The sequence below is a fragment of the Odocoileus virginianus genome, chromosome 7 (genome assembly GCF_023699985.2).
Source record: "Odocoileus virginianus isolate 20LAN1187 ecotype Illinois chromosome 7, Ovbor_1.2, whole genome shotgun sequence".
In the NCBI taxonomy this organism is placed as follows: Eukaryota; Metazoa; Chordata; class Mammalia; order Artiodactyla; family Cervidae; genus Odocoileus; species Odocoileus virginianus.
Window position 1 is genome coordinate 75,131,027 of NC_069680.1, and position 232,923 is coordinate 75,363,949.

At 46.1% G+C, this 232,923-nt stretch overlaps 8 protein-coding genes and 1 long non-coding RNA gene across 15 annotated transcripts in view; 1 reads left to right on the forward strand and 8 right to left on the reverse strand.

The window, feature by feature from the left end:
- Window positions 1-1,436: 1,436 nt before the first annotated feature.
- Window positions 1,437-49,746, reverse strand: LOC110138461 (anthrax toxin receptor-like). 2 transcript variants are annotated; one of them, XM_020895529.2, is made up of 17 exons: window positions 49,283-49,746; window positions 28,885-28,956; window positions 27,059-27,130; window positions 24,115-24,196; window positions 23,988-24,021; window positions 22,754-22,833; window positions 22,608-22,676; window positions 22,207-22,284; window positions 22,056-22,116; window positions 15,402-15,497; window positions 13,529-13,598; window positions 12,887-12,965; window positions 10,616-10,753; window positions 9,535-9,576; window positions 8,324-8,398; window positions 7,418-7,495; window positions 1,437-1,756 (listed from the first exon to the last, which is right to left on the reverse strand). In XM_020895529.2, the coding sequence occupies exons 1-17, from the start codon at window positions 49,549-49,551 to the stop codon at window positions 1,529-1,531; spliced, it is 1,623 nt and encodes a 540-aa protein (XP_020751188.2). In that variant the 5' UTR covers window positions 49,552-49,746; the 3' UTR covers window positions 1,437-1,528. The 2 variants fall into 2 exon arrangements, with proteins under 2 accessions (XP_020751188.2, XP_020751190.2); XM_020895531.2 differs by lacking the exon at window positions 49,283-49,746 and adding an exon at window positions 32,036-32,105.
- A 7,040-nt stretch (window positions 49,747-56,786) lies between these two features.
- Window positions 56,787-64,738, reverse strand: LOC110138459 (uncharacterized transmembrane protein DDB_G0285607-like). The gene is made up of 5 exons (XM_020895527.2): window positions 64,192-64,738; window positions 62,632-62,670; window positions 61,274-61,345; window positions 59,742-59,819; window positions 56,787-57,104 (listed from the first exon to the last, which is right to left on the reverse strand). The coding sequence occupies exons 1-3, from the start codon at window positions 64,475-64,477 to the stop codon at window positions 61,305-61,307; spliced, it is 366 nt and encodes a 121-aa protein (XP_020751186.2). The 5' UTR covers window positions 64,478-64,738; the 3' UTR covers window positions 56,787-57,104; window positions 59,742-59,819; window positions 61,274-61,304.
- On the reverse strand, window positions 64,739-97,873 carry LOC139029650 (probable serine/threonine-protein kinase clkA). Its single transcript, XM_070469838.1, has 4 exons — window positions 97,671-97,873; window positions 93,247-93,318; window positions 65,094-66,222; window positions 64,739-65,047 (listed from the first exon to the last, which is right to left on the reverse strand). The coding sequence occupies exons 1-4, from the start codon at window positions 97,871-97,873 to the stop codon at window positions 64,739-64,741; spliced, it is 1,713 nt and encodes a 570-aa protein (XP_070325939.1).
- Window positions 97,874-114,869: 16,996 nt separating this feature from the next.
- LOC110138455 (anthrax toxin receptor-like) lies at window positions 114,870-140,131 on the reverse strand. Of its 4 annotated transcripts, XM_070470985.1 has the most exons (12): window positions 139,639-140,126; window positions 133,528-133,599; window positions 132,002-132,073; window positions 129,402-129,483; window positions 129,263-129,296; window positions 128,298-128,377; window positions 128,151-128,219; window positions 127,744-127,821; window positions 127,582-127,642; window positions 120,717-120,812; window positions 116,970-117,048; window positions 114,870-115,020 (listed from the first exon to the last, which is right to left on the reverse strand). In XM_070470985.1, the coding sequence occupies exons 1-11, from the start codon at window positions 139,893-139,895 to the stop codon at window positions 116,990-116,992; spliced, it is 960 nt and encodes a 319-aa protein (XP_070327086.1). In that variant the 5' UTR covers window positions 139,896-140,126; the 3' UTR covers window positions 114,870-115,020; window positions 116,970-116,989. The 4 variants fall into 4 exon arrangements, with proteins under 4 accessions (XP_070327086.1, XP_070327087.1, XP_070327085.1 ...); XM_070470986.1 differs by lacking the exon at window positions 116,970-117,048; XM_070470984.1 differs by lacking the exons at window positions 114,870-115,020; window positions 116,970-117,048 and adding an exon at window positions 117,694-119,875 and having other exon boundaries at window positions 139,639-140,131.
- A 5,459-nt stretch (window positions 140,132-145,590) lies between these two features.
- ZNF488 (zinc finger protein 488) lies at window positions 145,591-155,227 on the forward strand. Of its 3 annotated transcripts, XM_020895522.2 has the most exons (4): window positions 145,591-145,690; window positions 148,067-148,181; window positions 152,073-152,159; window positions 152,897-155,227. In XM_020895522.2, exon 4 carries the CDS (start codon window positions 153,046-153,048, stop codon window positions 154,015-154,017), a length of 972 nt encoding a protein of 323 aa, XP_020751181.2. In that variant the 5' UTR covers window positions 145,591-145,690; window positions 148,067-148,181; window positions 152,073-152,159; window positions 152,897-153,045; the 3' UTR covers window positions 154,018-155,227. The 3 variants fall into 3 exon arrangements, with proteins under 3 accessions (XP_020751181.2, XP_020751180.2, XP_070327090.1); XM_020895521.2 differs by lacking the exon at window positions 152,073-152,159; XM_070470989.1 differs by lacking the exons at window positions 148,067-148,181; window positions 152,073-152,159 and having other exon boundaries at window positions 145,607-145,690.
- A 7,554-nt stretch (window positions 155,228-162,781) lies between these two features.
- RBP3 (retinol binding protein 3) lies at window positions 162,782-172,355 on the reverse strand. Its single transcript, XM_020895520.2, has 4 exons — window positions 169,308-172,355; window positions 166,904-167,094; window positions 164,740-164,882; window positions 162,782-163,260 (listed from the first exon to the last, which is right to left on the reverse strand). The coding sequence occupies exons 1-4, from the start codon at window positions 172,353-172,355 to the stop codon at window positions 162,782-162,784; spliced, it is 3,861 nt and encodes a 1,286-aa protein (XP_020751179.1).
- Window positions 172,356-178,703: 6,348 nt separating this feature from the next.
- On the reverse strand, window positions 178,704-185,376 carry GDF2 (growth differentiation factor 2). The gene is made up of 2 exons (XM_020895518.2): window positions 184,269-185,376; window positions 178,704-181,459 (listed from the first exon to the last, which is right to left on the reverse strand). The coding sequence occupies exons 1-2, from the start codon at window positions 184,612-184,614 to the stop codon at window positions 180,510-180,512; spliced, it is 1,296 nt and encodes a 431-aa protein (XP_020751177.1). The 5' UTR covers window positions 184,615-185,376; the 3' UTR covers window positions 178,704-180,509.
- A 7,532-nt stretch (window positions 185,377-192,908) lies between these two features.
- On the reverse strand, window positions 192,909-205,932 carry GDF10 (growth differentiation factor 10). The gene is made up of 3 exons (XM_020895517.2): window positions 204,957-205,932; window positions 195,938-196,863; window positions 192,909-193,894 (listed from the first exon to the last, which is right to left on the reverse strand). The coding sequence occupies exons 1-3, from the start codon at window positions 205,276-205,278 to the stop codon at window positions 193,703-193,705; spliced, it is 1,440 nt and encodes a 479-aa protein (XP_020751176.1). The 5' UTR covers window positions 205,279-205,932; the 3' UTR covers window positions 192,909-193,702.
- A 12,110-nt stretch (window positions 205,933-218,042) lies between these two features.
- Window positions 218,043-232,923, reverse strand: part of LOC110138458 (uncharacterized) — a 15,181-nt gene continuing 300 nt past the window's right edge. The window contains exons 2-3 of the long non-coding RNA XR_002314205.2: window positions 223,110-223,337; window positions 218,043-218,940 (exon numbers count right to left, since the gene is read on the reverse strand). This is a non-coding gene — a long non-coding RNA (uncharacterized lncRNA). The remainder of the gene's footprint in view (window positions 218,941-223,109; window positions 223,338-232,923) is intronic.

Here is a 232,923-nt window from a genome sequence, read left to right on the forward strand (position 1 = left end):
AGTAATTAAAAAGCTAAGAATCTGAGTGTAAAACTTTTAATAAATACCTTAACCAATTTATTTTATTTTCTTCATTTTTATGTGCATAAAGAAAGAATGATATATGCTAAAAATCCTTCTCTAATAAGCCTACATCTTTCAATATATAAAATATGCAAAAGTATTTTTGGGGTAATATGTGAAATAACAGAATGTCTTAAATAAATGGTGTTTTGAAATTGAGGAAATCTCGGAGAAGGCAATGGCACCCCACTCCAGTACTCTTGCCTGAAAAATCCCATGGATGGAGGAGCCTGGTAGGCTGCAGTCCCTGGGGTCGCGAAGAGTCAGACATGACTGAGCGACTTCACTTTCACTTTTCTCTTTTATGCTTTTGAGAAGGAAATGGCAATCCACTCCAGTGTTCTTGCCTGGAGAATCCCAGGGATGGGGTCGCACAGAGTCGGACACGACTGAAGTGACGTAGCAGTAGCAGCAGGGGTACTTCTCCCAATAGCCTATTAGGTTTTCCTGGCTTACATTCTTCATGACACTTGGTATTGTTACATTTTTATATATTTTCCTATTGATTCAATATCTCTTTGTAGTCTTGATTTGCGTGCTTCGCATTACTGATGGGATTGATTTTGGGTCCTTTCTGAAGGAGGCAACAGGTGATAAGACATTTTTCAAATTAATTCTTGGACATTTATATGCTTGGTAAGCCTGGAATGTGAATCTGCATGTGGTCAGCAGCCTTTTACAGAGAATGTTCATGTGTAGGAACCCCATGTCTTAGTACCCAGAGTTGAAAGTCCCAGCTATTATTTTTCTTACAACTCTGTCCTCATCAGACCCTTGCTGGAGCACAGAGAAGACATTAGTTATTGAGTTCCCATATCTTCACTAGGGGCCTGGTCTTGAGCTGAGTATTTTGCGCCCTTCTGCCATCTTCATTGGAGAAGGAAATGGCAACACACTCCAGTGCTCTTGCCTGGAGAATCCCAGGGACGGCGGAGCCTGGTGGGCTGCGTCTATGGGGTCACACAGAGTCGGACACGACTGGAGCGACTTAGCAGCTTAGCAGCAGCCATCTTCATGGCCAGCTTGTAGAGGAGACAATATTATCCCCATCTTTTTAGCAAGGAAATTGTAGCACAGAGAGATTAAATCACTTGCCCCAGAGATTAAGTAACAGGCAGTAATTTGGGACAATGGATCATATTCCTATTTCAAGACATTTTGGGCTCTTTTCAAAGAGCAGAATTATGCTAAAATCCCTTGTGTCCTGGCCCTTGGTGACAGATGAAGACAGGGAGTGAGACTCATCCATGTGTACATCTATAGTAACCAGGATGCTTTGTCCTGGCAGAAGCAGTATAGATATGTCTCACACAGTAGAGCAAAGCTTACCAGGTAACACACTCTCTTGCTGATCAGCAACAAATCCCAACTCCTTTTGACTGTAACCAAGACTTTTTCTATACGTCTAATTCAGTACACAAAGGGCTCTTAAAAATTTGTGGGTGTGGTGCTTTTGGATGTTAGGCTATGGGGGCGGAAGTGATGAAGAGGGTCTGTAGAACTCCTCGGCAGTGGGAGGAATCAGTGGCAGCATACTGGAGGGTGGCTGGGAGCATACAGGTGGAGGGTGGTGGCATCGTGAGCAGCAGTTGTTTAGAAGAAAGGACTCCTGGCTGGGTTGAAAGCAGATATTTGAACCATAGGGCATCTGTCCACAGTGAAGCTCTGGTAGGCTAAGACTGCTGCACCTATGCTATACAAAAGAGAAGGGAATAGGAAGTCACTCAGAATACACTGGTGAATGGTGGTCTCCTCTACTCAAGGGCATATGGCTCACTACCCATCAGGACCCACAGTGTTGGCCTTTGTTGATGCCTTTTCTCTCCTTGGGTCCTGGCCTCCATTCTCTGCTTCTATCTGAGACTCTCTTCAGGCACTGGAAGTCTGCCCTGCCTTGCCCAGTAGACCCAGGCTTCAGGCTCTGGACTTCCTTTGCTTTGGTGTGGATCTTTCCTGTTACCCCTTGGCTGAGAGCCTGGAGCGCAAGGCTGAAGCTTGATCACAGCTCCAGCATTGCCCAGGTTCTCTCAGTCCATTGTGCTAAATGGATGAATCCTCATCATTACACTCAGGGTGGACTCTGAGCCCACAGTGCAGGAGCAGATGTGTGCACCATTAGATGGGTGATAGGCAATGGAGGTGCCAGCATCACAGGCTGTTTAGGTTGGGAAGAGAATGATTCAGGCCTTTCGGACAGAAAAATATGGTTGCAATACCAATTGCCCCTGACTTTACTGTCATCTTCTCCTTGTCCCTATCTCCTGCTCAGCTGAGGACTCTTAGCTGAAGGGCCCAGAATGCCAGATGAGGTGTCCTAAGCACCTTGGCAGCTGGCAGCATCTCTGGCACTCAGCTCCAGAAGGTGCAGACAGCAAGTAGAAAAGGCCTTCCACAATACCCTGTGAGGAAGAAAACCATCTGGTCTTTCCCAGATTCTCTAGCTAATTTCCAGTGGATGCTTCCTCAATGACCAGTGCCCATCTTTATTATTAGATTATTGACATATAATTGACATACAATGTTATATTAGTTTCAAGTGTACAACATAGTGGTTTGACATTTATGTACATTATGAGATGATCACCATTGTTTACCATCTGTCATCATTTAAAGTTATTATGATATTATTCTATATTCTCCATTATGTATATTATACCCCCATTATTTATTTTATCACTGAATACCTGTGCTTATTAATAACCTTCTCTTCTTTTGCTGACAAGATTGATTAAGGGTTGGTCAATTTTGTTTCTCATTTCAAAGAACCAGCTCTTAATTTCACTGAGCTTTTCTATTGTTATTTTAGTTTCTATTTTATTTATTTTCATTCTTATATTCTTCTTTAACTTTAGGTTTTGTTTTTTGGCTTTTTTCTAGTTCCTTTAGGTTCAAGGTTGGATTATTTACTTGAGATTTGTCTTATTTCTGAAACTAGGCCTGTATCACTATAAGCATCCCTCTTAATACTGACTTTGCTGTATCCCATAGGTTTGGAATGTTGTGTTTCTATTTTCATTTGTCTCAAAGTATTTTTTATATCTTCTGATTTCTTCTTTGACTCATTTAGTAACATGTTCAATCTCCATGTGTTTTTCTTTTCTTTTCCTTTCTTTTGCAGTTTTTTCCTTGTATTTGGTTTCTAGTTTCATTCCTTTGTGGTGCTTAATATAACTGCTTATTTATTTAAGCATATAAACTGATGCTTATTATAATTTCAGTCTCCTTAAACTTATTTAGACTTGTTTTCTGGCCTAATATGTCACATCTCTGGAGAATATTTCACATACTTTTGAAAAAAATGTGTGTTCTGCTGTTTTGTATGGAATAGTCTCTCTCTATATATCTATTAAACAATCCAATCTAATGTGCTGTTTAAGGCCAGTGTTTTCTTATTGATTTTCTGTCTGGATGATCTATCCATTGCTGCAAGGGTGGTGTTAAATCCTCTACTATTACTATATCCCAGGTGGTGCTAGTGGTAAAGAATCCGTCTGCCAATGCAGGAGACACAAGAGGGATGGATTTGATCTCTGGGTTGGGTAGGAAATGCCAAAATTTCCAGTATTCTTGTCTGGAAAATTCCATGGACAGAGGAGCCTGGTTGGCTATAGTCCATGGGGCCACAGAGTCAGACGAGGCTAAGCGACTGAACACACATGACTATTTTACTGTTGATTTCTCTTTTTAAAATATGTCTGTTAATATTTGCTTCATATATTTAGATGTTCCTATGTTGGTGCATAAATATTACAAGATTTATATCCGTCATTGGATTGATCCCTTTATCATTATGTAATGTCCTTCTTTGTCTATTATAGACTTTGTTTTAATGTTTATTTTATCTAAGTATTGATATTCTTATTTTATTTGCATGGAATATTTTTTCCATTACTTTTGTGTTTCTTTAATATGAACTGACTCTCTGTATGCAGTAGATTAAATAGTCTTTAAAAAAATGAATTCAGACTACATCTTTTGCTCTTAGCATTTATTCCATTTACATTTGAAGTAGTTATTCACAGTGGTGTACTTATTGCCATTTTGTTAATTGTGGGTGTATGTTTCTTTCTATGTTCCTTTCTCCTTCTCCTGCTGTCTTTTATTGTAATTTGATGGTTTTCTTGAGTGTTATATTTGGATTTATTTCTCTTACTTTCTGTGTACCATGTATACATTTATGGTTTGTAGTTGCTCTGTGTTTTAAGTTTAACAACTTATGTATCCAGTAGTCTATGCTGATTGTCACTTACATTTGAATGCAATCTAAAAACACTGCATTTCCACCCTATCAATGTTTTACATTTTTGACACCATATTTTACATCTTTCTATTTTGTATATCCCTTGATTAATTATTATATTTGTAGTTTATTTAAATTGTTTGGTCTTTTAACCTTCACACTGTCTTTACATCCTTTGCTTTTACCAGTGAGATTTTTAAAAAAATATTATTTATACTTATGGTCTTATCCTTTTCATTTGTTATTTAGTTACTAAGTCATGTCTGACTCCTTGTGACCCCAGGGACTGTAGCCTGCCAGGCTTCTCTGTCCACGGGGTTTTTCAGGCAAGAATGCTGGATTGGATTGCCATTTCCTTCTCCAGGGGGTCTTCCTGACTCAGGGATTTAACCTGAGTCTTCTGTTTGGCAGGTGGATTCTTCACCACTGAATCACCTGGGAAGCCCCAAAGAAGGCATGTTGTTGTTTAATCACTAAGTTGTGTCTGACCCTTTGCAATCCCAATGACTATAGCCTGCCAGGCTCTTCTGTCTATGGAATTTCCCAGGCAAGAATACTGGAATGAGTTGTCATTTCCTTCTCTAACTTTTCACTTAAATAAGTCTCTCTATAACTTTTCTTGTGTGGTTAGTTTATTAGTGTTGGACTCTTAGCTTTTGCTTGTCTGGGAAATTCTTTGCTACTCCTTCAATTATAAACAGTAAACTTGCCAGATAGAAAATTCTTGGTCATAAATTTTTTTCTTTTTAGCCCTTTGATTATAGAATTTCTGCTGAAATAGCGGTGCATGGTTTTATGGGGGTTTCTTTGCATGTAACTAGTTGTTTTTCTCTTGCTGCCTTTATAATTTTCTCTTTTTCTCTAGATTTTGACATTTTAATTATAAGGTGTCTTGGTGTAAGTATTTTTAGGTTAATCTTGCTTGGGACTCTCTATGATTCCTTGACTTGGATGTTTGCTTCCTTTTCTAGGTTAGGGAAATTTTCAGTCATTTCTTCAGGTAAGTTTTCTGTCCCTTTTGTTCTTTCTTCTACTGGGAACGCTATAATATGAATGCTGTTATGCTTGAGGTCATCCTAGAAATCCCTTAAACTATCCTGAATTTTTAGGGTTCTGTTTTTTTCTTTTTCTTTTTGCTGTTCTGATTGGGTGATTTCCACTAATTTGACTTCCATATTCCTGCTTCCTTCTTCTGCATCATCTATTCTGCTGTTAATTTTATGTATTTTTTTTCTGAAAACAAGTTTTATTTAAGTAAGGGTTTAAATATATTACATCACATTAAAACTGAAGAGGGAGGGAAAAAAAAAAACACACCAAAACCAGTTTAGTTCACATAGCATCGGGGAGCTGCTGCTAGTAAGTTGTAAGATCTACAGCCACAAGACTGATAAGATCGGTTTGAAATTTATTCCCTTGTCAAGTTTAATTAATAGAAGGTTGGCCTCACATTCTAGTTTGGACATCGATTAACTAGGACATGTCTGGTCAAAAATACCTTGATGGCAAGCCAGATGTCCTGTCACCTCACTGGAGGGTAGCTGCTCTAAGCTCTGCCCACTGGGTCATGTTGGAGACATCAGATGTTTCCCTGACCACTGAAGGTGCCCTTTAACAGTAAAGCTGCCTCACCCATCCTTCACTCTTTGCTTCATCAAGGGATGTTCAGGTGGTGACATTCTCTCAGGGCAGGGAACTCTGCAGAGAGACTGCAGAGAAGCTTCTGGCCAGACATAGCCATCTGTGATATTGGGGCTCTGGGCTTGGCTGAAACACCACTGTTACTGCTTTGTTTCAGGCTGGACACTGCCAGGCGCCTACTGCTTGACCTCTGTTTAAATGAGGGACTTCAAGACTAGACAGCATGGCTCTTTTCAGTTAATTGCATGAAGGAGTTACACTAGTCCAAGTTAAAAGCAGACCTCAAATGGTTACATTATTCAAGCTGTGAGGTTTTTAAACTTGTGACAAAGGACAGAAGGGAAATTCTACTCATTGCAAGGAAATCCTCACTTAAGCTTCAGTGAGCCAAAGGCACTTAAAACCCCTGAAACTTCAGGGGTCCTTAGCCAGTTCAGTCTCTACCAGGAACTGGCATATGTTCTTGCGCTAGTTACCCTGTAGCTGAATTACTTCTCCATATTCTGGATGCTCAATTACAGTACCATTGCAGGCGAATTTCTTAAGATAACTAGTTTCTTTTTTATTGTAATCATCAGTGATCCCTTGGACAGTAGTAAGGGTCTTCCTGCTGTTTCTCTGTTGAATTCTTAAACGACTATAATCCTCAGTGCCAGCAGGAAGCAGATCATCACCCTTACTTGCATCAGCAAAGGGGTTGAAAGAGTGGAGGTTCTAGATAGCAGACATACAATATGATTCCTTTTCTTTGGTGGAAACGGTCTGTGGAAGGTGGTGGTGGGAGAAGGTGGGCAGGGGAATGGAGTGTCAGGAAGTGAGGGGGCTTGAGCACAAGGCTGCTGAGTCCTCAGTGGTGGCTCCGTGACTAGGAAATTTTATGTAATGTACTTTTAGTTTCAGTTATTGTATTCTTCAGCTCATGTTGGTTCTTTTCTATATTTTACATCTCTATTTTGAAGTTCTTACTATATTCACATATTTTCTGAGTTTGATGAGCATCTTACTTTTAGCCCTTTATCATGTTGCCCACTTATCTCTGTTTCATTTAGTTCTTTGACCTTTTTCTCCTGTTCATTTTTCCCCTCTGTGTACTATTTTGCCTAACTCTCTGTTTCTATGTATTACTGGATCAGCTACATCTTCTGATCTTGAAGGAATGGCCTTATGTGGAAACTTTTCTGTGGATCCAGAAGAACAAAGCTCCTTGATCACACAGAATCAGGCACTTCAGGGGTATTCCCTATATGTGGACTGTGAATAATCTCCCACTGTGGAGCTTCCTCAGTGCAGGAGGCACGCAGGTGGGTGGGACTGGACTTCAGGGTGAATGGTTGTAGTAGGCATGACCACAAATTCAAGCACACTGCTGAGTGGAGCCTTGGATAGGGATCTTTGACCTACAGCCTAAGGGGGAAAACGCTGGGACAAAAACAAGATCCCAGCCCACAGGAAGTATCCCTGTGCCCTGCTTACCATGTTCCTGGGTGGGCACCACATCAATGGCATCTGGTTGCAGCGCTGAACAAAGTCACATAAGGTATCCAGTTTCCCCTGAGATATAAATGTGGTGGTGAGGAAACTATAAGCACAGATGCTGCCTTTATGGGGAGGCAGTGGATCCTACCAAGGTCAGAGGCAGGACCAGGATGGGAGGGAAAAGGTGGGCAGAAATGGTGGGTTCTTTCTTCCTCACACCAGCCACTCCAGGCCCTCTCTGTTGCTGTTATCTCTCACACCTCTGCCAGGCTGCGATCTAGCTTCACTGATTGGAGCTAGATAGTCTCTGGGAGAGGGAAGTATCCTCAGGCCCTCTCCTTCATGTGGCCCTTATAACCCCATCTCGGGGCCCACAAGGATAGTGCAGTGAGTTCTCTCTCCCTCTCTCTCAATGAGCAGATTTCTGCAAGGGTAGCAGGAGCCATAGGCACTTCTGAGTAGATTAATCATGGTAAGAACTTGGCCTAGAAATATTTTTTCTTGTGACCGGCATGAGACTATTTGTAATTCAGTTTGTTTCACTCGTCTAATCGCTGTCCAGTGAAATCCAGGCCATTACTAAAGCTGATGACAGCGTCTGTGAGAACCAGTGACTGGCCAGCTGTGAGCCAGCCACCAACATCCAGGGAGAGACTATGATGTTGGGACTACCTGGAGGTAGAGGGCACCTGAGCCCTTATACTTGTCTTCCTCTAAGTGCCTAGGTTAGAGAGGCCTCCAGATTTTCTCTGGCATCATGTGACCAACATACAGTGCCCATAAAGCTTATCTCCAACCAACCAGGACTTGGGGCACAGGTCTCTACTGTAGGAACTGGCTTCCTGCTCCTCTGACTCCGCAGTCTGGAGGGGGTCATCCCTCCCTTCCTAAGGACCTTCTCACCTCCATCTCTCTTAGCGTGTCTTCTTGGTATCCACCACAGGAGACAATCACTCTGGTCTGTGCAGGGAATGGCTTCTAGAAAGAGAAAATAATTGTCTGAGTCCTTGTCTGGCAGCTTCTGGGTGCAGACACATGACGTCTGTTGCCCTGGCACCTGTCAAGTACTGGCCACTAAGCAAATGTTTGTTGGAGAATCAAGGACAAATGAGCAGCACCCGGCACAGTAAAAGAGTGGCCTCCAGGTGGAAACACACCAGCTCCATTTGGCTTACAAAGATGGCTCTTCTCCAAAGATCAACAAACTCTATCCTGTCTCCTTGGTTCCCAGAGGGCCCCCTTGTAGGAGACGCTGGGTGCGAGGCTGTGCCATGTGATGGAGGCTGATAGGGGTGCAGCAGTAGCAGGTGACAGGGCTGCACTCACCCGCGTCTTGCATCCAGGCCGCCCAGGCCACACTGCAGCCAGTGTCAATGCCAGCCCTGGCAGAGACCCTGTTTGCCACTAGATCTCAGACCCAGGTCCCTCTGTTTTGGGACACAGGCCCCTTTCTCTAACTGCTTCTTATGGACCCCAGTTTGGGTCCCCACCCCGGGTCTGCCACAGCATCCTCTCCTGACCCTTTGTCCCTGTGCTCATTTGGGCTGTACCTTCCTCGCAGCTCAATGCCATGGAAGACTCTCTCCTCCTCCCCTAGCCCCCAGTTCCTAAAGGCTGACCCCGCCAAGACCCTTACCCTGACATAAGCCAGGGGTGAAGATCAAGGAAACGGAGCCCATCATGCATCAGTGCCTCGGGAGGGGCTCCAGGTGCCTGAAACCTGAGGACCCTTTTCCAAAAACTTGCCTGAGTACCACTGAAGGACCATTCCTTTGTGAATGATAATAAGCCCATTGATTTCATGAGGAATCATAGCTGTTTCTGAAACAGGCTACCCCACATTGCTGATTCAGTGCTAAAGGCCTTGGATCAGGCCCTGTTGGGAGTTGACGAATGGTGTTATCTGGGAGACATTTTGCGAGTCTCACATCCTCTCTGGGCTCCCTCCCTGTCCCTCTGTCACCCTCTTCTTTATGCCAGTTCTTGGTGCCCAAGTAGGAGGGAGCTTGAGGGGCAGGAAGAAGATATCTCATCTAGACAGCAGAGACCTCTCTGAGCAGGGCAGTGTGTGCATCAGTCCTGCTGACAGCATCAGGACCAAACACATCACTTACCTTTGGGACTAGTTTTGGGACTGGTTTTGGCTCCTTGGAGATCTAGGATGTTAAAGAGATATAAACACAGCTGAAATTGGCATGGAGGTCTCTGACTCAGTCATGCATTCAGGAGGGGATCTTGCTCAGCAGCATTGGAGGGACAAAACATGAGCACTGGGGTGTCAACCTAGGTGCCCAAGGCCTGAGCATCTGTGAGCAGCAAGGTTCCACCTGGGCCTCAAACCCTTCAGTTTTCAAAGGGAAATTGACACCTTCATGTAGGGTCAAGTGGGAAACAGGTAGACTAAGAACCTGGACCTGATAGAGGCCTCACCTGGGAATTTTTATCAGCAGCTCAGACATCAAATGAAGACAAGAGAAAACTCCTTACAGCCCTCCTCTCCTCCCCTTACCTCCCTCCCTGGGGTCAGACTCTGTCTTTTGCCATTATCAGAAAACATGCCACACACACTCTGAAGGTGACATTTATCCTCAGTGTCCCCCAGGTACCAATACCAGACCAGACATCATACAGTGAGCTGCTGTGGGCAAAGGTGGTGGTTGCTTCATTTCTGCCCCTTTGTGTCCAGCATAGACATGCAGATTCTGGTGATTTAGTGATGACTGATGAAAGAGTGACAGAAGGTACCAGAGATGGGCAGGGATCCATACTGTTTTCAAGGCACAATCGCCCTGAAGTTAGCATCCTCCAGGCCGGCCTCTTCCTTGCATCAGTGTCCCTGCAGACCCCTCTTCTTCCCTCAACAGCAGAGACTCCTAAGGTTGTGTTCACTTGAATCCTTCAGAAGCTTGACTGCTCTGGGGAAGTCCTAGTCTCAGGGGGGTGTGGAGTCCCTTCTCCCCAGGGGCTGGGACAACCCATAGACCACCTCCCTGTGAAGATGAAAGCATGAGGCAGGTGGCGGTATTTATGCCTGGGGATGGGAGGACATAGTGTGTGCCTTGTTTGCTGGTGTGAACACCCCAGAGCTGATGGGAACCTGCCCACAGGTGGGGTTGTGGGTGAGACACATGCCCAGGCTCCTCAGGGGTTGGTGAAAACCTGGCTTTCTATGCTATGCAGGCAGAGATCACTCACCCTTCTATAGCACCAGATGCAGAGAAGCAGCAGTGGGATCATGGCCAGCAATGGGACGAGTGGAAGTAACAAGAGAAGATTGCTGGGAAGCAGATCCTCTGTGGGCGCTGCGGGCACTGTGGGCCCTGGGGGCTCCACCTGTGAGACAAACATGTGGGCTGGGTCCTCCTCCTGTGAGACTCCTCAGGTAGTGGGGCCTCCTCCTATGGACAGCCATGGGCCTTATGGCCTCCTGAGAGACAAATGTATGCAATGGATCTTTCTCCTACGGAAAAATCTCAGAACTCAGATCCTGGTCATTGGGACAATGATGGGCTCAAAAGGTTTACCCTATAGAAGGCACATGTACCAAGGTCCTGGAGTTGCCTTGGATGATCTCCTCCAAGGCACCCACTACCCATTTCCACGTTGGCCTTCCCAGTCTACTCAGGACCACTTCTCCTCATGTTGCCTCATCCATAGGACCCAGAGTGGGGCTAGGAGGTCATGACTGGTACCCAGAGAGCCACTGTGAAGACCTGGGCCAAAGACCCCATCTCTGGCCCTGCCCAGAGGCTCTCTCTAGAGCCCTGTCAAGGAAGTTCAGTCCTCTAAGGGGTAATAGGCCAGCCCTCACTGCCTGCCTTGGCTGAGAGCACTGGGGTTTTGTGAAGACCACAAAAATCTGTGACACACAGGTGGGAGAGAGAGGGCTTCAGTGCCCCCGAGAAGTGGGGGTGCAAGAGAAGAGGTAGGAGACCCTGATCACCTACCCGTTAGCTTCTCTTCCCTACTTTCTGGCTCTTCAACCTTGGGTGAAGATACTCTCTGAGGTTCCATCTCACATCTGTGGTGAGGAAGTAAGTGGGTACTTGAGCACGTTGGACAGAGGCTATAGAAAGCCCCAGCACAGGCTGGGTCCACATGGGGGCTTAAAGAATGGGCTCTGTTCTCTTGTTGTTCATAACCAAGGATGGTGTGCTGCGTACATGGGCCTGCAGTGCCCAGCTCTTCCCCACATCAACAGCTCTGCATGGAGAGCTCGTGCTCAGGAAACAGGGCTGCTGAAAGGAGGGGCCCAGAGGGGCTAAGGGTGACCCCGTGCTGGGCCTGGAGCCGCAGGTGGCTCCTGCGCTCTCTTGTCAATGGGCCTGTGGATGGGTGATTCTCAGGTGGCAAGTCTCGCAGTACAAAATGTGGACGTTCAGTCTCGGGCTCCTGGGAAGATGTGCACGGGGCAGAGAAGGCAGATGCACATGGGGACATCACACAAGGGGAATCCTCACCAGCTGAGACTGGACACGGGCAGTAGCATTAGGCACAGGTGTCCTTCCTCTCAGAGAAACCTCACTCCAGGCTGATAGACTCTGTCACCCAGGTAGGGGTGCCCCAGGCTAAGTGACCTGGATGCTGTAGAGCTGGGAAAAGCAGCCCCTGGGAGCAGCCTTTGTTCTCAGTTTCCTCTTCCTGAGCTGAGCCCCGCCCTCCTCACAGCCCTGCCAGTTCCCCAGGAACAGAGGGCAGAGTCCCCCTGCACAGGTCAGAGCCGGTTTGCAGAGAGGGGCAGTGGAGGAGCATGAGAAAGGAGGAGAGGCAGAAGGGAGGCTGATGACCTCTGCAAAGTGACCGCCAGTGTTCCCCAAACAGACTTGGGAGGCCGGGGCTGTGATGATCATGAGTGGATTCAGAGCCCTGCCTGCTGCTGCACCAATGCGGTGAAGACACACCCTGTGATCATGGCCACAGCTGTTCCCACCCTCCAGACTCCTGGGTCTGGGACTCAGATTTGGAGGGCCTTAGGGTCTCAGAGGGCCTGGGATCTGTCTCCTAGTACACAATATCCCAGCTTCTTACACTCACTCTGGATGGAATCCAGGCTGGAGCCTTGAGCTCCCCACCACAAGGCCTGGCTAGGGGAGGTGGCATGGTGTGTCCACGGTGGGCAGAACACCATTTCTAGAATTGCTTAGAGCTTGAATTGGTATATTTCAAGTGCCTTCAATGACACTTAGTTCACAGAGAGGGTAGAGTTTCTGCAAGGCCTAGACAGATGCCCCAGGTGTCTTGTAAAAGCACTAGCCTGAATTTCACAAAGCGAATGGGTGAAACAACTTTTCAACAATGGGATATGGCTGAGAGGTATTGTTCAAGGGGCCTGTACGCACAGGCTCTTGCTGGCTCTTCTGTGAGGATATTGTTCCTCTCTATTGATTTTCAGGGTGTCTTCCCAGCAGAGCAGGTATTCTAGACGTATTTGGATGGAGGCTGCACTCCACCCACCCTGTCACTTACACAATCCTTGCTGGTAACTTTCAAGGATCGCTTGCTGTAGGTCTTGCCCAGGTCCAGAGAGTAATCAACAATAATCACTCTAAAAGAACAGAAAGGGCAGATGGTAACCCAAGAGACAGGATAGCTACAGTTCTTACACTTGGCTCAGTCTGTAGCCCCAGATCTCCTCTGACCAGAGGAATTTGGGGTTACTGTACTGCAGGCAGCATGGGTAAAGGGAGTTCATCCCCAAACAACATGAGATCAAGTTCTGAAATGAAAGCAGATGAGGCACTGAGGAGCCCTGCATGGAGTCAGATGCCCTCATGATCATGGGCTTAGTGACAAGGGGTGGCTGTATGTGTCACCATGCTGACTCCTCTGTACGTACACAGCATGTTGGCTTCCTTTGGAAAAGCTGCCCGGAGTAAAGGTACCATCCGTGGGACATACCATCTCCCACATCCTGCCCTCCTCAGCAGAGCCTGGCCCACAGAAGATCTCTGAATGTCTCAGGGGATTATCATTCAGGGCAGGGGTGGAGCATGCTTGAGCCCTCCTGGAGACAGACGTGTGCTGCCCTCACTAAATGGGGCATCCCACACTCTGGACTCCTCATGGTGGGGAAACCTGCTCAAAGGGCCCCAGAACATAAACACTTACTGTCCAGTCTTAGCAAAAATATGTCCTTGGCAAGTTATTTTTTCATTAGTCACAGAGGCAGGTTCTTTATCTAAAGGAAAACCACATGAAAAGAACGTCAACTGACTTGTCCATCCTTCTACCCCTCCCCTTCTGCCTGCCCGCGTATATTGAAGGTCAAGAAATGCATGGTTGACTTCATAGGAGCTTTCAAATCACTATTAATTGATTAAATAAAATATTTTCATTGCCAATTTTAAAGATTTCTTAATATAAAAAACATTATATACCAAAGATAGACAACATAAAACATGTACAAACATTGATTAAAAATTATTCTTTGTTATGCCTCTCTATATTTATTAAAATGTCTTCTGAGATATTTTTGTTAGAGGAGAATGTAATTAAAATCAACCCAATCTATCCTCATTGATGCATCACTGCTCTTGGCAATGAACAGTGCTGCTCTGTGACTCTGGTCAGCCTCTAACCACATGCAATGTGGCGGTCAGCAGAGGAGCCCAGGATTGTGTGATGGAGTCTCATGTGTGAGCCTTGTTGCTGGCCCACCTCAGAGAGAAACACTGGTGAGTCAAGAGTGGGAAAGCTGTAGAGTCATAGACCCCAGGGGGTTTATCTAAATGCATTTTGTGGGGGTCAGGTTGTATCTAGCCTTTCTATAAATCTGTTATCAATAAGGTTGAAGGCCTAGTAGACATAGATAGGCAATTAGACCACCTATGACTATGGCTACACCAGGTCTGTACAAAGAAATAATAATGGGTCTCTTTTGAGAATTAATTGTGATAGTGCATGTAAGGCACTTTGCACATTAACTGACATAGTGGGTGCTCAATAAACATTAGCTCTCCATACAAATGATTTACTTAGTCCTAATCACTCCTGAGAAAGTATAAATCATGGGAAATTTCACTCCCTGAGGTCATCTACACACTGTGTAGGGTGGGAGTGTGGTCATGGCAGAGCCCTGCCCATCCAATGCACTGGTGGAAGCAGGAGAGATGGCCCAGAAGTGTGCTGAGGGAGAGGACGTGCACTGGGTTTTCCAGATGGCTTTGGAATGAGAAGTCATTGAATATAAAAAATCATATCAAATCAATGTATCAGGGGGCTAACTGGCAGAGTTGAGGAGGAAGAGGAAGTGTCCCCAGGCACTCTGTGGGGGAGATCACACCCACCTCAGTGATGAGGGCTCATCTCCTGCCCCCGCTGTGGGCTTTCTCAGGCCACTCACCTATTGTGGAGGAACATCTGGTACCTGAGTATTTTCAAATAGTAGCTTTACATGCATGATAGGGCTTAGTGTATCTACCGCATCAGATCCATTGTATAGTGCAGATAATAGAGACTGAGGACAAAACACTCATTAGGTCGAGATCACACATGTAAAGTGGATCTGAGCCGGGATTCCAGGGTCCAGGCCTGGCGACTGGCATCTGCTCTCAGTCCCAAGTGACTCCACCCTTCTTGGAGAGCTCAGTACACCTGGAACAGACTGAGGGTCCTGGGGCTGCCTCCACTACTCACCGGAAGATTCCTGAGAGTCACATCTTTATTTCTCAAGGGAAGCCAAGGCCAAGTAAAGTGTGGGAATAGTACAGCCGGGAGGGCAGACCCAGTACCCCAAGTCCAGCCTCTGTAGGGATAAGCCCTGATCCAAGATGCTCTTGATGTATTGAGGGTTGATCACTCCCTGGCCTGAGCTGAAGGGCAAGGTGGCCAGTCTTCCCAGCTAGGTCCCTTCTTCCATTGTCTACGCTGCCTTTATCCTCAGAGTTTCTACAGTGAAGGGGTTTGAAGCTTTGGTTTGCTATTAGTACTGAAGAGCAGTGTGGGAAATGTGTCATTTGGAAGCACCAAACTGAGTACTTACTATAGACTTGGCTATCATCCAACTTATATCTGCAAGTATAGTCTTTAATTTTGTCTGGATTTAGACCGTGTGCATAAAAACCAAGTTGGTAGGATTCTGCAAAGACAATATCCATGACTGTGTTAGGAGGGGTTGAATGCTGACTTCCCTCTGATCTTACAGTTATAATAAGTCACTCCTTCAACTGAATTCCTTGGGACTCTGATGAGGAAGCAGTTGTGTTTGAATCAATGTCTGTTCACCTCTGGGCTTCACCTGTTTTCGCTGAGGGTCTACTCTGAAGTGGTTGGGCACTTGGGGGCCTCCCACCACTGCCCCTACCCATCAAAGCCCATTAAGGTCTCATACCCTCCACAGGGCCAAACCCAACCAAAGGTCTCTGACTGATGCCTCAAGGTCTTCTCTGAGACATACCAGGAGTGCTCTCCATCTGGCCCTCCCTTACATAAAGAACAGGAACTAAGATAACACAGACTGAAGACAGTCCTGACTCTTGGTCTGAACTGAGCACATAAGCCTGGGTGCCTGCGGGGCTTTCTGACACTTGGGGGTCTGTCCTTCTTCTTCCCCGTGCTTATGGCAGGCTGAAGACCCTAGAAACAAGGCCCGGACCTGGGTGAGGCAAGCAAGGTGGTGAGGACCTTGCATAAGAGAATCTCTTATGGAAGGTGCAATCTTAGCTTTGGTTCTGAAGTCTGCAACGACTGTTCTTCCCCTCCCTCTCCCTGACTTTTTGTGTACTTCACACAATCCCCCATAGCCATCCCAGGGATTGACCAAGAACTTTCTTTTGTCAGACTGAGAGACATTGATTCGCTGAGGTGCAGTTTTGAATCATAGCCCTTATGCAGGCTGCTGGATCCCCACTGGTGCTTCCTGACAATTGAAATAAATACCAGGGGATCCAGAGAGGGCAGTTAGTGCACTTGGCCCCTGGTGGGCTGGCCAGGTTAAAATGCAAGTTTTCCTGCTATAAACCCAAGGTCATTAGCCTTCACCTCTGTCTCCTGGTCAAGGTCAATTAATTACCTAAAGTCAGTTAACTCTGAAGAACATCCCTTAGAAATGTTAGCATAGCCTTGAAGTTGGCAGTCCTCATTCCTTCGCTTCAGGTCTTCCTGAAACTTCCATTAAAGTGAAGTTTACAAATTCTCTGCTCTGAAGCAAATAGATTCTTCTGGCGTTGGCTTGCTGACGTATTTTCTTTGACGTTTTGAAAATATTGAAGCCCATGTAGAAAAGTCTGCATATTTTCTTGAATCCAATAGTTAAAACAATCTTCATAAAGAAGAATGGAGCTAGAAGCATTTTGCTCTCTGTTTTCAGAGTATGCTACAAAGCCACAGAAGTCAAAGCAGAATAGTACTAGCACAAAAATAGACACATAAATCAGCAGACAGAATAGAGAGCCCAGAAATAAATCCATGCATATATGGCCAATTAATCTATTACAACTGAGACAAGTGTGTACAATGAGAAAAAAATCCCTTTACTAAATGTTGGTACAACTGGACAGCTCCATGTGAAAGAGTGAAAAAAGACCATTTTCTCCCTTAATCTACAAAAATAAAGTTAAAATGGTTTAAAGAACTAAATATAAGACTTTAGAACTCCCAGATGAAAGCAAAAAGCAATGGGACAATGACCGACTTTAACATGGGTGTGTCTTTAATGTAGAAATTCTACTTCTCATTGAAATCTTAGTGAATTCCTTTCCTAAGCTCACAGAGAGGTAACCATCAGGAAGGTCCTACATATAGTCTGACTTGTAGTATCAACTAATAAGGAACAATCTGTATATTGATCAAGGAAGACCAGTTAAATAAATCAGTCCATCCACACGACGAAATACTATGTGGAAGTTTGGAAAATATTGTCAGCAAATTTGGAAAACTCAGTAGTGGTCACAAGACTGGAAAAGGTCAGTTTTCATTCTGATCCCAAAAAAGAGCAATGTCAAAGGAATGTTCAGTCTCCTGTACAATTGTGCTCACTTCACATGCTAGCAAGGCTATGCTCAAAAGCCTTCAAGCTAGGCTTCAGAAATATGTGAACCAAGGATTTCCAGATGTACAAGCTGGGTTAAGAAAAGGCAGAGGAATCAGAGGTTAAATTGCCAACATTTTTTCATTCATGGAGACAGCAAAGGAATTCTAGAAATGCATCTACTTCTGTTTCATTGACTACACTAAAGCCTTTGACTATGTGGATCATAACAAACTGTGGAAGTTTGGGAATAACAAACCACCTTACTCGTCTCCTGAGAAATCTGTATGCAGAAATCTGTAAACAACAATTAGAACCAGGCATGGAACAACCAACTGGTTCAATATTGGGGAAGGAGTATGCAAGGCTGTATATTGTCACCCTGCTTGTTTAACTTATGCAGAGTAAGGGGTAGGTTAAGGGTTAGACGCTTAATCATGTTTAACTCTTTGTGACCCCGTACTAGCCCACCAGGCTCCTCTGTCCATGGGATTCTTCAGGCAAGAATACTGGAGTAGGTTGTCATTTGTGAAATGTCAAGCTGGATGTATCCCAAGCTGGAATCAAGATTGCCGGGAGAAATATCAACAACCTCAGATGTGCAGATGTACTCTAATGGCAGAAAGTAAAGAGGAAATAAGTAGCCTCTTGATAAGGGTAAAAGAGGACAGTGAAAATGCTGGCTTTAAACTCAACATTCAAAAAACTAAGATCTTGGTGCTAGTCCCATCACTTTGTAGCAAATAGAAAGGAAAAAGTGGAAGCAGTGATGGATTGTCTTTTTTTGGCTCCAAAATCACTGCAGATGGTGATTGCAGCCATGAAATTAAAAGACACTTGCTCCTTGGAAGAAAAGCTATGACCAAACTAGACAGCATATTAAAAAGCAGAGACATCACTTTGCTGACAAAGGTCCATGTAGTCAAAAATATGGTTTTTCCAGTAGTCATGTACAGATGTGAGAGTTGGACTATAAAGAAGGCCTAGCACTGAAGAATTAATGCTTTCAAATTGTGGTGCTGAGAAGACTCTCGAGAGTCCCTCAGACTGCAAGGAGATCAGAACGAAATCAACCTTGAACATTAGAACTAATACTGAAACTGATGTCCAATGCTTTGGCCACTTGATGCAAAGAGTCAACTCATTGGAAAAGACCCTGATGCTGGAAAATATTTAAGGCAAAAGGACAAGGGGGCGGTAGAGGAGGAGATGGTTAAACAGCATCATCAACTCAATGGACATAAATTCGAGCAAACTCTGAGAGGTAATGGAGCACAGAGGATCCTGATGTGCTGCAGTCCATGAGCTTGCAAAGAGTCAGATGTGACTTAGCAACTGAACAACAGACTGCATGATCCCATTAATGTAAAAATATCCTTGTGAAGTATATTTAGGTAGGTATTTACATATAAAAGCTGAACTCTTTGTGGTTGTTAAACCTGGAGACCGAGGGACAAGAGGGAACCTTAATATGGTGGAGGGACAGCCTCTACCCAGGCTGGTTGCAGGAGTATCCCAGTCTGAACAATGTGTCCTGCCCTCATCCTGCAGTCCTCCTGCCTCATCCAGCCTGCCCCACCCACCCCCACAAAGGGTCTCCAGCCATGATGCAGAGCTGGATGCCAGACCTCAGAGGGAAGCCCTGCTCTGCACCGTGTCTTACTATGGCCTCCACTGCTGGGTCCCACCTGCTGTGCTTGCTGCAGACACTCACTCTGGCCCAGTCACACACAGAAAATGAGTGACTAGCCGCCACCTTCAGCCTGCCTCCTAGGGTGCAAGCCCTGAGGAAACCCAGAAACACACAGATGGATGAACTGCCAAACAATGGTACTAAGAGCTTCAGGCCAGATCCTGCACTCATCCTTTGAGTCATTGAGAAGAGATTGTAAGGCAGCAAATTAGCCTGTGGAGGAAGAAATCAGGGAGTAGTCACATCCAAGGGGTGGGGGCTGGTATCGCCTGGGAAGGGAGCTGAGGAGACATCCTGGAGGCACCTCCAATACTTTGAGCCTTCATGGGATCTGAGGTTACAGGTGTTGTATGCATTTGTCAGAACCCATCAAATAATTTACTTGTCTGCTGCATTTCAAAATGAGAACTCAACAAAAATTCTTCCCCAGGTAAAAGTATGCAGAATAGGACTTTGGAGGCAGTATATTAGAAATAATAAGTTACTTTGAAATGCATCAGGAAATAAGATAAATAGATGAAGAGAGAGAGAGAAGGGAGAGGAGTTAGAGAAAATACATGATAAAGGAAATACGGTCTGATATTAATTGAAAATCCAGGTAGTAGAGAGAGGGGTGCCCATTGTTCATTGTCTCTTTGCTATAGGTTTGAAATCTTCGGTAATACAAGATTGGAAGAGGTAAGTAGTAGTCATGATTCATACTGAGTGATGAGTGATGAAAGAGAGAAAGATACCAAGGGCTGTGATAAGCCAGGGGTGCCAGCTGACCAAGAAAACCTTTGGCATTGAGGCGCTCTAAGTGTGAAACCTCAAAAACTGGACCTGTAAAGCTGAGGAAGCTTTTGCAGAAAGCCCAGTCCCCTGACCCTGAAGCCTCTGCAGCAGGGGGGCTTAGAACAGAGGCTGGGCTTTTGAGGGCCCAGTTGTCTGGCCTGGAGGCTTCAGTCTCCGTAATCAGGTGGGTTAAAGAAGTGGCCTTCTCAGCCCCTTGTGCCCTGAGCACAGGCCTGGAGGCAGGAGGTCAGCAGCGGCCTCTGCTTAGTCCTGGAGAGAGCCCAAGAAACTGAAGAGGCCATGTTCCTTATGTTCACCTGCTCCTGGCCCCCACCCACCCAGCCCACTGACTTATTCAGAATGACTGCCTGATGAACAGATTCTTCTGTTTTCGTTGGGGTCTGAGTTCCTGCCTTGAGCTTTCCCTTCAAATGACAGTCATGCTATGTGGCAGCTTTTGACTGATGCCAACAGTTGGACTGGGAGCAGTACTGCTGGGTCATGCCAGCAGGGAGTGTGCAACAGGAGCCTGCCACCCCAGCTGGGCCATCACAGGGCATGAATTACCACAGGCATCCCCCCTGAGGCCTGATAGGCCTGTATGTGTCTTGGGGCCATGATCATAGAATGGTTGTTGCACCGCTGGGGCATGCAGGAAAAGACACCGCATGTGTGTGGGATCTCTCATGTTCACACCTTGCACTGCAGGTCACAGGGTCAGAGACAGGAGGAGTCAGGATCAGACGGGACCCACAGAGGGCTCAGCTGAAGATGCATTCATTCTGGGCCTTCTCTAACCACTTCCCTCCCCTTCCTGGACTCAGCAGAGGGGTGGGGTCAGCACCAGGGGTCAGCGATGGAAGCCTTAGTACCAGCTCCTGTTGGTGAGGGCCACCAGCTTCTAGATCCTGTGCCAGTCACTGTGCCTCCACTGCATCTATGTCTCATTGCATGGGCATTGTTATTTCTGCTTCTTGGAGATGAAACTCAAACTGGCAGATGCTCAGCAATTTGCCCCGGTTCTGTGTCAATGAGCAGCAGAGCTCAGATATGAGCACTGCTTTGTCTGACCCCACAGCATACTGCACTGTAGTCTTGCAGTTCAGAGCACCACAGACAGGACCAGCTTCCTGGGTCTGTATCTAGATGCATCCAGCTGGGTGCTGTTACCAGTGGGAATGTGTGCTTATTCACCCACCTCAGCTCTGCAAATCCCAGTGATGTGGATGCACAAACTGGCACACACACAGCTCACTCAGAGAGAGGGCTTCTAACAGAAACTCGACTGCACAGGATCCTCCCCACACTGATGCAGGGACCCTCCCATGGAAGAGAGGGCATCCTTGTCAAGTTCCAGATCTCAGGGAGAGGCTGTCCTCATTGAACCACTGGGTGTAGTGTCAGCTGTGAAAATTTGCATGGATGTCTTTATCAGGTTGCTCTTATTATGATGCTGAACTTGAACTGTGTCCAACTGTTTGCTTCTCCACTGAAATAATCATTTCCTTTCTCCATTTTGATGATGTGGTACATTATATTGAAATTTCAAACACTAGATCAGACTTACATTTCTGGGGATTACATTAGGCGATCCCCAATTATTTTTGATGTACTGTCCTTTCCATATGTTGTTGGATTTCATTTGCTAGTGTTATGTTCAGGGTTTAACACTTATCTTTTCTTATTTTTTTAATTATAATTTTAGATTTGAGTTTGAGAAAGTAATTAGGCTAAACTTCTTGTGGAAATCATATCTCAATACATGTATATCAAGTCATTTTGTGTTAGACTTTAAAATTCATACAAGGCAGTATGTCAATTGTTTCTCAAAACTGGAAGAAAAGGTAATACATACAATAATCACACCACAACCTCTGACAGACATGCCTCACATAAAAACAGACTTATATATTCATGCACAATCACATGGCTGAAAACTTCACATACATACACCCATCATATATGTATACACACAGCACATGCTCAGACATGATACTCATGCACGTCACATGCATACCTTATATTTACTCCATTCAAAACACACAATATACCTCCTTTCACCCCCAACACACACTTCACACTCATCCAAACACACTCCCAGCCTATACTCACACCACTCAAAGGTACAGACACACTCAGGCACATTCATACCACACACACAGAAATGCCATTCTGTCTAGAACAGTGACTCCAGCACATACCTCCTACACAAGCATAGAATGTGTCCTTGCGCATAACTTGCTTACAGGAATTTCCCACAATCTGGAACAGAAGGACAGGGTCAAGGAGAGAGACAGATGTGAGCTTGGTAAGAAGCCACCCAACCCCCTTCTCAAATTTAGTCACACTCACTGATCTAATAAAGCCTTCTTCGATATTGGATTCATCCACATGATACACCTGTCTCTTTCCTTTTACAATTTGAAGCAGCTAAAAGGGAGAGAAGATGCCTTGGTAAACAGTGAGTGTTGAGGACACAGCAAGTCCTATCCTAGGAGAGAGACCCTCGCCTCCTGCCCATGTTGGACTTCAAGGGCCACACCCGGGCATCAGCCAGCAGCCCACCCACAGGGAGTGTAAAGCTTCTCCACCCGCACCTCTGGTGTGTAGATTTACATGACACTTGTTATTCATCTATGTGGCTACCTGTTGTTGAAACACTTGGGGTCCTTTGGGTGACCCTGGGACAGTTGCCTTTGAAAGCTTTCCCCAACTGGGCTCAAGAGTGGCACTTGGTTATTGTTCTAAATTACCTGGTCTCTCTTATAGTCTTTTATACCCATTGAGTAAATCGTGGTCTTCATATTCCGAGCCTTGCTAGCCTAAGAGGAAGAAGGTTTTGAGTATAAAATACCCAAATACATGGACCACAAAGCCGGTAATGATGGATGGGACTCACTTCACTCATAGCGTCCTTTAATGTCTCTGGCAGCAGTGGCCCAGAAGTCAGAGTGAATATCAGGCTGGAAGCATTCTTGTCTGCAGAAGAAGCAGGGAGTGGGCTGGTCAGCAAGGCACCTGGAGTGACTTGCCTCAGCCTGTCAAGACTGCAGCACAGATCCTGCATCACCTTCTCCCGGGGAGGGGACACTCTGACCCCAGAACTGTCACCCAGAGCGCCTGGAGGGACAGAGGACTTAGGTCAGGACCCACTTGACGGATAAGGAGTCTGAGACTGGCTCAGAGCTCTTCCTAGGGGACCATCACTAGGGCACGGTGGCACAGCCTTTGCGCTGAAAGCGAGCTGCAGCTACTTCCCTGGCAAGGACAAGCCTCTCAGCTGAGCTCAGAGAGGAGCAGCCAGACTGACTGTCAGAGGCTTGAGCAGCGGCCCCCGCCCAGCTCCCTGCCTTTCCCCAGCAGTCTCTGCATCTTTCCTGATGAGGGCTGCAACCCTACAGTCTACATGCCGATGGTTCTGGGCCGAGCACAGCCTTTCCCACTGTTGGAAACATGGTCACAGGATGAGAGTCAATCAGAGGAAGAGGCTGAAGGGAAAGGGGGCAGAGCCAGAACTGTGGTGGACAGAGTGTGGGCAGCCAGGGGGACGCCAAGGTCTCTGCTCCTTAAACTGAACTCCATCTGCTCACTGTCCCTGGAATTTCTCTCTTCTTTTTCATGCAGCCCAACTGTAGGTCAAGCAATGATGTCTAGTAAGAACTAGGAACGTGGGCTTCCCTGGGGGCTCAGACGGTAAAGCATCTGCCTGCAATGCGTGAGACATGGGTTCGATCCCTGGGCCGGAAGATCCCTTGGAGAAGGGAATAGCAACCCACTCCAGTTTTCTTGCCTGGAGAATTCCAGGAACAGAGGAGCCTGGCAAGCTACAGTCCATGGGGTCTCAAAGAGTCGGACATGACTGAGTGGCGCGCACGCGCGCGCGCGCACACACACACACACACACACACATACACGAGCTAGGAATGTAAAGCATAATCCCATATGGTTCTCAGGAACATTCCTAGGGAAGCTTTTCATCCTCACGGTGGGGAGGAGGAACCTGAAGCACAGACCGGGCAAGGAACTCTCCCCAAGAGTCAGCACTCTTGGGGAGAAGGGTCTGCACCAGCCCTCGCTGAGGCTGGGCCTGGCTCTGTCCCAATTGAAAACAGTGACGTCAACAGGCAACTTACTATTGGAGTAAACTCTTTCAATCTGCTCATTTGCCTGCAACAAAATGTGGGGGAAGGCAGTGAGAAGACACAATAATATTCTAAGAATTTGATAAAGCAGAATAAATTCTCAGAGCTGTCTTTGTACCTTTTTCAATCCTTCCTGCATGTTTGTGGCTCCTGAAGGCACTATATTCTGAAGTCTTTTAAGACCATCCCTTATTTCTGTTCTAAAAACATATCAGAAAAGAGGGTACAGGAGGAATGAAGGTTAATGGCTATAAAACAGCCCCAGCTGTCCTGACACCACTCTGCCCTGTGCAGATCTGCCTGGACCGGAGAGGACACAAGTGATCCTCCCATGACCCTTCTGCACGTGTCTTTGACACTGAGAGAACTAACCCTAACCCTTCCTCGTCTATCCCTCAGTGAGTGTGGAGGATGCTGCTTTTCTGTCCCGTAAGTAGGACCTGGTTTTCAATGTGCTCATCCCTGTCTCAGGCATCCAGACCTCAGGGACTCATCAAGGGCCCAGCCTTGACTGTCCATGGTGAGAGGGGAGCACTCATGGATGTGCACCTGTGGATCCGGCACCCCCAACGTGATTGGCGGTATTGCTGGCAGCTAAGGGGTCCCTGGTGAGGGCTCATTATCCTCCAACAAGCAAGGCTGAGTTTGGAGAAGTCACTCTGCTGATATTCCTTCCCTGTCTCCCACTCCCTTGCTACAGACCCCTCAGGTGGACTTGGCCCCTTCCTGCCACTTCCCTCATTGGATTGGTGCTAAAGGAAGTAGTCAAGCTGCTCCGTTAGCGTCTAGGGCTCCTGGGCTTCATGTGCTTCTGAAGAAATAGACCAAAAGCTGTAAAGGAGGCCTGAGGGCTGTCCACAGGGGCGGAAAAGCAGTGACTTCAGGCTGCCATGAGGATGGCATGTCATCCTCTGCTAAAGAATATCTCAGGGGATGGGACTGGGACACACCAGGGAGCAGGGGCATAGGTTCAAGCTTATCCAGTGTGATGGGCTGAGCTGTCACAGCAAGTCTAAGGAGTATGTGATCCCTGAATGCTGGATTCCCAGAAGAGTTGCTCATGTGTGGTGAAATACGAGAGCCCCAGACCTACTCAACCTAGCCCATGAGAAGAGGAGACCTGGGGCCCATTGCCAGGGCAGGCCAAAGCAGGCCTTGCCTAGTTGAGCAGAAACACACATCTTGGCACTTTCTGGAAGATTTCAATTTTGTTGTTTGAACCAAAAAAATATTCTGGATCTCTCTGTACTCACAGCCTCCTGCCCAGGACCCACATCATCAGGCAAAGTTCTCACCCGAGTGACTCTCCCTAGCGCTGCCCTTCCAGCTCTTCTCATACACAGACACCAGGCTCCTAGAACTCTCAGCAATCCCTCCTGCTCCTAAAGTAGCCCTCTCATACAGTAGGAGCTCCTGCACCTCTTCCCAGTTCTCACGCACCCCCACCAGCACGCCTGAGGCTCCCTAGCTCTGTACTGTCTGGTTTCTCCAGCACTGGAGCAAGGCCTATGTGGACGGTGCCCTCTCAGCCTGCTTGCCCTAGTGGATAGGGCTCAGAAGGCACCAGCCCTGGTCCTAGTCCTGCCCCGAATCCTCTGCAGACCCATCAGAGCTGCACCTCTTACCAGGCTCCCTGAGTCACTCTGGACTCACCTTGTACAGCAAGACCCACCCCAGCCCTCTGCCACATCCTCCTAAATACCTAGGCAGCTTTGGAAATGCCCAATCTCAGGTTGAGACCAGCTCTCATCAAGATTCTGTCAGGCTCTGGGCTGGAAGCATGAAGGCCATGGTTGATTTTGAGATGTCTCAAGTGTATCCCGGAGTACACACAGGATTTCAAGTATTTCCCCCTCCCCTGAGTCCCACTCTTTCTCCTGAACCCACAGTCTTGGACAACTTCCCCTCCTTCATTCTCCAGAGAAGACTGGGGATGCCTTCCATGAGCCTCAAGAAAGCTCTCTTCATCCAGGCCTTGAACTCCGTAACCTAGAAGAGTCAATGATCTTTCTCTCCACCAGGGGCAATTCCTCCCCCAGAAGCCCATGTCAAGCCCTTGCTACTTCTCTCTCTTCCACCTGCTAGAGTCTGCCCCCATGAACTTGCCTTCTTTCACCTCACACCCACTCCAGTATCTCTTCTAAGCTTGAAGCACACACATAAACAAAACTATGCCTTCCCCAGCTCCCAGAGTAGGAAGTCCAGTCCCTGCTTCTTCTGGGAGCCAGGCATAAGGGGTGATGTCTCCATGCACTGGCACCCCCATACTCCCTCCCCTGCATCCTTGCTGCTCCAGCTTCTCTACAAGGTTCTGAACAGTGACTGTGTTTAAATCTTGGAGGCATCCAGTCGTAAAGCACCTATCTTTGGTGCTTCACTCACTCTGAATTAGGTTCCAACTTTTGTGTCGTTGAAATTTTTAACATAACAGCTACTCAAGCACCGTTCCTTCCTACCTCTGAACTTTTTGGCACATAACTGGGCCCACCTCTGGAACTCCAGTCTAGTCTGGTGTTCGGAACCACATTCATGAGGTCATATGTCTCAATCCCACCAAGAGCAAGTTCCCCTCCACTGAATCCTCTAGCACTTCAACACTGCCCATCCCCTATTCCTTAGGTATGACCATCTCCTCCTCACCCTTACTGACCCAGAGCAGAGATCAATACACAGAGCAGGTGCACAACACAGGCCAGAGTTCATAAAAAAGCTGCACATCTGTTCAGCCACTTCAAGGAAATCCTCACAATGAGCTGAATGTGAGAAAATGGAAGCATGCAGAGAGGACTGGGCTGGTGGAGGGCAGGGTTAGAGGGGACATAGGACAGGTGGAGGGCAGGGCTTGGGGGTAGAGAAGGTCAAGCAGCACAGAGGTCTCCCAGTCCCAGTGCAGCCAGAGATCAGTGGGAGCCAAGGCTGGGGGTCAGAGTGATCAGTGAGGGGAGCTAAGGATGGCCCAGCCTGTACACAGTGGGTCCTCATCAGGTCTCTGAGAGCCTTCAATTTTTTTTTCTGTGACATCACCCACTAGACTTGCTTTAGTGGGTTAAATAAGTACTTACCTGTTTGAGGTGAGGTTCATGACCGTGTTGCCCTGTGTGGCATAGGTGATGAAGGACATTTGCAGTTTGGGGCTGTGGAAGAAACACATGTACGTGAGCTCAAAATGATACCAGTGAGCAGCCAGGAAAGGGGTGACTGACAATTTCCCTGCTCCACAACCCATTTCTTCTGTCCAGGCTCTGTTTCTTAAACCCTGAAAATTCCCATTCCTTTTGTAAAAGGTTGGGAGCCCTGTGAGATGTGTGATCTTGCTGAAAGTGATCACTGGGATGGCATCCTGGTCCATTTCTATATGTCCAATGCTCACAATGTCTCTCTCTCTCTCTCTCTCTCTCTCTCTCTCACACACACACACACACACACACACACACACACACATGAGACTTCCCTGGTGGTCTAGTGGTTAAGAGTTCACCTGCCAATTCAGGGGACATAGGTTCATTTTCTGCTCTGGAAGATTCCACATGCCACATGGCAACTAGGCCCATGCAAACCAAAGAAGCTTGCTTGCCTAAAGCCTGTGTTCCACAAGAGAAGAAGCCACTGCAATGAGAAGCCTGCACACGGCAACAAGGAGTCCTTCATCACCTTCTCTACATAGTTCAACACTGTCATGAAGCTCACCTCAGAAAGGTAAGTGCTGCTTTAATCCTCTAAAGCAAGCCTAGCGGGCAATGTCACAGGAAAAAAGAGTAGCCCCCACTCACTGTGACTAGAGGAAGTTTGCATGCAGCAACAAAGAACCAGTGCAGCCAAAGATAAATAAACACATAAACAAATTTAAAAAATCATTAACACACACACAAGGACACACACAGAAGCATATGCACACGTTCCCTGCACACACACAATGGTGGACTCATGTACTACTGTGGGAGGGCCTCTCCACTGGCCTCTCTTCTAATGTAAAATTCTTTGGATCTTCCCACACTTTCCTCCTCTCCTGTCTTCCCTGTCCACCTCTTATCTCAGGGAAATTGTTCTGTCTCTCAGCTGTATCTCTCACATACATCCTCCCTTCTTCCCTGCACTGTTTTCTGGTTCATTGACCTTCATTCTCTTCTTGCAAAATTGCTATACTAGGTCCCTAGCTGGGTTCCCCACTTCTCCTGGTTCGTATTCCACCTCATTTAACTTATAATTATCAGATTTTTCTCCTGGAACACAACCTTAACTATGTCAGACACCCTATCCCCTGGCCCCAACTCTAGGATAATCTATAGCTCCCTATTGCTCACAGCAGGAAATCCAAGCCCCAGGGCCTGGTATTATGAGCCTCATGGACTTGGCCTCACACTGTTCTGTCCAGACTCTTCTATCGGCCTTCCCCTGAGTTAGCCCTGCTTTCCAGCCTAGCAGATCACTCATTGCAGAAGAAATTTCCTTCATGGTTCTTATTAATCTGTCTTCTCGTTCTTCAAGGCCTAGTGCAAAATTCCACATCCTCTAGGAAGCCATCCTTGCCTTTTTTCCCACTCTAAGAGTACTTGCTTTTTCCCCTTAAGTTTCAAATAAGTCCTTGAACCTTTGCTTTTGGCACTTAGTACCATTTAACTCAGTATTTAGCTGTATGTTACTGGTTCGCCCACTTCCTAATCTGTGAGGTCTGCAGGCACAGACTGTGTTCCTCTATGGTGTAATCTCACTGCCAGGTAAGGGTCAAGAAAGCTGCCAAGATCCAGTGGAACCAATGTAGGGTCTTTCTTTCTGCTTCAGATCACTATCCTGGGCTCTGGACACTGTGCTCCCGACCCAAGGGACTTCCATGCCCACCACCTCTGAAGAGCTGTGTACTCTGCCTGGCAGAGGAAAACGCCAGCCATACTTTGTATACTTCTTCACCATTTTTTCCACTAATTGGTGAATGTCCTTCCAGGAGTTGTCCATGCTGTCTGACCTGAAAACAAAGAAGACCTGATTAAGAGGGATGAGGCACCTTCTTTTGCTGGGCAGATTTCCTGCCTTTCCAGTTTCCAGCAGTCTCTTTAGCAACTCTTCCCCATCCCGTGTAGCTGAAGGCCGTCATCCTGCCTTAGCAACCTCACTGGGTCACCCTGGTGGTGACTTTCACCAGTGTCAGTGGTGGGGAAGGTGACCAACCTGACTCATGTGCTTGGGGATTAGGGGCTCTGGGTGGCCAACGAGGTTGGTTGATACTCAAGGAATAAGGGAGGATACAGTGGTTGAAGAAGTCCGAGCAATTCTAATACATTTGCTCTTCTGGTCCCCCAGTTTTGACCCAACAGTAAGAGCCCTGGCCTCAGGCAGGAGAAAGATGTGCTACTCAAACCATTTTGTTTTACTACTTTCTTATTAGCCTGCAGAGCTGAGCCATTCTGGACACTGAAGGTCTTTTCTGGGAACACTCATGGGGAGGAGCTGAACTAGGGCCAAGACACTGCAGTCCTAGCATCATGATACCACACCATCAGGGAAAGTTGCAGGACTTTCCTATCCCTACTTCCAGCTTCTCACTGCCATTAGCTCTGACTTTAGTACCTGAATGGAGAATGAGGAGGCTAGAGGGCCTCACGACTCTTTCTGTTTAGATGGGAGGAACGTCAATGTGCCCAGCAGACCAGGGCTCAAAGGTCCTTGCAGTCCCATACCTCTGCAGGCTGCACTCCCAGGTTATGGAGGGCAAATGTGGGTCTCTCTAGCTAAGTGTTTTGGCACGATTCTGCACATGGTAGGTACGAAAGGCTAGTGCCCTGTCATGGGCTCTTTCCAAGCAAATGTTGGCTCATGTCTTTTTAAGGCATGTGAGTCAGAAAAACCAACCAGAAGTTCAACCTTTCACCTCAAGAGATCACCATGAGCTTAGACATCCTGAATATCATATTTATATGTGATTTTCTCCATTCATTTTCACAGACCTAAGAGCATCCTTCTTTTCTCTACTATTTCTTCTGCCTCCTCTTGGTTATATCTAGAACTGTCAGGAGGTGGTAAGGAAGCTAAAGATAGAGACTCTAAAAATTTCAGAATTATCATTCATGGAACATGTATCTATCAGAAACTTTTCAAGTATCATTTACAATTCCAAAACAATTCTGTTATATTAGCATTATAAGCAAGATGATTCAGTTATAAAAAGATTATTGTAACTTTAACACATTAGTTAAAGTCCATATAATCATGAAGAAAATATCTATAATAGAATATGCACAAAAAAGTAAGAAAAGCAAAACGTGTCACTACAAAAAATCTAGTAAACATATAAGTAAGCAGAAATGTTGACTATAAGGGACAAAAAAGCTAGAAGGCAAACAAAAACAAACTGCAAAATGGCAGAAGTCCTTCCATATAGCAATTACTTCAAATGTAAAAGAACTTAAATTTCCAGACAAACTTCATAGATTGGCAGAATGGGTTTACAAAAATTGACATCAAGGAGAGAAGGGCCTGTTGGCATGGACTGGGAGATTGGGATTGACGCGTATATATACTACTATGTATAAAATAGATAACTAATGAGAACTGACTGTATAGCACAGAGAACTCTATTCAGTGCTCTGTGATGACATAAATGGGAAGGAAATCCCAAAACAGAGGGTATATATACATGTATATATGTGTATATGTATATATATATACACACATATACATGTATATATACACATATATACACATATATACATATACATATATACATATACATATGTATATATGTCTATGTATAGCTAATTCACATATATACGTATATATATACACATATGTATATACATATACATATATACATATAATGTGTATATATACATATATACACACATATACACATATATATGTATATATATATGTCTATGTATAGCTAATTCACTTTGCTGTGTAGCAGAATCTAACACAACATTGTAAAGCAACTCTACTCCAACTTTTAAAAAAAAGGTCTATGTGTATGCTGTCTACAAGAGACTTACTTTTATGTAGGGACACAAATATTTGAAAAGGAAAGAGGTTCAATATTCCATGTTAAAAGAAACTTAAAGAGAGATGGTGTGACTATATTAGATGAAGTAGATTTTAAGTAAAAACTTGTAAGAAACAAAGAAGGAAATATAATTATTGCTTAATTTGTTAAAATGATTCCATTAGTAATCAATTAAATGGAAATAAGGGCATGAACAAAATATCATTTTTACATATTAACTTTCAGAGAGGCAGATGGATAGATGTCCATTTGCTGGTAAAATTTAGGTGAATCTAGAAAACTCTTCTATGGTTGGAGAAAGGATTATTTTGCCTTTGCAAAATAACTGGCATAATATACTGAATTATAAAAATTAAGAAACAATAGATAATCCTATTTTTGAACATTTATCCTAAAAGAAAGAAAAAGGAGGATAAAAATATCATATCTGAAAAGATGTCCATTTCCAATATCATTTTTGATACTGAAAAAATTTACGTATCAAATAATACCTGGAGACTGACAGACATAGAGAGCAGACTTGTAGCTCCCAAGGAGTAGGGATGGGGAGGAGTTGGATGGGGAGTCTGGGATTAGCAGATACAAACTATTATATATAGAATGGATAACCAACAAGATCTTCCTGTATAGCACAGAAAAATACATTTAATATCCCATGATAAACCACAGTGGAAAAGAATATGAAAAAGAATGTATGTTTATATAACTGAATCATTTGATTGTACAACAGAAATTAACATAACATGGTAAATCAGCTATGGTTCAATTAAAATAAGTTTTAGGAAGGCAGAGAAGGGCATTATGTATTCATAAAAGGGTTAATTTAACAAGAAAATATAACAATTTTTTAAACAGTCACCAAATACTAGAACACCAAAAATTTATGAGGCAACTGTAAGAATTTAAGAGAGAAATAGATTTACAACAAAGATTGGAGACATCAATGTCAAATTTTCAATAAGGATAGAAGAACTAGACAAAATATAAGGAAATAGAGAAATAAGGGAAGACAGAACATGAACAACACTATAAACCAATTGTACTTAACAGATTTGTACAGAACACTCTAACTAAACAACAGAAGGCAGATTTCCCCCCAAGTGCTCATGGAATATTCTCCTCAGTAGATCATATGTTAGGTCATAATGTAAGTCTAAACAAATTCTAAAGATGGAAATTGTCTAAATGTTTTTTCCAAGCACAAATGAAGTGAGAATCAATAGTAGAAAGAAACATGAAGAAATGAAAAATGTATGGATATTAAAGAGTACAGTTTTAAACAAATAAAATAGATCAAAGAAGAAGTCATAAGAGAAATTTAAGAATAACATAAATCAAATGAAAATGAAAAATCAACATATCAAGGCATTTGGGATGCAGTGAAATAGTGCCAAGAGGGAAAATTAATAGTTATAACAATGCTATTCTGATTGATTGATTGATTTTAATAAAAATGGAACAACTCAGATTACTAAAATCAGAAAATGAAACACTACTGATTACATAAAAATAAAAGGATTATAAGGTAATACTATGAATATTTCTATTAAAAAAATTTGATAACCTAAACAAAATGGGCAAATTACTAGAAATATACAAAATCCAATCATGAAAAATAGGAATAGGTCAATAATTAGTGAAAGATTGAATCATAAAGAGAAAAATATCCCAACAATAGTGGCCAAGGACTATATGATTTCAAGGGTGAATTCTACCAAACTTTTAAAGAAGAGTCAACAACAACTCTTTCTAGACTCTTCAAAAAATTGAAGATGAGGGAACATTTCCAAATTCACTCTATGAGGGCTGTATTACATGATACCAAAGCCAAACACTGCAAGTGTAGAATACCAATTGTCCTTAATTGATTGATGCATTAATCCTCAAGAAAATACCAGAAAACTGAATCCAGCAGAATATTAAAATGTTTACATACTGTGACCAAGTAGGATTTCTACAATTCAAAATTGGTTCCAGATGTATAAACCATATAAATGTAATATCCCACATTAATCAAATGAAGAAACCAAAATACATGATCAGCTCAGTTCAAGTAGGAAAAGAGTATGATAAAATCCAACACTCTCTCTTGATAAAAAACACTCAAATTAGGAATAGAGAAAACTCCCCAACATGACAAAAGCTATATATGAAAAGTGTAAAACCATCACATCATGGTCAAAGATGAGAAGTTCTTACCCTGAAATCAAGAGCAACATATGGATGCCACTTGTGTTAATTCTATTTAACATAGCATTGGAAGTCCTAGCTAGAACAAGCAAGCAAGAAAAAGAAATAAAAATTATACAGATTGAAAAAAAAGATGCGAAAGTGCTTCTCTTCTTGGATAATATGATCTTACATGTAAAAACTCTCAAAGATTCCATTAAAAAATCTGTTAGTTAATAAAAAATATCATCAAAGTTTCAGTATACAAAATCAAACTATAAAAAATCATTGCATTTTTATATAATAGCAATTAACATTCCAAAAAAAGAAATAAATTCAATTCCACTTGAAATAACATCTAACAGAAACAAAATTTAACCAAGAAGACAAAAGATTTGTACACAAAAACTATAACACATTACTGAAAGAAATTCAAGAAGATAAATCATTGGAAAGAAATGGGCTGGAGACAATATTGTTAAGCTGAAATTATTAGTAAGGCTACCTAAAGATTCAGTGAAATCTCTACCAAAATCTCAGTAGCAGTTTTTTGCTGAAATTAAACAATGCATTCTAAAATGTATATGAATCTCAAAAGGCTTTCAAAGAGAAAAGTTTTGAAAAAGAAGAACATAATAGGAGGACTCACATCATTTCTGGTTTTGAAATTTATTACAAATCTACAGTGATCATAACAGTGTGGTAATGCCATAAGAACATACATACAGAACAAAAGACCAGAACAGAGTTTCCAGTAACAAATCTTTGTAAATGCAGTTAATGATTTTGAAAAGGGTGCCAACAGCACTTAATGTGGGAAAGGAGAGTATTTTTAGTATTTCTACATATTTTTACTGGATGTCCAGATGCAAAAGAGTGCACCTGAACTCTTACCTTGCACATATGCAAAATTTATTTCAAGAAGGATCAAAGATCTAAATGTAAGAAGGCCTAAAACTAAAGGCATACCTTGGAGATATTGTGGTGTCTGTTCCAGACCACTGAAATAAAGCAAATATCACAAAAAAGTGAGTCACATGAATTTTGATTTCCTGGAGCATATAAAAGTCATGCTTATACTTTACTGTAATCTGTTACATGTTCTATTACAACCTATTACATGTTCTATTTCAACCTAGACAGCATGTTAAAAAGCAGAGACATTAATTTACCAACAAAGATCCGTCTAGTAAAAGCTATGGTTTTTCCAGTAGTCATGTATGGGTATGAGAGTTGGACTATAAAGAAAGCTGAGCGCCGAAGAATTGATGCTTTTGAACTGTGGTGTTGGATAAGACTCTTGAGAGTTCCTTGGACTGCAAGGAAAGCCAACCAGTCCATCCTGAAGGAAATCAGTCCTGAATATTCATTGGAAGGACTGATGCTGAAGCTGAAACTCCAATACTTTGGCCACCTGATGCGAAGAGCTGACTCATCGGAAAAGACCCTGATGCTGGGAAAGATTGAAGGCAGGAGAAGGGGATGACAGAGGATGAGATGGTTGGATGGCATCACTGACACGATAGACTTGAGTTTGAGTAGGCTCCAGGAGTTGGTGATGGACAGGGAAGCCTGGCATGCTACAGTCCATGGGGTTGCAAGGAGTCAGACATGACTGAGTGACTCAACTGAATTGATTACATGTTTTATAGCATTATATCTAAAAACAATGTACATAGCATAATTAAAATATAATGCGTTAGGAAAACTGAGCCAATAAATTTGCTCAATGAAAAATTGCCCCAAACCCCTCAACTTGTAAAAAAAAAATGCAGCATCTGTGAAGAACAACAAAGCAAAGCACAGTAAAGTGAGGTATGCCTGTATTAAACTCCTAGATGGAAACACAGGGTAAAGCTTCATGACATTAGATTGGTAGTGGTTATTTTTTAGATATGACAGTAAAAGCACAGTGAATAAAAGATATAAGTAGATAAACCAAATCAAAGCTCATGAAAATTTAAACCTACTGTGCAAAGGATACTACTAATCAAGTGAAAAGATAATCCACAGAATGAGAGAGAATACTCACAAATTGTATCTAAGAAAGAATTGATGTCCAGATATATAAAGAACACCTACAGCTCAAGAACAATAACAACAAAATCCCAAAGGACCCAATTCAAAAACTGGGCAAAGGATTTGAATAGATGTGTCTCCAAAGAACATATAAAAATAGCCAGTTATTAAGTACATAAAGATGCTCAGCATCACTGGGCATCAGGAAGAGCAAACAAAACCACAAGATACCATCACACTCACAGGGATGGCTGTTACCAAAAGAAAACAACACACAACTTAACAGTGTTGGAGAAATGTGGAGAAGTGACAACACTTGTGCATTGCTTATGGGAATGTAGAATGGTACCGCCACTGTGGAAAGTAGTATGGCATAATTAACACAGTTAAGCATAGAATTATTAATACCACATGATTCAGCACTTCCATGCACAGGCATATGACCAAAAGTAATAAAAGTAGAAACTCAGACAGATATATATATACTATGTCCACAGCAGCATTACTCCCCAGAGTGAAAACAACCCATGTACTTATCAACAGATGAAAAAATAAAGAAAATATATGTACACACAACAGGATATTATTCAGCCATGTAAAGGAATGAAATTCTGACACATGTTCCAACATGGATGGACCTCAAAAACATTTTGCTAATGAAATAAATGAGACTCAATAGGCCAGTTATTGTATCACCCCATTTATATGTGGTATCTTAGACAAATTCACAGATACAGAAAATATAACACGGATTACCAGGAACTGGGGTGAAAGGGGAGTTTTAAAAATAAGTACAGTTTCTAGGAATAAAACTACCACATGACCCAGCAATCCCACTACTGGGCACATACCTCCGAGAAAACCGTAATTCAAAAAGACACATGTACCCCAGTGTTCATTGTAGCACTATTTACAATGACTAGGACATGGAATCAACCTAGATGTCTATCGACTGATGACTGGATAAAGAAGTTGTGGTACATACACACAGTGAAATGTTGTTCAGTCATAAAAAGGAATGAATTTTAGTCAGTTCTAACAAGGTGGATGAACCTAGAACCTGTTGTACAGAATGAAATGTCAGAAAGAGAAAGCCAAATATCATATATTAATGCATACATATGGAATCTAGAAAAACAGTACTGATGAACCTATTTGCAGGGTAGGAATAGAGACACAAGTGTAGAAAACAGGCTTGTAGACACATGGGGAAGGAGAGGGTGGGATGAATTGAGAGAGTAGCATTGAAACATATATATTACCACATGTAAAATAGCTGGGGGAAGTTGCTGGGTAACACAGGGAGCTCAATTCGGTACTCTGTGACAATCTAGACGGGTGGGATAGGGTTGGGGGTGAGGGGGGAGGTTCAAGTGGGAGGGAACATATGTATACTTAGGGCTGATTCATGTTGTTATATGGCAGAAACCAACATAACATTCTAAAGCAATTATTTGCCAATTTAAAAAAAAAAAGGAAGGCTCAGAAAGAGGGATTACAAGAGAGCTAAGGGCAGGCAGGTTTATGTGACTGGATTATATCTTTTTTTTTTTTTCCATTTATTTTTATTAGTTGGAGGCTAATTACTGTACATCATTACAGTAGTTTTTGTCATACATTGAAATGAATTAGCCATGGATTTACATGTATTCCCCATCCCAGTCCCCCCTCCCACCTCCCTCTCCACCCGATCCCTCTGGGTCTTCCCAGTGCACCAGGCCCGAGCACTTGTCTCATGCACCCAACCTGGGCTGGTGATCTGTTTCACCCTAGATAATATACATGTTTCAATGCTGTTCTCTTGAAACATCCCACCCTCGCCTTCTCCCAGAGTCCACAAGTCTGTTCTATACATCTGAGTCTCTTTTTCTGTTTTGCATATAGGGTTATCGTTACCATCTTTCTAAAGTCCATATATATGTGTTAGTATACTGTAATGGTCTTTATCTTTCTGGCTTACTTTGCTCTGTATAATGGGCTCCAGTTTCATCCATCTCATTAGAACTGATTCAAATGAATTCTTTTTAATGGCTGAGTAATATTCCATGGTGTATATGTACCACAGCTTCCTCATCCATTCGTCTGCTGATGGGCATCTGGGTTGCTTCCATGTCCTGGCTATTATAAACAGTGCTGCAATGAACATTGGGGTGCACGTGTCTCTTTCAGATCTGGTTTCCTTGGTGTGTATGCCCAGAAGTGGGATTGCTGGGTCATATGGCAGTTCTATTTCCAGTTTTTTAAGAAATCTCCACACTGTTTTCCATAGTGGCTGTACTAATTTGCATTCCCACCAACAGTGTAAGAGGGTTCCCTTTTCTCCACACCCTCTCCAGCATTTATTGCTTGTAGACTTTTGGATAGCAGCCATCCTGACTGGCGTGTAATGGTACCTCATTGTGGTTTTGATTTGCATTTCTCTGATAATGAGTGATGTTGAGCATCTTTTCATGTGTTTGTTAGCCATCTGTATGTCTTCCTTGGAGAAATGTCTGTTGAGTTCTTTGGCCCATTTTTTGACTGGGTCATTTATTTTTCTGGAGTTGAGCTGGAGGAGTTGCTTGTATATTTTTGAGATTAATCCTTTGTCTGTTGCTTCGTTTGCTATTATTTTCTCCCAATCTGAGGGCTGTCTTTTCACCTTGCTTATAGTTTCCTTTGTTGTGCAAAAGCTTTTAAGTTTCATTAGGTCCCATTTGTTTATTTTTGCTTTTATTTCTGAAATTCTGGGATGTGGGTCATAGAGGATCCTGCTGTGATTTATGTCGGAGAGTGTTTTGCCTATGTTCTCCTCTAGGAGTTTGATAGTTTCTGGTCTTACATTTAGATCTTTAATCCATTTGGAGTTTATTTTTGTGTATGGTGTTAGAAAGTGTTCTAGTTTCATTCTTTTACAGGTGGTTGACCAGTTTTCCCAGCACCACTTGTTAAAGAGGTTATCTTTTTTCTGTTGTATATCCTTGCCTCCTTTGTCGAAGATAAGGTGACCATAGGTTCGTGGATTTATCTCTGGGCTTTCTATTCTGTTCCATTGATCTATATTTCTGTCTTTGTGCCAGTACCATACTGTCTTGATGACTGTGGCTTTGTAGTAGAGTCTGAAGTCAGGCAGATTGATTCCTCCAGTTCCATTCTTCTTTCTCAGGATTACTTTGGCTATTCGAGGTTTTTTGTATTTCCATACAAATTGTGAAATTATTTGTTCTAGTTCTGTGAAAAATACCGTTGGTAGTTTGATAGGGATTGCATTGAATCTATAGATTGCTTTGGGTAGTATAGCCATTTTGACAATATTGATTCTTCCAATCCATGAACACGGTATATTTCTCCATCTGTTTGTGTCCTCTTTGATTTCTTTCATCAGTGTTTTATAGTTTTCTATGTATAGGTCTTTTGTTTCTTTAGGTAGATATACTCCTAAGTATTTTATTCTTTTTGTTGCAATGGTGAATGGTATTGTTTCCTTAATTTCTCTTTCTGTTTTCTCATTGTTAGTGTATAGGAATGCAAGAGATTTCTGTGTGTTAATTTTATATCCTGCAACTTTACTGTATTCATTGATTAGCTCTAGTAATTTTCTGGTAGAGTCTTTAGGGTTTTCTATGTAGAGGATCATGTCATCTGCAAACAGAGAGAGTTTCACTTCTTCTTTTCCTATCTGGATTCCTTTTACTTCTTTTTCTGCCCTGATTGCTGTGGCCAAAACTTCCAAAACTATGTTGAATAGTAGTGGTGAGAGTGGGCACCCTTGTCTTGTTCCTGATTTCAAGGGAAATGCTTTCAATTTTTCCCCATTGACGGTGATGCTTGCTGTGGGTTTGTCATATATAGCTTTTATTATGTTGAGGTATGTTCCTTCTATTCCTGCTTTCTGACGAGTTTTAATCATAAATGGATGTTGAATTTTGTCAAAGGCTTTGTCTGCATCTATTGAGATAATCATATGGTTTTTATCTTTCAATTTGTTAATGTGGTGTATTACACTGATTGATTTGCGGATATTAAAGAATCCTTGCATTCCTGGGATAAAGCCCACATGGTCATGATGAATGATTTTTTTGATATGTTGTTGGATTCTGTTTGCTAGAATTTTGTTAAGGATTTTTGCATCTATGTTCATCAGTGATATTGGCCTGCAGTTTTCTTTTTTTGTGGCATCTTTTTCTGGTTTTGGGATTAGGGTGATGGTGGCCTCATAGAATGAGTTTGGAAGTTTACCTTCTTCTGCAATTTTCTGGAAGAGTTTGAGTAAGATAGGTGTTAGCTCTTCTCTAAATTTTTGGTAGAATTCAGCTGTGAAGCCATCTGGTCCTGGGCTTTTGTTTGCTGGAAGATTTCTGATTACAGTTTCGATTTCCTTGCTTGTGATCGTTTTGTTAAGATCTTCTATTTCTTCCTGATTCAGTTTTGGAAAGTTATACTTCTCTAAGAACTTGTCCATTTCTTCCAAGTTGTCCATTTTATTGGCATAGAGCTGCTGGTAGTAGTCTCTTATGATCCTCTGTATTTCAGTGTTGTCTGTTGTGATCTCTCCATTTTCATTTCTAATTTTGTTAATTTGGTTCTTCTCCCTTTGTTTCTTAATGAGTCTTGCTAATGGTTTGTCAATTTTGTTAATTTTTTCAAAAAACCAGCTTTTAGCTTTGTTAATTTTTGCTATGATCTCTTTAGTTTCTTTTGCATTTATTTCTGCCCTAATTTTTAAGATTTCTTTCCTTCTACTAACCCTGGGGTTCTTCATTTCTTCTTCCTCTAGTTGCTTTAGGTGTAGAGTTAGGTTATTTATTTGACTTTTTTCTTGTTTCTTGAGGTAGGCCTGTAATGCTATGAATCTTCCCCTTAGCACTGCTTTTACAGTGTCCCATAGGTTTTGGGTTGTTGTGTTATCATTTTCATTCATTTCTATGCATATTTTGATTTCTTTTTTGATTTCTTCTATGATTTGTTGGTTATTCAGAAGCGTGTTGTTTAGCCTCCATATGTTTGAATTTTTAATATTTTTTTTTCCTGTAATTGAGATCTAATCTTACTGCACTGTGGTCAGAAAAGATGACTGGAATGATTTCAATCTTTTTGAATTTACCAAGACTAGATTTATGGCCCAGGATGTGATCTATTCTGGAGAAGGTTCCGTGTGCACTTGAGAAAAAGGTGAAGTTGATTGTTTTGGGGTGAAACGTCCTATAGATGTCAATAAGGTCTAGCTGGTCCATTGTGTCCTTTAAAGTTTGTGTTTCCTTGTTCATTTTCTGTTTAGTTGATCTATCCATAGTTGTGAGTGGGGTATTAAAGTCTCCTACTATTATTGTGTTACTATTAATTTCCTCTTTCATACTCGTTAGTGTTTGCCTTACATATTGCAGTGCTCCTATGTTGGGTGCATATATATTTATAATTGTTATATCTTCTTCTTGGATTGATCCTTTGATCATTATGTAGTGTCCATCTTTGTCTCTTTTCACAGCCTTTATTTGAAAGTCTATTTTATCTGAGTATTGCGACCCCTGCTTTCTTTTGGTCTCCGTTTGCGTGGAATATTTTTTTCCAGCCCTTCACTTTTAGTCTGTATGTGTCTCTTGCTTTGAGGTGGGTCTCTTGTAGACAGCATATACAGGGGTCTTGCTTTTGTATCCATTCAGCCAGCCTTTGTCTTTTGGTTGGGGCATTCAACCCATTTACATTTAAGGTAATTATTGATAAGTATGGTCCCGTTGCCATTTATTTTGTTGTTTGGGGTTCACGTTTACACCACCTTTCTGTGTTTCCTGTCTAGAGAAGATCCTTTAGTATTTGTTGAAGAGCTGGTTTGGTGGTGCTGAATTCTCTCAGCTTTTGCTTGTCTGTAAAGCTTTTGAGTTCTCCTTCATATCTGAATGAGATCCTTGCTGGGTAGAGTAATCTAGGTTGTAGGTTATTCTCTTTCATTACTTTAAGTATATCCTGCCATTCCCTTCTGGCCTGAAGGGTTTCTATTGATAGATCAGCTGTTATCCTTATGGGAATCCCTTTGTGTGTTATTTGTTGTTTCTCCCTTGCTGCTTTTAATATTTGTTCTTTGTGTTTGATCTTTGTTAATTTGATTAATATGTGTCTTGGGGTGTTTCGCCTTGGGTTTATCCTGTTTGGGACTCTCTGGGTTTCTTGGACTTGGGTGGCTACTTCTTTCCCCATTTTAGGGAAGTTTTCAGCTATTATCTCCTCGAGTAACTTCTCATGGCCTTTCTTTTTTGTCTTCTTCTTCTGGGACTCCTATGATTCGAATGTTGGGGCGTTTCACATTGTCCCAGAGGTCCCTGAGGTTGTCCTCATTTCTTTTGATTCTTTTTTCTTTTTTCCTCTCTGCTTCATTTATTTCCACCATTTTATCTTCTAACTCACTTATCCTATCTTCTGTCTCTGTTATTCTACTCATGGTTCCCTCCAGAGTGTTTTTGATCTCATTTATTTCATTATTTTTAATTGACTTTTTTAAATTTCTTCTAGGTCCTTGTTAAACCTTTCTTGCATCTTCTCAATCTTTGTCTCCAGGCTATTTATTTGTAACTCCATTTTGTTTTCACGATTTTGGATCATTTTTATTATCATTATTCTAAATTATTTTTCAGGTAGATTCCCTATTTCCTCCTCTTTTGTTTGACTTGGTGGGCTTTTTCCATGTTCCTTTACCTGTTGGGTATTTCTCTGCCTTTTCATCTTGTTTAGATTGCTGTGTCTGGAGTGGGCTTTCTGTATTCTTGTGGTCTGAGGTTCCTTTTTATTGTGGAGGTTTCACCCAGTGGGTGGGGATGGATGATTGGTTTGTCAAGGTCTCCTGGTTAGGGAAGCTTGTGTCAGCGTTCTGGTGCGTGGAATTGGATTTCTTCTCTCTGCAGTGCAATGGAGTGTCCAGTAACGAGTTTTGCAATGGGTCTCTGTGTTAGGTGTGACTTTGGAGAGCCTGTATGTTGACACTCAGGTCTATGTTCCTGCATTGCTAAAGAATTTGCGTGGTATGTCTTGTACTAGAGCTTATTGGCTCTTGGGTGGTGGTTGGTTTTGGTGTAGGTATGGAAGCTTTTGGATGGTCTCTTATTCCTTAATGTTCCGTGTAGTCAGGAGTTTTCTGGTTTTCTCAGGATTTGGGCTTAAGTCTCCTGCCTCTGGATTTCAGTTTTATTCTTCCAATAGTCTCAAGGCTTCTCCAACTATACAGCACTGATAATAAAACTTCTAGATTAATGGTGAAAAGATTCTCCACCGTGAGAGACAACCAGAGAGGTTCACAGAGTTACATGAAGAATAGGAGAGGGAGGAAGGAGATAGAGGTGAGCAGGAGGAGAAAAAGGGGACTCAAGAGGAGAGAGTCAGATCTACGCAGTTATCTGTTCCCAAAGTGTTCTCCGTAGCCCAGACGCCCACAAAGATTCACAGAGTTGGATTGGGAAGAGAAGGGGAATGGAGGAAATAGAGGTGTTCTGAGGTAGAAAACAGAGAGTCAAAAGTGGGAGAGTATCACCACACTCCTGAATAGAAATGGGAACTGAATATTGGATTCTTAAATGACCAAAATTTATATCACATACTACTGAAAAACAAAGATTGAAAATCTAGTGTACAGGTTAGACTCTTTGAAATACAATATTTAAAAACAAAAACACACAAAAAAATTAGAACTGTATATGAAGTTCGGTTTAAAAATAGGGTTTCTCTCTCTTTTTTTTTTTGGCAAGGTTATAGTGAAATGAAAATGAAAGTTAAGGAATAATAGAGGAGTATTAGAGGACTCTAAAAGGAAATAGGAGAGAAAAACAAGAAAAAGAAAAAAAAAAAGAAAAAAAATTTTTTTTTCCCTAATTAAAAAAATCGTAAAAATATATGAAAAGGAAAGTTGAGGAGTAATGGGGGAGTAATAGGGAATTATAAAAGAAAATAAAAGAGAAAAAATAAAAAATTAAAAAAAGGAAAGAAAAAAAATTTTTAATTAAAAAAAATATGTACATATATATATCTAGGAATTTCTCTGGAGTTGTTGCGGTCAATGGAGGTTCCGTTCAATTTCAGATAGCTCCTCTTTCCAGCTTACACTTCTCGATATCTGTAGGCCCCTTCCCGTGTAGTCGGTGTTACCTTCAGGGATTTTAATCTGTTGCACCGGTCCTTTCTGAAGCGGTTCCCTTTGTTTATTTGGCTTCTGTTTGCCGTCTCTTTGGTGTCTAATTTCCGCCCTGACACAGGCGGGTGGAGGTGATCTCTTATTTAGGTTCGCTAGTTCAGTTCAGTCCTGCTACGGGGAGGGCGGGGCGCTGCAGACAGATACCGCTCTGTGTGGATAGCACTCACCGTGTTCCGGTCACACTGGGTTTGCCCCGCTCACGGGTGTCAGTGCTTTTGCCGTCTACCCTGCTCAGGCTCCCGGCTGCTCTATATGGAGCGGGCCCTGCGTTGAGTGCAGTTCCAGTTTTCGGTACTCCACAAAAGCGCAGATTCGGTTGCTCCTGCGTTTTGTGCCTTCCCCGGCCTGAGCGGTTCAGGCAGCCAGAGGCTTGGGCGTACTCTCCCGGGTGCAGCACGCCTTTTCCCTCCGCGGCGAGCAGCCCAGGCAGCCAGAGGCTTGGGCGCAATCTCCCCGGGTACGGCGCACTTTTTCCCTCCGCGGCCCCAGCACGCACCGCCAGTCGGGTCTCAGGAAGTCTTTAGCTAGAACCCGGAGGCCTGTTTGCAGTGTGGGAGGGGGTGGCTTCTCAGGGGCTAAGTTTGCCCTTTTCCCCTCCCCCCTGCCTCCTACCTCCAGCGGGGATGGGCCGGCTCGTCTCTGGAGTTTCTCAGTCCCTTTGTTTTGCGAACCGCCGGCAGTGTGTTCGGGCTGGTTAATTTTGACCCTTGCTATTCCACAGTTTAAAAAAGCTCCCTCCGATTGCTCTCAGGGTCTTCGGGCCGGTCCTTACCCTAAGCAATGCCGCCCACTCCTCTCCGTTCCGCCCCGCTTGTTGCTGGCGGGTACGGGCGTCTGGGGTACTTTTCTGCTGGGAGTTGCTTTTAGGCACGTAATCTGTGGGCCTTGTTTAATTTTTCCTCCCAGTTAGAATGCTGAAAACTTCCCCCAGTCCCGCCAGTGAGAGGGTTTCCTGGTGATTGGAAACTTCCTCTATTAAGACTCCCTTCCCGGGACGGGTCTCCGTCCGTAGCTCTTTTGACTCCCTTTTTATCGTTTATATTTTGCCCTACCTCCCTTCGAAGACAATGGGCTGCTTTTCTGGGCGCCTGATGTCCTCTGCTAGCGATCAGAAGTTGTTTTGTGAAATTTGCTTAGCGTTCAAATGGTCTTTCGATGAATTTGTAGGGGAGAAAGTGGTCTCCCGTCCTATTCCTCCGCCATCTTGGCTCCTCTCTCTCTGGATTATATCTTAAGCAAGGCTCTGCCCCAGAGAGTCAGCCTTCAAACAGATGGTGATTGTCCTGGATGTCTCCGTGCCTGACAGGAGAATGATTCCTGTGATGCATTTTTCTGGATGCTGTTAACTTTCCATTTATCCGTGATGAATATGTGATGGAACAATGAACCAGGCAGCATGTGGTGCTGCCTCAGTGACTGACCCATTTCTACTTATTTGGTCTTTCTCTGCTAGAGGCATGCTCATTATTGGAGAGCAAAAAAAGTGGGAAATGAGGATGAAAATAATGGAAAAGTCTTTTCTTCAGTTCTTTTAAAATATAGGTGGAATTCTGGGCATAGACACAAAGAAAATAAAACGAGGGTCTGGAAGAGATATGTATGTGTGCTCTCATGTTCATTTTAACATTATTTGCAATAGTCAAGATATGGAAACAATCTAAGTGCCCGGTAACAGATAAAGAATACATGATATACACAAACAATAGAATATTATTTAGTCTTTAGAAAGAAAGAAATTTTTGCTTTTTGTGTCAACACACATTGACACAAATGTTAAAGACATTACACTAAGTAAATAAGCCATGCACAGAAGACAAATATTATACAATTTCTCTTTTTTTTGGTGGAATCTAAAATAGGCAAACTCAGAAGCACAGAGGAGAATGGCGGTTGCCAGGGACTGGGGGGAAGAGGGTTTGGGGAGATATTTGTCAAGGGCAAGAAATAAAGCTAACTTAAATGTGAAAAAAATGTGTACAGTTTCAATATGTGACGGTGAAAACATCCTAGAGATGAATAGTAGTGATGGTTGCACAACACTGTGAATGTACATAAAAGGAAAATTTTATATTATGTATGTTATATTTAAAAGAGCTTTAAAAAGAACAACAAATACCATGTACCATGTAGCCAGACATCCAGGAGTTGGAAGACCCAAGTTTGAATCTCCACTTAGTCTCTGGAGCATGCTACTTAATCTTTTTGAGGCTCGTTGTTTAGTTGCTAAGTTGTGGAGGACTCTTTTGTGACTCCATGGACTGTAGCCCACCAGGCTCCTTCTGTCCATGGGATTTCCCAGACAAGAATATTGGAATGGATTGCCATTTCCTTCCCCGGGGAACTTCCTGATCAAGGGATCAAACCTACATCCTCTGGATTGGCAGGCAGGTTTTTGACCACTGATTCACAGGGAAGCCCTCTGAGGCTCAGTTTTCCCTTAAGTGTTAACCCACCCGCCTAATGGGGTTAGTTGTGAACTAAAAGAGGAAAAGAGGGGCTGATGCAGTTAGTATATTAAGCAAGTAACCACTGTATAGTCACTAGGTCATCTGAAAACAAAGGAAAAACTGAAGGGAGTGGGTGTAAGGTAGAAAGCACAGGGATGTGAAATGCAGAGAAGTGAGCACTTTCAGCCTGGAGCAGGAAGTAATCTTGGAGAACACACAGTATTAAAAGAAAAACAAAACAAAGTAGAAAACAAATAATGTACTGTTAGTGGACCTCAGAATCCATTCTATCCAGATGGGGTCATTTTTGAGCTATATAATAGTGTTACTGTTGCTCCAGGTAAGAAAGTTATTATCTAAAATTCAGTTATCTCTCCAAAAAGAGTGGGCTGGATCTATAAGAAGCGTGACCCTGGTCACCGGGTGCATGTAAGCAGGCAAAAAAGAGTCTTTTTCCTGAAAGGGGACAGGTGGAAATTGGGCTTGATGATCTATGAGGTCTTCACAGTCTAATACATCTATTCACTCTAATAGCTGTGAACTCTGAAATCTAAGGAACTAAAGAGAGAAGAAAAATTATCTCCTGCCTCCAAATTCACAGCTTGCCTAGCCTATTTTCCTATATTCTAAATTTACGAGGTCAGACCACAGAAGCTATGGAGCAGGTGTAATACACGGGGCTGCTAGAGTCCTGGCATTTAGGGAAGAGGTTCCAGGATCCTCCTGAGCAGAAACATCTCCTGAAGAAGAGCCTGGGCACATGAAAACATGCTCAACATCACTAATTGTTAAAGAAATGCAATCACACTGGTCAAAATGGCCATCTTCAAAAAGTCTACAAATAACAAATGATGCAGATGGTGTAGAGAAAAGGGAACCCTCCTACACTGTAGATGGGAATGTGAATTGGCTCAGCTACTCTGGAGAATAGTATGGAGGTTCCTTAAAAAACTAAAAATCGAGTTACCATATGATCCAGCAATCCCACTCCTAGGCTTATATCTGGAAAAGATGAAAATTCTAATTTGAAAAGATACATATACCCTAATGTTTATAACAACACTGTTTACAATAGCCAAGGAGTATAAGCAACCTAAATGTCCACTGAGATTTAAACAGATAAAGAAGAGATCACTTATGATGTTGCTTATATGTAGAACATTGAAAATGATTCAGATGAACTCACAAAACAGAAACAGTCTCACAGACATAGAAAAAGAACTTATGGTTACCAGAGGGGAAGGGCGGAAGAGGGAATAAATCAGGAGTTTGGGATTAACTTATACACACTACTATATACAAAATTGGAGAGGGAAAACCCACTCCAGTGTTCTTGCCTGGAGAATCCCAGGGATGGGGGAGCCTGGTGGGCTGCCATCTCTGGGGTCGCACAGAATCGGACACGACTGAAGTGACTTAGCAGCAGCAGCAGTATACACAAAATAGATAAACAACAAGGACCTACTATATAGCACAGGGAATTGTATTCAATATCTTGTAATAATCTATAATGGAAAAGAATATGTATGTATTGAATCAATTTTCTGTAGACTGAAACTCAACAGTGTAACTCAATTATATTTCAATTAAAAATGGAGATCTTTGGACTGTCTGACAAAGAGCTCAGAATAATCTTCTTCTCACTGGAGTGTAGTTGATTTACAATATTGTGTTTCAGGTGTACAGTATAGTGACTTGGTATTTGTGCAGATTATATTGCATTATAAATTATGCAAGATAATGGGTATACTTTCCTATAATTTCTTGCAGTTTATCTATTTTATATATAGTAGTTTGTGTCTGTTAATCTCATACCTTTAATTTTCTCTCCCCCATTTCCTCTCCCCTTTGGTAACCACAGGTTTGTTTTCTCTGTGAGTCTGTTTCTGCTTTATATACACATTCCTTTGTATTATTAAACAATAAAATAATAATAAAACAATAATAATCTAAACAGATTCTACATGTGACTGACACCATACAATATTGTCTTTCTCTGTTTGACTTAAGTTCACATAGCATAATAATCTCTAAGTCTATCTATGTTGCTGCAAATGGCATTATTTCATTTTTTATGGCTGAGTAATATTCATATATATTTACATATATATCACACATCTTCTTAATCTAATCATCTGTTTATGGGCATTTGGTTTGCTTTCATGCTTTGTCAATTGGAAATTGTACTGTTTATAAACAATGAAGTGCATCTATCTTCTCAAATTTATACCCAGGAGTGGAATCGCTGGACTATATGGTAGTTCAATTTTCAGTTTTTTAAAGAGCCTCAATACTATTTTTAATAGTGGTTATACCAATTTGCATTACCACCAATAGTGTATCAGTTTCCTTCTCTCCACATCCTCACCAACATTTTGTAGACTTTTTGATGATAGCCATTCTGACAGGGGTGAGATTATACCTCATTGTGGTTTTGATTTGTATTTCTCTAACAATTAGAAATGCTGAGAATCTTTTCATGTGCCTGTTAGTCATCTACATGTCTTCTTTGCAAAAACATCTATTCAAGTCTCCTGCCCATTTTTTTCAGAAAATGATATAATTTTATCATTATAACTTTTATTATTTAACTGCCTGACACACTCTACAATGTTTTCCCCTTCCTCTTTTCTCTGAATAGTTTAAAAAATTGAAATAAAATTTATATTTTATATGAAGTCACTGTTGGGTGTCTCAGTGTAAAGAATCCTCCTGCCACTGTAGGAGATGCAGGAGACACGAGTTCGATCATTGGGTTGGGAGGATCCCCTGGAGGAGGAGACGGCAATCCACACCAGTATTCTTGCCTGAGAAATCCCATGGACAGAGAAGACTGGCAGGCTATGGTTCATGGGGTAACAAAAGAGTTGGACATGACCGAGCACAAAATTTGTTTAACATCTAGTTCACTGTTTGAATGGGGAAGGAAATGGTAACCCACTCCAGTATTCTTGCCTGAAAAATCCCATGGACAGAGGAACCTGGTAGGCTATAGTCCATGGGGTCGAAAAGAGTTGGACACAACTGAATGACTTCACTTTCACTTTCACCATTTGAAAGACTACAATTCAGTGGTTTTTAGTTTAGTCACTATGTCATGCAACCATCACCACTAACTGTAAAAAATTTCTATCACTGCCCCCAAATCTGTCACTACTAGCAGCCAATCCCCAACCACCACCCCCCGCCGCCACCCCCCCTCCCCCCCCGCCAACATCTTTCTATCCCCTGTGAGCATTCATCTATTTTCTGTCCCTGTGGATTTACTTATCCTGGACATTTCATATAAATTGTATCATACAGTATGTGTACTTTTGTGTCTGTCGTCTGTCACTTAGCATTCCTTCTGCCTCAGGAACAAGGGAGTCACAGATGGGTCTGGTCAAGACTGTCCTTGCCTCCTCTTTCTCAGATCCTGGGGTCCCCTTGGACCATTTCCTGCCACCAGTAAGTTTAATGACAGAGGTGCCTTGAGGGGCACCCGGGGCCAGGTGGGAGGGCCACTCACGCATCTAAGACGAAATAGAGGTTGAAGTCACCATCACAGTCATACAACTTGTTGGACTTGCTCCTGTGCTGTAGGTTGCTACCATGGAAGCTTATCTCATCTGGGCTGAAGTAGCGATGAACATTTCCCCAATCCTTGCAAAGGTGTTGGTGGGAATTTCTCCAGTCCAAGGCACTGTACTGGAGGCTCTCTGCACACAGCAGTGGAAGGGGCAGCAACAGCAAAAGGAAGAGCCCAGGGCAAAGCATCGAGGGCCCGCTGCTCTCCATTTGACTGGCCACTCCTGAATTCCCACTTGATCCTAGCCACTCCAGGCCACCTCAGGCCGGTGCCACTATCCTCTCTACTTGTACCCAGGGACCTTGGCACATCCAGTCCTCTAACTATAGTGCACTGTGAGCTTTCCCCAGGTACCTGCCCTGAGGGTGAAGAGGCAGAATGGTTGGCCTTGGGGTATAGCCCTTCCCCCACCCCAAGGAGACTGACTTCTCTGTGATGACCCTTATGATGGACAGGAAGGTTGGCATGGTGACTTTGTGACCTGCGGCTCTGCTCATTGTCCTCCTGTTGATAATCCCAGAGGGCGGGCAGAGGATCTTTGGAGGGGTGGTGAGATGAGGCCTCTGTCTCTCATCCCAAATCCTCTCAAGCAGCCGTTAAAATCCCAGAGGAATCCTCCTTTTTTGTCAACTGAAAGAGGGCAGCTGAGGTGGCTTAGATATGGACATCACCATTGGGAGGACGTCCAGGAACTGGGGAATGTAGAGTGTTGCAGCGGTCATTCTTGTGACACAGTGGATGGAGGATCTAGAAGGGGAAGAAGGTCTTGCAAGAGTGTCAAAGTTCCTTGTGAATGAAGGACATGCCAGTTATCTTCTGCTGTTTAACAAACCACCCTAAACTGAGTGACATAAAACAAGAACTGCTGTATTATGCCCACAAATTCTGTGACTAGAAATCAGAAAGGGCTGAGTGGGGATGGCCTATCTCTGCTCCATGGAGCAACACTGGGCATTAACAACTCTGAATCAAAAGTGAAAAACACTTTTGAATGTAAAAATGTTTAGAAGTATTTTAACCAATTTGTTTCCTTTTGTATGCACGAAAGAGTGATATATATCAAAATCTATTCTTTAATAAATCTAAAATGGTTATGGAACACAAGTCCATGTGCCCAACATACAATAAAGCCAAACAACGTCGAAATGTTGGAGCTTGGAGCAGACAAAGGTTTATTGCAGTGCCTTTGCAGAGCAAAAAGACAGGTGATTCAGGCCTTAAAACTCCCGGAACCCCCTGAAAGCTTTCAGGAAAGCTCTTTTATAGGAAAGGTGAGGCTGGGACATGGTTAGTTGTTGCAAATTTCTTGGTGTCAGATCTTTTGTTCCTGAGGTCAGGTCACAGTCAGGTCACAACATGTCTATTAATCTCACCAAAGAAATGCTCTTTTCCATTCTGACAAGAAAGGGAAGATGAGGCATTTAATTCTGTCTCCTTGCCTCCTTTTGACTTTTAACACTTAACAAATCCCATAAACAAAGTGACATCATTACCCCTCACTTTACCTGACTCAACTTTGGTCCTCTGAGGTCCAGTCCCTGGCTAAAAAGAGGGAGTCCAGATGGGGTCTAATTTCCCTGCCCAGGACTTTCGTTTAGCACCCAGTTTGGATCCTCCTGTCAGTGTCCAGGTCTGGCTGAGGAAGCAGATCTCAGCTAGTGATGCCCTCAGACCCAGGTCTCCAGTCCCTGACCAGCTATCATCACTGAGGGAGCCAGGAACCCAGGACCCTGCTGGCCCTCAGGCTGCCAAGGCCACCCAAACAGGGGGCTGGGTCCTGTGAACTGTGACCCATGGAGACTGTTGCCACCACTAGGTCACGGAGGTGGGATGGGGGTGGGGTTGGCCGCTGCTTCAAAGCCTGGGTCTGGTCAGTAGGCGGCTGTGGTGAGGGCTCTCGAGCTCTACAGGATACAGCCCTCAGCCTGTCTCCTGCCCCCGACTCACCTGCCAGCCTGATTCTGGAGGCCCTGGAGGGTCCCAGGGAGAAAGCCTGGATCTGCCTCTCACCATACTCCCTGCCACAGGGGTCTCTGTCAGGTTGACTGATGGAGCAGTGGGACCTCTAACCGTGGGCACTAATGATGTCGCAATAACATCTTGTGCTAACAGCCTTGCCCTAACGGCAGCGTGACACCCCACCCCTACTAAAAATACCTATAATGGAAAATATTGTGTTAGCAATTACTGCTGTTCTTGTTTTCTGTCTGTTGTTGTTGGAAAGATATTTAAAATAATGGAACATCTTAAATATATGATATGATATTTGGAATTGATGAGATGTGGTATACTCCTGACATCATAATTAGGTTTTACGTGTTGCACATTCTTCTTGACATTTGGTATTGTCCTTTTTAATATATTTTTTGTTTATTCAACATCTTAAAAAAAATTGAGTGTTCATTTACAATATGGTGTTAGTTTCAGTATACGGCAAAGTAATATAGTTCTATTTTTCAGATTATATTCTATTACAAGTTATTAAAGATATTGGATATAATCCCCTGTGCTATACAGTAAATTCTTGTTGCTTATCTGCATATGCATAGACTTTTGCACTTGTTAATCCCATGCTTATAATTTGTCACTCTTTCCCTTCCTGTCCCCTTTGGCAACATAAGTCTCTTTTCTATGTCTGAGAGTCTGCTGCTTATATTTTGTATGATATCTTCTCTACCTGGTGTTTTTGTGTGTGTGTGTGTGTGGGAAGAAATTAAAACACTGATACAACTTTTAAAAATATTTACTAAGTGCTACACATTGAATAATACCCCTCTTCCCAAATTAATATATTGAGCCCTAATCCTTTAATGTGACTGCTTTTGGACACAGGGGCTTTAGGGACATGATTAAGGTTAAATGAGATCAGAAGGCTGGGCCTTAATGCTACAGATATGTTGTCTTCACAAGAAGAGGAAGGGTCACCACATCTATCTCTCCACACGGTCATAGTGAAAAGGCAGTGGGGAACATCGCAGGAGGATGGCCTCAGTACAGGAAGAGAGGTCCCATTAGAATCCAACCCTGTTGACACATTGATCTTAGGTGTCCAGCCTCCAGAAATTTGTTTCAAGTCACCCAGTCTGCGGTATTTGTGTGATAACCCAAACAGACTAACACATGGATTGTTGAGTGCTTCTGTTTATTTTGTCAGTCATTTCAAATATCACGTTTTTCTTGGAATTTGATTATCTATTCACATATATTGGTATAAAGTTTTCAGAATGTTTGATTTTTATGTTTCTATCTGTAATTATACTTTCTTTATAATTTCTATTAGAACTTAATTATGTCTCTTCTTATTCTATATATTCATAGCAGGGAAAATATGGCCCCAAGGAGGTGAAATCTTGTCTTACTTTTTTGAAGTATGAAGGACAGTGTACAGAAAGAGATAAATAGTTTATCAATGGTACTAAAATTTCATGAGGGGGCTATAAGGAAAAAGATATTTAAGAAAACTCCTGTATAACACAGGAACTTGGCTCAATAGTCAGTAATAACCTAAATGAGAAAAGAACTTGAAAAAGAATAGATTATAACTGAATCACTTTGCTATACACCTGAAACTTAAACAACATTGTTAATCAACTATACTTCAATATAAAATAATTTTTTTAAAAAAAGGTTGGGAAACACTGCCATGTTCTATGATCAGTTTCATTACTGTAGTATCTATAATTGTAAACTTCTCAAATAAATTTAGGTTTCATTCCTACTGAATTTTAGTTTTTCATTTTATTTATTTGTTCTTTCAAATCTTATTCCTTTCACTTTTTTTGAGTATTTTGCAATTATTTTTCTAATACATTTCATTCAATTATTGTCTTATTGATTTTCATATTTCACCTTTTCTGTTTGGGCCTCAAATATTTCTTTAAATTTTTCTTTCACTGTATCTCATAGGTTTTAATAAGTAATAATTACTATCATTTGATTTTAAGAACATTTTAATTTTAGTTTTGATCTGTCCTTTGATTCATAATTATTTACATGTATGATTTAAAATTTTTGATTGTATGCATTTTTTCAAACTTTCTTTTTATCATCAATATCCAAACCAATTGCGTTGTAATCAGAGGATATGGTCTTTTGATTATTTCTTTTACTTTTAATTTTTTTGGCCATTCCATGTGGCATGTGGGATCTTCATTCTCTGACCAGGGATGGAACCTGCATCCCATGCCTTAGAAACACAGAGTCTTAACCACTGGACCACCAGGGAAGTCCCCATTTCTTTTACTTTTATTTGGGCTTATTTTGATACATGACTGAATAGAAGATTCCTTATTATTAAATTATATATATTATTACATTATAAATCCCATTATTCTAAGTTTATTGTGTTGTTCAAACCTTCTACACTTTAAGTAATATTTTGTCTTTTTAACAGACAGTTGTTCCAGTTTCTCAGTATAAAGTGGATTTGACAATTTCTCTTTATCAGTTATAATATTTCTTTTGTAAGTGCATGCCAGTTAAACAATAATGTAGCTTTCTAAGAAATAAAATGTTAACCATCAAGAACTTGCCCTCTTTAACCCTCATACTGGTTTTCATTGCTGTTCTTGAAGACTCCAGCCTTCTTTTGGTTTGCCCAGCATCGTGGCATATTCTTTTATAATCAACTTTTTAATATTCTTATATATTAAATGTTTTTCCTTTAAAAAGTACTTAGAATTAAAAAAACAACTTGATTTGGCTCTTCTTTAACTATTAAGTCAAGTTCATTTATTAGTGGGGTCCATGAAAATGTACTCCTCAATACTGCTGACTTGCAGAGCTCAGTTTCAGAAAGCTGCCAAGATCATTACTCCATGAGCACATGATCTAAGGACTGAGAAAAGGTTGGGTTATCTGGGATTGAAATCAGTTTCTTTCAACAGGAAGACAATGGGTGGTACTGAAGGATGTCAATGTGGCTCAGAGGGCTGTCTTGCTGAGCTCAGACTGAAAGACACAAGGAAAACAAGAAGAACCCCTTCTCAGGACACATACAATAGGGCAACAGGAGTAAATAGTATCAGGGAACAGAAGGCCAAAATGAACTGAGGCTATTGAGGGGCATGGAGTTCTGCAAAGTTCCTCTAACACTGGATGGGAGCAAAACAACAAGGGCTGCATAGATCCACTCACTGCCAGAACCGCTGGTGTCTTCGGAAGGAGAAAGAGGAGGGAGCAGCTCTGCTTTGCCCGATGATTGTCTGGACAGGGAACCACCCTCCAGTTGCAAAGGGCATTGGCAGGTCCACGTAGGAAGTGGGGACAGAGGCGGGACTGAGTGACTGTGCATGTGGTCCCTGACCCAGAACTTACAGTCCAGGGCCAGGAGTGAGCCAGAGATAACCTCACACATCCACAGGGGTCATCTGAGAGGAGTTGGGGATCATAACATGGTGTGTGTAGCCTGTGCCTCATCCTTGTAGGAGGACATTGGACAGGATGTTTAGTATTTCAGAACCTGGATCCTCCTCATCCGTGAAAGACAGTGATGGCCCTCCAGGTATATGAAAGATGGAAGGAGGTAACATATGCAAAACATGTCACAGACTCCTTTTGCCCAGATAGTGAGCAGGTGGGCAGATAGCTATGATGCCTTTTACAGGTGGGGCAGGAGGCAGGGCAAGAGTAAGCAGCTGAGTTGAACCCAAATGATGTCCCTGTGAGGAAGGAGCAGTGCTGTCCACTCCTTGAGGTCCTCCTGGGCTCAGGACACATATTTCTTAATGATAAAACTCAGAACACTCAGTGGAGTGTGGTCTGGCAAACCTCTCACAAACTGAGGAGACTCTTGAAGATGGACCTGTGAGCTTCAAGAACTTGCTGGTGGAGCCATTCAGGGAAGGACAGGGATGACTGTCTCCCTATCAGGGTTTATGGTTCTCTCTTCTCCTGATGTCATTAGATGTGGAGCTGGGCAGAAATGCACAGGAGCAGGGCACCAGAACTACCATACACAACCACAGATGCAGTTCCATCTGCAGCAAGATATTCAATAGCCAAAACTAGTAAAAGAATTAGGAAGTTCTGAGCTTGGGGGTATTTATTGCCTTTTAAAAATATATAATTTATTAATAGCTTACTTAATACAGCTTTCTATAATGGCTGTGTTAAAATAGCTGGCTCACAAAATTCTTGAAAATCCTACAAGGCCCTATGAGCTAGCTCCAGACCACTGCTGGCCACATGACACAAAAACCTCTTTGCTCAAAGAGAATTGATGGGAGAGAGGGAAATCTGGGGGGACAGCGTTGCATGAATGTGTCCCCTTAGCCTCTCTTTGTGGTCATCTGTACTCAGTGCTACAGTGACAGGTACTGTCTATTGGTTCCCCTTCTACTTGGATTTCCTGCACTGTACAGGTAGGTGTAGAAGACTCTTGTGAGTCCCTTGGACTGCAAAAAGATCAAACCAGTCAATCTGAAAGGAAATCAACCCTGAATATTCATTGGAAGGACTGATGCTGAAGCTGAGACTCCAATACTTTGGCCACCTGATGCAAAGAGCCTACTCATCAGAAAAGACCCTGATGCTGGGAAAGACTGAAGGCAAAGGGAGAAGAGCATGGCAGAAGATGAGATGGTTAGATAGCATCACTGACTCAATGAACATGAATATGAACAAACTCCAGGATATAGTGGAAGACAGAAGAGCCTGGGATGCTATAGTCCATGGGGTTACAAAGAGTTGGACAAGACTTAGTGACCAAACAACAGCAACAATAGTCATGGTATTTTTCAGCTCTAGTCTCCAGTTTGGCTGTTAGATAGTTTTGTTTCTTTGTTGAACTTCTCAATTTGTTGATGCATCTTCCCCCTTAATTTCATGTATCTGTCTGTCCATGTTTCTTGCATTTCACTAAACTGCTTTAAGAGGACTGAATTCTTTATAAGAGAGTTCATAGATCTCTATTTCTTGAGAGAGTTTTAGTCACTTCTTTTCATCATCTCATGTTTACTTGATTCTTAATGGTTTCTTATTTGTTGCACTGGTATTCACAAGTGAGTTTTCACAAGTGTGAGTCTTCACAAGTGACAGGGCCCTGTGATGAGCATGTTGCAGCAGTTACTGTCGATCTTGTGGCTCCTTTTAGAGGAGACACCACTATCCACATCTTTTCGGTGAGGAAATTGAAGCACAGTGAGATTAAGTAACTTGCCCAGGAGATTAAATAACAGCAACTGAGTAATGGACACAGGTTGTATTCACACATCAAAGATACTTTAGGCTTTCTTGAAAGAGCATATTTCAGCCTACACCCCATGTATCTCAACCCTTGGTGACAGATGGAGACCAGTCTGTAGGGAATGGGACTCATCATGTCTACATCCACAGAACACCAGGTGCTTTGTCCTGGTAGGAGAGTACAGCTGTCTCATAGAGAGGAGCAGTGCTCACCAGGTAAGAAACTCTCTTGCCGATCAGCAACAAATTCCAACTCCTATTGACTGTAATCCAAAACACAATATATATGTTTAATTTGGTACAAAAAGGGTTCTTAACAGTTTGTGTTTTTGGTGCTTTAGACATTGGGCTATGGGGGTGGGAGTGGCAAAGGACTTCTGCAGAGCTTCTGGGCAGTGGGAGGGCTCAGCGGCAGCAATCTGGAGAATGACTGAGTGCATATGGGTTGGTGATGTTGCCAGTGAGAGCTATAGCTATTTAGGGGGAAACACTCCTGCTTGGGTCGAGGGCAGATATTTGGGCCACAGAGCATTGGTGCACAGTGAGGATTCATTAAGGCGAAGTTGGAGCATCTTCCCTGTGTGAAGAAGAGGAGAGAGAGGGGGGGTCACTGAGAAGCCTTGGAATTGGAGCAGAAGGCTGTGATCCCCTTGGCTCAAGGGGATCAGACTCAGTACCTGTCAGGATCCCCATTTTTACTGATGATATTCCTCTTCCTGGGTGCTGGCCTCAAGTCTGGATGCCTATTTCTAGACTCTATTCAGGCCCTGGACATATGCCCTCTCTTCCCCAGTGAGCCCTGTTCTGACTCTGGACTCCCTTTGCTGTAGTGTTGAACTTGTCTGGTCACCTTTGCACTGGGATTTCTGCTGATTGCCACAGCAGCCCGAGCACTGCCCAGGCTCTCTTGGTGAATGTGTGTTGAAAGGACGAGTCCTCATCTCAACTCTCAACCTGGGTTCTGGACTCACAGGGCAAGGGCAGGCGATGGTGCCATTAGATGGGGGAGGGGCTGTTGAGGCAGCACCACTTACAGAACTTTCATTCTGGGCACCCTTTGGGGCAGCATAATCTGTCTGCATTACCAGCTGCTCCTGGCTTTTCTGTCTTCTCCCACTAGTCCCCAGCTGAGAGTCCTGGATGGGACAAGGAGGGTGGCCTGAGCATACTGATTAGCTGACAGCATCTCTGGGCAACTGTGGATTGGATTTGCCAAAGGGACTCTAGGACCTCTGGACTCTGGGCTGTTTGGACTCATTTGGACATTCCCTTATCCTCAACAAAAAAGTAACCTAGCATTCTTGATAACTGTATTATAAGTTCAGTGGTATTTTATTATTTTATCCCTGATTTTGAGATTAAAATGTTAGGATTGGAATGTTCAAGAAACTAGGTCAAGATCATATACTTGGTAACAGGTTGAAGCCAGTACATTCCTACAATCACTCCTGAAGATGGCAAAGGGATCTGTCCACATTCTTGCACAGCACCCCTCAATACAGATTTCTGTGCCTTATATCATCAGATCCAAAATGCTTCCTTGTTTCAGAGAAATGACCAAAAGCATCTACACAGAAATATATGTGACTAGAAGTGTCCATTCATTCATTCACCACCAGAGGACTCAGTGTGTGTGGACCACATGCAGTCTGGATTTGGTGCTCCTGTGACACTCTGATCTGCTGGTGCTCATCTGTTCCCCACACACCATAGGGTAACACTGGTAACCTGGGAGTATCTTGACCATTGGATTGATGAGGACAGTACTCAATTTCCAGCCTTTCGATTTTCCAACTCTAACAGCCCTAGGGCAAAAGTACTGGATGTTTCCTCTGTTGGAATGGACCTTGGACTTTCACTTCACCAATTTCTTTTTATCAATTATTTCTTAGCTTGTGACATGTCACTGTGTCACAGATTCTGAACTGGCCAAGCAGGTGCTCATTGATATATTCATGACTTTCAAGTCTCCAGAGAGCTATCGAGAGATACGTGGAGAATGGAGCTTCTGTGAAAGCAGGGCTGGGACTGAGAGCTCTATTCAGATCCACAGCCAGGAGCCCAGCTGCACCCTGACACATCTGTCACTAGACAATGTCTCTGTTGGGCGTGAGCATGCCTCAAATGTGTCCTCAACAGTGTCCAGAGGCTTTCAGGTCTGTCAAGAGCTTCTAAACACCCACCTGACCAGCCACCAAGAGCCAGTGTTTGCCTGATTCAGTGAATATAGTCCGTGTAGCCCTAACTACAGACCTTGGAAACAGAACATTCTCCAGACCCCTGGCCCAGTACCAAAGGCCTGTGCTTGGGAACCCTGAAAAATACGATGCCCAGGCAGGTGCTTCCCAGGTGAATCAGGAGCAGTACCTCTTTGAATCTGGAGGCCTGAGGAGGGCAGCTCTCTGGTAGTTTGAGGGTAACCATCGTGAGACCATGAGTACTGAACAGAAAGAGGGGCAGAGTAGTGATAATGACCAGGCTCAGAATTCAAGTTCAGCTTTGTTCCTCCTAGCCTCTGTGACCTGGGTCAAGTCACTCAACCCCATTGTGGGTCAGTTCCCCCTTGATAAAGCTGGAATAATAGTAGTATCTACCTATACAGTTACTGGGACTATTAAAGCAGTGAGAACACTCTTGGTTTAGCAACTGACCCACAGATACAACAAAATTATACAACATTATTATTAATTTTGGAGGATGACAACTGGAATGATTTGGCTTCTCCCCATTGTCACAGACATTGACACAAGGAGGGCATCTTTACAACCTGGTAAATGCAGTCAGTGTTGGCCAGACAACATTGGGGAGGGGGTGTCACCATGCCCTCCACCACTCCTGGAACCTGAGAGACCAGCCCAGGAGGGTCTCACAGGTGGGCTGCAGCCAGCAGTCCCACAGGGGTGGGTAGGTAGTGGGGAGGGACAATGGATGGAAGGCCAATAGGCCTCTCAGCCCTTTTTTACTGAGGATTAGAAGTTCTGGGCATTGTTCTGGAGAACAACAGCCCTAATATCCTTGATGAGGATGCAGGGGAAATGCTTGGGTGCCATGTGAAGAATCATCTGGAGGCTCATGACCTCCAGGTATCTACATCTTGGGCGTTCCTCTCAGCAGATGCTGGGACAGGGTTCTCTGACTCACAGTCCCAGGGGACAATTTTCAAGGGCAAAACCAAGACCCCAGCCCACGAACAGCATCCCTGTGTCCTGCTTACCGTGTGTCTGGTTGGACACCATATCAATGGCACCAGGCTGCAGCGCTGAAGAAAGTTATAAAAAACATCCAGTTTTCCCTGAAAAGCAGATGTGGTTGTAAGGAAGCTACAGGCACAGACGCTGCCTCCAGATGAGCAGCATCGCCTTCATCTCCCACAAGTCCCCAGGGCTGTGTCCCCACACACTGGCTGAGGCAGCACTTCAGGCTTCAGCTGGGGCAGGGGGCTGGAAAACCTTTTGTGTTGGTTGGGAGACAGACTCTGTGGGTCACAGACTCTATTGGATTTTGGAACAAACCAGTGCTTTTGGTGTAGGAGGAGATGTTGGGGCTGCTTTTGAAAAAAGAAAAGAAAACAAACATCAAAGGTTGGAGGAGGTATGCAGTAGCCAAGGAGAGGTCCTCAAGGAGAAACATGGGGTGGGCACGGGGACCGGGCAGGAGATTGAAGGAGGGGGAAGAGGGTCTGCATCCGGGGGCACAAAGGGAGAAGGCAGGGAAGAGACCCACTCCCTGCTCAGGGGGAAGCGTCCCGATACTGGGGAGAAAGAGAAAGATGAGGAAAACAAAGAACAGGCAAGAAAATGGACCTGGTGGGGGTAGGATGTGGAGCCAGTCCTCTGAGTGGGAACAAATCCCTGGCAGACAGCTTCCTCCCTCTTGGAAGGTGAGCTCTGGATTTCCTGGGCCCCCACAGTGACTGTCAGGGGAGACATGGGGCTGGCCTTTCAGCTGCCATTTGAAGCTCCCAGGAGGAAGCAATGGACCCCACAGGGACAGAGGCAGGACTAGGAGGAGGAGGGCAAAACTGAACCCAGAGATCATGGTTCTTTCTTCCTCATACCTGCCACCTGGGGCCCTCCCTGTCATTTCTCAGCCTCCTGCCAGCAAGGATCTCAGTCACCCAGGGGAAGGAAGTGTCCTCAGGTTCCCTCCTCCTGGAGTTTCCTGTCACCCCATCTCAGGTGCCACAAGAACATGCAGTAAGCCCTTTGCCTTTCTCACTGAGCAGACAGGAGCTGTGGGTACTTCCCACAGCTATTTTAATGGATATTTTAATCGTGGTAGGACCTTGGCTCAAAAGTTTCTTTTCCTTTTGCTTTTTTTTCCTGACTTGTGTGTGGCTCTTTGTCATTGTTTCTTTTCACTCATCCAATCACTCTCTGGTGAAACTCAGGACATTGTCAGAGCTGATTACAATCTCTGTGAGGACTAGGAACTGGCCAGCTATGAGTCAGCCACCAACATCCAGAATCCTGGACCTGTTCAAGGGGAGACCCTGGTGCTGGGACAGCTGGAGGCAGTGGGCACCTGAGCATTCAACTCTTTGTCTCACCCTGAGCCGCTAGGGTGGGAAGAGCTTCTGGATTTGCTATGTCACCAAGTGGTGGGAGACGAGAGCCCATAAAGCTCATCTCCATCCAAGCCAGATACTTTAGACCCAAGCTCATGTGGATCCATCTGCCCCCCCTACCCCTCCAAACCTCTGGCCTTGAGGGGGATCATTCTTCCCTTCCTATGGGCCTTTCTCACCTCCATCTGGCTTATTGTGTCTTCTTGGCACTCACAGCAGGAGACAATCACTGTGGTCTGTACAGGGCATGGCTGTGAGAAAAAGAAAATAATTGTCAGCTTTCTCATCTGACAGCTCCTGGATGCAGACACATGACATCTGTTGCCCTGGCACCTGTCAAGTACTGGGGCGGCTGCTGCTATTGCTAAATCACTTCAGTCGTGTCCAACTCTGTGCGACCCCATAGACGGCAGCCCACCAGGCTCCCCCGTCCCTGGGATTTTCCAGGCAAGAGTACTGGAGTGGGTTGCCATTGCCTTCTCCAATCAAGTACTGGCCACTCAGCAAATGTTTGTTGGAGAATCAAGGAGAAATGAGCAGCATCTGGCACAGTAAGACAGTGGTCTCCATGTAAAAACACACCAAGCTCATTTATTTTATGAAGATAGCTCTTCTCCAAAGATCAACAAACTCTATCCTGTTCCCTTGTTCCCAGAGGCCGCCCTTATAGGAGAAGCTGGGTGTGAGGCTGTGCCATGTGATGGAGGCTGTCCAGGGTGTAGCATTAGCAGGTGACAGGGCTACATTCACCCACCTCTGGCAGATTCAGCCTCCCCAGGCCCCACACTGCAGCCAGTGTTGATGCCAGCCCTGGCCGAGACCCTGTTTGCCAGTAGATCTCAAACCCAGGTCCCCCTGACTTGGGACATGAGCCCCTTGCTCTAGCTGCTTCTTATGGGCCCTGGTTTGGGCCCCCACCCTGAGTCTGCCACGGCATTCTCTCCTGACCCTTTGTCCCTGTGCTCATCTGGACTTACACCTCAATGTCAGGTAAGATTCCCTTCCCTCTCCTAAGCCTCCAGTCCCCAAAGGCCAACCCCACCATGACCCTCACCCTGAAATGAGCCAAGGATAAAGAACAAGGAAACAAAGCCCAACATACATCAGAGCCCAGGGAAGGGGACCAAGTCCCTAAAACCTGAGGATCCTTTTCCAAAACTTACCTGAGTCCTAGAAAGGACCATCTTACAAACAGTCCTTTGGGAATTTCAAAAAGCCCATTGATATCAGGAGAGAATATAGCTGTTCCTGAAACAGGCTACCCCACATTGTTGAATTCAGTGCTAAAGGCCCTGGATCAAGCTGTGTTGGGGGTTGGGGAACAGTGTTGTCTGGGTGACATTTATGAGTCTCACATACTCTCTAGGGTCCTTCCCTTCCTTCTTTCACCCTCTTCTTTCTGCCAGCTCTCTCTGCCCAGGTAGGTGGGAACTAGAGGATTGCAAGAGGACATCTCACCATAGGCAGCAGAAGCCTCTCTGCACAGAGCAGTGTGTGCAGTTGGCATGATGACATCTGAACCAAACACATTACTTACCTTTTCTGGTCTTTGGGCTGATGGTGGCTCCTTGATGACCTAAGATGTTAAAGAGACATAAATATGGTGGATGGGGCATGAAGGACTATGGCTCAGCCATGCAGACAGGAAGGCACCCTCTTCTGCAGCAATAAGGGGTCAAAACATGGGTTTTGGGGTTATAGCTTATGTTGCCTGAGTGACTTGGCCAACAAGTTCCACCTTCCTGAGCCTCAGGCTCCTTCATTTCCTTTTTTTTTTTCCTAATATATGTCACATTTTATTTTTTTTTCATTTATTTTTATTAGTTGGAGGCTAATTACTTTACAGTATTGTAGTGGGTTTTGTCATACATTGACATAAATCAGCTATGGATTTACATGTATTCCCCATCCCGATCCCCCCTCCCACCTCCCTCTCTACCCAATCCCTCTGAGTCTTCCCAGTGCTCCAGGCCCGAGCGCTTGTCTCATGATACAAAAAACCTCGAATAGCCAAAGTAATCTTGAGAAAGAAGAATGGAACTGGAGGAATCAAACTGCCTGACTTCAGGCTCTACTACAAAGCCACAGTCATCAAGACACTATGGTACTGGCTCCTTCATTTTCAATGGGAATTCATCCCTATGTGTAGACTCAAGGGGGAGATAGGCAGTCTAAAACCCCTTGTCCCTGGTAGAGGCTCTAACGGGAAGTTTTCATCAGCAGCCCTGACATCATATGAAGACAAAAAAAAAAACACTCCCCACATTTCTCCCTATCCGTCATCCCCCAGCCTAACAGCCCTCAGGAAGATGGTCCACTTTCATCTCACCAAGCTTTCTCTCCTCACTTCTCGCTCTTTGCAGAAACCTGATCTCCTGGTATTTACGCTGCTTTGCTTGTCCTTTCTCAGCTCTGCTTTTTCCTCTTCTTCACCCAGCTCTGCCCAGAGCCAGTCTCTATTCTTTTCATTACCAGGGCACCTGTCATATCCTCTGAAGGTGACATTTACCCTCAATGCCTGCCCCATGCCACCAGGTACTAACGTCAGAGGAGACACCAGACAGTGAGATCCTGTGGGCAAGTGTGGTGGGTGCTTCATTTCTGCCCCTCTATGCCCAGCATAGGGCCCTGCACATCCTGGTGACTTAGTGAAGACTAATCAAAGAGTGACAGAAAGCACCAGAGATGGGCAGGGATCCATTCTGTTTTCAAAGGCACAGCCACCCCTGCAGACTCCTCTCCTTCCCCCAACAGCAAAAACTACAGGGGCTTTGGTCCACCTGAGTCCTTCAGAATCTTGACTGCTGTAGGGTAGACTTGGTCTCAGAGGGTCCAGTGTCCCTTCTCCCCAGGGCTAGGACAGCCCATAGATCCCTTCCCTTTGAATGTGAGGGCATGAGGCAAGCAGCCTCCTAGATGCCCAGGCTGTGTCTATGCCCAGATATGGAAAGACAGAGTCTGTGCCTTGTTTGCTGGTGCAGGGCCTCAGAGCTGATGGGAACCTGCCAAAGAGCAGTATCATGGGGCAGGTAAGTGCCTGGTTTCTCAGGGGGTTGGGGAGGGCTGGACAGGGGCTGTTCAGATAGGGGTCACTCACCCTCTTGTAGCAGCAGATACAGATAAACACCAATGGGATCACAATCAGGGAGGTGATGAATGTAGCATACAAGAAAGGATTGCTGGGAATCGGTCTCTGGGTGACAACTGTAGTCACAGAGGTTGTTGTCTTTGTGAAAGTGGTAGGGATTGTCGTCATTGTGGTTGTTGTCGTCATCGTTGTTGTCGTCCTGCTTGTCCTGACAGTGGTGGGCATTGTGGTAATCCTTGTTGACCTTGTCATTGTTTTCCCTGTTGTTGTTGTTGTTGTTGTTGTTGTCCTGCATGTCCTAACAGTGGTAGGCATTGTTGTCCTTGTCGTTGTTTTTCTTGTTGTTGTTGTCGTTGGTTTTGTCCTGACTGTGGTAGGTGTTGTGGTCTTCCGTGTTGTTGTTGTTGTTGTCCTTGTTGTTGTTGTTGTCCTGGCTGTGGTAGGTGTTGTGGTCTTCCGTGTTGTTGTTGTTGTCCTTGTTGTTGTTGTTGTCCTGGCTGTGGTAGGCCTTGTGGTCCTCCGTGTTGTTGTTGTTGTTCTTGTTGTTGTTGTTGTCCTAACTGTGGTAGGTGTTGTAGTCTTCCGTGTTGTGGTTGTTGTTGTCCTTGTTGTTGTTGTTGTCCTGGCTGTGGTAGGTGTTGTGGTCTTCCGTGTTGTTGTTGTTTTTGTTGTCCTTGTTGTTGTTGTTGTCCTGACTGTGGTAGGCCTTGTGGTCCTCCGAGTTGTTGTTGTTGTTGTCCTGACTGTGGTAGGCCTTGTGGTCCTCCGAGTTGTTGTTGTTGTTGTTGTCCTGACTGTGGTAGGCCTTGTGGTCCTCCGTGTTGTTGTTGTTGTTGTTGTTGTTGTTGTCCAGAATGTGATAGGCCTTATAGGCCTCCATGTTGTTGTTGTTTGTCCAGAATGTGATAGGCCTTATAGGCCTCCATGTTGTTGTTGTTGTTGTCCAGAATGTGATAGGCCTTACAGGCCTCCATGTTGTTGTTGTTGTCCAGAATGTGATAGGCCTTATAGGCCTCCATGTTGTTGTTGTTGTTGTCCAGAATGTGATAGGCCTTACAGGCCTCCATGTTGTTGTTGTCCAGAATGTGATAGGCCTTATGGGCCTCCATGTTGTTGTTGTCCAGAATGTGATAGGCCTTACGGGCCTCCATGTTGTTGTTGTTGTTGTCCAGAATGTGATAGGCCTTACGGGCCTCCATGGTTTTGGTGTTGTTGTCCAGAATGTGATAGGCCTTATGGGCCTCCATGGTTTTGGTGTTGTCCAGAATGTGATAGGCCTTGTGGGCCTCCATGTTGCTGTTGTCCTGACTGTGGTAGGCCTTGTGGTCCTCCGTGTTGTGGTTGTTGTTGTTGTCCTGACTGTGGTAGGCCTTGTGGTCCTCCGTGTTGTGGTTGTTGTTGTTGTCCTGACTGTGGTAGGCCTTGTGGTCCTCCGTGTTGTGGTTGTTGTTGTTGTCCTGACTGTGGTAGGCGTTGTGGTCCTCCGTGTTGTGGTTGTTGTTGTTTTTCTTGTTGTTGTTGTCCTGACTGTGGTAGGCCTTGTGGTCCTTCGTGTTGTGGTGGTTGTTGTTGTCCTGACTGTGGTAGGCCTTGTGGTCCTCCGTGTTGTTGTTGTTGTTTTTCTTGTTGTTGTTGTTGTCCTGACTGTGGTAGGCGTTGTGGTCTTCCGTGTTGTTGTTGTTGTTGTTGTTGTTGTTGTGACTGTGGTAGGCGTTGTGGTCTTCCGTGTTGTTGTTGTTGTTGTGGTGGTGGTGGTGGTGGTTGTTGTCGTGACTGTGGTAGGTGTTGTGGTCGTCCGTGTTGTTGTTGTTGTTGTTGTTGTGGTGGTGGTGGTGGTGGTGGTGGTGGTGGTTGTCGTGACTGTGGTAGGTGTTGTGGTCTTCCGTGTTGTTGTTGTGGTGGTGGTGGTCTTCTGTGTTGTCCTTCTGGTTGTTGTTGGTGTTGTCATGACTGTGGTAGGCATTGTAGTTGTAGTTGCCCTCGTTGTGACAGTGGTAGGCTTTGTGGTTGTTGTGGTAGTTGTTGGGACAGTTGTAGGCTCTGTAGGCTCATACTGTAGAGAGCACACATGCCAAAGATCAGGGGTTAACTTGGGTGACTTATTCCTGTGTACCCGATATGCACTTCCCACACTAGACTTCACAAGTCTCCTTCTCCTCAGGTTGCTTCATCTACAGGGACCAGAGTAGGGCTAGGAGATCATGGCTGGTACCCAGAGAGCCACTGTACAACCCTTAGCTAAATACCCTACCACTGGCCCTGCTCAGAGGCTCTCCCTAGAGCCCTGTCAATGAAGCCCAGTCTTCCAAAGAATGACAGCCCTGTCCTCACTACCTGCTTTGGCTGAGAGCACTAGGATTTTGTGAAGACCACAACAAACTACAATATACAGATGAGTAAGAGGGAGGCTGCAGGGCCCCTGAGAGTGAGGGTGCAAGAGCAGAGATAGGACACCCAACTCACCTTACCATAGCCTCTCTCCCCCATCTCCCAGCTTAGCAACCTCAGGCAAAGCTACTCCCTGTCTTAGAGCCTTGCTCTCATATCTGTGATGAGGCAGTAAGTGGGTGCTTGAGCATGTGAGACAGAGGTTATAGTCCATTTTAGGTCAGGTCCACACGGGGGCTTAAGGAATGAGCTCTGTACTCTTGTTGTTCTTAACTAAGGGTACATGTGCTGCACACATGGGCCTGCACTGCCCAGCTCTTCTCCACATCAGTGGCTCTGCTGGAGGGAAACAGAAGGGAAGGGGGCAGAGAGAGCCTGTGCCCAGGAAGCAGGGAGGCTGAAAGGAGAGGCCCAGTCAGGCTGAGGGTGACCCTGTGCTGGACCCAGAGCCACAGGCAGCTTCAGAGTTCTCTTCTCAATGCGCCTGTGGACAAGCAGCTGTCAGGTGGAAAGATTCTGGTGGGAAAAGTGGAGGTTCAGTCTCAGACTGACAGGAGGATATGCAGAGTGCAGGGGAGACAGACAAATGAGGAGTGTCACACTACAAGAACCCACACCAGCTGGGACTGGACACAGTGCAGTGGCATTAGGCAGAGACATCCCTCCTCACAGAGGAACCTCCAGGCTGACATGCTCTGTTGCCCAAGTCGGGCTGCCCAAGGTGAAGTGGCCTGGATGTTGTAGAGCTGGGAAAAGCAGCCTCTGAGAGCAGCACTTTGTTTCCAGTTTCCTCTTCCTGAGCTGAGCCCTGCCCTCCCCACAGTCCTGCAAACTCCCCAGGAACAGAGGGCAGAAGTCAGAGCCAGTTTGCAGAGAGGGACAATGGAGGAGCATGAGAAAGGAGGAAAGGCAGAAGGGAGGCTGATGACCTCTGCAAAGTGACCACCAGTGTTCCCCAAACAGTCTTGGGAGGCTAGGGCTGTGATGGTCATGAGGGAGTTCAGAGCCCTGCCTGCTGCTGCACCAATGCAGTGAAGACACACCCTGAGTGGACATGGCCACAGTTCTCCCATCCTCCAGATCCTTGTGCCTCGCACCTTGATTTGAGCCAAGGGGTCTCGTAGCACCTAGTACACAGTATTCCACCCTCTCCAACTCACCTCAGCTGGAATCCAGGCTGGAGCCTTGAGCTCCACACAAGTCTTGGGTTAGGGGAAGTGGCATGGTGGGTTCAGGGCACGCAGAGCCTCTGTACTGTTTCTGGAGTCTGCTTAGAGCTGGAATTGGCCCCTTTGAAGGGCTTTCAATGACATGGTTCACAGAGAGAGCAGAGTATCTGCAAGGCCTGGACAGATGCCTACAACCTAGGTGCCCTTATAGAAGAGTTTACAGTGAATTTTGCAGACCTGGTGAAGGGATAAGGGCACCTATCTGGCAGTGAGGTGCTGCCAGAGATGTCTGTCTCATTGGCTACTTGCTTGGCCTTTCTTGAAGAATTTTCTCCCCTCACCTCCTCTTCCCAGGATACGTTTCCATCTTCTGTTTCTTCTTCCCAAGCTGCAGTCCACTGAGGTTCCCGCAGTCCCACCCTGTCATTCACACAATCCTTGCTGACAATTTTCAAGTCTTCGCCTACAAAGCTGACACCATTGTTCAGGCTGTAATCAATGAAAAGCTCCCTAAAGCACAGAAAGGCAGAGGGTAACCACCAGATCAGAGACAGTTTTTTGGCTCAGTTCGTAGCCCACAGTTCTCATGGTAATGACTTTGAACATTAGCCAATCAGGGTTACTGGAGAGAAATCTGTAGGGTTAAGGGGAGTTTATCCCCAAGCACCATGAGATTGGCCTCTGCAATGAAGGTTATCAAACAATGAGGAGTCCTGAATGGGGTCAGATGTACTCCTGGCCATGAACTAAGTGACCAGGAATGGCTGTATTGTGTCACCATTCTGACTCCTCTGTATGTACAGAGTATGTTGGAGTCCCTTGGAAAAGCTTCCTGGAACAGAGTTACCATCCCTGGTTGCACATCTTCCAAATACTGCCCTCAGCAGAGCCTGAGTGGGTCTCTGAGCTCCTTGAGGGACCACCAACCAGGCCAGGTGCAGAGAGTGACCTGAGCTGTCCTGAGAAAGACATGTGTTGCCCAGCAGAGGTGACTTCCTACATTCTTGGCCCAAATGGCCTCCAAACCCTAAATACTTACTGTCCAGGCTTGTCAAATATATGTCCTGGGCAAATTAACTTTCCTTGATTCATAAAGATGGGCTTTTTATCTAAAAGAAAACCACACGAGAAGAAAGTCAGCGGACATGTTCACTCATCTGTCCTTCCCATTCTGTTTGCTGTTGGAAGCAGAGCTAACACTTGGACAGAAGCAACTTTTCTTCTCTTTCTTCTTCTGACATGTACCATGTACCAGGAACTATGTAGAACTCTGGTGTTTAGGTTTTATGTTTTCATTTATTTATTTAATTTAAGATCACTTGATATACAATATTTCCTAGGTTGCCAATGTACAATAATTTGAATCACAGTTTTTGAGGGTTGTACTCTGTATAGTTGTTATAAAGGGCCTTGATTTTTAATGGAAACAGAGCAGACAGAGGCCCTGCTCTCAACGGCTGACATTTGTGGGACTGGAGAGAGAGAGAGAGGCAATAAAGTAAGAAACAATGAACAAAAAATGCCAGAGAGAAAAGTACTGTGATGCCAATAAACACGGGAAGATATAAGGGAGGGAGGGAAAGGCACATTTGCTTAGAGTAAGTGACCTGTCCTGTCTTTTAGAGATACAAGTTCTTTTTAGGAGAAATAGGACATGATGGGATATTTGGGATTTGCTTCTCAATAATGATTCAGATGACCATTGTATCTATTCCTGTGGAGTAGATACAAGAATTCCTCAGAAGAAATGGGGTAGCCCTCATTGTCAACAACAGTCTGAAATGCAGTTCAGACTTGGATGCAATCTCAAAAACAACAGAATGATCTTGGTTCATTTTTGAGGCAAACCATTCAAAATCATAGGAATCCAAGTCTATCCCCCAATCGCTAATGCCAAAGAAGCTGAAGTTGAATGGTTGTATGAAGACCTATAAGACCCTCTAGAACTAACACCAAAAAAAGAAAAAGATGTCCTTTTCATCATAGGGGCAATTGGGAAGTCAAGAGATACCTGGAGTAACAGGCAAGTTTGGTCTTGGAGTACAAAATGAAGCATAGCAAAGGCTAACAGAGTTTTGCCAGGAGAACACACTGGTCATAGCAAACACCCTCTTCCAACAACACTAGAGACTACTCTATAAATGGACATCACCAGATGGTCAGTACTGAAATCAGATTGATTATATTATTTGCATCCAAAGATGGAGAAGCTGTATGCAGTCAGTAAAAAAACAAAAACAAAAAAAAAACTGGAGCTGACTGTGGTTCATATCATGAGCTCTTCATTGCAAAATTCAGGCTTAAATTGAAGAAAGTAGGGAAAACCACTAGACCATTCAGGTATGACCTAAATCAAATTGCTTATGATTATACAGCAGAGGTGATGAATAAATTCAAGGGATTAGATCTGGTAGACAGAATGCCCAAAGAACTAAGGACAGAGGTTCATAACATGGTACAGGAGGTGGTGACCAAAAGCATCCCTAAGAAAAAGTAATGCAGAAGGCAAAGTGGCTGTCTGAGGAGGCCTTACAAATAGCTGAGAAAAGAAAAGAAGAGAAAATATATACCCATCTGAATGCAGAGTTCCAAAGAATAGCAAAGAGAGATAAAGAAAGCCTTCCTCAGTGATCAATGAGGAAGTGAAAAGAGGAAAACAACAGAATGGGAAAGACTAGAGATCTCTTCAAGGAAATTGGAGATACCAAAGGAACATTTCATGCAAAGATGGGTTCAATAATGGATAGAAATGGCAAGGACCTAACAGAAGCAGAGTAAGAAGAGGTGGCAAGAATACAGAGAAGAACTGTGCAAAAGAGATCTTAATGACCCAGATAACCATGAGGGTGTGGCCACTCACCTAGAGTCAGACATCTTGGAATGTGAATTCAAGTGGGCCTTAGGAAGCATTGCTGTGAACAAAGCTAATGGAGGTGATAGAAATCCACTGAGCTATTTAAAACCCTACAAGGTAATGCTGTTAAAATGCTGCACTCAATATGTCAGCAAATTTGGAAAACTCAGCAGTGGCCATAGGAATGAAAAAAGTCAGTTTTCACTCCAATACCAAAAAAAGGCAATGTCAATGAATGTTCAAACTACAGTACAATTGTACTCATTTCACATGCTAGCAAGGTAATGCTCAAAATCCTTCAATCTAGGCATCAGCAGTACGTGAACAGAGAACTTCCAGATGTACAAGCTGGATTTAGAAAAGGCAGAGGAATCAGAGATCAAATTGCCAACATCCATTGGATCATAGAAAAGTAAGGGAATTCCAGAAAAACATCTACTTCTGCTTCATTGACTATGCTAAAATCTTTGACTGCATCACAACAAACTGGAAAATTCTTAAAGAGATGGGAATACTAGATCATGTTACCTGTCTTCTGAGAAACTTGTATGCAGGTTAAGAAACAACAATTAGAATTGAACATGGAACAATGGACTGGTTCAAAATTGGAAAAGGAGTACATCAAGGCTGTATATTGCTACCCTGCTTATTTAATTATATGCAGAGTATATCATGACAAATATCAGGCTGTATGAATCACAGGCTGGAGCCAAGATTGCTAGGAGAAATATCAACAACCTCAGATATGCAGATGACACCACCCATATTGCAGAAACTGAAGAACTAAAGAGTCTCTTGATTAGGGTGAAAGAGGAGCATGAAAAATCTGGCTTAAAATTCAACATTCAAAAAACTAAGGTCATGACACCCACTCTCATTGTTTTAAGGCAAATAGATGTAGGGAAAGTGGAAACAGTAACAGATTTTATTTTCTTGGCTCCAAAATCACTGCAGGCAGTGACTGTAGCCACAAAATTAAAAGATGCTTGCACCTTGGAAGAAAAACTGTGACAAACCTAGACAGCATAGTAAAAAGCAGAGACATCACTTTGCCAACAAAGTTGAATATTGTGAAAGCTATGGCTTTTCCGTTATTCATGCATGGATGTGACAATTGGACGGCTGAGTGCCGAAAAACTGATCCCTTTGAACTGTGGTGCTGGAGAAGACTCTTGAGGGTCCCTCGGACTGCAAGGAGATCAAAGCAGTCAATCCTAAAGGAAATCAACCCTGAATATTCATTGGAAGGACTGAAGCTGAAACTGAGGCTCCAACACTTTGGTCACCTGATGTAAAGTGCTGCCTCATTGGAAAAGACCCTGATGCTTAGGAAAGATTAAGGGTAAGAGAAGAGGGCAAAAGAGAATGAGATGGTTGGATGGCATCACCAACTAATGGACCTGAGTTTGAACAAATTCTGGGAAATAGTGAAGGCCAGGAAAGCCTAGTATGCCGCAGTCCAAGGGGTTGCAAGGAGTAAGACAGGACTTAGCGACTGAACAACAACAACAAATCAACAGTGAGAATACTGGCAAAATGCAATTGGCTGGGGTTGATAATTCCATAAACCTCTTATCCTTATTCATCAGAAAGCAGACAGAATGAAAACCACAATCACAGAAAACTAACAAAATTGATCACATGGACCACAGCCTTGTATAACTCAATGAAACTATGACCCATGCTGTGTAGGGCCACCCAAGACAGACAGGATATGGTGGAGAGTTTTGCCAAAATGTGGTCCAGAGGGAATGGCAAACCACTTTAGTGTTCTTGCCTTGAGAACCCCATGAACAGTATGAAAAGGCAAAAAGATTGGACACTGAAAGATGAACTCCCCAGGTTAGTCGGTCCCCAATATGTTATTGGAGAAGAGTGAAGAAATAACTCCAGAAAAAAATGAAGGGACAGAGCCAAAGCAAAAATAATGCCCAGTTGTGGTTGTGACTGGTGATGGAAGTAAAGTCCAATGCTATAAAGAACAATATTGTATAGAAACCTGGAATGTTAGGTCTATGAATCAAGGTAAACTGAAAGTGGCCAAACAGGAGATGGCAAGAGTGAACATTGACATTTTAGGAATCAGTGAACTAAAATGGACTGGCATGGATGAATTTAATTCAGATGAACATTATATCTACTACTGTGGTCAAGAATCCCTTAGAAGAAATGGAGTAGCCCTCACAGTCAAAAAAGGAGTAAAAAATGCAGTACTTAGGTGCAATCTCAAAAATGACAGAATGATCTCTTTTCATTTCCAAGGCAAACCATTCAATATCACAGTAATTCAAGTCTATGCCCCAAACACTAATGCTGAAGAAGCTGAAATTGAACAGTTCTATGAAGATCTACAAGAACTTCTAGAACTAACACCAAAAAATGATGTCCTTTTCATAGGGGACTGGAATGCAAAAGTAGAAAGTGAAGAGATAGCTGGAGTAACAGGCAAGTTTGGCCTTGGAGTACCAAATGAATTGTACAAAGGTGAAGGCTAACACAGGGCAAAAGCTAACAGAGTTTTGCCAAGAGAATGCACTGGTCATAGAAAACACCCTCTTCCAACAACACAAGAGATGACTCTACACATGGACATCACCAGATGGTCAATACCGAAATCAGGTGGATTATATTATTTGCAGTCAAAGATGGAAAAGCTCTATAAGTCAGCAAAAACAAGACCAGGAGCTGACTGTGGCTCAGATCATGAACTCCCTATTGCAAAATTCAGACATAAATTGAAGAAAGTAGGGAAAAACACTAGACCATTCTGGTATGGCCTAAATCAAATCCCTTACGATTATACAGTAGAAGTGACAAATAGATTCAAGGGATTAGATCTGATAGACAGAGTGCCTGAAGAACTATGGACAGAGGTTTGTGACATTGTACAGGAGGCAGCAATCAAGACTATCTCCAAGAAAAAGAAATGCAAAAAGGGAAAATTGTTGTCTGAGGAGGCTTTACAAATAGCTGAGAAAAGAAGAGAAGTAAAAGGCAAAGGAGAAAGGAAAAGATATACCCATCTGAATGCAGAGTTCCAAAGAATAGTAAGGAGAGATAAGAAAGCCTTCCTCAGTGATCAATGCAAAGAAATAGAGGAAAACAATACAATGGGAAAGACTAGAGATCTCTTCAAGAAAATTAGAGATACCAAAGGAAAAATTCATGCAAAGATGGGCAAAATAAAGGAGAGAAATGGTATAGACTTAACAGAAGCAGAAGATATTAAGAAAAGGTGGCAAGAATACACAGAAGAACTGTACAAAAAAGATCTTAATAACCCAGATAACCATGATGGTATGATCACTCACCGAGAGCCAGACATCCTGAAGTCCAAAGTCAAGTGGGCCTTAGGAAGGATCACTACAAGTAAAGCTAGTGGAGGTGATGGAATTCCAGCTGAGCTATTTCAAGTCCTAAAATATGATGCTGTGAAAGTGCTGTATTCAATATGCCAGCAAATTTGTAAAACTTAGCAGTGGCCACAGGGCTGGAAAAGGTCAATTTTCATTCCAGTTCCAAAAAGGCAATGATGAAGAATGCTCAAACTACTGCACAATAATACTCATCTCACATGCTAGTAAAGTAATGCTCAAAATTCTCCAAGCAAGACTTCAACAGTATGTGAACCAAGAACTTGCAGATGTTCAAGCTGGATTTAGAAAAGGCAGGGGAACCAGAGATCAAATTGCCAACATCCATTGGATCATAGAGAAAGCAAGAGAATTACAGAAAAACATCTACTTCTGCTTTATTGACTATGCCAAAGCCTTTGACAGTGTGAATCACAACAAATTGTGGAAAATTCTTAAAGAGATGGGAATACCAGACCACCTTTCCTGCCTCCTGAGAAATCTGTATGCAGGTCAAGAAGCAACAGTGAGAAATGGACACGGAACAACTGGTTCACAATTGGGAAAGGAGTACTTCAAGGCTGTATATTGTCACTTTGCTTATTTAACATATATGCAGAGTACATAATGTGAAATGCCAGGTTGGCTGAAGCACAAACTGGAATCAAGATTTCCAGGAGAAATATCAATAACCTCATATATGCAGATGACACCACTCTTAGAGCAGAAAGCAAAGAAGAACTAAAGATCCTCTTGATGAAAGTGGAAGAGGAGCATGAAAAAGCTGGCTTAAAACTCAACACTGAAAAAAATGAAGATCATGGCATCCAGTCCCATCACTTCATGGCAAATAGATAGGGAAACAGTGGATACATTGACAGACTTTATTTTCTTGGGCTCCAAAATCACTGCTTATTGACTGAAGCCATGAAATTAAAAGACACTTGCTGCTTGGAAGAGAAGCTATGACCAACCTAGATAGCATATTAAAAAGCAGAGACATTACTTTGCAAACAAAGGTCTGAATAGTCAAAGCTATGGTCTTTCCAGTAGCTATATATGGATGTGAGGGCTGGACCATAAAGAAAGCTGAGCACTGAAGAATTTATGCTTTTTATCTGTGGTGTTGGAGAAGACTCTTGAGAGTCCCTTGGACTGCAAAGAGATCAAACCAGTCAATCCAAAGGAAATCAAACCTGAATATTGATTGGAAGGACTTATTATAAAGCTGAAGCTCCAATACTTTGGTCACCTGATGTGAAGAAGTCTTTGGAAAAGACTCTGATGCTGGGAAAAATTGAAGGCAGGAGAAGCGGATGACAGACGATGAGATGGTTGGATGGCATCACCGACTTGATGGGCATGGATTTGAGCAAGCTCTGGGAGTTGGTGTTGGACAGGGAAGCCTGGCATGCTGCAGTCCATGGGGTTGCAAAGAGTTGAACTCGACTGAGCCCGAACTGAACTGTACTGATAATAATGGAAAGTAGATGAAGGCTTCTTCAAAGGACTCTATAAAATTTGTGCTACTTTTTCGTGTTATTGAAAATTCCCATTAAAATGAAGTCTCTCCAAGGTGGGGTTCCTATTGAAACCAGATGAGGGGAAAGGCAGGGCCAGGTCTGGGGAAGAGGGTGTGAGCTGTGGGTGCCTAAACTGAGGCCTGAGACATACTAGCTGAGCTTGTTGATTGAAAGAGGTGAATTGGGGGGTGATGTCATGGGCCCTGGGAAGGGGTGTGGGCTTTATTCTAAGCATGGTGAACCTGTTGAAGGACTGGCTAGGTCCATGTGAGTTTGGGCACAGAGGCAGCAGGATCTGCAAATGGGCTGGATGTGGGATGAGAACAAAGAGGCGTCAAGAACAATGTGCAGGCTGTGAGCAAAGCATCTGGGTGGGTGTTGGTACCTTTTATGGACACTGGGAAGCCTGAAGGGGAACAGGGCCTCTGTGTTTGTGCTTGCTCTGTAGTTTTGTGGGAGCTGTGAGGTCGCCCTCAGAAGCCTCGGACAGTCCATAGCTAATAGCTATGGAGCCTTCTCTCTCCTGAGCCCTAATTCTCTTCACACCTCGACCGTAGTTACAGGTCAGGCACAGATTTTTCCCATCGATTGCTCACTTTCAGGTGACCAGCTTTTGGCCATGACTCTCAGATACCTATGTTCTCAGATACCTATGAAATTCTGAACTCTTTTCCCTTTCAATGGTGCTAATAGTGAGACTAATCACCAAGTATATTTACAGAGAAAGATTAGTGTCCTAGGGGTAGGAAGATTGGGATTAGTTGAAAACAATCATAAGGAAATGTGGTGGGGTGACAGCAGGCACCTCACAAAATGAAGACCAGGAAAATCATCATTGGCTGCAAAGTTTTCTTTTCTTTTCCTTTTAATTGAAGTATTGTGGTTTTTTTTTTAAAAAACAATATTGTACTCCTTTCAGGAGTATAGCATAGTGATTTAAAAACTTTAATAGATTATACTACACTTAAAGTTATTACAAAATATGGCTACATTCCTTGTGCTATACAGTATATCCTGTAGTTTATTTATTTTATACATAGGTTTGTACCTCTTAATCCCCTACCAAAGGACCTGCCCCTCTTCCCTTTTCTCTTCTGTCTGGTATCCAGTAGTTTGTTTTCTATATCTCTGTTTCTGTTTTGTTATATTTAATCATTTTTTAAAATGTTTTAGACTCCATGTGTAAGTTAGAACACATAGCATTTTCTTTCTCTGTCTGACTTATTTCACTTAGCATAATACCCTCTAGGTCCATTCATGTTGCTGCAAATTGTAGAATTTCATTATTTTTTATGGCTAATATTCTTGTGTGTGTGTGTGTGTGTGTGTGTGTGTGTGTATAAAGGTGTATACTACTTCATCTTCATCAGTTCATCTGTGATGGATACTTGGATTGCTTCCATATCCATAAATAATGCTGCTGTGAACATTGGGGTACATGTATCTTTTTCAGTTAGTGTTTTTTTTTCTTCAGATACATACTCAATAGTGGAAATGCTAGATCAATGGCAATTCTATTTTTACTTTTTTGAGCAATCTCCTTGTTATTTTCCTTACTGTCTGTACCAATTTATTGATACAATACATTCCCACCAACAGCATACTAGGATTTCTTTTCCTCTACATTCTGGCCAACATTTGATAAAAGCCATTTTGACAGATGTGAGGTGATAAACTCATGTTTTGACTTGTATGATTAGTGATGTTGAGCATCTTTTATGTACCTGTTGTCAATTTGTATATCTTCTATTCATGTTTTTTGCCCATGTTTTAACAGGGTTCTTTGTTTCTTTCAATACTGAAGTTTTTGAGTTATTTATATATTTTGGATATTGATTCATCACTCATATTATTTGCAAATATTTTCTCCCATTCAGTAGGTTGTCCTTTCATTTGGTCCCATTTGTTTATCTTTTATTTTTTTAACCTTTGCCTTGAGAGACACATCCAAAAAGGTATTGCTACAATTTATGTTAAAGAATATTCTGCCTATATTTTCTTCTAGGAGTTGTATGGTTTCAGATCTTATATTAACATCTTTATTACATTTTAAAAATTGGAGCACAGTTGCTTTGCAATGTTGTGTTAATTTCTGCTGTATAGCAAAGTTAATCAGCTATATATACACACCAATAGCATGTTAAAAAGCAGAGACATTACTTTGTCAACAAAGGTCCATCTAGTCAAGGCTATGGTTTTTCCAGTGGTCATGTATGGATGTAAGAGTTGGACTATAAAGAAAGTTGAGTGTGGAAGAAATGATGCTTTTGAACTCTGGTGTTAGAGAAGACTTTTGAGAGTCCCTTGGACTGCAAGGGGATCCAACCAGCCCATCCTAAAGGAGATCAGTCCTGGGTGTTCACTGGAGGGACTGATGTTGAAGCTGAAACTCCAATACTTTGGCCACCTGATGCGAAGAGTTGATTCATTTGAAAAGGCCCTGATGCTGGGAAAGATTGAGGGCAGGAGGAGAAGGGGACGACAAAGGATGAGATAGTTGGATGGCATCACCAACTCGATGGACATGGGTTTGGGTGGACTCTGGGAGTTGGTGATGGACAGGGAGGCCTGGCGTGCTGTGGTTCATGGGGTAGCAAAGAATCGGACATAACTGAGCGACTGAACTGAACTGAAGTGTAGGAGGGTTCCCTTTTTTCCACATCCTCTCTAGCACTTATTCTTTAAATGCAATTTTATTCATTTTTTGATATATGTTGTGAGGAAATGTTCTAATCTCATTTTTTTGTGTGCTTGTGTCCAATTTTCTCAGTATCACATATTGAAGAGACTGTCTTTTCTCCATTGTATTTTTTTACCTCCTTTGTCATAGATTAATTGACCATATGTACATGTGTTTATTTCTGGGATCCCTATTTTATGATTTATGTGTCAATTTTTGTTTTGATTACTGTAGTTTTGTGCTATCATCCAAACACAAGAAGCATGATACCTCTAGTTTTGTTCTTTTTCAAGATTGCTTTGACTATTTGTGGGGTTTTTTTGTATGTTCGTGGTTCTGTACTCATTTTAGGATTATTTATTCTGTTGTCTTTGTCCAGTTGCTCAGTAATGTCTTACTCTTTGCAACCCCGTGAACTGCAACATGCCAGACCTCTCTGTCCTTCACCATCTTCCGAAGTTTTCTCAAGTTCATGTTCATTGCATTCGTGATATCATCTAGTCATCTCATCCTCTGACGCCCTCTTCTCCTTCTGCCCTCCAGCTTATTCAACATTAGGGATTTTTCCAATAAGTCAGTTATTTGCATCAGATGACCAAAATACTGGAGTTTCAGCTTCAGTATTAGTCCTTCCAACAAGTATTCAAGATTGATTTCTCTTAAGACTGACTGGTTTGATCTCCTTGCTGTCCAAGGGACTCCCAGGAGTCTTCTCCAGCACCACAGTTTGAAGGCATCAATTCTTCAGCTCTCTGCTTTCTTTATGGTCCAGCTCTCACAACCATACACGACCACTGGGGAAGACCATAGCCTTGACTGTATGTACCTTTGTCAGAAAAGTAATGTCTCTGCTTTTCAACACGCTGTCTAGGTTTGTCATCGCTTTCCTACCAAGAAGAAAACATCTTCTGATTTCAAGGCTACAGTCACCATCTGCAGTGATTTTAGAGCCCAAAAAGAGGAAATCTGTCACTACTTTCACTTTTTTCCCCTACATTTGCCACGAAGTAGTGGGGTCGGATGCCATGATCTTAGTTTTATATATATATATATAGTTTTAAGCTGGCTCCTTCACTCTCCTCCTTCACCATCATCAAGAGGCTATTTAGTTCCTCTTCACTTCTGCCATTAGAGTGGTATCATCCCCATGTCTAAGGTTGTTGATGTTTCTCCCACCTTTCTTGATTCCAGCTTGTAACTCATCTACCTGGCATTTCTCATGATATGCTCAGCATATAGATTAAACAAACTGGGTTTGTTTATTTATTCTTATTCTATTTCTGTGAAAAGTGTCAGAGTTTTTCCTAGGAATTGCATTTAATTAGTGGATTGTTTTGGGTAATATGGCCATCTTAACAATATTAATTCTTCCAATCCATGAATGTGGCCTTTCTTTTTATTTGTGTTTTCTTCATTTTCCTTCATCAATGTCTTATAGTTTTTAAGTGGATGATTTTCACCTCTTTGGTTAAGTTCATTTTTAGGTATTTTATTCTTTTTGATGTAATTGTAGATGGGATTGGTTTCTTAAATTCTCTTTCTGATAGTTTATTATTAGTGTTTAGAAATATAACAGATTTCTGTATATTAATTTTATTTCCTAAACTTTATTGAATTCATTTAGTATCTTTAATGGTCTCATTGGTGTTTTTTTTATTATTATTAATTTCTGTGTATAGTATTATACATCTGCAAATAGTGAGAGTTTTACTTTTTCCTTCCTATTTGAACATCTTTTGTTTTTCTTTTCTGCTTACTGTCTCTAGGGCTTCCAATATATGTTCAATAGAAGTGATGAGAATGGACATCTTTGTCTTGTTCTTGATTTTAAAAGAAAAGCTTTCAGCTTTTCACTGTTGAGTATTATGTCAGCTGTGGGTTTGTCATGAATGGGTTTCATTAAGTTGAGCTGTGCTCATTCTGTACCACCTTTGATAAGGGTTTTTTTAAAAAAAAATCATGAAAGTATGCTAGTTTTGTCAAATGCTTTGTCTATTGAGATGGTCTATAATAACTTTTATCTTTTCTTTGTTAGTGTGGTGAATTATATTCATTGATTTGTGGATATTGAATCATTCTTCCCATCTCTGGAATAAGTCCCACTTGATTATGGTGTTTGATCCCTTTTTATATATTTTTGAATTCAGTTCACTAATATTTTTTTGAGCTTTTTTCCATCTGTATTCATTAGAGATATTGGCCTTTAATTTCTTTTTCTGTAGTGAAAAAGTTTTCCTTGTTTTCCTTTGCTAGCTTGGTAATGGTGGCTTTGCACAATGATTTTGGGAGTGTTTCCTCCTCATCAATATTTTGAAATAGCTTGATAAGGATAGGTATTAGTTCTTTTGTGTAAGTTTGGTAGAAATCCCCTCTAAAGCCATTTCTCCTTGAACTTTTGTTTGCTGGGAGTTTTTTTTTTATCACATATTCAGTTTCAATACTAGTGGTCATTCTGTACAGATTACATATTTCCTTCCTGACTCAGTCTTGGAAAATTATAAGTTTCTAGGAGTTTATGCATTTATTTTTCATTCAATTTTTGTAGGCATATAACTGATTGTAGTATTCCCTTATGACTTTTTGTATCTCTGTGATACCAGTTGTGATTTATTCTCTTTCACTTTTTTTAATTTCAAGTCTATTTTTTTCTTAATGAGCATGGCCAAAGGATTATCAATAATGTTTATCTTTTCAAAGAAGGTGCTAAAGAACATTATTCTAAATGGTGAAAAACTGAAAGCATTTCCCCTAAGATCAGGAATAAGACAAGGGTGCCACTTTCACCACTATTATTCAATATAGTTCTGGAAGTCCTAGCTACAGCAATCAGAGATGAAAAAGAAATAAAAGTAATCCAGATTGGAAAAGAAGTAAAGCTCTCACTGTTTGCAGATGATATGATACTCTACATAGAAAACCCTAAAGATAGTATCAGAAAATTACTAGGGATAATCAGTGAATTTAGCAAAGTTGCAAGATACAAAATCAATACACAGAAATCACTTGCCTATCTATATACTAACAATGAAAAATCAGAAAGGGAAACTAAGGAATCAATCCCATTCACCATTGCAACAAAAAGAATCAAATATTTAGGAATAAACTTACCTAAGGAGACAAAAGAACCATACTCAGAAAATTATAAGACACTGATGAAAGAAATCAAAGGTGACATAAACAGATGGAGAGATATTCCAGGTTCCTGGGTAGGAAGAATCAATATTGTGAAAATGACTATACTATCAAATGCAATCTACAGATTTAATGTGATCCCTATCAAATTACCCATGGCATTTTTCACAGAACTAGAACCAAAAAATTAATAATTAACATGGAAACACAAAAGATCCCAAATAGCCAAAGCAGTCTTGAGAAAGAAGAATGGAGCTGGAGGAATCAACCTTCCTGACTTCAGATTATACTACAAAGCTACAGTCATCAAGACAGTATGGTACTGGCACAAAAAAAGCAGAAATATAGACCAATGGAACAAGATAGAAAGCCCAGAAATAAACCCATGCACCTATGGGTATCTTATTTTTTACAAAGGGAGCAAGAGTATACAATGGGGCAAAGACAGCCTCTTCAATAAATGGTGCTGGGAAAACTGGACAGCTACATGTAAAAGAATGAAATTAGAACACTTCCTAACACCATACACAAAGATAAACTTAAAATGGATTAACGACCTAAATGTAAGACCAGAAACTATAAAACTCTTAGAGGAAAACATAGGCAGAACCCTGGATGACATAAATCAAAGCAAGATCCTCTGTGACCCACCTCCTAGAGTCATGGAAATAAAAACAAAAGTAAACAAGCGGGACCTGATTAAAGTTAAAAGTTTTTGCACAACAAAGGAAACTATAAGCAAGGTGAAAAAACAGCCTTCAGAATGGGAGAAAATAATAGCAAATGAAACAACTACAAAGGATTAATTTCCAAAATATATAAGCAGCTTATACAACTCAATACCAGAAAAACAAACAATCAAAATCCCAATCAAAAACTGGGAAAAAGACCTAAACAGACATTTCTCCAAAGAAGACATACAGATGGCTAACAGACACATGAAAAGATGCTCAACATCACTCATTATCAGAGAAATGCAAATCAAAACCACAATGAGATACCACCTCAAACTGGTCAGAATGGCCTTCATCAAAAAGTCTACAAACAATAAATTCTGAAGAGGGTGTGGATAAAAGGGAACACTCTTGCACTGTTGATAGGAATGTAAATTAATACAGTCACTATCGAAGATGGTTTGGAGATTCCATAAAAAATTAGGAATAAAACCACCATATGACCCAGTAATCCCACTCCTAGACATATATCCTGAGGAAACCAGTGTTGAAAAGGACCCATGTATCCCATTGTTCATTGAAGCATTATGTACAGTAGCTAGAACATGGAAGCAACCTAGATGTCCATCGACAGATAAATGGTTAAAGAAGTTGTGGTAAATGTACACAATGGAATATTACTCAGCCATGAAAAGGAAGGCATTTGAGTCAGTTCTGATGAGGTGGATGAACCTAGAACCTATTATACACAGTGAAGTGAGTCAGAAAGAGAAAGATAAATATCGTATTCTAACACACATATACGGAATCTAGAAAAATGGTTCTGAAGAACTTATTTACAGGGCAGCAATGGAGAAACAGTCACAGAGAACAGACTTATGGACATGGGGAGAGGGGAGGAGAGGGTGAGATCTGTGGAGAGAGTAACATGGAAACTTACATTACCATACATAAAATAGATAGCCAAAGGAAGTTTGCTATGTGGCTCAGGAAACTCAAACAGGGGCTCTGTATCAACCTAGAGGAGTGCGATGGGGAGGGAGATGGGAGGGAGGTTCAAAAGGGAAGGGGTATTTGTATACCTATGGCTGATTCATGTTGAGGTTTGACAGAAAACAACAAAATTCTGTAAAGCAATTATCCTTCAATAAAAAAAAAAGAAAAAAAAAGAAGAAAAAACTGAAAAAAAAAAAAAGGTGCTAAGGGATTGATTATTTTCAGGATTTCCATATGAAGGGAGAGTTAACCAGGCTTCCTGCTGAGTCCCCCTCCTCTTGTCAGTTTTGCCGCTATCATTAAAGTGTCTACAATGAGAGGGCAGTAAGAGCTTTGAAGGCTTTGATGGGTGAAGGGAATGCAGTGTGTTGTGGCATATTTCTTACTTGGAGCTATCAAGGGACTTACTTACCAAAGACTTTGCCAGAGCCCAAATGATATCTGCAAACAATTTCATCCTTCCTTTTTTGATCGAGGCCAGATGCAAAAAATGTCACTTCATAGGCTACTGCAAGAGTAACATCCAAAGGTCTGTGTTAGGAGGGGTTCAGTGCTGTCTTCGCTCTGACCTCACAGTTACAGAATTTCACCCAAAACTGAACTCCCAAGTGACTTCTATGAGAAAGCAGCTCTGTCTGAACCAAACTCTGGTTAGCTCTTGTGCAAGATCCTCACTGAGTGTCCACTCTGAGGCTACTGGGCTGGGGTTTGAGACCTTGGGGTGCGGCTACAAACCTGTCTGAACAGTTGAGCTAAAAGACACCCAGTCTCATACCCTGCGCAGGTGTAAATCCAGACCCTGAAAAGCCACGCTCTCCCCTAAGTGGTATAGACTGTGCTGGCCTCTGAAAATCACAGAGGAACCAAGACAACGCAGGCTGAAGACATTCCTGACCCTCGTCTGAGCTGGGCACACAAACCTGGTGCCTGTGGGACTTTCTGACACTTGGGAATCTGTTCCTCCTCTCTGTATTTCTCTGTGCCTATGGCAGGGTGGTGACTCCAGGAGCAAAACCAGGCCCTGGGTGAGGCAAGCAATGAGACAAAGAGGAGAATCCCCCATGGAGGGTGAAATCCTGTCTTAGCTGTGGTTCTGAAGTCTGCAGTGACTATTCTTCCCCTCCTTCTTCCTGCCCCTTCATGTGCCTCACACAACGCTCTACCCCCACTACAGAGATTCACCAGGCACTTCCTTTGGCCAGGGTGGTAGACGCTGATACGAAATTCTGGGCCAGAGCCCCTCGCCAGACTACTGGGTCCCCAGTGGTGTTTCCTGGCAACTGAAACAAATATCAGGGGATCCAGAGAGGGCAGGTAGGGGGCCGGCCCCTGGGGAGTTGACCAGGGTAAGTGCAGGTCATCCTACTGCAAGTCCATGGTCTTTAGCCTCCACCCCTGCATCCTGGCCCAGCTTGGCTAGTTCCAATTGCATATCTTTGATTTACCCAAGGTCAGTTAACTTGAGAAACATTCCTCAGAAATGCCAGCACAGCCTTGGACCTGGCAGTCCTGATTCTTGCGGCTTTAGGTGTTCCTGAGTCTCCCATCATGTCAAGGTGGGGTTTGCAAATTCTCTTCTGAAGTAAATAGATTCTTGGCCAGTTGGTTGACACTAGCCTGCTAACATGTTATGACAGACTTTTTTAAGCAGAAACCCCCATAAGGGACCTAGCAGTCCCAGCCTCATGGTGAAGATTGAGCCCAGCCTCTTCCTCCATGTGGAAGATGAGGGAGGGCAGCAGCAGAGGTCAGGGCCAACTTATAGTCCAGGGCACAGGCCATACTGGCTTTTGGCCTCTGCCTGCATGCCTTCCTTCTTCCTTGGATCTCCTGCTGCCTTCAGCCCAGCCCAGGTGCTGCTTCACCTTTGCAGTGGAGTCCCTCTGTCCCAGGCATTGCTGCTTTCAAAGAAGGGCTTATGAACTCTGGCAAGTCTCCAAAGTGGAAGACAGGGTGATGGTTTTAATATTTTTGCAGAAGAGATTTCAAGGTAAAGGACTTTTGCTTTATCCAGAAAGCTGCTCCTTTTGTTTCCTAAACCCCTACCTCAGCACCCCAATTCTTCCAACAGTATCAACCACAGGAAGAAAATGAAATGACAAGAAGGTCTAAAATCAGCTTCCAGGGCTACATTTGCTGCATTTCCACATACAGTCCACTGCCCACCAGCTCTCACGTGGCAGAAGGACTGACAGGCTCTCAAAGGGAGACTAATCCTTTCTGGAATGGAGAGCTTTCTCTCTGAAAGAAAATGTATATACCAGGCCACCCACAGGCTCCAATGAGAGGAGCTGGGAAGGCAGGCCTCTCCCTGAGAAGGCTGATGGAGATGAGCAGGAGATGAAGATGAGCAGATGCCCAGGAAGAGGGCATTTGATTTGCTTGAGACTGACTAGGGTACACAGATGGACGTGACCTGCCCTGGAGAGGGCAGGTCTTGGAGCACCACATGCTACTTGGCATAGCCACTTTGAGAGAAACTCGACACTGATCAACTGTGACCTGGCTTTCCCTTACAGTGGCAGGTCAACTTCCGGTCCTTTCCCAAGCTCAGAGAGGTAATTATCAAGATGGTCCTATAGTATAACTTCTAGTATCTACCAATTAGCAACAATCTGAATATTGATCAAGGGAGAGTAATGAAATAAACTGGTCCATCCATAAAATGAAATACTGTGTAGAAGGTTGGAAAACACTGTGTACTACAAGATGCCATGAATGTAAAAATATCCTTGTAAAGTATAGTTAGGTAAGAATCTACATATAAAAGGGTTTCCCTAGTGGCTCAGTTGGTAAAGAATTGACCTTGTAATGCAGGAGACCTGTGTTAGATCCCTGGGTTGGGAAGATACTCTGGAGAAGGGAATGGCTACCCACTCCAGTACTCTTACCTGGAGAATTCCTTGGCCAGAGGAGCCTGGTGGGGTATAATCCACGGGGTTGCAAAGAGTTGGACACAACTGAGCTACTAACACTTTCGCATAAAAGATGAGCTCTTTGTGGTTAATTCTGGAGACAATGGGATGGGATAAGGAGGGACCTTATCCTGGAGGAGGGGCAGCCTCTACCCAGGCTGGTTGCAGGAGTGTCCCTCTTGGCACAGAGTGTCCATCCTTCATGCCACAGGTCCTCCTGCCCCACACCCCACCCCCACAGAGGGTCTCCAGCCATGATGCAGAGTTGGACGCTGGACCTCAGAGGGAAGCCCTGCTCTGCACTGGCGCCCACTATGGTCTTCACTGCTGGTATTCTTGAGGACACCCAGTCTGGTCTGGTCACATAGAGGAAAAAGAATAACCAGGTGCTGCCTCCAGCACCCCTTCCCGGGGTCAAGGTCTGAGGAAAGCCGGTAACATACAGGAGGGATGAATCCTCAAACCATGGTGCCTAGCGCCCCAGAACAGAGCCCACGCTTATCCTTGAGAGTCACTGGGGAGAGGTGCTAAAGCAGCAAATTAGACTGTGGAGGAAGAAATCAGGGAGTAGCTGGCTCTGGGGGGTGGGGGTGGGATGGCCTGGGAAGGGAGCTGAGGGGACACTGTAGGTGCAAATGTGATGCTCTGAGTCTCCGTGGGCTTTGGTGCTGTGTGCATTCGTCAGAACTCATCAAATGATACACTTAGCTCTGCTGCATTTCAAAAAGAGAAATCTTAATAAAATTGTTTCCCAATTAAAGATATGTGGTGTAGTAGTCTGATGATTGTAATTTATTTTGAAATGTATCAAAAAATAAGATGGACGGATAAAGAGAGACATAGAAAGAGAGCTAGACAGATTAATATGAAAGGGAATACAGTGAGATATCAATTGCAAATCCAGGTGGTGGAGATTGGACTGCCCACTAAACAATTGTTTCTACTTTGCTGGGGGTTTGAAATGATCCATAAAATCTGAAGCAAAAGAATTTACTGAATGATAAAAATAAAGATATGGACATAGCCAAGCAGAAGTCATGCTTCATACCGGGTGAGAAGCAACTAATGAGAGATCAAGGGCTGTGGGAAACCAAGGGAGCCAGCTGCTGAGGAATGCCTTCGGATTAAGGTGCTCTGAGAGTGAAGTCTCAAACCTGGGTGGTCTGGATCCTGTAAAGTTAAACGAGGTTTTCCAGAAAGCCCAGGCCCCTACCTACCAGCCTCTGCAGCAGGTGAACTTAAGAGCAGAGGCTGGTCCTTGGAGGGTCTGGTTATCCAGCGTGGGGGCCTCAGCCTCCATGGTTAGGTGGGTTAGGGAAGTGGCCTTCTCAGCCCCTAATGCCCTGTGCAGAGGATGAGGTGGAGCACAGGCCTGGAGGCAGGGAGGCCACCAGAGGCCTCCACTTAGTCCTGGAGGGAGCCTGAGAGGCTGAAGAAGTGACGAGTCTCATGCTCACCCCCTCCAGGCTTCCTCACACCCAGCCCACTGATTTATACAGAGTGACAGATTCTACTTTCTTTAGGGTCCAGATTCCTGCCTTGAGCTTTCTATCCCAGTGCAATCATGCAGTGTGGCAGCTTTTGACAAGATGACAGCGATTATAAAGGTCAGAGCAGCACCGCTAGGCCTCACTGGCAGAGGGTGTGCAGCAGGCACCTGTCACCCTTGCTGGGCCACCACAGAGCATGAATGACAACAGGCATCCTTCCCTGAGGTCTGCAGGCCTGTGTGTGTCCTGGGGACATGATCACAGAATGGAAGCTCCCAGGTTGCTTGCAAACTGGGATGTGCAAGAAAAGACCCTGCACATGCGTGGGGTCTCTCTCCAAGTCCACACCTTGCACAGGTCACAGGGTCAGAGATAGGAGAAGTCAGAGAGCTTCCACCCACAGTGGGCTCAGCTGGAGATGCTTTCACCCTAGATGTTCTTTAACCATTTCCCTCCCCTACCTGAGCCCAGTGGAGAGGTAGGGGAAGAATCAGGGGTCAGTGATGAAAGTCTTAGTACCAGCTCCTGTTGGTGAGGGTCACCGGCTTCCAGATCCTGTGCAGTCATTGTGAACTCCATTGCTTCTATGTTCCACTGCAGATCTGATAGTGGGTGGTGGGTGTTGTTATTTCAACTGCTTAGAGATGAAATTGGAGCTGGTAGACACTCAATAATTTGCCCCGGTTTTGTACCTATGAGCAGCAGAGCTCAGATATGAGCACTGCTCTGTCTGACCACAGCCTTCTGCACTGTAGTCTTACAGTTCAGAGCACCACAGCCAGGACCAGCTTCCTGGGTCTGTATCCAGCTGCATCCAGCTGGGTGCTGCTACCAGTGGAAGCTTGTGCTTATCATCCATCTCAACTCTACAAATCCCAGTGATATGGATGCACAAACTGGCATGCACACAGCTCATTCAGAGAGAAGGCTTCTAATAGAAACACAACTGCACAGGATCATCCCACACTGATGGAGAGACCCTCTTGAGGGAGACATGGCTTCCTTGGATGCCTTTGTTAGGCTCTGTTACTACCATGACACTGAACTATGTCCATGAACTATGTCCAATTCTTTTCTTTATCCACCAAAATAATCATGTTTTTCTTCTCCATCTTTTCCGATGAGGAAAATCACATTGATATTTTATATATTGAATCAGGCTTGCATTTCTGGTGTGAGCCCTAATTAATCTTGATGTATTATGTTTTTATGGGTAGTTTGAATTCATGTGGTAAGTATTGTTGAGAGTTTTAAGCATCAATATATATTTAATTTTTTAAAGAAACTTTTTGGTTTTATATTTTAAAAACTAAAGTTATTTATGGTCACCGTTTTGCAATATATATATGTAAGTCTGTACCATTATGTGGTATACTTTAAAATCATACAGAACTATATGTCAATAACCTCTCAATCAATCTTTGAGATAAAAGTAATTACACACATCCACACAAAACACCTGGCATACACATGTCATACAGTCACACAGGTATATATCAATGCACACTTCCATGCTGGACAGATTTCCATACATTCGTGTCATATATACACACACATCACACATTCACACAATACTGTCATGCACATCACACACACATACCATATACAATCCACTCAGACCACACAGACACCACACACACAATCAAGCGACATACAGAAACACACTAATACACATATGCCACAATCAGAACACCCACACCACTTGACTGCATCACATACACACACACACACACACACAAGCACTTTTGTTTAGATCTGTGACTTGGGTCTTACCTCCTAAACAGACAAAGTGTGTGTCCCCAGCCATGGCTTCCATACACGAATTTTTCACGAGCTGGGCAGAGGGGTGGCAGGGTCAGGGAGACTGATAGCAGGGACACGGGGAAAAGACAGCCCACCTCCCCTCTCATGTTTAGCCCACACTCACCGACGTAACAAATGATTCTGAAGAATTGAATTCCTCTGTCCCATACATTTGGTCCTTTCTTTCTACAATATCATTCAACTACAAGAGAGAGGAGATGCTTGTCACACAGCCAGGAGTTGAGAACACAGCAGTCTCATCTTAGGAGACATACTCTTGCCTCCTGCCATGTTGGACTCCAATAGCCACACCCTGGTGTCTGTCAGCAGCCCACCCTCAGAGAGTGGAAACCCCACCCTCAGAGAGTGGCAACTCCACCCGCACCTCTGGTGTGTAGGTTTACACAACACCTGCTATTCATCTGCCATGACTACCTGCTGTCCAAACATTTGGGCTGGGGTCGAGGGCCATTGTCTGGGTGACCTTGGGGCAGCTGCCTTTGAAAACTTTCCCCAGCTGGGCTCAAACGTGGCACTTGGTTATCTGTTCTGAATTACCTGATCTCTCTCATAGTCTTTTACACCCACGCAGTAAACCTTGGCCCCCATGTCCCGAGCCTGTTGAGCCTAAGAGAAAAAAGTTTTGAGTGGAAACACCCAGACACATGGAGTACAAAACTGGTAATGGTGGACAGGACTCACTTCCTTCTTTGTGTCCTGTAATGTCCTTGGTAGCAGTGGCCCTGCAGTTAGGGTGATAATCAGGCTGGAAGTATTCTTGTCTAGAGAGGAAGCAAGGGATGGCCTGGTTAGCAAGGCACCTGAAGTGACCTGCCCCAGGCTGTCAGGCCTGCAGCTCTGCTCCTGTACCTCCTCCTCCTGGGGAGGGGACACCCTGACCCCAGAACAGCCACCCAGAGCGCTTGGAGGGACAGAGGACTTAGCCTAGGACTTACGTGACAGATGAGGAGCCTGAGACTGGCTCAGATCTCTTCCTGGTGGACCCTCACTAGGGGCAGGTGGACAGCCTTTATCCTGAATGGCAACTGCAGCTACTTCCCTGGCAAGGACAAGCCTCTCAGCTGAGCTCAGAGAGGAGCAGCCAGACTGACTGCCAGAGGCCTGAGCAGCGGCCCCCGCCCAGCTCCCTGCCTTTCCCCAGAAGCCTCTGCATCTTTCCTGATGAGGGCTGCAAACCTACAGTCTACATGCCGATGGTTCTGGGCCGAGCACAGCCTTTCCCACTGTTGGAAACACTGACACAGGACGAGAGTCAACCAAAGGGGAGAGGCTGCAGGGAAAGGAGGCAGAGCCAGGACCGTGGTGGACAGAGCGTGGGCAGCCAGGGGGACGCCAAGGTCTCTGCTCCCTAAACTGAACTCTGCTGACTCACTCACTGTCCCTGGAATTTCTCTGCCTTTTCATGCAGCCCAACTGTAGGTCAAGCACCTGATATCTAGTAAGAACCAGGAATGTAACGGATGACCCCTTGTGGTTCTCAGAAACATCCCTGGGGGAGCTTTTCATCCTCACTGTGGGGAGGAGGAACCTGCAGCACAGAGTGGGCAAGGAGCTCGCTCCAGGAGTCAGCGCTAGGAGCTGGCCGAGGAGGGTCTGCACCAGCCCTCGCTGAGGCCTGGCCTGGCTCTGTCCCATCTGAGCACAGTGATGTCAGCGGGCAACTTACTTCCTGAGGTAGCTTGTTGAATCTGTTTATTTGCCTGCAACAAATTGAAAGAATGTTGGCGGATGAACCAATAATACTCTTAAGAACTTGACTAAGCAGAATAAATTTTCAGAGTTGTCTCGTACCTTTTTCAATCCTTCCTGCATGTTTGTGGCTCCTGTAGGCACTATATTCTGAAGTCTTTTAAGACCATCACGTATTTTTGTTCTAAAAACATATCGGAAAAGAGGGTAGAGGGGGAATAAATGTTGATGACTACAAAACAGCCCCAGTTGTCCTGGCACCAGACCTGTCTGGACCAGAGAGGATACAAGTGATCCTGTCCTGACCCTTCTGCCCATGTCTTTGATGCTGTCAGGACTAACCCTAATCCTGCTTTGACCCCTACTCAGTGAGTATGGAAGATGCTGCTTTGCTGGTCCCATGAATATGGCTGCCTTTCAACATGCTCATCCCTGTCTCAGGCACCCAAACCTCAGAGACTCAGCAAGGATCCTGCTTTGACTATCTATCCATAGGTGGATCTGGCACCCCCATTATGACTGGCCATACTGCTGGCACCTAAGGGGTCCCTAGTAAGGGCGTTATCTTCCAACAGGGAAGCCTGAGTTTAGGAAGTCACTCTGCTGATACTCTTGCCCTGACCCCACCTCCCCTGCCGCAGACCCCTGTAATGGACTTGGTCCCTCCAAGCTGCTTCTCTCACTGGATTGATGCTAACGGAAATAGTCAATCTGCTCTATTAGAGTCTAGGACTCCTGGGCTTCATGTGCTACTGAAGAGACCAGACCATAAATGGGGAAGAGGCCTGAGGAGTGTCCATGCGGACTGAAGAGCAGTGACCCCAGGCTGCCACAGGGATCTCTGTTGGCCTCTGCTAATGCAGGTTACAAGGGATGGGACTGGGACAGGCCAGGGGGTGGGGCTTAGGTTCAGGTTTATCCTGTGTGATGGGCTGACCTGTCACAGCACGTCTTAGAGAACGTGGCACCTGAAGGCTGGCTCTTGCCTCAAGCAGAAGGAATTCTGCCATGAGCTGCAATCTGAGAGCCCCTGGTCCTGCCCTGCCTGACCTACCATGGGAACTGAGGAGGCCTGTGACCAGGGCCACTGGAGGCCAAACCAGGCCCTGCCCATCCCACTCGTCCTGCCACTTTTGGGAGGATTTCTGTTTCGTTGACAACACCTGCAAATATGCTGGAACTCTGATCCACCAGCCTTTTTCTTGGACTGCCCTCCCTGCCACCTGCTCAGTCTCGACTCCCAGCTCCATGCATGAGGAGGACACTAGCCTGCTTGCGTCCCCACCAAGCCCTTAACTTCTTAAAACTCCATCACCCTTTTCCCGTCCCCTCATCCCCACTCCTCTTCTGACACTTTCCCTTGAGAAAGACAGCCTCATCTCCACTCTCCAGAGAGGACTGGGAGCCCCTTAGGAGACTCCCCCACAGGTCGCTTGGTTCAGACTGAATCCCTTGTCTAAAGGAGTCAGCGGTCTTCCTCTCCCCCACGGGCAGCTCCTCTACCAGAGGCCCCCCGTCTCTCTCTCTTCCACCTGCCTGACAACTCCCCCTCACTTGCTGCTTGCAGCTTATGCTCACTCAGGTCTCTCTTTCCATAATGCAGACCACAGGGACTCACAAAACTATGCCTTCCCCAGCGCACTGAACAGGAAGCCCCAGTCCCTGCTTCTCCTGGGAGCCAGGCCTGGGGAGGCTGTCTCCATGTACCGACACCCCCACACTCTCTGGGTTTCAGTCATTTGCACCATGAGCATCTTAAGCTCCTGGTTACTCATGAGCTCCATATCTGCCACCTCCAGGCCTTTGGGCACACCTAGGATGCTGGTGTGTCATGCTTCCCTCCTGACCCCAGCCCAGCCTGGTTATTCAGAACCACATTCATGGGCTCCCTTGTCTCAGAGATCCACCAAGGGATCAATCCACTGAAGTTCTAGCACTTCAGCATGCCCATCCCTGCCTCCTGGCTCTGCCTCTGCCTCCCCGCTTCCCCCATGGCCCAGAGCGGAGACTGACACAGAGCAGGAGCAGACACAGGACAGTGCTCGCAAGGGGCCCGCATCTGCTCCTCCAGGTCCCAGGAGTCCTCAGAGTGAGCCAGTTCTAAGGAACGAGAAGAGGGCTGAGAGGACAGGACAAGTGGAGGGCTGGGCTTAGAGGAGGTGGAGATATCTAGCACCATGGGGTCTACCAATGCCAGCTCAGCAAGAGGTCAGTGGGAGGGAGCCAGGACTGGGGGTCAGAGTGGACACTGACTGTCCAGGATGGCCTAGTCTGCACCTAATGGGTCCTTATGATGTCTCATGGAACCCTCAGTTTCCTGGTTTTTCCTGTGACCCCTCCCACCATGCCTGCCTTGGCGGATTAAAATAGCACTTGCCTGTCTGAGGTGAGCTTCATGATGATGTTGCCCTGTGTGGAGTAGGTGATGAAGGACATCCGCAGGTTAGGGCTGGAGAGGAAGTATGCAAACAAAGCCAGTGAGCAGCCAGGAAGGGAGTGCTTGCCAGTTTCTCTGCTCCCATTCCAACTCTTTTGCTTTGGGGATATTTCCTGAACCCTGGAGGTTCCTATAACTTAGTGAAGGATTCTGAGGCCTATGGAGATGTGGGACCTTCTTGCTCCATCCCTATACTCCCACCCCCACTCCAAATCTCCTTCTGTCTCTCTTTCTCTCTCTCTCTCTCTTCTCACAGGCATGCTCATGGCACATGCACCAGAAGATAGGCACCTATCCACTTTTGCATGAGCCTTTCAACTGGCCTCTTTTCTACTGTAATATTCTTTGTAACTTCACTCCTTTTCCCTCATTGCCCACTTTCCCCATGTCCAGTTCATATCAAAGAAATTCAGTTCAGTTCAGTTCAGTCGCTCAGTGGTGTCCTGACTTTTTGCGACTCCATGAACTGCAGTATGCCAAGCCTCCCTATTCATCACCAACTCCAGGAGTTCAACCAAACCCATGTCCATTGTGTCGGTGATGCCATTCAACCATCTAATCCTCTGTTGTCCCCTTCTTCTCCTGCCCTCAATCTTTCCCAGCATCAGGGTCTTTTCAAATGAGTCAGCTCTTCGCATCAGGTGGCCAAAGTATTGGAGTTTCAGCTTCAACATCAGTCCCTCCAATGAACACCCAGGACTGATCTCCTTTAGGATGGACTGGTTGGATCTCCTTGTAGTCCAAGGGACTCTCAAGAGTCTTCTCCAAAACTACAGTTCAAAACCATCAATTCTTCGGTGCTCAGCTTTCTTTATAGTCCAACTCTCACATCCACACATGACTACTGGAAAAACCATAGCCTTGACTAGACAGACTTTGTTGACAAAGTAATGTCTCTGCTTTTTAATATGCTGTCTAGGTTGGTCATAACTTTCCTTCTAAGGAGCAAGCATCTTTTAATTTTATGGCTGCAATCACCATCCACAGTGATTTTGGAACCGAGAAAAATAAATCAGTCACTGTTTCCACTGTTTCCCCATCTATTTGCCATGAAGTGATGGGATCAGATGCCATGATCTTAGTTTTCTGAATGTTGAGCTTTAAGCCAACTTTTTCACTCTCTTCTTTCACTTTCATTAAGAGGCTCTTTAGTTCTTCTTCACTTTCTGTCATAAGGGTGGTGTCATCTGCATATCTGAGGTTATTGATATTTCTCCCAGCAGTCTTGATTCCAGCTTGTGCTTCTTCCAGCCCAGCATTTCTCATGATGTGCTCTGCATATAAGTTAAATAAGCAGGGTGACAATATATGGCCTTGATGTATTCCTTTTCCTATTTGGAACCAATCTGTTGTTCCATGTCCAGTTCTAACTGTTGCCTCCTGACCTGTGTACAGGTTTCTCAAGAGACAGGTCAGGTGGTCTGGTATTCTCATGTCTTTCAGAATTTTCCACAGTGTATTGTGATCCACACAGTAGAAGGCTTTGGCGTAGTCAAGAAAGCAGAAATAGATGTTTTTCTGGAACTTTCTTGCTTTTTCGATTATCCAGTGGATGCTGGCAATTTGATCTCTGGTTCCTCTGCCTTTTGAAAGAAATTATTCTAGCTCATTTCAGCCTTTCACACATCTCTCCCTTCTCTCTCCTTCCACTGTCTTATGGTCCATTGACCCACATTATTTTTATTTTATTTGCTACTATAGGTCCCTAGCTATGCTCCTTGCTGCTCTTGGTTTTTGTTACAAATCATTTTAACCACTGTTAGCAGACTTTGGTACCTGGAGGACATCATGCATCATATTAGACACTTGCTCAAGAATCAACTTATAGCTCCCAAATGCTCGCAGCAGGAATTTTAAGTCCCTTGCCTTGGCATCATGAGCCTTAAAGGTTTTGGCCCCATGCTGTCCTGTCCCAGTTCACCTTTCAACCTTCCCCATAGTTAACTGTACTCTCTAGTCAAACAGACCACTCATTCGACAAGAAATCTGCAGTTTGTTCACGTTACCCTGTCTTTCCCCATTCTTCAAATCTAGTCCGAAATTTCAGATCCCCTAGGACATCACACTTGACTTTCAAAAAAGAATAGTTGCTTTTTCCTTAAAGTTGGAAGCAATTCCTTTGCACTTTTCTTTTAACCCTTGGCACCATTTAAGTCTGTGTTTGGTTACTGGTTTGCCTGTTTCTTAATCTGTGAGGTCCTCAAGGGCAGACTGCATCCCTTACAATGTGGCCTGACTCACAGGCAGGAGCTTAGAAAACTGTTAAGACCCGATAGAAGCAGACTGATCTGTTTTTTCTGCTTCAGAACACCCCCGCTCCAGGCTCTGTGCTCCTGACCATAGAGACTTCTATGACCACCAAATCTAGAGAGCTGTGTACCCAGCCCAGTAGAGGAAAACAGCCATACTTTGTGTACTTCATCGATATTTCATCCACTAATTGGCAAATGTCCTCCCAAATATCTTTTGCCTTCTGTGACCTGAAATCAAAGAAGACCTGAGTCAGAGACATGAGGAGCATCCATCCAGTAGGTAGAGTTTCTGCCTCCCCAGATTCCAGTAGAAACATTAGCAAATCCTTCCCATCCCAGGTAGTGCAAGGCTGCCACACTACCTCAGTGACCTCGGTGGGTCACCCTAATGGTGACTTTCATCACTGTGAGTGCTAGGGTGGGTGACCAACCAGACCCATGGGCAGTGGGATGAGGAACTTCGGGTGGCAAACCAGGAGGGTCGATCATTTTACTTAAGGCTTCAAGACAAGGGAATAAGGAAAGATGCATTAAAAAATTCTGCTATGCTGGCTCTCATGTCCCTCACTTATGGGCATCCAAGGGCACCACGGCCTCAGGCCAGGGAGGGTGTTATAGCATTTTATTTCCATTTTCTTCTCATCAGCTTTAAAGTTGAGCCACTCTGGATACTGAAGGCCTTTTCTGGGACCACTGTCTGGGAGGGGCTGAACATGGCCTGGGATACTGCTGTCCTGGCATCATGATACCCCACCAGCAGGGAAAGCTACAGGCCCTTCCTGGTTCTTCTTCCACTTGCTCCCTTTGTCTGTAACTTTAGTGCCAGGATGGAGACTGAGGACGCTTAAGACAGTGGGGCCTGAGGAAAGTGCTGTGCTTTCAGATAAGCCTGGCCTATTCCACTGTAGCCATACTCTAGACTTACATCTCACTGACCCTCAGCTCCTTTTCCCATTTGTAGAATTCAGGATTCAGTCCTGTTACTCTCACCAGCCTCTGGGCTACTTTATCCAATGTCTAGGAGCCTGCCCTCTTTCCAGTTGATTATAAATGCAAATACATTCCCTACTCTCCCTCCATATGTTTTAAAGATAGCAGATGTGCATTAAAGCAATCTGGGGACTGTAAAGTGCTTCACTGATATTGAGAGTCATATCATTGTTACTACTGAGTGAATAAAATTTATCCTCAGCCCTGGGCTTCCTTGATAGCTCAGGTGGTAAAGAATCTGCCTACAATGCAGGAGACCTAAGTTCAATCCCTGGGTCAGGAAGATCCCTTGAAGAAGGGAATGGCAACTCACTCTATTATTCTTGCCTGGAGAATTCCATGGAGAGAAGCCTAGCAGACTACAGTCTATGGAGTCGCAAAGAGTTGAACACGATTGATTCATGAACACACACACACACATCATCAGTCCCACAGAGGTGTTGGCAATGGAATCAAGGCAATCTCTCCAGTCTGAGGACCCCCACCTGCCCCTCCCTTTCTTTCCTTGATTGCCAGAAGATACTTAATAAGAGCCCAGGTTTCCCAAGGTCATAGGCAGACAGACCAAACTGTTCAGAAAGTGAACACAAGCATTCACGTGGGTGTCCAAGTTGTCAAAGAAAGCAGCAAAACATTTAGAATCTGCAAATCAAAGGACTTGTAAGTAGTGACACCATGAGAATGTTTAACAGATGACATGTCAATCTCTCTGGAGGCAGTAGAAATAGAAGTCACTGGGATAAATAAAAAAACTGAAACCAAACAAACCCAGAAATCACAATGAGCTTCTCCCAAATGCTGAGAAGACAGCATTTGGCAATCAGCTGCCCCTCTAGCTGATTAAGGGACATGCAGGTCACAGATCCAGGTCAATGTGATGGAGAGACTGACAACCATCCAGAAACCCTATGGTGTTTTACTTTCCAAAATATAAATGTTCTAGTGGGGACGAAGGCCTGGGGCATTCCTTCTAACTCAGGAACAAGGAGGACACAGAGGTCTATTCCTTGGGTCTAATTAAGACTATTCTTGTCTCATCAGTGGCCCTGTCACTGCCATGAAGTAATCCTGTAGACAGAGGTTCCCTGAAGAGCACCTGGGCCAGGTAGGAGAGCCACTCACGCGTCCACTATGAAGTACAGGTCAAAGGCACCCTTGCAGGATTTCAGCTTCTCCCAGGTGCTTCCGTGATGTCTGGTGCCCAGGTGGAAGCTTCTCGAGCTTGGGGGGTGGTGCAGGAATCTCCCTCGGCTAAGCGGTAGAGGCTGCAGCCCGAGCATCAGAAAGAGCATGGAGCCCAGCATCCCAGGCCCAACATTCCCCATTTTCTTTGGCGCCCGCCGTGGTCCCACTGGACCGTGGCCACTTCAGGCCATCTCAGGCCGTGGCATCTGCTACCTCTGCCGGTTCCCAGGGACCACCACTCCTCCAGCCCTTTCACCGAGGTGTACTGGTGCTGTAGGCCCCCCTGATATCTGCCCTGAGTGCAGAAGAGGCAAGAGGCTGGCCTTGGGAGATGGTCCCACTATCTGCACAATCCTCCTCCGCCCCAAGGAGGCAGAATTTGCTGTGATGTCCCTTATGAGGGACAGGATGGTTGGCATGGTGACTTTGTGACCCGTAGGTCTACTCAGTGTCCTGCCTACTGAGAATCCCCAGAGGGAGGCATGGGAGGGGGAAGATAAGGCTTCCATTTGTTCTTTATCCCAAACATTCTCAGGAGGCCATAATTCCTTCAAAAAGCCTGCCTTTTTGTCAACTAAAAGAAGGCAGCTGAGGTGATTTACATAAGGACATCACTGTTAGGTCAAAAATTGGCAGCCTGGAGTGCTGCAGTGATCACTTGTGTGTGACCCAGTGGATGGACAGAAGGATCTAGAAGGGAAAGAAGGCCTGCAAGGATGTCAAAGTTCTTTGTGAATGTGGGACATTTTCAGTTATCTTCTTCTGTGTAGCAAATCATCCCAAATTGAGTCACATAAATGAGAACTATTTTATTATGCTCCTAGGTTCTGTGACCAGAAATCAGAGAAGGTTGAGGGGCAATGGCTTCTCTCTGTTCTATGTGGGCATACACAATCTAAATAAAAAATGATTAAAAAGCTAAGAATGTGAATTTAAAGCTTTTTGGAAACACCTTAACCAATTTATTTTATGTGTATAAAGGAAGAGTGATATATGTTAAAAATCCTTCTCTAATAAGCCTAGATCTTTCAACATGCAAAATAAACATTAGAAGTGATCAAAAGCATTTTTGGAGTACTATTTAAAGTAATGGAGTACCTGATATATGGTGTTTTGGAACTGAGGAAATCTGGTGTACTTCTCCCTAGAGCCTACTAGATTTTCCTAGCTTCACGTTCCTCGTGACACTTGATATTGTCATATTTTATATATTTTCCGATCAATTTATCATCTCAGTGGTCATCATTTGTATTTCCCTCATTATGATGTGATTGGTCTTTTTGAGATTTAGTCTCCTGTCTGAAGGCGGTAACAGGTGCCAGAGCCTTTTCCAATTAGTTCTTGAAAGACTATATGCTTGGTAAGCCTAGAATGTGAACCTACATGTAATCAGCAGCCTTTTACAGAGAATGTTCATGTGTAGGACCCCATGTCTTAGTACCTAGAGTTGAAAGTCCCAGTCAAGATTTTTCTTATAGCCCTGTCCTCATCAGACACCACTTGATGTTTCTGAGAAAGGACTTTGATCAGAAAAGCAACTACACAGGATCCTCCCCACACTGATGCAGGTACCCTCTCAAGGCAGAGATGGCTTCCTGGTCAAGTTTCAGATCTCAGAGAGACACCAACCCCATTGAGCACTGAGTGTAATGTTAGTTGTGCGTTTTGTGTGGATGCCTTTTATTATCCTGTTCCTATTGTGATGCTGAACTTGAACCGTTTTCCAACTATTTTCTTCCTTTTTTGAGATAATCATGTTTCCCTTCTCCATTTTGCCAATGTGGTAAATTATATCAATACTACAAACCTGAATTAGGCTTGCATTTATGGGGTGAGCCCTAATTAGTCTTGATGTATTGCCCTTTTTGTACTTTGTTGGATTTCATTTGTTAGTGTTATGTTCAGGGTTTAAAATATATATTTTCTTATTTTTTAATTTTAATTTTGAGTTTTAAAAAAGTAATTATCCTAGCTTCATCCCAGCTCTAGTTATACACTGGTAGATCTGGAAAGGACTGTGAATGTACTTTAGCCCAAATTTAGCATAATGATGAGAAATTCAGGCTGAGAGAGGTGAGTGATCAGTTCAAGGTCACTCAGTACAGTGATGTGTCTGCCTCTGTCTCTCTTCAAGGAGCATTGGCCAACACTAATCTTAGATGTCAATGGCATCCCCTTTGAGGAATCACTTTCAAAATAATATTAGGAGAGACTCAGATGATGACGGTGGTACAGTTTAGATGTCCTTTCAGGATGACAAAGCTCATGAGACCCAAAGACACATATTTGGGTGTCCTATATTTCCTCAGGAGCTGTTAGAAGTGCAAGGAAGTTAGACAAAGAATCTGACTTTTTCGTGGAGTAAATAAACACTCAGGAGAAGTTAGAGTTAAGGTAGGAGAGGATGCTTAAACTCTCACCGTGCCCTCACTTGGTGTTTGGGTCACATGGTAGGTTTGCTATTCATCACTGGGGTTTCTGGGAGGGTAACAAGGCCAGTACAACCAAAGCAGGCTTTGAGGACACACACTTGAGTTTCAATTCCAGTTGCACTGCCTCCTTGCAGGGGACATTGGGCAAGATGCTTAGTAAGGCAGGATCTGGGCCCTCCTCATCTGTGAAGGATGATGATGCCAGGTATATGGAAGATGGAAGGAGGTGAAATATGTAAAACACGTGTCACAAGCACTTTTTGTCAAGATCGTGAGAAGGGTAGGTAGTTGTGATGCCTCTTACAGGTGGGGCAGGAGGCAGGGCAAGAGGAAGAAGCTTGAGTTGAACCTAAATGATGTCCCTATCAGGAAGGAGCAGAGCTGCCCATGCCTCAGGTCCTCCTGGGCTCAGGACACGTGTATCTTAAAGATAAAAACTCAGAACACTCAGTGGAGTATGGTCCAGCAAACGTCTCACAAACTGAAGAAACGCTTCAAGATGGGTGTCCTAGCTTCAAGAACTTGCTTGTGGAGTTGATCAGGGAAAGGCAGGGATGAATGCAATGCCATCTTTAAAACAATCTTGACAGAGATTGCACTGAAGGCATAGATGGCATTAGGGAGTCTGGACAATTTACCAATATTGATTAGTCTGATCCATGAACATAAATCATCTTTCCATTTATTTATGCCTTCTGCAGTTTATGTTATCAATGTCTTATACTCTTAATATACAGATCTTTCATCTATCGGTTAAATTTATCTTTAATTATTTTATTGATACTATTGTATATGGGATTGCTATCTTTATTTTTTCAGATCCTTCATTGCTACTCCATAGAAATGCTAGTAATTTTTCTATGATCTTTTTATTCTGCAACTCTACTGAATTTGTTGATCACATCTAATGTTATTTTGTGGAGTCTCTAGGATTTTCTGGCTCAGTGGTAAAGAATCTGCTGGCAATACAAGAGATCTGGGTTCGATTGACATCAAGGTTGATGTTAATTGGTGAACTGTCATATATGGACTTTTTTGTTGAGGTATGGTCCTTCCATACATGTGTTGAGAGTTTTTATTAGTAATGGATGTTGAATTCATTTAAATGCATTTTATGCATCTACTGACATGGACATATGACTTTCTTCTTTCAATCTATTAATGTGACATCACATTTACTGTTTGGTGTGTGCTGAACCATACTTGCATTCTACTGTGTGCTTATTTAGTTCCTTAGGCTGAACTATTTCTTTTTCCTTAAAATAGTAATTTACTTCTATAAATGTCATCCTTAGAAATGTTTTTGATGCATACCACATGATTTTGTTTATATATTGTCTTTACTTTTTCATTTTTCAAGATATTTGTCTATTTTTGTTTTGAAAAAGTCTTCTCTGATCCATTGGTTACAGATGTGTGTGGTATGTAATTTTCATGTGTTTGAGAATTTTCCAGCTTTCCTCATGATATTCATTTCTAGTTTCATACCACTGTGTTTGGAAAAAATACATGCCATGATTTTGATCTCCTTAAACTTATCAAGAATTACCTGGAGCCTAAAATATGATCTACTTTAGAAAATGGCCCATAGGTGCTTAAGAAAATTGTGTAGTCTGCTGCTATTGGATGAAATATAATATATATGGCTTTTTAGGTCTGGTTTTGTTCAAATCGGCTGCTTCCTTATCAATTCTCTATCTGGATGATTTTTCCATTGTTTAAAGTGGATGTTAAAATCTCCACCTTTTACTGTATTATTTATTTCTCCTTGCATGCATGCTAGGTCACTTCAGATATGTCCAACCCTTTGCAATCCTATGGACTGTAGCCTACCAGGCTCCTCTGTCCATGGGATTCTCCAGGCAAGAATACTGGAGTAGACTGCCATGTCCTCCTCCAGGGGATCTTCCCGACCCAGGGACTGAACCTGCAGTTTCTGCATTGCAGGCGGATACTTTACTGCTAAGCCACTGGGGAGGCCCTTATTTCTCCATGTGCTTTGTTAATAACTGCTTTATATACTTAGATGCTCTGAAGCTGGGTGCATAAATGTGTGCAATTGCTGTTTTCTTGATAGATTGACTTTTTTTTTTAATCATTATACAATGACCTTTTTCCCTAGAGCATTTTTAGCTTAAAGTCTATGTTCCCTATAAGTATCAGGTATAGGTATTGATGTTGTCTTTTGCTTACCATTTGCTAGAGTCTCTTATCCCATCCATCACTGTTAGTCCTTGTGTGTCTTTAAGGCTAAAGTAATTCTCTTATGGGCAGCATATTGCTGGACCTCTTTTTTAAGCTATTAAAAAAGCTTATTAAGCTTTAATACATTAAGCTATTTTATGTGTTTTTAATTGAATTTATTTTATGTTTAAAGTAATTATTGATATGTAAGTACTTACCATTGCCATTTTGTTAATTTTTTCAACTGTTTTCTAAATTCATTTTTCCTAGCTTCTTATTGTGCTGTCTTTTGTTATTTTATAACTTTTAGTAGGGGGTATACAAAGAGTCCTCTTTCATCTTTGGTGTATCTACCAGAGGTTATTTCTTTGTGGTTATCATGAAGCATACCTAAAATATCTAATATTTATAATGTCTTATTTTAAGCTGATAACATACCTAAATTTTTCCTTTATTTCTCCCTCCTTCATGTTAGGCTATCAATATGACAACTCACATACTTTATGCTTTGTGTCCAGTAAGAAATGCTTGTAGTTATGGTTGTTTAATATATTTTTTAACCTTTTAACTGGTATTCTGAGTGAATTATGCACTATCATGACAATATTACAGGATCGGCCATTACTGGTGAGTTTTACAAACTTCTTACATTTTCACGATACTAATTATTATTCATTTATTTGTGCTTGATGAAATTCCTGCAGCATTTCTTATACAGCAGATTTTCTGGTGATGAACACTTTCAGCTTTGTTTTGTTATTGTTTCTTTGGTATGTTTTCAATATCTCTTTCATTTCTGAAGAGTAGATTTCCTGGATACGATATTCTTCCTTGACAGTTTTATTTTCTTTCTGTATTTGAATACATCATCCCTCTCTCCTGGTCTGCAAAGTTTCTATTGAGAAGTCTCTCTTGAGTGTTATGATGGTGTCTTACATGTGGTGACTTTTTTTTTTTTTCTTGTTGCTTTAAAAATTGCTTGTGATCTGTTTCACCCTAGATAATATACATGTTTCAATGCTGTTCTCTTGAAACATCCCACCCTTGCCTTCTCCCAGAGTCCACAAGTCTGTTCTATATATCTGAGTCTCTTTTTCTGTTTTGCATATAGGGTTATCATTACCATCTTTCTAAAGTCCATATATATGTGTTAGTATACTGTAATGGTCTTTATCTTTCTGGCTTACTTCGCTCTGTATAATGGGCTCCAGTTTCATCCATCTCATTAGAACTGATTCAAATGAATTCTTTTTAATGGCTGAGTAATATTCCATGGTGTATATGTACCACAGCTTCCTCATCCATTCGTCTGCTGATGGGCATCTGGGTTGCTTCCATGTCCTGGCTATTATAAACAGTACACCAGCCCAGATTGGGTGCATGAGACAGGTGCTCGGGCCTGGTGCACTGGGAAGACCCAGAAGGATCGGGTGGAGAGGGAGGTGGGAGGGGGGACTGGGATGGGGAATACATGTAAATCCATGGCTGATTCATTTCAATGTATGACAAAAACTACTGTAATGATGTAAAGTAATTAGCCTATTAAAAAAAATAAATAAATAAACTAATACTGAAAAAAAAAAATTGCTTGTGTCTTTGACCACAGACTATTTACTCACAACGTGATTTCCTGTAACCATTGTATGCTCAAGCTATTTGGGATTCTTTGAGCCTCATGAATCTGGATGTATTTCTCATTCCATGTTTGGTAAGTTTTCAACCATTTTGTCTCCAATATACTTTCTTTTCTCTCTCTCTTCTCATATGGGACTTCCATAATTCACTATTGTGTCTACTGATAATGTCCCAGAGTGTATTGTTACTCTTTTTAATAATTTTTTTTTCTTTTCACTCCTATGACAGGATAATTTCAAATGATCTACCTTTTAGTTCACTGATTCTTTCTTCTGCTTGCTTGAATTTATTGTTGAAATACTTTATTATATTTTTCCATACAGTGTTTTATTTTTAAGCTCTAGTGTTCATTCTTTTGATTTTCTTTGTTGAACTTCTCATTTTGTTCATGCATTTTCCCCCTGAATTTCATGTAGTTGTCTGTCCATGTTTCTTGCATTTCACTAAACTACTTTAAGAGGATTGAATCCTTTATAAGAGAGTTCATAGATCTCTATTTATTTAGAGAATTTTATTCATTTCTTTTCATCATCTCATGTTTACTTGATTCTTAATGGTCCCTTTTTTGTTGCGCTGGTATGTGCACAGTTGAGGCAGTAGCTACTTCTACTGATCTTGGACTCTTTAGTCCAGGGTGTTGATTCATCTTCATAAATATGTTGTGTGATCTTCACAAGGAATTCTTGTCTACTGATAGTCCTCTAGCATGTAAGTGTGCAAGGAAACCTGATCATGTCTTCAAAGACTTCTTCAAAAGAGATCTGGAAAATTGGGAGGTCCATCTGTTATCAGAGGAGCTGATAGGAAACTGAAAACTAGGAATTAACTTTATGAGAAAAATTAAGGTACAGGAAGGGAACTCATGTTTGTGAAAGACAAAGTAGGTATAAGGACATTTTCTGATGGTATCTTGGAGATTACATGGGTGGTGGCCTTTGATGTTAACTTACATGTGGTTAACAGTTTCCAGAGAATTCTCATGTATGCCAACCCTTTGTCATGGTATCCAGCACTTAAAGTTCCAGTTGTGATTTTTTTCTAGCATCTTTTCACTCACCACACACTTCCTGATGTCTCTGAGCTCATCACTGTCTCCTTCCCTGGGGAAGGGGAGAACATCTTAAAGACTTGGTCCCTGAGTCTTTACAAGTGACCTGGCCTTGCGCTGAGCATGTTGCAGCAGTTACTGTCGCCCTCTTTTTAGAAGAGACACCATTGTCCACGTCTTTTCAGTAAGGAAATTGAAGTACAGGGAGATTAAGTAACTCACCCAGGAGATTAAGTAACAGCAAGCAAGTAATGGACACCAGACTATTTCCATATATCAGATATTTTGGGCTTCCTTTAAAGAGCATATTTCGTCTAGCACCCCATGCATCTCAACCCTTGGTGACAGATGGAGATCTGTCTTGTGGGAATGGGACTCATCCTGTCTACATCAACAGGACACCAGGGTGCCTTGTCCTGGTAGGAGAGTATAGTTGCGTCTCATACAGAGGAGCAGTGCTCCCCAGGTAAGGAACTCTCCTGCTGATCAGAAACTAATTCCAGCTCCTTTTGACTGTAATCCAAAACACAAGATATATATTGTATTTTATATATATATGTGTGTGTCTAATTGGTACAAAAGGGGCTCTTAATGTTCAGTTTTAAGTTCTTTAGATGTTGAGCTATGGGGGCGGGAGAGATGTAGTACTTCTGTAAACCTCTGGGGGAGGGATCAGCGGTAACGTCCTGGACGGTGGCTGAGAGCATATCGGTGGGGGATGCTGACAACGTGAGCAGCAGATATTGAGGGGGAGGCACTCTTCACTAGGTTGAAGGCAGATCTCTGAGTCGTAGAGCATTGGCATGCACTGAGGATTCATTAAGGCAAAGTCGATGCACCTCCCCTGTATGAAGAAGAGTAGAAACAGAATATCACTGAGAAGCCGCTGGACTTGGGAGTAGAAGGCTGTGGTTCCTTGGCTCAAGGAGATCAAGCTCAGTACCCCCTCAGGATTGCCAGGGCAAACCTTTGTTAATGCCATTCCTCTTTCTGGGTGTTGGCCTCCAGGCTGTGCTCCTATTTCTAGACTCTGTTCAGACATTGGAACCTCCTCTCCCTTTTCCCCTGTTTTTCTGACTGTGGATCCCCTTTGCTCGGTACTGAACTTGTCCATTCCCCTGTGCACTGAGAGCCCGTGGAAGGATAAGTGCTGATTGCCACAGCAGCCCCAGCACTGCCAAGGCTCTCTTGGTGACTGTGTGCTCAAAGGGTGAGTCCTCACCACAGCCTTCAGTCTGAGCTCTGGGCCCACAGGGCAAGGGCAGACGATGGTGCCCTCAGATGGGTGATGGGCTGTTAAGGCAGCAGCACATACAGATCTTTCGATTTGGGTAGAGATGGCCATAGACCCTTTGGGACAGCATAATCTGCAGTATCAGTTGTTCCTAGCTTTGCCATCATGTCTCACTAGTCCCCTGCTGAGGGTCCTGGATGTGACAAGAAGGGTAACCTCAGCACACTGACCAGCTGACACCAACTCTGGGCTGCTCAGGATGAAGGCAATCAGGTTAAAATCTTTCTTGGAACAACTTAGGTTACCATTTCTAAGTTATTATATAACCTAGAGATAATTGGCTATTATCTCTCTTTGGAGTATCCTTCCTTACTGTGTTTTCCTAGCGAGCTCCTAATCACTTTTTAAGAGTCACCCTAAGCCCTACCTTTTCCATGAATCCCCTTAACTATCCTTGACTTCATTTCCAACAAAAATGACTATTCCTACTCAAGTCTATCTTATCAATCTTGCATGTTTCTTTTCTAGCAAGATGTCTGATCTCTGAGATTCCTTCATTACTTGTCTGTCCCTGGAGTGTTGTGAAAACAGGGGAGTGAGCAAGGTTGAGCTCCTGACATCTGACCTGGATGGCCTGCAGGCTGAGGAGAGGCCTGTCACAGTGACCACTAGATCACATGGTCCAGTTCAACAAAAGACTGGACCATGATGTGAACCAATTTCCTGCAGAATAAATCCCCCTCATTAATTGCCTTCTTGTTTGCACTTATTTTAAGGCACAGGTTTGAGACCATTATGTCTTTAGCACAACCTTGGCCTTAGCAGGAAGCCTTCTGAAGTATATTGGAAGGCTGAGGCCCATAAATCCATCCTTTGCTCATCATCCTTGTAACTCATCACCCTCAAAGCAATAATTGATTAAGCATGTGGGGGAGGTACTGTAAGAGCCATGAAAGGGTGGGCCCTTATCATCTTCAACCTCTTCCTGAGCAGCAGTAGGGTCTGTGATGATACTGAGAGGAGACCACCTGTGCTAGTCATTGTGTGAGGTAGAGGAGGTGACAGCTACAGGCCTCGAGGGCCCAAGGGACTTGCTAACTGCTGACCACTTCACCTCTCCCCACGGTTTCCACCAAGCACAATGCCAGTGCTCTGTCTCCTGGTTACCACCTCCTTCCAGACATGGTCTAACTCAGACCATGTTTTTTCCATTTCCTTCGCTTTTAAGATTCTCTTCCTTCATTCCCATGAGCTCCACATTCTTTTTCATGCTAGGTGCTTTCACACACCTTATCTTCTTTTTATTTCTTAGGAAAAAGCCCTACAGGAGCATAGGCTGAGATACCACAAATTAGAATATAATGCCTGGTGATGGAAGACTTTTCTGGGGTGGGAGCTAAGTTGGTTCCCTTTCCCACTGTGAGAAGGGAGGGTAGAACAAGGAGGATGGGAACCCAGAGGGCAAGTTCTTCTCCAGAATGGGAGGCAGAGAGTGGGTCCCTTTCTCCGTTATCCTCCCCTCCGAGCAATGAGAGGACATGGGCATCAGTGAGTGTGGGAGATTCTAGATATGCTGCTGTTCTCCTGAAGTTTGTGTGAGCTAGAATGGGGAGCCAGAGTCACCCCTGTCTATAAGGACGCCACAGTGGTAACTACCACCGGATGTAACATTTGGTAGGTAGCCATGGAGCAGATTTGTCAATGGAACTCCAGGACCTCTGGACTTTGGATTATTCAGACTCACCTGAATCCTCCCTTGCCCTCACCAAAAATAGACCTAACATTCTTCTTAAGTGCATTATTGTTGGTTCAGTGGTATTTTATTATTTTATCCCTGTTTTGAGATACAAATTGTAGGTCTTGGAACATTTAAGAAACTAAGTTTGCAGACTTAGTAGCAGGCTGAAGTCAGTAACTCCAGAAAAGGCCACAGGGACTTTGCTTCATCCCTGCATGGTGCCCTGCAAAACAGCTATCTGTGCCTTATTTCACTAGATCCCAAATGCCTCTGCACGTCAGAAAAAAGGACTAAAGCATCTACTGCTACTGCTAAGTCACTTCAGTCATGTCTGACTCTGTGGATCCCCATAGACGGCAGCCCACCAGGCTCCCCCATCCCTGGGATTCTTCCGGCAAGAATACTGGAGTGGGTTGCCATTTCCTTCTCCAATGCATGAAAGTGAAAAATGAAAGAGAAGTTACTCAGTGGTGTCCAACTCTTAGCGAGCCCATAGACTGCAGCCTACCAGGCTCCTCCGTCCATGGGATTTTCCAGGCAAGAGTACTGGAGTGGGGTGCCATTGCCTTCTCCGAAAGCATCTACAAAGAAACACATATGACTGGACATGTCCATTCATTCATTCACCACCAGAGGACTCAGTGCATGTGTGGACCACGTGCAGTCTGGATTTGGTGCTCCTGTGATGCTCTGATCTGCAGGGCTGTGCTCATCTGTTCCCCACACACCACAGGGTGACACTGCTAACCTGAGACTATCTTGACCATTTGGATTGATGAGGACAGTACTCAATTTCCAGCCTTTCGAATCTCCAAGACTAACAGCCCCAGGGCAGAAGCACTGAATGCTTCCTCTGTTGGGAAGGACTTTGGATTTTCACTTCACCAACTCCTTTTTATCAATTATTTCTTAGCTTAAATGTCACCCTGTCACAGACTGTGATCTGGCCAAGCAGGCACTCACTGATACATTCATAATTTTCAAGTCTCTAGAGAGCTATTGAGAGATAAGTGGAGAATCGGGCTTCTGTGTAAGCAAGGCTGGGACTGAGAGCTCTATTCTGATCCACAGCCAGGAGCCCAGCTGCACCCTGACACCTCTGTCCCCAGACAACATCTCTATTGGGCATGATCATGCCTCAGGTGTGTCCTCAACAGTGTCCAGAGGCTTTCAGGTCTGTCCAGAGCTTTTAAACACCCAAGGGACTGAGAGCTCTATTCTGATCCACAGCCAGGAGCCCAGCTGCACCCTGACACCTCTGTCCCCAGACAATAACTCTATTGGGCATGATCATGCCTCAGGTGTGTCCTCAACAGTGTCCAGAGGCTTTCAGGTCTGTTCAGAGCTTCTAAACACCCACCTGACCAGCCACCCAGTGTTTGCCTGATTCAGTGAATATAGTCAGTGCAGCCCTAACTATAGACCCTAGAAACAGAATATCCTCCAGACCCCTGGCCCAGTCTGTACAAAAGGTCTGTGCATTGGAACACCCAAAAATATGATGCCCAGGTGCTTCCCAGGTGAACCAGGAGCAGTACCTCTTTGAATCTGCAGGCTTGAGGAGGGCAGACCTCTGGTGGCTTGGGAATAACCACCATGAGACCATGAATGCTGAACTGAAGGGGGGGGGGGGGGCAGAGCAGTGAGAAGGGTGAAGCCAGGCTCAGAGTCCAAGTTTAGCTGTGCCCCTCCCAGCCTCTGTGACCTGGGTCAAGTCACTCAGCCTCTCTGTGGGTCAGTACCCCCTTGGTAAAGTTGGGATAATGGTACTGGCACAGTTACTGGGAGAATTAAAGCACTGAAAACATTATTGGTCTAGCAACTGACCCACGGAAAGGATGCACCATTATTCATCATTAGTAAATTCCAAGGATGACAACTGGAATGATTTGGCTTCTCCCCATTGTCACAGACACTGACACAAGGAAGGCATCTTTACAACCTGGTAAATGCAGTCAGTGTTGGCCAGACAACATTGGGGAGGGGGTGTTACCATGTCCTGGTACCTGAACAACCAGCCCAGGAGGGTCTCATGAGTGGGGTGCAGCCAGCAGTCCCACAGGGGTGGGTAGGTAGTGGGGAGGGATGATGGATGGGAGGCCAATAGGCCTCATAGCCCTTTTTACTCAGGATTGGAAGTTCTGGGCATTGCTCTGGAGCAAAAAGTCCTGACATCCTTGAGATGACCATGCAGGGAAAATGCATGGGTACCATGTTGAGAATTATCTGGAGGCTAATGATGTCCAGGTCTCCATGTCTTGGGCTTTCCTCTTAGCAGATGCTCCCACAAGGCTCTCTGAACCACAGTCACAGGCAGTAACTGTCAAGACCAAAAAAAAGACCCCAGCGCATGGGGAGCACCCTGTACCCATCTTACCATGTCCCTGGGTGGACACCACATCCATGGCACCAGACTGCAGCACTGAAGAAAGTTATAAAAAACATCCAGCTTTCCCTGAAAAGCAGATGTGGTTTTAAGGAAGCTACAGGCACAGATGCTGCCTCCAGATGAGCAGCATTGCCTCCATCTCCCACAAGTCCCCAGGGCTGTGTCCCCACACACTGGCTGAGGCAGCCCTGCAGGCTTCACCTGGGGCAGGGGGCTGGAAAACATTTTGTGTTTGTTGGGAGATGGTCTCTATGGGTCACAGACTGTATTGGATTCTGGAACAAATCAGTGCTTTTGGTGTAGGAGGAGATGTTGGGGCTGCTTTTGAAAAAAAAAGAAAAATGTCAAAGGTTGGAGGAGGTATGCAGTAGCTAAGGAGAGGTCCTCAAGGAGAAACATGGGGTGGGCATGGGGACCGGGCAGGAGATTGAAGGAGGGGGAAGAGGGCCTGCATTTGGGGGCACAAAGGGAGAAGGCAGGGAAGAGACCCACTCCCTGCTCAGCGGGAAGGGTCCCAATACTGGGGAGAAAGAGAAGATGAGGAAAACAAAGAACAGGCAAGAAAGTGGACCTGGTGGAGGTAGGATGTGGAGCCGGTCCTCTGAGTGGGAATAAGTCCCCGACTGATGGCTTCCTCCCTCTTGGAAGGTGAGCTCTGGATTTCCTGGGCCCCTACAGTGACTGTCAGGGAAGATGTGGGGCTGGCCTTCCAGCTGCCATTTGAAGCTCCCAGGAGGAAGCAATGGACCCCACAGGGACAGAGGCAGGACCAGGAGGAGAAGGGCAAAACTGAACCCAGAGATCGTGGTTCTTTCTTCCTCATAACTGCCACCTGGGGCCCTCCCTGTCATTTCTCAGCCTCCTGCCAGCGAGGATCTCAGTCACCCAAGGGAAGGAGTTTTCCTCAGGTTCCCTCCTCCTGGAGTTTCCTGTCACCCCATCTCAGGTGCTACAAGAACATGCAGTAAGCCCTTTGCCTCTCTCACTGAGCAGACAGGAGCTGTGGGCACTTCCTGGTATTTTAATGGTGGTAAGATCTTGGCTCAGAAGTTTTTTATTTTTTTCCTGACTTTTGTGTGGCTCTTTGTCATTGTTTCTTTTCACTCATCCAATCACTCTCTGGAGAAACTCAGGACATTGTCAGAGCTGATGACAATCTCTGTGAGGCCTAGGAATTGACCGGCTGTGAGTCAGCCACCAACATCCAGAATCCTGGGCCTGTAAGACCCTGGTGCTGGGACAGCTGGAGGCAGTGAGTGCCTGAACATTCAACTCTATGTTTCACCCTGAGCCACTAGGGTGGGAAGAGCTTCTGGATTTGCTCTGTCACCAAGTGGTGGGAGACGAGAGCCCATAAAGCTCATCTCCATCCAAGCCAGGTCTTTTAGGCCCAAGCCCATGTGGGTTGATTGGCTCCCCCGCTCCTCCAAACCCCCAGCCTTGAGGGGGTCATCCTTCCCTTCCTATGGGTCCTTCTCACCTCCATCTGTCTTATTCTGTCTTCTTGGCACTCACAGCGGGAGACAATCACTGTGGTCTGTACAGGGCATGGCTGTGAGAAAGAGAAATAATTGTCTGAGTCCTTGTCTGGCAGCTCCTGGGTACAGACACATGAAATCTGTTGCCCTGGCACCTGTCAAGTACTGGCCACTCAGCAAATGTCTGTTGGAGAATCAAGGACAAATGAGCAACACCTGGCACAGTAAGATAGTGGCCTCTATATGAAAGCACACCAACCTCGTTTGGTTTACAAAGATGGCTCTTCTCCAAATATCAACGAACTTCATCCTGTCCCTTTGGTTCCCAGAGGCTTCCCTGGTAGGGTAAGCTGGGTGTGAGGCTGTGCCATGTGATGGAGGCTGTCAGGGATGTAGCAGTAGCAGGTTACAGGACTGCATTCACCCACCTCTGACAGATCCAGCCTCCCCAGGTCCCACTGCAGCCAGTGTCGATGCCAGTCTCGGCAGTGATCCTGTTTGCCACTAGATCTCAGACCCAGGTCTCCCTTTCTTGGGACATGAGCCCCTACTCTACTTCTTATGGGCCCTGGTTTGGGTCCCCACCCTGGGTCAGTCACAGCATTTTCTCCTGACCCTTTGCCTCTGCGTTCATCTGGGCTGCGCCCCCCTCACAGCTCAATGCCAGGTAAAACTCCCTCCTCCTTCTTTAGTCCCCAGTCCCTAAGGGCCAACCCTGCCAAGACCTCCACCCTGAAATGAGATGGAAAAGAAGATCAGGGAAACAGAGCACAACATGCATCAGAGCGCGGGGAGAGAGACCAAGTCCCTGAAACCTGAGGATCCTTTTCCAAAAGCTCACCTGTGTCCTGGAAGTACCATCCTACAAACAGTCCTTTGAGAACTGACGAACAGCTCATTGATTCCAGGAGGGATCATAGGTGTTTCTAAAACAGGCTACCCCACATTGCTAATTCATTGATAAAGGCCCTATATCAGGTGGTGTTGGGAACTAGGGAATGGTGTTTTGCGGGTGACATATTGTGAGTCCATTTCTCATCTGCATCCCTCTCTGCCCCCCATCACCCTCTTCTTTCTGCCAGTTCTCTCTGCTCAGATAAGCGGGAGCTGGAAGGGTCAGGGGGCATAGCCCCATACACATCAGGGGGCCACACTGTGCAGGGCAGTGTGTGTATCAAGCATGCTCTCAACATCAGCCAAACACATCACTCACTTTTTTTGGATTCTGGGCTGATGGTGGCTCCTTGATAACCTAGGATGTTAAAGAGACATAATTAATGTGGAAAGGGCATGGACAAGTCTGACTCAGCTATGCAGACATTGGGACTCTGCTCTGCAACAGTAAATGGTCCAAAAACAGGCCTTAGGGTATCTCTTAGCTGCTCATGACCTGTGACTATCTTCCTAAGCCTTAGACTTTTCAGATTTCAAAGGGGAATCAATACATACATGTAGGGTCAAGGTGGAAAAAGCCCAGATCAAGGCCCCTGGTCCCTGGTAGAAGCTGCACATGGGAGTTTTCATCAGCAGCCCTGACATAATGGGAAGACAAGAGAACACTCCCCACATCCCTCCCAGACCTCAGGGATGATGGTCCACCTTCCATCTCCCTATGTTTTCTCTCCTCGCATCTCATCTCTTGCAGAAATCTGATCTGCTAGCTTCTATGCTGCTTTGCTTATCCTTTCTCAGCTCTGCTTTTTCCTCTTCTTCACCCGCTGTGGCCTGTGTCTTTGCAAATCCAACTGGCCATCCCCTCTGTCTCCCCTCCCTCCCCAGGGCCAGTCTCTAACTCTTTTCATTATCAGGGTTCCTGACACACCCTCTGAAGGTGACATTTACCCTCAATGTCCCCCAGGTACCAATACGAGACCAGATACTGGACAGTGAGCTCCTGTGGGCAAAGGTGGCAGCTGCACATCCTGGTGACTTAGCATGACTGATGAAGGAGTGACAGAAAGTACCAGAGATGGGCAGGGATCCATGCTGCTTTAGAAGGCACAGCCACCTCTGAGGTTAGTACTCTCCGGGCCAGTACCCTTCTCCCTTTGGGCCATCAGTGCCTATGCAGACCCCTCTTCTTCCCTCAACAGCAGAGACTTCTAGGGGTTTGGTCTACCTGAGTCCTTCAGGAATCTGACTGCTGTGGGGCAGCCCTGGTCTCAGGAGTCTGGACAATTCATAGGCCCCTTCCCTGTGAAGTTAAAGCATGAGGCAGGTGGCCCCCTAGAAGCCCAGGCTATGTCTGTGCCCAGAACGGGAGGATAGAGTCTGCACCTTGTTTGCTGGTGTGAGGGACCTGGAGCTGAAAGAAACCTTCCCACAGGCAGGGTTCTGGGGCCAGCACATGCCCCGCCCCTCAGGGGGTTGGGGAGTGCTATGCAGAGGCTGTGCAGGCAGGGGTCACTCACCCTCTTGTAGCAGCAGATACAGATAAGCAGCAATGGGATCACGACCAGGGATGGGACAAGTGTAGGGTACAAGAGAGGAACCGGGCTCTGGGTGACAACAGTGGACACTGTGGTCTCTGGGACAGTTGTACTTTCTGTGGTTGTGGTGGTTGTCGTTGTAGTGACAGTGGTAGGCACTGTGGTTGTTGTGGTCGTCGTAGTCATTGTTGTTGTGGGAGTAGTCGTCGTCATAGTCGTAGTCGTCGTAGTCGTAGTCGTCGTGGTCATCGTTGTTGTCCTCCTCGTTGTTGTTGTCGTTGTCCTTCTCGTTGTGGTTGTTGTTTTCCTTGTTGTCGTTGTTGTCCTCCTTGTTGTGACAGTTGTAGGCACTGTGGTGGTGGTTGTTGTCGTCGTTGTTGTTGTTGGCGTTGTCCTCCTTGTTGTCGTCGTCGTGGTGGTTGTTGTCGTCGTGGTTGTCGTTGTTGTCGTTGTCCTTCTCGTTGTTGTCGTTGTCGTTGTGGTTGTCGTGGTTGTGGTTGTCGTTGTCGTAGTGGTGGTTGTAGTTGTTGTCGTCGTGGTTGTCGTCGTCGTCGTCGTTGTCGTCGTCGTCGTTGTCCTCCTCGTTGTCGTCGTTGTCGTCGTTGTTGTCGTTGTCCTCCTCGTTGTAGGCACTGTGGTTGTGGTTGTCCTCCTCGTTGTGGTAGGCTTTGTGGTCGTTGTGGTAGTTGTTGGGATAGTTGTGGGCTCTGTAGGCTCATACTGTAGAGAGCACACATGCCAAAGTCCCCGGGTTAGCCTGAGTGACCACTTCTTACGTGCCCAAAATGCACTTCCCACACTAGACCCCACAATTCCCCTTCTCCTCAGGGTGCCTCATCTATAAGGACCAGAGTTGGGCTAGAAGATCATGGCTGGTACCCAGAGAGCCACTGTGGAGCCCTGGGCCACAGACCCCCACTGCTGACCCTGCTCAGAGGCTCTCCCCAGAGCACTGACAAAGAAGCCCAGCCCTCCAAGGGGTGACAGCCCAGCCCTCACTGCCTGCTTTGGTTGAGAGCACTGGGATTTTTCAAGGACCACAAGATGACACACAGATGTGTGAGGGAGGGCTGCGGGGCCCCTGAGAAGCAGGGGTTCGAGAGAAGAGGCGGGAGACCTGATCACCTACCCGTAGTTTCTCTTCCCTACTTCCCAACTCTGCAACCTTAGGCACAGCTACTCTCTGAGGTTCCATCTCACATCTGTGGTGAGGAAGTGCAGGCACTTGAAAGCATTAGAGAGAGGCTTTAGAAAGCCCAGAGTAGTACAGGACATGTCTACATGGGACCTTAAGGAGTGAGCTCTCTGCTCTTGTTCATAACCAAGGGTGCGTATGCTGCATACCCGGACCTGCACTGCCCAGCTCTTCCCCACATCAATGGCTTTGCTGGAGAGAAGCAGAAGGGAAGGGGACAGAGAAAGCCCCTGTCCAGGAAATAGGGCTGCTGAAAGGAGAGGCCCAGTCAGGCTGAGAATGACCCTTGCTGGGCATGGAGCCACAGGCAGCTCCAGAGTTCTCTTCTCAATGTGCCCATGGACAGACAGCAGTTAGGTGGAGGGACTCCTGGTGGGAAATGTGGAGGTCCAGGCTCAGATCCTCAGGAGGATGTGCAGAGACCAGAAGAAACGGACACACAAGGACCGTCACATTGAGGGAACCCTCACCAGCTGGGATTGGACACAGGGGCAGTGGCATTAGCACAAGCGTTCCTCCCAGAGAAATCTCACTCCAGGCTGACAGGCTCTGTCATCCATGCTGGGCTGCCCCAGGCTAAGCAGCATAGACACTGTAGAGCTGGGAAAAGCAGACCCCTGGGAGCAGCACTTTCTTCTTGTGTCTCCTTGTGCTGAGCCCCAACCTCCCCGTGACCCTGCCAGCTCCCCAGGAATAGAGGGCAGAGACCCCCTGCAGAGGTCAGAGCCAGTTTTCAGAGAGGGGCAGAAGAGAAATATGAGAAAAAAGGAGAGGCAGAAGGGAGGCTGATGACCTCTGTAAAGTGATTGCCTGTGTTCCCCAGTCTTGGGAGGCTGGGATTGTGAAGGTAATGAGTGGGTTCAGAGCCCTACCTGCTGCTGCACCAACTCAGTGAAGACACACCCTGGGCATGGCCACAGCTGCTCCCACCCTCCAGACCCCCGTGCTTGGGACTCCAATTTGGAGGGCCTGGGGGTCTCAGAGGGCCGGGATTCTGTCTCCTAGTACACAGTGTCCCAGCCTTTTACATTCACTCCAGCTGGAATCCAGGCTGGAGCCTGGAGTTATCCACCACGAGTCCTAGGCCAGGAGAGGTGGCAACGTGGGTCCAGGGTGGGCAGAAGCTCAGAACCATTTCTGGAGTTGCTTAGAGCTTGAGTTGGTTCCTTACACATACCTTCAACGATACTTGGTTCATAGAGAAGGCAGTTTCTGTAGGACCCAAATAGCCAGCTGTATCCTGAGACACTCATAGAGGCATTTCAGTGAATTTCACAAACCAGAGTTGTGGGGACAGCGGGATAGCTCCCTGATAAAGAACTCAGGCACCAAACTGGCTGTAAAATGCTACCTGAAGTGCATGTCTGCACAGATTACTTGCTGGCCCTTTCCCAATGATGTTATTCTCCTGTCCTGCATCCCTGGTTGTCTCTTCCTCCCAAGCAGATTCTCTTGCAGCCCAACATTCACTCACACAGTCCCTGCTGGTAATTTTCAGGCTTCGCTCACTCCAGGTATTTTCCCTGTCCAGAGAGTAATCAACGACGGCCACCCTGAGGCACAAAAAGGGCAAATGGTGACAAGGTGACAAGTGACAGTTCTTGCACTTGTCTCAATCTGTCTTCCCCAGATCTCTTTATTGTAATGACTTCAAACATCAGGCATTTGGAGCTTCCAGGGAGCAGGAAGCATGGGCAAGGAAAGCTCATGCCCAGACAACATGAGATTGACCTCTGAAATGAAGGCAGGCCAGGCAGTGGGGAGCCCTGCAGGGGGTTAGATGCCCTCATGACCATGGACTAAGTGACTAAGGATGGCTGTATGTGTCCCCATCCCGACTCTGTATGTACACAGCATGTTGGCTTCATCTGGAAAAGCTGCCCGGAGTAAAGGTACCATCCCTGGGACACACCATCTCCCACATCCTGCCCTCCTCAGCAGAGCCTCGGTCACAGCGGATCCTGAACACCCCAGGGGATTATCAACCAGGACAGGGGTGGAGGATGCCTGAGCCCTCCTGGAGACAGACATGTGCTGCCCTCAGTAAATGGGGTATCCCACACTCTGGACTCCTCACAGTGGGGAAACCTGGCCAAAGGGCCCCGGAACATAAACACTTACTGTCCAGCCTTAAGAAAAATATGTCCTAGGCACACTAATTTTTCTGCAGTCACTGAGTCAGGTGGTTTAGCTAAAAGACAATCATATGAAAAGAGTGTCAATGGACTTGTCCATCCATCCACCCCTTCCTTTCTGCCTGTCCTTGGTAAGCAAAGCTACCGCTCTGGCAGAAGCAGCTTCTCTTCTCTGCCTTCTTCTGACACCGACCATGCACCAGGCACTGTGCAAAGGGGCTCTGGTGTTTAATGCGAACAAGGCTGGCAGAAGCCTTGCTCTTAAGGGCCTGACATTTATGGGACTGGAGAGGGAGACAGACAATAAAGTAACAAACAACAAAATGAGTGCCAGAGAGAAAAGTGCCATGATGTCAATAATCAAGGGAAGGAATAGGGAAGGGAGTGGAAGGAATAACTGCTTAGCCTTTTAGAGACACAATCTCTCTTTAAGAGAAAATGAAATATTTACACAGGACATGATAGGATATCTGGGATTTGCTTTATAATAATCAACGGTGAAAATATGAGCAAAACCAGATTGGCCAGGGTTGATAATTAATGAAAGCAGGTAAGACTGCTTCAAGGGCTCTATACAATTTTTGCTACTTTTGTATGTTATTGAGAATTCTCATTAAAGATAAGATCTCTGAGACAATGTTCCTGGAGCTGAAACCAGATGAGGGGAAAGGCAAGGAAAGTTCTGAGGAAGACTGTCCAGGCTGTGGGCACCTGTGCCATGGCCTACGGCATAATTAGCTGAACTTGTTGACGGAAAGAGATGAGTGGTAGGAGCCTCGTGGACCCTGGGAAGGGGTGTGGGCTTTATTCTAAGTACAGTGAGTGTGTCAAGGGGCTGTCCAAGTCCAGATGAGTTTGGACACAGAGGCAGAAGGACCTGTAGGTGGCCTGGATGTGGGATGAGAATAAGCAGGAGTCAAGGACGACATGCAGTTTAGTGAGCAGAACATCAGGGTGGGTGGTGGTACTATTTGTGGACACAGGGAAGCCTGAGGGGGAACAGGGCCTCTGTGTTTGTGTTTGTTCTAAAATTTTGTGGGGGTTGGGAGATGGCCCTCAGGAGCCTCTGACAGTGCATGGTGAGTAGCTGTGGAACCTTCCCTCTCCTGAACCCTAACTATTCTCACACGCTGACTGTGGCCACAGATCAGGCCTTCCCTCTCAGATGGTTTCCTTCCCAGTGACCAGCTTTTGGCCATAACTCAGTTCTCACATTAGCTACGAAGTTTTTCCCCTTTATTGGTACTGATATTAAAAAACTAATCACTAAGTTTATTTAGGGGGAAGGATTTGTGTCCGAGGGGTAGAATGGTTGGGATTAGGGTGAAAAAAAATCACAAGGAAATGTAGCATAATCTCCACAGTGTTCACACAGCAGGGAGAGTGAGGTAATGGCAGCCACCTCATATACCGAGGGTCACAAGGACAGCACGTATAAAGATTTCTTAATATGTGAAATCATGACACACTTAAGATAAATAATATAAAACATAAAGGAATATTGGTTTTAAAATTAATCTTTGTTATGCTTTTCTGTATTTACTAAAAAGTTTTCCCAGATGTTTTAATCAGAGTAAAATATAATGAGAGACTACCAAATGAATCCTCATTGGTGCTCATGGCAATCCTCAGGGCTCATGGCAACAAATAGTGCTGATCCACCACTTCTGGTCAGTCTCCAACCATATCCAACATGGCGGTCAGCAGAGGAGCCCATGTGGGATAAACTCTCCCATGTGAGATCTCTGTGCTGGTCCACCTCAGAGAGAAACTGATGACACCGTGGGTGAGAAAACAGTATAGCCACCAAACCCAGAAGTGTCTGAATACACTTATTGGATGATAGGTTGTTTCCAACCTTTTTCAAGAACTGTCATCAGCAAGGCCAAAGACCCAGACTAGGCAGTCAGATCACCTGTGTTTGCTTTCCAGCTCTTGCTGCATCAGTTACATACAATTAGGTCTCATTTGAGAATTAACTGAGATAGTGCATATAAGCCACTTAGACATAACCTGATGCAGCAGGTGTTCAATACACATAAGTTTTCCATACAAAGACTCAGTACAAACCACTCCTGATAAAGTACAGACCAAAGAAAATCTAACCCCCTGAGGCCATTTACACCCTGTGTGGTGTGAGAGTGTAGAAATGGCAGAGCCCTGCCCGTTCTATGCACCCATTTAAGGAGACATGGTCCAGAACTGTGCTGGTGGAGACGACTCACTCTGGGTTTATCAGATGGCCCTGGAATGAAGAGTCACAGAACATAATATAATCATATCCAATCAATGTATCAGGGGGTTAACTGGGAGAGTTGAGCAGGCGGAGGAAGTCCAACTGTCCCCAGGCACTCTCTGAGGGAAATCAGATCTACCTCAGTGATGAGGGCACATCTCTTGCCCCTTCTGTGTACTTTTGCAGGCCGCTCCCCCATTGTGGAGGAACACCTAGTGCCTGAATATTTCCAAATAGTAGCTTTATGTATACAGTAGGGTTTAGTTAGTGCACCTACCATACTGACCCCATTTTACAGTACAGATAATAGAGGCTGAGAACAGAACATTCATTAGGTCAAAATCACACATGTAAAATGGGCCTGAGTCAACATTCCAGGGCCCAGGCCTGGCCGTTGGCATCCTTTCTCAATCCCGGTGACCCTACTCTCCTGGGAGAGCTCAGTGCACCTGGCACAGACTCAGGGCCCTGGGGTTACCTCCACTTCTCACCAACAGACTCATAAGATTCAAGTCCTTTCTCTCAAGGGGAGTGAGGGCCAAGGAAGTTGTGGGAGAATGTAGCAGTGAGGGCAGAACTAGCACCCCAAGCCGGGGTGAGCCTTTGCAGGGATAAGCCTTGATCCAAGACTTTCTTGACTTGTTGGGGATTGATCACTTCCCAGCCTGAGATGAAGGGCAAAGTGTCCAGGTTTCCTAGCCAGGTCACTGCGTCCACTTGTCCGCACTATTTCTATCCTCAGAGTGTCTAAGTGAATGGTAAGGAAGGGATCTGACGGCTTGGGTGGCTGAGGAAATGCAGTGTGGTGTGGAAAGTTTGTCACTTAGAGGCACCAAGGTAGGTTACTTACTGTAGACTTCGTTTTTGTCCAATTTATATCTGCAAGTATATTCACTCATTCTGTCTGGACTCAGTCCAGATGCATAAAATCCGAGATGGTAGGATTCTGCAAGGGCAACATCCAAATTTCTGTGTTAGGAGTGGTTGAGTCCTGACTTCCTTCCGATTTCACAATTATTACAGGTCACCCTATAACTGCATTCCCAGGGGACACCCCTAAGGAACCAGGGTCTGAATAACCCATTTGTCCTCTGGGCTCACCTTTTGTCACTGATGGTCCACTCTGAGGCAGCAGGGCTGGGCTTTGAGAACTCAGGGGGCCTCTCACTACTTCCCCTGACCCATCAAACTCATTAAAGGCATCCAATGTCATCCCCACCACAGAGGCAAATCCAGTCATGGGTTTATGACCCATTTGTCCTAGAGTCTTCCCTAGGAGTTGCAGGCAGTGCTCTCCACCAGGCCCTCCCTTACATAAAGGACAGGAACCAAGAAAAAGCAAGCTGAAGATAGATCTGACCCTTGCTTCAGCTGAGCATACAAGCCTGGTGCTTGTAGGACTTTCTTGCACTTGGGGTCTATTCCTCCTCCCTGTGCTTCTCTGTGCCTATAGTAGGCTGGAGACCCCAGGAGCAAGGCCAGGACCTGGGTGAGGCAAGAAAAGGGGCAAGGGCCCTGCACAGGAGAATCCCCCATGGAGGATAAAATCTTGTCTCAGATGTGGTTCTGAAGTATGCAGTGACTGCTCTTCCCCTCCCTCTTCCTGACCCTTCATGCTCCTCACACAATGCCCCCAGGGTTCACCAAGCACTTCCTTTTGTCAGGGTGAGAGACATTGATATGCTAAAGTGAAGTTCTGGGCCATAGCCTCTCTTCAGGCTGCTGGGAATTTCTGGTCCCAGAGGCAAATACCAGGGGACCCAGAGAAGACGGCTTCCCTGGTGGCTCAGTTGGTAAAAAAATCCACCTGCAATGCGGGACACCTGGGTTCAATCCCTAGGTTGGGAAGGTCCTCTGAAGGAGGGCATGGCAACCCACTCCAGAATTCTTGCCTGGAGAATCCCCATGGACAGAGGAGCCTGGAAAGCTACAGTCCACGATGTTACAAAGAGTTGGACCCAACTAAGAGGCTAAGCATAACAACCTGGGGAATTGTTCAGGATAACATGCAAGTCTTCTTGCTCTAAACCCAAGGTCATTAGTCTCCACCTCTGCCTCCTGGCCAAAATTGGTGAATTTCAATCCCAGATGCTTCATTTGCCCAAGGTCAGTTAACTTGAGAAGCATTCCTCAGAAATGCCAGCACAGACTTTTATCTGGCAGTCCTGATTCCTCCTGCTTCAGGTATCCCTGCAGTTCCCATCAGATTAGGGCCAAGTTTGCAATTTCTCTGCTTGCAGAAAATATATTCTCAGCCTTTGGGCTGAAGCTGGCTTGATGATAAGTTTTTTTAGGTTTTCAAGGGTTCTCCAAAAGTTGCACCCCATGTTTAAAGCCTGCATACTTTCTTGACACCAAATAAACAAAAAGTTTTGGAGAAAGAATAGAGCTGGAGGTGCTATGTTTCCTATTTTTGGACTGTACTCCAAAGCTGCAGTAACCAAAACAGTATGGTACCAATACAGAAAGACACACATAGGTATAGAGAGCCCCAAAGTAAACCCATGCACATATGTTCAGTTTAACTATGACACAAAAGTCCAAGCACCTTCACTGCTCACCAAGACATGGGAATCTGTATTTGTCCTGGAAAAAGCAGTTGGGACTGTGTCTTGCCCATACGCTTTTGCCAGTACAACTTGGTTCACCTGAGCAGGGCAGCTGCCCCTCAGTCTCAAAGAGGATTGCTTGCAATTTACATTTTAGGATTACTTTTTGCAAAGAAGCATAGTTCTAAACTAATAAACCATATTGTAAGTAGATACAGGCAGAGAAAAGAAACCTTAACTGCCAGAATATGGAGAAGTCAGGCTCTAGATGAGGCAAAAATAGACAGTGTAGCCTTCCTGCCACAAACAAAAAGACAAGAGGAACCAGAAGTGGGAAAATCCATGCAAGGCACTACCTGCTCTGTTCATTCAAAATGATGTTCTCCACAAGCAAGCATCTACAGTGCGCCTATCAATCTTTATACGTCTTCCTTTTTATCTCCTGAATCCACAAGGTACACGTGATCTACTACTTCCAATTTTACAGAGAGTGAAGGTACAGGTATCTTCTGGCAGGTACAGGGCCAGAATCTGAGCTCAAGTACCTAACCCAGCACCTACTTACACTACCTCTGCTCCTGTCTTGAAGTGAAGTGCAAGTCGCTCAGTCATGTCTGACTTTTTGCAACCCCATGGACTACACAGTCCATGGAATTCTCTAGGCCAGAATACTGGAGTGGGTAGCCAGCCGTTCCCTTCTCCTGGGGATCTTCTCAACCCAGGGATCAAACCCAAGTCTCCCGCATTGCAGATGGATTCTTTACCAGCTGAGCCACCAGGGAAGCCCATTCCTGTCTTAATTCTAAACATTTGTCACATTCCTCTCCAGGGACACATCCTCTCTGATACTCTGATACATGGATTTTCAGCTCATTGGACTGAATTGGAACCAGAGAGGACCTGGCCAGTCCCAGCCTCATGGTCAAGATTGAACTCCACCTCTTCCTCCATGGAGGTGACAGGAGGGAGGGCAGCAGCTGAGGGCAGGGCCAGCTGACAGCCCAGAGCACAGAGCATGGCAGCATCTTCAGGAGCAGTGCACACTGCCCTCTGCCTGGGTCCCTTCCTTCCTCCTTGGAGCTCCTGCTGCCTTCAGCCCCGCTCAGGTGCTGCTTTACCTTTGCAGCAGAGGCCTTCTGTCCCAGGCAGCGTTGCTCTCAAAGGAGGGCTTCTAAGCTCTGGCAAGTCTCCAAAGTGGAAGGCAGGGTGATGGTTTCAGATTTTTGAGCAGAAGAGAGTTCAAAATAAACAAGTTTTCTTTGTCTGGGCAGCAGCCTCTTCTGTTTCCCAACACCCCTTATCCTAATTCCTCTTAACAGTTAGCCCCACAGGATGAAAATGAAGTTGCAAGAAGAACTAAAATCAGCTCACAAGGCTTCATTTCCCATGCACAGTGCAGCTGCCCACCAGAGGCAGAAGGACCAACAGCCTGAGGGATACTGATCCTTTCTGGAGGAGAGAGGTTTCTCTCTGGAAGAAAAGTTACATACCAGGTCACCTGGGGCCGCTAGACAGAGTTATGGGAAGGCAGGCTCCCTGAAAAGGCCAGATGGAGAGGAGCCTGAAGAGGGCATGCAATCTGCATGAGACTGACTAGGGTGCACGGATAGAGGTGACCTGCCTTGGAGAGGGCAGACGGCGGAGCACCCCATGCAGCTTGGCACAACCGTTTTGAGACAAACTGGACACTGCCCACAGTGAGCTGGGTGGCCCCTTAAGGTATCAATTCTACTTCTGGTCTTGATCCCAGGGATACTCTGTCCCAAGAGGAATAACCATCAGGACAGTCCCTGCAATGTGACTTGTAGTATACTTATTAGGAATAATCTGAGTATTGACCAAGGGAGACTAATGAAATAAATTGGTCCATTCATGCAATGGAATACTGTGCAGAAGGTTGGAAAACATTATGTACCGCAAGATCCCATTAAAGTAAAAATATCTTTATAAAGTATATTTAGGTAGGAATTTACATTTAAAAGCGGAACTCCTTGTGATTGTTAACTCAGGAGATAGTGGGATGGGACAAGGGGGGACCTTATCCTGGAGGAGGGGCAGCCTCTACCCAGGCTGGTTGCAGGAGTGTCCCTGTTGGCACAGCATGTCCATCCTTCATGCCTCAGGTCCTGCTGTCCCACACACCCCCACAGAGGGTCTCCAACCACGATGCATACCTGGACGCTGGACCTCAGAGGAAAGCCCTGCTCTGCACTGTGTCCTACTATGGCCTTTGCTGCTGGGCTTCTTGCAGACACTCACTCTGGTCTGGTCACATACAGGAAAAAGGGTGACAGGGTGTCGCCTCCAGCCTGCCTTCTGGGGCCAAATCCCGAGCAAACCCAGCAACACACAGGGTGGGTGAATCCCCAAACCACAGTGGCAAGTGCCCGGGGCCAGATCCTGTGCTCATCCCTGTGAGTCATTGAGGAGAGGTTCTAAAGCAGCAAAGTAGACTGCAGAGGAAGAAATCAGGGAGTAGCTGCCTCCAGAGGGTGGGGGAGGGATTGCCTGGGAAAGGAGCTGAGGGGACATTCTAGGTGCAAATGTAATGCTCCGAGTCTTCAGGAGGTTTGGGGTTACATGAGTGCTGCGTGCATTTGTCAGAACTCATCAAATGATACACTATGGTCTGCTGCATTTCAAAAAGAGAGCTCAACCAAAAACAGTTACCAGGTAAAGTTATGCACAATGAAGGGTTTGGAGGTGAGGTAACCCCATGATAAATGACAATAGAAATGATGTCAATCCAGGTAGTGGAGACAGGAGTACATCTGTTTTCACTTTGCTATAGTTATGAAATTTTTCCATAATGAAAGGTAGGAAAAAGTGAGGTGAATGATAAAAATTAAATAGTAAAGCCATGGACACGACGAAGCAGAAGTCACGGTACATGAGTGACAAATGACAGAAAAACATCAAAGCTGTGGGAAGCTGGAGTGAGCAGCTGACCAGGAGAGGCTTTGGGACTGAGGCACCAAGAGAGTAACATCTAAAAGGGTGGTAAGCTGAACCCTGTAAAACTGAGGGAGGCTTTTCAGGAAGTTCAGTGCCCTGACCCCACAGCCTCTGCAGCAGGTGAGCTTACAGCAGAGGCTGATCCTTGGAGAGTCTGGTTATTCAGCTTGAGGGCCTCAGCTTCTGTTGTCAGGTGGGAAGGGAAGTGGCCTTCTCAGCCCCTCGGGCCCTGTGCAGAGGGACTGGAGCACAGGCATAGAGGCAGGGAGGTCAGCAGGGGCCTCTGCTCAGTCTTGGCATAGAGTCTTAGTCCTGAGAGGCTGAAGAAGTGACCTGCATCACGCTCACCTCCTCCAGGCTTCCTCACACCCGGCCTGCTGACTTATTCAGAACGACAGCTTCTATTTGTCTCAGGTCTAGCTAGGTTCCTGCCTTGAGCTTTCCTCCAGTGACAGTCATGCTGTGAGACAGCTTTTGACAAGATGACGGCAGCTGTAAACGTTACAGCAGTACCGCTGGGCCTCACTGGCAGAGGGTGTGCAGTGGACACCTGTCATCCCTGCTGGGCCACCCCAGGGCATGAATGACAACAGGCATCCTACCCTGAGGTCTGACAGGCCCGTGTGTGTCCTGGGGACATGATCACAGAATGGAAGCTGTCAGGCTGTTACATAGCTGGCAGTGACACCAGAGAAGCAGGAAAAGACCCTGCACATGTGTGTGGGTCCCTCCTCACATCTACACTTCGCACTGCAGGTCACAGGGTCAGAGACAGGAGGAGTCAGGGTCAGGCATGACCTACAGTGGGTGCAGTTGAAGACGTTTTCATCCTGAGTGTTCTTTAACCATTTCCTTCCCCAACCTGGGCTCAGCATGAGAGTGGGGGCAGAGCCAGGGGTCAGTGATAGAAGCCTTAGTGCCAGCTCCTGTTGGTAAGGGCCACCAGCTTCCAGATACTGTGCCAGTCACTGTGAATCCCACTGCATCTACATCTCATTGCAGATGTGACAGTGGATGTTTGTTATTTAGACTCCTTGAAGAGGAAATTGGAGCTGCCAGATACTCAGCAACTTGCCCTGGTTTTGTAACTGTGGGCAACAGATCTCGGATATGAGCACTGCTCTGTCTGACCACAGCCTACTGCATTGTATTCTTGCAGTTTGGAGTACCACAACCAGGACTAGTTTCCTGGGTCTGCGTCCAGCTGCATCCAGCTGGGAGCTGTTTACCAGTGGGAGCTTGTGTTATCCACGTGCCTCAGCTGTAAAAATCCCAGTGATGTGGAGGTACAAGCTGGCACACACAGAGCTCACTCAGAGAGGGCTTCTAACAGAAACACAACTGCGCAGGACCCTCCCCACACTGATGCAGGGACCCTCCCAGGGGAGAGAGGGCATCCTTGTCAAGGTCGAGACCTCAGAGAGAGGCCATCCTCATTGAATTACCAGGTATAGTGTTGGCTGTGAGAATTTGTGTGGTTGCCTTTGTCAGACTATGGTCCTCTTATGACTTGAACTTTGCCCAATTCTTTTATTCATCCATTGAAAAAAATCATATTTTATTTCTCCATTTTGCTGATGAGGTAAATTGCACTGATATTTCAAATACTGAATCAAACTTGCATTTCTGAGGTGATCCTTAATTAGTCTTGATGTATTGTCCTTTTTATATATTGTTGGATTACATTTGCTAGTGTTCCATTCAGAGTTTAAAAATAAATTTTCTTATTACTTAAAATATATTTCTTATTAATCTGTGCTTTATTTTCCTTATATCTAAGTAAAACTTTTTAGTTTTGAATTTTAAAAAGGTAATTACACTAATCTTACTAGGGTAATTATTTCCTAACACAAGTATGTGAAGTCGTTTGGTGGTGTGTATACCTTCAATTTATACAGAGCTGTATGTCAAGTATATCTCAATAAAACCAGAAGAAAAGGTAATTACACCCAATATCTACACCATAATCCACGGCAGACATGACTCACACAAACACACACTTACTTAAATACTCAATGCACAATAACATACCCAACATATTTCTGTAACAACACTCCATGCACACACACAGCACACATACACACAGACACACAAACACACACACACACTTCACACTTACACCAAAGACACACACCACACTCAGACTCAGGCACATTCACACCACGCATACGCAAATGTCATTTACTCTGGAACAGTGACCCCAGCACGTACCTCCTACACAGGCATAGTAGCTGTCCCCACCCATAACTTGCTTACAGGAATTTCCCACGAGCTGGAAGACAGTATAATGGGTGGGAGGGTCAGGAAGAGAGACACGCATGAGCATGGTGAAAAGCTGCCCCAACCTCCTTCTCACATTTATCCCACACTCACCGATATAATAAAGCCTTCCATGTCATTAGGTTTGGGTACCTCATATGCCTGGGTCTTTCCACCCACAATTTGAATCAACTACAAGGAAGAGAAGATGGCTTGGCAAACAGCCAAGGGTTGAGAACACAGCATTCTATCCCGGGAAATAGGCTCTTGCCTGCTGCCTTGTTGGACTCCAAACCTGGCATCTGTCAGCAGCCCACCCTCAGGGAGTGGAAAGCTCCTCCACCCACATCTCTGGGGTATAGTTTACACAACACCTGCTGTTCATCTGCGGTGACTACCTGTTGTCCAAACACTTGGGCTGGGGTAGAGGGACATTCACTGGGAGATGCTGGGACAGCTGCCTTTGAAAGTTTTCCCCAGCTGGGCTCAAGAGTGGCACCTGGTTACCTGTTCTGAATTACCTGGTTTCTCTGCGAGTTTTTCATACCTATGGCGTAAAATTTGGTCTTAAAATTCTTAAACCTGCTGGCCTAATAGAAAAAAAGACTGTGAGGACAAAATATACAACTAGATGGGACACAAAGTTGGAAATGATGGACTGGACTTACTTCTCGCTGAGAAGCCCATACTGTCCACTGGTCCAGTGGTCCAGCAGTCAAAGCATAAATCATGCTGGCAGCTTTCTTGTCTGCAGAACAAGCAGGGAGTGGCCTGGTCAGCAAGCACCTGCCACAGGCAGTCAGGCCCACAGAGCTGCTCCCACATCTCCTCCTGGGGAGCGGCCACTCTGACCTGAGGACCCACCACCCAGAGCACCTGGAGGGAGAAGGAGCCTTGGTCTAGGACTCACTTGACAGATGAAGTGCCTGGCCCAGAGCACTTCCTGGTGGACCCTCACTAGGGGCAGGTGGACAGCCTTTATCCTGAATGGCAACTGCAGCTACTTCTCCGGTGAGGACAAGCCTCTCATTACAGCTCATGGAGGAGCAGCCAGACTGACTGTCAGAGGTCTGGGCAGCAGCCCCCGCCCAGCTCCCTGCCTTTCCCCAGCAGCCTATGCTTCTTTCCTGATGAGGGCTGCAACGTTACAGTCTACAGGCAGATGGTTCTGGGCCAAGAACAACCTTTCCCACTGCTGGAAACACAGTTACTGGATAAGAGTCTACCAGAGGGAAGAGGCTGAAGGGAAAGGAGGCAGAGCCAGAACTGTGGTGGACAGACTGTGGGCAATCAGGGGGACGCCCATGTCTCTGCTCCTTAAACTGAACTCCATCTGCTCACTGTCCCTGGAATTTCTCTTTTCTTTTTCATGCAGCTCAACTGTAGGTCATGCACTTGATATCTAGTAAGAACCAGGAATGTAATGCATGATCCCATGTGGTTCTCAGGAACATCCCTGGAGGAGCTTTGCATCCTCATTGTGGGGAGGAAGAACCTGCAGCACAAAGAGGTCAAGGAGCTTGCTCCAGGAGTCAGCGCTAGGAGCTGGCCAAGGAGGGTCTGCACCAGCCCTCGCTGAGGCCGGGCCTGGCTCTGTCCCACCTGAGCACAGTGATGTCAGCAGGCAACTTACTAGCAGTGTAAACTTTCGCAATCTCATCACCTGCCTGAAACAAAATAAAGGAAAGTTGGGGGAGTACAGTGAGATGATCCAATAATTCTTTAAGAACTTGACAAAGCAGAATAAATCCTCTGAGCTATAGAGTCCGTACCTTTCTCAATCCATCTTGCAGTCTTCTGGTTCCTGAGGGCCTTATCTCCCGAAGTCTTTGAAGACCTTTTTTTAGTTCATTTCTGAAAACAATTCGAAAAGAGGGTAGATGAAGAATGCGGGTTGATGGCAATAAAACAGCCCCAGCTGTCCTGGGACCACTCTGCCCTGTGCGGACCTGCCTGGACCTGAGGGGGCACAAGTGGCCCTGTCCTGACTCTTCTGCCCATGTTTCTGCCACTGACAGGACTAGCCCTAACCCTTCTTCATTTCCCGACTCAGTGAGTGTGGAGGATGCTGCTTTTCTGTCCCATAAGTAGGACCTGGTTTTCAATGTGCTCATCCCTGTCTCAGGCATCCAGACCGCAGAGGACTCATCAAGGGCCCTGCCTTGACCGTCCATGGTGAGAGGGAAGCACCCACGGATGTGCACCTGTAGATCCGGCACCCCCAACGTGATTGGTGGTATTGTTGGCACCTAAGGGGTCCCTGGTGAGGGCACATTATCCTCCAACAAGCAAGGATGAGTTTGGTGAAGTCACTCTGCTGATATTCCTGCCCTGTTCCCTCCTCTTCAGCCACAGACCCCTGAGGTGGACTTGGTCCCTTCCAGCCACTTCTCCCTCTGGACCAGTACTAAAGGAAGTAGTCAAGCTTCTCTGTTAGAGTCTAGGGCTCTTGGCCTTCATCTGATCCTGAAGAAACAGACCATAAGCTGGAAAAGTGACCTGAGGGCTGTCCATGAAGGGGGAAAGAGTAGTGACTCCAGGCTGCCATGACAATGGGATGTCGTCCTCTGCTAAAGCAGATCACAGGGGATAGGACTGGGATACACTAGGGAGTGCGGGCTTAGGTTCAGGTTTATCCAGTGTGATGGGCTGAGCTGTCACAGCAAGTCTAAGGAGGATGTGGTCCTTGAAGGCTGGCTTCTCACTGAGGGCAGAGGAGATGCTCAATGTGCAGTGAAATATGAGAGCCTCAGACCTACTCAACCTAGCCCATGAGAAGAGGAGACCTGGGACCCACTGCCAGGGCAGGCCAAAGCAGGCCTTACCTAGTTGAGTAGAAACACATGTCTTGGCACTTTCTAGAAGATTTCAGTTTTGTCATTCACACCTCACAATATACTGGAACTCTCAGTGCTCACGGTCTCCTGCCCAGGACTCACATCATCAGGCAAAGTTCTCACCTGAGTGGCTCTCTCTTGTTGCCCTTCCAGCTCTTCTCATACCATGACACCAGGCTCCTAGTACCCTCAGCAATCCTTCCTGCTCTTCAAGTATCCCACTCATAATGACAGGAGCTCCTGAACCTCTTCCCAGTTCTCACGCACCCCCCACCAGCACACCTGAGGCTTCCTAGCCCTGTGCTGTCTGGCTTCTCCAGCACCGGAGCAAGGCCTATGTGGATGGTGCCCTCTCAGCCTGCTCGCCCTTAGTGGATAGGGCTCAGAAAGCACCAGCCCTGGCCCCAGTCCTGCCCCCAATCCTCTGCAGACCCACTAGAGTCACACCTCTTACCAGGCTCCCTCAGCCACTCTGGACTCACCTTGTACAACAAGACCCACCCCAGCCCTCTGCCACATCCTCCTAAATGCCTAGGCAGCTTTGGAAATGCCCAATCCCAGGCTGAGACCAGCTCCCAGCAAGATTCTGTGGGGTCCTCCTGAGATAGACTTTCTCCCATGTCAAATCAGCTCTGCTCTCTCTCTTCTAAACTCAAACACGCACAAAACCATGCCTTCCCCAGCTCACTGAACAGGAAGTCTGGTGCCTGCTTATCCTGGGAGACAGGCCTGGGGAGTGCTGTCTCCATGAACTGACACCATCACACTTCCTCCTTTGAAACCTTCCTGCTCGTGGCTTCTCTCCAAGGTCCTGAAAAGGGCTCTGTGCCACAAATCCTGGACCCACTTATTTCTAAATGACATTAACCTCACTTTGGTATTTTACCCACTGAACTGGGTTCAGTGCATCAGGAGCATCTTTACCTCCCTGCTACTAGAAGCACGTCTTTTCACCTTCAGGCTTTTTGACACACTTAGGATACTGGTGTGTTGTGCTTCCCTCCTACATCCAGTTCTGCCTGGTGTTTGGAACCACACTCATGGGCTCCTTGTCTCAGATCCACCAAGGGACCAGGCTCCCACACAGTGAAGCTCCAGCACTTCAGCATGCCCATCCTTGCCTCCTGGTTTTGATTCTGCCTGCCTTCTTCCCCCATGGCCCAGAGCAGAGACTGACACCCAGGGGAGGCACCCAACACAGGCCAGTGTTCACAAAGCATCCACACATCTGCTCCACCAGATCCCAGGAGTCCTCACAGTGAGCCAATTCTAAAAAAAGTGAAGAGGGCTGAGAGGACGGGATGAGTGGAGGGCAGGGCTTGGAGGGAGTTGAGATGGTCCAGTAGCACAGGAGTCTACTAGTGTCAGTACAGTCAGGGGTCAGTGGGAGCCAGGGAATCAGGACTGGGGTCAGAGTGGGCACTCATGAGAGCCCAGGCTGGCGCAGCCTGCACCCGGTGGAGATCCTCAGCTTCTTGGGCCTCTCTGTGGCCCTGCCCACCAGGCCTACCTTGGAGATTTAAAATGACACTTACCTGTCGGAGGTGAGTGGCAGAAGGACAGAGCTGACTGAGGAGTAGGTGATGAGGGAAATCCTCAGTTTAGGGCTGGGAAGGAAGCAAGGGCTCATAAGAAGCCATGAACACTGGTCAAAATTAATATCAATGAGCAGCCAGAGAGGCAGCGGTTCATGTCAATTTCTGTCCTACTCATCCCAACTCTTTTGCTTTGGTGTGCGTTTCTCTAATTCTGAAAGTTCCAATACTTTTGTGAACAGTTCAGAGGCCTGTAAGACATATGATCTTGCTGAAAGTCGGTGCTAAGATGTCATCTTGGTCCATTTCTATATCCCCCACCCCAAGCTCCCAAAGCCCCTTTCTCTCCCTCTTTCTCTCTCTCTCTCTCACACACACAGAAACATGTATACACTTCCTGCATGCACAAAAAGTAGACACTTATGCACTTGTGCATGAGGGCCTCTCCATGGACCTCTCCTCTAATGTAAAATTCTTTGGACCTTACCACACTTTCCTTCCTCTCTTGTCTTCCATGCTTGCCTTTTATCTCAGGGAAATTTTTCTACCTCTCAGCAGCCATTCATACACACACCCTTCTCTCTTTCCCCCACTGTCTTCTGGCCCATTGACTCATCTTTTCACGAAATTGCTACCTAGCTGGGTTCCCCACTTCTCCTGGTTCAAGTTCCATCTCATTTAATCCATAATTATCATATTTTTCTCCTGGAGCACAACCTTGATCATGTCAGATCCCCACCCTAGAATAACCTATAGCTCCCTATTGCTCACAGCAGGTAATCATAAACCTGGCACTATGAGCCTCCCAAACTGTCCTGTTTAGCCTCATCTCTCAGTCCTCCCTTGAGTCAACTCTGCTTTCTAACCAAACAGACCACTCACTACAGAAGAAGTCTCCTTGATGGTTTCTGTTACCCTGTCTTTCCTCATCCTTTAAGATCTAGTTCAATATTCCACAGTCTCTAGGAAGCCAAGCTTGCCTTCTTCTTTTTCTAAGAATACTTGCTTTTTCCTTAAAGTTGCAAGTAACTCCTTTGTTCTTATCTTTTGGTCCTTGGAACCCTTTAACTCAGTGTGTAGGTATGTGACTTGCCTGTTTCCTAATCTATGAAGTCCTTAGGGACAGAGTGTGTCCCCTACATCGTGACCTGATTCCCAGGCAGGAGTCAAGAAAGATGTGCATGTGCTTAGTCGCTCAGCTGTGTCTGACTCTTGCGACCCCATGGACTATAGCCTACCAGGCTCCTCTGTCCATGGGATTCTCCAGGCAAGAATACTGGAGTGGGTTGCCATTTCCTTCTCCAGGGGATCTTCCCAACCCAGGAAATAAACCCAGGCCTCCTGCATTGCAGGCAGACTCTTTACCAACTGAGCTATTGAGACCTGGTAAAATCAGTGTGATTGGTAATTCTTTCTGCCTCAGAACACCACCTAGGGCTCTCTGCTCCTGAAACCAAAGGACTCCCATTTTCACCGACTGTAAAGAACTGTGTACTCTGTCTGGCAGAGAAAAACACCAGCCATACTTTGTAAACCTCTTCAGCAACCTTTCTGTTAAATCACAAACTTCATTCCAAGTGTTGCCTTCGCTGTTCGACCTGAAAACAAAGAAGACCTGATTAAGAGGGATGAGGCATCTCCTTGTGGTGGGCAGATTTTCTGCCTCTTCAGTTTCCAGAAGGCGCTTGAGCAACTCTTCCCCACCCCATGTAGCTGAAGGCTGTCATACTCTGTTAGCAACCTCAGTGGGTCACCTTGGTGGTGACTTTCACCAGTGTGAGTGGTGGGGAAGGTGACCAACCTGACTCATGCTGGGGATGAGACGCTCTGGGTAGCAAACCAGGTTGGTTGACACACAAGGAATAAGGGAGGCTACATTGGTTGGAGAAGTCTGAGCAATTCTAATATGTTTGCATTCCTGGTCCCCTAATTTTGAAACAACAATAAGAGCCCTGGCCTCAGGCAGAAGAAGGATGTACTACTTAGATTATTTTATCTTACTACTTTCTTATCATACCTGCAAAGCTGAGTGACTCTGAACTCTGAAGGCCTTTTCTGGGAACACTCATGGGGAGGGGCAGAACTAGGTCTAGGATACTGCTATTCTGGTGCCATGATACCACACTAGCAGGGAAAGTTGCAGGACTTTCCTATCCCCACTTTCAGTTTCTCACTGCCATTGGCTCTGACTTCAGTTACCTGAATGGATAATGAGGAGGCTGGAGAGCCTCATGACCCCTTAAGTCTAGGTGGGAGGAACTTCCATGTGCCCGGCTGGCCAGGGCTCAAAGGTCCTTGCAATCCCATACCTCTGCAGGCTGCACTCCAGGTCATGAAGGGCAAATGTGGGTCTCTCTGGCTAATTGTTTTGTCAAGGTTCTGCACAAGGTAGTAGAGAAACTGAGGCTGGTGCCATGTTCTGGGCTCTTCCTCGGTGAATGTTGGTTCATGTCTTTGATATGGATTGTGAGTCTGAGAAAACCACCAGGAGCTCCTTATTTTTACCTGCAGTGATCACCATGCCCATAAACACCCTGAATATCATGTTTAAATGTGTAATTCCCATATACCCAAGAGCGTCTTTCTCCTCTCTACTATTCCTTCTGACTCCTCTTGGCTGTATCTAAAACTGTTAAGAGATGGTGAGTAAACTAAGGATATATAATTCTAACAATACTATAGTTATTATTCATGGAGTATGTATATACCAGACATATACATGCATGATTTCCAATGCTAAACACTTCTATGAAATCATCATTATTTGCATTTTACAGATGAGAAAATGGAAGTGCTTACAGATCAAGGAATTTCCATGGATGTGAACCATAAGAACTAGCTGTAAACCCCATGATTTACCCCCTCAACTTAGCAGACCTGGGAGACACTGCTGTGTGTGACAACTGTGGGTGACAAAGCATGAGACGGTCAACCTACCCACAATACATACTTTTTCTTGGGAGCTCCTATACGTTTAATGCAAGGCAACTCCTTTCCTAACTATTCATACCACATTCTGCTTTCCTTCTCATTACTCCTCTCCACTGTGTTCTCCCTCACTGAAGAGGATTTTCCAAAGAAGATATAAAGGAAACTTAAGTCTCTAACCCACCCACCTACTCTGGAAAAGGTTTCCGTGTGGGGTTATTTTGCATGAAGCTTTAGATTCTAGAATGTAGAAGAACACCAGTGTTTATGGCAGTGGAAAATATGACAGGGAGTTTCAGGTCCCTAGGAAGGAGGCACTCTAGAACCGAGCAACCACATGGGCTTCTGACAAACCAAGTTTCAATCATGACTTAGTGCCCTACTCTTAAATGAAAATGGAGACAAGGATCACCAGCAATTTGAGGATATCTTTGATATTATGCTTGAGACCAAAACATTCTACTGAGATAACTATGATGGGACATTGGAAGTTGCTGGGGCAGGGTTTTGTAGGAGAGCTGACCTATAAGAAAGCTAAATTTTCTTCCTCCCCTAGTAAGAACTCAGTAGAGAAGGTGTAAACCTCAAAAAGCAGGAAACTGTAGTCAGTACAAGCACAGCATTGGAAACATGATCATATTGTCAGAAGGAAAATCTGGAAGATTTTTCTTGGAAGTGAGATCATGTGGCTGACTCTTGGAAGTGAGATCAAAAATGGGGAGGAAAGGGTTAGGAACCTCAAGACTTTTGCCGTGAACAGTAATAGTGTTTGATTTAAAATTTGTGTTCAAGTAGTTTCTCCCAAATGTGAAAATAAAATTGCAAACAAAAACTTATAGCATGAAGGATGTCATCAAAATGGCAGATTCTGAAAAATCTTAGCCCTCATTCCCCTAGGGACACATTGAACAAATCACCAGACACTATCAGCATCAACGTCTAGGAGTTCTGAAAAACAAAAATCAACAAGAAAGCAAATGTGCGGTCAACAAATAGTTCATTTCAAGATGGTAGGAAAGTTCTGTTGCATATTTCATCACATGACTCCCACACCTTCTCTGGCATGGTGACAATTTTGGTTTTGATCACTGACTTTGTCCCATGTTGTCTTTGATCCAGAGGGAGGAATGCTGACCTTACTTACAAATTATTTTGTAAAGCCAGCCTTACCTGGCCGGGTCAATTAGGATGTTTAAGATCAGCTGTGGGCATAGGTGACTTTAGAAACAGGCAGCTCAAGAGAATGCTCAGGAAAGTCTTGAGAAGACTTTCAGTTTTCACCTCAGGTTGGTCGCTAGGCTCAGTGGTAGTCTGGCTAAGTGCTAAAGAAATGTCCTAGTAATAAGCATTCTACAAAGAATGGAAGATGTGGCTTCTCCCCACCACTCCCATGTCTTCTTACAGTTTTGTAATGATTTCATGCTTGTTTCAGATCCTGGCATTTGGGAAATCTCTGTCAATACATTCAGTGAATAAGAATTACAGGAACAGAAACTCTAGTGATCACACACACACAACAAGGAATATTCTTTACAAAAGTAGTTTGGAAATGTTTCAGAATAAATGGACTATTCCATGAGTCTATATTAACAGATAAAAGCAAATACAACCCAGTGAGCTATGATGAATTCTGCTTTCTAGATGTACCACATTATAGTAATAAAAATCTCAATTTTCAACAAAAATAATTGTAAAACATACAAAGAAACCAGACCATTGTTCATTCAAAGGAAGTAAATAAAATTACAAAAATCATTCCTGAAGAAGCCAAGGCATCAGACTTACTAGAAAAACACTTAAAATCATCTTAAATATACTCAGACAGTGGGAAAAGAAAGACAAAGAAAGAGGAAATCGGGATAGTGATAAATGAGCAAAATAAATATGATGAAGAACAAATTATTAACAAATCAAGAAGGAAATTTTGGAGCAGAAAAGTATAATAATAAATTGAAAAAATCACGATTAGGGTGGTTCAATAAAAAATTTTACTAGGCAGAGAAAGGAATAAGCAAAGTGGAGGACAGGACAATTGCTACTGTCTAGTGTTAGGAGCATAAAGAAAAAAGAATGAATAAAGGTGGTCAGAGTCTAAAGGACCTGCAGGACACACTTATGCAGAACAATATACATACTGTGTGAATTAATAAAGCAAAAAGAAAAAGAAACAGAACCATTATTTGAAGAAATAACATCCAAAAATGTCCAAAATTAGATAAAGTATATGATCCTATAATTCCAAGGATCTTAGGTACAAATGAAATAAAATAAAGAGATTCACATCAAGATACATTATAATCATACTGTTGAAGACAACGACTAGGACTCTGGAGTTCAAATTCTGGATCTGTGTATTCTATATTGAGGCTTTGGTGGGTCATTCATCCCCAGGCCTTGAGCAGCCTCCTTGCCTCATGTGTAAAATGGAGATAATAATATTTATTCACATTATGAAGAAGACATGGTGAAGAAACTGCTTTCCTCTCCTACCCCTATCTCCAATCTAGCAACACACCTGGCTCCCCCAGCCGCCTACCATCCACACTCTGGAATCCTGTAGCCTCTGATTTCAAAATAGCTCCAGAATCTGTCCACTCATCACTGCCGCCCATATCTATTGGTCCACACCACCATCATCTCCTCCCTGGATTCCTGCACCAGACCCCTCACTTAGAAGGCTCTATTCTGTGCCCTTCATCTGTGACTCTTTTAAACACGATCCAGTCACACAACTACTCTACTCAAAAGTCATCCAAATCTTCTTGACACCATCTCAGTCTGTCACTATAGTCTTTCCTGGGTACCTCTTTAGAACAGTCCCTCCCTCAAAACTTCTCATTCTCCTGTCCTGATTTTCCCCCTGGTGTTTATCCCCATCTAATATCCTAGCTCCTCTTTGATTTATGTCTTGCCTTCTAAAATGAAAGCTGTAAGAGGAAAAGGACTTTTCAAACTGTGTTGTGTTTGCTACCTTATCTCCACTGCCTAAAACAGTGACTGGTGTATAGAAGTTTTCCAGTAATTATTTCAGTGAGTGGATGAGCAAAGGAACAAGGGAGTGAAGACTGCTCACCAATGGATGAAAGATCCAGACAACTTTGGGAGTGCCACCCACAGAAGTCTGACCCGCACCCCACCTCCCCACAAAGGGCACGTGGGAGAGAGTGAGCTAGGGAGTCAGGGCTGGATCAGGGGCCCCTGCAGTGCTGGGGAGTTCCCAGGGTGTGTGCTTTGCCTTCCCTTTATTTTATGCTCATCTTCCATGACTTCATCTGACACATGCTAGGAAAACTATACTCCCAAACTCCCAAACCATACTCCCAAACCAAACTCCCATTCATCCTCATCACAACCAGGTGAGGTAGGTATGAAGATCCCATTGTACAGATGGGGATGCTGAGGCAAAGAGAGGTGAGGCAACTTGCCCAAGTTGCATGACTGATGATTGGAGTCTGCTTGACTGCAAAACTGGAGCTGCCTCCTCAGTGGTCATTATTCCCCTCTCCCCAAGAGTAGCAGAAAGCAGCCACAGGAGGAAGGCTGTCCTCATCCTCCAAATATTCTCATCAAGATGGCTTTGAAGGCACCAAGGCTTTCTACAACTGGACTGAGTGAGCATGGTTCCCAGAGAGACAAGGTTACTTCTCTGGGACTCAAGAATTTGCTGTGGTTTCAGACAAGCCTTGCCTGGCCCACTATAGACGTGCTCTGGGCTTACTTTTCTTACTCTAATGGCCTGAGGCTGGGGAATGGGTATGTAGGTCCCTTTCTTGGACACCATCTTCTCCTCCGCCCATTTGCAGAATCCAGCAGGATTTGGCCCTGTCACCTCCACCAGGCTCCGTCATACCTCATCCAACCTCTAGGAGTCCATTTCCCTTTTCCAAGAGATTGCATAGGCAAATACATTCCTACTGTGTCTTCCAGGATTGTCTTGAGGATGACAGATGCCAGTGATGAGCTTTGGAAACTGTAAAACGTTTCAGTGATACTGAGAGTCAAGCCACTGTTACTACTAAATAAGTAAAGTTTATCCTCAGTCTCACAGAGGAGTTGAAAATGGAACCAAGGCAATCTCTCTAGCCTGAGGATTTACCCCGCCCTTTCCTTTGAGGGTCAGAAGGTACCTAATGCACAGGCCAGGTTTCCCAGGGCCACAAGCAGACAAACCACAAATTAAAGTGCACACAAATTAAAATGTGGTTCTCCAAGCTTCTGAAGAAAGGAGCAAAACAGTTGGAACCAGGAAAGCAAAGAACTTTCCAAGCAGAAGCACTACAAGAATGCCTAACAGAGGACACAGTAATCTCTCTGCAAAGAAAAAAAAAACCAAAATGCACTGTGAGCTTCTCACAACAGCTGAGAAGGCAGCGCCTAGCAATCACCTGCCACTCCAGTTGTTTAAAGGTCATGCATGTGCCTTACAGATTCAGGCCAAGCTGAAGTAAGAGAGACAGAGCCACTGGGAAACCTTATGGTGCCCTTTTTCCTTTCCAGAAGTAGAAATCCCAGGAAATAAATGCCTGGGGCTTTATTTTTGTCTAGGAATAAGGAGGTCACAGAGGTCTATTTCTTGGGTCTGACCAAGACTGTCCTCACCTCCTCTCTCACAGAGCCTGGGGACCCCTGGAACCCCTTCTTCCCATCAGTGACCTTGGTGACAGAGGCGCCTTGAGAAGCACAGGGGGACAGATGGGAGGGTTACTCACGCATCCAAGACTAAATAGAGGTCAAAGGCACCATCACAGTCATGCAACTTGCTCGCCTTGCTCCTGATGCTCCTGTGGAGGCTTCCCCAGTCTGGGCTGAGGTAGCGGTGAATGGTTTTCCAGCCAAAGTCAAGGTGGTGGAAATTTCTCCAGTTCAGGACATCGTGCTGGAAGCTCCCGGCGCTCAGCAGTGGAGGGAGCAGCAAAAGCAACAGGGAGAGCCCGGGGCCAGGTACCCAGGGCCCACTGCTCTCCATTTACCTGGCCATACCTACGGTCCTGTTGGACCCGGGCCACTCCAGGCCCCCTCAGGCCACAGCCCCCATGACTTCTGCTGCCCAGGGGCCTCCACCCCTCTAGCCCTCTAACCACAGTGCACTGTGAGCCTCCCCTGGTACCTCCCCTGAGGGTGAAGAGGCAAAGATGGACGGCTTTGGGGCCCTTCCCCCGCCCCAAGGAAGCAGAATTCCCTGTGATGACCCTTATAATGGACAGGAAGGTTGGCATAGTGACTTTATGACCTGCAGTTCTACTCAGTGTCCTGCTTGTGGGCAATCCTGGGGGGAGGCAGGGGGTCTTTGGAGGGGCAGTAGGGCGAGACCTCTGTCCCTCATCCCTCTCAGGGGGCCATTAAAATCCTGGAGAAATCCTACCTTTTTGTCAACTGAAAGAGGGCAGCTGAGATGGCTTAGATGAGGACATCACAGTTGGGAGGAAGTCTGGAAAGTGGGAGTGTAGAGTGTTTCAGTGGTCATTCCGGTGACTCAGTGGATGGAAGGATCAAGAAGGGGAAGAAGGTCCTGCAAGGATGTCAAAGTACCTTGTGAATGAAGGACATGCCAGTTATTTTCTGTTGTTTAACAAACCACCCCAAACTGGGTGACATAAAACAAGAGCTATTTTATTACGGGGCTTCCCTGGTAGCTCAACCTGCAGTGCAGGAGATCCTGCTTTGATTCCTGGGCCAGGAAGATCCCCTGGAGACGGGATGTATTACCCACTCCAGTATTCTTGGGTTTCTCTGGTGGCTCAGGCAGTAAAGAATCCACCTGCTGTGTGAAAGACCTGAGTTCGAACTCTGAGTTGGGAAGATCCCCTGGAGGAGGGCATGGCAACCCACTCCAGTATTCTTGCCTGGAGAATCCCATGGACAGAGAAGCCTGGCAGGCTACAGTCCATGGGGTCACAGAGTCAGACATGACTAAGCAAGTAAGCACAGCTTTTATTATGCTCATAGTTTCTGAGACCAGAAATCAGAAAGGGGTGACTTGTGTCTCCATAGACTAACCTTGGACATAAACAACTCTGAGTCAAAAGTGTTTCAAAAACTCCGATTGTGAATATAAACATTTTTAGAAATAATTTTACCAATTTATTTTATTTTCTTTTGTTGGCACAAAAGAAGAGAGAAATATGCTGCAAGTCATTCTGTAATAAATATAAAATAGATCTTCAAGTATGTATAACAAAAATACAAAAACTACAAATGTTTATGCATTGTGTTGGAGATTTTTGTAGTTCTTGTTGTTCAAGTGGTGTTTTAAATAATGGAATATCTTAAATAAAAGATATTTTGAATTGATGAAATCCAGTATACTTCTCCCTACAGCTTATCAGGTTTTCTTTGCTTCATATCTGTCATGACACTTGCTATTGTCATATTTTTATATATTTTTATATTGATTCAACATCTGTTTCAGTCTGAAGGGACTGATGTTCTGTTCAACAGATTTTGGGTTATTCATTTTCTGTCCTTTGTGAAATGTCTGTTTCTGCATGTATCCATTCTCCAATTCAGTTGTTTCTCTTTCATATTGATTCCTTAAAATTCCATGTTTATTTAGGATACTAATCTTTTATCAATTATTGCAAAGATCTTCTTCAGTGTGTGGCTCTTTTTTCACTGTATTTAATGCCTTTTAATAAAACAAATTTTTGGTTTTTATAAAAATGAAGTATAGTTGATTTGCAATGTGGTAGTTTCAGGGGTACAGCAAAGTGATTTATATATATAAATATATGTATTCCTGAATAAGTGTGTGTGTATATATAAATATATCTGTATTCTATGTGTATATATGTACTCTTTTTTAAGTTCTTGATTTTAATGTAGTTGAATTTGTCACTTTTCAGAAGCTGTTAAGTTTTGCACAGCTTGTATCTTATTTAAGAAATTCTTCTTTGTTAAGGTGAAAGAGGTTTAATCTTAAAAGTTTTAAAGATTTGCCTTTCACACTGACATCTTGAATCCACCTGGAATGAATTAATTTATAAGCATGATTCTTGGCACGGATCTGATTTCATGTTTCCCATATATAGAGCAAATGTCCCCACATCGTTTGCTGTCTGTTCTAGTTTTTCCTTCATGATTTACACATCACCTCTGATGTGTTCAAAATCCATAAGTTGTGGGCCTGGTTCTGTGCTCTCTGTTCTATTGCCTTTATCCATCTATTGGTTTATATCCAAAGTGTTGACACCACACTGTCTGAATTATTATCATGTGAATGATTGTATTACTGTTTTTCACTGTCCCTTCCTCTTGTAGAGGATTGCTTCCCTGCCATGTTCATGGCAGACTTGGACTTGATTCCACCGAGGAAACATTAATAGAAGTTACATGTGCCACTTCTGAACAGAATTTTTAAGAATCCAGGTGTGACTTAAGCAGAACTAACAGCCTAGTAGTTGAGTAAGTGAGAAGTGCTGCTCCCTTTTGGGAATCTGGGATGGACAGGTATATGTGTAACAGTGAGGTATATGAGTGAAATAAAGTTTGTGCTTTTTGGCTGATAAGATTTGGCAGGGTTATAATCTGATTATAATCAGGTTATATCAGGTTATAATCTGATACACAAAGGGTTCAATTATTATACCTAGCCTAACATACACAGAGAGTTAGAGCGAGCCTTGATAATACAAGGTAGATCACCCATTGAATTTTTCTTAGGGTAATTGCTGGCCATTTGTTTGTTCATGCACATTTCAGAATCAACTCTTGAATTTAGAATTGACTCTTCACTCCACCAAAACCCTCTTAATATTTGTTTATGATTCATTTTGAGGTATTTGAATCTGCAATCAGGACTCCTCAGTGAACACGGGAATATCTTCACTTATTGAGGTCTTTCTCAATACCTTTCATTTCCCTATGAAGATCTTCACTTCTTTTGTCAAATACCTTCTCTAAATAACATTTTTTGCTGCTAGTGTAAACAGTACTTTAAATAGAGTTTTAAGTTGTTTAAGTTTTAAGGTACTTATTGATTGATACAGTCACCCAACTTGCTAGGCTCTCATTTTAAAAATTTAACTATAAAACCCACTGGATCAGCATAAAAATAAAAAACATTGTCCTGACTACTCCAAAGAGTAGAGCTATGATGGAGGCATTTTTTATTTTTAAGAGAATGCCTCTAACACATCACCATTAAGAATGATACTGAAAGTTTTTGGTAGAAATCCTTTATCAGATAAAGGTATTTCACTAATGTTCTTGGTGTGCTAGAGATGAGTGAATGCTGAATTTTAACTAAAATTTTTTGTATATTTTGTGAGAAACACGTATTTTCCCAGTAATCTATTAATATGGCTAATTAAATTAATGCAGCTGAAACAACATTAACATGTTGTCAATAGATTCAAATTGGCTATGATATTTTTTAACTGCTGGATTGAATTTAGTATTAGTTCAGATTTTTTTTTGCCTATGTTCATGAGAGAGGCTAGTCTGTAATTTCCTATTTTTGTGCTGCTCTTATTTGGATTTGCTATTAAGTAAGACTAGCCTCCTAAAATGCACTTGGGAGGGTTTTACATTGTCTTTGGAAAGATTTTGAACATGATCACAATGATTTACTTCATGAATATTTGATATGGTATCTCCTGTATCTGGTATTTTCTTTGTGAGAAGTTTTTTAAGTACTGATATAACTTGTTTGATATTTACTGAGTGCTATGAACGGAGGAGCCTGGTAGGTTGCAGTCTATGGGGTCACTAAGAGTCAGACACGACTGCGCGATTTCACTTTCACTTTTCCTTTTATGCATTGGAGAAGGAAATGGCAACCCACTCCAGTGTCTTGCCTGAAGAATCCCAGGGATGGGGGAGCCTGGTGGGCTGCCGTCTATGGGGTCACACAGAGTTGGACACGACTGATGCAACTCAGCAGCAGCAGCAGCATGAACTGAATTGTGCCCTTACTGCCAAATGCATTTATCAAGCCCTAATCCTTAATGGGACTGCATTTAGATGTTGGGTGTTTAGGGAGGTGATTAAGGTTAAATGAGGTCTTAAGTGTTGGGCCTAAGTCTAGTATCCTCATAAGAAAAGGAAGAGACACCAGAGATGGCCTTCAAACAGTCACAGCGAAAAGGCAGTGTTTGGGACACAGACGGAAGGCTGCCTACAATTCAGGGAGGTTTCATCAAAAACCAACCCTACTGACATCTTGATCTTGGACTTCCAGTCACTGTTTCTTGAAACTCTCTCCTTTCTTCTGGGTTCCGTGTCCTTCCTTCTGAAACACATTCTTCAGTAGTTCTCTCACCAAGGTTGTGAGGGTGTTCAACTTAGGCTCTGTACCCCTGAAAATATTTGTGTTGTGTTCACTCTTGAGTAAGAGTTCGGTTAGATACAGAATTCTAGGTGGACAGATTATTTTCAAGGTTGTCCTAGAAGTCTTGTAATCCCACTAAGGCTGACTGAGCTGCACATTAGAGATTTGATTTCTCATGTCTATATTAATTAGTGGGCTCTCTTCACAGAAGAAAAGTTTTGCTTTGGGGACTGTTACCGGAACTTTAATGTCTGTTCTGAATTTCACTTTGCCCACCTCAGACTCATCATAAGTTCGTTCCTTTACAATCTTGCCTGGTGTAATAGATGCTCTCAAATCTGAGAAAAGCACAGAGCTTAGTCACCTTATGAACCCACACTTTCACGGGCATCCAGCACAGTTATTGAGTGACCGAAGGAAGGAAGGTTCCCTTTAGTCCCTCTAGGATTCTCTCTTCCCCTGTCTAATCTGTTCTGCCCTTCTGCTGGGCTCAAACAATGTGACCCACACACCTGGATGCCACTGCAACCATTCAGGTTACCTGAAACTCCACTCCCACCTCCTCTCACCCTCACGCCAGGTATATGTCCTATTTAGTCCACGATCTGGCATGAAGGCAGTCTCTTAGAAGGCATTTCCTCTTGTCCCCAACCCTTTAGGCCCTGGCCTCTCCCACCTTCGGTGGGTAATTAAGTTCCCTGACACCTGTGCATTCTGTGAAGTCACAGAACTCACCGTTATCTGGCAAAACGCTGCCATTTCAGAACTGAGGTGGCTCAGGAAAGGCTGAGAGGCTGAGGGTCAGCTCCAGTGAAGTCTGGGAGATTCTCGGGGAAGCCACAAATATGGAGCTTGCACGGCCGCTCAGCCTGGAAGGGAAGGAGGGTCCATGACGCTGATGGGGGTCTCTGGGCAGCGGACGGAGGATCTGCAGCGGCATGGCACGGACCGTCTGTACTGAGTGTCTGTCGCCTGGGTCTCGGAGACCTAAGCGGGTAGAAGTCGCAGCACACAGATCAAGTACAGCCTCTGCCGTAGTCCAAGTGCCATCTCCAAAGGCAAGCCCGACAGGGCACTCTCCTCAGTCCTGAACTTGCGAGGCATGGGGCAAGACCTGAGCCAGCGGGGACGGCCGGTCGAGATATGCGGAGCGGGGCTCGCGTGCGGGCCAGGCCCAGTCAAGAGGGCTAGGTGAAGGCGTGCGGCGCGGCGTCCGGATCTGCGGCTGGCGGTGCCGCGAAGCGGGTGTCCTAGGCGCCCCTTTCTGAGGGCTCAGCCCACTCGCAGGCCCTTCCCAGAAACCCTTCTGCCCCCTGCGGGCGGGGCCCGAGGCCCCGCCCCAGAGGCCCCGCCCCAGAGGCGGGGCAGCCCGGGAAGGCGGGGACCAGCCGGCCCCCGGGGCTCGCGCGCCAAGTTCCGATCCGCGTGTCACTGCCCCGACCTGGAGGCGGCCGGGGCTGCCAGCCCGTCCCCAGCGCCGCGAGAGAGCCGAGGTGAGACGCGCTGTCCTGCCCCCGGGACGGGGCCACGAATGGGCGTGGGGGTCGGGAGTCATCTCATTTCTACTGGCCTTACCCAGGGGCAGGTTCTCAGCCCTGCCTTTAACTGCTCGCTTCTTTCCTCTGTCACCAGCTTTCTCCATCGCTCCTTTTCTCCCCACTCCACTCCCTGCCCTCTGCCTCTGTCTTTTGTCTCCTGCTTCTTTCTGTATTTTTCTCTCATCTGTTTCACCTTTTCTTGTCCATCGTTGTTTTACCTGTGTCCCCCGTCCTTCCTTTTTTCTTCTTTCTCACTCTCTCCTCCTCCCTTCTTCCCCTTTTCCTTCCCCCATCAAGAATTCCACCTTGGATTTTTATTTTTATTTTTCTCCTAGGTTGACTTTTTGGGCTGCAATTCTTTTAATTCATCCCTTCAGCCATTCACCCATCCTCTGCCGCTCAGTTATTAGCCAGAGTTTGTTTTGGGTACTAGGGTAGTAACGATGCATTTGTTCCAGATCCTTTCTCCAACTGATTATATCAAAGATCTAGGCATGTAACCTATTCAGTGCCAGTTGTGGGAAAATACATAAAGGATCAAGTTATAAATCTCTGAGTTTTCAGGGTGAGCTGAAAGAAATACTCGGCTTTAGAAACAAGGCATTGATTGAATCTTTTTCTTGGTATTTGGCCTTTAGTAATAGACACAGACATCACCAGGAAGCTAAATTTTGCAGGAACATTAAGGGAACATGGGGGCCCATACCATCCTTATGTGCAGGCAGTACAAGGCCAGGTTGGTGGGGAGGGTGAGGGTGGGATTCAGAGAGCAGTTGTGGGAAGACAATAGGCCAGAGCTTTGCATGGGAAACATTTGGGTGAGAGTTGAAACAGGAAGTTAACTATAAATTTATAAAGTGTATACTTGTCAATGCTGGTGGTATGCAGAAATTAGGTTTCATAATTACTGTTGAATGATCCAGCCTTCTTATAACAATTATTGTGATATTGGAGAGTAATGTTTTTGTGTACATAAGGTAAGACCACAGTAGAAAGGTCTCATTTTCATATCCAAGATGCTAAGTGAAGAAATACGGAAAAACAACTGATTCAGTTTTGAGAAATGAAATAGAAAATATTATATAGCAAAGCAGTTTTTTGCTTCTTAAAAATTTAATCAAACATGATTTCATTATTTGATGATATTTTTGTGGCATGTATGTTCAAACATGCACATACACATACATAATATATATATATATATAATTGTAAAAAGGAAACTTCTTTGGTTTTAAAGCTGCTAATTACTGCCCAATATTTGAGGCTTTTGTTTTTCATAATTAATTTAACCTGCTCTTTGAGTTTGTTATGATTTTTAGTGATAATTCAGCTTATTTAACTTTTGGTTGATACACAAAAGGAAATTTGTCAGTAGATAAATCACACAGAATTGAACAAAAATTAAAAATGAATGAAGAAGATTTCAGTGTGTTTATTGAAAGAAATCTTTTTTCCCACTTTATGTAAAAGAACATTGGACACTTTCGTAGGTATAGGCATGACACTTTGATTTGGGAGACTGTTTTCTGGAATGAAGAGTTAAATTGTCTTTTGCATCATTTAACCTCTGACTTCCCAGGTATTAGAATTTGGGGAGGGAGAGGGAAGGGATGCTTTTCCAGTGATATAGAACCATCATGTCTGCTTTGATTAGCAGATTTCTTTTTCAAAAAACCTGAGGTGACAACTTTTCTTTAAAACAGATGATCACATAACTTTTTTTACTCTAGGCAAAATCTTGAGCTGCAGTGCTTTTGAGTTTCTTTTCCTTCTCCAATAGACTGCATCTCTTCTTCTTTCTAGCCAGTGATGTTCTTGTAGAGTCTGACTATGCAGTCTATTGTACAAACCATGGACTTTTCCTCTGAAGACTGCCACTGGAACTGGCCAAGTTGTGTTAGGATTGCAGCTGACCTCACAGTGGGCCTGGGAGCTGGCTACATCCTGGGAATCCTGCATTTGGTTTTGCTTGATCATAGCAGGCATTGCTATTAGAGGGATGTAGGCATAATTGAATGTGGAGCCTTCAAGGGCTGGCTGGGAAGTCCTTCTCTTCTTTCCCACTACATGGCACCAGTAACCAGCCTCCAGGAAGGCCTGGACAAGTCTGCAGTTTTTCATTTTCTCAGGGTCCTATGGCTAGAGGATGTCTAGAAAACATGTATGTTTCCCTTTTAGGAAAACCCAGCAACACACAATCCACACATAGAAGAGGTAGATAGATGATTATCCTTAGAAATCTTCCAAAAAACTATGAGAAGCTTCTCCAGTGTCTGAGGAAACCAAAGTCTTGGGGCACAGAAGACTTTTTTCTGTTCTCATTTGTTTTAGCTGAAGAGGAAGCGGTAGAGAAAGGCACTGTTGGTGGAGATGGTTTCACTGAACAAGACCTAGTTTCTGAGCTGCATCTTGGGACAATTGGAGGCTGGCTGGTTAGCTTGGGGTGGTGAGTATGTTCAGATATCAGTAACATGCTATCATTCCTTTGCTTGAGAAAGAGTTCTTTTTCCTGTAAATGGAGGGGGAAGGTGAAAACTGCCTAGGCCATTTGGTCCCTTATTAAACACGATTGTGTGCAGGTCCCTGGCGGGGCATGAGTGGAGGGAAGGCAGCACTGAGCTTGTCTTTAACCTTCAGAACTAACATGATAATAAATTATGAGTATGATGATAAACCTGGGCTTCCCTGGTGGCTCAGACGGTGAAGAATCTGCCTGCAATGCAAGAGACCCGGGTTCGATCCCTGGGTTGGGAAGATCCCCTGGAGAAGGCATGGCTGCACACTCCAGTATTCTTGCCGGGAGAATTCCAGGGACAGAGGAGCCTGGCAGGCTACAGCATATAGGGTGGCAAAGAGTTGGACACGTCTGAGTGACTGACGTTTTCACTTTCACATTTATTGAGGCAGGCTCTTTGGCACTCTAGGTATGTTAATCCATTTAATCGTCACAACCACCTCATTAAGTGGACACTAAGGTGGTCCATAGTGAGACAGCAGAGGCAGGGAGAGGATCCGCACCTTGTCCAGGGTCACGTGATTGGCAAGAGCAGAGCTGTATTTGACCCAGGGATTCTGACCCTAGAAACCCACACACTCAAAGTATCTGTGAATATGAGGCTGGAAGGTTCCTGGGACAGCCTGGTTAGAACCTGAACAGAAAGCTAGAATGTGACCAGTGCTGCTCAGATGAAGGAATGATTGGAGTCTGCAGCCAGGGCCCCAGCAGTAGATAATAAACAGAGAGGCAAGCGCTTTTACACTATGGGGCAGGTGAGGCTTCACCTCTCAGAAGACTTCATGTTTTGGTCAGTAGATCCCTGGTTGAAGGCCCAGAAGGACTGAATCCTAAGGGAGAAGTATTCCTGATGGTGGGAGAGGATAGACATGGTCAGACCAACTCTTGACTTGGGAGGCTCAGTTTCAGAAGTCTGCCAAGATCATTATTTCATCTAAAGGCTGGGAAAAGGTTGGAGAGTCTGGGATTGAAGTCAGATTGTTTCAATAGAAAGAGCACAAGTGTGTAAGTGCAAGTGTTAGTCGCTCAGTCGTGCCCAGCTCTTTGTGACCCCATGGACTGCAGCCCACCAGGCTCCTCTGTCCATGGGACTTTCCAGGCAAGGATACTAGAGTGGGTTGCCATTTCCTTCTCCAGGGGATCTTCCTGACCCAGGGATCGAACCTGGGTCTCCTGCACTGCAGGTAGATTCTTTACCATCTGAGCTATGAGGGAAGCCAGCACTGAATGATGTCTGTAAGCCTCAGAGGTTTGTCTTGCTGAGCTCAGACTGAAAGAACCAAGGAAGGCAAGAAGAGTCCCATCTCAGGACATACACAGCAGAGTGACAAGGATGAGTAAATAGTGTCAGGGATCAAGAGCCCGGAATGGACTTAGGCTATTGAGGGGTGTGGACGGCAGCAAAGTTCCTTTAATACTGGATGGGAGGGAAAAATCAAGGGATGTATAGATCCACTTGCTGCCAGAACAGCTGGTGTCAATGGAAGGAGAAAGAGGAGGGGGCAGCTCTGCTTTGCTCAGTGATTGTCTGGACAGAGAATCTCCTTCCAGTTACAAAGGGAATTGGTAGGTCCATGTAGGAAAGAGGGACAGAAACAGCACTGAGCGGCTGTGCCTGTGGTCCCCTGACCTCAAACAAGCCACAACAGACTCATATCATTTTTCATTTGAAAGACTTCCTGCTGGTGATTGTCGCAGATGCAGTGGACTGAGGTTAGATGGATCCCCAGAAGGAGTTTGGTAGGTCATTCTTTGCACTTGCCTGAGTGACCTTACCTGGCAGTGTTGGTGCATGTGAGAGTGGTGACCCTCACGGAGGGTGGACAGCATGCAAAGGTCTTCCATCAGTTCAGTACCTTGGTCTCCACCTTTTCTTCCTTCTCTTTGTTCTCATTATCATTATTAAGAGTTGGGTGATAATGCTGACAAGTGATTTGGGGTGGATTCAGTAGTCGACAGAATCCAGATCTAGAAGAGTCTCAAAAAGCTGAAGCAGCACAGAGTTTACTGATATGGCATCTGTAGGTTGTAGATGAACACATTTGGATTGAGGCTTGCAACATTCCTCATGTAGTTGTTGTGAAAATGCCATGACATAAGATGTGTTAAGCTCTTGGCATCTCTGGCACGTACATTTATGTAGTCAGTAAATGGTGAGATGTATATTTATATCATGAAGCATTCTGGTAGCAAACATTCCAGCCTGCAGGAAGACAGCACGTTCCAAATTTTATAGCTGAGAAAGTCACCTCATCTGTCGTTCAGAACACTGGAAGTTCTGTCAATGGGGTCTATATGGCTGTGGTTGGACAATGTTGCCTGAGCTGTGAGGGCAACGCAGTGGGGCTGTGTGCAGAGGGGTACAGGGGTGCAGCCAGACATCAGTCAGCAAGGCAAGCCTCCTGCCCAGCTGTGGGAAACATATCAGGTGGGTTTAAACTGTCATCTGGAAAACAGCGAGGGACAGAGAGTGAGAGAGAGAAAGGGGGAGTTTGTGTGAGGGTGTATGTGCATTTGATTGTGTAATAGTGTGTATGTGTTTGAGTGTATGTGAGTATGTACGTGAGAGTATATACATGTGAGATTGTGGGTGTATATGTGTTGTGAATGTATGTGTATGTGAGGGTGTGAGTGTGCCTGAATGTGTGTGTGTGTGTGTCTTTGTGAGCTTATGGAAGCTCAGCAACAGGGCTTCAAGCAGACTGCTTATTCTTTGACAAAGGGGGAGAAATGGCTTCATCCCAGCTGGAGTCACACATGGTTAGATCTGGGAAGGACTGTGGAGATGATTTAGTCCAACCCCAGTTGATGGGAAATTGAAGCCGAGAGAGGCGGGAAGGACAGCTCAGGGTCACTCGGTGCAGTGATATGGCCACCTCTGCCTCTTCAAGTAGCCGGCACTAATCCTGATGTCAATGGCATCCCCTTTGAGGACTCAGTTTGGAAAAGCTATTTGGAGAGGCTCAGCTCCCCCTGGTGGCCCATCTTGGAAGTCCTTTCAGGATGACCAAGCAGGAGACCGGAGTCACACTGGAGTGGGCTGAAGGGTAGGGCTGGCATGTGTTTCCTCACCAACTGTTCAAACTTCACAGGTTAGACAAAGAATCTGACTTCTTGATTGGATAGAAGCTTGGGAGAAATTGGAGAGAAGGCAGGAAAAGGAAGCCTAAACCTTCTATATACCCCCCTTTAGTATTTGGGTCACATAGTTGACCTGGTTGTTCATCAGCGGGGACTCTGGGAAGGCAACATGGCCAGTGCAACCAAGCAGGCTTTGGGGGCACACACCTGGGTTTTGGTCCCAGCTGTGCCTCCTCTTTGTAGGAGACATTGGGCAAGATGTTTAGTATTGCAGGACCAGGGTCCTCTTCACTCATGAAAAACGGTGATCACCCTCTAGGTGTATTGAAGATGAAAGGAGGTGACATGTACAAAACACATGTCACAGACTTCTGTTACCAAGATACTGATAAGGAGGGCAGGTATCTGTGATGCCTTTCACAGGTGGAGCAGGAGGCAGGCCAAGAAGAAGAAGAAGCTGAATTGAACCCAAATGATGTCCCTGTGAGGAAGGATCAGAGCTGCCCACTCCTCAGGCCCTCCTGGGCTCAGGATATATATTTCTTAATGATAGAATCTCAGAACACTCAGGGGAGTGTGGGTCAGCAAACCTCTCACAAGCTGAGGAGACACTTAGAGATGAGTCTGCAAGCTTTAAGAACTTGCTGGTGGGCTGATTAGGGAAGAAGAGAGATAGTTGTCTCCCCAGCAGGGCTGCTGGCTCCCTCTCCTTCATATGGCCATTGTGTGTCTCCCCTGCAGCCATGAGCACCTTGAGGGCAAAGCAGAGGCTGATTCCCCTGTTAATGGCAAGTAGGTTGGCACAAGAAGACCTCTGACAGTTGACAGGTGAGCAGAGGAGAAGCAAGTGGATGAATGTGTGAAGAACAAGTGTAGTCAGGAGAGTGGAGAGGGGAGACCCACACTTGTGGCAGGGTCAGGGCCTGGTAGAAAAGTGGCTGCCCCCAGGTGTGGGAGCAGGGGCAAGGAACAGCTCCAGACCCAACCTGCCTTTCCTGGGTGTTTATTGTTCAGTTTTTACCCTCTGGTCACCTGTGCAGCAGACTTCCTGTCATCAAGTGCTTGAAGTGTCCTGGCGTGTGTGATGATTTGTAAAAAAAAAAAAAAAAAAAAATCAGCACACTGAGCAGCAAGGAACAAAAACTGATGTATATCAGGGTGCAGAGATGTTAGAGTGTCAACCAAGTCCCAACTGACTGGTGGAAGCCTTGTGCCGCTGTTAACCCAGCCGCTCCTACCTGGATGCTGATAGATGCAGGGCAGTACTGAGTCTGGCCTCTGGGTGGCAGCATTGTGCGCTGGGGTCCTTCCTCACTGATGGAGTCCTGGTGGGGAAAACGCTGTGCTCTGAGTCAGGGTGAGTTGCTGCACAGCTGAAGATTGGCAGAGTTTGGACTCACATGGACTCTTGTCTGCCTTCAAGTTCATGCTCTTATCAGCAATTGGCCCAAGATACTGAGGTCCCAGGTGAGGGGAGTTCTGTAAGTTCCTACAGCCTGCATGCTATGATATGTCCCTGAGTGAAGAGCACACTTTTCATGGCCTGTTGCTTCCTCTCCCTGCAGAGCCCTGTGGACCAAGTGCGCTGGCCCAGGCCCCAGGGGAGCCCTTCAATCCCACAGCCACTCCCCTGGCCAAGCCCTCCAGAAACTCCGGGGGCTGACAGCTGCTGGAGGATCCACCTTACTCAGCTGGCTCAGGCCCTGTGGCCCCCATGGCTACTGGGAAGGGAGTTCTGCGGAGCCCTTCAGCTGAAAACAGATGGCGGCTTAGTGAATCTGAGCAGGGCTGGGGCCGGAAGCCGGTGCTACTGGAGAAAACGAACCGCCTGGGCTCTGAGACTGCCCTGGGCAGCAGTGGCCAGGATGAGGCCTGTGCCGAGATGGTACTGTCAGTGGCCCCAGGCAAGCTCAGGCTGGGAAAGCTGATGCCCCAGAAAACTTGGTGGGAACAGGGACAGAGTGCCTTCACAGAGGTGCCTCGGCTCAAGAAGAGGCTCGGGGGCGGGCAGGCCCAGGACAGGGAGCACAGTGGCCCTGCAGGCCAGCCTGGCCCCCAGCAGCTGACCCTCGATATCCCCAGGGACCTAACTGGCAGCACCTGTGTCTCTGTGTGGCCCAGTGGAGCCCACAGGGAGCAGAGAAGTGCCTTCAGCAAGCCAGCCAGGGGTCCAGCAGGGAGACTGGGACCAGCCTGTTTCTTTCAGGCGGGTGAACCTGCAGACGCCCTGGGAGAGCTGCTGGGACTCATCAACACGGTTGATGTCACTTGCTGGGGTCGACTTTCCAACTCCAAGCTTTTGGGTGATTTCTGGAACCTGCAAACGGTGCCACCAAATGCTCCTCTTTGCGGCACTTTCCTGGGCGCCCCTACACTGTGGCTCAAGCATACCACGGTCCAGATCCCCACGCCCCCATCCTCCTCCTCCACCAACTCTTGGGCCCTGCTGCCCCCTACACTCACCTCCCTGGGCCTGTCCACCCAGAACTGGTGCGCCAAGTGTAACCTGTCCTTCCGCCTGACCTCCGACCTGGTCTTCCACATGAGATCTCACCACAAAAGGGAGCGTGCGGGGCCCGATCTGCATTCTAAGAGACTGAGAGCAGAGGCCCTCACATGCCCCATTTGCCACGAGTACTTCCGCGAGCGCCACCACCTCTCCCGGCACATGACTTCGCACAGTTAACAGGTGGTTTGGAGCAAGCATTTGGCCATGAGGCCAAGATGGCTCACGGGGCCTTCCTCTGAAAAGTCTGGTCACAGTTGTCTGCAGGGCTGTCTCCTTGGGCATTTGAGGATGAACAGCTCAGTCATAACTGGAAAAAGACAACCAGTCCCCATGATGTGTTTTAAAGGAAATAAAGTTGTGAACAGTGCACTTTGCTAATCACAGGGTATGGTGAAGAATAAGCACCAAGCGTTTCTGACATTTGCAGGAGTCGGGGCTCTTCTCCTGTCAACATAAATTTTGCTCCACATGGAAGCAAGTTTGGCACACAACGTGGGCTTTGGAGGCAGACAGACGTGGGTCGGAATCCTGGCCCTTTCACATACTAGCCCTGAGCTTGGGCAAACTGCTCTAACTGTCTGAGTCCCAGCATTCTTATCTGTAAAGTGGAGATGGTGACACCTGTGTCTGAGGGATGTTGTCAGGATTATATGGGAGGGTGTGTGGGAAATCGCCAGCACATGCCTGGCAGTGTCATCACTAAGTAAAGAGTGCAGTTGTCACGGTCCAGATTAGTCAACTGTTGTTAACTGACAATTTCAGTGGGAAACAGTGCAGGCCCCCTGTTTCTCAGTTATGGGTCTGTGAGTTGGCTGGGGTTGAGCTGGGCTTGACTGATCTTGGTTCCAGGTTGCTTTTTCTCTCAGGACTCATGGGCTACCACATCATGCTTCTCTCATGGTCATGCCAAGAGCACAGTAGGACAAGTCCAAATACACAAACACATTTCAAGCCTCTGCTTTGGTCACTTCCACTAACATCTGCTTGGCCAGAACAAGTGGATGGCCAAACCCAAAGTTAAGGGGTGAGATGTGCATGGGGACCAATAGGGAAGTCACGAGTGAGTGTATAATCCTACAAGGGCTGGAGGAATTGGGACCAATAATTCAACCAACACCTGGTCCGTGGTTATTCACATTCTGAATATGTGAAAATGGGAAAATGAAACAACACACACACACACACACACACACACACCCCTTAGTTCTCAGGAAGCGATCATAAAACCTTAAGGCTTGAAGCACTGTGAGGACTGGGAGTGTTGTGGATACCATTTATTATATAATGCATGTTATTTCAGTACCTATGCTGTTCATCCACATTTGTCCTTATTCCTAATAATGCAAAATTCAGATAATAAACTCTGCTGTAACACAAGCTAGTTTGTGTGAAAGCCATTTGTTGGAATTTCAAGTCAGTGCTGTTTTTTTTTTTTAATTGGTTTTCACTTCACTTTCAAGATCTGCTCATTTGACCTGCATGCCTCAGTTGCAGAACTCAGGCTTGTGGATAGAAAGGAGCTGGTGGGGGGCTCGGCCAGCAGCCATCCATCTAAACACCCCCAGACTCCACTTCTCTCTGTCTCCATGTCTGGCTCCCACCTTGCCCGAGGCAGCTACTTGTCCCTCCTGCCCACCCTGCCCCATCCCTCTCTTTCCCACTCCCCCCACTTCCTACCTACCCTCCCATCCACTCGCCATAGCCACCCATATATTCATTTGTTTTTTGACCTCCCTGGGTATCTGGGCTGTGCCAGATTGTGTGCCAGGCCCTGGTGGGGCCACAATGAGTTCAACCCATGGTCCTTGTTTGGAATGTGAGATGATTCAGGTGCAGCATGACAGATGCAGAACAGAGGCCTGTGCTGGCACCAGTCACATCAAGGGGCATGACCGAGTCAAACCTATGGGTAAGGGTGGGGGTACCCCTACCCTGAGGGGTGGGGGTGTAGGCTGAGCTGCAGAGTCCAGCAAGAGCTGGTGATTCAGAAAGGGCAGGAAATGCTAGGGAGAAGGTGGTCCTGAGATATAGGTGTCTGAGGCTGCTGCAAGGCACAGATGGGCAGACAGTGAGGATGCGACTCTTGGAGATGCAACGGTAGGAAGGCATTGAAGAAAAGGAGTTTGAGCTAGGGTCCTGGAGGGCTGGCTCTGAGAAGCCCTTCCAGGGGGCCTCTGGCTGTAACAGGTAAAGTGGGCTGGAGGAACGAAGATGTACCTCCTGAACCATTTCCTCTCCATCTGGAAGGAAGAAGCAGGGTTCCCTAGAGGCACCAAGGAAGCATCCCCATTTCTATAGAGAGGCTTGGAGCCCAGGAGCCCTGTAGGCTGAGTCCCTTTGGAAACTGCATGAAGCTGGAATTTGCCCACAGAGAGGTTCTGCCCAGAAGGAGACTGAAGCTTTGGGGAGTCTCCCTCCCCTACTGTCCCATGCGGGGCAGGAAAGGACACCTCATGAGGTTGGAACCTGAGACTCCACATCGTGCAGCAACATACATTATGTCATTTAATTCACATGACATGCCCTGGAGATAGATACTTAATTCCCATTTTACAGCAGAAGAAACTGAACTCCAAGAGGTCAACTGATTTTCCTAAGACTATGGGTTCTGGAGAAGCAGTACGAGAATAACCCAGACTGCCCCACTTGTGCTCACATCCTTCCCAGCCTGCCTCATGTCTGCTCAGCCCAGCTGGGTCATGTGGCATTGTGGACAATTGAAGAACTGGGACTTAGGACCAGGCATCGACTCCCCGTCTAAAAATTCAACTTGTACCCTGCCCTCCCCAACATTTTCTGTTGCCCTTCTCTTGAGCACTTTTCGTTCTCTTGCATACTGTTTTTACTGAATTATCTTGTTTATTGTATCTCCCATCACTAGAATGTAAGGAATTTTTGTTGTGTTGTTCACTGCTGTGTCCCCAGCACTCAGCAACTAGAATGATGGAGGCCAAAGCAAGTGTTCAACAGACCTTTGTAGAAGGAATGAATAAGATGCCTGGTCTGGCCTCACCCCTGACAAACCAGCTTCTCACAAGGGTTTTGACATCTGTTAAACTGCATGCACAGCTGTCCTCCTCTGGCTTGTTGGATTACTCCATAATTTCTTTGAAATCAGTTTGACAGGTATAAGTACACTAAAATAAAAAAAATTTTCTAAAAAGAAATTTATAATTGTAAGGGATTCTGCATTTCTGGTCCATCCCCTCACTTTATAGCAATGAGCAATGAGGTCCACCAAGAGCTGATGTGCAAAGTGATGCAGGGGCAAGAGGTAGTGAGGTCAAGGCTAGGACCCTCTAGATGTCTAGACCAGTGTGTCTTCCCTGGCCCATCCATACTCCTCTGGGAAACTTGGCTATGGTTGCAAACAAAATGATTACTAATAGTGACCACATCACTCATAAGCAAGAGAAACATTTTGAAAAAAAATTTAATAAAGTTAATGAAGAAGTACAAGAAAACATCTCCCAATTTAACTTTTAAATACAGAGTTCATTGTGGTAAAAACTGATGTAGATGCAAGTTGTTTTGCTGACATTCAAACTGACAGACTCCAAGATGACTTATGGAGGTGATGCCTTACAGTTGATTAATGTGGCATTTCCTCCTTGTCACTAGGCTGACTTCCCAAAGTCCCCATGGCAGTTGAAGACTGTCTCGTCCCTTTCTCTCCCACCCTCCTGTATCTGCTGGAGAGCAGTCACTTTTAATCACAACTTTGGTCACATTCTCTCTGCCACCTTCCATCCCAGTTAAGAGTTGGCGGGTGAAGTTGCCACAAAACATCACATCAGCAGGTATGAATTTTACTCGACAATTCTGGAGTAAGAATTGCCACATTCCTTAAATTGTCTTTATATAATTTAATCTGTTCTTCACCCCAATCCTATTCTGGTAGTATAGGCTGTCTGTCTTTTTTAAATCCCTCCCCTGTCTCTCCAGTTTGCAGAAAGCTCCCCAGCACCTCACACCTCAGAATACCCTCTCAGCATCAAACAGCCTCCCCACACTGTGTTGGTGTCTTTGCCTCTATCCTCCAGTGTGCTGTGGATCTTCTCCCTGGATCTCAGCCCTGGTGGTTTTCTGGCAATGCCAGCATTAGGCAGGTAACACAGGAACCACTCAGCCAATAAACAAAGTCTTGGCTTCCTTTTTGGACAATGGAAGGGAAAATACCTATAGTGGCTGGAAAAAATAGCAAATTATATTTTCATATGTGATCTCCTAAGTAGCAGTCGTTCAATTAAGGTTTTTAAAGGTCCCCCCAAGTGTGCTAATGAGGCTAAAATAAGACATTCTGAATTCACATCCATTTTAGTTCTTAATTTTGACCAAGATCTGGTTTTCTTTCTGCTTTTATCTGGAAGAGAAGTAAAACCTTAAAAGGCCAGGGTCCCAGATTTCTCTTTCTGAATCCTAGACCAGGGAGTCTAGGCAAATGGCTGTGAAATTAGGTTAAAGAAAATGAGTGAAGCCCATTGGGCTTGGGGGACGGTGGCAAGGGAAGAGGAGGTAGGGGAGGCCCTGAAACCTAGAGTGCATGATTTCTGGGTGAGGGCTCCTTAGGGCCAGGCTGGCTGAACACCGGCCTCAAGAGAGGCCAGAGACCAGGACTGTATGTGACATCAGTTATCATTTATCCAGTTGTCTTTTAAAAACTGATGGTCAAAATGGCAGGGAGTGAAGGAAGCACATTAGTGGTGGTGGCAATGGAAAGGGGCAGGAACCATCAGATGGAGACCTTTAACTCTACTATGATCCCAGTCTTTGAATCGACTAGGTGCTGGTCCTAGCCTTGTAACCTTGCAATACCGCCCTGCTCCTCTGGCCAGAGGGAGAGACCCCCTACAAAGGGGTGAAAGTCAGCAGGAGTTGTCCCAAGGTGAGTCCTGTATTCTTTCTTTCCTTGGGAGGTGCTGATGCCCCCTGGTGGCAGCAGGCCTCCCCTGCAGGTCACTTCTCTTCAGAGCCTATTTGTGTAATTTTTTTTTTCCCCTAGTAGAAGTCATGCAGGTGGTCTAAAGATCATACAGTGAGATATGAAAGCAATATAATGAAGTTTCTATTTAAAAAAACAAATTTTTCTCCACTGTGTTTTGATTTGTGCCATGTCCTAGAAAAGAATTTTGGAAGGCAATTTTGAGTAGGGGTTGGGGAGGCAGTACTTTCTGAAGGGAGGGTCGCCATTCTTTACATTTAACCTTTTGTTTCCCAACCATCTCATGTTTTCCTGGAACTGGAGATAGGAAGCCAGTGGCCTCTGATACCCTTATTCTAAGCTGCTTGGATTATGCAGCTATTTTCACTGCCAGCCACCCTGATCTGCAAGGTAGTAAGGAGGTCCTTAGGCCAGGTGGCAGCTAATCCTAGAGAAACCAGGAGGTGGGAGATGGGTGCCCTCCAGCGGGGACCTAGGGGGCAGGTTTCCTTGCTCATGATCGTGTTTCAGGCTGCATCCTTTTACTTTCTGAACTGTATCCTCTCATTGCATTAAAGCTGTGTGGGTGGTCATGACCCTCCCTGAAACGCGAACATGTCTATCTGCTTCGTGTTGGGCTGCTTGGCAGATGCAGGCACAAGGAAGCAGGGGGGTGAGATGGGAGAGAAGCTGGTGCTTCAGCATGGTGCCTGGGAGCTGGGCCCAGCAACAATCCTGATGGTTAAGGTCCAGCATGTCTGTGACCAGGTATATCTTGGGAGAGGGGGTACACAGCCTTGTCTAAACCCTCTCACGGCACATCAGTGGGTGCCTTGAGGGGTTCTCAAGCAGCAGGAGATGTAAGAAGTGTGCATGGCAAAACAGTGGCCCTGGCTACAGACTGGGATACAGAAATGGTGCAGAAGGCTGGTGGGGATTCAGGCACTGAGCCAGGACCTCAAGACAAGGGAGGGGGAGGGATGGTGCAGTTCATTGTACGAAAACAAAGTCTGTGTATGGCTGAAGCAGAAAAGGTTGTCTTGAGAGGAGCCAGGGCTTCACCCGGTGCTGGGTGGGCAAGCTGGGGGCCCAGGATGAATAGTAAGCAGAAGCAAGGAGCTACTCAGAAAGACCTCCGCTGTGGCCAGGCACAGAAACTGCCTCTGGAGGGTGCTGCTGCCGCCCCTGATAAGTTGGGGCACAGCCGTGCTGCCCTGCACACTTGACATCTGGCCATCGCTGCTACCCAGCTTCCCTGGGTCACTTGCTGCAGAAATTAAACAAAACAAAACATCCTGTGCAGGGGCCTCTGATTGGCCCAGTCAGGAACATGTCCAACAGAGAGCTGGGAAATTGCACTTCCAGGGTATCTGGTTTCTCGGTGGAGGAATGGTTATAGTGGACGTCGGCCAAGCATGAGATTAACTCATTCAATGTACACAGCCCCAAAGGTGCTAATATCTTGCCCATTGCATGGAAGAGGAAACTGAGGCACAGAGATATGAAGTAAGTTGCCCAGAGTCACACAGCTGGCCTTCCCGCCTGGGCAGGCTCAAGCTGGAACCTGGGCTCTCAACCACCTCTCTGCTTCTGAGTGAGCCTGTTTCCCACAAGTTCATACGGAGCAATTCTCTGAACACCCAAAGTGGGTACAAACGCTGGTGGCCTAAAGGAGGGCAAACAGCCACTGTGCTAGATGTGTGACTGCCAGTGAATAACTTCTGATGTCTATGGCTCTGAGGCAGAGTCAACTCTGTGGAGATGGTAATAATGGATGTCCAGGTGGTGTGAAGCTTGGAAGAGAGATCTATGTATGTTACCCACCCCAAGAACTGCTCCACCCCTTCCCCTATTTAAGACCCACCAAGATCTTTTCCATTTGCGGATCCCACAACACCTACAAGACACCTTAAACAAAATAAGCTATAGTAAATGTCAGTGGTGCAAATCAAGGAAATCCAAATGATGTAAAAGGAAAACTCATAAAAGATAAACAACTGCTAATGATCACTATGATAGTAACTCAGTTATAGAATTTATTTTATCTTATTATATTTTTGGAATAATGACTGCTGCATCCTAAAATAATGATATATGCTAATCATAAGAATTTAAGAAAAAGAGAAAATATAAAGAGGAAAGTTAAAATATCACCCCAAATACTACCATCTAGAAGAAACCATTGTTTGCTTTAGGTAATCATCAGATAGCTATATATATAATATATATGCATGTATATATATATGTGTGTGTGTGTGTGTGCGTATGTGAGAGAGAGAGAAGAGGGAGGAGAGAGATTCCTAGAGTGTAAGCATAGAATGTGATCATACATTTGTCTGGATGGTAGCAGGTCTAATGAAGAAAAAGTGTAGATCACAGGATATACGATACTACTAAAATTCAATCATGCCCTGAATCTTTCTTGAATTTAGCAGGAGGAAAAGGAGCTGGAGTAAAATCTTGCCTTCCATGGGGACTTTCCAGGGCTGATTTGAGGTCTTCTAGCAGAGAAAACCCCTAGGGATTGGTGGTGGCCCAGATTCCCCAGATCTCTGAGGCCTGGGAAGGGGACTGATGAAGTCCAAGCTGTTCCTAGCCCCCTGGGGAAGTCACTGTGGCAACCGCAGCCTGGACTCACCAGAGGGCAAGGCAGAACTTCATCCTCAGCATGCAGTCCTGGAGCCTGGGATTCCAGGAGCAGGGATGGGGCACTGGGAGCTCCCTGTCCTCCTGGCCTCGCCCTACCATGACTTTGAGTAGGGCCTTGGAGGTCTCTTATTTTGGGGTCCCTATGACTCTGGCAGAGCAGGGTTGCATGGTCCCAGGACATCATCTAGAGGTGTATCATTTCCCCAGGTCACCCCTGGGCTCCAGGTCACCTCCCAGGGCTGGCCCAGATCCAGGGGAGTTCTTGGGCTCTGCCTGCCTCAAACTTCTCACCCTGTTAGGAGTCAGCTTGGTTGTCAGAGCTGGCACAATGACAGTCTGCACTTGGACGAGCTGGGCAGGTCCCCAGGCTGCCACCCAGGGCCACTCTCCCCTCTGACAGCAACGCTGCATGGTGGGAAGCTTCGTAGCATCAGAGCTCACTTTTGGGTCCTTGGCAGAAGCAGGAGAAGCAGTTGTGGGAGGAACGTGAAGGAAAGATAGACTTAGCTTGTAGAATTGGATTGGGAGGGTTTGGGGCAGAGAGGAGAGGATTACTAAGTGAACCTGAACTTGTCTTTGCGTGTCTGAGAGCAGCTACCTGGAGGAACACGTAGTTTTTCAGCTTGATGGGCATGTGTGTTCATTGTGTATCCACTGCCTGTGCCAGGTGGCATGCCAGATGGCAGCAGTAGGAGACGAGATGAGCAGGACACTCCTGTCCCTGAGTGCAACATAGCATGATGGGGACAGACATGGTTCCAGGGCAGAGTGAGAGAGGTGCTCTAATGGGGAAGATGCAGGTGTGGGGAGGACAGAATGGGGACAATGTGGGGAGGGAGTGGGGGCTCTTGACCTCTGGGCCTGCACTGTCCCGCATGGGAGCCGCCAGCTGCAGGTGGCTGCTGTGAACTAATGTGACACGTGCTGATGGAAATGTACTGCAAGCGTGGGCCACATACCTGATCTCAAAGACCTGGTGCAAAAGCGTCTCAATTCATAATAATTTTTATATCGAGTATACATTGAAATGATATTACTGTGAATATAGTGAGTTAAAGTACACCATTCAAATTAATTTTACCTGTTTCTTTATACTTTTCTTAAACGTGTCTACCAGAAAATGTTCATGTGCCTAGCATCTGTGGCTCCCATTATGATGCGAATGGACTGAGATGCTCTAGCTGACAGCATGTGGACCAAGGGTTGGTGATTAAGAAGCCTGGGTGGGGATAGATTTGGATTTCACTTCCCTGGAGGGGATTGACTTCGAAGAGGATGAGCTTCCTGTCCCTAGGTGTTCCAACAGAAAGGATGCTGGCAGTTAGGAAGAGACCAAATGTCTGAGCTCCAAGGGTAGCTGCTGTTCTAAGCCTAACCGGAGTGCAGCAGGCCCCTTTTCTGCCCATTGGGGGCCTCAGTCAGGACCTCATGCCTGACTGCCCCTTGGTTCTGGCCCAGAGATCCTGCCCTTCCCTGGCTCTGCCTATGGTGGCCCTTGCGGCGGCCACGCAGGCGGGGGCTGCGCCTCACCCTTAGCGGAGTGTGCTGGAGCATCTCCTTGGCTCTGGTGAGGGCGGCATCTGCAGGAACAGCCACGTCAGGTACCACGCCCACCCCTTCCCATGAGCTGCCATCTGCAGCCCCCACTGAGCGGGCGGTGGGGATGGTGATGTACAGGTCAGTGTCGTCCACGTGGTAGGTTTGTGGTGGCTGGCAGCCCCCACTGGTCACCTCCCCGATGACCAGTGCTCGGCCCAGCCTCTTCATGATGTAGGTGAATTCCTCTGCGGCGCCGGCAGTCAAACTGCTGGTCAGAATGACCATACTCTTCTTGGAGCCATAGCGTTCACCTGCAAGATACAAGACTCTTCAAAATAGGGAGTCAAATCCCCACGCTGGGTACTTGTCTTCTCCAAACTGCCTAGACTCAGAGAGAGGAGGGCTGGTTCTGTATCCGCGTGTCTGCATACAATTCACTCCACCTTTCTGAGCCCCAGTTTCTGCATCTATAAAATGAGGATAAGGATGTGTGCCTGATCCTGAGCATGCAAGTGCTTGAGAGTTTTTTCACCAAGTGATGGGAAAAGGCTTGACTGACTTACCTGAGAGAAGGGCTAACCTGACCAGACTCTCTTTTTACTCTGGACCCCCAGAAGAGCCCAAGTTTGTGATTTAATGATGAGAACCTCTAGGACAGTGATGTCCAATGGGAATGCAACACGAGCCTAAATGCAATTCACCGATGTCATTTCAAGTTTTCTAGAAACCACATTAAACAAGTAAAAGGAAATTGATAAAATGAATTTTAATACTGTTTTATCTAACTCCATGAATCCAAAATATGCTCCTCCCAAAATTTTTCAACAATAAAATTATTGAGATATTTTACATCCTTTTTTTTTCATAAAAAGTCTTCAAAATCTCGTGTGCACTTAGCACTTTACACATTCCAATCCATGCATGGCATGTGGCTCCCATATTGGACATGGCAATTCCTGGGCTCCATGGTCTGCAGATCTGGTTTTAACTTCCAGTCTTGAATATATATTTAAATTGAGAAGTCATCTGGTCCTGATTTTTATTTATATTTTGTAATATTATTGAATGTATATCTTGGAAGATTGCCCCCAAATGCTTGTGTGATAAGAAAATGCACAAATGAAAATTGCATAGTGCTTTTCTGATTAGATGCACAACCTCTGTTGGTTTCCCAGCCCCTTCCTGTCAGATGGGCATCCGGGTTCCTTGGTTTTGCAAGCTAAGCAAGGGAGGCAGAGCCAGGCTATCCCCTGGGACCTGAGTGGGAGACCCGTGTTCTGGAAAGCATAGGGCTTGAACTGCCTCCTCCAGCCCCTGCTCTGGGCCCAGGGCAGGTAACAGAAGGTTCATTAGAGTTATGAACTTTCTTTAGGCAGATGTGCTGGGCAGCTGCTGAGAGTTCAGATAATGTGGAAAACCACTGGAAACCCATTGGGATTTGGTTATGGGCAGGGGATCCTTCTGGCTCTACATTTGTCTTGCAGACTGATGTTTGCCATGGCAAGAAGGGCAGGCATTTTGGTTTTAGACAAACAGTGCTCAAATTTTGGACCTATCATTAGCCAAATGACCTTAGTCAAGATATTTGACTTAGAATTCATTTTTCTCATGTAGAGAATGGGTATAATGGTAAATGTTTTGCAGGGATTGAAGGTCTCATGTACAGAGTACATGCCATAGGACAGGGGTTTTATATTCTAGCTACAATTACTTTTACCTGAACCCAAACTGTCTTTCCTTGATTTCTGAGGGGCTTCTAGAATAATAGGAAGGAAAGCCTCTGCACGCACCTTCAACCTGAGTAAGGGTCCAGAGCTCACTGACAGAGTCATTGGGTCGGTTGTAGATTTTGTCCAGCAGAATAGGTGGGCCTTCGTCGAAAAAGTAGGAGCACAGGGCAGAGATGGAGGAGGTGGGGCCACCGATGTTGAACCTGAAGGAAGGAAAAAGTTGCCCTCTAAGGGGTGGAACCCATAGGGAAGCCCTCGATGCCCCCAGGGGGCCCAAATCCTTGCCCTGTGGAGGGTTCTTAATTCCAGGCAGCCTAAGTATGGTACCCTTTCCTTATCTTACATAATTCTTTGGTTGGCATTTCCCAGAGTACAAGATTCTTGAGAAGAAAAGATTTTGTGGTCAAATTCACTAAAAAAAAAAAAAAAAAATACTATATAACAGACCCATTCTTTCTGTTCATATATTAATACATTATGTGATACATATTGTATGCTATATTAAAGGCTCTGACAAGTCCTGCAGCTTGGAACCTGTTGATAAATTTCCCCAGCTTACTGACCATGGACTGCTCCCCTGAACTCATGCTGCCTGTGAGTGAAGCACATTTTGAGAACACCATCTTCCCAGTTTCATGCTTGCTAATTTCACAGTACCCACTAGGCATCTTAGTTGAGATGTCTTAAAATGGCACTTGATGTGGTGGAGTCTATCCTTGATTGGTGAAGTGTTCAGAGCTGTGGGACTGCACTGGGGGTAAGGGAGCCTGTGATCATTCCAGGCCATTTGTATATGTCCCATTATGTGACTTCTCTGGCCCCTGTCTCCTTGTCTGTGAAAGAAGGAATCCAACAAGGAATGCCAACAACTGGGTTGGCAGTGTATTAGTAGTTTCTTCTGGTTGATGGTGTAAGATGGCCTGGATGGGCTCAGGGCCCATGACTTCAGCATCTGAACCTCCAAACTGTGGTTTGGAAGAATCTTTAAGCAAAGCACACCTGTGGGCTGGGTCTCCTCTGTAAAAAAAAAAAAAATGTGGATTATACTGTTAAGCTGGTGAAGGACAGGAGGCCTGGTGTGCTGCAGTCTATGGGGTAGCAAAGAGTCAGATACGACTGAGCGACTGAACAACAAATACAGTTAAGCAGAAAGAGATTTAGCATGAGGGTCTATTGAACATTTGGATGTTCAATAGAGCATTTGAAGAATAAAGTCATTAGAGATGCCACAAGAGTCCCCAAGTTTGAGTTCTGGACATACCCAAACCCAAGCCCTGGGAGATGGGTTTATTGTCCAGGAGGGGAACCCACCTCTGTGATCCAGCGCCACCTAGTGACAATTAAGAATCACAAGAGTAGTGCAAGCCAGCAACCACAGTTCTCTCTTGGTCAATCCAGCAGCTGGGGATGGGGGCAGTGTCCATTTCCCCGGGGAGCAGGCTTCCCTCCTCCCAGTGCCCATGGAAGGTGCCCAGGGCAAGTCCACTGATGCTCCTGGGAGTGAGGAGAGGGCTGGCCACTACACAGGGCTTTCTTCTACCCATTACCCTCCTAACTCCCCTCCCCCAGCTCTAGGAAGGAAACTCACCTTGTATGAGGCATACCTTCACAGAAGCAGATGGGAGGTCTAGCTGAAAGCATCCCCTCAGCAATCATTTTGTGATGTAAAAAGTCCTTTTTGCAACAATAGTGGCTGAACTGTAAAATTCTGACTGGGCCATTAGCTTTACGATTCTCATGACGAGGCTTGTCCTGCGCTGACTTTGTAAGATACGAGGCACAAGCATAGGTGGAGGCCTAGCTCTCCCAAACATGGCTGATCATCAGAGTCACTTGGATGCTGCTTGTCAAATAAACTAGTCACTGGGTCTCACCCCTGGGGCTTTGGATTCACAGGGATTAGGATTCAGAAGGACCCTGAAATCAGTGTTTTTAAGGTCACCTTTCCCCTCTCTACTCACTTAATCCTATGACTAGGGACATTTGGGGACCACCGAACTAGCCCAGTGCTTCTCAGCCTGGAATGCACATTGAGGCCATCTGAGCTTAAGAAACTACCAGTAGTGGGGCCCCATCTGGGCAATTAAACCAGAACCCCAGGCTAGCTAGCCAGAGCCCTGCCAGCCAGGTGTTCCCCTTGGTCCTATCCTGTGTCCCAGAGTCCTTTCTTCCCTACCAGGCTCATGGCTTTGATGGTCTGCAGCAGCTGCCCAGGCCCACTGACCTCATGTCGACAATCAGAGCATCCGTGTGTACAATCTTCTTCCAGACGTGCTCCACCAGCAGCTCAGAGACCTGGGTGAGCAGCTCACAGTCCCCAAACATGTCAAACCTCAGGTAGCCAACATTGTCCTCCAGCACATTAGTGTGGAAAGAGAACTTGATCAGGTCTTCAAAGACTTCAGGGGAAGGTATCTGAAAGAGTGGGAGGTCAGCTCCATGTCAGGAAAGGAGAGATTTGAAGGCTCACTTTTTTTTTAGGGTTTTGATTACTTTTTATTTCTTTATTTCATTACTGATCATGGTACTTAAATGGACAACCACCTCTGCTAAAGAAGAAAGTCCAGGTCCAACTCTTCCATAGCTGTGGTTTCCTGTTCTGCCAAGCCCCGCCCAGCATCTATTCCCTGTCACTTCTGCCAGACACAGTGAAAGCTCAGATTTGTAAGTGGGTGCCATGGAGTTCCTTTACATCATGAGAAATATTGATGGAATGGGAAGGGAGCTAACATTTTGTAAGGAAGTAGTAGGTGCCAGGGCCTTTACTGATGGTACTTGGAAAGTTAAATGGGTAGTGGGCCTGGGATATGAATCCCATGTGTGATTAGCAGCTTCCTTACAGGGAATGCTCATGGGTACCAACTCCTCAACCTGGCATCTGAGTTGAGGGGCCCAGGTATAGTCTCCACTCTGACTCCCCTGAGCTCCCCAGATAATTTTTGTCTCTGAGTTCATCATCCTTTCCCTCCCTGAGGCAGGGAGAGAAGACATGAACTACAGGGCTCTTGAGTCTTAACCAGGGATCTGGACCTGGGCTGAGCACATTGTAGAAGTTATTGTAGAGAAGACACTATTACCCTCATCTTTTAAATGAAAAAAAAAAAAAAAAAAAAAAACAAAAAAACAAACCCGAAGCACAGAGTGATTAAGTAACTTGCTCAGGGTCATACAGCCAGTAAGTGGTAGAGCCAGGATCTGAATCCATACAAGGTGACTCCATCCCAGGAATACCCCTGCTGACTTCAGGATGCCTGCCTTCCAGACCCTGAGCTGACCACAGTCACAAGTTCTTTGGCTATAGGCCACTCTCCTGTCTACTCCTCCAGGCCTCAGTTCCCCTTTTGGTTAAATGAGATAACAGTTTGGTAGTAGATGCTTTCGGTGCCCTCAGCCCTCTGATTTCAGCAGCAGCTGACAGGGCCCTCCCTCTGGCAAACCCTTGTCTTTTTCTACTTCAGGATCTTCTCCAAGCTGCTCCAGAGCCTGAGCGAGTTCAGGTTTGGGGGTGACTTTCAGCTAACAGAGGACGGAACTACTGAGTCCCATCTGCAGAGGGAGAGCTCCAGGGGGCACTCCTCACACTTGAGTCTCAATAATGGACTCACCCTTTCCATCCAATTCACCCTGCTCCCTCACTCCAGCTTCAGCAAACATCTCCCACATCAACTGCCTACACGCAAGCCCCTGTCTCAGGTCTTGCCTTCAAAGGAACCAGGACAAATGCTCCCTGCTTAAGTGTTGTGGCCATGCAGTGAAAAAGTAGATGATAAACGCCGTGGAGAGGTGTTGTAAAGCTGTTTTGATGGAGCTCTTTGCTGACAGGAGAGGTTGCTGAGTCCTGCGGTGTACTTTGGCCCCTGATCTGCAGAATTTTTCTCTCATCCACCCTGCAACAAACCTTCTTAACCTTGATTTACCCAGATCTGCAATGCTGACTTCAAATATTTTGACCACACAGCTTCACTCAGAATTTCCCATCCTGTTGGCCCTTGTATCTAGGTGCACACTCACCCAGCATGACATCTTTGGGAGACAGTACTTGGCATTGGGGGAGGGGAGAAGGTAGTCAGTGCCCCACCAAGGCAGCCTCACCTCTGGAGCCTAGGCTGGGCGCCAGCACTCCTGGGCCTGTCCCTAGGCTCCATGTTCTAGCTCCAAGGCAAATGTGAGCCCAGGACCACTGCCTGATTCCCTGTCTCCACCCCCCTGACTCATTCACAAAAACTGCAATTCCCATAAGGCAGACAAGTGACATGGATGGACACAAACCCCACATTTCTAGGAGACGAACTCATGGGGACCTCATGTGACTTAGCAACCTCTTTCTCTAACACCAACAAAGAGAAGTTCTGCAAACTCTTGCCTTCTACCCAGACAAGAGTGAAGCTCCTTCTGTACTAGCGTTTTTCAACCTGAGCTTCTGTGGGTACCGATGTTCTACAGAGGTGCTCAGGGACCTCATGGGCATGAGGAGTGGAGGACAGGGTTAGAGAGAGGAAAAAATTTGACTGGTGAAAACTTTAACATGAAAACAAGTCTGGAAGCCATTGCACAGAGCCCTGGATGTGTGGACAGTTGATTGACGTCCTCGTGGGACCACGTGGGACCAGCACTCCCTTGTGACTCACCTGCATGGGTACAATTCCGGGAATGCGGTCTTTGGCATCCTCAGGGATATGGGCTGTCTTCAGGTGTGGGTCCCCGGACAGCACCTGCAGGTCAGCCTGCAGCATCTCGGCAAGGGCGGCTTCTGAGGTCACCCTGGCATAGCGGCTCTGCAGCCCACTCAGTTTGGCTGCCATCTTGACTCCCAGCTCAGGGGAGGCGTAGTTATCTGCTACGAGCTTCCCAGCTGTCTGCAGCACAGTGGGCACCTTGGCACGCAGGGTCACTATGTCCCGGGCCGTGGAGAGGGCCACGCTCATGGGCACAGTGATATCCGGCTCCACCCCAGCCAGATCCCAGGCCTCGCCAGTGCTGGCACTCATGGCCATCTGCGTGGGCATGGAGGCATATAAGGGGCTGCTGCCCACCTGGTAGATGCCCACGGAGAGTGCCCCTCCGGCCGTGGGCTCCCCGATGATGGTGGCTCGCTGCAGATCCTGCATGGTGTGAGCGAAAGCCTCAGCTGCTGAACCGCTGGTGTGGCTCACCAGAACGTAGAGGTCCTTGTGGGAGCCGTAGCGCTGGCCTGTAACGTGGGGCTGGGTCCACACCTCTGTGACCCTTGACGTGGCCCTGTCAAAGACAGAGTAGAGATGCTGGCGGGGCTCTGCTTCGAAGAAGTAGGAACAGAGCAGCGGCACCGCTGTGGAGTAGCTGCCGGGGTTGTAGCGCAGGTCGACCACCAGCGCGGCCGTGTCTACCAGCTTCTGCCACACCAGCTGCACCAGCTGTGGCCCGATGGCCTTCACCGTCTCCAGCTCAGCCATGGCATCGAAACGCAGGTAGCCCAGCTGGCCAGGCAGCACCTCAGTCTTGAACAGGGCCTCGATGAGATAGGAGAGCTCCTCTGGGGAGGGGACAACGGGCGGTGGCGGGGGCACCTCCTCAGCCACCATTTCGCCGGGGCTGTGGAACACCAGCAGACGGTGGTCCCCAGACATCTCCTGCAGGTCGGCTGTAAGCTGGGAAGCCAGTGACTCCAGGTCCACCGCTGTGCGGTAGGCCCCCTGGGCCAGCTTGGCTCGCAGCAGGGCACCCATCTGCCCCACGACCTCTGGCCGAGCATAGTGGGCCTCCAGCAGGCGCCCCGTGCCCTCCACCAACTCCCCCAAGTTTCGATGGAACTCCAGCACCTCCCGGGCTCTGTCTAGGGCTTCCTCGGCCAGCACGATGGCATCGGGGACCACACCGCCCCCCAGCCAGCACTCGCCGTGGTTGTCGATGAAGGTGAGCACAGGCACCGTGAGCGCCAGGCCGCCCTCGGGCGTCTCCAGCAGGGACACTGTGTGCGTGTGCAGCAGGCTGCCCGCGGTGATCTCACCCACCAGCGTGGCCCAGCCCAGTGACTGCATGAGGAAGGCCAGCTCCTCGGCCGCGGTGGCAGTGCGGTGGCTAGTGAGCAGGTACACCCCGCGCTGAGTGCCATACGGCCGGCCCAGCAGCTCCGTCTGGCTGAAGTGCTCCTGCGTGACGTTGGTGCGCCGGTCGTAGGTGGTGAAGAGGCGCACGGGGCTGGCGTCAGGATTCTGGAAGTAGGAGAGCAGCAGGGGCACAGAGGAGGATGGCCCCCCGGGGTTCTGCCGCAGGTCCATGATGAGGTGCTCCGTGTCCTGCAAGGGCTCCCACACCTGGTGCAGGATGTACGGGCCCAGCACCTCCAGGACAGAGGCATCAGCAAAACTGTCGAAGCGCAGGTAGCCCACGTTGCCCGGCAGCACAGACACCTGGAACACAGAGTCCACCAGAGCCCGCCGGACAGCCTCGTCCTCGGGCACTTCGGGGACTGTCTCTGGAGGTTCTTCGGCTTCCTCCTCGGGCCCAGAAGAGGCTTCTTTGGATCTGACCACCTGCACCTGGAGCCTGGGGTCCTCAGACACAGCCTGCAGGCCAGCGTTGAGCTTAGTGACCAGATCCTCCTCGGAGACCACGGAGGACAGGTCCATGTTGGCCAGGTGGTGCAGCAGGGCGGGCACACGGTCCACCAGCGTGTAGTATTCGCGCAGGGCCTCCTGAAGGCGTTGAATGACTCCTGGCAGGGCACGGCGCAGCATGAGAATGGCCAGGGCTTTCTCCAGGGCCTGCTCGGCTGGGGTCCCCACACAAGGCAGCACCCCGCTGCCCTCCCATGTCTGGCTGCCCTCCCCCAGGGGCCCCAGGGATCTGGACACAGGCACAGTGAGAAAGAAGTTGGACTGGCCTATCCTCAGCTTCTGGAGGTTCAGAGCCCCCCCAACAGTCCGCTCGCCCACCACGATGGCCCTGCGCATCTGTTTGAGGATGTAAGCGATGTCCTCAGCCACGCCCCCCGTGCGGCTGCTGGTGAGGACCACCACATCCTTATCGGCACTGTACGTCTCTCCCAGGGCTTCAGGCAGGGTCCAGATCTCAGTGGTCGTATTGGAGGGGCGGTCGTAGATGGTGTCCACATGCAAGATTGTGTTCCCCGGGTGCAGGTAGGAGATGACGTAGGGGATGCCAGAGATGTGTCCCCTGGTGCAGTGCCGGAGGTCCAGCACCAAGGCAGAGGTGTTCATGAGCTTCCTCCAGACGTTGGCCACCAGGAAGCTCCTCAGCTTGCTCATCACCTCCTGGCCCGGGATGTCATCCACCCGCAGGTAGCCCACATTGCCTTCCAGAACCTCATGGCGGAGGCCATCCTGCAGCCCTGCGATGATTTCCTCTAGTGTGAGGTTCATGAATGCTGGAGCTCGTGGGGGGACCTCGAGAGTGCTGGGCTCATAGGAGATGACCAGGCGAGGGTCATTCAAGGAGCTCTGCACCCCAGCTGTCAACACATGGGCCAGAGTCTGAGGGTCTGAGATAGACAGAATCTCATGACTTTTGATGGCCTGCTCGATGGCTTCCTGCATCCCCATCAGGTTCTCTGGGAAGCAGTAGTTATCCAAGAGGACCTGGGCCATGTCCAGCACCAGGCTTGGCTGGAAGAGGTGTGCGGGACCAGTCAGGCTGCACAGCAGCATGGGCAGGAGCAGGGCCCATTTTCTCACCATGGGGATCCAGGGGGAGGGCTGGCTCCTGCACAAAAGCTCTCTTGACACCGTGCGCAAGGCAATAGCACTACCCTGTGTAGCTGCCTTTCTCCCTCGTCCTTCTCAGCTGGCGGACAGAAGGTCTGGGGCTAAACGCAGGAGTTGGGGTGTAGCTTCCAGCCCCAGTAAGCCTTTAATCCTGTCTAATTCAAGCTCATCAGCCCTGGGGACTGGGGAGAAGGGGCGGAAGTGGTTTGACCCAGAAGGTATGTGGGGGTCTCATCTGGCTGCACCACCTCTGGTAGAATAACATGAATAACTTCCATTTGACTTCCTGCCACATGCCAGGCACTGTGCTCCATACTTTATATGCAGATGGTTTTCATCCTGCAGAGGAGAGTTATTAACATGCAAGTAAATAGTGTTTCCCCTCTACACTAGATGACCCACACCACTGGAATTAGGGAGAACTCACTGGAGATCTGGTTCTGCCACCCCCTACTCTGTGGCGTTAGGGAAGTGTCTTACTTATTGTATAGACTAAGAGAAAATATGTGTAAGGTGCTTAGCATCAGGCAAGAAGGAAGCACTAAATTACTGATAAGGTTTCCATGTTTGATAGTCTATTTTGTAGCTGAATAAACAGAGTTCAATAGCTACCAGAAGCCCACCGTCTTAGGTGTGAGGGGGATGTGAGAGCAGCCAGAAGAAACCAGTGGGGCCGTAGTCACTCAGATCATGCCGAGGTTGAGTCTCAGCTTCCTTCTACTTCACAGCTTGAAGTTATTTCCTTGCATAGGGAACTGAAATGGTGCCCCATGACAGCTTTCATGTGACAGGAATGAAATGTCTGGACTTCATCACGGGGCATGGGGAATGGGATTGGTGATTCCAGGGCAGGAGAAGTTAGCTCTGAGATGTAACAAGTATCCATTCTCCTGACTAAAGACTCCCCTCCTGGTTGAGGGCCCAGCCCACAACCCTCTGCTTGCAAGAATTGAGTTGGAGGACTTGGGTCTCTGAGGTCGAGGCCCCACAGGTATCCAAATCATTGGTCCCCAGTAAACAGCTGGACTTCTGCTCCTTTGCATAGAAGTAACGTGGGTCCATCTTATGACTGATTTATCACAGATTTCCAAGAATACCTACTACAGAGCCTAGACCCTAGGACCCCTGTTTTGTCTCCCCATCCCTCTGGGCATGGGCATTTCCTTCATTTAACAGTCTGGATGATTATGGCTCAGAGTGTGGTCCACATAGCCAAGGAGAGTTGCCAGGTTCTACTCTCTTCTCTTAGCCCCGTTACCGCCAGAGCACCCTCCTGGGACCAGGTACGTATGTGTTTCAGGCAGGCATGTATGTGCTTCAGCAGGCAGCCGGAGGAGGTGGTCTTGGGGCTGGGGGCCCTTCACAGCACACTTGAAAGCCACAATCCGCTCTCTGGAAATCATTATCTGAGGATGTTTACCAAGTGGTTGATGAAGGCCAAAGAGGTCAATTAGCTAAACAAACATATTCTTAGCTCATGAGGATTTGTTTAATGCCCAAGTGACATATGGTCACATCACTCCACCATTTGCAGCCAATCAAGTGAGACTGATTTATTATAATAATAAGGCCTCCTTAGTCCCCACTGGGAAGGCTGAGCCCTCTGCTCCACCTCCACTTGGGGAATCACAACTCAGCCTCATCCTCTGAGGACACTTTTCTGTCATTGCTTGAGCCCAGACAGAGCCTCTGGACTAGGAAAGGAGCAGATGATGAGGAGAGATAAGAACCTCTTTGGAGAAAATATTTCCCCTGAATTCTTATCAAAATGAAGTCTTAGAGTGGGATGCCTGGAGCTGGTGCCGGCCTTTGATTTGTGCAGATGGCCCAGAGCCTCAGGGAGGATGTAGAAACAGGACAGGGTCTGTGGCAAGTCCCTGAAGTGCTGAGTTAGTGCCTGCAAGGGGACGTGATATGTCTTCCTGTGGATGTGGCCTGAAGCCGGTGGGACAATTCTGTCCCCAGAATTCCTCAAACTCTCCAGGAGGAAGGGATGCCCGGGCCCCCAGATAAGGGGGATACAAGCAGGTGGTAGTGGGCTAAGGTGGGCATGTGGGAGCCAGGAGGATCTGCCCATCCAGCCCCGCCCAGCTTTTGGCCCAGGGGCTACAGAGGGTCCTGGGGGTGATCTCCGGGGCTATGTTTGGAACTGGGATACAGTTATAAGCCTCTGCCTTCCCCTCACTTGTGCAGCACCCCTGTGAGCAGAAGGGTCAGGAGTTATCCCCAAACCCTACGGCTTTCTAAAGTATAGACCCCGATTAGGTGACCTGACTGGTTTTTGCCCTAGTTTCCTCAAAAGGGAAATAAGAAGAGACTCACAGAATTGTGGTGACAGTGTCAGCACGTGTAACAAAGAAGTCAGGGGGGCTGTTCTTTGTCTTATTATTGATCAAGTAAGAATTATTTTGGCGATACTAAATGTCTTTGCCTGATGTATGTGTTGCAAATTTTTCTCCTAGTCTGTGGCTTGCCTTTTCATGACCTTAATAGTGTCTTTTGAAGATTAAAAGTTCCTATTTTTGATAGATTCCAATTTATCAATTTTTTCTTTTATGATTCCTACCCTTGGTGCCATATTTAAGAAATCCTTGCTTATTCCAAGGTCACCAGTTTTTCTTCAGTATTTTCTAGAAGTTTTTACATTTATAATCCTTCTTGAATCAATTTTTTTGTAGAGTATGTTAATTTTATTGTATGAGGAAGGGGTCAAGATTTATTTTTTTCCATGGTGATATCCAGTTGATCCAACACTAGCTGTTGAAAAATCTTTCCTGTTCCATTGAATTCCCTTGGCATTAGGTCATAAAGTGATTAACCACATATGTGTGGGTCTATTTTTCTCTCTGTTTTGCTGCGTTCATTTGTTTGCCTTTTTTTTTTTTTTACCAGTGCCACACTGTCTTGGTTACTATAGTTTACTATATGTCTTGAAATCATGTAGTGTAAACCCTGTAACTTTGTTATTGTTCATCAAAATTATTTTGGTTATTCTAGTTCCATTGATTACCTATATAAATTTTAGGTTCTGATAATTTTTTTTTAAGAATCAGACAATTGATTTGAATTGAACTGAAGCTATAAATCACTAGGGGGAACAACTGACATCTTATCAATACTGAGACTTCCAGTCTATGAAAATGGTATATATCCATTTAGGAGAATTGAGATTAGGAAAATTCTCTTATATTCCTGGTATTTCAAGAGTTAAAAAAATAATGAACAGATGTTAACCATTGTCAGATGCATCTATTAAGATGACCATGTTTTTTCTTTTTTAGTTTGTTAACATGGTTGATTACACTGGTTGGTTTTCTAATATTTAACCAACCTTGTGTTTGTGAGATAAGCCTTTGTTGGTCATGATGTATTATTGTGTTATATGCTGTTGAATTCAATTTTGGAGGATTTTTGCATGTTCATGAAGAATATCCGTATGTAGTCCTTTTTATTTGGCTTTGGTTTCTAGGTAAAGCTGACCTTATAAAACGAGTTGAAAAATATTTCTATTTCTTAATTTTTCTAGTTTATGGAACGGTTCATGTAGTATTGTATTATTTTAAGTAATTAAGGCTCTAAGAAGTACTTCTCTAGATAAGGAAGGAGGGCTGGTTCTGTTTACTCCGTATCCCTACTTCCAAACAGAGCATTCTCACAGTTTTGTTCCATGACAGCAAAACTGTAACTGAAGTCCCAGAATAAATAATCACTCCAGCTGTTAATCACTCGCATAAGTGTTCACTGCCCCCAAACAACACTGTTTGCCTGATGGGAAGGCAGAAGAAAACTAGAGTAACTATGAGTGCAGCTCCCATTGTCACCTCCAGGGGGAGCTGTGTGTCAGGCTATGAGCCTGGCGGGGCCAGGTGCAGTGGGGGAGGTGATTTGAACTGGAATCAGTTCGGAGGTGTGTGTTGGGGGTGGGAGTGGAAGGTTCTCAGAGTGACCAAGGTCCTAAGAGCAGTGTGAATATCACCCACATGCTTGCTCTGCAGGCAGGGAACCTCTATGAAGCAAAGCTGTCTAGCCTCTTCCCTGCATCAAATATATTCTGTGCAGTGCGGAGAAATTCAAGCTTATAGACAGTGAGAGTAAGTTGTGGCCAGAGCCTGCCTAAAACTGTGCAGGGCCTAAAGAGGTTCTGGGAATGAATGCTTTTCTTTCTTTCTTTTTTGTTTTTCACAAATAAATAAGATTTATTTTAAATTAAATCTGGAGAGAGTTTATGCCTAAGCCGTCAATGTTACCAGAGAGAGAAAACCATAATACTAGTAAACAAGGGTCAAGTGGGTTTCCTGCTGCCCTAAGTCGGCAAGGCCTTGTGCAGTATTTGTTCATGATGCCTTCATTCATAGGTCTTGTTCACATCCTGCTTCTAAGACGAATTCTCCTAAACCACTTTCTCCTGTTTTATGGTTGAGGATGCTGGGGCTTGGAGGGATAATAGGACTTGCCCAGAATCACAGAGCTGAGGAGCAGTGGATTGACTGAAGGAAGGGAGGATACTGTCATCCTCTGAAGATTCTGCACACACTCACCTGGGCTTTGGTCCCTGACTTTGTGTCATAATCCCAGACGTGGACTTGTGGTGGGAGGTGGGGGATAGGAACACGATCAAGGCCTAGATTCTCTCTGGCTTTAGTAACCCCAACAATGCCATGTCTCCATAACTCCAGGGCAGTCTGCTGGATGCTTGGGTGAAGCTTGAATGCAGCAGGGGGAACACCATCCCCTGTTCCATGGGAATCCACAGGATAAGATGGGATGACATAGATGAATGGGAATGGTGAATGGGACACAGCCTTGGAAATCTAAGAGCAAATCCACCTGGCAGGCCTGGGAACAGGTTTCAGGGCACAACTTGGAGGGCTTTGGGATCTGCTCAGGTTACTAGGCTCAGCACTTCCCAACCTCTGACGTCCCCTGAGCATGTCTGTTCCCAAAGATGGCTGCCTCCTACCCTCTCCTGTTCATTCCTCTCTCTCTCTCTCTCCTCCTATCACCCTCCCAAGCCATTAAGCAAAGGTTTTCCTTTTAGCTCTCTCCGGGAAGACTTGGGAGCTAGCATCCTTCATCTTACAACCCTATCAAGCTTTTGCTCTCAATGGTGCTCTTTGGCCTGGTTTACCTGTAGTCTATCCTTCCTAGGACATCTTGCCTAGGGTGGCTTCACCTTGTGTCTGGAGTCATCAGTACATTACTGGTGAGCAGTGCCTGCCCTCCAGATGCTGACCTCACTTTTCCTCCATGACTTAACCATTCTTGCATTTTTCTCCTAGGTTCACCAGACATGTCATTACATGTATAAACCTCAATAACTAACAGGTTTCAGGCTTTTCTCCATGAGACCCCTGGGTCCAGGCAAATATCAAGGAAGTAGAGAGTTGTCTTTGCAGTTCCCGAATATATGGTTACATTTCAGGTTTGAGTGCCCAGCACCAGAGGACCTCTGGTGTGTGCCTGGGAAGGGGACATGCAGACAGAGGTGATTCTTGCTTCCAACCCAGATACAAGTAGGGAGGACAAAGATATTGGCAGAGCATGGGGAAAAATGAAGAGGGGGGAGATCAAAAAGATAACGGGGAAAGAAATGAAGATTTCAGGGTGAAAGAGAATAATAGAAGGTAACAGATGGCTCTAATATTTTTCTAAGCATTACTCAGAAAGAGAAGCAAGACCTCAATAAACTTTTTCTAAGCACCTAGGAAGCATGTGCACTTTGGGGGTTATAAGCAAGGACATAAAGACTCAGTGACCATTGATGTGACTGTGAACCAGTGAGTTACCTGGTCAGGACCCGAGCCCAGGCTAGGCAACCCCACATCTGGTATGTTTCCAGCCAACCTGCTGCTCCTAACTGTCCTCTGTTATTGGGCCCTGAGCTGTCCATGACTATGGATATTATACGACCTTTCATCCAAACAGGAGCCCTAGTTATATGTGGACAACATGGATTAACCAGGACCATCCCAGGCAAACCAGGGTGATGGTCACTGAGCCAGAGGAAGAGCCTGGTTAAGCAGCATCTGGCAGGAGCATTTCCAGGCAAAGGAAGGACAGTCTAGGCACCAACATGGATGACCCCGAAGGCACTGGGGGTGGGGCCCTGCGTGGCCCCCAGAATGCAAGTGTGATACTAGGGTCTTGAAAAGACCATGGAGCTCACGCACTCACTGTCCAGCAGAGACTTCATTCGCACGTGCCCACCCCTCTCTGTGCCCCTCCCTTCCACCTCCCCCCAGGGCCTGGAGGGAGGAATGGGTAGGGTGTGGGGCTAGGGGACCATCAGGCCCAGGTCTCACAGTCAAGAAAGACCACAGATTAGACATTTTACTTTATTTCCAAGTGAAATTTTGATGCAGGCACAGAAACACACCACAGGGACTAAAAAATGTCTGTCATCCATCCTTATGATTGAGCAACACTGTCATACTGGGAATTAGTATTTCCTGTAACTCCAGTAATTAAACGATAATGTTTTATTGTGTTTTGGTATTAAAGCTGTTCATTGGTTCCATGTAAACATTTAACACAAGCCATTAAAAAAATATTCTGGGAAATTCAACCAATGGGAACGACCTGGGTCTCTCCAGGCTTTTTATGGGATCTGCTCTGGCCAGCAATCAGAAGGGCCATGGAGTGGAATCTTTACCACTTCCAGACTCTTCCTACTCCACCCCCTTCCATGTGTGACTCTGAGAGTCAGAGGTCTTCTCTTGCAGTCAGTGGGGATGAAGTCTGGTCCCAAGGCCCAAGCCCAGGACCGGGACTGGATGCACATTACTCAAAACAGCCAGTGAGTGCAGCCAGAGTCAAATGTGGCCAATAAGGACCTGAGTTCATCAATGGCGGGAGCCCTCATCCAGGAAAACTGGATGTCATCACCTGAGTACCTGGAGTAAAAACAAGGATGTTGCAAATACCAAAGCAAGAATGCATTTATTTCAACAAATTCAAATCCAGGTCTTGTCATCCATGGAGTCCCTGTGGGACAGGAGCCCATGGGTTTGTGATGGTGGTGAGCTGGTTATGCTAAGTAACTGCAGAGACACAGGCCACGGGCTGCCCATCCCTCAGGGTAAACCCAGTGTACCCCTGCAAACCATCTTGCAGTCTGAGTCCACGGCAGCGAGCGGCCCTGTATGAACCACTGGTCACATAAGCTCTGTGCCAGTGGGTCAAAGTTCCTCTGGCCACAGCGTACACTGCAGCCTGAGGGCGTTCGTCTTGCATTTTCTCCATCCTGCAGCTGGTTTAAGGGATAGTTCCCAGTGACTCAGGGGTATCTTAAAAAGCATTTGGGACTGAATCAACACAGGCACAAAGCAGTCAGAACATACCCTAGATGTGACAAGTAGCCCAGTCATCCTGCTGGGTACTGTTTGGACTTAGTCCAGTTTGTCCCCCAGTCCCCACCTCCCAAAGTCTAACTGTCTTCAGTTACCAGGTGACCTGCTAAACTGCAGCAGGGTACTTGGGGAGGTCCTTGGCTTTAGTGACTGACGGACCTGTGGAGATCCGTGGATTGGAATCATACCATTGACTGTAGCTACTTGAACTGTTGCTATTTGGGCTACTTGAACCCAAGTTTTGACTCCCATATGTGTGAATTGGGAGTCATGATGCCCATCTCATGAGTTGTGGGAATAATGTCCAGTGGGAGTGGCAGTCCACACTGCCACAGTCCATTCCTTTCCCCTTTATTCACTGTGGTTATTGGAGTAAATCCTGTCTCTCCCACTTGCTTTAATTCCCATTAATCTGTGTGCATCTCCCGTTTAGACTTCTCGGCCTCATTTTTGCTCAGTTTTCTGCTGACTCTGGATTATTATTTCTCTTGTCCCCATTTCTTTATCTCCCCTCCCACCCCAGCAACCCTTCCAGGCTTTCCTCTTCTCCCCAAACCCTATTGCCCATTGGCATCCCCTCCCCTGTAGTTCAGCCCAGTGGGGTGTGCTTGGGGTGGGCCCTGAGAGGGAGAGCAGGTCTTTGCCTCAAGGACCTGGTGGCTCCCCTTCCTTCTCCAGATTGGCACACAGGTGGACCTGTTCCCTGTCATGCCCAGCGGGACACAGGACCTGTCACTAGGAGCCCATCCACCCTGCCTCCCCCGCCCACAGGCTAGCACTACCTGCACCCACACTCTGCCACACTCATCCCTTCATAGTGGTACTTGAGGGTGGGGACCCCCATGTCATCCTTGTAGAGGATGGAGATGGGGCTCAGTTTGGTGGGCACACAGCAGGCCTTGCCCACCTTCATGGGGAACTTGAGATGCACCAGGGTCTTCACGATGGCATGTTTTGTTGGGGTCACATCGTCAGCCAGGGGGAAGAAGCAGCCACCTTTACATTCAAAGGCATCATACTCCTTGGGCGCAATGATCCAGCTGTCCCAGCCGATGTCCTCGAAGTTCACCCGCAAGGAGGTCTTCTGACAGTGGTTGTTGGCCCCAGCACTCCTCTTCCGTCTGACCAAAGATGACTCCTTGGGCGTGTGGCTTTGCACATCCTCCTCCTCCTCATCTTTGTTCTCACCTGCCTCCACCGCAGTGCTCTTGGACAACTTCTTGAGCACACTCTCCTGCTCGTGGCCGATCATCTCCCTGAGCTCCAGCCTGGTCTCCTTAGTCCCGTTGCTGTGGTCGTTGGAGAAGACGACAAAGAAGGGCAGGTTTTTGGATCCTGGGGGGACACTGATATCCAGCTTGTCACAGCCCTTCCTGTGACTCTCCACTGTCACTTCCAGTTTATTTTTGCTCTTGGTGGAGTCTGCCCGGACCCACCGCTTCACAGCACTGGATACCTCAAAGGTCTCCCAGCCCTCATCCCGGATGTCTTGAGATACCAGGAAGGTCTTGGTTCCCCCAGGAGCATCCCAGACCTCAGCTCCATCTAGAACATCATAAATGACCATGTTTCCTTTCAGCTCGTGAGAGGAGTCCATGTGACTCTGACAGGAGAGGTAGAGTCGGAGTTCGGCCCTGGTGATCTGCTCATGCCTGGGAATGGAAATATTGAAGAGCAAGATGTGCTTCTGGAAAGGGAAGTCTTCTGTGGTGGCTATAGAGACAGCATCTGAAATGCAAATATACAGTCGTCTGCTGGGAGGGTCTGTTTTCACAATACCAAACCTGAGACTCATGATTTATATGAAAGGGCACTGGGCATGACACTATCTCTAACAAGTCTCTCTTTGGTTTCACTCAAGACCTTAATGTAGTAGGGTATTTAAAAGATACATTTGACATCTTCCAAAGAAAAACAGAGTCAGGAGATGTCTTGCATTGAAACTGACAGCTCCAGCTGTTTACTGAGCATCTAACATGTGCCCACTTTTGCATACTATATTTTAATTTTCTCTTAATATTGACCCAAGGAAGATCTAATTATTATTATTACACTTTTACAGATGTGGAGACTTGGATTTAGCGTGTGCAGCTGCCAAAGTGCACACATCCTGTAAAGATCCTCACTTAAAAAAAAAATAAAAGAACCAAATAAACAAAACGTCAAAGCACACTATCAGCCTCAGAGTGCAAATCCTGAGTATAAAATATTAAAGGAGAGATCCTGGGAGGGGATGGTGAAATTTTATTACTACAGTGTTAAAAATATCACCTAAATCATGTAGAAAATTATTCAGAATTGTAACTTATGAGCAAAATGAAGGAAGGTGTTTTTTTTTTTATTTTTAATGTGTGAGGAAAAAATAGATTAACCTCAATGGCTTGGTCATGTTAGACATACATGGAGCTTGCCTTTTAGCCACACAACTGTCTCTCTTCCCACTTTCCTGGCTGACTCTCAGCCATTAGCACATCTCTATTATACCATGGCCTGGTCACAGGAGGGAAGACAAGTTGTGTTTTCTGAGCATCTACTATGTGCCAACATGAGGGGAGATTGTGTGCTGTCATGAAACCTGGAAGCATCTGACAGTCTAAAATTCCAATCCTGACTCTCCCTCTCCTAGGCTTATGAACGGGGAGAAGTCCTGAGTTTCTCTGGGCCTTAGTTTCCTCATCTGTAGAATGGGGCTCCATCCTACCACCTTCCCAGGGTTGGTGTGAAGCTTTGACAAGAAGGCACATGAAACCTGCCCAACACTGTCCCTGGTTCACAGCAGATGCTCAGTCAGTACTCCTATGTCCTCCCCAGAAACTGTGCATGCTCCACGTTACCTGTGCATGCCCCACTCCAAGCACATGGCCGTTCACACAGCTCTGTGTGCCCTCACTCAGCATGGAGTGCTGTTCTAGTTTCTGTACCATGTGTTAAGCCCGCTGTGTCATATGTGAGTAGTGAGTGGGCATGTGCAGGGCATTAGCTACTGGCTATGCTCTGTGGCATGCCTTGAAAATTGCCAAGGGACCACATCAGATATCTAGAGAACAAGTGCTCTCTCTGCCTCAGCCACACTCAGGCTGTTTGTGATGATGATCACTGCCTCCACAGCAGTACTGGCCACAGGCAGAGCTGGGGTCAGATCAGAGCACTTGCTTCTGGGACACAGACAATGCTGGGGGTAAGGGAGCAGGGAGGGGTCACTGAGATGGCTCCCAACACTGGACTCCCAGACTACAGGATTTGGTGATTAGGGTCAGCCAAAGAAGCTCAGCCTTTCCCTAAAGCAGGGGTTACAGACATGTCCCATAGGCATACTGTGATGCCGGCAGTATCTATATTACCTGCAGACTGCATTAAAGAAAAATTAAACCCACCTTTTAGAAATAAGACAGGTCCACATTAAACCTAGATTTTTGTTTTCCTTTGGGGCCATCAGGGGCCTCCTTGGTGGCTCAGATGATAAAGAATCCGCCTGCAATGTGGGAGTTCTGGGTTCGATCCTTGGGTTGGGAAGATCCTCAGGAGGAGGGTGTGGCAACCCACTCCAGTATTCTTGCCTGGAGAAACCCCACGGACAGAGGAGTCTGGCAGGCTAAAGTCCATGGGGTCACAGAGTCGGACATGAGTGGGGAACTCAGCACAGCACAGGGGCCACTGGACAATACAGCTTTGCCAGGCACACAGCCTGACCACAGCATCTTTTCCACAGGGTATATGGTTAGGAGTCCGCAGGCCTCAAGCTCAGGAGGGAAGGAGTCCTGTGTGCCTGGCTGGTTAGAGGCTGCAACTGCAGAAAAAGCCTGAGCTGTGCAAACAGGTAGGACTGGGTCAGAATCCAGCTGCTTAACTAACATGTGAACTGGGAGAGTTCCCCCAGGGTCTGCAAGCCTTGGCTCACTGCTCACAAGATCGTGTCACCTACATAGTGTGAATTAGAGGACATAAGCCCTAAGTTGACATTCGTTATCTTCTAATCCTACTAAATCAGGGAAATTATTTTATACTTAGAAAATAACTATGTTGCCTTCCAGTGTTACTCAGAGAAATTAACTGAGTTTTAAACACCTTTTGATGAGTGAGAAATGCAGTCTTTCAGTGTTTAAAAAGACGCCTGTTAGTTAGAGGCTAAATAAGTTGTCTGTGTATAAGTAGGAAGGAGACAGGATGGGAAGGGGGTGGGATAGGGAAGGGATGGAAGAAAACGAGCAGGCATTCCTTCAGCACCTACTGTGTTAATGTGGTGCTGGGCCCAGAGAGGGAGAATTTTCTAGAGCAGAGCTGTCTGGTAGAACTTTAGGCAACCACGGAATTGTTCTACAGTCTCCATTTCCTATAGGATAGCTAGGCGTGATTGCTGAGCACTTGCATCCAAACTACTGAAACTAACTAAATTATTAATTTTATTTCATTTAAATTAACCTAAGCTGAAACAAAGAGTCCCATGTCTCAAGTGGCCGCCATATTGGGCAGCGCAGCCATGGACCGACCACTGAGTCCCCCCGTCCCCACCCGGGGCGCCCGGTGGAGCCGACTCTACCTTCCACGCTGAAGCTGCGCACAATGTTTGATGCAGGGGTGGACGTCTTGTCGGTGGTGTATCTGTTGTATAGATCGATCATGTATTGCGGTGGCTCGGCTCGGGTTCTGTCCTGAGAAGGGACCCCACTCAGGTTGAGGTTGCGCAGAAAATCCACCTTCATGTTCTCCAGGAACATCCTCAGGTCGAAGGTGATCCCCTCCTGCTCGCCGCCGGGCCCCCCTAGCAGGCGGTGGGCATCTCCCCCACTGGATGGGCGCCCCCGGTTCTCCAGGGGCTTCCCTAGGGCGGAGCAGGCCAGTAAGGACAGCACAGGCAGGGCCATCCAGAGCGCCCCACAGCCCATCTTGGGATGCTCTCGCCCTGGTTTGGAGACTGCGGCAGCCGCAGTGTGTTAGCGGGTGCCGGGAGGAGCCCGGAAGGAGCCGGCTTGCATTGTCCTGCCCACAGCTCTGTACGGCGCACCCGGGCCAGTTCACAGGCTCTCACCCTTCTGCTGTCCCCGAAGTGCCCTCCACTTGTTCTTATCTGGCCCTTGATGCTGTTCAGGCCTCTTATCTAAGGGGGCTCTCTGTTAATGAAGGCTCTATAAACATCTGACAAACACACAGGGCTAATGGGAAGGACACAGCCTGCTGCAAAGAATCCGAGTTTCTCCTTGGGGTTATCGCCCCCTAATTAGGATGGATCCTTTCTCATTTCCTTGCCAGCTCTCAGAAGAATCTTGAGACAGGGTAACATATGCTCCATCTCCTGGGCCACAGAAACAAAGAATCCAGGAAAGAAATAAGACCCCAAAGTCCTCCAAATATGGAAACAACAGCACAAAACTCCCAGAAGCCCCTGGGCTGACCACTGGGGTGGGGTTGGGGGGTTAGTAAGAAGCCTGGTTCCCGTGGAACTGGAATGTGCATCTGTGGCTCAAGTACTTGGTGCCTTGGTCTCTCATCTGTCAAGTGAGTTCCTGAGTCTTAGAGATCATGGGTAAAGGTGGCACATATAATTTAGTGAGGTGGTAGAGACTTTGGAGTCAGACCAGATGTGAGTTCAAATCCCAGCTCGTTCAGCTGTTCTTACATGCATGACCTGGAGCAAGTCGTTTCACCTTTCTGGGCCTCCACTTCAGAAGAGAGCAGTAAGGACTTAAGGCAATAAGTGCTAACCATCATGGCAGTCACTGCAAGCCCCAGTCGGTTGGGTGGTTACATTCTGCCTGCAGCTTCTCTACCCTGGGTCTGACTGAATGGGAGCTTGGGAGGAATCCCCAGAGGCCCTGCACCTGCCTGGCCTGCTCTCTAAAAACATCACTTACACACCAAGGCCTCCTGGCCCTGGCACCCAAGTACAGCTCTGTCACTGGTCTGGGGGTGATGGTGCGGTCTTGATCTCATGTCATCCGGGCGGTTGCCTGGGCCGTACTTGTCAGTCAGGAGAACCATGTAATCTGGGAAACAATGGAGCAGGGAAGCACTGAGTCCAGGGCATGCCCAGGAGATGTTCCCCTGCCTGAAGAAGCTGAGAAACTGGCCCAGTTGAGCTCTGCTAGGTTTCAGGGTCTGTGTTATTTTAAAAACTGCAGGCCCACACTTAGATCTGTCCATTTCCATTGCGTGTGGGTTTGACCATAGCAAAGAATAAGCATAAAATATTCTGGGAGTCTACTGTGAGGAGAATTTATTTTTTTTTTTTGTGAGGAGAATTTAAATGTGAGGTTTTTCCAAGCTGATGAGGCTTCTGGAGGGGGTGGTGCAGTGAGCTAAGCAGATTCAGGAAGATGAACAAGGGGCCAGGGCGGGCAGGGTCAGAGATCCCTGGTGTGCATCCAGCTTTTCCCCACCCCTAGTGAGGGTAGGCTGAAACCAGGAATCCCCAGTGGCCAGGCCTGGACAGAACTTGCTGTCCCTGTCCTTTGGGGACACTGCCAAGGAGGATGGATGGGAAGGGTGCCGTTTCAGAAGGGCTGCTTGCAGAGTGGGTAGGAAGCATGCTGGGCTTTGAGCCAACTCAGCTCAAGAACTCCGAGGCAGGGGAAAGATGAATGGGTGCACGGCCCCCAGAAGTGGGGCTGCAACTTTCCAGCAGGGAGTGGGCTGGGAGGGGTTGGGGAGCTAGGCAGGCACCCTGCAGGCTGCTCCAGTCCCTGGAGGCAGCCCAGAAGCCTGTCATGTTCAAGAGGCGGAGTCAGGGGGCTCAGGGGATGGGGGTGGCCTGAATGTGCTCTTGAAGCCGGAGGAGCTGCTCTTCGATGTTTTCTTAAAAACATGACAGATTGCTATTCTGATGATAAGAGTACTAAATATAGTTCAGATATTTTGGAAATGCAAAGCATTAGAAAGAATGTAAAAATAACCTGCAGTCTCACCAATTTGAGATATATGCAGCTCCACAATCCCCTATTTAAAACTTTTGTGTCTGGGAGGGTTTTGAAGTTCAGGAAGCTTCAGATTTGGGGAGGTGTATACAGTATATGGAGTGTATATTGTCATATCCCCAGTGGGGACAACATATTGGTATTTCTGCAGTGAAACAAATAATAACACGAATCTCCTTTCAGGTCAGGTTCTGTCTTGAAAGGAACTGAAATAAACTTCAGGTTTTCTAATTGCTTTGGATTTGGGGATCTCTGATATAGGACCGCACACCTGTTTACATATGGGGTCATCACATCTGGTCATGGAGGCTTTACAGAAACACTGTCTGGAGGTCCTGGTCACATAGACTTCGATGAGGATGGCGCCTGCAGACCTGTGCTCTGTGTAGAATGATCTGCCCCACAAACTCAGAATATCAGTATGTCCACATCTCCTTTATTGTTTTTAAGTAATTGCATGAGACCTCCTGACCCACATTACTGGAAAGTCTGCCTTTCTTTCTCAGAGCATCCCTTTCCTGAATTGTCCATGAGCTTTGCAGGTTTATTTAGTCCAAAAGAGATGGAGGGGGGGGTGGTATCAGGACAAATTCTAAGGCTGGAAAGGGAAATAAGGCTGGGACAGAGGTCCTGGCAGGTCCCAGCCACTGTTGCTTCTCATTGACACACAGCTCTGCTGCTGGGGTGGGTCCCACACAGTTCACAGCCGCTGGCGCACAGCTGCGGGGATGGCCTGGCAGCTCCACGTTCCTGCTCAGGTCCCCACGATGTCTCCGATTGGGCACCAAGGTAACAGTTTTCTTAAACATCCTGCCAGGCTTACCCTCTCTCCAGAAGGCACTCTGGTGGCAGGCGGCTGGGTGGAGAGAAGAGACCAGCTGTGCTCACACTCTGATCCCATCCTACAGATTTCTAGGTTCTTATGGGGAGTTTCAGTTACCAGCCTAGACTCCCATTTTCCTCAAAGTGATTTAGAGCCCTTACTACCTTTCTGAATGAATGGGCCTTGGTTCCTCTGGACAGATTCCCTTGACTCTGGGTCTTAGGGAACAAGGTTTAGGTCTTGTTTTGTCTTTCCCAGATGACACGGGAGCCTCATGCAAAAGGACCCCCTCTCTTCCCTCCCACCTGCTTGCCTCAGGGAAGGGCTGCCTTGACTGCACCATAATGATCTTATTTCCTACTCCTCTCTCCTTTTTCTCTTCCCCAAAGCAGTTTACTCTGTGATCTAGCAATTCTATTTCTGTATACATAGCCACAAGAATGGAAAGTAGGGTCTCAAAAAGATATTTGTAAACACATTTTCATGGCAGTATTACTCACAATAGCCAGAGGGTAGAAACAACCCTAGTGTCTACTGATTTATGAATGGATAAACAAAATGTAGTATATCCACCCAATGGAATATTATTCAGCCTTAAAAAGGAAGGGAATTCTGACACATGCCATGACATGGAGGAATCTTGAAGATTTGCTAAATAAAATAAGCCAGTCACAAAAGGATAAATATTGTATGATCTCACTTATATGAAGTACTTAAGAGTAGTGAAATGTAGAGAGATTAGAGAGTAGAATGGTGGGGGTGGTAATGGAGAGTTATTGATTAACTATAATACAGCTGCTTCGAAGGGGTCAGGAGCCCCTTCCATCACAAGAGGCTTGACCTCTCAAGTTCCACACTCACTCACTTATTGCTTAGAGGAATGAAAGCAGCCCCACTTTGAGGTTCTAAGGAGAGAACATGAACCAGGCAGAGCAGCAGATCTGTCACTTACCAGCTCCGTGCCTCAACTTCTTGAGATCCTGCTTACTCCCGGCACTGTGTCTCTGAACCGTGCCCAAGTGGTCAGCAAATTTGTTAGAACAGTGGTTCTTAAAATGTTGTCCCTAGACCTTTGCAGTAGCAGCACCTGGCAACTGGTTTAAAAACGTGAAGTCTTTTCCCAAATCAAAAACTCTCATTCATCCCAGCAAGCTAGTCAAGCTCTCCAGGTGATTCTGCTCATTCAAATTGACTTTGATAAAAGAGGAAATTCATATGAGCCTTCCAAGAGATCAAGTATGTGTATACTGCCTGGCATGGTATTTGGCATGTAGTAGATGCTAAATAACCAAATGAATAAACAGTTCATTCATTCCTCTGCTCACCCACCCTCTACATATACAAACAAGACTGCTAGGAGAGAATGGAGGAATCTAGGATTGGATTAGACTTGAGTAAGAAAGAAAAGTGGTCCAAAGCTTGAAAGAGCACCATCATCTTAGGGAGTAGAAGAGAGGAGGAGATTTGGAAATCCCAGAAGCACCAGTTTATCAGTGAAGGAGATTTTATGTTTCTAGATTTTGGTAAAAGGAAATAGCCTTTGGCTCTAACTTCAGTATTTTGGTGCACAGCTTGGAGTCAGAGCTGCCAAAGTGGTTCTGCCCTCCTTGTTTTCCCACAGAAACCCACTCCAGCCTTCCTTGGCACATGCTGCCATCAAACACATTTTGCACAAGCTGGTGCCTTCAGTGGCTTTATGCCACTAGCTAACTCCAGCTCTTCCATCCTGGTGGAGCCATCTCTACTCCTCTCCACTCCTCTTCCTCTGGAGTCTCTTCCTCACACCCTCACCCCAGACTTCTTCAGGCTCTTTCATCATGGTCCCGTCTCTATCTTGGCTATAGAAGGAGCCCGAGTTATAGGCTATAGCTCTGATGACATTTTAAGAGTGATTTAGACATACAGAGGCAACTATTGGGATGCCTCAAGCAAGACATCTGGTAGTATCCAGATTCAGTTTCCCCTTTTTGAATAAAAGGGTTGTACCAGAAGTTTTCCAAATTTTCTTCCAGCCTTACTATTTTCAGCTCACAGCTGTACTGTTGTTCAGTTGCACATGAATTAAGGCTCTACTCATTCAGAGGATGTTAACTTCAGGATTAGGGCTCAGTGGCAGGCCACCACACTGCTCCCTCAAGACAGACTCAGGTGTAGTTAAGTGAATTCAAGGACTGTGCGCATCTGGGCTGTGTGCTGGGACCTCTTGCTCCTGTGATCATGTGATGAAACAGAGAGAGAGAGAGGGAAAAAAAAGTTGTTTCATATTTACATTTCTTTTTAAACCTTGCTTTATTGTAAGGCCACTCAGTGCCATTGAGACAACCCTAGTAGGCTGGAGGCGGGGAGGGTGGGGGGGCATCACTGGCTGGGAAGCTGGGAAGCAACACCAACCACATTGGCCTTGAACCTGTCAACTTTGCATATCAAAGCCTGTATTACCTGTGATCTTGGTAAGACACTGGTGGCCATATCACTTACCTGTTTGGAGCCTGTTTTTCTGAAGCACCAACTGGGGAGTAAGTTGCAAGTTTGCTATGTGGCTAAAGGAGATACCCTATCTAAGCTACACGGTGCTCTGTAAACACGAGGGGTCCCTGCTGGCACTAGTTCCTTTCATCCTACAGCAAAATCATCACCACTAGGTACCATCCATCCCGGCACAAGCACAACGCCCCTGTCCATGGCTGACACAGGGCTGAGCCTCCCAGCCTTCTCCCTCAACCCCTGTAATCCAGAAATGAGGACACAGAGAAGTTGCAGGCTTTCACAGTGACCTCAGAGATCTCCCAGAAACAGCAAATGCCAGAAAGAATAAGACAGAAGTATTAGAGGACACCCCAACTTTCCTAAGAAATGGCATAGAACACCCCATCTTTCCTAAGAAATGGAAAAGGAGCAGTTGGATGAGAAAAAAATGAGGGGGAGAAGGGAAAAGGAAGACTCTAATATTGAAGGGGAAAAAAAAGGCATTTGGAACTTTATCAAGCCCTAATGTTTTTACTTATTTTGCTAGTAATTTATATCCTGTCATATTTCAAAAAGGATTAGACATGGCAAACCAAGCCATAACCAATTTGCAGACCAATTTGAGACATCCCAGCCATCCAGTGAATGAATCATTTAGTCCCAGTACAAGCCCTGCAGGAATACGGCGGTGTGTGTCTGAAGGACCACCCCCCTCGCCTCACCTGGTCTCTGCCAAGAGGCAGGGCCATGTGCCCAGGGCAGCTGCTCACACACATGTCCCACAGCCATTTGGAGCACCTCACAGGGGATGCTCAGCAGATGCTGCTGGGCTCCAGCCAGGTGTGTCCAGTATTTTCACTAGTAAACATCTTTGCCACGAGCAGCTTTGCAACACAACTAATTGGCCGTAAGGCCATTTTGCCTTAAAAAAATAACTGCTTGACAGTTATATTACACTAGAAAATGATAACACATCAGTTTTTGCAAACTCTTGGTTGAATTCATCTAAGCCAGATTTCTTTAAAAATTTTCACCATTTTCCAAAAACTTCTACTCATCAGGAATCACATAAAATTCTCTTTTGCGGGGAGGGATAGGAGGAGCTTGATTCTTCTTTTGCCTCCAACTTCTAACACTGCAAAATAAATTTGGTAAAGATGGCCTGAGAGAACAAGCTGTCATATCTAAATTAGCTCAAGAATCCATCATTAATGTTCTTGAAGACTTTTGTGAATTAGTAGCTGCCTCTTCTATATTTTCGAAAGCTTGGCAAACTTTTGTTTTTGTTCTTCTTTTTTTGCAGGTTTTTAAAACTTTATTTTATTGGAGTGTAGTTGCTTTACATGTTGTGTTAGTTTCTGCTGTACACAAACTGAATCAGCAGCATGTATACACGTGTCCACTCTTTTTAAGATTTCCCTCCATTTAGGTGAACACAGAGCATTCAATAGAGTTCTCTGTGCTATGTGATAAGTTCTCATTAGTTATCTATTTTATACATAGTAGTGTCCACACATTTAGTGTATATATGTCAATACTAATCTGCTAATTCATCCCACCCCTCCTTTCCCCCCTTGTAACCACAGATTTGAGCTATATATCTATGACTCTATTTCTGTTTTGCAAATAAGTTCATCTGTACTATTTCCCTAGATTCCACATATTAAACTTTTGGTTTTGATGGGTGAGAGGTAAGACTGCTCACAGAAGACTCTGTAAAAACTGATCTATTATTTACTGTAATGGAACTGCCACTAGTTATTTTATCTTTTATGGCAAAATGGCCTCATGCCCAACTAGTTGTGCGGCAAAAATGCTTTTGAAGAAACCGCTTGCAGCAAAGATATTTATGGGGAAAATACTTAGACCCCCAACCCCGGTACCCTCAGCCCCACTTACTCACCTGTTTTGTATTCTCTTCGGTGTAGATCGATTTGTCTCCAGTGGCTGTGGTGCAGCCTTCTTCAGAGGTTCCCCGGGCTTCCTAAGCCACCGTGGCTGATTCTGCAGAGGGCCAGAGAACTGGGAATTTCCACCTCTCCACCGGCGGTAGGCTGGGGTGGGGGTCTGAACATCCAGCCTCCTGGCCTCAAAGCTGGACTAACGTGGAGATATAGCTTAAACTCCCCACAGGATCCAGGCAATGTTCAGGTGCTTGGCTTCTTGCCCTCCTGGCCCGCTCTACCCCTCCTCACCTGTTTCACATGGGAGTACTCCCTTGCCCAGGAACACTGACCTCGGGAGCCTGGGCTCCTTTTTCCTTCTAAGTTCCCTCTTGGAGAACTGCTCATAGGTTTTCAATCTTCTCCAGGTAAGACTGGGGACCATGCCATCCTTTTAGTTTCCGGCCAAGGGACTGTTATACACCTGCCCCCAATTGGACCCAGTTTCAAAGAGTTGGACACGACTGAGTGACTTTCACCTTCACTTTTTCTTTCACTTCAGAAATGCTAGTCAGTCAGCTTCAGACACTAATACTGTAAGGCAATGTCAACTCGGGGACAAGGGAGTCACTTGGGGGAAGCTATTTGGGACAGAGATGCTGACAAGGCGGCAGGGAGGAGCAGACATTTTAGTCCCTCAAGAGCAGTCCCTGAATCTCTGGAAGGATCCCTGACTCCTGTTGAGTCTCTTGCTTGAACTACTCCAAGAAGACCTCTGACTAGGCTACCATAGATGTTCAAGCCATAAATATCTCAAGCACCTCCCCATCAACTGATATCCCCACTGAAGCTAAGGATGTGAGACTCCTAAATGGGCCTGGGTTGCATTCTATCTGGATAAACTCAGGGTGGGTTCCTGAGGTGCAGTATAAGTGAGTAGGGCCCTGGAAGGCATAGGAGTGGCCAGTGTCTGGACCTTAGGCTAAAGGTGAGAGAGTGTGGAAATGACTTAAGGGGCCTCAGCTCCTAAAGAAGGCTGTGACCCCAGATGTCATACTTACACATGGGGATCCATTCATATTTTGGAACAGGTAATATTCAGTTTTTCAAGATACCATTGTCCCTTTAATTTATTAGCTTTCCATAAAAACACATACCATACACAATCTACAGTATAGAAAGTATAATTTACAAAAATATAAAATCTTGGTTATGTTTTAGTATTCCAACATATTGCTGTATAGGTTATTTCAATAAGCATGTTTAAACAATGCACACGCAACCAGCATGACTACCTCTGTGGGGGAACGGTGTCAGCTCCCTCCTTTTTGTTTTAAAATAAAATATATATTAAGAAAAAGAAACCAAAATTGGTTATATGTGCATACTGTATGTATAAAAGCATCTGCAGTGGATTTTGAGAGAAAACATCCATTTATATCATATTCCATATCTATTTTCCAGCATCACTCTGTGGCCCAAAGTGTTTTAAACTGATTATTTAAGCAGAGGTTCTTTCCATATGAAGGGAGTGAGCCCCTTCAAGTTTGTAGTCTTCTTTCCAGGTTATGAGATGACGGTCACAAGACCCAACATATGGATATATCTGGTTTTCAGGCTTTCAGAGCAGAGGGGATGGGCTGTGAGCAACCATCAGGTCAGGTTTAATTCCCAGATCCCTTTAAAGGATTCGAACTGGCATTGAGGAGGCTGAATCACCAGCAATGAAAGACCCCAAAACGATGCCCTGGGGTGACAGATGGTTGTCTGCGGGCTCTGCCCTATTTTTGCAGCTGCACCCTGAGTCAAGTGCTCACTCCAGAAGGTTCCCAGAATACTACCCTGCTGTGTGTGGGCAGGGCAGGCTCCTTCCACTCCAGAGCAGCTGGTCTTACCGGCAGGCACAGGTCTCCACAGACATGTTGGGGTACACCTTCAGAACCACGTTCCGGTTCTCATCCAGGAAAAGGACCCCAAGAGAGCTCATCTTGTCGGGAACACAGCACGGCTCTGGGATGCCCGGGACGATGCCCACGGCCCTGACGATGCTCTGGATGGTGGCGTGGTTGGATGGGCGGACCATCTACAAGGGGGAAGGGAGTATGGTCACCTCCAAGCTCTGCCCGTCCCGAAGTCCTCACCCATCCACCATGCTGCCCGCATGTCCTTAACTGAGGACACAGAAAGGATGATAAGGTGAAGAAGAAAAAGTGAGAAAGAAAACAAGATGAGATCCCAGGGCTGGGTATACATTTCCTCTGAAGTCACTTCCAGGCTGAGTCCTAGAGACCTTTGCAAAAGGTGTCCTCCCACTCCCTTCCCCACAAACCTTGGGCTCCTAGAGGGAAGGTGTAACCGGGAAGGCACTGGTCACTTGGGGGCAGCTGCATGTCACACATCCCCAAGGAGCACCTGGAACTGGCCAGGTGCTCCAGGGGGAAGGCCAGGGAAAAGATTGGAGAATGCACCTCGGGCCACAGCTCCCAGACTTCATAGTCCAGGGACGACACACTTGCCACGTGACTGTGTTGTCCATGCAGGAGGGGAAGGCCTGCAGATACACGTGCATCATTGGGATGGGGCTGAAAACCCAGTTCCTGGGCGGGTCTGCCTGTGAGGTGTCAGGTGCTGCTTCACTGGCATTACCCCATTTTGTCCTCATATCCATCTTTTGGGGTGGGTATGATTCTAATTTTATTGGTGAAACAGGCTTAAAATGACTAAATGACCTGACCGAGAGCCCTCAGTTAGAAAGTAGTCTGGCCTGGAAACCACACTCGCTGGGCCCACTCCAGCTCTCTCCCCCTCCCTCTCCAGGCAGCCTCTCATATCCAGGAGTGTCTGGGTCCCAGCTGCAAACACAGAGAATGCCATTTTTCAAGCACCTCCCCTAAGAGGAACAGCACCATGTTACAGGTGCTTCAGCTCATTGTCGGCCAGAGTTTTACATGTCCTGTGCCTCTGGTGGGGAGGTGGGAGGTGGGAAGCGAGGCCGGGACGCCAGCATTTGGGGAGTTCAGACTGATGTCAGGGAAGGTGGGAAGACAGTGAGGCAGGCTAATAAGGTAAATGCTGGGTCAGCCAGCAGGGTCGGGGAGGGGGGGCGGGGTTGCTGCCAGATACTCACTCTGCATCTGCTGGGGCTGCATCCTTCCAGCAGACGCCTGTCTCTCTATCAGGCACCTCCCTTCCTCTCTCCTGCACATGCACAGCTTTGAGGAGAAGCCTCTTAATTCCCAAACAGGTTAATACGGCCCTATGTCTGGGTCTGGGATTTCCCCAGCTGACTGATTTATTTACGTTCACAGTGAATTTACGCACTGACTTCCTCTCTTGGAGGGGAAGGCATGACCTGGAGCTCAGTGGAGGAGCTAAGTAGGAGGAAAGTGTGTGCTCTGGGCCGAGGTTGACATCCTCTGGCAACCAGCCCACGACAGTTCAGGCTGTGGCGAGATGGATGGACAGAGCCATGGCCCAGCCCAGAGGGAAGGTGAGCATCTGAAAACCCAGGTCAGTACAATGGAGCAAACAGTCCCACGTGTGTCCTGCAGACTTGTGAATGATGAGAGCTAGTTGCCACGTGAGCCTCTGCCCTGAGTAGGGGAGGGGAGGGTGGAGACAGGGAGAGTCACACTGGGAAGCCACTGAGGCCAGCTCCGCTGGTTACAGACACCATGCCCTGAAATCCAAACCAGATTTCTAGAACAGCCTTGGCAAGCAAGGGGTTTAAGAGACCGGACCTGTGTGCGGGGGTGGGGGGAGGTGCCATGGGGTAACGGCCAGTGTCCACGCAACCTCTGTGATTTTACTGTGTGGAAATACACACCTAAAAGGATGGATCTCCTGCTCTGCAAAAGAAGAAAGGTTCTGATTTAAAATTCAAATCCTATGAAGGCAACACTTTCAAAAGGACAGCCAGAGAGCATCTATCTGTGGGTTGTATCCACCCAACAGGCTCTCATTTGGGCATCTCAGTCTAGCTATTCCCTGGCTCCAATAGATGGGAGGTGTTATTATCCCTATTTACAGACAGGAAACAGAGTGAGGAGGCAGAGGACTTGCCTGCAAGGGCAGAGCTGAGGGTGACAATGAGCAGAACACAGCAGGGGACCCTGACACACCCTACCTTGGGCATGGGGAACTCGCAGGCTCCTGAGCAGTAGTAGGCGTCGAAAGACTTGGGTGAGATGATCCATTCATTCCACCCTATGTCCGCGAAGTCCACCTTCAGATACCTCCGGGAACAGACCCGTGGCTCATCCCATTGCTTCTTCCGGGCTTTCTGCATCGTCTTCTCGTCGAAGTCCAGCACCTGTGAGGAGGCCATGAACACATCCTGGCCCTTCTTCCTGCGGTCCTTGCGGCCTGGCCGTGGCTTCAGTGCACGGAAGGGGCTGGGCCACAGCTCGTGCTTGTGGTAGTGCTGGGCGTGAGGGGCATGTTCTGGCCTCTCATCCAGCCCAGGCAGCTCATTATTCTGGAGGGGCCCGGTGGCCTGCGTGGCCCGGCGCACTCGGGGGTCTGCTGAGCTGTTGGGGGCTACACCAGGCTCTGGGTCCCCAGCCTGGAAGGGATCGTATCTCTGCAGTGTCACCGCCACGCTGTTGGGCTCTGAGATGGCCAGGTCATTGGCATAGATAAGAATGTAGGGTGCGTGAGGGCTGAGCCTGGGTACCCCCATGTCCTTCTCCCCAGAATCCAGCTGAGCAGACAGGAGCAGCTCGCCATCCCGGCGGGCCGCCTTGACAATGAGGGAGATGTCCTTGGCCTGCCACAGGCCTCGTGGCGGGGGCGGCAGGGCCATGGCCCCACGGAGCAGCCCCTGAGTAGCCGTGTTCTGCGAGAGGCTGCGGAAGAGCAAGTGCTGGCGTGCGGGTGGGCCAGGGGGCAGCAGGCGGCAGGATGCATTCTTGGCCCGCTGTTTGCAGGGTACTTCACGCGCCGGGGGCCACCGTGGCTCTGAGTAGAAGTGGAATGTGGCCGTCAGAATCATTTCTGAATCTTGCATGGAAGTCAGGTTGAAGAAATACACGGCCTTCTGGTTGACCACTTCTGTGAGGGAAGGACAGACCACATCCTGTTAGGTTGTCCCCTGGGTAGGCTCCACGTTCACAAGGTCAAGTTATGGAGGAGGAACGCCTATTGATGGGAGCCCTTTCAGGCCAGCCAGGCTTTCCTCATCCCCTGTAATTCTCACATTGAACTGATGAGGGCACCCTTTGCTATTTTCAGTGACCAGATGAGTATAAGGGATTAAGGTCAGAGAGGTTAGGGATTGTCCACATCCCATTACAAAGAAAGGAAGAAAAAAAAAGCCGGCAGACAGGGTTAATGCTCCGGGTTGCTGCACCCTGAAGCTCCCATCCCCACCCCTGCCCTCTGATGCCGCTCAAACAAGTGTTCCCCACCTCCTTCATTCATGAGACAAGGTGGAATGAGGTATCTGGGATAGCTTGGGTTGGATCCAAGCCCTGCTGATTGTAGTGCCACCCCCAACCCCGCCACCTCTGTATTTGCACAGCCCTCTATTTTACAGACGTTAAATGCAGTCCTTTGTCCAAATGAGGCAAATTAAGCAGTGTGCCTCACACTGTACCAGCACTCTGAGTGGCTTCTGAAAAAAACTGAACTTAAGAACACAGCCATTTGAGTATCTGCTATTTATTCTGCCCAAGGCCTTTTAAACTTGTTTTACAAAGAGAGAGCACTATCAGGGTTGTATCAGGTCACTCAGTAGAAGCTCGGACATCAGGTTGCTCTCCAGAGGCCAGAACCATGATAGGGACCAGGATCCCTCCAACACATCTGGGGTTGACTTGCCCAAGTTCACCAACAAAGCAGCCCCACCCTTCAAGCTGGGAAAGACCCTAGGAATCAGGCTTCCAGGCCCTAATGGTACAACACCTTGCTCATCTGCCTCAGAGGGACCTAGAATCTCTGTCTCACCTGAATGCCTGGAGGATTAAATAAATAACATATATAAGGTGCCAGGCACAAAGGAGGAATTCCCCCAAATGTGCTTCTACACCACTTTTACCTAAATGACTCAAGCTGGCAGGGGAAGTGCCTCCTACACCAGTGCAGGCCCCTCTCACTCAATGGTCCAGCTAACACAGCTGAGAAAGTATCCAATTCAGGTCAACTCTGTTATTCTGCTAACAGGTTCTTTGCTGGAGAACACTTAAGAAGGTTGAGAGTAGACATTTCTGACTCTTTCCAAAGAGCTGGCTCTTTACAGCAGGAGGCAAGCATCTCTGGCCTGAAAATCTGCAGTTCATGATGAGAAGGAAAACAGACTGGGGGGAACCAAGATGGGACTTCCTAGAGGAAAGCATCTTGGCTCCCCTTCCAGTGACAAAGTAGTGAGCAAGAGAGGGACTAAAGAAGTATAACTGTGACCACCAAGGTCAGGACAGCAACCTTGGCTTGAGGTGTGTATGACCAGATGAAGGTGCTGGGAGGACTGTCCCCTGGGTGGCAAGATGTGATATAGAGGGGCAGAGTGTGGCCTGCCCTGGAGGTTATTTCTGCATGGGGTACAGGAGGGGAATGGTACATGCTGCCCCTCCCTTAGGATGGAGAACCAAGGAAAGCATGCTCAGGAACTCAGAGAGGGAGGAATCTTAGCAGTCAGGCAGCCTGATCAATTACCCTCATGGCAGGCAGGAGTCCTTCCTCCATTTGGCTTGAATGCCTTTGGCCATAGGCAGCTTTGCCTTCCCTAGGCAGCCTGCTACATGAAGACCCTCCCCACTGGGAATTGTGTGGGTGGGTAACCCCCAAGCCTCCAGTGGCTTGAAGGGCCACAGACTGGCCCAGCTCTGACTGTGCCTGCATCCCTACATTGCAGGAAACTCCAGACTGTGACTGAGAGAAAGGCCACCTACCTGAAGTCTCCTAGCTTGGATTAGCCCTGGCTAGAAAGGAGAATCACCAAAGAGAAGTCCCTATTTCCTGTGAGCCATGCTGGTGCCTGTGGCTCCCGTCTCATTGTAGCTAGAAAAGATCCTTCCTTCCTCCTTCCTATGATTCCTCTCTCCATTCCTGCACCCTCCCCTGCCTCCCTCTCTTTTCCAGATAAGTATTTGGGATACTCCTACTTTGGGCCAAGTGTTGGGCCAATCAGGATCCTGGCAAAAGTGGTCAGAGATACTCAGGGGAGTTCATTCCAGGCATGGCATTCATTCCAGACAGATGGCAATGGTTGGGAGCAGCTGCAGTGCCTGTCACAGCTTCACAGGACACTGTCCACACGAGGCCCCCCGTGGGCTGGGTGTTCTCAGCATCAGGTCACCATCCTGCTCAGAGCCCTCCATAGCGCCCCCTCAAAAAAAACTCAACCTCTTACCAAGGCCCTCTGATCTGGCCTGCCTACCTCCCCAACTCCATCTGCCCTCCGCACCCCCATCTCTGCCCCAGTCACCCTGGCTTCCTCTCCTTCCACACATGAAGCTCTTATCTCAGGGCTTTCTCCCAGCTATTCCTTCTGCCATTATCATTTCTCCCACAGGAATCACAGTGCCTCTCTCCTTCAGGGCTCCACTCAAGCAGCATCCCTAACAAAGGGGGCCACTGGTTTCCCTGACTGGAGGAGCAGCCACATCACTTTGTCTGTCCTGGGCTTCATTCTTCACATCACTTTGGGACATGCTGATATATATTTCATTGTAACTTTTTCTCTTTCCCCCTAGATCACAACGTTCAAGAAGGCAGGGCTTTGTCAGCTGAGTACACTGCTGTATCTCTAGATCTCAGTGCAAAGCCTAAGTGATTGTCACTGCTCAGAAATGCATACTGAATGGTAGGGTAGGGAGGGGTCTCTGCTAGATCAATCTGCTTCACTGAACAAAAAGGGTTCCTGGCCTGCTGCCCTGGGGCTCAGCAAACATCCTGAAAGAAGTCCAGAAAGTCTCTTTCTTTGGAAAAACACAGCCAATTATGCAAATTCAGCTGGAGGCACTGCATGGCAGGACATTTGTCCAGTTACTTCCCTTTGAGCCTTAGTTTTCTCATCTTTAAAATGGGAATAATATTGTTTGCCAGTCAGGAAACTGAAAGTTCCAAGTATATATGCAGGCTTGATTCCTTGCATTCATAATCAGGGCAGCAGAGATGGAAAATGGACAAAAACATGGAGCTTCAGAGAGGGCACATGACTACATAACTTGCCTAAAGTCCGCCAGTTGGTAAGGGGTAGAGTCAGAGTGTGCTTCCAGGCCTGTCTGACCCCAAGCCTACGCGCTTCCCCATCCTCCCTAACTAGGTACCTTGGATAGAATCTGGGTCTGCCTAACAGCTAATTAACAAAGGTCATGTGCTGTGAAATCTTAAATATTTTGCAAACACAAGTCATTACTTGGATGATTTTGCATTCTGACTATCCAGGAAAGAAAGGACCTGATTTAGACAAGTTGATCTCTCTATGGATCTTTGGAAGTCTTAGAACCTTAATCAGGTCCACTCTAGTGGGCACTCAACCTCCTCCTGACTTGCTAGGGATGGGACTGGAGGGGAAAGAGATAGGGAAAGGGCTCTAGCCCAGTGGTTGCTCCAGGCTCCCTCCTGGCCAAGAGGACCCTCAGACTGCTCTGCTAAATAGAAACAGAATCCACTTGGAGATCTGTCCCTTCATCTATTGCCCCTGAAACATCCATCAGGGAGACCAGCATGAGAACACCAGACTGAAGATGCAAGCACCAACATAATCAGCCGGAAGAAGGTAGCTGTGGGCCAGGCAGTGGTGGTGCAGAGAAGCAAAGAGAACTAATATGTACTGAGCATTTATTTCTAGGCAGGCTCCAGAGTCAGAATGTAAACCCTGCTTCATCACTTACTAGCTGTGGGGTCTTAGGCAAGTCACACAACCTCTCTGTGCCTCAGTCCTAGGCAGAATATGTGTGCATGTTTCCTGCACACTCTCACCAAGGTGTCTAGCACGCAGCACGTGCTTAGAACACAAGGTCATTTGGTTTCACAAACTTCTGCTACATTTAGGACCCCACACTCCTGACCACTGTCCTTGTGCCCAACAGGAGGCATTGCCACCTGTCCACTCTCTCCACCTGGACCCTGAGAATTTTCACAGCCTCTTTCCCTTCCTGCATCCAACCAATCCCAGTTGCTGCATCTTGTTTCTCCACAACCACCCTGAACTCTGCATCTTTCCACCACTGTCTTTGCCTATAACCTGACCTCGAATGCCAGTGTGACCCCAGCACACTGTCACCCTCACACCCACACTCACCCTTCATAAGGAAATCATCTATCACAGATGAAGAGTCAATATTCTTCACAACCTCTATACATCACTAAGAAAAAGACAAGAACCCCAAGTGGATGAAGTGATTTCCATAGGAAAATTTGCAAGTGGCCAAAAAGCATAAAAAAACAATTCAGGATGACCAGTAATGAAAAAGCACCCTGGTAACTTCAAATAAGAATGAAAATATGGCAAGTTTTACATGCATGTTGAAAATATAATCCCATTAGGATAAAAACTATATGTGATATTCCACAAAATACTAACTCTGGTTATATCTGGGTTGTTATTGGGGATAACTTATTTTCCTTACTATGATTTTCCATGATTTTTGCATAGTATGCATTACTCTCATAATCTCTCCCCTCTCCTGTTCTCTTCTCCACCCCCCACTCCCACACATACACTCTACACTGCCCTACTGCCTATAGGCAAATTCATCACACTCAAAGCTCTTGATGGCCTTGATGGACCACTGATCCACTTCCATTTCTCAACTCTCTCCTCCTGTTATTTCCTCATTGAAACCAAACTCCTCAGAGGTCCTGGTGCATGGGGGTATGCCTCACTTCCATACCTGGCTAACACCCTCTGCTCTTCAGAATCTGTCCGGTGCTTCCCCTGCTCTGTGGAGGCTTCACCAGACCTTCCCCATCAGCCCTTCCCTTGCTGGGTGAGTGCTGTCCCTTGGGGCTCCTGAAGCCCATCCCCAGCCCTTTCTTACTCCATTGTTCTACTTGTCCCGCTGCTCACATTCTTCTGTTTACTTCTTCCTTCTCGACCAGCTTGTGAGCTTTTCTGGAAAGGGCCAATAGTCTTTGTTTCTTTGTGTCCTTTGAGCTTACAGCATCTGCCACTGAATGAGGTGCTCAGGAAAGACTTCGGCAACTGAATGTGACTTTTCACATTATTGATAGATGGGTATGTACCATTACTCGCATTTTAGAGATGACACCAACCTCAGAGAGGTTAAGTAACTTGCCCAATATCCTATGGGTAGGTGGAAAGGCCTAGACTTAAATGCAGATCGTTTGGGGCTGGAGGTGTCTAACCTTTAACCTTTATGGTAGGTTCAGAAGCTCTCTCCATTGATGTGGACTTGTAGGGAACAAGACATACGTTGGGAGCAAAGGAAGGGACGGAAGGAGCAAAGTGGTTGGAGTAATAATAGCAGAGCTAATACACTACTGAACTTACACATGCCAGGCGGTGTTAAGCAATGGACTTACTGCAATTCATTTGAAAAGCCCTATAAGGAAGAGAGCATGATTAGCTCCACTTTAAAAGTGACAAAACTGAATCATGGACAAGTTCAGTCCCTGGCCCAGGTCACAGATTCAGGATTTGGTCCAGCTCCCAGCCTGCACTTGGAATCTGAGCTGTGCTGCCTGTTGGCAGGCAGAGGACATGGTTCCACTGCAACGCAGGCTGCGGGGACCACCCCATTGAGACAGCAGAGGCCGCCGTCCTGGAGCAGGCTGGTACTGACACGATCCAGAGCTGAAGCCCTTACATCTGTGCCTCATTCATCAAATAAGGAGTCCTGCCCAGGCTCACACCTCCTCACAGCAAGGTCACTGGGCATGAAGCAGGCACCTCTGAGGGCTGCCCAGGAGCTGGGTACGAACCAACTTAAGGCAATCAAGGGAGGGGATGAGAAACCAAGCTTCCTGAGTTAGACACAAAGTTTAGTTCATCCCACTGAATCTTCACCTTGCCTCTATGTGCAAAGAAATCAGTGCTCAGAGAGGTATGTGCTACAGCACACAACCAGTAGCTGGTGGAGCTGGGGCTTGTGCCCATGGCTGCCAAATGGTTCTAAAGAAGAGTGCTGGATTTATCAGAAAGTCCAAGACTGGTCCAGAATAATTCTGATCTACCTAACAGAGTAATTGTCTGTTTCACCCTCTGTCTTCTACATCCTGGGCTCAGTTTTGATGGAAGTTTGGAGAGGGGCTAGCAGTGCAAACAGCCTGATCCTGACAAATGGACAGTGCCAATCATTGCCACTGTGAACAGCTCCGCCTGCCCTGGCCTGAGTTTCTTTATCTGTAAAATCAGAGGGCTGGATCTGAATACTGCCACCATGTTCTTTTAGGGCTAACTGTTGCTTCACTGCTACTTGTACCCCCAGTCTACGAAAACAGGAGAACAGATTGTGCACCTTCATGCCTGGGCCTGTAGAGCCAAGTGGGCTCCGTGGGCATATTCACCCCTTATTGCAGCAGTAACCTTGCCAGCCTTGTTTTCCTCAGCTGCAAGGCTTTGGGGACTGAATTAGTGGATGCCAGGTCAAGTCTACATCTCTGTGAGCGCAAATGTTTTGTATATGAGGAAACACAATGTAACAGCACCTAACCCAGACAGTGCTGGGCTTAGGGTTTACACATATCATTTCATGTCATCTTTCCTGCAACTCCACAGGGAAGATACTGCCATGACCTGCCAACTTTGCAGATGCGTACACTCAAGTCCACAGAGCTTCATTTCAGCCATTTGCCCAAGGTCACAGTCATGCTAGATGAATCTTGAGTGACTTAATACTCCAGAAATGTGCCCCAAGATGTGTCTAAAGGCACCAGGGAGGATGGAGTTAGATCTGGTTGGCTTGGAACCCAGGAACACTGACCTAGTGAGCCTGTCCAGTAGGGGATGGGGGTGGGGGAGGGGCCTCTCTGTGGCAGGAGTTCCCAGTATACATTTATGGGAGACCAAGCTTCTGGAATTTGGCTCTGTGGTCGTGGGTGTTTACCCCAAGTCACACAGCCAGTGATCAACAGGGAGGTGGCAGATCTGACCCCAGGTTGTCTGGCTGCCCAGTGTCGGGCTTGTTCCCCTCTACCTCAAAAGGGGGCCTTACAGATCCATGATCTTTCTCCTGATGAATGGCCTCCTCCTTCACAAGGGCTGCAGGGAACCCCTACCCACATTTTCTGCAATGGCATTCTGAGACCACGGGTAATCTCCATGACAACGAGGGTCTTCCCTCAGCCCCTGCCACCAGGCTGCCCCTCTCTCCTCTGCTCATTCAGGGCCTGCAGAGGTAGCCCAGGCTGGGTGGGCAGTCACTGGAGGCTGGATACTGAAGAGCTCTTGGAAGCAGGGCAGGTAGGGGTCTGCAAATGATCTCTGTCCAGCTTCATCCAGGGTGTGGGAAGAGAGGAAAGGATCTGCCCAGGAGGGGCAAGAGCAGGAGAGAAAAGGGGACCCCCCCCCCCCGCCCAAGCTTCTAGACCTTTCCTCAAACCACCATGGTTGAACACTTCATGCCAGTGCTCAGCAGACTTCAGTCCCATGTACCCCAGGCTGGGCACTCAAGGCCACCCTGCTTCCCCAACCCCATACCCACTAAATGCCCCAACTACATGCGCCTGGGCCCAGTGCTGCACTTCCTTCAGGGCTGCATTATACCCACCTGATGGGCTCTCCTCAGCGCCTGCCTCATCTGTCAAGAGCCCACATAACTAAACCCTGCTACATGGAGCCCCCGACCCCCACCCTCACCCTCTACCCACACACACAGACCCTGAGCTCCGCCAGCCCAGTGCCATCTTCATCCCGTGCTTAAAGCCTTGTGGGTGGGGTGGTCTGTGTCCGGCAAGTTTTCCACCTTCGCAGGCTTAGTGGTACCCCAGGGGCAGGAAATTTGTCACTCTGTGTCACTTTGGCGTTCCCACTGGAGGCTCAGGCCTGGCATAGAGTGCTGGGGGCACGGAGGGGCGAGGAGGGGGAAGGTGGCATAGTTAATGAAAGAATGAATGAACTAGTCAATGAACAGAAAGAAGTGGAAATGCAAAGGTGCAGAGATGTGAGAGGATGGACAAGTGAGGAGGACCGGGCGGGGGGGGGGTGCCGAGAAGGGGTGTGGGGGTTCCCCTCTACTTACCCAGCCGGGCACGGAAACTGCGGACCGTGTTGCCCCCTCCCGGCCTCGCGCCCCTTCGGCTGTATTTCTCATAAAGCCGGAGCATGTGGACAGCGACCATGTCCTGGGCGCCTGGGTTCTGAGCAGCGACCACGTCTCCTGGAGACCTCTGGGGGTTCTTGTCCCCTGCAAGGCCGTCGGCGGCCGCGGGCGGGGCAGGCCGAGCGGCGGCCGTGTGGCTGCCGTCCGCGTCCCGGAGCAGCAGCAGCAGCAGTAGTAGCGACAGAAGCGGCAGCTGTTGGGACCCGGGTCGCAGGCTGGTCCGAGCGGGGCCACGAGCCATGATGGGTGGCGGAGGCGAAGGGGCCAAAGCCTCCGGGGAGGAGGAGAAAGGAGATCGAGGACGCACAGGAGGCTGAGAACAGACCCGGCGGCAGGAGGGCACGTTGACTGCACACGCAGGCGGGGGCTCGGGATGCCGAGATCCGCGCGGGGCGCGGGGCAGAGCGGGGCGCACACCCGGGCGCACGGTAAGGCCAGCGGTCACGGCAATCCGGAGCCACGCAGAGCCGAGCCGAGCCCAAGCCTGCGCGCTGCCTTGGCGGACTGAAGGCAAAAGTTTGCAGCCCCAGGCGCGCTCGGCTCGGCGGGTTCGAGGGGCGGGGCGGGGCGGGGCGGCCGGCGGAGCCCTAGAGGGAGACCCGGCTGAACGCCCGGGACCACTCCGGGCCGCCGCCGACACGGCAATCCCTGGTCCGACGCGGTGTGCGTACGCCCGAGTGTGGCGGCGCGCGCGCGCAGGGGTGTGCGCCCGAGTGTGCGCCCAAAATGTAGGGGGCGTGGGCGTAGGCAGGCGCGCTCGTCGCTCCCCTGCGGAGATCCGGAGACCCGGGGACCCAGCCCGGCTCCTGTGTGTCGGCGCCTTGGCCTGGCCTGGACTGCGCGAGGGCTGGGAGGCATTTAGAGGGGGGCCCTCCTGCCGGGTTGCCCCTGCAATGGCATGTGATGATTGTGGTTGCAAGATGACAGCTCCCCCGTGAGGAACCGAGGCGGGGGTGGGGGTGGGGGATGTGTGTGCGCCCAGTTGTCTCTGAGCCAGTGTGCGTCCAAAATGCAAAAGTGAGGGGAACACAAACCCTCCCTGGGCGTCCTTTGAAAAGAAAAACCTTAACACTAAAGCTCAACCAACCTAGGGTAACTGAAACAAGATTCTGATTAAAATTCATAATTAGTAGATTAACTGACCCTTTTTTTGGCAACAGTAATTCCTGTTGAAGAAACACATCAAAGATGCTTATTAATCTTTGGACATCAGGCTTGTCCTGAAAAAAGGACATGGTTTTAAATTGTTTTACAAAACGTTTCCGGAGCTTCAGGACAGGAGAAGAAAAAAATTTGACTTTCCCAAGAAAGTTTCACAGTGAGGGTACAGTGAATCCTGGCCCACCATCTCTCAGTTTAGCCCTAGGGCAGTAGGTCCTGAACTTCATCTTGCTTTTAGCTGGATTTCTTGTCCATAGATAAAATTTTAGGGCATCTGTGAACTTGGATGGAAAAAGCTTACATCTGTATTTTCACTAACCTGTACCTGAAACTTGTGTGTGTGTGTGTGTGTGTGTGTTAGTCCCTCAGTCGTGTCTGACTCTTTGCAACCCCGTGGACAGTTGTCCACTAGGCTCCTCTGTTGGTGGAATTCTCCAGCCAAGAATACTGGAGTGGATTGCCATTCTCTTCTCCACGGATCTTCCTGACCCAGGGATCAAACCTGGGTGTCCTGCATTTCAGGCAGATTCTTCACCAACTGAGCCACGGGAGAAGCTTGAAACTTAGCATTCTGTATATAAAAAACCCGGGTATACACAACTATAATGGTATTAACCCTACCTGTGATTTTGTCTCCAGTGACCACCAACCATAGATATTTTCATATCACATTTTCTTATCATGTTTTCAGATTTCTCAAAATTATCACTCTTGCTCATCACTATTCTGAAATTAAATTAATTCTGCTGCTATTTACTTAATGAATTCATTAAAAGACATGTATACTATGTTGCAAAGTTGTTTTAAAAAACATTTTGATAGCTCTATTTGAATGTGACTGGCTTCTTCTGTAACCCTGCATAGTAACAACAGTCTTGAGAAAGGGTCTATGAGCTTCTTTGGACCGAACTGGGAGTTCAAGGCCCACACAGAAGTTTAGGAGCCCTTCTGAGGGAAGGAAAGGACCTCTTCAAACTCATATTCTTCCAGCAAGGTCCAGGATGCTAACCATACTACATTTTAAAGGACTATCTGCAAACTTGCAAACATGCTGTTCCCATTCCTTGGTAACTCTGGGTTTCGTAAGCCAAAATAGTTAACTTTTCTTGGAGGGCTCACATTCAATAATTGAAAAATTGCTGGAGAAAGCTTCCATTTGGTGTGTAAAGCACAACCCATTTGTAATTTTTCAAAATCTTGTAGTGTCAAATTAGAGGCCATCCCATTGAAAGCCTCAGAAACTTTGGCCTGTAGCTTTTGGAAAAATGATAGAGAAGCATTTTATTCCTTTTGATAGTTCACACACTTCATGTTCAACTTCCCATTAGTATAGCTCCCATTCGTCCAATGAAACTGTTTTCGAAAGCGATTTGCTTGAAGGTGAGGTGACCAGTCACAGTCTTGGACTTGATGAATCTCTTCTCATAAATGATCCACACCAACTTTTACTACTCCATTCTCCCACCCCCATCCTCACTTCCCTCTTTCTCCGTGTGCCCCTTACTTCCCCTCCCTCCCCCTTCTCCCCTTCTCCCCCAGAATGCCTCTGACCTGTACCGGCTGGGGGTAACCTCTGCTCATGGGTAGTTTTGTCTCTGCTGGGGCCATACACAATCGAGGCCTGTGAAAAGGAGGGTGAGTCCGCAGGAGGCCGGGACAAGCTGGGCTATTCGGGGTCTGTGTCCATTAAAGCCTCCTTGCTCTCCTTAACTCATTCCCGCTCCATTCAAGCCAGCCTGAGGGTCAGGCTTTAGGCGGCACTAAAACCTGTAGGGTCCAGATTCTCTGACATTGTTGGGAAAGAATTAAGGCATCAGCCGGGGACGGCTAATATTTCTTGCCTCATTTTATTGCCAAACAGCGGGACTGTAAAGTCTTGAACACTGGAGCACTATGGCCCCCTTTCATGTAGCCGAGATGATGGGATAAAAATGTGTTTGGTGAAGCAATTCAGATTACCACCGGGTCACATCCTCGCTGGCTCCCAGCATCGCCTGCAAACAGCATCGCTGAAACAAGAAACAATTACTGTGCAACTTCAGCTCAGGCACAACAGTGTTCCTAGCGTGGAAATGAGGCTAATTGTGGAGTTTGCCAATGAGAATGTTTGGCTTTTAATAGCTCAGGCTGCAGCTCAAAAATAAGAGTTGAGATGGCGGATGGTACATACAAGTCGCCAGAGCTGTGATTTCTTGCAGCTTGTTACTAAAATGGTCCCAATCCTGGGAGCATCCAATGCTATTTTTATCAAGGGCTCTGAAGTCTTGAACTTACCACTAGGGATAGAAAATATTCTCTCTTGGGTAGTGAGAGATTGTTTGGGGCCCCTGTGTCTCCCAGGCCTATCTGCCACATATTTCTGGGATAGCAGAGTTTTCTTAGGCTCAGAAAACCCTGAGGCTCCATAGTTATAAAGCTCTACACTTGAATGAAGGAGAAATCAAACTCTGGACAGTTGGGGAAGCAGACTCATTTGGTTTCATACGGAACTTCATCCCAAATAAACCCAAAGGAAATGTGCCTGAGCAGTTGTTTCATGATGTTGTCCAGTTACCTTGTGGGAGAATCAGTTTGTGGCTCTAATTATCTCTGCCACCTAGGGACAGCCCTATCATCTCTTTGGAACCCTGGGTGCTTCCTGTTTAAACGAGAAGGCCACAACACGCTATGCCTGAGTCTACAGCCTCATGTCAACTCACTCTTGGAAATGAGAGCATCTCCATGACCTTTTAGAGTCAATTGAGATAAGGTTCATAGCCCTATTTTCAACCCTTTCTTATTGTATGGCCTTAAGTAAGTTACTTGTCTCCTCTGGGCCTTGCTTTCTTCAACTCTAAAATGGGGGCAAAAGTAGGCTATTAGGATTATCATCATTAAGGTTTTAACATGAGGTGTTACTAAATAGCATTGATCCTTATTAACTACTCTTTTTGTTTATCATGTGTTTCAAAGAGGTTGTAGCCTGTTTAAAAAGGCTCCAGATTCTGGGAGATCTGATGAGAAGTTCAGCCTGCTCATTCCTTGTTCTGCAGAGGAAATGTATTTCTTAGTGCACAGTGCCAAGAGCTGAAAAGATAAAGAAAAAGAGAGAATGTTTCCTTGTTTAGGAAGTCATAGACTTCAACTAATGTGCCTTTATCATCAGTATCTGTGGGTCTTCATCCAAGGATAGGGTGAATGATTCATACCTCTTCATCTAGATTTCCTAAGCTCTTGGCCCTTAGGACAAAAGAAATGCGAGCAAATCCCTCTTCCCATTTGGGGCATGAGCTGTGAAAAGGCGGCTGAAGGGTTTGCTGGGACGCTAGAGACAAGAATCCCAGGGCCTCCCCCAGGCCGCCAGGCCCGAGTGTAATAAATCTGTGAAATAACAAGCACAAAAGACTTTATAATCAATGACAGATTTTATTTTTGCTCTGGCAAAATCCATCCATGGAGTTAACGTTTTATAGGGAAATAACTACCCACTTTGTGACTCCTCCTCAGCCCATATTCTCTTTCTGAAAGTTGGGAAAAACTCAGAGAATCAAAGTCAGCTCCTCGGAGAACCGTGGCAGGAGAAAGCATGACTTTCCCCGGGCGGGAACCCAACTCTCCCGTTACTTCCTAGGGTGGCTCAGGCCATTCATTTCTGTTTTGCTAAAATACCCGTGACATGTGAATAAACCAGGATTACAGAACATTGTCTCCGCCAGTAATCTGAGCCGGCATGGGCTCTGGTTTGATGAAATATGGTGCTCTCTGAGCAAACATGGGAATTGGTATTACTTCTCGTTAAAGCTGAACAGTGGGACTATTTAGAGCTGATGCATGAATGCTGCACTGTGGGGAGTGACAATTTGAAGGGAGCCGATTTGAAGGAAGAGGGGGTGGTGTGTGTGAGTTGGCCAGAGCAAGCCAGTTAGAAGTCAGTGGGGGAGGCAGCCATAGGGACACTTTAGAAATGTATACCCCTTAGAGGCTGTACCATCTCTTTACAATCCCCAAATAATCTTCAAAACCGTTGAGGGAGGGACCAAGCCTGATGTTCTTGTGCTGGCATTCAAGCTCTCATCCTCTGGCTCAGCCAGTTTCATCCATCTTGGTAGAGCCTTTGTCTAGTCTCTCTCTTCCTGCCAGTCCTCTTGTGCCCCAGAATTTAGAAGTCTCCACATGCTCTCAGGACACATCCCAGCCTCCCCTTGCAATGCTTCCCTATACACAGGCTATGGTGCACCACTTAGTACCCCTTCCAGGACTCAAGCCCTCATCATCCCCGGCAGCCAGGACAGTAGTCTGCTAATGGCTCACAGCTGCATCTCTCCCAACATCCTCTTATCCCAAGCATTGCCTCACCCAAAGCTGTCCCTCTCCCCAGGACAGTTTGAATGCTGTGTTGAATGCCCTGAAGGATCCCTCGCCCCCAAGTCAGGGCCGTCTACAAGGACCATCTTGCACCAGGACCAGAGAACTCCAAGCCTATATATTCCATGGAAGGGTTCAGAGGACTCTTCATTTACAGGTGACAAGGAATTCGGTGGTGAGTAGGGCATCAACATCGCAAAGAGCTAACTGATGGCTATTCTCTGTGAACTGGGGCTTGGGACAGGAGGTGTTACTACTGAACTGGGATCCTTATTAGAAATGGGATAAAAGGATCCCCATATAATGGAATAGTTGCCTGTTCAAGGTAAAACAGTTATCAAAAGAAGGCACAATTGGAGTGCAGTCAGGATGCCTGACTCACATGAAGCTATGGAGATGCTTAGTAGAATCCGGAATCCCTAGAGGAACCCAGAATCCTAGGTGGGCAGCCCAGCAAGAGTACTGCTTAATTTGTACACCAAAATGAGATCAAGGACAGATGAGCGAGGCTGGGGGCAGCCACCCCAATAAAAATCACACTGTCTTGCCCAATTTCTGGTCCTGAGACAGTTTTTAGACCCAGGACACATTGACTAGAGAGGTTGGTCCCCAGGAGGTTGGAGACTGCAAAAGCACAACAAAAGTAAACAGTGAGGATTTGCCATCCTTCCCCAAAGGACCTTTGGCATTCACTAAGAGAACAACTATACCTGGGAGAAGGGGAACATCCAGGCTTCAAGGATGGATGGACACAAGATTCAAGTTAACACTGGTATGCGGAACTCAGAGCATCACTAACTTCCTGTTAGAGGAGAGGTTTATGGGACTAGGTCATAAATGGATCCAGGACATAGAGTTCAGCTTTTGTGAAATCATACTTTATTATTACTACAGCATGATTAAAAAAAAAAAAAAGTTCTCCTGTGTCACTATTGTTACCCACTCAGAGTTTAGTTTAGTTGGTGCACGATCCATTCCCATCCTTGTAAATGCACTCCAGGCTTTGGCATGTGTCTCCTAACTGGTATTTTTACACCCAGAGAGACTCAGAATATTGGCCTCCTGGAACCTACCTGGTTTCTTATTAATGTGTCACCTTCCCCACAGCCCTTCATTCCATCTCCTGCCATGAATAGGTCAGACTCGAGACGGTGTTGACAGGCTCCTGCCTGGTCAGATTCCATTATGGCCAAAACTGTGCCCTGACCTCCTACTTCTGACTCTGATGGTTGAGCCCCTCAATCCCTACCTATGAACCCAGCTCAGCATGTCACAGACTCAGGCGTATATCTCAGCTCAGACAAGTTATAGATTCAGACTAGTGACTGAGTCTCTTTGCACCTTAGAGACCATAGAGGAGACCCTACCCTCTATCTCCTTCCCTGGCTGCCCGAAGTCCCCATGACCAGCTCACTTCTGGGATCAGCCCACCTGTCTCCAGTGTCCTTTTGGACCTCCCTGAATGGTCTGACTGACTGCTCTTCCCTTTTCTGGCTTCCATTCACCTCTGGCTTTAGCTTAGACTTCAGTATGCACTATTTAAATCTCTGACCCCCTGGAATGCACCATCATCCTGTGGAAAGAGATCACAATGGGATCTGTGGATCAAGGTCTGGCCCAAGGCTTCATCCTTGAGCTGGTGTGAGACTTTGGCAAGCTCCACTCTCTTTTCTATAAAATGCAGATAATAATGAATGGACCTCACAGGTTGCTTATGAGAAGTAAAACGATTGAGGTGAGTCCTATTCTTGACTCACCCTAAGGTTAGGGTGACAGTGGTATCTGCTGACCCAGGACCTTCCTGGTTTTAGTGCTGAAAGTCCTGCATCCCAGGAATCTCTCAGACCTGGGCAAATGAATACTGCAGCAAATGCTGTAGGAAACATCATTTCTGCTTTCCTCCTCTCCCAGTGGGGCCCTTTCACAGGGGATAATATCCTCATACACCTTTATTTCCAGCTTCGAGACTTCCCTAAGCTGCTGCGTGGAGAACAGCTCCTTGTCCTGCTGTGTTCAGACCCCAGGAGGATACCCCACGCTGGGTATCCTCTCTATGCTGGGCTCAGCCTTAGCTTTCACTACTCTGTTCCATCCTAGGAGGACTCAGGCCCTGCTGCAGGCCTGGGACATGCCCTGCTGTCCGTCACACCCAAGTCCCGGCTCTACCATGCATGCTGATACTCACTCAGGCCTGCCCGACACAGGACAAATGTGCCAATGAAAACTGCCAGCCCGCAGAGGGTCCACCTCCCTTCCATTGCAGCATTGTGCAACCCACCTGCCTTTCCAAGCTCTGTCTGTGCAACCTGCTCCTCCTCTGTATGCCAGGTACTACCTCCTGGGGACTCCTGTTCGTGATACTGTTTAGGCTCTTTCCCACTATTTAGCTATTTTCAGGAAAATGTAGTGGTTTGGTGGACTTGTTGTGAGGAATACTGAATGAAGCAGGATGAGGAGGGCTGAACTGAGAAGGCAGCTGGACTGCTAGGCTGCAGGGGTATGTCTTCTGTGGCCCTGGGAGCCCTGGGGAGGCTTGCCAGCAGAGAGAGGCTACATGGGGAGGGGTTCAGAAGATTGGGAGGCTGGGCCTGGGGGGATGCCCAGAGGTCATGAGGGACTGCCCCCATCCCCACCTGCTTCCTGAGGACTCAGACAGTAGTCCTCCTGTCCTCCGATGTTCATGGTGCCTGCTGAGGGTCGCAGGTGCATCTCGTGACACCAGGGTGCAAGGTCCTTGGCCTGTGCACGTTTTCCTGCTACCAAGGCTGAGCTGATGAAGAGAATTAAAGCCAAGTGTCCTGAAACCAAGCGAGACTATAATCCATTCTTCTAGAGCCAGTATGCAGTGGTGCTCTTGTCTCAGATTTAGGTTAATCAGATTAACATTTTACCTGGGATAATTTTGCCCAGTATGAGACAGTTGGTAATTGAGTTTTTCCTGATTTTTTTCTTCATGAGCATTTTTTTTTACCCAATCCAGACTTCTAGTATGTATTATATTTGCCTACTTCAGGTAAAATTGTAAGATGTGGTGCTTCTCAATATGTGTTCCTTTGTGTGGCTTACTGTTTCCGTTTGCCCATCTCTATGCATATTGAATACTGTAGTGTTCAGCCCTGCTGGTGGGGGTGCTTTCTCTGACCAGGGACCCTGAGCTCATGGCCAGTGTGTTAGTCACTCACACCTAAGTCAGCACAGTGTCAGAGCATAAAGCAGAATCATTTCAGCTTTGCTTAAAAAGGATATTTGCTTTCTTATTATAAATATACTTCAACCTCATTAAAGAATATATGGAAAATATGAAAAGCAGAGATAAAATGAATTCTCTATTTTTGTACCATCCAAACTCAGTGTCAATAGATTATTCAATTCTCTTCCATTCTTACTCTGTGAATGTCTTTTGTTTTCACATGGTTGACATCATTCTGGATTCACATGCTTGAGTTTTTCATTTGTCACTAAACTTTGGAGCATAAATATTTCTTTATAATGCAAAAAATTTTTACAAAAGCATATTTTAATTGACTGCATATTTCATTGATTAGCTTTACCGTGGTTCAATTAACCACTATTCTCTTATTCATCACTCTCATTTTTCCTATGGTAAACAATACCAAAAGATACATCTTTATGAAATTAATTTTTTTCACATTTAAAATTATTGACTTTTGCAAATAATACCAAAAACAGATTTTCAGAAATGAAGTTATTTGATCAATGAGTATGAATATTTACAGGACTTATGTGCATATCTTAAATTTCTGTCCAGTAAGCTTATTACTAAACTTAGTTTTTTGAATGTATCAAGTTTTACATGTTTTATAAATTCAAGTGTGGTTCTTTTTATACCATTTATACTTCTAAGCCTTGTTACAGCCTCTTCTACAGATTAAATATGCAATTGTAGTTTTGTCCTATGTTGTTTATTTTATTTCATTTATTATTATACATTGTTACATTTGCCATTTGGTCTGGGTCCAATTTCTTTGACCTACCATGTGAAGTAAGGTGGTTGGGCTCTGATTGCTGGCTTCTAATTTGCCTGGGCATGAAAGCTAGGAATAAACTCACCTCCCAAGTCACCTTCCCTCCTCTGAACCCATCAGTCAGTTTTTGTGCATCCTTCCTGGTGAAGCAGAGGGATTATAAGGAAATGTGAAATGCTGTAATATTACATGGAGCCTTCTGGCAGGGCTGTGGTATGGAAGGGGCAACCCTTACACCCCACATCCTCCCTTGGTGGTCTCTTTGCATCCCTGCACCCCAGCCTCATTCTGGAACACTGATAGGCCCCTGAGCAGCCCCCCACTGCCATTAGCCAGGGCAGTCAGTCAGCCAGCATGGGGTCTGGTCCCACGTGCAAATGACGGGAGACTGGAGCAGGTACCAGGACATCCCTCAAGAGCAGCTCAGGGAGGTGCTGGCCCTCATCCCAGTCTACTTACAAGGCTCTTTGGAGTCTTGTTTCTGGACTCTCACTGCATCCGTAGGATATGGAAATTTTTTTCCTGTTCAGCATCCATTTAACAATGTTTCTTGAGGATCTATGATGAGCTGAGTGCTGGGGCAGGTAGTTCTGGGAATGCAGAAAATGCAGGTGGGTTCGAGGCTTCCAAGACCTGACAGGAAGGTGGGGTGGGTCACAAGATGAGGTTAGAGAGGTAGGTGTGGAGCGAAAGTGATGGTAGAGATGTCACTGGGAGACCTAACTGAGCCTGGGTGGAGAGGTCTAGGAAAGCTTCCTGGAGGTGGTGGTGACTGGGCCGAGAAGGAAACAGCATAAGGAGAGAGAAAAGAGGGATGTTCCAGCCAAGGGAGTATACAGAGTCAGAGGGAGAGGAAGAGGCATGGTCTTTCCAAGAACTGCAAGTATGGTGGAAGGCAACCCCTGGCCTTTGTAGATTCTGCACAGCCACCAACACAACAGAGGTAAGTCTTTAGGAGAGAAGGCAGAAGCATCTGATGTCCACTGAAGAAGAGATGTGGCTTTTCAGGGCAGTTTAAGAAACTCAAAGACTGTTCATGGGCAGATGCCTGGGGCCTGGGTCCTCCCTTCAGACGAGACAATTAACTAAAAGAGTCATGAAGCAGGATCAGGTCTAGGGTTTGCCAACCACAACATCTCCTGGAGCCATCACCCTCCCTGGATCTGGGTTTCTGGAAACAGTAGCTCTCTGCTCTCCCTGAGGACAGGGTCTAACTTCCTGCCAACCCAAAAGTGGTTCTCTAAAGCCTGGTCCATGGAGGGGAGCAGTAAGGGAGAGCGGCTATCCCCAGCAGACAGCAAGGGGTAGAGGACTAGCCTGACCTCTGACTGTATGACCTTGGATGACCTTCAACTTTCCAAGCATAGTGTCTGCATTTGGCGTAATATTCACCTTCCCTGGTGGATCCCAAGGCTTAAATATCATTCCTTAAATCACTTTGGTGATGCCAAGTCTCTTCTACTCCCAAGGCAGGGGGCAGCCAGGTGATTCTTCAAACTGGCCTCCATAGCCTTGCTGTGGCTACAATCTGTGCCGAAGTGTCAGGCATCTGGGGACCCTGTGTACCCTGGTGCCACCGTGTCCGGACCCTTTCCGTCTGTCTTGGCTGGTCTAGGAGGCTTTCTGGAGCCAGCAGAGGCACCAGAGGGCTGGCAGGCAGCTTTTATGTGCCTAGTTAGGGTTTTATAGTGCAGCCTGGCAGGTATCTGCCTGACTAGGTGTGTGGGTGGCTGGGGGAGGGGGGTGTCTGTGCTCCTGACTGGGCCCCAAGAATAGAAGCCATGGGCCACCCCAGCTGGCCCACCCTGGGGACTGCACGCCCCCACCCCAGGCCCAGACACAGTGCAGGGAGGCTGGGCTCTTCTGGCTACAACTTTCCTCTCCTGAAATGAGTGTTTCCATTAGTTCACAGGAGAGCTGGGTTGAGCCAGGTGAAGTGGGATAGAGCCAGATGTAAGGTGGGTAGGCAGAGACAGGCTCCTGGGAGCCTAGGGTTGATGGGAGCTCCAGGGCTGCAAGCGTTTTAGAGCAAGAAAGCATCATGGCCCTTTCAGTCACATTCCTCCAGTTCCTGCCAGGGCTCGTGCTAGGCTCGTGTCCCCTGGGAACTCAGGGGACAGGCAGCAGGGTCCTGGCCTGTGAGTTCATGAGCTCATTCTATGTTATTTTCCTTCCCTAAGGGACACATAACTGGGGACTCTCAGCACAATCATAGGGAGACATGTTCTAGGCCTCAGTCATGTCTGTGATCCAAGTGAGTGTCCACAGCAGAGTCTAGTGATGTTTCATCCAGGTGGGGTCTCTGCCAGCTGTTCCACCCCCTTGCTCAGGGGCAGAGGCAGAGGCAGAGGCAGAAACAAGAGACTTCATGTTGATCCAATAGGAGATTTTTGTAGTTAATCACCTTGTTGATAGTGCTTAATCCCTTCGGAGATAGATGCTCTTGAAAAGACCATAATACTGTTTTTGTGCAAGTATGTGGGGTCCGGAAGCACACCCAACAGAAGGGCAAAAACATCCTGATTTGGTGGGCATAACAGGAAAATAACAGTGGTGGTGGAGAAACATAAAGACATGTGCCAGTTCCTGCCACGTGTGAGTCATCTCATCACTCCTCTGGCACAATGAATGTCAGAGCCTCTGAGGCTGGTAAATGGGACACATGTGACAATTGCATCTCTCTGTCCTGGGGCCAGACTCATGGGAAGAGCGAGGAAATCTTTCTCTTTGTGACCATCAGCGTGAGAAGAGGAGGCAGAACTGTGTCAGGAGACTAAGAATGTGTAGTCAGTCCACACCCTCGGTCTGTCCATCCCTGGGCTGTGTCAGGGACACTGGGAAGGTAGATATTTCCTCCCCTGCAGCCTCATGGGGGACTGAGAATCCCCCCTGAAAAATGGTTGGGTTTCTTTGGGCCTTGTGAAGATCTGTGGGGGAGCGCAAGATGAAAGCCCTGACCAGTGGCTGCTTGGTGGAACTAGCGCTTTCATCCTCAGGCAACTTCCTATGATATGAGCCTTCAAATTTCTTTGAATTCCAGAAATGCAGAAACCTCTTGCATAAAAAACTTATTCTCTGTTACCATACACGGGACCACTTGTGGAGGCATGGAAGGGCTCCTGATTTTTTTTAAGCCTGAAGTTACTTTGAAAAACATCAAAACAATGATCAAACATATCCACTCATCAGAGGCAGTTTGGAAGATACTAAAGAGAGAAGAAATATAATCTTCATTCCTATTGCATTGTGTTAACTACCATTTTGGTATCTTCCATCTTCGACTTTTCCTGTGTGTGTTTTTGTTTTTTCACATAGCTGGGGCTATACAATTATATACATTTGTATTGTGATTTTATGTTTTTTTACTGAAAGACACAAACATATTCCATGTAACTGCAAAATTTTTCTAAATACCACAAGTAGTGACTGAGAACATGAAGTAGGTTAATTTAGTCAAATTATTGGCTAATTAGTCCATTATAAGCATTGGCTGTAATAAATAATAGTGCAGTGGCCATCTTTGGGTAGTTTATTTTTTTCAAATCTGGAAGTAATTATTTACAGTCAGTTCTCAGAGTGGAACAGCTACTTCAAACAGTGTGAATACACTTTCAGGTTCTTGATCTCCCATGTGAAAGGCCAACCTGAGGATTCCACCTTCCATGTGCCCAGAAGGAGCAGCACAAGTCCCCTTGTCCACTTGTTCTAGACCAGCCAATTGGCCTAAATCTGACCGTGAGGAGCTCTGTGAGTCCCTCCTTGGCTGGCCTTTCCCCGCCCCCCACCTCTCATCTCTTGTCCAGAGTTGTGGGGAGCTGTGGTCTTCAGAGGCCTTGAAGAGCATTCCAGGCTGGGGTGCTTGGCTGGCCCTGGGCAAGTCCATGGAAGCCCTTGCTCCCAAGCATCCTGTCCCACCCATGGAACAGCTGGTGATGGCAAAACATGTGAGCAGGCTCCAACCCCAACATGGCCCACAGAAACACAGTGACTAACCCATGCGCCTTCCTGTCTCTTCAGAGTTCAGGCTGGGGGTCCTAGGTTCAAATAACTGTGTCTGACTCACTCTTTCCCATTCCCCAAAGGCAACCGCAGTTGGAAAACACTGAAAGCACCTCCCACCCAGCCCAAACAGAAGCCCATCCCTAGAGCTGGCTCATTCTAAGGTGCAGGCAGGGCTGGTGAAAACAACAAGAGCCAGGCCAAGGTAGGCACACGTTACCCCAGCCCAGGAGCTCCTCCTCAGTCCTGGAGACTCTTCCTTCAACCTGCCTCAACCCTCCTCCATCCACACCAGCTGTGTGTTGTCCACTCTCGGCTTGGGTTTCCCTTTGTATGTGGCCGTTAGACAAAAGGCTGGTCTGGGAGTCTCTTTCACCTTGATGGTGGGGTCAGGAGCCTGAGGTTACCAGAACCTGGAGAAGGGGTAGGAAAAGTGAAATTTATGAATAGCTGGCATATTTTTCAGGAGATAAGAAGGTTCGAAACCAAACGCATGACTTTGCAAACATGCACATGGACCTGAGAGTGCCCCAACATTTGTCATGCTGAGGAGCAGGCAGCAGGCGGGTCCTCTGAACCTCATGCAAACACCCCACCTGCTATCAGGAACTCCATCTGCACTTCCAAGTCCAGAATTGGAGGTTCTCCCTCAACCAAGGCCTCCACTCTGGAGCACAGGCAGCAAATACTCAGATGTCTCCAGGGACATGGAGCCCACAACCCAACAAAACACCTTGCTGAACTGGGTGTCCATCCGTTTGTTTCATTTATTTTAAATCTTTTTAGGAATAAGGGAAGACATCAATCATTAAATGCACTCTCCTCCATGGAAGGCAATCACCTCTTTCCCAGAGAGTTTACCCACTGGTCTTTGTCATACCCAAAGGGGCCAGCAGAGTGAAACTTTCTTCACACACAAGGAACCCAACTCTTATAGACTTTCCCTGTCTCCACTTTTCAGAGTAGACCTTCCCATTCTGCCAATGGTTTCCATGTGACCTGGTTCCTACTTGCTTATCTTCCTTAGGACAAGCCCCACCAATCAATTTCCCTTCTTAGAATGTGGTCTGTAGAACTGATCAATTCTTCAGATGAACCCATGCACATGGAGCCATTGGGACCAACGTTCTGGACTCCCTGTGCCTCCAGACTCCATCTGATGCATCTAGCAGCCCACCATGGTCTTTGACTCAACGTACAGCCAATAAATACACCGTCCCCCTCACCCTAATCCCCATACACCCATGCCTTTAACATGAACATCTAGGCAACCAAATCAAGATAAGACCCTTCTCTCCATGACAGGATATTTGGCTTCTTTCAACTGCAATTTCTCTTGAGAAACCTGTATGCAGGTCAGGAAGCAACAATTAGAACTGGACATGGAACAACAGACTAGTTCCAAATAGGAAAAGGAGTATGTCAAGGCTGTATATTGTCAGCCTGCTTATTTAAACTTATATGCAGAATATATCATGAGAAATGCTGGGCTGGAGGAAGCACAAGCTGGAATCAAGACTGCCAGGAGAAATATCAGTAACCTCAGATATGCAGATAACACCACCCTTATGGCAGAAAGCGAAAAAGAACTAAAGAACCTCTTGATGAAAGTGAAAGAAGAGAGTGAAAAGTTGGCTTAAAGCTCAACATTCAGAAAACTAAGATCATGGCATCCGGTCCCATCACTTCATGGCAAATAGATGGGGAAACAGTGGCTGACTTTATTTTTCTGGGCTCCAAAATCACTGCGGATGGTGATTGCAGCCATGAAATTAAAAGACGCTTACTCCTTGGAAGGAAAGTTATGACCAACCTACATAGCATATTAAAAATCAGAGCCATTACTTTGTCAACAAAAGTCTGTCTAGTCAAGGCTATGGTTTTTCCAGTGGTCATGTATGGATGTGAGAGTTGGACTATAAAGAAAGCTGAGTGCCAAAGAACTGATGCTTTTGAACTGTGGTGTTGGAGAAGACTCTTGAGAGTCCCTTGGACTGCAAGGAGATCCAACCAGTCCATTCTAAAGGAGACCAGTCCTGGGTGTTCACTGGAAGGACTGATGTTGAAGCAAAGCTCCAATACTTTGGCCACCTGATGTGAAGAGCTGACTCATTTGAAAAGACCCTGAAGCTGGGAAAGATTGGGGGCAGGAGGAGAAGGGGATGACAGAGGATAAGATAGTTGGATGGCATCACCGACTCAATGGACATGAGTTTGGGTGAACTCCGGGAGTTGGTGATGGACAGGGAGGCCTGGTGTGTTGCGGTTCAGGGGGTCGCAAAGAGTCAAACACGACTGAGAGACTGAGCTGAACTGAACTATTACATTTGAGGCTGGTTATCTTGGACTGGTTTCTGAGAGTACTCTAAGGTGTAGTTCCCAGAGCTCTTGGAAGATAGAGGTGGCCTGAAAACCAGGAGATGAGAGCACCTCCCCAGAGTTTCTAAGGTTTGGGTTTTGGGACAGTGAGAACACTGTACAACTGTGACTTCATCAGACATGAAGCACCAGTACTGATGCAGCACAATTCTCTATTTAGCAGACATATTCCACATTTTAGAGCAAGCTGAAAGAAATGCAAGAAGATAAATTCAAATAAAGACCTTCTCCCCCGAAACCCTAAAAGCTTTCCACACAGAGTGACATGGAGGACTTTGGCTGCAGGCTTGAACTTCCCCTCCGTCACTGTGCTTTCTCAGAACTCCATCTTTGCAAAGCCACTAGGCCTGCATCTGGTGCTGATTAACAGTGCATTGACAGTGTGGTTTTCTCTTCCTCCTAATTAGGGGGTTGGAGACACACATTTACCAAGTTTTTTCCAGGTAGCAAACTCCTGCTGGGTATCCTATGTACCTGATCCCACGTAATCCTCACCACAATACCGTGAAATCCACTCTTATCTCCATCTCACCTATGGGAAATCTGAGGGTTATAGAGGTTAAATTATTTACCCTTGTCGACAAGGCTGGTAATGACAGAGTTTGGATTGGAGTGTAGAGCTGTTGACTCAAAAGCTCATGCTTTGTCTACCACTTCAGACTCTAGACCAGCACCATCCAATAGAAACAAAATCTGAGCCACAGATAGGAGCCAAATATGTAATTTTATAAGTTCTCATAGCCACATTAGAAAAGGGAAAACCAGGTGACATTATTTCCAGTAATATATTTTTTTAACTCAACGGTTCCAAAATAGTAGTATTTCAACATGCAATTATTTTCTTTATGTTTATTGAGAAACTATGATATGCCAGTCATTTTACATTATTTTCACTTGTGGGTTGAATTGTGTCCTTCAGAAATTTAAGTTGAAGTCCTCGCCCCTATTACCTCAGAATGTGACCTTACCTGGCTATGGAGTCATTACCAATGTAATTAGTTAATATGAGGTCACTAAGGTGGGCTCATGTATTGGTGTCCTTATACAAAAAGGGCCTGGAAAATTCCATGGATGGAGGAGCCTGGTGGGCTGAAGTCCATGGGGTCGCAAAGAGTGGGACATGACTGAGTGACTTCACTTTCACTTTCACACACAGGGAAAACGCCACTTGAAAATGAAGGCAGAATTTGGAGTTTGTCTTTGCTAAGCCCATAAACATCAAAGTTTGACACCCAGCCACCGGAAGGCAGAGGAAAGGTGTGGAACAGGCACTCCCTCACAGACCCCAGAAAGCTTCTGACACCTCAGTCTGGAGCTTCTAGCCTCAATACTTCAAGCCTCAGGCTTCCCTTGACAGAACTGTGAGACAGTAGATTTCTGTTGTTCAAGACTCCCAGTTTGTGGTCCTCTGTTAACGGCAGCCCCAGCAAACTAATATATTAGGTCAGTTAATATGAATACCAGTCCTATGATATCTTGCCCAGTTAATGGAAGTAAAAAACAAGGTTCAAAGAAATGACTTACCCAAAGTTAGTCACAAGTATGGTTTGAACCCAAATTCATCTCAAGTCCGCTACCTCCTATGACTTTCAGTGGATATTTCCTCTCAGGTTTTGTTCGAGGATTCAACTTAGGTAAGGAACAGATCATTCATTCATTCATTCATTCATGATTACACTCACTTTTCTGAAGTCCATTCTCCTCCAGGTTCTTTTGAAAGGAAGGCTGACCCACTGGGAACAGGGAATGTGGATCATGCTTTTCAGGAACGCAGCTCCTGAACAACTCTGTTCCTCAGGTCCCCCTGAGGCTGCTCAGTAGACTCCCAGCGGTGGACAAAATGTTTATCTAGTTCAGGCCTCCCCCAGAAGAAGCTATACTCCTACCTCGGACCCGCCCTGGATGGAAGTCCCCTTCTGACAACAGAAATGCCCTCGACATAGATGAACAAATGCTCCATTTGTGGTTCACGAGTTTCACTAAGAAATCCATGCTTATAAGTCCCATTACAAGCATGCACGTCTTTTCACCTCCTCTACAAAATGGAATGGAAAGTAAGCCTGAATCTCTAAAGAATTTTTACTGGCCCTGCTTGTCATTTACTTTGGCTCCATAAATCAAAGAGACTTTATGCTCAAAAATACAGGCAGCCCCTTAGTAATATTCAATCAGGATGTGCTGTGGCACAGTATATTGTACTTACTGGGTCAAACAAACATCTTTTCATCTGTGATTCCGTTTATTGCATTGGGGCTTTTCTTCTAGTTAACTTCACTCTTCTGATGGAATATTAAGGTGGCCAGGGTAGTTCTTAAGCAATGTAATGATCATTCTTTTCAGTGTTTCCTTCCTTTGCTTGACCTAGACTCCAGAGGAATTTTTCTGAGGCCATAAGATAAAATCAGATACCCTCTGCCTCTTCCACCTACCACTGCAAGAAAGCTTAGGACATAGCAGAAGCTCCACCCCTCATCCAGCCTGTTCATAGCAGGTTCACAATGACACAATGACAATAGTGAAACCCTCCTGGTGATTTATCCCTAAAAGGATATTCCTGTTGATGCCGCTCCTTTCTATTTTTATAAGAAATTGCAAAAATAGAACTTGATAATTGTATGGTATTATTTGTTACAGAGGTGTATAAGGGAAAAAATGTGATCTAAGCCAACTTTTTGCAATTTTAAGTTTTTAAAGGAGACATGGAATCACACCACATAGACTGTTTTTCAGTGGCTTTTTTCCCCACTAAACAATACACGAAGGGGTCTTCTAAGTCAGTAGAGATCAACTGAACTCTTTATTCTTTTTAATTCATACTATGTTTTTCCATATTTGTTTAATCACACTCCTGTTGGTAATACTTAGGTTATCCACAGTTTTTGAATCTTAAAAAATAATCTAGCTACTAACATTTGTGTGTTTTATGCAAGTATTTTCATAGGATACAAACTCTGAAATAACATTTTTGAATAGAAGAAATTCCTGCATCAGGTATTCACTTTCCAGTCAAAGTAATTCCTCTTTGATTTCCCCATTGCGTTGTAAGAGAGTTCGTTTTTCCCACTCGCTTACACCTTGGGTGTTAAATATCATTTATATTTCTGCTGAGCTGAAGGGCAAAAGTTGTATATCATTATTTTAATTTTCATCTACTTAATTACTAGAAAGAGTGAGCATTTTATCATATGTTTATCAATCTTTCCTCTTTGTCTATGGTATGTCACCTTTTCTGTCTGGATGATCTGTTCATTGGTGTGAGTGGGGTGTTAAAATCCCCTACTATTATTGTGTTACTGTTGATTTCCCCCTTTTTGGCTGTTAGCCTTTGCCTTACGTATCGAGGTGCTCCTATGTTGATAAATCTTTATAATTATTATATCTTTTTATTGGATTGATTCCTTGATCATTATGCAGTGTCTTTCCTTATCTCTTATAACAGTTTTTATTTTAAAGTCATTTTATCTGATGTGAGTATTGCTACTCCAGCTTTCTTTTAATTTTCATTAACATGGAATATTTTTCCCTATCCCCTCACTTGCACTTTGTGTGTGTCCCTAGGTCTAAAGTGGAGTATGTCACTTTTTCTCTCTGATTGTTTCAAGATTTGTGGTCCAATTAATCAGTCTTTTATTTTCAAAATAATGTTTCTGCTTCCATGCCTTGCTTATAAAAGCTTGTTCTTTCTCAGGATTAGAAAATTCTTTGTGCCAGTCAATGTTATTGTTTGCAAGCAATAGAAACTGGTGTTATTTAACTTAGGCAGAGATGAGATTTATTAGAAGTATACTGGATAGTTTAGTGAAAAGAGGGAGTGTTTGGAAACAGGCTTTGTAAAAAAAAAGGTCAGATTAGGGAGAGGCTGGAGAAACAAGAACACAGAGGAATGATATCCTCAGGACACCGGGTACCACTGATGCTCTTGTCCCTGGATGCCTGCTGTCAAGAGGCTGTTCTCTTGATTCTGCTGCCATCCCATCTTCACTCCCATCACCATCAGCCCGAGTGCCATGAGCTCCACTGCTACCAGCACCTCTCCCCACCATCTCCATCACCACCATTATTAAATTCTGAACGGTCCTCTGATTCTTTGCAGTACTGGTTACAGTTTCAAAATCTTTAAGTGACAAGCTTTAGCTGTCAGGAGTTAGGGAGAACAGTCTGATATTTGGGTTCATTTGAGGAGGATTAGTATCTTTAGAACATGAAGTCTTCCCATCTAAGGAACATGTGCTGTGTGTTGTACCGAGTCGCTTCAGTTGTGTCCAACTCTTTGCGACCCTGTGAACTGTAGCCCTCCAGGCTCCTCTGTCCGTGAGATTCTATAGGCAAGAATACTGGAGTGGGTTGCCATGCCCTCTTCCAGGGGGTCTTCTTGACCCAGGGATGGAACCCATGTCTCTTACATTTCCTGCCTTGGCTAGTGGGTTCTTTACCACTAGTGCCACCTGGGAAGCTCTCTAAGAAACATAGTATATGTTAAAAATCTCCCATGTTGCCAACAATTGTTAATGAAATGCCAGTCTGATTCTTATTCATTTATAGGTGATTCTGTTTTCTCTCTCAATGGCTATGAATTTCTCTTTATCTTTTGTGTTGTAAAATATTATATGATATTTTTTTTGCTCGTCCTAGTAGAATATATTGGTCATTTCAATTAGAGTTCCTTCTTCATGTCTTTCTGCTGTGTGTTCTGGCTGATTTCCTTGACTCTACATTTTGGTTCATTTTGAGGACATGGAATGATAGATCATATTTTATGTGTCTAAGAAGATATTCTTTCCTGAATTTCTGAGAGTACCAATTGGAGTTTTTAAAAATTCTTTTGTTCTTTGAATTATCTGTGTTTCCAAAGGAGTCTGTTTGACTGTCTTGTCTCCACGCCACACATGTTGACTTGCTCTATCTGCCTGGTGCATTCCTGTTTGAAAATCAGGTTGGCTCTTCAAGAAGATGGGTACAAAGGCCTCTTTCTTCTGGAGGCTTCTTCTCTGATTGAACTGGCTGCATGGGGGTTCTGGGTACCCAGGCTGGACTGGCAGCCTCTCTTAGCATGTAATGGAGAGCAAATCTTCAGGGTGAAGCCATGTCTAGTAAATGAGTTTGGTGGTGTTGACACCAGAAAGCAGAATTTCCTCTCAGTTCACCTGCCTCTCCTCCAGCCCCTCCGGCTGACCTGGGGTGTGCCTACCTGCAGAGGCGAGACCCCCTTTCCTGTATCCATTTGTTCAGAAGGAGCTGACGAACGGCTTCCTCTGAGTTCCTACTTTCTGCTGGTGAATTTCCATTCTGTTCTCTGACCTGTGCCAGTAATAACATTTCACACTTGTCTGACACCTTTTCTCCTCTGAGCTCCAAGCACTTTACAAGCAAACAGTTACTATTATTGCCCTCTGAATACTGATGGAAAAGCTGAGAGTTACCGGATCAAAGCTGCCATGTGTGATTAGGGGTGAGGGTGAAGCTCTCAGACACCTAAGACCCCAGGCCCAGCAGGACCAAAGAGAGCTCCCCAGCCCCCAAGGGGAGGGGGCCCAGGCTTTAAAGAGGTTCTTAAGGAGAGCTGGCCCAGGGGAGGGTTTTCAGTACCGGCTTCCACAAGACATTGTCAGAGCCCTCTTATTTTAGTGTAAAGCTGATGGTGCATTTGTCCCTTTCTAGTGAAAGCAGGGACTTCCCTGATGGCTCAGCTGTAATGAATCCGCCTGCCGATGCAGGAGACCCAGGTTCGATCCCTGGGTTGGGAAGATCCCCTGGAAAAGTAAATGGCAACCCACTCCAGTATTCTTGCCTGGACAATCCCATGGACAGAGGAGCCTGGTGGGCTACAGTCCATGGGGTCGCAAAAAGGTCAGACACCTTAGCGACTATACAACAATGGCAAAAGCAGAAGAGAATGAGGCTCTTGGAATCCTTCCCTGAAAGGTAAGATGGATCAATGGTTGATCAGTGTTTTGGGAGGGGATGAGAAAACTCAGAATCTGCAGAGTGTCATCAGCTTGTCTTGAGGAAGGAGGAGGGGCTCTGTGTTCCGCAGCCCCAGGCAGGAGAATAAGGTTCAACTGATACAGGCTACATGCGGCAGGGTTTCACCATTTGGAGGCCTTACTGATGCAGTGAGCTATCCAAAGGGGAGTGAATGTCTATCCCTGATGAAGTCCCGATGGAAGCTGGTCTAGCTGTCAGTGGGGATGTGCATCACCTTATGGGGCTTGGGCAGAAGGACACGTAAGCCCTCTTCCAACCCAGATACATGCATTGTAAGGTGTGACTCTTATGCCATCTCCTCCAGGTGGTTGAGGCCTTGGGGCTGAGACCCTGAAACTCTGGGGTGAGTCACACCTTGCAGGATATACAAAGCTCCTCAGTCCCCTCCTTCTACTTTTAGTCAACAAGCCTTGATCTGGGATCTACATTTCACCTGTTCTATAGGAGGAGGCTTTGCCCTGTGGAAGTCGACTGTCTAGCTAGAAGGAACACCCATAACTATGAAATTTGCTGCTGCCAAAAAAGGCCCTGTTGACTGAAGTGTCTGCTGAGTTGGTGTGGGGAGTCAGCAGTCAAGATATGCTGAATTCAGCTGCCTTCAGTCTGGTGTCTGAAGTCTGGCCCTCAGTGACTTGGGGATGTATCAATTTCAGGGAGGATTCATGGACTCATGAGGATGGAGGGGACACTTAGACAGGCAGCAGCTGAAAATAAGCCATCTCTACCCCAGAAGGAGACAGGCAGCTCTGTGTATTGTGTGTGGTTGCATTTACCAAACAGGTACACTGCTGAGCGTGTCTGTATGTGTTACAGCTCAGTTAAAGCCTTCACAACTCAGAGAGCATTTTAGAATTCCACTTTTACAGGTGAGAGATTAGGTGTTCAGTAACGGGCCCAGGGTCTCAGCACCAGCTGGGAGCAGAGCTGGGATGTACACCCAGTTGTCCTCAGCTCTGCCATTCTCTCTGCTCCCTGACGCAGCCTGCCTTGAAGTTAAATGCCACAGATGGGCTCCCACAGGCCTTGTCTGACAGGCCTGGAGTCTTTTTTGGCTAGCAGAGCCCTCCCAGGCCCCAGATACTCTTTCCCAAGGGCTGGCTGCCCTGTGAGTCTCCGGCGGCTTCTCTGGGGCTCAGCCCCGAGCCTCACAGACGCTGCGGAGAGCTCCGGGCCGAGGCCCAAGCACAGCAGGGCAGCCCTTGTCCAGTCCTGCGGTTTGTGATCCGGCCATTCAGAACTGGCTCTGAGTAGGCACTTATCATTCTTCCACGGCCACCCAGTCAGCCCCACGCTGCCTAGAAGCGAAGCCTCGAGCTGCCCAAGCCAGCGGCTGCCCAGCTCCGAGTCCTGCTGCTCCCGCCCTCTGTCCGCCGCCCCCATGGCAGCTGGCCCGGCCTGCCTGGCTGAGGGGGATGCCGGAGCCCAGAAACAGCAGGGCTGGGCATCCCCCATGAGCCACAAAGGGAGATTCACTAATCAAAGGGGCCCGAGAGAACAAAGCTGTCACAACAGCCCATCACGGAGCCGGATCTCAAAATAACACTGGGCCAGTGGCCTGCCAGCTGTGAGTACCCCCTGGGGCTCCCGGCCGTGGGGAAAAACACATCGTTGGCCAGCTAGCTGCTCCTGACCAGACCTGGGAGATGCAGGTGTCTGCAGGGTGGCTCCACATGTCATGCCATGGTGCTGGAAGATGTCAGCCATGGTGGGAGCACTACAGGGGCGGGAGGGAAGATGGGAAGAAAAGCCTTGGCCATGATTGCTCTGCCTGACGGGAGGACATGGTCTGGCCCCTCCATGCCATCAGTCTATTCCCAGACCTGCGATGATGACAGGCTAACACAGCCTTCGAGGTCATTCTCTAACCTACCTGTGCCTCTCCATTGCTGGCCCACTTCTTCCCAGGTGACTAAGGCATGTTAGGATGCTAAAATGAGCTGCAGTTCCTCTATCACCCAGGGGTAGCTTGGAGGCCTCGAGATTGCACCCAAGACTTGTAATTTCCTCACTGCACACTTTCACTGCCTTCTCTTCAAGCTTTGAGCCATCACATGGATAGGGTACATGAGAAACACTCACAGATGTCATCATTTCCCTTTCCTGCAAGTTTAAGAATTTTCCTGACCTCATCCCTCTCTATTAACCCACCATCCTGAAACCTTGTTCCTTCCTCCTAGCATCCTTACCTTCTGAAGCACTGAAACAATGACTTGTGCATCAGTAAATATGAAAAGGCCTAGACGACAAAACACCAGGTTTTCATCCTGTTTTTGTCACTAACTCCTTTCTCCTTCTGAGCCTCACTTCTCCCATCCTTAAAATGAGGAGTTGATGAGATGTTCTTAGAGAGACTATCTATTCTGAAATGTTTGGGGTTTAGAAGATGAACTGTAGTGGATTATTAATTAGGAGGATATGTTTAAACTTGGGGAAGGAGACAACAAAGTATTCCATTTAAGTAAAGATAAGAAACATAAATACCTTTCCTTTGTGAATTTCTTTGCTGTCTTTTTCCTGATGCTTTTCCCTAAACCTGCAGGCCTGGGGTTACAGCACTGTCAGAACTGAATTTGGTCACTTTCAAGACCAGTAGCTGCTGACGGGGAGAGGATACCAGGGCACTGTTTTTGTTTGTTTGTTTGTTTGTTTTTTAAGATACAGTTTAATTAATTAATTTTTGGTTGTGCTAGGTCTTCATTGCTGTGCGGGTTTTTCTCCAGTTGCAACAAGCAAGAGCTAGTCTCTAATTGTGGTGTGCAGACTTCTCACTGCAGTGGTTTCTCTTGTGGAGCGTAGGTTTGAGGGTGCGCAGGCTCCAGGGGTGCAGCGCACGGGCTCAGTAGTTGCAGCTTCCGGGCTCTAGAGCACAGGCTCAGCAGTTGTGGTGCATGGGCTTAGCTGCTGCATGGTATGTGGAATCTTCCTGGATGAGGGATCGAACTTGTGTCTCCTGTGTTGGCAGGGGGATTCTTTACCACCAAGCTACTGGGGAAGCCCAGGGCACTGATTTGAGGTTTCACTCATCACCAGACCCTGGAGAAATGATGAGGCCTGCCTTGACTTTCTTCACCTTCAGCCAGAGCCACCTGCCCCCAGCCCAGAAGAGAGCAGCTGTCGTGTCCCTTTCAGAACTGGCATGTCCTTTCTATCTTTGTGCAGCCGCTCACCACACTACTGACAGGTGAAATTCATATAACATAGAATTAGCCATTTTAAAGTGTACAGTTCAGTGCTGTCTTGTGTATTCACATTGCTTGGCAGTCATCAGCTCATTCTAGCTGCAGAATTTTTCATTATCCCATAAAACACCCCATACTGACTAAATAATCATTTTCCATTCTGCTCTCCCCCCTACTCTGGTTTCTGTCTTTATGGATTTGCCTATTCTAGATATATCTTATAAACTGAAATACACATTATGTGATCTTTTGTGTCTGGATTCTTCCACTTAGCTAAATGTTTATGAGATTTATCCAAGTTGTAACATGGATCAGTACTGCTTTTCTTTTTTATGACTGAATACTATTCTAAATAAACCATGTTTTGCTTATTCATTCATCCACTGATGGACATTTCAGTTGCTCCCATATTTTGACTTTTATGAATCATGCAGCTACATTCATGTATAAGATTTTGTATGGACAGATGTTTTCATTTCTCTTGGGTATATGCCTAAGAGTAGAATAGCTGAGTCATATGGTAATTCTCTGTTTAACTTTTTGAGGAACTGCCAGACTATTCTCTAAAGCAGCTGTACCATTTTACATTCCCATCAGCAGTATATGAAAGTTTTAATGTCTCCACATCCTTGCCAAGCTCATTATTATCTGACTTTTTGATTATAGTCATCCTAGTGGGTATGAAGTGATATCCCATTATGGTTTTGATTTGCATTTCCCTAGTAACTAACAATGTCAATCATTTTTCATGTGCTTATTGGCCATTTGTTGATATCTTGCTTGGAAGAGTGTCTACTTAGGTCCCTTGCCCATTTTAAAATTGTCTGTCTTTTTATTATTGAGTTGTAAGTATTCTTTATGTATTCTGGATATTAGACCTTTATCAGGTATAAGATTTGTGAAAAATTTCTCATTTCATAGGATGTCTTTTCACTTTCTTGATAATGTTCTTTGGTACACAAAAGTTTTAAATTTTTATGAAGTCTAATTTATTTAAGTTTTCTTTCATTACTCATACCTTTGGTGTCATATTTAAGAATCCTTTGCCTAACCCAAGATGGTGAAGAATTACTTCTATGTTTTCTTCTAAGATTTTAACAGTTTTAGCTCTTATACTTAGGTCAATGATAGATTTTGAGTTAATTTTTTGTATATGTTGTGAGGTAAGGGTCCAAATCCATTCTTTGCATGTAGATGTCAGGTTGACTTACTTGAATAGATGTTTGGTTGAATGAAGGAGATTTTAAACTAATTTTTCTGCTTAAGTCCTTATGCATTTCCCTATTTAAGTAAGCAGAAGTGTTCATGTAGAATTGCATGTAAGCCAGTTCACATTTTTCAAGTTCAAGGTTGTCATAAGGATTAAATAAGATAATGGATGTAATACTTACGTAGCAGAGTTGATTGGTACCTAATGTTGGCACTAAAACCCAGCGTGAGGGGGACATAAATTATTAGACTCATTAGCAGGAAAAACAAGTAAGGAATCCTTCCCTACAGGCGAACTTGGCTTGCCTGTACTGTGTTCCCTTTGTTTCTTTATGAGACAATGTTGCTCCAAAGTCCTGTGCCTTATTTCCACTCCCATTCACTCTGTGTGTGTTGGGGATGCCTCCCCTGTTTCTGGGTCATTGGATGGACAAGGCCAGCCCACAAAGATACCCCTTGCCCTGGGGAAGTCAAGGCTGCCACCCTGGAGCTTTCCCCAGAGACCACAGTGCCTCATGCCTGACTGTGGTCCCAGTCCTGGTTCTCACCCAATTAGTGGGGAGCTTGCTCTCAGATGTCACCACCACATCTCTAGCTGTTCATCAGCACAAAGAGAGTGCTGTTCTGAGAATGTAATTTTCTTCAGTGTCCACATCCCAGGGACAGGGTGCTGGATGGGTCTCCCCTGAGCTGTGGGACTTTGGAAATAATTATCTTCGGTAGCCACCCTTGGCGGTGATGTCCACCATCCTAGATTCCACTGACCCGGTCACCTCTAATTATTATCATTGTTTCTCTACCACCCACGTATGTCATTGTCTTAGAATTAAATATTCTCACTTTCTCCATAATTTTTTCCTTTATGCCTGTTTCAGTCAATCATGCTGGAAACACAGCACAGGACATCCCAGACCCCTGTTTTCTCCCTACCTCTGGGCTCCCTCTTGCCTTCCTCTCTTCCTCTCCTGTTTAGCGTCCACAAAGCATCACTACCACCTCTCTCTTGCAGGTATGGTCACATCTCCCACATCACTCTTCTTGGATTCAGTCCCCCCAGGCAACACCCCAGCCATGGATGGAGCCAAGCACTCCTTTCTCAGAACTGACCTCTGGGCAGTTTAATGCTGCTAGAGAAAGTCAGCCCCCCATCATGCGCCCCCAGAGCCATAGGAAGTCCACTCCTCAGAGTGGCCACTTTCAAACTTCTCCTTCCCTCTCAGTAGGAGACCCTCCTGCCCGCTCCACCACCACCTTCCTTGTTGCCCCAAAGGAAGCTTGTCCTCCCCTCCTTTCCCTGTATCCTGTACACCTCCTCGTGCCAGCTTTCGGGGCTCTGCCCTTTGAGGGCCCATTTTTGCTCCCATTACTCTCTTTGTTTACGATTTCGTTGCTGGTTTCTGCCTCACTCTTCCAAAGGAAAGAGACCCGCTGGTCCCTACCAACCCTCAGTCACTGCTTTGCCTCTCTCCCTATCTGACTAAACTTCTCGTCCCTTCCCAGCCTCTGGCTATGCCCTTCCTCTGCTCCCTGGCACACACCCATCCCCCCAGCGCCTTTGCTGTCTGAGGACTGGGGCTGTAGTCCTACGAGCTGAGTGAGTGCTTACTGTTCAACCCCGCCTGGAACTACCTTTTAGTCTCTAAC

Bases quoted from the DNA above. Each gene is read 5' to 3' on its own strand.
- GDF10 (XM_020895517.2), bottom strand. From the start codon at position 205,278: ATGGCTCGTGGCCCCGCTCGGACCAGCCTGCGACCCGGGTCCCAACAG. The intron at 196,864-204,956 runs GTAAGTAGAGGG...CTTCCCTCACAG, and splicing joins CAGTTTCCGTGCCCGGCTGG to AAGTGGTCAACCAGAAGGCC. The intron at 193,895-195,937 runs GTAGGGTGTGTC...TCCCCCTTGTAG, and splicing joins GCGAGTTCCCCATGCCCAAG to ATGGTCCGCCCATCCAACCA.
- ZNF488 (XM_020895522.2), top strand. From the start codon at position 153,046: ATGGCTACTGGGAAGGGAGTTCTGCGGAGCCCTTCAGCTGAAAACAGA.
- LOC110138459 (XM_020895527.2), bottom strand. From the start codon at position 64,477: ATGCAGGACAACAACAACAACAACAACAACAACAGGGAAAACAATGAC. The intron at 62,671-64,191 runs GTGAGTGACCCC...TTAACATCTTAG, and splicing joins GTATCTGCTGCTACAAGAGG to GTCATCAAGGAGCCACCATC. The intron at 61,346-62,631 runs GTAAGTAATGTG...TTTTTCTCACAG, and splicing joins CAGCCCAAAGACCAGAAAAG to CCATGCCCTGTACAGACCAC.
- GDF2 (XM_020895518.2), bottom strand. From the start codon at position 184,614: ATGGGCTGTGGGGCGCTCTGGATGGCCCTGCCTGTGCTGTCCTTACTG. The intron at 181,460-184,268 runs GTAGAGTCGGCT...TTTGCATTTCAG, and splicing joins GCGCAGCTTCAGCGTGGAAG to ATGCTGTCTCTATAGCCACC.
- RBP3 (XM_020895520.2), bottom strand. From the start codon at position 172,355: ATGGTGAGAAAATGGGCCCTGCTCCTGCCCATGCTGCTGTGCAGCCTG. The intron at 167,095-169,307 runs GTGAGTCACAAG...CCACTCTTTCAG, and splicing joins CCGGAATTGTACCCATGCAG to ATACCTTCCCCTGAAGTCTT. The intron at 164,883-166,903 runs GTCAGTGGGCCT...TCCTTCCTTCAG, and splicing joins GCTCTGATTGTCGACATGAG to GTTCAACATCGGTGGCCCCA.
- LOC139029650 (XM_070469838.1), bottom strand. From the start codon at position 97,873: ATGGGGAATGTTGGGCCTGGGATGCTGGGCTCCATGCTCTTTCTGATG. The intron at 93,319-97,670 runs GTGAGTGGCTCT...CTTCCTCTCCAG, and splicing joins CTGTACTTCATAGTGGACGC to CCCTAACCTGCGGATGTCCT. The intron at 65,048-65,093 runs GCCTATCACATT...GAGGCCTATAAG, and splicing joins ACAACATGGAGGCCTATAAG to GCCTATCACATTCTGGACAA.
- LOC110138455 (XM_070470984.1), bottom strand. From the start codon at position 139,895: ATGGAGAGCAGTGGGCCCTGGGTACCTGGCCCCGGGCTCTCCCTGTTG. The intron at 129,297-129,401 runs GTACGGACTCTA...ATTTTGTTTCAG, and splicing joins TGCAAGATGGATTGAGAAAG to GCAGGTGATGAGATTGCGAA. The intron at 127,643-127,743 runs GTGAGTGTGGGA...ACTGTCTTCCAG, and splicing joins TGGAAGGCTTTATTATATCG to CTCGTGGGAAATTCCTGTAA.
- LOC110138461 (XM_020895529.2), bottom strand. From the start codon at position 49,551: ATGGAGAGCAGCGGGCCCTCGATGCTTTGCCCTGGGCTCTTCCTTTTG. The intron at 22,834-23,987 runs GTAAGTTGCCTG...CTTCTTCTGCAG, and splicing joins TGAAAGAGTTTACTCCAATA to ACAAGAATGCTTCCAGCCTG. The intron at 22,285-22,607 runs GTAATTTAGAAC...TCTCCCTTTTAG, and splicing joins AAGACTATAAGAGAGACCAG to CTGCTTCAAATTGTAAAAGG.